The 262756-nt window shown below is 40.3% G+C and overlaps 7 protein-coding genes, 1 non-coding gene and 1 pseudogene across 14 annotated transcripts; 7 read left to right on the top strand and 2 right to left on the bottom strand.

Moving 5' to 3' along the window:
- On the top strand, positions 9976-17712 carry LOC102186588 (protocadherin alpha-2-like). Its single transcript, XM_018050268.1, has 2 exons — positions 9976-12446; positions 17524-17712. The coding sequence occupies exons 1-2, from the start codon at positions 10056-10058 to the stop codon at positions 17626-17628; spliced, it is 2496 nt and encodes an 831-aa protein (XP_017905757.1). The 5' UTR covers positions 9976-10055; the 3' UTR covers positions 17629-17712.
- On the top strand, positions 17651-19687 carry LOC102186864 (protocadherin alpha-3-like). Its single transcript, XM_018051645.1, has one exon. The coding sequence runs from the start codon at positions 17651-17653 to the stop codon at positions 19685-19687; it is 2037 nt and encodes a 678-aa protein (XP_017907134.1).
- Positions 23869-210928, top strand: LOC102181119 (protocadherin alpha-C2). 7 transcript variants are annotated; one of them, XM_018050260.1, is made up of 5 exons: positions 160449-163626; positions 175279-175337; positions 178640-178728; positions 208227-208328; positions 208769-210928. In XM_018050260.1, the coding sequence occupies exons 1-5, from the start codon at positions 161074-161076 to the stop codon at positions 208837-208839; spliced, it is 2874 nt and encodes a 957-aa protein (XP_017905749.1). In that variant the 5' UTR covers positions 160449-161073; the 3' UTR covers positions 208840-210928. The 7 variants fall into 7 exon arrangements, with proteins under 7 accessions (XP_017905747.1, XP_017905751.1, XP_017905752.1 ...); XM_018050258.1 differs by lacking the exon at positions 160449-163626 and adding an exon at positions 23869-26388 and having other exon boundaries at positions 208227-210928; XM_018050262.1 differs by lacking the exon at positions 160449-163626 and adding an exon at positions 36612-39094 and having other exon boundaries at positions 208227-210928.
- LOC102187401 (protocadherin alpha-7-like) lies at positions 51596-55829 on the top strand. Its single transcript, XM_018051630.1, has 2 exons — positions 51596-54238; positions 55806-55829. Exons 1-2 carry the CDS (start codon positions 51848-51850, stop codon positions 55827-55829), a joined length of 2415 nt encoding a protein of 804 aa, XP_017907119.1. The 5' UTR covers positions 51596-51847.
- LOC102187678 (protocadherin alpha-9) lies at positions 59448-62472 on the top strand. The gene has a single exon (XM_018050265.1). It carries the CDS (start codon positions 59893-59895, stop codon positions 62383-62385), a length of 2493 nt encoding a protein of 830 aa, XP_017905754.1. The 5' UTR covers positions 59448-59892; the 3' UTR covers positions 62386-62472.
- On the top strand, positions 66359-69237 carry LOC108636357 (protocadherin alpha-10-like). The gene has a single exon (XM_018050264.1). The coding sequence runs from the start codon at positions 66608-66610 to the stop codon at positions 69128-69130; it is 2523 nt and encodes an 840-aa protein (XP_017905753.1). The 5' UTR covers positions 66359-66607; the 3' UTR covers positions 69131-69237.
- On the top strand, positions 85186-87948 carry LOC102186392 (protocadherin alpha-12). Its single transcript, XM_018050266.1, has one exon. It carries the CDS (start codon positions 85464-85466, stop codon positions 87840-87842), a length of 2379 nt encoding a protein of 792 aa, XP_017905755.1. The 5' UTR covers positions 85186-85463; the 3' UTR covers positions 87843-87948.
- LOC102180589 lies at positions 150601-152210 on the bottom strand (annotated as a pseudogene).
- On the bottom strand, positions 191133-191204 carry TRNAC-GCA. Its single transcript has one exon. It is a non-coding gene; the product is annotated as a tRNA-Cys (tRNA).

Below are 262756 nucleotides of genomic sequence, written 5' to 3'. Positions count from 1 at the left end.
TACTCACAAATGTTCTAAGACACTTTATTTTTATTTCTCTCAACCTTTCCAATAACTTTGTGAAGTGCATACTTTAGTCTCACTTTGTGGATGAATGCGGGGGGTGGGGGGCGGGAGGCGCCCCGCAGAAAGACAGAGGCAGTGGAACTTCCCTCAGCAAAGCCAACGGGTCCCGACCAGGTGACCCTGCTGTCCGCCAACCCAGCCCCTCGGGGAGTGAGAAACAGAAGCGACAGGAGTTCCATCTAAGCAGTTCCGCTTTATTGCCACAAACTCTAGGTTTATATAGGCAAGCAGGAGGGTTCTGCGAGGGACTTTCCATAGTTGCACCAATCACGTTAAAGGTCAAATTGTAATATGCCATAGTTTCACCAATCACGTTAAAGGTCAAATCGTCATGTGCCTTCATTGTAACAGGAGTCTATGGTGATCACGCGCTGTCCACGTGCACGGAAATCAAGCGAGCCAATCAAAAAACTTTAATGTAGACCACGCTCCTATCCCTTCTGCCAGGCGCCATCTTAGTTTCCGACCGCAAAGCTGACCCATCTTTTTTAAGGTTTCCCATTTAGGGCCCCACAGACGAAGGTGCTGAGGCTCAGAAAAACTAAGTGCAATATTTTTACTTAGTTTCCTCTAAATTTCCCAAGGATATCCAAAATTGGCTTGTTCTAATGCACTTCATTGCCTTGTATAATGTATTTAAAGTAGCTTACAATGGAAGATATAAGAATGATTTTTAAAATCTGTTCAAAAGTCAAAGTAAAAGATCAAGAGAAGAGTGGGAACAATTTATCAAAAAATCAATAATAGGTTGAGTGCAAATACTAATACTCATCTTCCTAGAAGTAAATACAGAAATATAAAAAAGAATAAAAGGAAATTCTCTATACCAAATTTTCAAGAGAGGGAAAAAAAAAACTCTCTTTCTGCTGTAAACTCAAACAGTTGATTACTGATCATTATGTAAGGGTTTAGCAATATACTGAAGAGTATGTTTGATAGCAGTTTTGCAAAACCAGCTGAAACACATTTGTTAAAAATATTATACTTGCTAGTCACTAAGTCAAGAGCATAATGTTAAATTTTATTTCCAATGTATGATTCTGAAGTTACACAAGCATTAAATGAACATATTTTTGTCTGCAAACATTCAAATAAACATACAGAAAATGTCCTATGAAAGTCCCCTTATAGAAGCATTCTATAAGAAGTTAGTATAATTTAGTAGTTAAGTTTCTAGAGATTTGAACTGATAGAGAACTGTTGCTTAGAGTGTTTCAAAAAACAGAACAAGATGTTTCTGCAACTTTTCAAATATTAATCATCATCCCCCTAGGCTTTTGGCAAAAACCAGCAAAGTAATATTAATAATAATAATAATTTTAAAGTCATATTTGCCAAGTTTCCAGCTCCTTTAAATGTGAGGTAAACTTATGACCCAGCAATCCCACTGCTGGGCATACACACCGAGGAAACCAGAATTGAAAGAGACACATGTACCCCAATGTTCATCGCAGCACTGTTTATAATAGCCAGGACATGGAAACAACCTAGATGTCCATCAGCAGATGAATGGATAAGAAAGCTGTGGTACATATACACAATGGAGTATTACTCAGCTGTTAAAAAGAATTCATTTGAATCAGTTCTGATGAGATGGATGAAACTGGAGCCGATTATACAGAGTGAAGTAAGCCAGAAAGAAAAACACCAATACAGTATACTAACACATATATATGGAATTTAGAAAGATGACAATGATGACCCTGTATGCAAGACAGGAAAAAAGACACAGCTGTGTATAACGGACTTTTGGACTCAGAGGGAGAGGGAGAGGGTGGGATGATTTGGGAGAATGGCATTCTAACATGTATACTATCATGTAAGAATTGAATCGCCAGTCTATGTCTGACGCAGGATACAGCATGCTTGGGGCTGGTGCATGGGGATGACCCACAGAGATGTTATGGGGAGGGAGGTGGGAGGGGGGTTCATGTTTGGGAACACATGTAAGAATTAAAGATTTTAAAATTAAAAAAATAGAGGATCCTGCTGTGATTTATGTCTGAGAGTGTTTTGCCTATGTTCTCCTCTAGGAGTTTTATAGTTTCTGATCTTACATTTAGATCTTTAATCCATTTTGAGTTTATTTTTGTGTACGGTGTTAGAAAGTGATCTAGTTTCATTCTTTTACAAGTGGTTGACCAGTTTTCCCAGCACCACTTGTTAAAGAGATTGTCTTTACTCCATTGTATATTCTTGCCTCCTTTGTCAAAGATAAGGTGTCCATATGTGTGTGGATTTATCTCTGGGCTTTCTATTTTGTTCCATTGATCTATATGTCTGTCTTTGTGCCAATACCATACTGTCTTGATGACTGTGGCTTTGTAGTAGAGCCTGAAGTCAGGCAAGTTGATTCCTCCAGTTCCATTCTTCTTTCTCAAGATTGCTTTGGCTATTCGAGTTTTTTTGTATTTCCATACAAATCTTGAAATTATTTGTTCTAGTTCTGTGAAAAATGTGGCTGGTAGCTTGACAGGGATTGCATTGAATTTGTAAATTGCTTTGGGTAGTATACTCATTTTCACTATATTGATTCTTCAGATCCATGGACATGGTATATTTCTCCATCTATTAGTGTCCTCTTTGATTTCTTTCATCAGTGTTTTATAGTTTTCTATATATAGGTCTTTAGTTTCTTTAGGTAGATATATTCCTAAGTATTTTATTCTTTTCATTGCAATGGTGAATGGAATTGTTTCCTTAATTTCTTTTTCTACTTTCTCATTATTCGTGTATAGGAATGCAAGGGATTTCTGTGTGTTGATTTTATATCCTGCAACTTTACTATATTCATTGATTAGCTCTAGTAATTTTCTGGTGGAGTCTTTAGGGTTTTCCATGTAGAGGATCATGTCATCTGCAAAATGACGACCCTGTATGCAAGACAGGAAAAAAGACACAGATGTGTATAACGGACTTTTGGACTCAGAGGGAGAGGGAGAGGGTGGGATGATTTGGGAGAATGGGAATTCTAACTTGTATACTGTCATGTAAGAATTGAATCGCCAGTCCATGTCTGACGTAGGGTGCAGCATGCTTGGGGCTGGTGCATGGGGATGACCCAGAGAGATGTTGTGGGGAGGGAGGTGGGAGGGGGGTTCATGTTTGGGAACGCATGTAAGAATTAAAGATTTTAAAATTAAAAAAAAAAAAAAGAAGATCTGAAAAAAAATAAAATTAAATTAAAAAAATAAAAAACTAAAAAAAAACCCATAAATCAATAAATACATAATTGCACACACACACACACAAAATAAATGTGAGGTAAACTTTGCAAGATTATAAAGTTCAGAAAGATAAATTGAGTCACAAAAGAGTTTCTCTTCCCTAATTCACACTACCTATGTCCCCATGTCCAGGCTTAGGAATTTCTCTAGGGACACTCAATATATTTACAGATGGATCCATTCCACAAGCACTAATGGAAAGCCTACTGCATACTAAGTCCTGCTGTAGAAACTAGGGACCTAGCAAGAGTGAAACAAGATAGGTGAGGTCCCTGACTTCAAGGTGATCACACTGTAACCCATTTAAAATTACGATTGTGTTATGAAAAGACTTGGATTTGGTGTAATATTGCCTTTTCAGTTTTATTTGTTTAAACAAATTGTCTTATAAAGGAGAAACTCATTCTATTAATAACTTTTTAAAAATAGGCAATATAATGCTGACTGCTATTAGCCGTAGTTAATATTCTTTTGCCATTCAGAATCTTTGTGCCAACTTTCAATAGTTTTGTCTTCCTTTATAAGATTTCTTCCATGAAATGTTTTCTTTCCTTTCTTCTTCTTTATTAAGATGACCCAGTTGCCTTATTTTTCTACTTTTCCACTATTCTTTGCTATCATTAACGTGTTATATAGATTTATGGGAAAGTTTATTTTTTGGCACATATTTCATGGTATGTTTACAATTCAAATTAGTCATTCATTTGGAAAATGTATTAACTTAAAACGGTCATATCTTCAAAAGGTAAAGTTATATATGCTGAGATCTTATCAGATATGGCGGGCTACAGTCCATAGAGTTGCAAAGAGTTGGACACAACTGAAGCAACTCAGCACACATGCAGTTTGATTAGTTTTGGTTAATATTAATTATCCATTAAAGCTGGCAGCTTCACACCTTTGTCATCTATCTGAAAAAACTAGACAGAGATCATTGTGCTGTTAATACTTTTTATTCTCATTTTTCTATGAAGGCTCCAGAAATCATCCCAGTGGAAACAAAACCTATCATTGCTTTCAGTAAAATATTGGTAAAACATACCATAGTATCATTTGATTATTCGATTTCAGTAATGAATTTAAATTTCATAACTATGATTTTAGGATACTTTCAAGTTACCTTGGTATAATTATAACAATGTAATTTAATTTGTAGGGGAATACTACAAATTAGCATTGTCTAAAATATAAGGAATAATACCCAAGAAGATTATCTCTTGATATGTTCCTTCTTTTTCAGAAAACTTCCTTTCTAAGATTAGAACTGTGATTCTATCTTCTAGTATTTGTTGTTCAGTTTCTAAGTCGCATCTGACTCTTTGTGATCCCACAAACTGCAGCATGCCAGGTTTCTTTGTCCTTCACTATCTCCCTGAGTTTGCTCAAACTCATGTCAATTGACATGACCATTGACCTGACATGTCCAAACTCATGACCACTGAGTCAGTGATGCCATACATCTCATCCTCTGTTGCCCCTTCTCCTCCTGCCCTCAATCTTTCCCAGCATCAGGGTCTTTTCCAATAAGTCAGCTCTTTGCATCAGGTGGCCAAAGTATTGGAGCTTCAGCATCAGTCTTTCCAGTGAATATTCAGGACTGATTTCCTTTAGGATTGACTGGTTGGATCTCCTTGCAGTCCAGGAGATTCTCAAGAGTCTTCTTCAACACCACAGTTTGAAAGCGTCGATTCTTTGGTGCTCAGCCTTCCTTATGGTCCAACTCTCACATCCATATATAACTACTGGAAAAACCATAGCTTTTACTATATGGATCTTTGTCAGCAAAGTGATGTCTCTGCTTTTTAATAAGCTATCTAGGTTGTCATAGCTATTCTTCCAAGGAGCAAGCATCTTTTAATTTAATGGCTGCAGTCATCGTCCACATTGATTTTGGAGCCCAAGAAAATGAAATCTGACACTTTCCACATTTTCCCCATCTATTGCCGTGAATTGAAGGGACCAGATGCCATAATCTTAGTATTTTGGATGTTGAGTTTTAAGGCAGCATTTTAAGTCTCTTCTTTCACCTTCATTAAGAATGTTCTTTTGCTTCTCTTCACTTCCTGCTATTGAAGTGGTATCATCTGCATATTTGAGGTTGTTGATATTTCTTCTGGCAATCTTGATTCCAGCTTGTGATTCATTCAGCTTACTGTTATTTTCTAGTATGTGCTGTGCTATGCTTAGTCATGTCCAACTTTTTGCAACCCCATGGGTTGTATCCTGCCAGGCTCCTCTGTCCATGGAGATTCTCCGGGCAAGAATACTGGAGTGAGTTGCCATGCCCTTTTCCAGGAGATCTTCCCAAACCAGGGATCAAGCCCAGGTCTCCCTCATTGCAGACGAATTCTTTACCATCTGAACCATCAGGGAAGCCTATGAGTACTGCAGTGGTCCACCTATCCCATTTCCAGGGGATCTTCCCAACCCAAGAATCAAGCCAGGGTCTCCTGCATTGCAGGATTCTTTACCAACTGACCTACCAGGGAAGCCCATTTTCTAGTATAACAGTAAATAATTAGAGAAGTTAGGTATCACTTCAAAGTACCTTTGAGACTTATGGTCAGGCAAGAATGCAAATAGATGAGAATGAGAAACAGTTGTTTATTTTGGTAGCCACTGTCAATATTTCTGTTCTCCTCCTTCTGGGAACACTGGAAGATTTCATTTCCTTGCTACCCTGAGCTTTGATTTTCTTTGATCAAATACATGTGAATGATGTATATCACTTCCAAGCAGAAACAGATGATTGCCAGTGAAAGATTGCCTCCTGCTGTCTTTTCCTATTGTAGCATTTGTGGAAGTACAGGTTGATGCTGAGATGCCATTGATCAAAATATTCTGGGATGCTGAGCCAACATGTGGAGAAAAGCTGTCCTAGACCAGTCTCCCATAACCACAGAGGACTTTGCAGGAGTCAGAGATAAAATCATGTTTATTTAAAATGGAAACAGTCAATATACAGCAACATGGTTATTGGGGTTCCACTGCCATTAAGCTAATGTGAATAGAATATATTTTACAAGAACAGCATTACAACATGTAGTCTATACAACTGATAGGAGAACATTATTATTGACCCTTTCACTAAAGTATCTGACCATTAAGTAGATTATATAACTTGGATTCTATGGAAAAATTATTGTGTAGTGATTTCTTTTTATATAAAAATCAGGAGAAGAAAAATAATAAACTGAATTTAAAATGTTTTAGGCACCTCTTTTTTTTTTTGCCTATCATCCATTTCCCTTTCTTGCTTTCTTCCTTCAGGGGCTTTGTTGTAGTTTTGTGAAAGATTTCAATGAGCATTTTTGAAGAATGAATGCTCAGAGACATAAAATCATAGGGAATTGACAGTTTGCTTTGGTAAGTGCAAAGGGTATTCTTAGCAATGAATACTATATTGGTTTTGTAATGCTTCTGTATGTAACAAATTACCACAATCTTGGGGGCTTGAAACAACACAACAGAAATTTATTCTCTCACAGTTCTAGAGGCCAGAAGTCCAACAAGGTGTTGGCAAGGCCATGATCTTTCTGAAGACTGTAAGGGGAGAATTCTTCCCAGCCTCTTCCAGGTTCTGGTGGCTCTAGCCATTCTGTGGCTCATGGCAGTGTAACTCCAGTTTCTGTCTCAGTGGTCGCAGATCCTTCTTTCACATGCCTCTGTGCATTTTTTCTGTCTCTTATAAGGATATTTGTCACTGGATTTGTGACCCACCCAAATCTAGGATAATGTGTTTAGGTTTATCTTAATTATGTCTGTAAAGATCTCTATTCCAAACTAAGACACATTTTAAGGTTATGAGTGGATATATCTTTTGGGAGCTACCATTCCAACCACTACAGTTACAAAGAAATGTTAAGCTTATTGGCTAAGCTTGGCTTCTCAGACTCCTATCCCCATTGGAGGAAATGTGCTTGCATTTCTGGCAATGGAAATCTATCTCTCTGAGAGAGGGGGAGAGATATTCCGGGTCCTCAGAAACCCTGAATAACAAAAGAATGTGCCTCATACCTTCAGACATATGATTCTCAAATTCCAGAAAAAATTAGATTATAGGATTGCAAAAATTCTCTTTAAGCAAGCCATGTTTCCTAAAGCTAATATCTGGATTTTAGGCATAACTCCTTAGTATGTCAACAGTAGCTGGTATGTGGCTACTGATTATTAAAAAACCCATAGGGTATTACAAATATACAGTTGCACTGCAACTACTTAATGATATAATGGCTAGCAGCTATGTGCAATCACTTTAAGCTCCAGGAGAAACCAAATACATGAGTCCTTGTACTGGCCTTAACGAAAACCAACCTCCTTGTTTTTAGTCCACATAATTTAGGTGTGCCTGATTTCATCTCCTGGCTTCAAGAATAAATAAGCAAACCATGTCTGGCCAGTGTGAGGACCATCACCACTATTGACTAAAGAAAAGATATGTCATCTAAACAGGATCAAAGGAAGTGATTGTCTATTGGGCTACTAGGAAAAGGGCATTTTTCTTTCTGCTGAGAGTCACTACATGTGGCCTGAAAATAGGTAGCCTAAAAGCTACCCTAGCCATTTTTGCCATCACATGTAAAAGTATTATAAATGTTGAGATAATTTTCTTATGACATTATTAAAGTGTGTACACCCAGCTCTTCCTGAAACTAGTACATAATTTTCCATTTCCATGTATAAAACAATAAATAATGTTCTGCTTTTTTTGCTTAAGTCAGTTTATTGTTAGAATATGATTAATAGACATATATACTTCATAGATGATATGCATAAGTATCTTAAGACATTAGACTCAAGGGAGAAATTAGCATTGGATTTTAGTACCAGGAAAATCTAGTTTTTCTTTAACAAGGATTTTTTTCTTTTACTGACACTATAAATTTTGCAGTTTATTTTTGTTTTCCTCTTTGCTGAAAACAAAGTTTGTGAGTGCCTTATTGTGGTTCAGTCATAAGATGTGTCCAACTCTTTTCGACCCCATGAACTGCAGCACTCCAGGCTTCCCTGTCCTTCACCATCTCCTGCAGTTTGCTCAAACTCATGTCCATTGAGTCAGTGATGCCATTTAACTATCTCATCCACTGTCTCCCTCTTCTCCTCATGTCTCAATCTTTCCCAGCATCAGAGTCTTTTCCAGTGAATAGGCTCTTTGCATCAGGTGGCCAAAGTATTGGAGCTTCAGCTCAGCATCAGTCCTTCCAGTGAATATTCGGGGTTGATTTCCTTTAGAACTGACTGATTTAATCTCCTTACTGTCCAAAGGACTCTCAAGAGTCTTCTTCAGCACCACAGTTTGAAAGCATCAGTTCTGCAGTGTTCAGCCTTCTTTGTGGTTGTGACCTCCTTAGAGTAACTGAAGATAACTTTTATGCATTTTGACACTGACTTACCCTCAATTCATTTTGTTTTATCCCTATGTTATCTTTGTCATATTTTCATATCAACTGTATATGAAGGGGACAGCTAAGAATTATTAAAGTAAGATATTCTCAACACTAAAAAGAGATCAATTGTACTGTTCTTGAATAAAAATCCAAATGTAGTAGAAAAGGGGATATTCTTAATTAAGAATACATTATCCAGATGAGGAAAATAAAGTATTAATTTACAAACATCTGTGAACAGTCCAGAAAGCGAAATTAAATCCCAAAGCAAAAATTAAATATATAAATATATTTTCAATTTATAAAATATAAACTAAAATAGCCTTTGATTTCCATGTGTTTTACTTGAAGAAACAGAAAAAAATTGTTATATCCAAAAGAACTGGAAGCAGGGTCTCACAGATATTTTCATGGTGGTGACGGTTTAGTTGCCAAGTTGTGTCTGACTCTTGTGATCCTATGGACAGAGGAGCCTGGCAGGCTACAGTCCATGGGATTCTCCAGGCAAGAATACTGGAGTGGGTTGCCATTTCCTTCTCCAGGGATCTTCCCAACCCAGGAATCGAACCTGGGTTTTCTACATTGTAGGTGGATTCTTTACCAACTGAGCTGCAAGGGAAGCCCATATTTTCATACCCATGGTTATAACAGCACTAGTCTCAATAGCTAAAAGGTGGAAGCAACCAAGATATCCATGGACAGGTGGATGAATGTGGTATATAAAAAAATGTGGTATATAAAAAATCAGAATATTATTTGACCTTATAAGTAAGGAAATTCATCACATGCTACAACATGAAATAATCCAGTCACAACCAAACTGTGAGATTTCATTTATGTGAGGTACCTAGAGTGGTCAAATCTGTAGAAACAGAAAGTAGAATGGTGGTGAGAGGGATGCAGTGTGGTGGAAAAGGGGAGTTGTTTTCTAATGGGTATAGAGATTCATGTTTGCAAGATGAAAGTTCTCAAGATATTTCACAACAATGTGACTATAACAAACTAAACTTTATACTTAAAAGTGGATGATATGGTAAATTTTGTTATATATTTTTAACACAGTAAAAGGGGGAAATGATATATTTCAGTTTAAGATAGGTATTTTTCCTAAATGAAATCTATCAGGAAACTTAGCCTGAGCAATTGTTAAAATTTAAATCCACACAATCAACAGTAGAGCCTACATTTTGGCCACATGATGTCGCTGTCTTACCACAGTATGTTCTCTAAGAAGAAAAATACCCAGAACCCTATTGTAACTCCAGAGAGGAGAGCAATAAGAGAGGCAGCAGGACTTGAGCAGAGATTAGAGGACAACATTTAAAATTTTGCACAACACGATATTCTAATTTGATCAACTCACTGAGAATTGGTGATGGTGTCTTCTAAGAGTAGGGGCGTGGAGGTCCGGCATCTGCTTCCGCTGCTTCTGCTCTTAGCTGTAGGCGAGGCCGGGAGAGGCCAGGTCCGCTACTCAGTCGCTGAGGAGGCCAAACACGGCACCTTCGTGGGCCGCATAGCCCAGGACCTGGGACTGGAGCTGGCGGAGCTGGTGCCGCGCCTGTTCCGGGTGGCATCCAAAGGCCGCAGGGACCTTCTGGAGGTAAATCTGCAGAATGGCATTTTGTTTGTGAATTCTCGGATCGACCGGGAGGAGCTGTGCGGGAGGAGGGCAGAGTGCAGTATCCACCTGGAGGTGATCGTGGACCGGCCGCTGCAGGTGTTCCATGTAGAGGTGGAGGTGAAGGACATTAACGACAACCCGCCAGCATTTCCAGTGGCGGTAAAGACTATCCGGTTTCACGAATCGAGACTGCTTGACTCACGGTTTCCTCTAGAGGGGGCATTTGATGCAGATATCGGAGTAAACGCTCTTCTCACCTACAAGCTCAGCTCCAGTGAGTATTTCTTTCTAGATATAGAGACAAATGATGAACCAAGTCAGTCTTTGTCTCTTGTGCTGAGGAAATCTCTGGACAGAGAGGAAACTGCTGAAATTAATTTGTTACTAGTGGCTACTGATGGGGGCAAACCTGAGCTCACGGGCACTGTTCAGTTGCTTATTAAGGTATTAGATGTGAATGACAACGAACCTACTTTTGACCAATCAGTTTACAAAATACAGTTGTTAGAGAACGTGGCAAATGGAACCTTGGTGATTAAATTAAATTCTTCTGACGCAGATGAAGGATCAAATAGTGAGATTGTGTATTCATTTAGTAGTGATGTGTCCCAGAATATAAAGACCAAGTTCAACATAGATCCTAGCTCAGGGGAAATTAGAACTAAGGGACAATTAGATTATGAAGAAGTGAAATTATATGATATTCAAGTTATTGCGTATGACAACGGGACTCCGTCAATGTCTGGGCACTGTAAAATTTCAGTAAAACTTGTGGACATCAATGATAACTCACCAGAAGTCTCAATCACGTCTCTTTCACTTCCCATTCGAGAAGATGCTCCACTGGGCAGTGTCATTGCTCTCATCACGGTGGCCGACCGTGACTCCGGTGTCAATGGACAGGTGACCTGCACCCTGATTCCCCAAGACCTCTTCAAACTGGTGTCCACCTTCAAGAATTACTATTCACTCGTGTTGGACAGCGTCTTGGATCGCGAGAGCGTGGCGAACTATGAGGTGGTGGTGACCGCGAGGGACGGGGGCTCGCCTTCGTTGTCGGCCACGGCCAGCGTGTCCGTGGAGGTGGCCGACGTGAACGACAATGCGCCCGCGTTCGCGCAGCCCGAGTACACGGTGTTCGTGAAAGAGAACAACCCGCCCGGCTGCCACATCTTCACCGTGTCTGCGCGAGACGCGGACGCGCAGGAGAACGCTCTGGTGTCCTACTCGCTGGTGGAGCGGCGGGTGGGCGAGCGCGCGCTGTCGAGCTACGTGTCGGTGCACGCGGAGAGCGGCAAGGTGTACGCGCTGCAGCCGCTGGACCACGAGGAGCTGGAGCTGCTGCAGTTCCAGGTGAGCGCGCGCGACGCAGGCGTGCCGCCCCTGGGCAGCAACGTGACGCTGCAGGTGTTTGTGCTGGATGAGAACGACAACGCGCCTGCGCTACTGCCGCCCGGGCCAGGTAGAGGACCCAGCGCGGTGAGCCAGGTGGTGGCGCGTTCGGTGGGCGCGGGCCACGTGGTGGCGAAGGTGCGCGCGGTGGACGCCGACTCAGGCTACAACGCGTGGCTGTCGTACGAGCTGCAGCCGGCGGCGGGTGGCGCGAGCAGCCCGTTCCGCGTGGGGCTGTACACCGGCGAGATCAGCACGACGCGCGCCCTGGACGAGGCGGACGCGCCGCGCCAGCACCTACTGGTGCTGGTGAAGGACCACGGCGAGCCGGCGCTGACGGCCACGGCCACTGTGCTGCTGTCGCTGGAGGACAGCGGCCAGGCGCCCAAGGCCTCTTCACGGGCGTTGTCTGGCGCCTCTGAAGCGGAGGCCGTTCTGGTGGATGTGAACGTGTATCTGATCATCGCCATCTGCGCGGTGTCCAGCCTGTTGGTGCTCACGCTGCTGCTGTACACGGCGCTGCGGTGTTCGGCGCCGCCCAGGGAGGGCGCGTGCGGGCCGGTGAAGCCCAGGCTGGTGTGCTCCAGCGCGGTGGGGAGCTGGTCCTATTCGCGGGAGAGGCGGCAGAGGGTGTGCTCTGGAGAGGGACCGCCCAAAACCGATCTCATGGCCTTCAGTCCTAGCCTGCCTCAAGGTCCAGGCTCAGCGGACGAAAGACAACAGCTCTCCGAATCAGAACAATTCGGAAAGGTGAGTCTTAATTTTTCCCCCATTATCTCTAAAATTGTTTTATTTCCTTTGTTCTCCATAATTCTATTATTTTGATTTATAGTTGTTTTTATTTATATCGTTATCCTATTGTGCAATATGTGGTATGAATAGAAATCAATTTCTTGCATTGAGAAAAAATTACTTAGATGATCTTTTTACATTTTGAAATTTCCATAAATTACAAAATTATTCCAAAATAATTTTCCAAATTATTCCTTTCACCATGAATAATAGGATTGAAGGAATGAAAAAAAATACTTCAGCAAAATTTGAGAACTTACTATTACCTCTAAATTGTTTTTCTTGTATTAAAAAATCACAATTGGGGAAATTTAGAGCATGATTATGGAATATATATTTTCAGTTTACATCATTCATCCATTCTGTCAGAGTATGTTGGAAATTTCCCAAATTATTCCTTTGATCAAGAATTTGTCTTTATCTGTTTTATGTAACAGTTAATATGCTAATTTTTCTTTCCATGTATTTAAAAGCATCCTGAATAAATTTATAATGCCAGGACCTCCAAAGTACATATCATAGGTCATCACAACACATGACATCATTTAGAAATAATTGCTAATCTTACATATGTTTTTCAACAGTATTTGGAATAAAGACTTCACATTTGCAAAATTCTTAGTTTTAAGACACAATAGAGAGTTCACTGAGAAAAGAGCTCCCTTTCAACTTTGTTTAATTGAAAAATCATTTTAAAAAGTCACATTGTGGGGTGACCAGGTGGTGGGACTCTTTCTTCATACAAGTGGAGAATACTATAACGCACTCTTTATTTTGTGGGATGTTTAGTCAGGCTTAAAGTGTATCACTGGGTTAATATATGTAGACCTCCCACTGTGCAGAGATTGACCACCTCCCTCTGGCGCCACACACAATGCCTGTGATAACATTTTCCAAGACTGGCAGCAATCATATTCCTATGAAGTTGGAGTTTTCCCAAAAGGTAACATAAGGAAGAGTGCTAGTGGTAAGAACCTGCCCATCAATGCAGGAGTTTTAAGAGACTTGGGTTGATCCTTGGGCCTGGAGGAGGGCATGGCAACCCACTCCAGTATTCTTGCCTAGAGAATCCCACAGACAGAAGAGCCTGGCAGGCCACAGTCCATAGGGTCTCACAGAGCCAGACACAACTGAAGCGACTTAGCACCACACACAAGGTAAGGAAAATGTAGTTATTCAATGGAAACTACTATGTTGGGTTAAACACTAAACTTGGTGAGTAAATGTTACATTTGGAAAGGATGTTAAAAACACTTTTTTTCCAACCAAAGGAAGATGTCTTGGGGTGAAATTACTGTCTTCTACTACTCTTTGGTCCATAGTTATTTGCTTTCCCCTCCTCAAACATATGTGGATATTGATGATTCATAAAATAACTTCCACTAAGTGACCTTAGCTTTAGCCATTTTACAGATAGGCCAGAATAGACATTTCTATCTGGGATCTGTTATTAAAGGAATGGAGTTTGGTGGGGAAATAGTGACCTCCATTTAAGTATAATCTGTTCCTGCATGAAACTTTATTAGCACCTCAGAGTTGATATACCTCAAAATGCAGGGAGTATATATTTGCTGGGAATCAGAAAAGTTCATCTGAGACTTTACAGAGAAAAACAAATGTCTTGAACAGATGAGGAAAAAGCTCTTTCTTAAGATGAGTCATCACTACTCATCACTTTCTTGAGACTTGTGTGCAGAAAATATGAATGGTTAAATGGAATCTCTCCTACCAACAGTCTAGTCACTATATTCTATTCTAGGTAAACTGTAAGCTTTTATATTATATCCAAGTGTGTCCATATTTCCAGGAATCACAACAGATCATTGTATAAGCTCTTACTGATTTTTATTTCATATTTACATTTTCTTGATTCAGTTGCCAAGAGATGTCTAAGTGAGAGTAGATATTACTCACTAATACTTTATCCACATATTAGCTCAGTTTTCTAAACTCATATAGTTTCTTTAGTATTACCTTCATCTCTTAATGGAGAAGGCAATGGCACCCCACTCCAGTACTCTTGCCTGGAAAATTCCATGGACGGAGGAGCCTGGTGGGCTACAGTCCATGGGGTCGCTAAGGGTTGGACATGACTGAGCGGCTTCACTTGCACTTTCCACTTTCATGTTGGAGAAGGAAATGGCAACCCACTCTGGTGTTCTTGCCTGGAGAATCCCAGGGACGGGGAAGCCTGGTGGGCTGCCGTCTATGGGGTCACACAGAGTCGGACACGACTGAAGCGAGTTAGCAGTTAGCAGCATCTCTTAATAATCATTATGGGGTCTACTCTCTTATAAATTCCCTATGGCATTCCATTTTGCAGAAAAGTACACTCTTAAGTATCATGAAATGTATAGTATTACAGTAAGCTGTGAAAGGTATCTTACTGATATGAAGTCCATGATATTAAAAATTTTTAATTTTGCCTCTCATTTTAAAACTAGCTACTACCTTTAAAGATCCACCAAAGCACCTACTGGCATACTGATAATTATAATTATTTCCTAGATCCATTCTTTTCCAAAATAAGTCTTAAATGTTTACTTCTTTTTCATGAACTAGTATAGCAGAATCAACTAGAAATTATGTTTGATATAAACAAATATCATTAATTTACCTCATATTTTAAAGAAAGTTAATTTAAAATATTCACTTATTTATTCATTAAAATTTAATTGATAATTTATTCTATTCCAAATATGAATAATAAAATATGAGTAAACTGCAATGTTGGTTGCATTCAATGAGTACATGGAAAAACCTGTTATGAGAACTATTCTCGTAATACTTAAATGACAGTTTGTTGGTTTTTGGCCACACTCCCAGCAGTGGAAGCAAGGAGTCCTAACCATTGGATCAACAAGGAATTCCCTTAAATCACATGTTCAATTTCATTTAAAAAGAGTCTGATTATAAGCAGAATTTGGGCATACTCTTACCTCTCTAAATTCAACCTCTTCCCATGAATTTTCTCTGTTCAACTTCCAAACGCTTTCATGGCCTAGTTTTACATATGTTGAAAAAGTGAGTCAGATTCTAAAACTATTTTTCTCTCTTCAATGATTAAACACCAGTTCTTTCACGTAACAACTTTTTAACAAATTGGAAGCCAGAAATTCATCCAGAGTGAAGATTAGTAAAAACACAATTATTTCATATTGGGAACATTTTAGGATATACTGCTGCTGCTAAGTCACTTCAATCGTGTCTGGCTCTGTGCGACCCCATAGATGGCAGCCCACCAGGCTCCCCAGTCCCTGGGATTCTCCAAGCAAGAACACTGGAGTGGGCTGCCATTTCCTTCTCCAATGTATGAAAGTAAAAAGTGAAAGTGAAGTCGCTCAGTCATGTCCGACTCTTGGTGACCCCATGGACTGCAGCCTACCAGGCTCCTCCGTCCATGGAATTTTCCAGGCAAGAGTACTGGAGTGGGGTGCCATTGCCTTCTCCATTAGGATATACGGGTAAATTGAAATGTATAAATGGTATAGAGATTTAAAAAATTAATATAATTTCCCCTGGTATGATGTGAATATAACAAATATCCAAATCAAACAATTTGCTGTGTTTTTATGCAGCAAAAACCAAATTTACAAAATAACTGTACTGTAAAATACTGACTTTGGCTTCCCTGGTGGCTCAGTAGTAAAGAATCCGACTGCCAATGCAGGAGATGTGGGTTTGATCAGTGTGTCAGAAAGATTATCTAGAGAAGAAAATGGTAATCCACTCCAGTGTTCTTGCCTGAGAAGTCCCATGGACAGAGGAGCCTGGTGGACTACAGTCCATAGGGTTGCAAAAGAGTTAGACATGACTTAATGACTTAACAACAACAATAAGACTGACTTGTGAAATCTTTATATAAACAATAGTTGAGACAGCTAACAAAGATGCAGTTGTTGGATAAAGGACACAAAAATGGTTTGTAGACATTCTATAAAGGAAGAAATATAAGTGAACATATTTTATAAAGTAACAAATTGCCATAATAATATAGAAGTAAATTGTGTGTGTATATATGCATATATACACACATTTTTATCAGTTTTGTTGTTTTAATGGTTACAAATATCAAAGGCCTGATTTTTCTGTAAAATGTAGACTTTGTGGTCAAGTGGTTAAAGTCATGAATCTTGAAGTAGATTGAGATCCCACTCAACACCACAAGTCAGTATTATTTTTTAAGTTACTAACCTGTACATGTTTCCACTTCAGTGTTTCTAAAAACTGAATCATATTAATACCTACCTCAGAAGGTTGTTGTGAAAATTTAATGAGATAACCCTGTTAAAACAAATGGAATAGCACTTGTCATATGGGAAATATTTCCAATAGATGTCCACTACTGTTAAAACAATAATCACTATTTTACTATATTTAACTGTATGGAATGGACTGGCCTAATTGAAAGTCATGAATTAGTAGAAAAGTTCTAAGCATATATTTTGAAAAAATACATGAAGACTTTGAGGAGTGGGAAGGAAATTAACAAGGAAAAAAATTGAGGGAAGTTCAATGGAAGGAAAAGATAGATTTATTTAATACCTACACATTTAGCCACATGAGGTCGCTGTCCACCGCAAGGTATTTTACCACAGAAGAAATACAGCATTCATTACGTAGTAAGATGCTGCTTTTCCTCACCATCTGTGAAATATGGGCATGGAATGATTATTTATGAAATGAAGAATAAGGAACTAAAAGTATTTTCAAAATTTTGATCGTTGCAAAAGCGACCCAATACTTGGAAAACGCTTGCAATGGTACTTTCCTGGAGAGAAGGTCAGGGAGACTGCCGACTACTGCTTTCGGTAATGTTTCTCCTGTTCTGGGAGGCCGGGAGCGGCCAGGTCCACTACTGGGTCTCCGAGGAGGCCAAACACGGCACTTTCGTGGGCCGAATCACGCAGGACCTGGGACTGGAGCTGGAGGAGCTGGTGCCGCGCTTGTTCAGGGTGGCGTCCAAAGACCGCGGGGATCTTCTGGAGGTAAATCTGCAGAATGGCATTTTGTTTGTGAATTCTCGGATCGACAGGGAGGAGCTGTGCGGGCCGAGGGCGGAATGCAGCATCCACCTGGAGGTGATCGTGGACCGGCCGCTGCAGGTGTTCCATGTGGAGGTGGAGGTGAAGGACATTAACGACAACCCACCGGTTTTTCCAATGGCAGTAAAAAATTTGTTTATTTATGAATCCCGGCAGCCTGGTTCTCGGATTCCGCTAGAGGGCGCATCAGATGTAGATATCGGAGCTAATTCTTTATTAACTTACAGGCTTAACTCCAATGAATATTTTACCTTGGATGTAAAAAGAAATGATGAGGAAATTAAATCCCTTGGACTTGTGCTGAAAAAACTTTTAAATCGAGAGGACACTCCTGAGCATCACTTACTTATAACTGCAGTTGACGGTGGGAAACCAGAACTCAGTGGTACTACTCAACTGAAGATCACCGTTCTAGATGTAAACGACAATGCTCCGGAGTTTGAGAGCACGATCTACAAAGTCAAATTATTTGAAAATGCACCAAATGGTACCCTAGTAGTGACTGTTAACGCCTCTGATTCGGATGAAGGAATAAATAAGGACATTGTGTATTCTTTCAATACAGACACATCAGCAGATACTCTGTCGAAATTCCATTTAGATCCCGTTAATGGATACATCATTGTAAAGGGTGACATAGATTTTGAGTTAACTAAGTTATATGAAATACAGGTAGAGGCAACAGATAAAGGAACTCCCCCAATGGCAGATCACTGCACGGTTCTAGTGGAAATTTTGGACACGAATGATAATGTACCCGAGTTGGTTATCAAATCTCTCTCTTTGCCTATATTAGAAGATGCTCCAGTCGGCACAGTCATCGCCCTGATCAGCGTGTCCGACCTCGATTCTGGTGCCAATGGGCAGGTGACCTGCACCTTGACTCATCATGTGCCCTTCAAGCTGCAGTCCACCTTCAAGAATTACTATTCATTAGTGTTGGACAGCGTCTTGGATCGCGAGAGCGTGGCGAACTATGAGGTAGTGGTGACTGCGAGGGACGGGGGCTCACCTTCGCTGTCGGCCACGGCCAGCGTGTCCGTGGAGGTGGCCGACGTGAACGACAACGCGCCCGCGTTCGCGCAGGCAGAGTATACCGTGTTCGTGAAAGAGAACAACCCGCCCGGCTGCCACATCTTCACCGTGTCTGCGCGAGACGCGGACGCGCAGGAGAACGCGTTGGTGTCCTACTCGCTGGTGGAGCGGCGAGTGGGTGAGCGCGCGCTGTCGAGCTACGTGTCGGTGCACGCGGAGAGCGGCAAGGTGTACGCGCTGCAGCCGCTGGACCACGAGGAGCTGGACCTGCTGCAGTTCCAGGTGAGCGCGCGCGACGCGGGCGTGCCGCCCCTGGGCAGCAACGTGACGCTGCAGGTGTTTGTGCTGGATGAGAACGACAACGCGCCTGCGCTGCTGCCGCCCGGGCGAGGTGGAGGACCCAGCGCGGTGAGCCAGGTGGTGGCGCGTTCGGTGGGCGCGGGCCACGTGGTGGCGAAGGTGCGCGCGGTGGACGCCGACTCGGGCTACAACGCGTGGCTGTCGTACGAGCTGCAGCTGGCGGCGGGTGGCGCGAGCAGCCCGTTCCGCGTGGGGCTGTACACCGGCGAGATCAGCACGACGCGCGCCCTGGACGAGGCTGACACCCCGCGCCAGCGCCTGCTGGTGCTGGTGAAGGACCACGGCGAGCCGGTGCTGACGGCCACGGCCACCGTGCTGCTGTCGCTGGAGGACAGCGGCCAGGCGCCCAAGACCTCTTCACGGGCGTTGTCTGGTGCAGCTGGCGCAGAGACGGCGTTAGTGGATGTGAACGTGTACCTGATCATCGCCATCTGCGCGGTGTCCAGCCTGTTGGTGCTCACGCTGCTGCTGTACACGGCGCTGCGGTGTTCGGCGCCGCCCAGGGAGGGCGCGTGCGGGCCGGTGAAGCCCAGGCTGGTGTGCTCCAGCGCGGTGGGGAGCTGGTCTTACTCACAGGAGAGGCGGCAGAAGGTGTGTTCTGGGGAGGGGCCGCCCAAGACCGACCTCATGGCCTTCAGTCCTAGTCTTCCACCTGGTCCCATTAGTGGAGACAGAGAAGAGCAGCTGGATGTAGAGGCTGATCTTCCTGCCAAAGTGAGTAATTTTAAAAAATCCTTTCGAAGATGTCTTTGTTCTTAATTGACTATTTCTGCTTCTTTGGAAGCATTTTTAACAGTAATTAGTCTTGTTTCTGGCAGTAGACTTTTCCAACTATTCGTTTTGTGGTTAAAAGTTTTGCATTTGTTGTGACTAATGAATGATTTTGAACCAAATCAGCAATAAGTTATGAGTACCACACTTGCCAGTGTTTAAAAACCGGTAGAGGATTATTATATTGCTAAAAGTCTGGATAGAAAAAATAGATTTTTCCAGGGTATTTTGCATTGTTTACAATATTTGACTTTAACTGTGGTGTACTAATTCCTGTACAATGCTTCAAAAGCTAATGATACTTCTCATGTGAAATTTGGCCTAGATGTTTGTCCAAATGTGACTGGCCCGTTTAGTTTATTAAACCTGTTCTCTCCTATAGATCCTTTACTCATTTATCTATTTATTTGGATTCTCACTTCCTCTTTCTACTTGAACATGATGTTTTAATTTTTGTGCTCACATTTTGCAATACTGTGTATTGTTCCTAGCTTTCCAATTGGGCAAAAAAGCTAGAATAGTAAATTTATTGCTTTTAGAATTATATCTTTTTCATCTTCAGTTTCTTGCTACTTTTTATTAGTAAGCATTAAGAAATCAACAGGAAGTGAAATTTTAATATTCCCTTTACTATATAATCATTTAGAAAATATTGCTTTTGGAAGAGTATTATTAGTCTTGTTAAGAAGTATTATTTTCTACCTGCACAGTGTTGGAAAAATACTGTACATCTAATTTTAAAGCTATTTTACTAGCAAAACTTATTGTCATTAATCTCTTTTACATATAATATTAAAGATGCTAATATCCAAAAACTTCAGTGTCATTATTGGTGACCTTCCTCTGAATACCAACCCATTAATGTGTGTCATATAGTAAGTACGAAGTTCCAAATAACTGAAAGTAAAATTATTTTCCATTCATACCATTCATTGATATTTGTTCAGTTCTCCTAGTAAGTTGGTGGACTCCCATTGATGTTTCTTTGCCACTGGAAACTAAAGCTTAGGCATGTTAGTGACTGAAGAATGGGCAAGTATTTCTAAACCATTAGAGATAAAAATGAAGACACCAATCTTTCTCATGGTAGGGGAATGTGTTCCCATGTATTCCATTCTAATTGTATGGAATACTTTTCTATACAAAGTATGTACTCTACAACTTTCTGCTTCCTTGTTCAAGTTTCATTGGTAAAACCTGGTTAATACTCAGTGACATTGTAGAAGAGGCTAACATATAAAATAGATCATCCTGCATTTTCCCACTTCCATTTCCACCTTCTGGCTCTGTCCTTTGTGTCTCCCTCTCCATCAAATATGAGCCACAGCATGTTCAACCTCAGTTCACTATTTATTTTATTAGGTATCATTTTCATCCTGTTGTAAATAATAGGGTCATCCAGAGTTCTTGTCTTCCAGGATATGAGACTTCAGTCTTCAGATTCAGTTCTCCTCTTCAAATTCTAGACTAACATGAGTCTCAGCTAATAAGACACTTTAAAAACTTTCAAATTTTGCCCTTCAGAGATGTGTTGCTACTGTATCAGGTAAATACTGAATAGTTCCCAAATATCCTTTCTATTCTTCTGCATTCCTTATCTATTTATTTAATTATTAGCAAAATAGAGTAAATGGTCAAGGATTATTTTTTACTTTGTTTCAGTGTTTAATACCGATCATTTTTCACAAATCTACAGGTTGGATCCTATAACTGAAACTACTTTAGTTTTAGTTTTATGTTTTCAGATTTGTGTTTTAATTCAGAAAAAAATTATGGTGGCGAGGAGTCTGGCTTTTCCTAGAATGGGAGCCTAGGGCCAGTTTCACTAGATTTAATTTTATTTTCTTTTTTTGGCTTCACCATGCACATGCTGGGGATCTTAGTTCTCCAACCAGGGATCCAACCCTTGCCCCCTTCAGTGGAAGTGCAGAGTCCTAATGACTAGACTGCCAGGGAAGTCTTAGTTAGTTAGTTAGTTCAGTCGCTCAGTCATGTCCAACTCTTTGCGACCCCATGAGTCGCAGCACGCCAGGCCTCCCTGTCCATCACCAACTCCCGGAGTTCACTCAGACTCACGTCCATCGAGTCAGTGATGCCATCCAGCCATCTCATCCTCGGTTGTCCCCTTCTCCTCCTGCCCCCAATCCCCCCCAGCATCAGAGTCTTTTCCAATGAGTCAACTCTTCGCATGAGGTGGCCAAAGTACTGGAGTTTCAGCTTTAGCATCATTCCTTCCAAAGAAATCCCAGGGCTGATCTCCTTCAGAATGGACTGGTTGGATCTCCTTGCAGTCCAAGGGACTCTCAAGAGTCTTCTCCAACATCACAGTTCAAAAGGATCAATTCTTCAGTGCTCAGCCTTCTTCACAGTCCAACTCTCACATCCATACATGAACACAGGAAAAACCATAGCCTTGACTAGACGGACCTCAGTCGGCAAAGTAATGTCTCTGCTTTTGAATATACTATCTAGGTCGGTCATAACTTTTCTTCCAAGGAGTAAGCGTCTTTTAATTTCATGGCTGCAGTCACCATCTTCAGTGATTTTGGAGTCCAAAGTCTTAGACTGATGTTTTTTGTCCTAGACAACTATGGAGTACGCGGCTTATGAACACGAGAGTCAAAGTTTGAAAATAACTACCATTATGTCTTTCTATATTGGGGTGTGTGTGTGGAGAATATATTGTGCTCTATTATTTGGGAATGCCTTATTGACCATCAGAACTATTAATGTCTCAAGGATCATGCTTGCCAAGAACTGGAAAAAAAACTAACCTGAAATCCATGTTTTCAATATGGCATGTGAAATATATCTTACATAGAGCATTGCCTAAGGAAAATATTTCCTTTATCTCTGAAAAGTTATAGATGTTGCTGAGACATCATATTTTCTTAACTAGCTACATGATCACCTTAATTTAGTGCATGTTATTAAGCAATAGAAGAAAACCAAACTATTCTATTCAGTAAATATTCACTAACTACTCAATAAGTATTCTGAATGTTAAAATATTATGGTAAAATATTCTCTTTAAAAGTTTACATTTCAAAAATGTATGATTAGATACATATACCCAAATACCTACAAAAGAGAAATTAATGTATAAATGGCCAATGTGATTGATCTAGATGCTATAGTATAAAAGAAAGTAAAGATGCTTGCCCAATTGGCTTAATTGTGAAAGTCTTTATTGGTCAAGGAAGTTTTAAGTTGTTATATAATGGGGGAAGACTGCTTTTAGAAGAGTTTGGAAATGCTGGATATTACTTAGGCAGAGAATGAAATGAGTATATTTGTTTAGCACAAAATATTATTGGAAGCAGGAAATTGTCCACCTTGGCTAGACTATATGAGCACTGTAGGAGAAACAGAAGTTGAGGCATATTAGGTCCTGAAGAACAAGCAAGTGTTTATAAACCATGAGAACCACAATGAGAATACCAGTGTTGTTCATGGGAGGTGAATGGGTTCCAGGGAATGAAGTTATTTGGAATACTTTCCAACACAAATTGTATATTGCAATATCCTACTTTCCTGTTAAAGCTTCATTGCCCTCAGCCCTTACATTATTTAAGGAAGACTCTCAATTAAGTGCTGATGGTCTTTGCTTCCTTGTTTGAATATTTTTTGAAATTCCCTTTCAACTACCTATCTCTGAGATCAGAGTTTTCCTAGAGATGTATTCTCTGAAGCCTTTAATAACCAGAATGTAAAGTCCAATGATGAATAGTATCATCACTAATGACTACCTTTCTTCACTCTCAGGAACACAAAAATGTCACAAATTTTCCCAGCCAACACTTTGCCAACTGTTTAAAGGGTTATGTTAACTACAATTGGGTCTCTGTAAATACTTAAAACTTGTATGAAAAAAGTATTTCCACTGAAGTGAAATCTGCTCCTGTGGTGAAATTAAGGATCACACTCAGTCAATCAGTAGTGCAAAATGTGTACTGCAGTAGTATAAAATGTGATTCTATTCTCCAAGGGCATTAAAATCCACGCAAAGGCGGAAAGAAAAATGAAGACTTAGCAGTTCACAGTATGGATTTCCAGAATCTGTTACTTACGGTTTTGAGCCACATGATGTCGCTCTGTGCCATAAAATTGACACCATAAAGCAAAAAAAAAAAAAAAAAAAAGGAAGAAGAAAGAAAGAAATCCCTCCTGTTCTTATGGTAAAGAAGCTACATCCACCACTGAAAAAATGGAGGCGGCAATGGCATTGGACTGAACGGTCAGGAGGTAGTGCTTCGTTTGGAAACAAGACTCTCTTCATGAGAACAAAACACTGAAGACATGAGATGGAGTTTTCCTGGGGAACTGGCCAGGAATACCGGCGTTTGCTGCTCTCACTTCTGTTCCTCGCAGCCTGGAAGGCCGGGACCGGCCAGGTCCGCTACTCTGTCCTGGAAGAGGCCAAACACGGCACCTTTGTGGGCCGAATCGCTCAGGACCTGGGACTGGGGCTGGCGGAACTGGTGCCGCGCCTGTTTCGTGTGTCCTCCAAAGGCCGCGGGGACCTTCTGGAGGTAAATCTGCAGAATGGCATTTTGTTTGTGAATTCTCGGATCGACCGGGAGGAGCTGTGCGGGCAGAGTGCGGAGTGCAGCATCCACCTGGAGGTGATCGTGGACCGGCCGCTGCAGGTGTTCCATGTGGAGGTGGAGGTGAAGGACATTAACGACAATCCTCCTGTGTTCCCAGGAACACAAAAGATTCTGTTTATGGCTGAATCCAGGCCGCTTGACTCTCGATTTCCGCTAGAGGGCGCCGCTGATGCAGACATTGGGGCCAACGCTCTGCTGATTTACAGGCTGAGTACCAATGAATATTTCTCGTTGGAAAAACCGTCTGATGAGGAGCGGGTAAAACGTCTTGGGCTGGTATTAAGGAAACCTTTAGACAGAGAAGAAGCTCCGGAGATTTCTTTAGTGCTTACCGCCTCTGATGGCGGCAAACCTGAGCTGACTGGCACTGTTCAATTACTTGTCAGAGTGCTGGACGCCAACGACAACGCCCCAACTTTCGATAGAACACTCTATGAAGTGAAATTACTAGAAAACGTTCCTAACGGAACGTTGGTAATTAAACTTAACGCCTCAGATTTAGACGAAGGCTTGAATGGGAATATTATTTATTCATTCTCAGCTGATATTTTACCCATTGTGAAATCCAAATTCTACATGGATCCAATTACTGGAGAAATTATGGTAAAGGGATATATTGATTTTGAAGAAACCAAATCCTATGAAATTCTTGTAGAGGGCATTGATAAGGGGCAGCCGCCACTTTCTGGACATTGTACAGTTATGGTGGAAGTTGAAGACACCAATGATAATGCCCCGGTAATGGAATTCAAATTCTTGTCACTCCCAATTAGGGAAGACGCTCCACTGGGCACCGTCATTGCCTTGATAAGTTTGTCTGACCTCGACTCCAGTGTCAATGGGCAGGTGACTTGTACCCTATCGCCCCACGTCCCTTTCAGGCTGGTGTCCACATTCAAGAACTACTATTCACTCGTTTTGGACAGCACCTTGGATCGCGAGAAAGTGTCCGTCTATAAATTGGTGGTGACCGCTCAAGATGGGGGGTTGCCTTCCTTGTCCACCACAGCCAGTGTGTCCGTGGAGGTGGCCGACGTGAACGACAATGCACCCGCGTTCGCGCAGCCGGAGTACACGGTGTTCGTGAAGGAGAACAACCCGCCCGGCTGGCACATCTTCACCGTGTCTGCGCGAGACGCGGACGCGCAGGAGAACGCGCTGGTGTCCTACTCGCTGGTGGAGCGGCGGGTGGGCGAGCGCGCGCTGTCGAGCTACGTGTCGGTGCACGCGGAGAGCGGCAAGGTGTACGCGCTGCAGCCGCTGGACCACGAGGAGCTGGAGCTGCTGCAGTTCCAAGTGAGCGCGCGCGACGCAGGCGTGCCGCCCCTGGGCAGCAACGTGACCCTGCAGCTGTTTGTGTTGGACGAGAACGACAACGCGCCTGCGCTGCTGCCGCCCGGGCCAGGTGGAGGACCCAGCGCGGTGAGCCAGGTGGTGGCGCGTTCGGTGGGCGCGGGCCACGTGGTGGCGAAGGTGCGCGCGGTGGACGCCGACTCGGGCTACAACGCGTGGCTGTCGTACGAGCTGCAGCTGGCGGCGGGTGGCGCGAGCAGCCCGTTCCGCGTGGGGCTGTACACTGGCGAGATCAGCACGACGCGCGCCCTGGACGAGGCGGACGCGCCGCGCCAGCGCCTGCTGGTGCTGGTGAAGGACCACGGCGAGCCGGTGCTGACGGCCACGGCCACCGTGCTGCTGTCGCTGGAGGACAGCGGCCAGGCGCCCAAGGCCTCTTCGCGGGCATTGTCTGGTGCAGCTGGCTCAGAGACGGCGTTAGTGGATGTGAACGTGTACCTGATCATCGCCATCTGCGCGGTGTCCAGCCTGTTGGTGCTCACGCTGCTGCTGTACACGGCGCTGCGGTGTTCGGCGCCGCCCAGGGAGGGCGCGTGCGGGCCGGTGAAGCCCAGGCTGGTGTGCTCCAGCGCGTTGGGGAGCTGGTCTTATTCGCGGGAGAGGCGGCAGAGGGTGTGCTCTGAAGAGGGGCCGCCCAAAACCGACCTCATGGCCTTCAGTCCCAGTGTTCCGGACTCTGGGGACAGGAAGGATCAGCAGCCAGCAACTGTGGATTCTCTTTCAAAGGTTAGTTTATAAATATCCTTATTTACTCTGAAATCTGGATATTCTTTAATTCTATCAATTTCTTAATTAAAAACTTTCTCAAAACTAAATTTCTCTGATCTAAATTTGTTTACTTTTTCTTTCATCCCCTTTTAAACTAAAACCTTTTAGAGTAATAGGACACCAAAGCAATACATGTTGTTTTGTTTTTAATGTTCATTATTCAATGCATATTTATATAACTAGGGTTATAAATTTTGTGATTTCTATGTTTATCTTTATTTTCAGTTGTAATCAACTTTTAGAAAGCATTTTCTTGTTATTTGCCTATAAAATCACTGAAAAGTAAACAGAATACTACAGCTTAATCAACTATTTGACAGTGAAAACTGTTACCTTCACTCCAGAAGACACTCAAATGTACCTGCCAAGTATCTTTTCCCTCTTCCCCCATATGTAGCCACAGCTTTAATTTTATAGCTGATTAATTTTTACTTGCTTCTTGAATTTTTCTAAATGGAATTGCACAAAATGTGTTGTATGTGTGCTGTGTTTCTGTGTTCATATTTATCATTCACTATTCTGTGGAATCATCCATATTGCCTTAAGTACTTGGAGTTAATTTAATTTATTATCTCTAATAGTTTTTTCTTTCTGTAGTATGTTTTAGGAATAGTGTATTTGTTACTCAGCCCTGGGATTTCTTTGGAGGGGATGATGCTGAAGCTGAAACTCCAGTACTTTGGCCACCTCATGCAAAGAGAGACTCATTGGAAAAGACTCTGATGCTGGGAGGGATTGGGGGCAGGAGGAGAAGGGGATGACAGAGGATGAGATGGCTGGATGGCATCCCTGACTGGATGGATGTGAGTGTGAGTGAACTCTGGGAGTTAGTGATGGACAGGGAGGCCTGGCGTGCTGCAATTCATGGGGTCCCAAAGAGTTGGACACGACTGAGCGACTGAATTGAACTGAACTACTCTGTTGAGAATTTCACATTGTTTTTCTTTGTATCTATTTACCTAATGCTGCCTTCAGTATATTTGTAAAATTTTCATTGCCTATTTACAAACTTTTCTGTATTATTTAGCTAAGATGGAGATTAGTGAACATAGGCTCTGTACTTATCTTCTTTAATTGATCAGTTAAGTTGCTCAATTATGTCTGATTCTTTGCGACCCCATGGACTACAGCAAGCCAGACTTCCCTGTCCTTCACCAGCTCCCAGAGCTTGCTCAAACTCATGTCCATTGAGTTGGTGATGTCATCCAACCATCTCATTGTCTGTCTTCCCCTTCTCCTCCTGCCCCAATCTTTCCCAGCATCAGGGTCTTTTCAAATGAGTCAGCTCTTCGCATCAGGTGGCTAAAGTATTGGAGTTTCAGCTTCAGCATCAGTCCTTCCAATGAATATTCAGGACTGATTTCCTTTAGGATTGATTGGTTTGATATCCTTGCAGTCAAGGGGACTCTCAAGAGTCTTCTCCAACACCACAGTTCAAAAGCATCAATTCTTCGGTGCTCAGCTTTCTTTATAGTCCAATTCTCATATCCATACATGACCACTGGAAAAACCATAGCTTTGACTAGAGGGACCTTTGTTGGCAGGGTAGTGTCTTTGCTTTTTAATATGCTTTCCAGGTTGGTCATAGATTTTCTTCCAAGGAGCAAGCGACTTTTAATTTCATGGCTGCAGTCACCATATGTGGTGATTTTGGAGCACCCCAAAATAAAGTCTCTCACTGTTTCTATTGTTTCCCCATCTATTTGCCATGAAGTGATGGGACCAGATGCCATGATCTTAGTTTTCTAAATGTTGAATTTTAAGCCAACTTTTTCACTCTGATCTTTCACTTTCAGCAACAGGCTCTTGAGTTCTTCTTTGCTTTCTGCCATAAAGGTGGTGTCATCTGCATGTCTGAGGTTATTGATATTTCTCCCGGCAATCTTGATTCCAGCTTGTACTTCATCCAGCCTGTCATTTCGCATCATGATGTACTCTGCATATAAGTTAAATGAGCAGGGTGACAATATACAACGTTGACGTACTCCTTTCCCTATTTGGAACAAGTCTGTTGTTCCATGTCTATTTCTAACTGTTGTTTCTTGACCTGCATACAGATTTCTCAGGAGGCAGGTCAGGTAATCTGCTATTCTCATCTCTTTAAGAACTTTCCACATTTTGCTGTGACCCACACAATCAAAGGCTTTGACGTAGTCAATAAAGCAGAAATATATGTTTTTCTGGAACTCTCTTGCTTTTTCTATGATCCAATGGATGTTGGCAATTTGATCTCTGGTTCCTCTGCCTTTTCTAAATCCAGCTTGAACATCTATAAGTTCATGGTTCACATACTGTTGAAGCCTGGCTTGAAGAATTTTGAGCACTACTTTGCTAGTGTGGGAGATGAGTGCAATTGTATGGTAGTTTGAACATTCTTTGGCATCGCCTTTCTTTGGGATTGGAATGAAAATTGACCTTTTCCAGTCCTGTGGCCACTGCTGAGTTTTCCAAATTTGCTGGCATATTGAGTGCAGCACTTTCACAGGATCATCTTTTAGTATTTGAAATAGCTCAGCTGGAATTCCATCACCTCCAGTAGCTTTGTTTGTAGTGATGCTTCCTAAGGCCCACTTGACTTCGAATTCCAGGATGCCTGGCTCTAGGTGAGTTAGTCACACCATCATGGTTATCTGGGTCATGAATATCTTTGTTGTATAGTTCTTCTGTGTATTCTTGCCACCTCTTCTTAATCTCTTCTGCTTCTGTTTAGGTCCATACCATTTCTGTCCTTTATTGTGCCCACCTTTGCATGAAATGTTCCCTTGGTATCACTAATTGATAATGTCAATCAATTGGTATCTTTAATTGATGTCAGTTTCCCCAAATGCTTTTACCTGTTCACACTTTTGCTAGTTCTGTATCAGTTTCAGTTGCTCTTCATCATCTGGAAAACTTGACATTGTTACTTTACATTGTTGCCATTTTGCTAGATGTGCTTATGTTTCCCAATTTGTAATTGAGATTGAGCACATTTTTGTATTATTATTGGCCATTTTAATATCCTATTCTGTGCAATAACTGTTCAAGTCTTTTGCCTATTTTCCTATTCTGTTATATTCTTCTCCTGTTTTTTAAGTTAATTTTTGGCTGCACTGGGTTTTCATTGGTGCACCTAGGGTTTCTCTAGGTGTGGTGAGGGGGTCTACTCTCTAGTTGCAGTGCATGGGCTTCTCATTGTACTGACTTCTCTTGTTGGAGAGTAAAGACCCTAGAGCACTAGGGTTTCAGTAGTTGTGGTGCTCGGGCTTATTTGCCCTGTGGCATGTAGAATCTTCCTGCACCGGGGATCCAACTCACATCCCCTGCATTGGCAGGCAGACTCTCAACTCTGGAGTACCAAGGAAGTTCCTTCTACTTCTTTTTGAAAAGTTTTATGTTCTGGATATGACCCCTTTCTTGATTTTCTGCATTGTTCCACACTGACTTGTCTTATCATTCTTTTGTCATTTGGTGAATAGGAATTTTCATTTTAGTTAAGTTCAATTTATCATTTTTTTCTTCTTGATTCTATCCTCTGAAGATAATTTTGTGTGTCTTTTGTTTTCTTGTTCACATTACATATGCAATCAATTTTAATCTTTTGTCTTTGCTGAGACCCAAGGATCAAGCTTAACTTTTGCCAAACATGTTCAGCTGAGGCAAGACCATTAAAAAAAAATTAGTTCCACAGTTGTTCCTTAAATAACCATAGTCTTTTTACTTTTGTTTTTATAATCAATTTGACTGATTTTTCCATTAATGCCATGCTGTCTCTTAAATTCAATCTAGATTTGTATATTAATTCCATAAAAACAACTTGGTGAGGTATTGATTTGGATTGCATTGTATCTATTGAGATAATAGATAATTATCCTGATAATTTTGTCAGGATAATTAGCTATATTAACCTGATAATTCTGTATTGAGTTCTGGGCATTGTACATGAAACTAGCTGACATCTTTACAATCATGAGACATTCACTTCATGAGCATGCTCTATTTATCTAAATAACTGACAATGGTTCTTAATATTTTATAATTTCCTGTGTAGAGGTCCTATTCATCTTTCATAAGATTTTTTTCTTAAATAATTGCCATCTGTGATCATAATAAATATCAGCTCTAAGTTTAAATTATTTTCTTTAATAATGGTACTTATGAGGAAATTCCCTGGTGGTCTAGTGGTTAGGACTCTGTGCTTTCCCTCCTGAGGGCCCAGATTCAATCCCTGGTTGGGGAACTAAAGAAGAAATTATTTTATATTTCTTTTAGTGGTGGTAAAGAATTCTCTAATATTTGGTATATGAGAAATATGCTTATTTTGCCAGCACTTCTGAAAAATAGTTTTGTTAAGTATCAAATTCTGGGTTGTAACTTATTTCCCCCCACCCCATGGCTTTTAAGATGACATTCCATTGTCTTTTGAGAAGATGGCTGTCAAGTTTATTGTTCAGGTAGTAAAACCATTTTTTCCCTGTCCAGCTGGTTTGTAAAATTTTTCTTTGTTTTTTATTTTCAAGGGCTTTATGTTCAGTTTTAGTTTTCTTTGATTTTTATCTTGTTTGCAGTTTTTAAAGCTTCTTGAATATGTGGTTTGATGTCTTTCATCAGTATAGGAAAAATTCCAGCAGTCTGCCTTCGAATATTGCTTCTGCCTCATGTTTTTCTCTTTCTCCTCTTTAAGTCAAGGAATAGGTGTGTTATATCTTTTCACCATATCGCTTATATCTTCTATGCCCCCTTCTATTTTTTCAGCATCATTTTTGCTATTACCTGATTGATATTTTTATTTTGACCAATCTTCTACTTCAGCAAATTTCTCTTCTTATTAAGTCATCAGTTGAATCTAAACATTGATTATTATCTTTTTTGGCTTTAGAATTATAATTTTCTTTTAAAATATAGATTATATTTTTATGGTGAAATAATTTATTATGTATTTTATTTTGGTACCTTAATTATAGTTTATTTATGGTCTGTCATATCAGTCTAATAATTGGATCATCTGTTTGTGGGTTTTATTGTTCACTTTTTCTCATGATTCTCTTTCTTAGTAAGCTTGATAATTTTGTATTGAGTTCTGGGTATTATACATGAGAAGTGGTAACTATTCTAGATGTAGTTACATTACTCTAAAGATGGATAAAGAATTTATAAATATCTGATAGATATGTGTTTAGAAATTTATGGAAAAGATTGAATTGAGGTAAATATTTTATATCTTTTCCTTTTTTATCTACTACAATGATGTCTGTCACTACAAATTTTCTGAAGATTTTATTTTTATCTCTTCTACTGAACCCAAGGTCTATTTTGTAGTCTTATACAAAGTTAGTAGAATAAGGACTTTGTACCTTATTTTAACCCCTTTTCTGTCCTCCTTTCCTTTTTCCTTTGTTTATAAGACCCAAGCTTACTGAATTTATTTATTTTTTTACTGTTTAGTTTCCCTTCTTCTTTCTCATCCTGGATATTTACTAATGCTTTAAGAATCTTGCATCTCATCAAGTTTCCACTCACTTGGCCTAGAATTTTAAAGGATATGACCTCAGAGATTGTAATTTCTTTCAATTTAATAAAGACTGAATTGTGGCCTGGAGACACACACACAAATTGAGGCCACATGAATATTAATATGAATGCATAGAATAGAACCAAAAGTGCTTAAATGTAGCTCATTGTCTCTCTCCACTTTTAAATGAGCTCATTTGGGAATAATGAAGGCAATAGGATTGTGAGTAAAAACTATGCTTAATTTAGCTTCCTTATTCCCTCAGAGGTACTTTAAAATTACTCTCAGGTCTCCTCAGAATGTGTATATAACATAAATATTTTAGCACAATATTTTGTTGGGAGGTTGAACCATTACAAAAGTAATGTAAAAATATGTACCATATGCATATTATGTAAGGTAACTGGATAAATTATTTTCTACATATAATTAAACTTTTTGTTCACATTTGATGCAGGAGGATGAACTGTTTACAAACTTCTAAAAGATTGCTTCAGTTTCACCTGTTATATCTCAACAGTGTGGTAGACTTACATAATTTTCTACACATAGGTGAGAAATATAGCTTATTAAAATTTTATTCTGGAGTTTTGTAGAAAATGAAAGTTATTTAGACTCCAATACAAAATTAAATTTTGTAGTGTACTGTCTTCCTGAATGTTCCTCAGTAAATTAAGTAGGGATACCTCAAAATACTATTTGGTTTCCTTAATCTAAATTCATTGTCAGGAAAGGAGTCTTAGTTCTGCCATGGGACATACATAAGTATAACTGAAAATTTTCCAGAAACTATGTAGTAATAATCTATAATATTTAATTGAAAGAATGGACTGGAGAAAGATTTATAGATTTTATGGAATTACAAGTAAAGAGGCTATACTTGTTGAAAAAATAACCTCCAAAACAAGAGTTGAGCAATGAAAGACAAATGCAAGGGATAATTTTAAAACTCTGCAATCTAAAAGATATGAAGACAGTTCAAAAGCTAAGAGTCTTATTTTCTCCTGTATATATTTATGTGAAAAAATTACAAGCTGAAAGAAACATATGATACTATTGATGGCATTTTCTCCATTGAGTATATTTTTTAAAGTTTTAAATATTTACTGAAAATATTCTGTAAAATACTATGCATGCATTGTTAATATCACACTATCAGTTGGCTTTTAAATACTTAATATTTACTTTTCTCAACAGTAAATTTTTTTATTGTAGTTTTGTAGATCCACATCAATCATGGTTTCATAACAGAAGGTGAATCAACATTAACTGATGATATTTTCAACTCAGATATTATAATTTTTCTTATTATATATTAAAATACTTTAAATTATCATTGTAAGTGACTGTTAGATAAATAGCTCTGAAATTTGATTACTGTTTAGCTTTTTTAGTGTTTGGATATTCTGAATGCTAAGAAATCTTTCAAAAACTAAAGGAAATGAAAAGTGTACTCTTAAAGATTGTATCAGAAACAAATTCAGTAACATTATCTGATGTCCTTACATTACTGTTTTGAATACTGAGAAGCAAGTTAATTTCAATTGACTCTGTATTTTCTAGTAATCTTATTTCTTTCCAAGCTAGTTTTTATAGTACCACTTTTCCATATTTGCTTTATACATGGACACAAAATACATCTAATTCTATATATGACTTATACCAACATTAAAAAATGTGTTCGGAGTTTATGCTTTACATGTAAAGCATTAAGTAATAGAATTATTGATTTCCTGGCCCCTCTTATATTCACAAGCAAAGATGAGTTTGTAATATTTAAGCATCTGAATGCAGAGTTCCAAAGAATAACAAGGAGAAATAAGAAAGCCTTCCTCAGCAATCAATGCAAAGAAATAGAGGAAAGCAACAGAATGGGAAAGACTAGAGATCTCGTCAAGAAAATTAGAGATACCAAGGGTACACTTCATGCAAAGCTGGGCTCGATAAAGGACAGAAATGGTATGGACCTAACAGAATCAGAAGATATTAAGAAGAGGTGGCAAGAATACAGAAGAACTGTACAAAAAAGATCTTCATGACCCAGATAATCACGATGGTTTGATCACTCACCTAGAGCCAGACATCCTGGAATGTGAAGTCAAGTGAGCCTTAGGAAGCATCACTACAAACAAAGCTAGTGGAGGTGATAGAATTCCAGTTGAGGTATTTCAAATCCTGAAAGATGATGCTGTGAAAGTGCTGCACTCAATATACCAGCAAATTTGGAAAACTCAGCAGTGGCCACAGGACTGGAAAAGGTCAGTTTTCATTCCAACCCCCAAAAAAGGCAATACCAAAGAATAATCAAACTACCACACAATTGCACTCATCTCACACGCTAATAAAGTAATGCTAAAAAAATAAATAAATACAGTAATGCTCAAAATTATCCAAGCCAGGCTTCAGCAATACATGAATTGTGAACTTCCAGATGTTCAAGCTGATTTTAGAAAAGGCAGAGGAACCAGAGATCAAATTGCCAAAATCCGCTGGATCATAGAAAAAGCAAGAGAGTTCCAGAAAAACAGCTATTGACTTTATTGCTATTGCTATAAAGCTATTGCTTTATTGACTATGCCAAAGCCTTTGACTGTGTGGATCACAATAAACTGTGGAAAATTCTGAAAGAGATGGGAATACCAGACCACCTGACCTGCCTCTTGAGAAACCTATATGCAGGTCAGGAAGCAACAGTTAGAACTGGACATGGAATAACAGACTGGTTCCAAATAGGAAAAGGGGTTTGTCAAGGCTGTATATTGTCACCCTGCTTATTTAACTTATATGCAGAGTACATCATGAGAAACCCTGGGCTGGAAGAAGCACAAGCTGCAATCAAGATTGCTGGGAGAAATATCAATAACCTCAGATATGCAGATGACACCACCCTGATGGCAGAAAGTGAAGAGAACTAAAAGGCCTCTTGGTGAAAGTGAAAGAGGAGAGTGAAAAAGTTGGCTTAAAGCTCAACATTCAGAAAACAAAGATCATGGCATCTGGTCCCATCACTTCATGGGAAATAGATGGGGAAACAGTGGAAACAGTGTCAGACTTTATTTTTGGGGGCTCCAAAATCACTGCAGATGGTGATTGCAGCCATGAAATTAAAAGACGCTTACTCCTTGGAAGGAAAGTTATGACCAACCTAGACAGCATATTTAAAAGCAGAGACATTACTTTGCTGACAAACATCCGTCTAGTCAAGGCTATGGTTTTTCCAGTGGTCATGCATGGATGTGAGAGTTGGACTGTGAAGAAAGCTGAGTGCTGAAGAATTGATGCTTTTGAACTGTGGTGTTGGAGAAGACTCTTGAGAGTCCCTTGGACTGCAAGGAGATCCAACCAGTCCATCCTAAAGGAGATCAGTCCTGGGTGTTCTTTGGAAGGACCGATGCTGAAGCTGAAACTCCAATACTTTGGCCACCTCATGCGAAGAGTTGACTCATTGGAAAAGACTCTGATGCTGGGAGGGATTGGGGGAAGGAAGAGAAGGGGACGTCAGAGAATGAGATGGCTGGATGGCATCACTGGCTCAATGGACCTGAGTTTGGGTGAACTCTGGAAGTTGGTGATGGACAAGGAGGCCTGGTGTGCTGCGATTCATGGGTCGCAAAGAGTTGGACACAACTGAGCGACTGAACTGAACTGAGGAAGTATATATTTAAGTAGAATGTTAAACTTTTTAAAGAGGAAGAGTTGGTTTATTTTATATTGGCCATATTTATTAAGTGAAGTCCAAGTCTGTGTAGCAAATAAAATGGAGCAGTAGAATGAGATGAAATTAACAGAGTTAACTTGTTAATAATGTGATTTCTTTCCATGTTTCAATTTTTGCTGGAACTCAAATATTTTATAGAATAGTATATCTTACAAACAACATTAGGATTTTAATTTGCAACATAAAAGAAAATATATGTGCTTTCACAATGTATATCAATCTGATTTATCAGCAATAGCAACTTGAAGAAATGCTTGTCTGTATGCTGTCCTGTGTTAGATGTATTAAGTCGCAGATAGTGTCATGTCCACATTACAGTTTTTGAGGTAACACTAAAAGTAAGTAGGTAATATAGAGAAAAAGGAAATCAATAAATTTTCAGCAATTTGAAAATCAGACTTCCAAATGGAACTCAGACACGAATTCTACTCAAATACCTTGTTACTTTGAAAATAACATTAACAAAAGCCAATATTAAATATTGCAAATAGGAATATAAACTTGTTTTATGAGTGATATAAAGACTAGTATACAAACATCCCATCAAAACAGTAGAGAAAAAATCCGTAATTTTAGTAAGTAATATTTAAATACGGAAAGATATAAAAAATCTAAAACTTTTAAAGTCCATTAGGAACTATACAAACCCTAAATATACAAAATAGGCCAATACAAATCATTCTAGTAAAGATTGGGTGTCACAACTTGAGTAGTATTGATTCTGCAATATTTTAATTAAATTTGATACATTTTATTAAAAATTTAATTATATATTTGATTAGAGATAAGGAATATAATGAGTCGTTGAAATTGGGAAATATTTAACGAATGTAAGGTAAATAAAGCATAACAAAGTAAAATAACTCCCCTTTCCTCCACATGATGGCGCTGGAAACCGCAAGTTTAGTTTTTTTTTTTTTACCAACAAAGGAATACAGCGAGTTTATTTTCCTGAGAAAGGAAAAGAGCCACTCCATTTTTTCACTCTGCTGCTGAAGCATAAAAGGTGAGCAAATACGAAATTGTATAAAATTGGTAATTAAATTTCCAAGAGTTATATGGTAGTGCAATAGGTATTTGAAAGTTGATACAAATTTGCGATGGTATATTCTCAGAGAAAAAGTCCAGGATCTCAGCGTCTGCTGCTATCAATTCTGCTCCTCGTAGCCTGGGAGTCGGGGAGCGGCCAGGTCCACTACTCGGTTTCCGAGGAGGCCAAACACGGCGCCTTCGTGGGCCGCATCGCCCAGGATCTGGGACTGGAGCTGGCAGAGCTGGTGCCTCGCCTCTTTCGGACTGCATCCAAAGGCCGCAGAGACCTTCTGGAGGTAAATCTGCAGAATGGTATTTTGTTTGTGAATTCTCGGATCGACCGGGAGGAGCTGTGCGGGCGGAGAGCGGAATGCAGCATCCACCTGGAGGTGATCGTGGACCGGCCGCTGCAGGTGTTCCATGTGGAGGTGGAGGTGAAGGACATTAACGACAATCCGCCAAGGTTCTTCCGACAAGAACAAACACTATTTATACTAGAGTCAAGAAGAGCGGATTCCCGGTTTCCGCTAGAGGGCGCGTCTGATATGGATATCGGAAGAAACGCAGAATTGAGATACAAGTTACAAGCAAATGAGTATTTTGACTTGGATGTTAAAACAAACGAAGAGGAAACAAACTTTTTAGAGCTAGTTTTGAAGAAACCAGTAGATAGGGAAGAAACGCAAGAGCATCGTTTATTGCTGATTGCAATTGATGGAGGAAAACCTGAACTAACAGGTACAGTTCAGTTATTGATCAATGTTTTGGATGCGAATGATAATGCTCCAGAATTTGATAAATCAATTTATAATGTCAGATTACTGGAAAATGCACCGAATGGGACACTAGTTATTAAACTGAACGCCTCAGATGCAGATGAGGGTATTAATAAGGAAATAACGTATCTCTTTAACAACCTTGTTCTTGACAATGTAAAATCTAAATTTGCGATCAATTCTAATAGTGGGGAAATAACAGTTACAGGAAAACTGGACTACGAAGACTGTAATTTATATGAAATTAACATTGATGCTGTTGATAAAAGTTCGTTCCCATTAACTGGACACTGCAAAGTAATAGTGAAACTGCTGGATGAAAATGATAATATCCCAGAGATGGTCATAACCTCCCTATCTCTGCCTGTGCAAGAGGACGCTCCACTGGGCACCGTCATTGCCCTGATCAGTCTATCAGACCTCGACTCTGGTGCCAATGGACAGGTCACCTGCTCTGTGACACCTGACGTTCCTTTCAAGCTGGTGTCCACTTTCAAAAATTACTATTCATTGGTGCTGGACAGCAACTTGGATCGTGAGCTCTTGGCGAACTATGATGTGGTACTGACTGCTAGAGATGGGGGCTTGCCTGCCTTGTCCACCACGACCAGCGTGTCCGTGGAGGTAGCCGACGTGAACGACAATGTGCCTGCTTTCACGCAGCCAGAGTACACCGTATTCGTGAAGGAGAACAACCCGCCCGGCTGCCACATCTTCACCGTGTCGGCGCGAGACGCGGACGCGCAGGAGAACGCGCTGGTGTCCTACTCGCTGGTGGAGCGGCGGGTGGGCGAGCGCGCGCTGTCGAGCTACGTGTCGGTGCACGCGGAGAGCGGCAAGGTGTACGCGCTGCAGCCGCTGGACCACGAGGAGCTGGAGCTGCTGCAGTTCCAGGTGAGCGCGCGCGACGCAGGCGTGCCGCCCCTGGGCAGCAACGTGACGCTGCAGGTGTTTGTGCTGGACGAGAACGATAACGCGCCTGCGCTGCTGCCGCCCGGGTCTGGCGGAGGACCCAGCGCGCTGAGCCAGGTGGTGGCGCGTTCGGTGGGCGCGGGCCACGTGGTGGCGAAGCTGCGCGCGGTGGACGCCGACTCGGGCTACAACGCGTGGCTGTCCTACGAGCTGCAGCCGGCCGCGGGTGGCTCGAGCAGCCCGTTTCGCGTGGGGCTGTACACCGGCGAGATCAGCACGACGCGAGCCCTAGACGAGGCGGACGCGCCGCGCCAGCGCCTGCTGGTGCTGGTGAAGGACCACGGCGAGCCGGCGCTGACAGCCACGGCCACCGTGCTGCTGTCGCTGGAGGACAGCGGCCAGGCGCCCAAGGCCTCTTCACGGGCGTTGTCTGGTGCAGCTGGCGCAGAGACGGCCTTAGTGGATGTGAACGTGTACCTGATCATCGCCATCTGCGCGGTGTCCAGCCTGTTGGTGCTCACACTGCTGCTGTACACGGCGCTGCGGTGCTCGGCGCCGCCCAGCGAGGGCGCGTGTGGACCCGGGAAGCCCAGGCTGGTGTGCTCCAGCGCGGTGGAAAGCTGGTCTTACTCTCAGGAGAGGCGACAGAGGGTGTGCTCTGGGGAGGGGCCGCCCAAGACCGACCTCATGGCCTTCAGTCCTAGCCTGCCTCAGGGTCCCATCTCTACGGACACAGTGAGTCTCAAAAACCTTATAGAAATTTTTTGTTATGTGCTGCTGCTGCTAAGTCGCTTTAGTCGTGTCCGACTCTGTGCGACCGCATAGATGGCAGCCCACCAGGGTCCCGCGTCCCTGGGATTCTCCAGGAGAGAGTACTGCAGTGGGTTGCCATTGCCTTCTCCAGATTTTCATTATGTATTTAATATTAAATATTTAATATCCTTTATCTTCTCTTTTCATTTTTAAAGCATGGCTTTATAAGTAGTTATTGTATCCTTTTAGATATAAATTCTCTTGTTACTAATTAATTTCTCTATACTTACAGTTATGCTTAAAATTTACTTTGTTGAAGACAACTGCTTTGCACTATAGTGTTTATTTCTGTAACAATGCCCTTTTTATGGGGATTAAGGCTTGAGTTAATGAACTGGTTTTCAGTTTACCATAGAAAATGTTTCCAGAATTTAATTTTTAATGAACATTTCAATTTTCAAATTTTAATAAGTGTTATAGGAAGATACTTGTAAGATACATTTTTGGTGTTACCATTTATGGTCAAAGTCCAGTTCTGTAACTACATAGAAATATTGTAACACATTGTGTCAACTTGCCATTTTTTCCTCCACTGACTATCCATTATTTGGTTTTGTTTGTTTGCTTGATTTTGTTTGTTTGCGGTGGGTCTTCTTTGCTGCCTTTGGCCTTTCTCTAGTTTCTCAGAGTGCTACCTTCTGGTTGTGGTGCGCAGGCTTCTCACTGCTATGGCTTCTCTTGTTGTGAAGCACAGGCTTTAGGGTGTGCCAGCCTTAGTAGTTGCTATGAGAGAGCTGTTTAGCCTGGGTTCAGTAGTCATGGCCCACAGGCTTACTTGCTCCAGGGCATGTGGGATCTTCCCCATCCAGGGATGGAACCTGTGTCCTCTCCATTGGCACGTGGGTTCTTAACCACTAGACCACCAGGGAAGCCCCTATTTGAGTATTTTTGTTCAGTTCAGTTCAGTTCAGTCGCTCAGTCGTGTCCAACTCTTTGCGACCCCATGAATCGCAGCACGCCAGGCCTCCCTGTCCATCACCAACTCCCGGAGTTCACTCAGACTCACATCCATTGAGTCGGTGATGCCATCCAGCCATCTCATCCTCTGTCATCCCCTTTTCCTCCTGCCCCCAATCCCTCCCAGCATCAGAGTCTTTTCCAATGAGTCAACTCTTCGCATGAGGTAGCCAAAGTACTGGAGTTTCAGCTTTAGCATCATTCCTTCCAAAGAACACCCAGGACTGATCTCCTTTAGAATGGACTAGCTGGATCTCCTTGCAGTCCAAGGGACTCTCAAGAGTCTTCTCCAACAACACAGTTCAAAAGCATCAATTCTTTGGCACTCAGCTTTCTCTCACATCTCAGTCCAACTCTCACATCCATACATGACCACTGGAAAAACCATAGCCTTGACTAGATGGACCTTTGTTGGCAAAGTAATGTCTCTGCTTTTCAATATGTTATCTAGGTTGGTAATAACTTTCCTTCCAAGGAGTAAGCGTCTTTTAATTTCATGGCTGCAATCACCATCTGCAGTGATTTTGGAGCCCCCCAAAATAAAGTCTAACACTGTTTCCACTGTTTCCTCATCTATTTCCCATGTGTGTGATGGGACCAGATGCCATAATCTTCGTTTTCTGAATGTTGAGCTTTAAGCCAACTTTTTCACTCTCCTCTTTCACTTTCATCAAGAGGCTTTTTAGTTCCTCTTCACTTTCTGCCATAAGGGTGGTGTCATCTGCATATCTGAGGTTACTGAGATTTCTCCCAGCAATCTTGATTGCAGCTTGTGCTTCTTCCAGCCCAGCGTTTCTCATGATGTACTCTGCATAGAAGTTAAATAAGCAGGGTGACAGTACACAAATTGAATTAATTTTTCCAGGAATATTTGTGCATTGAATGACTCTTTGAAGTCTTGTTTAAATGTTAGCCTTTGCATCCTCATGGTGAGTTTGATATTTATAATTTAAAATTTTTAGCTCTAGTGGCTTAATTTTATTTTTTATTATAAAATATATTTTATGATTTAAAATGTTTTAAAATGTGTCCATTCCACCTCCAGCATCAAGCCAATTAATCAGTTCAGTTCAATTCAGTCGCTCAGTTGTGTCTGACTCTTTGTGACCCCATGGACTACAGCACACTAGGCCTCTCTGTCCATCACCAACTCCTGGAGTCCACTCAAACTCATGTCCATCGAGTTCGTGAGGCCATCCAACCATCTCATCCTCTGTCTTCCCCTTCTCCTCCTGCCCTCAATCTTTCCCAGCATGAGGGTCTTTTCCAATGAGTCAGTTCTTCTCATCAGGTGGCCAAAGTATTGGAGTTTCAGCTTCAACATCAGTCCTTCCAATGAATATTCAGGACTGATTTCCTTTAGGATGGACTGGTTTGATCTCCTTGCAGTCCAAGGGCCTCTCAAGAGTCTTCTCCACCACCATAGTTCACAAGCATCAATTCTTCGGTGCTCAGCTTTCTTTATAGTTCAATTCTCACATCCATACATGACTACTGGAAAAACCATAGCTTTGACTTGTTGGCAAAGTAATGTTTCTGCTTTTTAACATGCTGTCTTTGTTGGTCGTAGCTTTTCTTCCAAGGAGCAAGTGTCTTTTCATTTCATGGCTGTAGTTACCATCTGCAGTGATTTTGGAGTCCCCCAAAATAAAGTCTTTCATTGTTTCCATTGTTTACGGATCACATACTGTTGAAGCCTTGCTTGGAGAATTTTGCATATTACTTTGCTAGTGTGTGAGATGAGTGCAATTGTGCAGCAGTTTGAACATTTTTTGGCATTGCCTTTCTTTGGGATTGGAATGAAAACCGACCTTTTGACCACTGCTGAGTTTTCCAAATTTGCTGGCATATTGAGTGCAGCACTTTCTCAGCATCATCTTTTAGGATTTGAAATAGCTCAACTGAAATTCCATCACCTCCACTAGCTTTGTTCATAGTGATGCTTCCCAAAGTCCACTTGACTTCATATTGCCAGATGTCTGGCTCTAGTCCAGTGATCACACCAGCGTGGTTATCTGGGTCATGAAGATCTTTTTTGTATAGTTCTTCTGTATATTCTTGCCACCTCTTAATATCTTTTTCTTCTGTTAGGTCCATAGCATTTCTGTCCTTTATTGTGCCCATCTTTGCATGAAATGTTCCCTTGGTATCTCTTTTTCCTGAAAAGATTTCTAGTCTTTCCCTTTCTGTTGTTTTCCTTTATTTCTTGGCATTGATCATTGAGGAAGGCTTTCTTATCTCTCCTTGCTGTTGTTTGGAACTCTGCATTCAGCTGTTTTTATCATTCCTTTTCCCCTTTTCCTTCACTTTCTCTTCTTTTCTCAGCTATTTGTAAGGCCTCCCCAGACAATCATTTTTCCTTTTTGCATTTCTTTTTCTTCAGGATGGTCTTGATCACTGCCTCCCGTACAATATCATGAACCTCCATCCATAGTTCTTCAGGCACTCTATCAGATCTAATCCCTTGAATCTATATGTCACTTCTACTGTATACTCATAAGGGATTTGATTTAGGTCATACCTGAATGGTCTAGTGGTCTTCCTTACTTTCTTCAATTTAAGTCTGAATTTTGCAATAAAGAGTTCATGATCTGAGCTACAGTCAGCTCCTGGCCTTGTTTTTGCTGACTATATAGAGCTTCTTCATCTTCGGCTGCAAAGAATATAATCAATTTGATTTCAGTATTGACCATCTGGTGATGTCCATGAGTAAAGTCTTCTCTTGTGTTGTTGGAAGAGGATGTTTGCCATGACCAGTGTATTCTCTTGGAAAAACTCTTTTGTTAGCCTTTGCCATTCTTCATTTTGTACTCCAAGGCCAAATTTGCCTGTTACTCTAGGTATCTCTTGACCTCCTACTTTTGCATTCCAGTCCCCTATGATGAAAAGGGCATATTTTTTGTGTGTTAATTCTAGAAGGTCTTGTAGGTCTTCATAGAACCAATCAACTTCAGCTTCTTCAGCATTACTGCTTGGGACATAGACTTGGATTACTGTGATATTGAATGGTTTGCCTTGGAAATGAACAGAGATCATTTGGTTGTTTTTGAAGTTGCACCCAAGTATTGTATTTCTGACTCTCTTGTTGACTATGAGGGCTACTCCATTTCTTCTAAGGGATTCTTGCCCACAGTAGTAGATATAATGGTCATCTGAGTTAAATTCACCCATTCCAGTCCATTTTAGTTCACTGATTCCTAAAATGTCTGTGTACACTCTATCCATCTCCTGTTTGATCACTTCCAATTTACCTTGATTCATGGACCTAACATTCCAGGTTCCTATGCAATATTGTACTTTACAGGATCAGACTTTACTTCTATTACCAGCCAAATCCACCCCTGGGCATTGCTTTTGCTTTGGCTCCATCTTTTCATTTTTTCTGGAGTTATTTCTTCACTCTTCTCTAGTAGTGTTTTGGGCACCTACTGACCTGGGGAGTTTATCTTTCAGTGTCATATCTTTTTGCCTTTTCATATTGTTCATGGGGTTCTCAAGGCAAGAATACTGAAGTGGTTTGCCATTCCCTTCTCCAGTGGACCACATTTTGTCAGAATTCTCTACCATATACCTGCTCAAATATTTCAAATGTTCTAATTTCTTGGTTATTCTCCTAGAGAATTTTTTATATACAAATAAACTCTCTTCTCCCACTTTAAAACATAATGTTTGTATTGATTTTCCTTTCCTCATCCATTTAATATAGTTTGTCTATTACTTAAGGAGATTTTTCATTCTTTTTTCTAGTCCATGTTGTCCCATTTTGCAGCTGTATCATAATTCCCAACACCAATGTTAAGTGGAGGGATGATTAATTATTCTCTTATTTTTTATTCTTCAATTCACAAGTTATTATATTGGTGAGAAATAATTGTGAATTTTCACAGCTGGGAAAATCTTAACTTTCTTTGTGGTTAGAAGACATTTGCTTTTATTGTTGCCTTTTGTTTTTAGATTAAAAAATACTGTATGATATAAACATCCCTCCCTCTTGAGTTTATTGTTTACTAATACTTTTTTTTTTACAACAAAGCCATACATTTTATCTGCTATAGGCAATAGTGCTCTTCAGATCAAATACAGAGAACTATTTTTCTACACTTTTTGAAAAAACAGTATGAGCTTAGGCAGTAATAAATATTCCACATTTCATATGACAAAGTGCCAATTTCCCTTTTTATTGCTTTTTCTATTTCTATATATTCTCACATATATTTAATTCTTAAATATATTTATAGCATATTATTTAAACATTTCTAATACCTCATTACTTTTGGGAAGTCCTATAAATGGAGAAGGCATTCTCACCATTGTGTGAATTTGTAGTTACCAGTTGTCAGCTTTTTAAAAATCAAGTTAATTCAGTTTTGAAATATAAACTCTTTGATTTATAACTAAAATTTTTCTTTGCTGGGGAGGAAGCTGTTAATAAACTTCTTTTTTTCTGTACATAATCTTTTTCCTTGACTAGATGAACTATTTGAGTTAATAACTGAACAAAAATGTAAGATATTTCTTAGAGGAGACCAGTATTTCCCTTTTCCAAATTAATTTATTTTGCATATATGATTTCAGTAACATTGTATAATTTTCTACCTGGAGCCAATAAATAGAATTATTGCTACTCTTCCAATTAATCAGATTATATTAGCAACCTTCTGGAAATTGCTAGGAACTTCAATAGAAAGAGAAAGTTGATACTTTAACTATGTTAAAAGTTGATATTCAAAGAGACTCTTCATTTAGGGCAGCAATTTATGAAATACCTTAACCATTATAGAAAACTTTCAACTAACAAGACTATATGGCAATATAGATTTTGTCAAGGCTTATCTTCCTGTAAGCAAGGGAACTTTTGCTTGGGGGACTTGCTTAGCATTGGTTAGCAAATGAACTCATAACTTACTACAAATAATTGTAATAGAAATTGTATAGTCAGTGATAAGGACTACTACTTATCAGGATAAATATTAGATATAGGATATTTTATATAATTTATGTAAGGTGTTCTCATGTTGGGGGTATTTTGTATTATAGTTGTCTGTGAGGATTATACAAGTACATCAGAATTCTGGAGAAGGGTGAGTGTTGGTGTGTGTTTATTTGAAAAATCTTTTTATGACTTTCATTGTATCGTTTAGAGAAAGAGTTTAATTATCTACAGTTGATGACAGTAAGGATGAATTCATGATAAAATTGATGTTTTGGTATGATTTTGATATGAGTGGAGCATTTTTACAGGTAAAGGTGGAGATAATTTTAAAAAATTGAACAAGGATTTTATTGAGGAAGAAGGCAAGTGAGTGATCTATGTTGTCTGCAAAATAGAGATAATATTGGAAAATAGTTAAAAATAACACCAGAAATGTTGGCTTGTGATCACATCTCAGGTCACACAGAAGTGGTTCTAACATCTTGGAATTTATTTGTTTAGTGCAATCCAATAAAAGCTGTACCCATGAAGATAAATATGGTGGTATGTGAAAAGACAGATGGGCTATAGGCCAACTTTGAATAGGACAAGTAGGGGACATGGAGTAATAAAAAAAATCCATAGAGGTGACATGTAAAATGTTAATGCCATTAAATAAAAGGTGAATTTAAGGGTTTGAATTTGGGGAGTATTAACAATTTATCTTCATAACCTTTAAATTGTAATCAAATTATTTTCTGGGAGTTATTAGCATGTATAGGTAAAAATGATTATCACAACCATTGAAAAGAGGAAGGAAGATGTGAATTGGGGAATGCCTTCAATAAAAGTCTTGTTTGAAATGTTGGAAGTGGATAAGAGCATTTTAATGAAACCATGTAAGAGCTTGAAGTCAAAAGAAAAGGATAAGGTCATTTAGGAGCAGCTGAAGGATCAAAGCACAAAGCACAATAGGTAGAAATTCCACAAGATTTTGCAGTGATGGAGAAGTATGCAAAAGAAAATGTTTTGAGGGGGAGACCTAATAGAAGCTGTAGCAAAATTAAGAAATGCTGTAAAGATTATGTTCCCAAATTTTCATCCTCTGTTATCAAATAAAAGGAACATTATTAGGAGCAGTTGATGTTCATTGAACAAAGAATGAACTTTGATCATCTATAAGGTCTTTAAAATTTGGGTAAAATTTGTTACTTTAAAATTATACTTTTTTATCAGAGCAAAATCTAATAGCACATCTTGTGACAGAAATATATGCACATGTTCTCTACACAAAATATGGAGGATAATTTGCACTTCTAATTCCCACTTAAACTTTCTAAACTGGTTGATACAGTTTTTACATTACTAGAAGGAAAGTTGTTTCAATCTGAATATTCTGAACCCTTACTCTAAAGTAATAAGACAGATGAGATATTTACAAACATGAGGAGATTTACTATAAAAGTAAGGCAAAAGACATATATATGTATAATATATATAGCATGAATTTATTTCTTACCCTTTGGAGCCACATGATGTCGCTGTCTACCATGAATACACTAGCTGTTATTCAAGTCCATTCCTCCCATTATTGCATCCTTCCAAGAGTGCTGAATGATGGCAGTCGCAGAAGAATTGAATTAACAGACTCGGGATCATACAATGTTTCATCTTAACGCCTAGACAAGATTTCCTGATGGAAATAAACCAGCAGGTATTTGAAATGGTTATTACACCTGAAGGTCGACTGAGATCCCGGTGTTTGTTGGTCTCGTTTCTTCTTCTTGCAGCCTGGGAAGCAGGGAACGGCCAGGTCCACTACTCGGTCCCGGAAGAGGCCAAACACGGCACCTTCGTGGGTCGCATTGCCCAGGACCTGGGACTGGAGCTGGCGGAACTGGTTCCCCGCCTGTTTCGGGTGGCATCCAAAGGCCGCGGGGACCTTCTGGAGGTAAATCTGCAGAATGGCATTTTGTTTGTGAATTCTCGGATCGACCGGGAAGAGCTGTGCGGACGGAGCGCGGAATGCAGCATCCACCTGGAGGTGATCGTGGACCGGCCGCTGCAGGTGTTCCATGTGGAGGTGGAGGTTAAAGACATTAACGACAATCCTCCTGTGTTTCCGGTAAAGGAACAAAGAGTGTTGATTTACGAATCTAGGCTGCCAGATTCTTTGTTTCCACTAGAGGGCGCATCGGATGCAGATGTGGGGTCAAATTCTATCTTAACCTACAGACTCACTTCCAACGAAAATTTCGCACTGGATGTGAAAACAAACAGTGATGACAGTACACAAATTGGGCTCGTGTTAAGGAAATCCTTGGACAGAGAGGAAGTGCCCGAACATAACTTACTCCTCATGGCCACTGACCAAGGCAAACCTGAGCTCACTGGCACTGTTCAGCTGCTGATTACTGTACTGGATGTGAATGACAATGCTCCCAATTTTGGACAATCTGAATATGAAGTAAAGATCTTTGAAAACTCAGATAACGGAACAATCGTTATCCGAGTGAATGCTTCTGATAGGGATGAAGGAGCGAATGGGGAAATATCATATTCTTTTAATAATCTTGTTCCAGCCACTGTTAGTAACCAGTTTAGAATAGATGCGAATACTGGCGAAATAGTTATTCAAGGGAACTTAGATTATGAAAATATGAATTTATACAAAATCCGTATTGAAGCGACGGACAAAGGCCACCCTCCCATGGCTGGTCATTGCACCGTTTTAGTGAAAGTCTTGGATAAAAATGATAATGTCCCTCAGATTGCATTGACTTCCTTATCCTTGCCCGTCCAAGAGGATGCTCAATTCGGTACTGTCATAGCCCTAATTAGCGTGTCCGATCTAGACTCAGGTCCCAATGGGCAGGTGACCTGCTCTCTGACGCCCTATGTTCCCTTCAAACTAGTGTCCACCTTCAAGAATTACTATTCACTAGTGCTGGATAGCACCTTGGACCGAGAAAACGTGGCTAACTATGAAGTGGTTGTGACCGCAAGGGACGGAGGTTCGCCTTCGCTGTCGGCCACGGCCAGCGTGTCCGTGGAGGTGGCCGACGTGAACGACAACGCGCCCACGTTCCCGCAGCCCGAGTACACGGTGTTCGTGAAGGAGAACAACCCGCCTGGCTGCCACATCTTCACGGTCTCGGCGCGGGACGCGGACGCGCAGGAGAACGCGCTGGTGTCCTACTCGCTGGTGGAGCGGCGGGTGGGCGAGCGCGCGCTGTCGAGCTACGTGTCGGTGCACGCGGAGAGCGGCAAGGTGTACGCGCTGCAGCCGCTGGACCACGAGGAGCTGGAGCTGCTGCAGTTCCAAGTGAGCGCGCGCGATGCGGGCGTGCCGCCCCTGGGCAGCAACGTGACCCTGCAGGTGTTCGTGCTGGACGAGAACGACAACGCGCCCGCGCTGCTGCCGCCCGGGTCTGGCGGAGGACCCAGCGCGCTGAGCCAGGTGGTGTCGAGGTCCGTGGACGCGGGCCATGTGGTGGCGAAGGTGCGCGCGGTGGACGCCGACTCAGGCTACAACGCGTGGCTGTCGTACGAGCTGCAGCCGGCCGCGGGTGGCACGAGCAGCCCTTTCCGCGTGGGGCTGTACACCGGCGAGATCAGCACGACGCGCGCCCTAGACGAGGCGGACGCGCCGCGCCAGCGCCTGCTGGTGCTGGTGAAGGACCACGGCGAGCCGGCGCTGACAGCCACGGCCACCGTGCTGCTGTCGCTGGAGGACAGCGGCCAGGCGCCCATGGCCTCTTCACGGGCGTTGTCTGGTGCAGCTGGCGCAGAGACGGCGTTAGTGGATGTGAACGTGTACCTGATCATCGCCATCTGCGCGGTGTCCAGCCTGTTGGTGCTCACATTGCTGCTGTACACGGCGCTGCGGTGCTCGGCGCCGCCCAGCGAGGGCGCGTGCGGGCCGGTGAAGCCCAGGCTGGTGTGCTCCAGCGCGGTGGGGAGCTGGTCTTTCTCTCAGCAGAAGCAGCAGAGGGTGTGCTCTGGGGAGGGGCCGCCCAAGACCGACCTCATGGCCTTCAGTCCCAGCCTACCAGCCTGTCCAGTAGTGGCGGATATCGGCGAGCATCAGGATTTAAAGGATGATAGTCTTTCCAAAGTAAGTCTGAGTTTTCATAATTAACAGTTGATTTTTAAAAATGTTTTCATTATTTTCCTTGGGTTTATGTTTAAAATTTCCTATTTCAACAAATTGAGTAATTTTGTATTATATACATCTTTTCTTCTTTGTTAATTATTATAATCTCTTTGTTTTTTTAAACTTGAGTAGAGTGGAATCAGACATTATTAAAACATCATTCTACACATCAAGATTTTTGTCGCAATACTCAAAATTTCCTTAATCATTTGTGATACATTTAAAATATACATTGGTAGTATTTTTCCTTATTAATTTTGTAGACTTTGATTATTTTGCATTTGAACTTCAGGAGAGTTATTTCACTGTCATTTTATTTCAACACCACTTTATTATAGTTCTATCCTTCAGCCTCCTTCTTCCTTCCTTTCCTTTTTCTTCTCTCTTTCTCTTTTCTTTGATGCTTCTGCTTGGCCAACACTCTTGATTATCCACTTTGTTTAATGACTGTCTTCAACATATCTTAAATCTATATTCCTTTTTGGGCCTGGTGATTCCAAGAGTCCAAGAGTCTGTAGTGCTCATTTACTGTTGGCCTTTTAAACTATTTGGAGTATTCTTCTTTTAAAATTTTTATTTATTTATTGCTTTGCTGGATCTTCATTACGGTGTGGGGTTTTCTCTAGTTTTGGGGAGCAAGGGCAACTCTCTAGATGTGGAGCATGGGCTTCTCATTGTAAAGGCTTCTCTTTCTGCAGATCACAGGTTCTAGAGCTGGTGGGCTCAGTATTTGCAGCTCCTGGACTCTAGTGCACAGGCTCAATAGTTGTGGTTCATGGGCTTAATTGCTCTGGGCATGTGGGATCTTCCTGGATCAAGGATCGAACCCATGTCTCCTGCATTAGCAGGCAGATTCTTTACCTCTGAGCCTCCAGTGAGGCCCAGAATACTTCTGATTGGGATGAAAAAGTGAATGGGGAAATTTCACACTCTTTCAACTACCATGTGATACACATGTTATTGCTCAGCTTATCAGGGATCCAAATATTTGACAATAATTCAATAGAATGTGGACTTTGACCAAGTAAATTCATGTAAAATGTGCATTGAGTTCTCAGACACTGAAAACCCCTTATTTATGTTTGACTTTTATTTGGTAGTCTCCTTTTCATGGAGAGTTTATTTCTTCTAATTTAATGCTTTCATTATCCATTATGTATTATGATTTAAAGTATTCACCATTTCTCTACATGCAAGAAATGGATAGTAGTGTAAGTTTTGATAACGATGCTGTGCCAAGAATCATTGAGTTAACAAGACCCAGCCCCTGGCTTCGAGAAGTTGGTAGAAAAATAAAGATATCTATCATACATAAATATGATCATCTTAGAAGGCTGAATATTATAACAGGTACAAGAAATGTAAATCACTATGAGTGGATTGAACAGAAATAACTGCCTATTTTTCTTTTTGAAGAAGTCCTTCAAGAGGTATGATATTTTTAGCAGTTTGTAAATGGAGAAGTTTCCTTTGAGAGAAAACTGAGTATAATAGGTATTCTTGGGAACAGAGGAACTTAACGAAATGAGTACATACAAAATCCCAAATGTGCCTGGACACAGAGAATAGTCTGTTTTGGTTAAAACATATGGTTCCCATAGGAAAGAGTATGCGATAAAGCAGGAAAAGTAATGTGAGAAAAATTTCTTGGGTAATTTGAGTACTTCACTAAGAAGTTTTGACTCACCTCTTGTTATTTGAAAGCTATCAAAAATGTGAATCAATAGGAATAAAAGGTGTTTTTCACTAAGATGACTGCCAGGATTAAGGATAAAGGAGTTGTGACAAGATGACACAATAAGAAGCTATTGCAATAATTCAGGACAGCAACAATATTTAAAACCCATTTAGGCACAGGTAAAACTTGGAAAGCATTAGAATACAGATGTTAATTATTTTATTTGCATTGGGAACATAGGGGTGAAATATTTTTAAAAAACACCTCACTCTGTTAAGTAGAAGTAAAAAGGATAAAACACCGCAAGCTTGATTAAAGTCTGCTTTCTTAAGAATGGATTATTTCCTTATATTCCTTGCTTCCCCAAACAAACAACCTTTCTAAGTTTTTCTTCCATTAGATTCTTGAGATCCTGGGTCCCTAGAGAGACCAGGAATTTTCTTAAAATAGATTGAAATTTATTTCAGAAAAATTGAATTTCTGAACTGTGAACTAAGGATTTTAAATTTTAGTATTGCTAACATAATTCAATTTATCACTAATATTTTTATCCTAATTTTAAACGTTTTGTAAAGAACATATTTTCACGGCATGAGGAAGCCACAATTATGGTCATATTAAATATTAGGCACATAAGTCTTCTAATAAAGCCTTAAGCAAGCATGAGAAATATGGTCCTACACTTTAAGAAAAATAAAGAAAAATTCAGAGGTTGAAATAAAACCTCGTGTCCTAATAATACAAAGCTGATTTTTTAATTCGTACTTACTATTTGGGCCACATGATGTCGCTCTTTACTGTGAAATTCTCTCAATTCAAGACAGAATTAAGTCACATTGGAAAGAGTCTCCACTCTAATAATCGGAGGTTGAACAATCGCGAAAACATCATGAAAATAAAGAGGGGATAAGAAGATTCCTCTAAATTTTGGAACAAGATATACTGATTGGAAGAAAATCCCAACAATTTGAGATGTACTCAAATCTAGGTGACTTGGGGAACCGGCAGCTATTGCTATTTTTTATAATTCTCTCGATCTGGAAGACAGCAAGTGGCCAGGTCCGCTACTCGGTCTTGGAAGAGGCCAAACACGGCACTTTCGTGGGCCGAATCGCCCAGGACCTAAGGCTGGAGCTGCAAGAGCTGGTGCCGCGCCTGTTCCGGGTGGCGTCCAAAGACCTCGGGGACCTTCTGGAGGTAAACCTGCAGAATGGCATTTTGTTTGTGAATTCTCGGATCGACCGGGAGGAGCTATGCGGGCGGAGCGCGGAGTGCAGCATCCATTTGGAGGTGATCCTGGATCAGCCGCTGCAGGTGTTCCACGTGGAGGTGGAGGTGAAGGACATTAACGACAATCCTCCTGTGTTCCAGGGGACACAAAAGAATCTGTTTATCGCGGAATCCAGGCCGCTTGACTTTCGGTTTCCACTAGAGGGCGCCTCAGACGCAGATATCGGGGAGAACGCTCAGTTGACTTACAGGCTGAGCTCCAGTGAATATTTCTCTCTGGAGGTACCAGCCACCGACCAACAGGTAAAACCTCTCAGTCTTGTATTACGCAAACCTTTAGATAGGGAAGAATCTCCGGAACTTCATTTAGTGCTCACGGCCACTGACAGAGGCAAACCTGAGCTGACTGGCACCGTTCAGTTACACATCAACGTGCTAGACGCCAATGACAACGCTCCAGTTTTTGATAGAACACTCTATGCTGTGAAATTAGCAGAAAACGTCCCTAATGGAACGTTGGTAATTAAACTTAATGCCTCAGATTTAGACGAAGGCTTGAATGCGGATATTATTTATTCATTCTCTAGTGACGCTTCTCCTGATATAAATTTTAAGTTCTACATAGACCCTGTAAGTGGGGAAATTACAGTTGCAGGACACATCGATTTTGAAGAAAGAAAAACCTACAAAATCCGAGTAGAGGCGACTGATAGAGGCTACCCACCCTTGGCTGGTCACTGTACAGTTCTTGTGGAAGTTTTGGACACTAATGACAATCCTCCAGTGTTGACTGTCACTTCCCTGTCCCTTCCTATCTCAGAGAATGCTCAGCCAGGCACAGTCATCACCTTGATTAACGTATCTGACCGAGATTCTGGAGCAAATGGACAGGTGACCTGTTCTCTGACGCCTCATGTCCCCTTCAAGCTAGTGTCCACCTTCAAGAATTACTATTCGCTGGTCCTGGACAGTGCCTTGGATCGTGAGAGCGTAGCGAACTATGAATTAGTGGTGACTGCGAGGGATGGGGGCTCGCCTTCGCTGTCGGCCACGGCCAGCGTGTCCGTGGAGGTGGCCGACGTGAACGACAATGCACCCGCGTTCCCGCAGCCCGAGTACACGGTGTTCGTGAAGGAGAACAACCCGCCTGGCTGCCACATCTTCACCGTGTCTGCGCGAGACGCGGACGCGCAGGAGAACGCGTTGGTGTCCTACTCGCTGGTGGAGAGGCGGGTAGGTGAGCGCGCGCTGTCGAGCTACGTGTCGGTGCACGCGGAGAGCGGCAAGGTGTACGCGCTGCAGCCGCTGGACCACGAGGAGCTGGAGCTGCTGCAGTTCCAGGTGAGCGCGCGCGACGCAGGCGTGCCGCCCCTGGGCAGCAACGTGACCCTGCAGGTGTTCGTGCTGGACGAGAACGACAACGCGCCTGCGCTGCTGCCGCCCGGGTCTGGCGGAGGACCCAGCGCGCTGAGCCAGGTGGTGGCGCGTTCGGTGGGCGCGGGCCACGTGGTGGCGAAGGTGCGCGCGGTGGACGCCGACTCGGGCTACAACGCGTGGCTGTCGTACGAGCTGCAGCCGGCCGCGGGTGGCACGAGCAGCCCGTTCCGGGTGGGACTGTACAGCGGCGAGATCAGCACGACGCGCGCCCTGGACGAGGCTGACACCCCGCGCCAGCGCCTGCTGGTGCTGGTGAAGGACCACGGCGAGCCGGCGCTGACAGCCACGGCCACCGTGCTGCTGTCGCTGGAGGACAGCGGCCAGGCGCCCAAGGCCTCTTCGCGGGCGTTGTCTGGTGCAGCTGGCTCAGAGACGGCGTTAGTGGATGTGAACGTGTACCTGATCATCGCCATCTGCGCGGTGTCCAGCCTGTTGGTGCTCACGTTGCTGCTGTACATGGCGCTGCGGTGCTCGGCGCCGCCCAGCGAGGGCGCTTGCGGGCCGGTGAAGCCCAGGCTGGTGTGCTCCAGCGAGGTGGAAAGCTGGTCTTACTTGCAGGAGAGGCGACAGAGGGTGTGCTCTGGAGAGGGGCCACCCAAGACCGACCTCATGGCCTTCAGCCCCAGCCTGCCTCCATTCCCAGGTGCTGAAGCCATAGGCAAACAGCAAGACCTAAATGTTGATCATTGCACGGAAGTAAGTCTTTTACATTTATATTATAATTATTTACAATGAAATTTCATAATTACTTTAAAGCTATTTCATATATTTTCTTTTTAAAATGTATTGCAAATTTCATAGTTCTATATTCAAACATTATTGTGGTTTATAAATATCTACAATTAGTCATTAGTTTCCCCAGATTTATTGAGAAATAGTTGTTGTATAACATTCCCCATAAGGGGTAAAAGATGATAATTTTATATACATGTATACAGTGAATTTAGTTGCAATTTCTCAGTACTATCAGACATTATTAACTATTTCCACAAGTTGGATTTCTCATCAAATAAAATTTTCCTTGGATGAATTTCTTATTGGATATGATTTTCTCATTTGCAATACCTCACTTTATGAACACTAAGAACATCCAGTGTACATGTATTCCTCCACATAGCATTTATTTTTCATGATTACATGATGTGTGTACTTTTTAACCTTCACATGGTATGTTTTGATAATACTGAAGTATTGTTTGGTGATTAGTTTTAATTTACTCACTTAAGATCAGAGTCCATACATTTCATTTCATTTTCTTCTCCTTCTTACTGTTGGTATATAGATATACAGATATATCTACAACTTTATATGTACTATTTCAACCCGGGTCTCTGATATTTGGGTTTATTCTTTACTGTCTGAGCCACCAGGGAAGCCTTTTTTTATATAGAGTTTCTCTATTGGCATATCAAGCAGTTTAGTTATGTTGTTTTTCAGTTGCTAAGTCATGTGCAACTCTGCAACCTCATGAATTGCAGCACACCAGGCTTCCCTGTCCTTCAGCATCGCTGGGAGTTTGCTCTAACTCATGTCCATTGAGTCAGTGATGCTATCCAACCATCTCATACTTTGTTGTCCCTTTCTCCTCTTGCCCTCAATCTTTCCCAGCATCAGTGTCTTTCTAATGAGTCAGCTCTTTGGCTCTTTGCATCAGGTGCCCAAATATTGGAGCTTAAACATCAGTCCTTCCAATGAATATTCAGGGTTTATTTCCTTTAGGAAACTGATTTGATCTCCTTGCTGTCTAAGGGATTCTCAAAAGTTTTCTCTAGCACCACAATTCGAAAGCCTCAATTCTTCCACATTCAGCCTTCTTCATGGTCCAACTCTCACATGCATACATGACTACTGAGAAAACCATAGCTTTGATTATCTGGACCTTTGTTGGCAAAGTGACATCTTTGCTTTTTAATAACTGTCTAGCTTTGTAATAGCTTTCCTTCCAAGGAGCAAGCATCTTTTAGTTTAATGGCTGCAGTCACCATCCACAGTGATTTTGGAGCCCAGGAAAATAAAATCTGTCACTATTTCCACATGACTATTTGCCATGAAGTGATGGAACAGGATGCCATAATCTTAGTTTTTTGAATGTTGAGTTTTAAGCCAGGCTTTTCACTCTCCACTTTCACCCTCATCAAGAGGCTCTTTAGTTCCTCTTTGCTTTCTGCCATTAGAGTAATGTCGTCTGCATATCTGACTTTAGTTATAAAGAATAATAATTTCTTCTCAAAATTTAAATGTTTTCATCCTGTTTTTATTATAGACCAGAAGTTGTAAAAATAAGTAATAAAAAACAGGAATAATAAAAATAGGACCTATCAGGTTATTTCTTGGAGGTCCAATGTTTAGAACTCGGTGCTTTCACTACCGGAGACCATAGTTTGTCAATCCCTAATAGGAGGAATGAGACTCTGCAAACTACTCAGCCAAACAAAGAAAAAACCCCAAAAGAGAAAATACACAAAAAACTCACCATACAAAATCCTGTCAATACAATATCAAATAGATCATTTTACCATTTCAAGATATATACTTTATTATCAGATAAGTTTTATCATGTCAATCATTTAATATGTTTTGAGGATGTAAATATAGTAAATAATTGTGTTTAGACTGATAAAATCTACTTAACTCCAATTATTAATATTGAATAAAATACTATCAGCCCTTTGTAGATGAGTTGGAGTAGTGTGGGAGAATATTTTGCATTGATTTTTATTTTATATATGACTTAGAAAAATATTTTGAATAGAAGAAGTATGTATTAATGCCATTCTTGGTGACCAAATGACAAGTTTATAAATTTTCATTACATAGAACATGCAGATGTTGCTGTTGCTGCTGCAAAGTCGCTTCAGTCATGTCTGACTCTGTGCGATCCCATAGACAGCAGCCCACCAGGCTCCCCCGTCTCTGGGATTCTCCAGGCAAGAACACTGGAGTGGATTGCCATTTCCTTCTCCAATGCATGAAAGTGAAAAGTGAAAGTGAAGTCACTCAGTCATGTATGACTCTTAGCGATCCCATGAACTGCAGCCTACCAGGCTCCTGGCCATGGGATTTTCCAGGTGAGAGTACTGGAGTGGGGTGCCATTGCCTTCTCCAATGCAGATGTTAGGACCCATTAATTCAAATAAAGCTTTTTAGTGTTATAGAGTAAAATTTTGAAAGTCCAAGAAAGTTTATTAGTTTGCCATTTCATGTTTTCATTATTTTGCTTCTTCTTGTCTTTTAAAAATATTTTTTCTTATAACTCTTTGACCTGCCTTGATGTTAATCAGACAGTGAAATAGATGAAGGGTTTCTGGTATTCTCAATTCTTATAACTTGTTGTTAACATATTTCTTCATCTTATTATCAGTTATGGTCAGCAATATAATAATTTGTGATCTCATGTTATTTCCTTTGATCAATTGTAAGTAATCTAAAATCAGTGTTATCTTGCAGTTCATTTTATATTTCTTACAATGCCATCGCTGCCTATATTTGGTTATTAAAAGTACATGACATAAAAGGAATAATTTTAATTTTAGTCTTCAACTTAAATGGCTGTGTATTGTTATATATGCTTATTTTTATTGTACTGCTTGAATCAAGTATGGAGCTTTAACCTTGTGAAAGTGATGGTGCTCTTAGATTTCCTAATCCATGCTTATCTGATTCTCAGGTATAACTTTAATCCCTCAATTCTCCTCCTGTTTATTTTTTAAAAATCCCTTAATTAGAAACAAAGACTGTTTCCACCACCTACCATTTACTTGACAACTCTCATAATTTCAATCATTTTAGTTCTGTGTTCCTCCAACTCTCTAATTGGTATTTGAATTTCAGTTTGGAAGTATGCCTATCACAAAGATGGAATCAAAATCTACATCTGTATTTTAATACTTTTCACTATTTTATCAATGCAGAGCTTTTAGCTATTAAATATTTCTTAACTGAAAGGCACCAGAGCTCAGTTATTAAATACTTCGAACCCTGAAGCATCCTGTATCCAAATTTCATCTCTATGAATTTTTCTTCATATAATGTTTATTAAAGCATGTTATTTCATTTCCTTGGCTTCACATCCTATGAATGATGAATGAGTTCTATTGTATAGAATTTTTGTATCAAGTAAATATTTTAAAAATTGCTTATAAAACTCTGGCAAGTACTATGTGTATAAGACAATTTGATTACTATTATTCAAAAGAGCACAAGGAGTTCATATTTGGAAATGGAAAAACTAAAATATTTGAAAGTCATTATGACCTTCCATATTACTCTTATGTAAAAATCATCTTTGTGAAGTTATTTTCAGATTAACCTAGAATGTCTCAATGCTTTGAATTATTTGGGGTAGAATAAAAAATTCATCTAAAAATCAGATGTTACAGGTTTTGGAAAGTTCAATTAGCACTCTGGGTATAGAAAATCTTTTTGGATCTAGAAAGTTATTTAGATAAAACCTCCTTAGGGAAAGTCTAGACTATCTTGTGTGGACAGTGATGTATTTTTCCATGCTTATAAATTGCTTCAAATCAGAAGTCTGAGAATGTGTTTGAAATCTTTGTTCTTTTCCATCAGTAGTGTTTCCTTTTCCTTAAAAAGAAATACACAATATGTCTTATTGATGATTTAAAAATTAGCAGTACTTACTTCCTACTAACTAAGGAAGTAAGCCATATATAGAGTGTTATAGAATAACTTACATGAGTCATACAAGTTGAAAGAAGATATTAAAACAGGTATAAAAGTGGGGCTGCAGTTGAAAGAAAATCATTCCTTATTTGCATTTTTAAAGGAACACTTGGAAGGGTCATGGTGTTTTCAAATGAGTAAATTTCCTCTGAACACTTCGGTGAAGGAGAAAATTAAGCAAACTTGAAGACACCCACAGGCCTCAATTGACTGGAAACATGGAATAATCCATTTTGATGAAAACATATGGTTCACATAAAATAAAGGCAAAAAAGTGATATGAAAATATCTCTTAATTTTGAGTACTAGACTAAGTCACTTTGAGTAGTAGATTAAGAAATTTGGATTCTTCAGAAGTTAGTTGGGAGCTAGCAAAAGATTTTAAGCAAAGAAGTCAACAATGTATTTCAAAAGTTTGGATGGAAAGAAAATCTAGGAAGCTACTGCAATAATCAAGGATAACAGCATTAAGTTAAAATGTTTCTTAGCTTGCTGTAGGTATATGAAAGAAAAGAAAGACATATAGAAGCATCAGTGGCACCATAAACTGATAATTTTTCCTCTACCAATTAAACTTTTAAAAAATTTTATATTGGAGTATAGTTGACTTATGCCTTTACTCTTGAGAGGCACTAAAATATAGATGCTAGTAATCTATTTGCTGTTTGAAATGAGAGTAGAATTCACAAGTGAACTTTCCTTGCTAAGTAGATACTAAGAAGGAAGAATCCCAAGCATAGCTTCAAAACTGGAAACTGGCCTAAGTACTAAAGATGAACAATAATGAAATTAAAATATATTATGAAAAGACAGAATATAAACTATATTGGGGATTTAAAAAAAGATATTCATAAGGCTTGGAAAAATTGAACTATATAGACATAGGCATGCAACACATTTATGGAAACAAGTTATATAATTTCTAATAAAAATATAGAATAGTATCTTGGTACACAATATAGTGAAGCAAATTCTGTCATTTTACATACATTCAATTCATAAAATTACTTAAGAAAATACCCAGTTAATTGCTCAATTTCCTAAATTATTTTTTCACACATGAGAGTGTTTCTTTCTCAACGGTAGGGTTTCCTAGAGACCCCGGAAATAGTCACCAAAATGTTATAGCCAAAACCCTAAATCTATAAATGTGGAAGATTCTGAATTACAAGACCCAAAATTACATCTCCACATTAAAATTTCTGGTTGTTCGATCATTTTTATTTTTACTTCATTTCGGTGATTATTTTAAAATTGTGTGGAATGTTTTCTCAGGTGACAAAAGTTCACAATTTTGGTTTATACTAAACTTTCAGAGGTACTTAGTTTGCTAGAATGCCTCCAACAAGACACAAATACTGTTCTCTATTTCATTAAAAATTAAGAAAAAATTCAGAGAAGGAAGTAAAATTTCTCAGGATAAGGTAAAATGTTCAGCCATGGAGTATGTACTTACTTTTTGGGCCACGTGATGTCACTCTCCGCCGAGAAATTCTCTGACCCAAGGCGACCGCCATCTTTCAGGCTTAGGAAAGAGGCTCGAGTCTTTTATAGTTTCCTAGTGCAGAACAATGACGAACACAGCAGGATGGAACTGACGGAATCAGAAGATTTCCCTTAATATTGAGAAATTTTTCGCTAAGAAGAAATAAGCTTGACTATTTGAAATGCTGTGCGCAAGTCAAGGCAACCAAGGGAACCGGAATCTACTACTACTGTTTGTTACCCTCGCAGCCTGGGAGACAGGGAGTGCCCAGGTTCGTTATTCAGTTATGGAGGAGGCCAAACATGGCACCTTCGTGGGCCACATCGCCCAGGACCTAAGGCTGGAGCTGCAAGAGCTGGTGCCCCGCCTGTTCCAGTTGGATTCCAAAGGTCTTGGGGAACTTCTGGAGGTAAACCTGCAGAATGGCATTTTGTTTGTGAATTCTCGCATCGACCGGGAGGAGCTATGCGGGCGGAGCGCGGAGTGCAGCATCCACCTGGAGGTGATCGTGGACCGGCCGCTGCAGGTGTTCCATGTGGAGGTGGAGGTGAAGGATATTAACGACAATCCTCCTGTGTTCCAGGGGACACAAAAGAATCTGTTTATCGCGGAATCCAGGCCGCTTGACTTTCGGTTTCCACTAGAGGGCGCCTCAGACGCAGATATCGGGGAGAACGCTCTGTTGACTTACAGGCTGAGCTCCAGTGAATATTTCTCTTTGGAGGTACCAACCACCGACCAACAGGTAAAACCTCTCAGTCTTGTATTACGCAAACCTTTAGATAGGGAAGAATCTCCGGAACTTCATTTAGTGCTCACGGCCACTGACAGAGGCAAACCTGAGCTGACTGGCACCGTTCAGTTACACATCAACGTGCTAGACGCCAATGACAACGCTCCAGTTTTTGATAGAACACTCTATGCTGTGAAATTAGCAGAAAACGTCCCTAATGGAACGTTGGTAATTAAACTTAACGCCTCAGATTTAGACGAAGGCTTGAATGCGGATATTATTTATTCATTCTCTAGTGACGCTTCTCCTGATATAAATTTTAAGTTCTACATAGACCCTGTAAGTGGGGAAATTACAGTTGCAGGACACATCGATTTTGAAGAAAGAAAAACCTACAAAATCCGAGTAGAGGCGACTGATAGAGGCTACCCACCCTTGGCTGGTCACTGTACAGTTCTTGTGGAAGTTTTGGACGCTAATGACAATGCTCCTAAGTTGACTATCAAAACTCTCTGGCTCCCTGTCAAAGAGGATGCACAGCTGGGGACAATCATCGCCCTGATCAGTGTGATTGACGGAGATGAAGGTGAAAATGGACAGGTGACCTGTTCTCTGACGCCTCATGTCCCCTTCAAGCTAGTGTCCACCTTCAAGAATTACTATTCGCTGGTCCTGGACAGTGCCTTGGATCGTGAGAGAGTAGCGAACTATGAAGTAGTGGTGACCGCGAGGGACGGGGGCTCGCCTTCGCTGTCGGCCACGGCCAGCGTGTCCGTGGAGGTGGCCGACGTGAACGACAATGCGCCCGCGTTCCCGCAGCCCGAGTACACGGTGTTCGTGAAGGAGAACAATCCGCCTGGCTGCCACATCTTCACCGTGTCTGCGCGAGACGCGGACGCGCAGGAGAACGCGCTGGTGTCCTACTCGCTGGTGGAGCGGCGGGTGGGTGAGCGCGCGCTGTCGAGCTACGTGTCGGTGCACGCGGAGAGCGGCAAGGTGTACGCGCTGCAGCCGCTGGACCACGAGGAGCTGGAGCTGCTGCAGTTCCAGGTGAGCGCGCGCGACGCAGGCGTGCCGCCCCTGGGCAGCAACGTGACGCTGCAGGTGTTCGTGCTGGATGAGAACGACAACGCGCCCGCGCTGCTGCCGCCCGGGCCAGGTGGAGGACCCAGCGCGGTGAGCCAGGTGGTCTCGAGGTCCGTGGACGCGGGCCACGTGGTGGCGAAGGTGCGCGCGGTGGACGCCGACTCGGGCTACAACGCGTGGCTGTCGTATGAGCTGCAGCCGGCCGCGGGTGGCGCACGCAGCCCGTTCCGGGTGGGGCTGTACACCGGCGAGATCAGCACGACGCGCGCCCTGGACGAGGCTGACACCCCGCGCCAGCGCCTGCTGGTGCTGGTGAAAGACCACGGCGAGCCGGCGCTGACGGCCACGGCCACTGTGCTGCTGTCGCTGGAGGACAGCGGCCAGGCGCCCAAGGCCTCTTCGCGGGCGTTGTCTGGTGCAGCCGGCGCAGAGACGGCGTTAGTGGATGTGAACGTGTACCTGATCATCGCCATCTGCGCGGTGTCCAGCCTGTTGGTGCTCACGCTGCTGCTGTACACGGCGCTGCGGTGCTCGGCGCCGCCCAGCGAAGGTGCGTGTGGACCCCTGGAGCCCAGGCTGGTGTGCTCCAGCGCTGTGGGAAGCTGGTCTTTCTCTCAGGAGAGGCGACAGAGGGTGTGCTCTGGGGAAGGGCCGCCCAAGAACGACCTCATGGCCTTCAGCCCCAGCCTACCTCCGTGTCCTGGATCTGTAGCCAACGATCCACAGGCTTCTTTGGACTCCCCTGGTAAGGTGGGTTATTCTAATATTTTATTTTTCATTTTTGCGTTCCGTCTTGAAACATATCTTAAGTATCTTCTAAGGTATATTAGAATGGTTTTCATCCATTTATCCTAGTTCTGCCAGGATGTTTAAATTTATTTGCAGAAAGTGAATACCTTTATTTATTTATTTTTGAGTTTTTTTGTTTGTACTTTAATAGAGAATTATTATAAACCATGGATTAAACAGATATTTATTGAGACTGAATTCATTTTGTTTAGAACCTGTTCTGGGCATATTGAATTCCTGATCCATTGTTGCCACCTTAGCTGAAAACTATTAGGTGTAAACAGATTTGGTCGTTACACTTTAAGTAAACGGCAACACCATTTTAAACTATGCATGGTGCTGTAGTCTTAATTCTTTTGTTTTTAAGCAACCTCATAGCAGGTATAGTGAGTGGGCTTCCCTGGTGGCTCAGATGGTAAAGTGTCTGTCTGCAATGTTTGATCCTTGGTTCTGGAAGATCCCCTGGAGAAGGAAATGATAAGCTACTCTAGTACTCTTGCCTGGAAAGTCCCATGGACACAGGAGCCTGCGGTCGGAAAGAGTTGGACATGACTGAGCAACTTTACGTTTATTTTACTTTACTAGAGCAGGTATATGAGTAACCATGACCTTGTTAACTTTGTAGTTGTCTACCTTTTTGGAGACATGGTGGTCAGCACTAATTAGTATCTGTAAATCAATGAGCAACTTCCTCTATACTTAGAAAAGAGAGGCTTTACTTTAGGAATCTGGTTTTGAATATAAGTGTTTCAAATATAACTCATTCCCTCTTGTTAAAAAAATTTTTTCTTTACATTGTCTGACAGTGTAGTTCACAAGAAAATGTTGTTTAAGAATCTTTTCTACCACTTAGAGAATTTCCTGAAATTCATGTTTTATCTGATATTGAAAATACTTCCTGAAAGGTACTCTCTTTCCTCAAGAAGACTTTCTACTTTTAATTTTTTTTCTGTTAGTGATATAATAATGCTCAAGCATTAAAAATATATCTACATTCTGCACTTTGAATTCTCTTGAAAGTAACTGTATGGAACTTAAGCAGTTTAGAAGAGGATTTTTTTTTCATTTAAATAGTCCAAAAGACAGAAATCTGTAGATGAGGTTGTACACCTTTAAATTTATTACATGTAAAAGTTACATTTCTTGGACTGCAGCTTGTGAGTTTCAAATTGGTGGTTCTCCACACTCTATGGTTAGTCTGAACATTCATTTTCTTTTCTAATTTATATTTTAAAACTTCCTTTATTCTTGCATTGTAGTTTTGTAATGCACCTTGTATTTCTATTCAGGGATTTTATTCTTTACTGTGTCAGGTGTTTTACAAGGTATTTCTTAGTTAAAAACTCAGCAAAGGAAAATCAGAATGGCTTTGAGAGTACAGCCACCATATAACCATATATGTGCTAGTAAAATCTCTTAAAATAAAACACTTCAGTGCTTTTCTTTTTTCCAAAGAACACATTTGATATATGCTACAAAACAATCTACTTTTAAAAATTCTGTTTATTTGAAGACTTGAGTATTTTCTGAACTCCTGTCATAAAACCTATGTCTATTGGCATAACTCACTTTGTATCCAGACTTATACTTTCAATTATTTCTGTCTGTGTACTTTTTCAGTTTCCATATGCCACCTGTATGTGGGTCCAGGTATTTGATTATGTTTTATGGATTGAGGGATACTAGAAATGTCATTTGCTCCCCCTCCAAATTCCCACCACTCTTCTAGTATCTTAGACCTAGTATAATTCATTAAGTACTTATTACATCTTCTATAATTATACATTTTATTCTTTATCATTTTTAATTGTATCAATGTAATTAGTAATTTAGTCCCTTATACTAATCTTTATTCCCTCCCAGAATATGGGTTATCATTGTGTGCAAATTTTCAAATCAGTAAACACCTTACTAATTGATTTTTTGGGTCATCAGGAAGCATGAGCACAGTATATTTCAGGGAACTGGGAAGTTTGAAAACAGGGGGAAAGTCCAAAACAGAGAGTTGAGAGCTTAGAAGACACTTCAGTGTTTCGCCTACCTAGTAACTACCCCTCTGTTTATCTGTAGATAACACTCTTCACTCTAAGCCAGAATCATGAGACCAACAATGAAGCTCCCCTATGCCAGTCCCTGAATTGTAGTGTCAAAATAGGGCTAACTAAAGTTATGACATTTAGACACTTTTGAGAGTGAAAGGGGCACTATATAGATTTATAGAAGAATGCAGACAAACACAGAGGGTATCCAGGCAGACTGGGGTCTGTGGTCAGCCTCAAACTGAACATTCTGGTTCCCAGACATCACCTCAAATTTCTGAAATTACCAGTAAAATTTGTATTTTAACAAGCATTCCAGGTAACTCTTATCCAACTGAAGTTTTAGATGCAATAGCTCTAATGAGTTGCCTGGGAAAGTAAGTTCTTATTATTTGACAAGATGTAACTTAACTACACTACTTTTTATTCATTATTGGAGATTTATATTGGGACATTTATGCTATTAATTGGTTCACAAATGCTCATTAACAGCAATAGAATTTACCTTATATCATTATCTTGTGTTGAGATGATTAATCAATGATAAACTTATTTTTAAACTTCAGATAGTATTGATAGCTCACACTGAATATTGCTATTATGGATGGATAGATGAACTCATTTAAATTTTTATTATGTTTTATAAGAAAAGTAACTCTTAAAATCAGGATTTGAATAGACTTTGACACTAGAATCATTCTAGAGGAATATAGGACCATAAAATCAGAATTTAGCAGCGTACATACATCAGTGAATTAATTGACCCTCATTTCTATAAATTTTCATATTCATAAATAGTCTACTTTCCAGCTCTTAATAACTGTAAGAATTCAAAATTATTGATTTCTTTAAAAAATAAAAACATAATTAAAGAAATTATCCTTTGGATCAGACAAAACTCCTAAGTTTTCCTTTTTGGAAAAGGAGAAACTTCAGGTTTTATCGTTAGTGTAGGTGTATTCATTGAGAATTTCAGTTACTAAATATTTGATTCCAAGAATTTTGAGATAAAATATTTTTACCACAGGCAATGAAAAACTATTGAAACACAAAATTATTAGATAATGCCAAAACTCTACATTTGGGGTATTTGAAAAAACATAAATATGACAAAGATGAAATTAGTTGTCTCTGAAAGTAGAAATCAAAGTATAAAATTATTTTAAATCATAATTAAGGTTTTTTGCTCATGTAAGATGTATATAAAAAACTGAAACTTCCCCCTCTATAACTAATTTCTCAATACAAGCACTTTTCTGTTCCTTAAAGATAGGAACACTGCTCAGCCTGTGCAGTAGCAGTAGTAAAGGCTTTATAGGGTGACACCATTCTATAGGTAACAGTTTTTCCCAAAAAGCCAATTTTGGTCTTAAGCATTATGAAAACAAGGTGGCTAAAGTGAGCTCTGAGAGTAACAGCCATTTATGAAACATTCACTCTCCTTAAAGTACTATCCTAGGCACTTCATATATCATAATTCATGTGACCACCATATTATTATTCTTCTATGAATGTTATCAAAGTGAAACTGAGATGGAGAGGTTAGATTATTTTCCCTAAGTCACACAGCTAGTAAGTTGAAGACTAGGAATAAGAAGAGAGGAATTTCTGATGTTGAAGCCTGTGACCTTCTCTCTGCATTCCAGTGATGATTGGCATTTAGAAGTTGCAAATACCTCACAGAGAATTGATGATTGAAATTAGTGTCTGAATAAGGTTTATTTAATATCAAAATAATGATGAAGAGAGAATTGTGTTAGAAGTTGAAGAGTTAAATTTGTTATCCAACAAAATGCTAGTACACTCAGTATTATACAAATATGAAAAGTTGTCTTCAAATTTAGCTAATGGCAATCATGGTTGGAAGGAATTACTTCTGGGTGCTTTTCCATTCAAGAAAATGCTGCACTGCATATGGACAATGATTATTATATACAAAAGAAACATGATGTGTCTTTGAAAGTTCATAAAGATACGAATTTGTGAAAATAGAATGAAAAGATATGAATGAGTTGTTAAACTCATGGAATTGTACTTACACATTAAGCCACCGGATGTCGCTGTCTTCCACAAAAATGGCTTTTCAGAACAGACTCATAATCCTGTTTCTCAAGGACGAGGAAGGAGCTACATTCGGAGATCTCAGTCATTTCGATAAAATTGAATGTAAGATATAGAATAGGAAAATTCGGAGCGTACGGGTGTGTTCTAGACGACCCAGTTATTGACTTGTAAAACAGAAGAAGGGTATGATGTTGGTCTACAGACCCAGCGGTCTGAGCACCCGGCGCCTGCTTCTCTCCTTTCTGTTTGTTGCAGCCTGGGACGCTGGGAGCGGCCAGGTCCATTACTCGGTCCCGGAGGAGGCTAAACACGGCACTTTCGTGGGTCGCATCGCTCAGGACCTGGGGCTGGAGCTGGCGGAGCTCGTGCCCCGCCTGTTCCGGATTGCATCCAAAGGCCGCGGGGACTTTCTGGAGGTAAATCTGCAGAATGGCATTTTGTTTGTGAATTCTCGGATCGACCGGGAGGAGCTGTGCGGGCGGAGCGCGGAGTGCAGCATCCACCTGGAGGTGATAGTGGAACAGCCGCTGCAGGTATTCCATGTGGAGGTGGAGGTGAAGGACATTAACGACAACCGGCCGGTTTTCTCCACCTCAGAACAAAAGCTCTCAATTCTGGAATCTCAACCGCTTGACTCTCGATTTCCTCTAGAAGGCGCATCTGATCCGGATATTGGAGAGAATGCAATGCTTACTTACGGACTCAGTTCAAATGAGTTTTTCACTCTTGATATTATAAACAAAAAGGACAAAGGCAAATTACCAGTGCTTGTTTTAAGCAAACTGCTGGATCGTGAAGAAAACCCTCAGCTTCGGTTGTTATTAACGGCAACTGATGGAGGCAAACCTGAACTTACCGGATCTGTTACTCTGGTGATCCTGGTGTTAGATGCCAATGACAATGCACCTGTATTTGACCAAACCGTGTACGAAGTTAAGATGTATGAAAATTCAGCGAACCAGACATTAGTCATTTGGCTAAATGCTTCTGATGCGGATGAAGGGATAAACAAGGAAGTAATATATTCATTTAGCTCTTTGGTTCCACCCACCATAAGAAGGAAATTTTTAATTAATGAAAGAACTGGAGAAGTAAGAATCAACGATGCCATTGACTTCGAAGATAGTAACACTTACGAAATTCATGTAGATGTGACAGATAAAGGAAACCTACCCATGGTTGGTCACTGCACCATCCTAGTGGAAATCCTGGATGAAAATGATAATTCACCTGAGGTGGTTGTCACTTCTTTGGCTCTCCCGGTGCGAGAGGATGCTCAAGTAGGTACCGTCATATCCCTGATCAGTGTGTCCGACCGTGACTCCGGCGCCAACGGGCAGGTGACCTGCTCACTAACACCTGAAAGCCCCTTCAAACTAGTGCCCACCTTCAAGAATTACTATTCACTCGTGTTGGACGGAGTCTTGGATCGCGAGAGCGAGGCGAACTATGAGGTGGTGGTGACTGCGAGAGATGGGGGCTCGCCTTCGTTGTTGGCCACGGCCAGCGTGTCCGTGGAGGTGGCGGACGTGAACGACAACGCGCCCGCGTTCGCGCAGCCCGAGTACACAGTGTTCGTGAAGGAGAACAACCCGCCCGGCTGCCACGTCTTCACCGTGTCTGCGCGAGACGCGGACGCGCAGGAGAACGCGCTGGTGTCCTACTCGCTGGTGGAGCGGCGGGTGGGCGAGCGCGCGCTGTCGAGCTACGTGTCGGTGCACGCGGAGAGCGGCAAGGTGTACGCGCTGCAGCCGCTGGACCACGAGGAGCTGGAACTGCTGCAGTTCCAGGTGAGCGCGCGCGACGCGGGCGTGCCGCCCCTGGGCAGCAACGTGACCCTGCAGCTGTTTGTGTTGGACGAGAACGACAACGCGCCCGCGCTGCTGCCCCCCGGGCCAGGTGGAGGACCCAGCGCGCTGAGCCAGGTGGTGTCGAGGTCCGTGGACGCGGGCCACGTGGTGGCGAAGGTGCGCGCGGTGGACGCCGACTCGGGCTACAACGCGTGGCTGTCGTACGAGCTGCAGCTGGCGGCGGGCGGCGCACGCAGCCCGTTCCGCGTGGGGCTGTACACTGGCGAGATCAGCACGACGCGCGCCCTGGACGAGGCGGACGCGCCGCGCCAGCGCCTGCTGGTGCTGGTGAAGGACCACGGCGAGCCGGCGCTGATGGCCACGGCCACCGTGCTGCTGTCGCTGGAGGACAGCGGCCAGGCGCCCAAGACCTCTTCGCGGGCGTTGTCTGGTGCAGCCGGCGCAGAGAAGGCGTTAGTGGATGTGAACGTGTACCTGATCATCGCTATCTGTGCAGTGTCCAGCCTGTTGGTGCTCACGCTGCTGCTGTACACGGCGCTGCGGTGCTCGGCGCCGCCCACCGAGGGCGCGTGCGGGCCCGTGAAGCCCAGGCTGGTGTGCTCCAGCGCGGTGGGGAGCTGGTCTTACTCTCAGCAGAAGCAGCAGAGGGTGTGCTCTGGGGAGGGGCCGCCCAAGACCGACCTCATCGCCTTCAGTCCCAGTCTTCCGCCGTGTCCGCAACCAGAGATGGAAGTGGAAGAACAGTCCATTGGAGGCGACCACTCTATCAAGGTGGGTTATTGCTTTTTTATTGTCATGCTTTGCTGCGTGAATATTTTATTTTACCCCGTTTTCCCGTCTCAAATATATTTCTTGCAGTATCTTTATCTTTTGTCTAAAGAACTTATATTTCTATAAAATATCTCAAACATTTCTGGTAATAAGTTGTGTAATTTTTTTTTCTAAAAATTCACTTTGTATTTTTACAGTACCCTCTGCATCACCTTTTGGTTGATACTTCAATTTTTAGTAAATGCCATGTATAGTAAATTCATTTACATTTTCCAGTACAAATATTTGGTGTAGGTTGCAGTTTTGATGTTTTTTCCAAAAACCAGTATCTTTTTATGTTACAAATATTTGTAAGAAAACTACTTTATTATTAAATCTAAAATTTGAAATGACCCTATTGCATTAACAGAAAGACTGCTATGATCAACTGCCTTTGTGGGAAAACTGTGGGTTTTGCTCCTTAAATAAAGAACATGTGTAGTGCAACGTAACTTTTAATGCATACTTGAACTTTAGTGTTTACACCTTGGAGTATGTAGACTGGGAGATAGTTCATAAAATAGTCCTAATCAATGGAATTAAGTGTTTTGGACTAAAAATATTTTTCATTTTGTTTTTATTTATTTTATACTGATTTTACATTTTAATGGGACAATATCTTCCAGTGGCTCTGTTGTTAAGATAAATATATTTTTTATCTTTTAAAATATTTGGTTGTACTGAGTCTTCATTGTTGTGTAGACTTTTCTCTAGTTGTGGTGAGTAGGGCTTCCCCTCTAATTGCTGTGCATAGGTTTCTCATTGCAGTGACTTCCCTTTGCAAAGCACAGGCTTTGGGGCTCATGGGCTTCAGTAGTTGAAGCACGTGGATCAGTAATTGCCACTTCAGAGCTCTGGAGCACAGGCTCAGTAGTTGTGGTGCATGGGCTTACTTGCTTGGCAGTATGTGCAATCTTCCCAGAGGAGGGATGGAACCCATATGTTCTATATTAGCAGGCAGATTCTTTACCACTGAGCCACCAGGGAAGCCCTACATAAATATTTTTAACAACTTTGTGGACAGTTGCTTTCATTCAATTCAGAAGGACTGATTTTTAGAATGAAGTCATATAAATTTCCTGAGTCAAGGATTACTCTCACCCCCTCCCCCTGGGAGCCACCCAGCTTGAGGGAGGGATCTTAATTTCTCCAGGAGGGATGGAACCAGAGCCTGCTGCAGGGGAATTACTGAATCTTAACCTTTGGACCACTAGGGAAATCCCCAAGGATTGCTTATAACATTCTTGCCAAAAAAGGAGTTAGTCCATTTGTTTTGAAACTATAACATCTTATTTTTATAACTCTGTTTAACGTGCTCTGTATTAGATGGCATTAAAATGAGGTAAATTATTAGTATCCCTGGCTCTCAATGGCTTAGCATTTGTGATAGCCTGTTTCAAGATGAGTGAAGAACCCACAGGTTTATTAATATATTGTAGTAATCTAGCTATATGATAGCCTTGGAATGTGGGAGCTTTAAAAGCTATCATTCATATGTTCTTAATCAGTGAAGCAACTCTTTAAGCCAAAAGTGGAACAGATCTTCAGCATGCAGTCATTCCCGTAGGAACTGGAGTATTTCTATCAGCAAACATGCAGAGGTTTATTTTCTTGTCATATCTCTTTCTGAATTTAGTCACACCTATATGCTAAAATTTTCCTGCTGTCTTTTAGGTAAATATGTTGGTCTTGAATTTATGGTTTCCACAATTAATAAAAGAGAAGTAATTAGAATGAAAAATCTTTGGCATAGATTTATAATTATTGACTCACTAGTTTATAAAGTGTTCAGGATAAATATTGTAGCTCACTTTTACATGAAATGTGAGATTTCTTTGGATAACCACTTATAATTTTTTTAAGGAGAGAAACGGGATTTTCCAAATGACTGTTCTCTTCCTGGAAAGATGTCAAATATTGGATAGTTGGCTCCTTATCAATCTTGAGAATGAGTAAAACATTTTTTCTAAAACAACGCTGATAAGCTTTATTGCAATCAATGAATAGTTGTTATGCGGATTTCATTGTTTTAAAAAAAATTTGAGATAAAAGAGGAAAACAAAACTGAGTGATTACATGATATTTAGAATGCTATTTACACCCTAGTCTCCTTAAGCCAATTTTGGAATAAAATGGGTATGAACAAAGTGACAAATATAATTTGGATTTCTGATCAGTATGGTTTTAGGGGGATTAGAAAGATTATTTTTACAGATAACAGTGGATATAACACAAATTTAAGTTGTCCTTCAGGATGGAAATGACGACATTCACCCTGGGCAAATTTAGTAGTTGAAAAAAACTTTTAAATGAGACAAAGATAAACATGTTTCATATTTCCAGGAGTCAGTATTTGGTAAATTCATTAACATCAGAGCAAATAAGTTTTTGGACAACTTAGAAGTTTCATATTAGCATTGATTCGAAACATCATCATGTTTAGCATTGATTCGAAACATCATCATGTTGAGAAGGTAACAGACAGTTGGCATTTTGAGTTATCTTGTACACAACTGGACTAAATGTTTAGAGTAATTTAACACATTATAAGGTTTAAGCAGTAGAAAATTATAGTGTTAGCAATTAAATAAACTTAGAGGCCATTCAAAATGATCAAGTTCTGAAAATCTTTAAAAAACCGTATCACTAGTAACTTAACACGGATTTTTTTCACGTTCATATACGTAATAGTGCTGTAGTATGTTCTCTTAGATGACTGTATCAAAAATAGAACTCTTCTTGGAATTCTAACTTCTAAAACCAAACCACCTTTAAAGAGTTAGTGGTCACACGCAAGGAATGAAAGAATTAAAGGCTGACAAAAGCAGACTAATATGAAGGAATCAAGGAAGAAGCCAAGTAAGTAAAAGAAATAGTATGAACTCCAAACGCACTTCCACTTTGACCCACAGGATGTCGTTGTTCTCCAAGGAGAGGATTGTTTTAACGGAAAAAAGTAAAGATTATTCCCGGAACAGAAAGACCCGTCACTGTTCCGGTGCTTTAAAGACTATACACACACCCATATTGTTAAGATTAGTTGGGATATCAGGACTAAGACTCAAAAGAAAGCTCTCGAAAGGACTACATATTTCTACTCAGGAAATGTGATTTACTAACCAGGAGCGATGTTAGCTTCAGGATCTGGTGGCCGGCGAGCCCGGCGCCTCCTGCTCTCACTTCTGCTTCTCGCAGCCTGGGAGACTGGGAGCAATCATGTCCGCTACTCAGTCTCCGAGGAGGCCAAACACGGCACCTTCGTGGGCCGCATCGCCCAGGACCTCGGGCTGGAGCTGGCGGAGCTGGTGCCCCGCCTGTTCCGGGTGGCATCCAAAGGCCGCGGGGATCTTCTGGAGGTAAATCTGCAGAATGGCATTTTGTTTGTGAATTCTCGGATCGACCGGGAGGAGTTGTGCGGACGGAGCGCGGAGTGCAGCATCCACCTGGAGGTGATCGTGGACCGGCCGCTGCAGGTGTTCCATGTGGAGGTGGAGGTGAAGGACATTAACGACAATCCTCCTGTGTTCCCAGCGACACACAGAAATCTCTTTATTTCCGAAGCTAGGGCTCTTGAGTCTCATTTTTCACTAGAGGGCGCCTCAGACGCAGATATCGGGGAGAACGCTCTGTTGACTTACAGACTGACCCCCAACGAGTATTTCTCTCTGGAAGTACCGAGCAACGATGAGCAGGTAAAACCGCTCGAACTAGTACTAAAAAAACGTTTAGACAGAGAAGTCGCTTCAGAGCTTCTCTTGGTGCTCAAAGCAACGGATGGGGGCAAACCTGAACTGACAGGCACTGTAAAGATAAACATCACAGTGCTGGATGCAAATGACAACGCCCCAGTTTTTGACAAAGCAGTTCATCGTATAAAATTACTGGAAAATGCAAGAAACGGCACATTGATTATTAGACTTAACGCCTCAGATTTGGACGAGGGTTCAAACGGCCACATTATTTATTCCTTTGCAACTGATGTTTCCTCTAATACAGAAGCCTGTTTTCGCATAGATTCAAACAGCGGAGAAATAAGAGTAAATGGAAAAATAGATTTCGAAGAAACTAAATTATGGAAACTTCAAATAGAAGCAGTTGACAAGGGAAATCCTCCAATGTTTGGTCACTGCACAGTCTTGATAGAAGTCTTGGACATCAATGATAATGCTCCGGAGTTACTAGTGACGTCACTGTTGCTTTCTATTCCAGAGGATGCTCCACTAGGGACAGTCATCACTCTAATCAGGGTAACCGACCGCGACGTAGGTAGCAATGCCCAGGTGACCTGCTCACTAACACCCCATGTCCCCTTCAAACTCGTGTCCACCTTCAAGAATTACTATTCGCTAGTGCTGGACAGTTCCCTGGACAGAGAGAAAGTGTCAGAATATGCTCTAACACTGATCGCGAAGGACGGGGGCTCCCCTTCCTTGTCCACCACGGCCAGCGTGTCCGTGAAGGTGGCCGACGTGAACGACAATGCACCCGCGTTCGTGCAGCCGAAGTACACGGTGTTCGTGAAGGAGAACAACCCGCCCGGCTGCCACATCTTCACCGTGTCTGCGCGAGACGCGGACGCGCAGGAGAACGCGCTGGTGTCCTACTCGCTGGTGGAGCGGCGGGTGGGCGAGCGCGCGCTGTCGAGCTACGTGTCGGTGCACGCGGAGAGCGGCAAGGTGTACGCGCTGCAGCCGCTGGACCACGAGGAGCTGGAACTGCTGCAGTTCCAGGTGAGCGCGCGCGATGCGGGCGTGCCGCCCCTGGGCAGCAACGTGACCCTGCAGCTGTTTGTGTTGGACGAGAACGACAACGCGCCCGCACTGCTGCCGCCCGGGCCAGGTGGAGGACCCAGCGCGCTGAGCCAGGTGGTGTCGAGGTCCGTGGGCGCGGGCCACGTGGTGGCGAAGGTGCGCGCGGTGGACGCCGACTCGGGCTACAACGCGTGGCTGTCGTACGAGCTGCAGCCGGCGGCGGGTGGCGCACGCAGCCCGTTCCGCGTGGGGCTGTACACCGGCGAGATCAGCACGACGCGCGCCCTGGACGAGGCGGACGCGCCCCGCCAGCGCCTGCTGGTGCTGGTGAAGGACCACGGCGAGCCGGCGCTGACGGCCACGGCCACCGTGCTGCTGTCGCTGGAGGACAGCGGCCAGGCGCCCAAGGCCTCTTCGCGGGCGTTGTCTGGTGCAGCTGGCGCAGAGACGGCGTTAGTGGATGTGAACGTGTACCTGATCATCGCCATCTGCGCGGTGTCCAGCCTGTTGGTGCTCACGCTGCTGCTGTACACGGCGCTGCGGTGCTCGGCGCCGCCCAGCGAGGGCGCTTGCGGGCCGGTGAAGCCCAGGCTGGTGTGCTCCAGCGCGGTGGGGAGCTGGTCTTTCTCTCAGGAGAGGCGACAGAGGGTGTGCTCTGGGGAGGGGCCGCCCAAGACCGACCTCATCGCCTTCAGTCCTAGTGTTCCCCCAGGTTTGAATTCTGGAGATATTGGAGACCAACAGGAGTTTTGCGAGAATGTAAGTACAGTAATTCTGGGATGTATCATGCCTATTAATGTCAATCACGTAGTAGTTCACCAACAAATTACTACAAGTCCATTGCTTGAAATATTTGTTGTCTTTTTCTTGTGATGGCTTATTCTAAAGCAGAATGGAAATCCAGTTATTCTTATTTCTTTTCACCGCAATCTTCTTAAACACACTTGAGAATAGTTGGTTGTTGGAAATAATAATAGTAATGATGAAGTAGACTGCCACAGCTTCTTGTAAATGAGCAAGGCTAAGTCAGCCAAGAAGGAAAGTATCACTGAAGGAAATGGAGCATGTGGGTGAGGCTCAAATATTCTACTTCTCAATTTTGCAGCAAGTTCATTCTTCCTGTTTATTTTTTATTCTATATTATTTGTTGCCCTCCACTCATGTTTGTGCCTTCAAATTTTCTGCAATAATTCATAGTTCCATAATTTGGTTAATTTGAGTTTAAACATGTTAAAATTCTTACCTTTCTATAAATTTCTGTATTACTGTCAGGCATGGGCTGTTAAGGTGGCTCAATTTTATAAATAATTTCATTTCTTTATAATCAATAGCATGCTTCTTTCATAAAGTAGGTAGAATTTTAGCCTTTTTTTAAGGTATGATTTTAGTTTTTTGCCTTTAATCCTTTCATGATTTAAACTTTTCTTCATAGTCTTCAGATGCTTGAGATATACAAATTATTTTTTTTTCTAATATAATGATGGGTTTGCTAATTTCCCAGTAGCTTGCTGCTCTCCTCCACGTTAATTTGCTGATTTTTATTTGGAAGATTTATTTGAGCATTTATTATACTTCTATTTCTTGCATTCATGGTACTTATAATGAGGCTGTGGGAAAATTCATACTCCTTTGTGCTTTGAGTTTCAAAAATGTCTTCTCATATATGCGGAACTGTGATACTTCTGTCCATGTTCACCAATCGGCTTGGACTTCAAAATAACATTGCTTTAAATAACTTAAGCCTAATAACCATGGAATATCCATAAAGGCACTTCCACTTGACAATGGTGCTGTTGACAACATTTCAAAATTTAACATTGTGTACTTAAATTTTTTTTAAACATTGTGTACTTTAGATATATTTGATACAAATTTCTTTTTGCTCCAAGCTATATTCATGTGAATGGTTTTCCCTAAAGAGGTCACAGAGAACTTGAAATTAGAGCTGAAGGGTGTGAATCAAATAATGTGGAAGTTGATTTTGTTCTTTTTGGCTCAATTGTGAAAACTAGAGATTCTTTAATTGTATGGTATGGACAAATAAATTATATATGATATATTTACATGTAGGTGGAGAACCACATTATAGATAGGGTAAAGTTAATAGAAATTCTGAGATAGCTATTTTCTACCCAGAAAGTAGGATGATTTCTATAAAGATGAACATTAGAAAATCTTCAGAAAAGGAAGTGTCATATCTTGGTTTATGGCACTGGAATCTTCTTCATCCACAGCTACAGACTACAAGAGTCAAGGATACAACATTGGTCACTAACTATAATCAACCACCACTATTTGAGATATTTCTGTAAGATATCGTATAAAGGGCTTAAATAATAATTTTGTTTAAATCTTATAGCAACCTGTAAAGTACATTCAGCTATCCAAGTTCTAAAGATTAGATAAGAGATGGTGAGATGCTTGTCTGTCTTGTCCACTGCCTTCCAGTTAATATATGATGGAGTTGATATTCAAATGCACATCTCTTAAAGAGCCATTCTTTTATTAACTGTACCACTTTTTAGAGTAAATCTTTCATCTAATGTTCAGTTGCTCAGTTGTGTCTGACTCCTTGCAACCCCACGGACAGCAGCACACCAGGCTTCCCTGTCCTTCACAGTCTCCCGGAGTCTGCTTAAACTCATGTCCATTGAATTGGTGATGCCATCCAACCATAGTTCTGGCTAGAAAAATCAAGCACAAGCTGTATACATGTTAATTCTCCTGTTTTACTTAGGAAAAAACCTCCATGATTATCTTCATGATTATAGTATAGTGAAGTCGCTCAGTTGTGTCCAACTCTTTGTGACTCCGTGGACTGTAGCCTCCCCGGCTTCTCCGTCCATGGGATTCTCCAGGCAAGAATACTGGAGTGGGTTACCATTTCCTTCTCCAGTGGATCTTCCTGACACAGGGATCGAACCCGGGTCTCCCACATTGGAGGCAGACACTTTAACCTCTGAGCCACCAGGGAACAATACCATAACTGAGATAAGAATTAAGTTTTTTTTTTTTTTATGTTGCTAAGTGATTCTTTTCTCAGAATGTTCATGGTCATCATTATCATTTGTCTTAGTCAATGCCATATTGAGATAGGAGATTTGCATTATTAATAATTAAGGGTTGTCCAATAAGCACTGTTGATCACTTGTTTGGAAGTGATATAAATAAGCAAAATCACTTAATATATAAGGAAAAGCAGAAGACTGTGCTCTGCTACAGTCTTGCAGAACACCAAACCCAAATTATATATATATATATATATATATAGATAGATAGATATATGTACATATACCTATCCTTTTTACACTAATACAATAATAATTATGTTTTGACACATATAAGTGGTAATATGATTATTTCTTGGATCCTGACTACCAGTGAAGGATCAGTAAGTGTTTCCAAAATTATATACTTCAGTAATAGCTTTAAAGGTGTATATTTCCCATAAAAATCTTTGAACATGTGTGGGTCTTTCTTTCTTCTTCAGTCTTACTGTTGCCTGAGAGATTGTGCCAATTGAACAAATAATCTGTGATTAAATAACTGTATATTTCAATGAGTCATGATAGCACAGAGTGAACATCACTGCTTATATTCTGTAGTTTTGTAGATACAATGCTGAATGGTACTTCTAATCCATTAATTTTGGAAAACCTACTGGTTTCCAAGAGTGGCTTCAAGATTTATTTTTGGTTCTATGTTTTCAATAAATAGTAGTACTAGATCTATTATGGAATATTAGTGGATGATGAGGACTGGCAGAATATACTTGACTAGCAGGATATACAGCTGGAATTTAAGACTAACCATATTGATTTTGAAAAGATCAGGGTCAAAGTTCCTTAGTCTTTTCAGTCAATCTTACAAAATCAATGTTAACTATATAGATGTGATTTCTTGGCACCAGCCTATTACCAGATCTATTACCAGCCTAATACCAGATCTCAGGCCCATCCCCAAAGATAAGCTCAAAGATCTGTTCTATAGGAGCTAGTTGAGATGATGAAATCTGAAGTATCACAGACAAAATGCAAAAGATGTGACATTGGTTCATACAATATATCCAACTCTTTTATGACTTGGTGTTCTTCCAGTGTCACTTAATATACTTGTGTAACATCTGGTTTGAATTTAGACATGTAATATAATCTCTAAACTTTCTCATATTTATTTCTCTACCTTTAAAAACTTCACATTGCATGTAACATCTCAATCTCAAGTTTCCTTACAGAAGTGGTTGGAAGTCTGTTGCTTCTTTCTTCTACCAAATCTGACAGGCTTCAAATATCATCTTAGATCTACTGTTCTCTAGCCTAATGGTATACTTTGAAAATAGGCCTGTTTGACTGGTTGTTTTCTATTAATAAATGCATAAGAGAATTCAGTGTCACAAATGGTCATCAGTCTATTTTGTTAGTTTTTTAAGAAGGAATTTTAAACTTAAAGACAGTTCTAGCAGAATAATAATGTTGGGAAAAGAACAAATTTGAAATAAATGAAACAAGATTTGAAATTAGCGATAGAACATATGTGTGTATTCAAGATAAAAGAATATGTTAACAATACAAATAAATATACTAGCAATTTTTCACTGTAATATTTTTAGATTGGATATGAACCATCAAAACTGTACAACAAAATACTTGTTAGAGTGATATTTATCCTGAATCACTTTCTCCTCTCAGTTTTCACTATACCCTTTTTTCCTTCCTCAAATCTCAAAGTAATGTGAAACAATAAAGGACATGTAATTAAATTACAACTTCAGGCAATGAAAATTCATCAGTTCCAATTTTCTAGTTAATATTTTATGAAATTGAATTTCCATTAACACTAAGGTCATTTAGCTTTTGGTTAAATCGATTATTTTCTATTTTCTTTAGCACAATATTAGGCACCTAGAGGCAAAGTGCTTAAAAATAATTTCCCTTATTTTGGATAAACTTACAATCTCAAACCCAGAATTTTTTTTAAAGAAGAAATAGGTCAGCTATTTTCATTACTATATCTTGATAAATATATAAAAGCCAATGTTGTTGAGTGGAAATACCAATATGGCACAGAAGTTTTCATGGCAATTTTTATCTCATTGAATGGTAAAAAAGTTCAGTATGAAAGAAGTAGTCTTTCATATACTGACACCATTACATAAAGTAACAAAGTAATCATTTTGATAACCTGTTATTATATTGTTAGCAATGCAGCTTACATGAGAAATCATATATGCCAAATATAAATTTCATTTACATCAACAGACTTTTCTCTTGTGAATTCCATGTCTTAAATCACCAAATTTGAAATATATTTTTGTTTTTCTTGTTGTTCTTTACTGGATATGAAGTTTCTTGTAACAGGAACACAATTAAATGTAAATAACAATAAAAAATTAGAACTAAATAAAAATATAAATAGAAAGCAAGTACACATAGTGCACATAGATAAAAATACAATACATAGGCTTAAAGACTAAAGAATTGTTATTAAAGCTTCAGATTTGTCTCCGAGTTTCCTAGCAGCTGAAGTAACAAGGGAGACTAGAAGTAAAACAATTTTTATATGAGGAAATGTTTGACTCTTTTTTCGTAAGGCTACCTATAGAATTGATCTCTCTCTCTCTCTCTCTCTCTCTCTCTCGGTGTGTGTATACGTGTAGATAAGTAAAAGCACTCTAAATCAAACATAGGAACAAACATTTCGGTTTGACGTTAATCAAGAAAAAAACGCCATTTTCATACATGTCAATTTCAATATGACTTAAAATCTGAATGTTCCACAAATAAGCACTTTGGAAATACGATTTGGGGGATAAAATAGCTTGAAACGCATGAACTTATTTTTTTCTCTTCAAGTAAAATTCTGTAATGTTGGATGTAGGGTACAATACTCACAATTTCAGGCACAAGGTGTCGCTCTTTACTTGGAGGAAGTAGTTGATTCAAGGGTTAGTCTGAGCAGCCAGAAACTCCCCATTTAAAGACTCCGTCATGCCGGATGCTACCGTTAAAGGATCCTTTGAAACTTCTCAAAGATTCAGCAAGATATTTAACCCGGAACTGGAGACTATGGTACTGTAAGTGTAAAGTATCGTATTTTGGAAGTCAGTATATGAGATGTCCGCGACTCAAAGAAGTGGATTGGGCAATGGGCGACTGCTGCTGTCGCTTCTGCTCCTCGCAGCCTGGGAGGCAGCGAGCGGCCAGGTCCACTACTCCGTCCCTGAAGAAGCCAAACACGGCACCTTCGTGGGTCGCATCGCCCAGGACCTGGGACTGGAGCTGACGGACCTGGTGCCCCGCCTGTTCCGGGTGGCGTCCAAAGGCCGCGGGGATCTTCTGGAGGTAAATCTGCAGAATGGCATTTTGTTTGTGAATTCTCGGATCGACCGGGAGGAGCTGTGCGGACGGAGCGCGGAGTGCAGTATCCACCTGGAGGTGATCGTGGACCGGCCGCTGCAGGTGTTCCATGTGGAGGTGGAAGTGAAGGACATTAACGACAACCCGCCCGTGTTCTCTCTCAGAGAACAAAAGCTGATGATTTCTGAATCTAAACAACCTGACTCTCGTTTTCCTCTAGAGGGAGCTTCTGATGCGGATATAGGAGAGAATGCTCAATTGACCTACAGACTAAGCAAAAATGAGTACTTTTCTTTAGAATTACCAATAAATAGTAAGCCGACTAAAAAACTGTCACTTACGTTAAAGAAGTCTTTAGACAGAGAGAAAATTCCGGAATTTAATTTACTACTGACGGCTGCAGATGGAGGGAAACCCGAGCTCACTGGCACTGTCCAACTCTTCATCCGCGTCTTGGATATTAACGACAATGATCCGGAATTTGAACAATCAGAATACAGGGTGAGATTGATGGAAAACTCAGCTAAAGAAACTCTTGTGATACAGTTAAATGCCACAGATGAAGATGAAGGAGTCAATGGGGAGGTAACATACTCCTTAATGTCAATTAAGCCCAATGGAAAACCTTTATTTACACTAGATGAAAATAACGGAGAAGTGAAGGTCAATGGAACTTTAGACTATGAAGAAAACAAGTTTTATGAAATTGAAGTACAGGCCACAGATAAGGGGAATCCCCCAATGGCAGGTCACTGCACAGTCTGGGTTGAAATCTTAGATGCCAATGATAACGCCCCTGAAATCACTGTCACTTCCCTGTCTCTACCAGTACGAGAGGACACTCAGCCAAGCACTGTCATTGCGCTGATTAGTGTATCTGATCGAGACTCTGGTGACAATGGACAGGTAATCTGCTTTCTAACGCCCAACGTCCCCTTCAAGATCGTGTCCACGTTCAAGAACTATTATTCACTAGTGCTGGATGGCACCCTGGACCGTGAGAGCGTGTCTGTCTATAGGTTGGTGGTGACAGCGCGGGACGGGGGCTCGCCTTCGCTGTCGGCCACGGCCAGCGTGTCCGTGGAGGTGGCCGACGTGAACGACAACGCGCCCGCGTTCGCGCAGCCCGAGTACACGGTGTTCGTGAAGGAGAACAACCCGCCTGGCTGCCACATCTTCACCGTGTCGGCGCGAGACGCGGACGCGCAGGAGAACGCGCTGGTGTCCTACTCGCTGGTGGAGCGGCGGGTGGGCGAGCGCGCGCTGTCGAGCTACGTGTCGGTGCACGCGGAGAGCGGCAAGGTGTACGCGCTGCAGCCGCTGGACCACGAGGAGCTGGAGCTGCTGCAGTTCCAGGTGAGCGCGCGCGATGCGGGCGTGCCGCCCCTGGGCAGCAACGTGACCCTGCAGGTGTTCGTGCTGGACGAGAATGACAACGCACCTGCGCTGCTGCCTCTGGGGACCGGCCGAGGCCCCAGCGCGCTGAGCCAGGTGGTACTGAGGTCCGTGGACGCGGGCCACGTGGTGGCGAAGGTGCGCGCGGTGGACGCCGACTCGGGCTACAACGCGTGGCTGTCCTACGAGCTGCAGCCGACCGCGGGCGGCTCGCGCAGCCCGTTCCGCGTGGGGCTGTACACCGGCGAGATCAGCACGACGCGCGCCCTGGACGAGGCGGACGCGCCCCGCCAGCGCCTGCTGGTGCTGGTGAAGGACCACGGCGAGCCGGCGCTGACGGCCACGGCCACCGTGCTGCTGTCGCTGGAGGACAGCGGCCAGGCGCCCAAGGCCTCTTCGCGGGCGTTGTCTGGTGCAGCTGGCGCAGAGACGGCGTTAGTGGATGTGAACGTGTACCTGATCATCGCCATCTGCGCGGTGTCCAGCCTGTTAGTGCTCACGCTGCTGCTGTACACGGCGCTTCGGTGCTGGGCGCCGCCCAGCGAGGGCGCTTGCGGGCCGGTGAAGCCCAGGCTGGTGTGCTCCAGCGCGGTGGGGAGCTGGTCTTTCTCTCAGGAGAGGCGACAGAGGGTGTGCTCTGGGGAGGGGCCGCCCAAGACCGACCTCATGGCCTTCAGCCCCAGTCTACCTCCGGGTCTGGATAGAGAAGTTGGGGAAGAAAGGCAGGAGGCAGGATCACATCATACTGGTCTGGTGAGTTCTATAGATCCTCCCCCTTTTCTTGAAGTTTATGTTAATTGTTTAAAAAAAAATCCAGTTTATTTCATGGATGTCTTATACTTCGAGTAACCTTTAAAGAACGTTAGCGAAATGCCATGTCTTCTATCAAAAATTAACACTGTTAATTAGTTCTGAAAGGATTTTCTTTTCTTTCTTTCTTTTTTTTTTTGGTTTTGAACATTCATCATACATATATTGTACATTAAATAATCCTCAGCCTTTCCTCTAACAATAAGATAAAACCTGTTTTCATATTATTTGTGGTAAAAGAATGCAGCCTTTTGTCTTAGTGTGCTTATTTCATTGAAATAATATAACTTAAATTTCTGTCCATTTTTAATTTTGTAATTTTATTCTCTGAATTGGGGAGAAATTTGTCTACTATGTACTGAAACAAAGCTCCCAGGTTTATGCTGCCAGAGTAACAAGGCAAATATGGTTATTAATATTCTTGAATCAAGTCATTCAAACTTGCTAAAGGCATGCATATAGGCCTATAACATCGGCAATATATGCTAGTTGGCATTATTTCCTAAGTTTCTGGATTTATCTAGACAGAAAAAGTTAATTCTATCAAAGTGAAGCCTATTAACATTTATCAATTTCTTTCATTTTAAATTTCCTATCCTTAAGTGCTTTATTGCTGGCATTTGTAAAAGTTTCTTTCCATGTAGTATACCCATGTATATACATGCCCATGTACCACATCTGAAAATTCTAGCAAAAATCATTTGCCTCTAGGTCATCCTTCTAATTCAGTGGTTCTTAGCCACATGTAGGATGGTGGAATTGCTGACCTCTTTTGAGAAGCTGATGAAAGTCATTCTCCCTTTAAAATCACACAGCAAACCCTTGGCATAATAGTCAAGGACTCCATGCTGAAGCTCATCCTTGGGCCTCTATTTATAAAACTTTGTATCTCAGGATTAATTGTCTAAAAACATTCTTTATTCAAAATTAGTCAATAAGATTAAAATATAAAATATTTCAGGCTCAAAAGTAATTAATCATATCATTTATGAAAGTTTATAAATATAAATAAATGTGAATGTTAGGTAGGGCATGTATTATTACCCATATCCAAACTAACTTCTTGGAATGACTCAACATCATTTTAATTTAATATAAAACATATTGGAATGTTTTAAGTACAGGTTAAAAGTTTGCAAATTGTTACTATTGCATAATATATAAGTAATCAATACACATTTTAGATAATTCCAAGTTATGTAGATTAATTTCTACAAATTTAGAGTCTTTTATACTTAATTTAAAATTTAAGATTACATTCTAGAATGGAAAATTGTTATTTCATTCTATTTTGTAGTTTGATTGTTTAAGTATTGAGCTAACTTTGGATTTTTCTATCTGTTTAATCATTTAATTATGTCTAACAGTGAGCAAGGATGCATTGCATCTCCTGAATACATTACAGTAAGGTTCCTTGTGAATTATGGTACATTCACATTTTTTGAAAATGGAAGATATAAAATGAATAAGCTTGGTGGTGATAGACAGTTTGAATAGTCCCATAGCATCAATATTCAAATATGTGTTTCATTAATTCAGAGTGAGTGTGGTAGTTGATTTAAGTTATTTTATGCTTGTAGAATCATTCTTGGTTATTATTTTCTGGCTCTTTAAAAGTTTCACTTCTCAGTATTTTTATTATGCATTAAAAGAATGGTGAGAAATTATTGGTTTAAAGATTTTGATTTAAATTTAAATGAGCTTCTAAATAATATGCTTACTCTTTTTTTTTGCAACTAGCTGTAAGATCTTATCTGTGTTTTGTTTTCCCTTAAAGCTAGTCTTGAATTACTGAATAAAATTATGAGAAATATTTTGATTCTCCCTTGAATCATAGTCACCATTGTGGTCTTCTGAAGAGAAGCTTATTTTATATAACTACTAACTGGCCCAGAAGGAAGGATATAGAGGGAAACTAAATGGTCACTATGAAGTTCATATTCTTTTGACTTTAGTCAATGAGATTGGGCTCCAAAACATTTCATGAGATCTTTGTCAGATTAGTGCTCTACTACCACTTCAGAATACCATGAACTTTGGGTTTTGACTCAACATTTTACATGAAAATGCTTTAATCCTGCTAGAGTAAAATATTCTAGAATCTGCACCCACAATTCATTTTTCAACATATTATGAGAATGATACCAGTTGTATGAAAAGTCATCACATGTGAGCATCAAGGAACCAAAAATAACATCTTCCATATTTATGATGAATTCTAATATTGGCCATATTTATGAATAAAATAGTTTATATGAATGAAATATTTTCTCCTTTACTAGACAAGGAAATTCTTGGCTTTCTCATAAAGACTTAGAATGAAGTGCTTGTGAAGGATGAAAATCATTATGAATGTGAATTGCAAGCAATATAAGAGCCAGGGTGGTGTTTTCAGTCATGTCCGACTCTTTGCGACCCTATGCACTTGTAGCCTGCCAGATTCCTCTGTCCATGAAATGTTCCAGGCAAGAATACTGGAGTGGGTTGCCATTTCCTACTCCAGGGCATCTTCTCCACTCAGGGATCAAACCCAAGTCTCTTGTATCTCCTGCACTGGCAGGTGGATTCTTTACCACTTTGTCACCTGGGAAGCCCAATGGCAGGGGTGATGTATATTATTATTCATTTTATTTTCCATGATAGCTGGCTAACGAGTAACTTCTGATGCAACATTTCAATAATTATTTTGTGATACACTTTGAAGCAGAATCATTTTAAAAACCGAAGTATAATAGAAGTATTTGTGCTTTGTTAAGAATATTATATATTAAATAAATAGGCATTTGCAAATGATCCATGAAACTATCCAAAAAGTTGATACAGATTTAAAGTGAACCCAGAAGTGGCTAAACCAAAAAGAACCCCAGGATCTTTCTTGTACTTACATAATCAGTCACATGATGTCGCTGTATACTCAAAAGGTGAAAAGGGAAAACTCTCCAAGTCCAGATTCCAACAATCCACAGAATAGGATAGACTCCATATTGACCGGAAAGCTGGGTAAAATTTACTGAAGGTATACTTACAGAAGGGGAGACTGGTCTTAAATGTTGGCAGGCGAACTATCCCTTAAAACTGACAGTCTCATCTCAGATCCGTTTATCTGCAATGGTGTTTTCTTGGCTAGGAGGCTTCGAAACTCGGCGCCTGCTACTCTCGCTTCTGCTCCTCGCAGCCTGGGAGTCGGGGAGTGGTCAGGTCCATTACTCGGTTCCCGAGGAGGCAAAACACGGCACCTTCGTGGGCCGCATCGCCCAGGACCTAGGACTGGAGCTGGCGGAGCTAGTGCCTCGGCTGTTCCGGGTGGCGTCCAAAGGCCGCGGGGATCTTCTGGAGGTAAATCTGCAGAATGGCATTTTGTTTGTGAATTCTCGGATCGACCGGGAGGAGCTGTGCGGACGGAGCGCGGAGTGCAGTATCCACCTGGAGGTGATCGTGGACCGGCCGCTGCAGGTGTTCCATGTGGAGGTGGAGGTGAAGGACATTAACGACAATCCGCCAGTATTCAGAGGAGAACAAAAGGTACTCATTTCTGAATCTGCTCCTTTGGAGTCTCGTTTTCCTCTAGAGGGCGCTTCTGATGCGGATATCGGCCTAAACTCTCTCCTGACCTATAGGTTAAGTTTAAATGAGTATTTTACTCTTAAACTAATAACGAAAACCGACAGAAGTATACTGCCTGAACTCATTCTTCGGAAGTCATTGGATAGAGAAGAAATACCAGAACTTAATATGTTGCTGACCGCTCTGGATGGTGGTAAACCCCAGCTAACAGAATCTGTTCAGATTCAAATAACCATCCTGGATGTTAATGACAATGCTCCTGAGTTTGATAAGCCTGGCTATAAAGTGGTGCTGTTTGAAAATGTCCCAAACGGCACCAGAATCATTCAACTAAACGCTTCTGATCTAGACGAAGGACCAAACAGAGAAATTTCCTATGAAATCAGAATGATTCTGCCACTGAGTGAGAAATGTATGTTTTTAATAAATCCACAAACAGGTGAAATTAGAATTTACGGGAAACTGGATTTTGAAGAGAATAATGAGTATGAAATCCAGGTTAACGCCATTGATAAAGGGATTCCGCCCATGGCTGGTCATTGCACGGTCCTGGTGGAAGTTCTAGACCTGAATGACAATACCCCTGAGGTAATGATCACTTCGCTGTCGCTCCCAGTGCGGGAGGACGCTCAGGTGGGCACTGTCATCGCCCTGATCAGCGTGTCCGACTGTGACTCCGGCGCCAATGGGCAGGTGACCTGCTCACTCACACCACCGCATATCCCCTTCAAGCTGGTGTCCACCTTCAAGAATTACTATACGCTAGTGCTGGACAGCGTCCTGGACCGCGAGAGTGCGTCGAACTATGAGGTGATGGTGACAGCGAGGGATGGTGGCTCACCTTCTCTGTCGGCCACTGCCAGCGTGTCCGTGGAGGTGGCCGACGTGAACGACAACGCGCCCGCGTTCGCGCAGCCCGAGTACACGGTGTTCGTGAAGGAGAACAACCCGCCTGGCTGCCACATCTTCACCGTGTCGGCGCGAGACGCGGACGCGCAGGAGAACGCGCTGGTGTCCTACTCGCTGGTGGAGCAGCGGGTGGGTGAGCGCGCGCTGTCGAGCTACGTGTCGGTGCACGCGGAGAGCGGCAAGGTGTACGCGCTGCAGCCGCTGGACCACGAGGAGCTGGAGCTGCTGCAGTTCCAGGTGAGCGCGTGCGACGCGGGCGTGCCGCCCCTGGGCAGCAGTGTGACGCTGCAGGTGTTTGTGTTGGACGAGAACGACAACGCGCCTGCGCTGCTGCCGCCCGGGCCAGGTGGAGGACCCAGCGCGGGGAGCCAGGTGGTGGCGCGTTCGGTGGGCGCGGGCCACGTGGTGGCGAAGGTGCGCGCGGTGGACGCCGACTCGGGCTACAACGCGTGGCTGTCGTACGAGCTGCAGCCGGCGGCGGGTGGCGCGAGCAGCCCGTTCCGCGTGGGACTGTACACCGGCGAGATCAGCACGACGCGCGCCCTGGACGAGGCGGACGCGCCCCGCCAGCGCCTGCTGGTGCTGGTGAAGGACCACGGCGAGCCGGCGCTGACGGCCACGGCCACCGTGCCGCTGTCGCTGGAGGACAGCGGCCAGGCGCCCAAGGCCTCTTCGCGGGCGTTGTCTGGTGCAGCCGGCGCAGAGACGGCGTTAGCGGATGTGAACGTGTACCTGATCATCGCCATCTGCACGGTGTCCAGCCTGTTTGTGCTCACGCTGCTGCTGTACACCGCGCTTCGGTGCTGGGCGCCGCCCAGCGAGGGCGCGTGCAGGCCGGTGAAGCCCAGGCTGGTGTGCTCCAGCGCGGTGGGGAGCTGGTCTTTCTCTCAGGAGAGGCGACAGAGGGTGTGCTCTGGGGAGGGGCCGCCCAAGACCGACCTCATCGCCTTCAGTCCCTGTCTTCCAGCGTCTGGAGAAGATTGTTTAAATCCTTCCAGTGAAGTAAGTCCTTGATATCATTTAAGTATGTTAGTCATTTTGTAGTTTTCATGTATTAGCCCAAATTTTCAAGCATTCAGTTCAGTCGCGTCCGACTCTTCTCGACCCCATGGATGCCAGGCTTTCCTGTCCATCGCCAGCCCCCAGAGCTTGCTGAAACTTATGTCCATTGAGTCGGTGATGCCATCCAACCGTCTCATCCTCTGTCGTCCCCTTGTCCTTCTGCCTTCACTCTTTCCCAGCATTCCATTTTATCTTTTCCAATTATTTTCAGCATTTCAAGCATTAAATAATTGGAGAGGATAAAATGGAGGCCACAGATAACCAGATTTAAAGTTTCCTGGCTCTATAATTTTTCAGATTATCTATGAATTTCTAGCCTTGAAAGAAATAAGTACATTTGAATAAAAACCAAGTTCTGATAAATTTATTTTAAATTTGTACTCAATTTCATAATTAAATGAAATTTGCAAGGTTAGTGTAGAGAGTTCCCAGATACCATAAACTAGATTCCTTTACTGCTCTTTACGTGCATAGACTTGTAAAATATTCTTCTTGATCACCAATCTAGTTGCAGTACAATCCCCTTTCCAGTATTATAACAATAATAAAAATTGTTATCAATTCAAAAATGAGTAATTTATGTTATTGCTCCCATAGAGTACCTTCTTTCTTTCCATTGTGATTGGCTACAGTACTGTTGTTATTTACATAAAATATGCCATTTAAAATATTGTAATTCTATCTAAAGCAGGATGCACCTTATAATTAATGGTTTATAACAATTTAACTGATTCTTTTTCTTGGTAGCACACAAATAATGACACATCTTACAATTAGTAACATTTCTTTGATTCCGTAAAATATAAGAATAGTTATTCAGGACTTGTCTGGTGGCCCAGTGGCTAAGACTCTGCATTCCCAAAGCAGGAAGACTGGGTTTGATCCCTTGTCTGGGACCCAGCACAACCAAAGAATATTTATCACCCCCTATTTTTTCCAGGACCTGTTCTAAGGTCTTTAATTGTATTATCTCATTTAGTTATGAAATCACCCCTACAGTGCAGGTACAATATTTATTATTAGCATTCTACTGATAAGTAGTCTGAAACTTAAGCCACATAGATCGTGCAAAGTGACTCAAACCCAGTTTTGGAGGATCATCAACCCATTATGGCATGCTACTGCTCTGATACAATTATCAGGTGAATCTTCTAAAAGTGTATTTTACATCTTGTAATTTTCTTCCACACAAAGCCTTTCCAGAGTGTTTTCTAATGTGAGGGAAAGAAGTAAGTAAAGAGGGAGATACTGAAAATCAGACAGGCAGAGAAGGAATGAAGATAAAGATGAAACATATGAATGAGAATAGAGAAAATAAGACAGTAGGGTTGGCCTTAAAGGTGGCACGATTTTTCCTTAGTAGTGAATGAATAATGGAGAATATAAAGAGAAATGTCGACATAAGAAGAGAGCCATTGAGTTTGTATTTGATGACTTATCTTTCTGGGTAAGTCATCTGAGAACCACATGGTTGGAATGAGGTTGGGAATTTGAGAAAAAAGAAAGTATGGAAGAATCTCTATGGGCAGAAATTATGAATTCACTTGAGGGGTCAATTGAGGTAAAGGTGAGCATAAACTTGTAGAGAATATAGTAATGTTAAGTGGTTAATGAACTGAGGAGTTCAATAGAAAGCATGGAGAAAATGAATAGTTAGGCTGTGTATTGAAAGCTAAAGAAAATGTTAAAGAGGGGTGATATAAGAAGATATGTACCCATAGGGTATCTGAAAGGGCATGTTTTATTTTTTAAAGTTTTAATTTGTGTTGGACTATAGCCAATAAACAATGTTGTGATAGTTTCAGGTAGACAGCAAAGGGATTCAGTTGTACATACACATGTGTCCATTCTCCCCCAAACTCCCCTCCCATCCAGGCTGCCACATAATATTGAGCAGAGTTCCCTGTGCTATGCAGTAGGTTCTTGTTGGTTCTCCATTTTAAATATGGCAGTGTGTACATGTCAATAGCAAACTCCTGAACTATTGGAAAGGCATGTTTTAAATGCTTGACTGTGTAGTCTAGGTTAGATGGAGAGGTAAAAAAGACAAGTTAGGGCCTGATACACAAAAACAATTAGAATCAAGAAACTATTCCCATTATAAAAGTAAAGATGTGTTAATAAAAGTAATGGAGCAATGAGGAGAATGATGGTGAGAGAATATCAAATACTCACATTTTCAGAGGGGAGCAAAGATTCAGAAATGAACCCAACTCTTATTTCCTGCAGAGTTGGGCACAAAACAGGCAAGAGAGTTATGGAGCTATACTCTTTCTTTCCTAGCCCTGTTGGCATGGAACTTGGTGACTTGGTAAAGATAAAAGTAAGATTCTCTTCCTTTCTTCCTTGCTAGAGGTGTGTTAACATCTGTATATACTTCTTGTTACTTGGAAAATCAGTCAACTTAAATGATACTAGGAAATTCCCCAGTAATGGTATAAGTTAGGGAGAAAGAAAAGGGAAGTTTACTGGTAGTAATTTCATTTTTAGCAAATACATGAGATACTAGTTCTTGGCATGTTTTATACAAAGAAAATCCAGGACTTCAAAGTATTGTTTTATCTAAATGGTCAATATTGTGTGTTTATGTACATACACACTCATATACAAACTTATATTTACATTGATAGACATTTTCTTCCAATACAAATATTTTATCCAAATTCACAATCATGTTTGGGGGAAGTTAAAAATATTGTATTTATTTAAAATCTGGTGTATCAGTTACCGAATTTTCCATGTTCATTTATTTCATTCTTATGTGATTCATTATGTTTCTGTTTGGAGTCAAGGGAGTTGTGTGAGTAGGTCTCAAAAATATTACAGGAAAAGGACAGTCCCACAAAGCTATGAAGAACTATAGTCTGATTTCCAAAAGTGAATGTGGACTACTGCCTCTTTTTACAAATTCTGCACTACGTTTTACACATGCAAAAATGTTTTTGTGGAAAGATGGAACTCATCAACCGATTTCAACTAGAAGCCAATGCTGAACAGAATACAATGATTTACTGTTGCTGGAGAGAAAAACATTTAATCTTCCATTACGTATTTGCAGTGAAAAATGTCATGAAATGCAAGAAGAAAAAATAAATCCCTTACGGCAACGGAAATTATGAACTGAGTCGTTATTACACTTACACATTCATGCGCATGGTGTCGCTCTTCACTGAAAACAATTCCGCGAAGAAAGCGCCTCCGCTCCTTCCTTCTTGGAGAAAATTGGCAGATAGTGGAAAACCTCCGCGAATCCTCCCGCAATAGAAGGCCGTAAAATTAGACCTGGAGGGGCATTTGAAGTAAGGTAGCCTATAGACTTCAGATATCTCTGAAGGCTTTTGAGTGTACCATGCTGTTTTCCTGGAGAGAAGGCCCAGGAGCTCGGCTTTTGCTGCTCGCTCTTCTGCTCCTTGCAGCCTGGGAGTCGGGGAGCGGCCAGGTCCATTACTCGGTTCCCGAGGAGGCAAAACACGGCACCTTCGTGGGCCGCATCGCCCAGGACCTAGGACTGGAGCTGGCGGAGCTGGTGCCCCGCCTGTTCCGGGTGGCGTCCAAAGGCCGCGGGGATCTTCTGGAGGTAAATCTGCAGAATGGCATTTTGTTTGTGAATTCTCGGATCGACCGGGAAGAGCTGTGCGGAAGGAGCGCGGAGTGCAGCATCCATCTGGAGGTGATCGTGGACCGGCCGCTGCAGGTGTTCCATGTGGAGGTGGAAGTTACAGATATTAACGACAACCCGCCTGTGTTCCCAGAAAGTGAAAAAAGAATAATCATTGCTGAATCTAGACCTCCGGAAACTCGGTTCCCGCTAGATGGCGCATCTGATGCAGATATTGGAGTAAACTCCGCCTTGACGTACCGAGTCGATCCCAACGATTATTTCACTTTGGACACACAAAACAGTCGTGAACAAATGTCTTCGTTATCACTTGTGTTAAGGAAATCACTGGACAGAGAGGAAATTCAGGAACATAGTTTATTATTGACAGCTAGTGATGGAGGTAAACCCGAGTTGACCAGCACAGTTCAGCTGCTGATAACAATCCTGGATGTGAATGACAACGCACCAGAATTTGACCAATTAATTTATAAAGTGAGAATGTTAGAGAACTCACTTAATGGCTCATTAGTGATCAAACTAAATGCCACAGACCCTGATGATGGTACAAATGCAGACATAACCTACTCATTTAGAAGACCTGTATCACCTGCAGTATTATATGCGTTTTACATAAATCCCGACAGTGGAGAAATTAGAACAAAAGGTAAATTGGATTTCGAAGAAAATAAATTGTATGAAATATCTGTGGAAGCGATTGACAAAGGGAATATTCCAATGGCGGGTCATTGTACCATTTTGGTGGAAATAGTAGATATAAATGACAATGCTCCAGAAGTTACCATCACTTCTTTGGCTCTTCCGGTGCGAGAGGACGCTCAGGTGGGCACTGTCATCGCCTTGATCAGCGTGTCCGACCGTGACTCCGGCGCCAACGGGCAGGTGACCTGCTCCCTGATGCCTCATAACCCGTTCAAGTTGGTGTCCACCTTCAAGAATTACTATTCACTCGTGTTGGACAACACCTTGAACCGCGAGAGCGTGGCGAATTATGAGGTGGTGGTGACTGCGAGGGACGGGGGCTTGCCGTCGCTCTCGGCCACAGCCAGCGTGTCCGTGGAGGTGGCCGACGTGAACGACAACGCGCCCGCGTTCGCGCAGCCCGAGTACACGGTGTTCGTGAAGGAGAACAACCCGCCCGGCTGCCACATCTTCACCGTGTCGGCGCGAGACGCGGACGCGCAGGAGAACGCTCTGGTGTCCTACTCGCTGGTGGAGCGGCGGGTGGGCGAGCGCGCGCTGTCGAGCTACGTGTCGGTGCACGCGGAGAGCGGCAAGGTGTACGCGCTGCAGCCGCTGGACCACGAGGAGCTGGAGCTGCTGCAGTTCCAGGTGAGCGCGCGCGATGCGGGCGTGCCGCCCCTGGGCAGCAGTGTGACGCTGCAGGTGTTCGTGCTGGACGAGAACGACAACGCGCCTGCGCTGCTGCCGCCCGGGCCAGGCGGAGGCCCCAGCGCGGTGAGCCAGGTGGTGTCGAGGTCCGTGGGCGCGGGCCACGTGGTGGCGAAGGTGCGCGCGGTGGACGCCGACTCGGGCTACAACGCGTGGCTGTCGTACGAGCTGCAGCCGGTGGCGGGCGGCGCACGCAGCCCGTTCCGCGTGGGGCTGTACACCGGCGAGATCAGCACGACGCGCGCCCTGGACGAGGCGGACGCGCCGCGCCAGCGCCTGCTGGTGCTGGTGAAGGACCACGGCGAGCCGGCGCTGATGGCCACGGCCACCGTGCTGCTGTCGCTGGAGGACAGCGGCCAGGCGCCCAAGGCCTCTTCGCGGGCATTATCTGGTGCAGCTGGCGCAGAGACGGCGTTAGTGGATGTGAACGTGTACCTGATCATCGCCATCTGCGCGGTGTCCAGCCTGTTTGTGCTCACGCTGCTGCTGTACACGGCGCTGCGGTGCTCGGCGCCGCCCAGCGAAGGCACGTGCGGGCCGGTGAAGCCCAGGCTGGTGTGCTCCAGCGCGGTGGGGAGCTGGTCTTACTCTCAGCAGAAGCAGCAGAGGGTGTGCTCTGGGGAGGGGCCGCCCAAGACCGACCTCATGGCCTTCAGCCCCAGTCTTCCTCCTTGCCTGAGTTCTGCGGAGGGACCAGGTGAAATAGAAGCAGAATTAGAGCAGTTGAAAAAGGTGAGGTCATATTTTAAATTTTCTTTCTGTTTTAGCCATCCTCACAGTTTTCTGTTTAAGATTCTTCAATCTCAATTTTAAGGTCATTCTTTAATTTGCTCGTCATTATGGTTTTAATGAGTGTTACTGACATCATGAGTTCCATTAATCTTCAAATTAAATATTAGTAAAAACCATAGTTTTAGTCATAATACTAATTATTTGCTTTTGTTGAATTCTTGACAGTTTTAAAATATTTATTGCTTACATAAGCATTTTTCAAGAAACTCCACATTGTAAGTACTTAAGCCTCTAGCCATAATTAAACATTTTAAAATCTGTTTCTTTAAAATTTATAGATATACCCACATACAGATTTTGTTTTGAATGGGGCCATAACTTTTTAAAGGTTTTCTTAAAGGTGCATTTTTCTTCCTTCTTAAAGAATCTTTTTTGTTTGCTCCTTCCTTATTTTACTCTGGCACATCACCATTCCCCTGTCTGTATACAATCTGAAAAACCTTATGATTTTCCTTTAACATTTTTATTTGCAGTTACATAATTATTCACATACATGCATACACGTGGTGGGTTTTTGTTATTGTTTCTTTTGGAAATTTTGTTAGCATAGATACTGCATTTTACATTTCACAGTCACCAGTACTTTGTGGAAATTCTTGAGTCATTTAATAGCTGTGTAGTACTCTATAGTGTGGATGTACCATTTATATGATATCATTTATATCATTTATCAGTTATTCACCAGTTGATGAGTACTTTGTGTTTTTTTTTTTTGCCCTCATAAACCGTGCTGTGGAGAAGGCAATGGCAACCCACTTTAGTACTCTTGCCTGAAACTCCCATGGATGGAGGAGCTTGGTAGGCTGCAGTTGCTCAGAGTCGGACACGATTGAGCGACTTCACTTTTACTTTTCACTTTCATGCAGTGGAGAAGGAAATGGCAACCCACTCCAGTGTTCTTGCCTGGAGAATCCCAGGGATGGGGGGAGCCTGGTGGGTTGCCGTCTTATGGGGTTGCACAGAGTCAGACACAACTGAAGTGACTTAGCAGCAGCAAACTGTGCTGTAATATCATTTTACATATTCCTAAAATATTTGTGCCTTTATTTGTATAAAGTTCATTTTCAGATATTGATGAATCTAAGAGTATGAATAATTTTAATTTAAATATATGTTTCTAGATTACTTTCCCAAAATTTTAAATTTCTTATGATCTCTACCAACAAGTTTGAGTACTTTCCCTTTTATCTTTAAAAGCAATAGAGAAAAAAAAAAGTAGAGGTCTTACATTCTGCCAATGTGATATGTATAAAATGGTATCTTTGTTACTTTAATTTTAATTCCTGTACAGCTTTGAGCATAATGTCATCAGCATTTGGTTTTCATTGATTTGTCAGTTAAATTTTTTGGTTGTTTTTCAATTTGGGAAAGTTCTCTGTCAATAATTAGCTTTTATCTCCTATCTATATCACAGATATTTTCCTCCTATATATTGATTTGCTTAGGGTATATTTTGCCATATAAAAGTATTTTTAAAATTTCTCTGTTTCCTGTTATGGATTTGAAAGTCTCTTAAGTTTATTCACGGATATCTTCCCAAGATTTATACTGAACATTCATTAATTAAATTCATTTAAAAACATTTAAATTTAATTTAATTAAAAATTGAAGTATAATTGATATTAATTTCAGGTGTACAATGTAATGATTCAGTGTTTGTATATATTGTGAAATGATCACCACAATAAATCTAGTTAACATTCATCACTATACATAGTTACAAAATTTTTTTCAATGAAAACCTTTAAGATCCTTTCTTTAGCATCTTTCAAATATATAATACAGCATTATTAACTACAATCACCATACTGTGCATTATTTCACTAGGACTTATTTATTTTAAAACTGTCAGTTTGTCCTTTTGGACCACCTTCACCCATTGCACCCACCCCTTGCATCTGGCAACCACGAATTTGTTTTCTGTATCTATAAGTTTGTTAGATTCCACATAAGTGAGATCATTTTTTCTTAATGTAGACATTTATCACAATAAACCTCCCTCTTAGCATTGCTTTTGCTGCATTTCATAAGTTTTTTTAAAAATATGATTTTATTTATTTATTTTTGGCTGTGCTGGGTCTTTGTTGCTGCGTGAGCAAGTGGCGGATGCTGTCTAGTCATGGCACGTTGGCTTCTGACTGTGATGGCTCCTGTTGTGGAGCGTGGGCTCTAGGCTTCAGTAGTTTCAGCAGTTGTGATGCAGGGGCTTTAGCTGCTCTGCAGCATGTGGGATCTTTCCAGATCGAGGACTGAACCCTAATCTCCTGTATTGGCACATCGATTCTTTACTACTGAGCTACCAGGGAAGCCCACCTCATAAGTTTTGATGTGTTGTGTTTTCATATTCACTTGTTTCAAGATATTTTTTAATTTTCCCTTGATTTCATCTTTGATCCATTGGTTTCCAGGAATGTATTGTTTAATTTCCACATATTTAACCATTGTGGTTGGAAAAGATACTTCATATAATTTTGGTCTTTTAAAATTTGCTTACCCTTGATTTGGATCTAATATCTGATCTACCCTGGAGAATGTGCCATGTGTGCTTGAGAAGAATGTATATTCTGCTGCCCTTGGATGGAATGTTCTACATGTATATCTGTTAGGTACATTGGATGTAAAGTGTAGTACAAGTTCAATGTTTTCTTATTGATTTCTTTCTGGAGAATCTATCCGTTGATGAAAGTGGATATTGTAATGTTGTCCATCATTCCCTTCACTGCTTCAGATCTGCTAGTATTTGTTTTTATATTTATGTGCTCTGATGTTAGGTACATATGTATTTATGATTATTTTATCTTCTCGATGACATGATCATTTTATCAGTTTTAGTGACCTTTTTGTCTTTGGTTACAGTTTTCTACTTAAAGTTGATTTTATCTAAGGATAGTTTAACTCTCCCCTCTCTTTTGGTGGAATATCTTTTTCCATATCTTCACTTTGAGCCTGTGTATTAGCTGAAGTGAATGTTTTGGAGGCAGCTTGTAGTTGTGTCTTTTTTTTTTTTTTAACGTTTTCAGCCATTCTGTGCCCTTTGATTGGATAATTTAATCCACTTACATTGAAAGTAATTCTTGATAAGTAAAAACTTACTATCACCATCTTGTTCATTGTTTTCTGGTTGTTTCATTGTTCCTTTGTTCTTTTCTTCCTCTCTTGCTATCTTCTTTTGTGAACTGATGATTTTCCATTGGGGTATACTTTGATTCCCTTTTCTTTATCTCGTGTGTATGTGTCTATTGTAGTTTTTTGTTTGTTTTGTAGTTACCCTGTGGTAACTTGAAATATCTTACAGATAAAACAGTTTATTTTAAGCTGATAACTTTGATCATATTAAAAAACTCTACTCTTTTTCCTCTCCCCTTACTTTGTTTTTGTTGCCATAATTGACATCTTTTTCATATTCTGTACCATAAACAAATTATTGTAGCTATATTTATTTTTAACACCTTTGTTTTATAACCCTTATACTAGAGTTAAATGGTTATCACACCATCATATTACAGTATTAGATTATTCTGAATCTGACTATATATTCCCTTTACCAGTGTATCGTGTATTTTCATATGATTTCATGTTATTAGCTGCCTTTCATTTCAGCTTGAAGAACTCCTTTCAGCATTTCTTGTAAGGCACATCTAATAGTAGGTGATGAACTCCCTCAGTTTTCGTTTGTTTGGGAAAGTCTTTATCTTATCTTCATTTTTGAAGGTCAGCTTTGTAGGGTCAAGTTTTCATGGTTGGCATTTTTTCTTTTAGCTCTTTGAATATATCCTCCCATTCTTTCCTGGCATACAATGCTTCTGCTGCAATATCTGCTGATAGCCTTATGAGAGTTGTCTTATATAAGATACATTTTTTTTCTTGTTGCTTTAAAAATTGTCTTTTTTCTTCTTTGATTTTACACAATTTTATTGTAATTTGTCTTGAAGAAGATTGTCTTGCATTGAAAATTTGAGGTAACCTATCGGCTTGATGAACTTGGATGTCCAAACCCCTCTCCAGGTTTGGGAAATTCTCACCATTCTTTCTTTATTTTTTAAAAAAGTATTTCTTTATCTTTGGCTATGCTGGGTCTCAGTTGCTGCTTGGGCTTTCCTCTAGCTGTAGCGAGTGCAGTGTGTGGGCTTCTCATCGCAGTGGCTTCTCTAGTTGTGGAGCATGGGCCCCAGGTGCAGGGGCTTCAGTAGTTGTAGGACATGAGATGAATAACTGCAGCTTGTGGGCTCTAGAGTGTGGGCTCACTATTTTCTTTCTTTTCACATCTCTTTATCAGATATTTTAAAATGATCTGTCTTGCTCCTTCTACTGTCTTTCTGTAGCATTTCAATTTTTCTTGTTCTACAGCAGCAAGCTACTCTTGTTTGTTCTCAGTGGCCATTAGGCATCTAAACTATGGTGGTTCCCTGACAGTTTCAAGTCAAGTGAGACAGATACTAGTTCCTTGAGCAGCCCTCCAAAACCCAGAAGGGTTGGATTCACACCCTTTCTCCCTCCTTCCTAAAGGAGCTAGCTGCCTTTTTGCTAGCAAAGAAGTTGCTTATTCGTCATGATTCCCAGGCATCTAAACTATGCCAGTCCTATCAGTTCTCTGAGTAGGGCAATATATAGAAACTAGTCCCTCATGAAGTTCTCCAAGGAGCTGAAACATTGGACGCATGCTCTGCTCTTCTCTTTCCCCTTGATGGTGGGAGAGTGGAACAGGGTATTTTTTCCTGGTGCTGAGCTATGCCAGCTTCTGGGAAGGGCTGATGTGAGTAAAGTAAAATTACTCTTCTTATTTGTTTCAATACAGCTGTTCAAGTTTTAAATTCATTTGGGTACTCCAACTTCTTAACTTTATTATGGATTTCTTGTAAGGGTATTTCATTACACATATCATTACTAATTAGTATTTTTGTGGGAGAATTAGGGCTGGGACTTTCTATTCTGACAGCAAGGAGAAAATGTCTTTTAATTTCATGGCTACAGTCACTATCCACAGTGATTTTGGAGCCCAAGAAAATAAAATGGGCTTCTCTGGTGGCTCAGACAGTAAAGAATATGCCTGCAATGCAGGAGACTGAGTTTGATCCCTGGGTCAGAAAGATCCTTTGGAGAAGGGAATGGCTATCTCCTACAGTATTCTTGCCTGGAGAATTATGTGGACAGAGGAGCTTGGTGGGCTATAGTCCATGGGGTTGCAAAGAGTCAGACATGGCTAATAGCAACATTACAAGATATTAAATATGGTTCTCTGTGCTATACAGAGATCCTTGTTGTTTATCTGTTTTATATATGGTAATGTGTATCTATTAACTCCAAATTCCTAATTTATCCCTGCCTTTCCCCTTTGGTAATCATAAGTTTGTATTCTGTGTGAGAATCTTTCTGTTTTGTTCATTTGTATCATTTTTTTAGATTCCACATACAAGTGATATCATATGATGTTTGTCTTTTTCTATCTGACTTACTTTACTAAGTATGACAATTTCTAGGTCCATTTATGTTGCTGCAAATGGCATTATTTTATTATTTTTCTTGGCTGAGTAGGTAACATTCCACTGTATATATTTACACCACTTTTCTTTATCCAGTAATTTGTTGATAAACACTTAAGTTGTTGATGAACACTCAAACTGCTGCACAAATGCACTCATCTCACACACTAGCAAAGTAATGCTCAAAATTCTCCAAGCCAGGCTTCAACAATACGTGAACTGTGAACTTCCAGATGTTCAAGTTGGATTTACAAAAGAGAGAGGAACCAGAGATCAAATTGTCAACATCCACTGGATCATGAAAAATCAAGAGAGTTCCAGAAAAACTTCTACTTCTGCTTTATTGACTAAGCCAAAGCCTTTGACTGTGTGGATCACAACCAACTGTGGAAAATTCTTAAAGAGATGGGAATACCAGACCACCTGACCTGTCTTCTGAGAAAACTGTATGCAGGTCAAGAAGCAACAGTTAGAACTGAACATGGAACAACAGACTGGTTCAGAATTGGGAAAGGAGTATGTCAAGGCTGTATATTGTCACCCTGCTTTTTTAACTTACATGCAAAGTGGTGGTGGTGGTGGTGGGTGGTTTAGTCGCTAAGTCATGCCCAACTCTTGCGACCCCATGGACTGTAGCCTGTCAGACTCCTCTGTCCATGGGATTCTCAGGCAAGAATACTGGAGTGGATTTCCATTTCCTCCTCCAGGGGATCTTCCTGACCCAGGAATTGAACCCAGGTCTCCTACATTGCAGGCAGATTCTTTACTGACTGAGCTATGAGTCAGCATGCATTATGTGGAACAGCATGCATTATATGCAGAGTACATCATGAGAAACGCTGGGCTGGAAGAAACACAAGCTGGAATCAAGATTTCCAGGAGAAATATCAATAACCTCAGGTATGCAGGTGACACCACCTTTACGGCAGAAAGTGAAGAAGAACTAAAGAGCTTCTTGGTGAAAGTGAAAGAGGAGAGTGAAAAAGTTGGCTTAAAGCTCAACATTCAGAAAACTAAGATCATGGCATCTGGTCCCATCACTTCATGGGAAATAGATAGGGAAACAGTGGAAGCAGTGAGAGACTTTATTTTTGGGGCTCCAAAATCACTGCAGATGGTGATTGCAGCCATGAAATTAAAAGATACTTACTCCTTGGAAGGAAAGTTATGACCAACCTAGTTCAGTTCAGTTCAGTTCAGTTCAGTTGCTCAGTCGTGTCCGACTCTTTGCGACCCCATGAATTGCAGCATGCCAGACCTCCCTGTCCATCACCAACTCCCAGAGTTCACTCAAACTCATGTCCATCGACCAACCTAGACAACATAGTAAAAAGCAGAGACATTATTTTGCCATCAAAGATCCATCTAGTCAAGGCTAAGGTTTTTTCAGTAGTCATGTATGGATGTGAGAGTTGGACTATAAAGAAAGCTGAACACTGAAGAATTGATGTTTTTGAACTGTGGTGTTGGAGAAGACTCTTGAGAGTTTCTTGGACTGCAAGGAGATTCAACCAGTCAGTTCTAAAAGAACTACGTTCTGAATATTCATTGGAAGGACTGATGCTGAACCTGAAACTCCAATACTTTGGCCACCTGATGTGAAGAGCCAACTCATTTGAAAAGACCATGATGCTGGGAAAGATTGAGGGCAGGAGGAGAAGGGGACGACAGAGGATGAGATGGTCGGATGTCATCACCGACTCAATGGATATGAATTTAGGTAGGCTCTGGGAATTGGTGTTGGACAGGGAAGCCTGGCATGCTGTAGCTGGGTCGCAAAGAGTTGGACACGACTGAGCAACTGAACTGAAGAAGATTCTTGAGAGTCCCTTGGACTACAAGGAGATCCAAGCAGTCAATCCTAAAGGAAATCAACCCTGAATATTTGATGCTGAAGCTGAAGTTCCAATACTTTGGCCACCTGATGCAAAGAGCTGACTCACTGAAAAAGACCCTGATGCTGGGAAAGATTGAAGGCAAAAGGAGAAGGGTGCAGCAAAGGATGAGTTGGTTGGATGGCATCACTGACTCAATGGACATGAGTTTGAGCAAACTCCAGGAGATCATGGAGGGCAGAGGAACCTGATGTGCTGCAATCCATGGGATTGCAAAAAGTTGGACATGACTTAGGGACTGAGCAACAACAACAATAGTTGCTGTATAACACAACAACAATGACAATGGTAACTCTGTGTTTAGATAAACTAAACCTCCATACTGTTTACCTTAATGGCTACACCAATTTACATTCCCACCACGCTGTAGGAAGGTTCCCTTTTATCCACACTCTCCCCATCATTTAGTATTTGCAGACTTTTTGATGATGGTTATTTTGCCCGGTGTGAGGTGATGCTTCTTTGTAATTTTAATTTGCATTTCCCTAATAATTAGCAATATTGAGTATCTTTTTGTGTGCCTTTGGCCATCTGTATGCTTTCTTTGGAGAAATGTCTATTTAGGTCTTCTGTCCATTTGTTCAGAGAAGGCAATGGCACCCCACTCCAGTACTCTTGCCTGGAAAATCCCATAGATGGTGGAGCCTGGTGGGCTCCAGTCCATGGGGTCACTAAGAGTCGGACACGACTGAGTGACTTCACTTTCACTTTTCACTTTCATGCATTGGAGAAGGAAATGGCAACCCACTCCAGTGTTCTTGCCTGGAGAATGCCAGGGACGGGGGAGCCTGGTGGGCTGCCGTCTATGGGGTCGCACAGAGTCGGACACGACTGAAGCGACTTAGCAGTAGCAGTAGTAGTCTATTTGTTAACTGTTAGTTATTTTTTGATATTGAACTATATAAGCTGTTCTTATATTTTAGAAATTAAGCCCTTGTCAGTCACATTGTTTGCAAATATTTTATCCTTTTTCATAGCTTGTCTTTTTGTTTTGTTGATGGTTTCCTTTCTGTGCAAAAGCTTGTAAGTTTGATTAGGTCCCATTTATTTATTTTTGTTTTTATTTCTTTTGCCTCGGAAGATGGATCTAAGAAAGTATTGCTATGATTTACATTCAAGAATATTTTGCTTATGTTCTCTTCTAGAAGTTTTATGGTGGTGTGTCATATTTAAGTTGTTAAACCATTTTGAATTTATTTTTGTGTATGATGTGAGCGAGTGTTTTAATTTGATTGATTACATGTGATTGTCCAGCTTTCCCAACACCATTTCCTGAAGAGGCTATCTTTTCTCCATTGTATATTTTTGCCTTCTTTGTTAAAGTTTTTTTCCCCATACGTGTGTGGGTTTATTTCTGGGCTCTCTATTCTGTTCCATTAATCTATGTATCTGTTAATCCATATATTGTGCCAATACCATGCTGTTTTGATTACCGTAGCTTTATAGTATTGTCTGAAGTCTGGAAGGGTTATGCTTCCAGTTTTGTTCTTTTTTCTGGGATTGCTTTAGCAATTCCAGATCTTTAGTGGTTCCATATAAATTTTAGGATTATTTGTTCTAGTTCTGTGAAAAACATCATGGGTAATTTAATAGGGAGAGTATTAAATCTGTAGATTGCTTTGGGTGGGATGGCCATTTGAACAATATTAATTCTTCCAATCGAAGAACATGTAATATCTTTCCATTTATTTGAATCATCTTCAGTTTTCATTATCAATGTTTTATAGTTCTCATTGAGTGAGTAAGTCTTTCATCTCCTTTGTCAGGTTTATTTCTAGGTATTTCATTTTTTAAAATTTGATTTTAAGCAGAATTTAAAAAAAACTTTCTCCTTCTGATATTTCATGGTTAGTGTAAAACATGCAGTAGATTTCTGTATGTTAATCTTGATCCTATACCTTGCTGAATTCGTTTATCAGTTCTAATAGTTTTCATGTGGATTCTTTAGGGTTTTCTTTATAGAGTATGTCATCTGCATATAGTGACAATTTTACCTTCCAATTTGGATTTTTTTTTCTTTTTCTTGTCTGATTGCTACAGCTGGGACTTCCAATACTATGTTGAATAGAAGTGGTCAGAGTGGGCATTCTTGTTTTGCTCCAGATTTTAGCAGGAAGGCTTTCAACTTTTCACCTTTGAATATTATGTTGGCTGTGGTGTATTATATTTATTGATTTTTCAGATGTTGAGTCAACCTTGCATTCCTGGAATAACTCCTGCTTGGTGATAGTGAATAATTTCTTTACTGAGTACGGTTCTCTAGTATGTTGGTGATAATGTATGTTTTTATATTTATGGGAGATAGTGGTCTCCAGTTTTTTTCTTGTGATGTCTTTGGTTTTGGTATCAGGATAATGTTATCCTCAGAATAAAGTGTTTACTTCTCTTCTATTTTTGAAAGAGTTTGTAAAGAACAGGTGTTAATTCTTATTTAAGTGTTTGGTAGAATTCATTCATAGTAACTCTCGGTCCTATTTATTTGTTTTCATTTTGTGTGTATTTCTATCATTATGTATTCAGTTTCTTTACTTTTTATAGATCCATTCAGGTTTTCTATTTCTTTTTGACTCAGGTTTTATATTTGTATTTTATGTAAATTTGTCTTTTATATAATCTATGTATATATTGGCATACAATTGTTCATGGTATTCTCTTATAATCCTTTTTATTTCTGTGAGATCACCAATAATACCCCTTATTTCATTTCTGGTTTTAAGTAATTTTAGTCTTCTGGTTTGTTTCTCTTGGTCAACCTAGCTAAAGTTTTGCCAGTTTTGTTGATATTTTCAAAGAACCAACTTTTGGCTTTATTCTCTTACTCTGTTGTTTTACCATTCTTAGTTTCATTTATTTCTGCTCTAATGCTAATTATTTTGTATCTTTTGCTTGCTTTAGATTTTATTTGCTTTTTTTTTTTTTTACCATGTCTTGAAGTAGAAGATTAGGTTATTGATATGAGGTATTTCTTCTTTTTAAATGTCAACATTTATAGCTGTGTGTTTCTTTATAAGCATTGTTTTAGTTGCATCCCATGAGTTTTCATATGTTGTGTTTCCATTTTTGGTCATTTAAGAGTATTTTCTGATTTTCCTTGTTCTTTCTTCTTTGACCCATTGGTTATTTTAGCATATGTCATCTAATTTTCACATATTTTTGAATTCCTTAAACTTCCTTTTGTTATGATTTCTTGTTTCATATCATTGTGGGCAGAGAATATTCTTTGTATGGCATCAATTTTAAAAAATTTATTGAAGCTTGTTTTATGACTTAGTGTTGAGAAGGGCAGTCTCATGTGCACAGTCTTTCAACCCTTGTTCAGCTACATAAGAATGGGTCTTGGAAAGGGAACCCATGTACACTGTGGAAACGTAAATTGGTGGCTACTATGGAAAACAGTATGATATATTCTCAAAAAACTAAAAATACAACTACCATGTGACCCAGCAATTTCAGTTCTGGATATATATATATATTTTAAAATGAAAACACGAATTCAAAAAGATACACGTACCCCAGTGTCCATAGCAGCATGTTTGTGTGCTTAGTTACTCGGTCATGTCTGACTCTGTGACCCAGTGGACTGTACCCTGCCAGGCTCCTCAGTTCATGGGATTCTCCAGGCAAGAATACTGGAGTGGGTAGCCATTCCCTTCTCCGGGGAATTTTCCCGACCCAGGGGTGGAACCCGGGTCTCCTGAATTGCAGGAAGATTCTTTATTATCTGAGTCACCAGGGAAGCCCTCATGGCAGCCTATTATTTACAATTGCCAATAGAAGCAACCTAAGTGTCCATCAACAGATGAATGGATAAAGAAGATGAAGCCATAAAAAAGAATGAACGTTTGCCATTTGTAACAACATGGATGGACCTCGAGTGTATTATACTAAGTGAAACAAATCAGATAGGGAAAGACAGATACTGTATGATATTACTTATTTATGGACTCTAAAAAATAAAACCAACTAATGAATGTAACAAAGAAGAAATATACCTATAGATATAGAAAACAAACTAGTAGTTACCAGTGGGGAGAGGGAAATGGGGAAGGATAACAGGGGAGGGAATACAAACATAGTAGTTTGTAGAGGTACAAACTATTATATATAAAATAAAAAAGCTACAAGGATATATTGTACATCACAAGGAATATAGCCTGTATTTTATAATAACTGTGAACCAGTATGGTGTACATATGTAACTTATTTTAAAAAAGAAGGTATTGTCAAATGTAGTCAATAAAGTTTGAGAAATATTTGTGCTGTAAAGTAATAAAATTGTTTTAAAGTGGGATTGTTATGGCTACACAGCTTGTACATTTTCAAAAATGAGTTGTTTATTTAAATACATGAACTTACAACAAAAAATTATACCTAAGAAAATAGAATGGATCTTGATAAGGAATGGAACATTTCCTTATCAAGAGATGAAGAGTCCATACAGCCTTTGCTAGGTATATATACAATGTGGGGCTACATTTCCCTGTTTCAGGCTCAACAGATGCTCTGCTTGGAGCATGCATATCATGTGGCACCTATCCAACTCCAATTAAAAAGTTCTTTTTATTTTTATTGAAGTATAGTTGATTTATAATATTGTAACATTTTCAGGTATATAGCAAGGTGATTCAGATATACATGCATGCATGTGTGAGACCCTAGGGACTGTAGCGTCCATAAGCCTCTTATCCTTATCCATCAGAGGGCAGACAGAATGAAAACCACAATTGCAGAAAACTAATCAAACTGATCACATGGACCACAGCCTTGTCTAACTCAATGAAACTATTAGCCATGTCATGTAGGGCCACCCAAGACAGACGGGTCATGGTGGAAAGCTCTCACAAAATGTGGCCCACTAGAGAAGGGAATGGCAAACCACTTCAGTATTCTTGCCTTGAGAACCTTATGAACAGTATGAAAAGGCAAAAAGATGACATTGAAAGATGAATCCTCCAGGTTGGTAGGTGCCCAGTATACTACTGGGGAAGAGTGGAGAAATAACTCCAGAAAGAATGAAGAGATGGAGCCAAAGCAAAAAACAACACCCAGTTGTGGATGAGACTGGGGATAGAAGTAAAGTCCGATCATGTAAGGAACAATATTGCATAGGAACCTGGAATGTAAGGTCCATGAATCAAGGTAAATTGGAAGTGATCAAACAGGAGATGGCAAGAGTGAACACTGACGTTTTAGGAAAGGAGAGAAGGAAAGATATACCCATTTGAATGCAGAGTTCCAGAGAATAGCAAGGAGAGATAAGAAAGCCTTCCTCAGTGATTAATGCAAAGAAATAGAGGAAGGCAATAGAATAGGAAAGACTAGAGATCTCTTCAAGAAAACTAGAGACACCAAGGGAACATTTCATGCAAAGGACAGAAATGGTACGGACCTAATAGAAGCAGAAGATATTAAGAAGAGGTGGCAAGAATAGAAGAACTATACAAAAGAGATATTCACGACCCAGATAACCACGATGGTGTGATCACTCACCTAGAGCTAGACATCCTGGAATGTGAAGTCAAGTGGGCCTTAGAAAGTATCACTATGAACAAAGCTAGTGGAGGTAATGGAATTCCAGTTGAGCTATTTCAAATCCTGAAAGTTGATGCTGTGAAAGTGCTCCACTCAACATGCCAGCAAATTTGGAAAACAGCAGTGGCCACAGGACTGGAAAAGGTCAGTTTTCATTCCATTCCCAAAGAAAGGCAATGCACAATTGCACTCATCTCACACGCTAGCAAAGTACTGCTCAAAATTCTCCAAGGCAGGCTTCAACAGTATGTGAACCATGAACTTCCAGATGTTCAAGCTGGATTTAGCAAAGGCAGAGGAACCAGAAATCAGATTGCTAACATCCATTGGATTATCAAAAAAGCAAGAGAGTTCCAGAAAAACATCTATTTCTTCTTTATTGACTAAACCAGAGCCTTAGACTGTGTGGATCACAACAAACTGTGGAAAATTCTTGAAGAAATGGGACTACCAGACCACCTTACCTGCCTCCTGAGAAATCTGTCTGCAGGTCAAGAAGCAACAGTTAGAAGTGGACATGGAACAACAGACTGGTTCCAAATTGGGAAAGAAGTACGTCAAGGCTGTATATTGTTACCCTGCTTTTTTTTTAACTTATATGCAGAGTACATCATGTGAAATTCTGGGCTGGATGAAGCACAAGCTGGAACAAGATTGCCAGGAGAAATATGAATAACCTCAGATATGCAGATGACACTATCCTTATGGCAGAAAGTGAAGAAGAACTAAAGAGCCTCTTGATGAAAGTGAAAGAGGAGAGTGAAAAAGTTGGCTTAAAACTCAGCATTCGGAAAACTAAGATCCTGGCATCTGGTCCCATCGCTTCATGGCAAATAGATGGGGAAACAATGGAAAGAGTGAGAGAATTTTTTGGTGGCTCTAAAATCACTGCAGCTATGAAAGTAAAAGATGCTTGCTCCTTGGAAGAAAAGCTATGACAATCTTAGCATATTAAAAAGCAGAGACATTACCCTGCCAACAAAGGTCCGTCTAGTCTAAGCTATGGTTTTTCCAGTAGTCATGTATGGATGTGAGTGTTGGACTTTAAAGAAAGCTGAGTGCTGAAGAATTGATGCTTTTGAACTGTGGTGTTGGAGAAGGCTCTTGGGATCCCTTCGACTGCAAGGAGATCCAACCAGTCCATCCTAAAGGAAATCAGTCCTGAATATTCATTGGAGGGACTGATGCTGAAGCTGAAACTCCAATACTTTGGCCACCTGATGCAAAGAGCTGACTCTTTGGAAAAGACCCTGATGCTGGGAAAAACTGAATCCAGGAGGAGAAGGGGACAACAGAGGATGAGATGGTTGGATAGCATCACCGACTCAATAGACATGAGTTTGAGCAAGCTCCGTGAGTTCGTGATGAACAGGGAAGGCTGGTGTACTGCAGTCCATGGGGTTGCAGAGAGTCAGACTCAGCTGAGCAACTGCGCTGAACTGGAATCTAGCCTGCTAGGCTCCTCTGTCCATGGAGATTCTCCAGGCAAGAATACTGGAGTCAGTTGCTGTGCCCTCCTCCAGAGGATCTTCCCAATCCAGAGATCGAATCCGCATCTCTTTTGTCTCCTGCATTGACAGATGTGTTCTTTACCACTAGCACCATCTGGGAAGCCCACATAATGTCTGTGTGTGTGTGTGTGTGTGTGTGTGTGTGTGTGTGTGTATAATTTTTCAGATTAGTTTTCATTATAGAAAATTGTTTGCTGTGTAAAAATTGTTACAGTAAATCCTTGTTTATCTATTTTATTTTATTTATTATATTTTTCCACACTGTGAGGCTTGTGGAATCGTAGTTCCACAACCAGGGATCAAACTCAGGTCCTTGGCAGTGAAAGCACAGAGTCCCAACCATAGGACTACCAGGGAATTCCTTATTTTACATATAGTAGGGCTGCCCTGATGGCTCAGACAGTAAAAAATCCCCCTGTGATGTAGGAGACCTGAGTTCAATCCCTGGGTCAGGAAGATCCCCTGGAGAAGAGAATGGCAATCCATTTCAGTATCCCTGCCTGGACAGAGGAGCCTGGTGGGCTGTAGTCCATGGGGTTGCAAAGAGTCGGACATGACTGAATAACTTTCAGTCACTCACTCATAGTATGAATCTTTTAACAACGAACAATGATATGTTATTCCATACTCCTAATTTATCCCTCCTCCTTCCCTTTCCTCTTTGGTATCCTTGAGTTTGTTATCTTTGTGAGTCTATTTCTGTAAATATATTCATTTGCATTTTCAGATTGCACTTTTAAGTGACATCATATAATATCTGCCTTTCTGATTTCCTTCACTTAGTCTGATATTCTCTAGATCCATCCAGGTTTACTGCAAATGGCAAGAGTTCATTCTTTTCATGGCTAGGCAGTATTCCATTGTGGGTGTATATCACACATGCCACATCTTCTTTACCTGTTAATCTGTTGATGGCCACTTAGACTGCTTCCATGTGTTGGCTGTTGTAAACAGTGCTGCTCCGAACATCGGGGTGTGTTGTATCTGTTTTGTTTTCCTGGTGGCACTGGGTCTTCATTGCTGTGGGTGGACTTTCTCTGATTGTGGAGAGTGGGGGCTACTCGCCACTGTGGTGGCTCCTCTTGTTGCAGAGCATAGGCTCTAGGCGTGTGGGCTTCATTTCTTGCAGCTTGAGGGTTCAGTAGTTGCAGTATGCGGGCTCTAGGGCACTGAGGCTTCAGTAGTTACAGCACACAGGCTCAGTAGTTGCAGCTCATGGGCTTTAGAGTGAAGGCTCAGTAGTTGTGGTGCTGGGGCATGTGGAATTTTCCCAGGCCAGAAATCAAACCCTTGTCCCCTGCATTGACAGCTGGATTCTTTTCCACTGTGCCACCAGGGAAGTCCTGTTGTATCTGTTTTTAATGGGGAAGGGAAAAAGTCTTTCTACCATGGCACAAGAGGGGTGCGTATAGGCAAACTGCTCTGCAATTGCCTCTTGTCTGCCATTTTACTTTTGGTTTCTTTATGTCTTAATTCTTCTTTGTTTTTATATTCCTCCTTTACCAATATTTTTATTAAGTGAGTATTTTTAAATGTAACATTTTAATTCCTTCAATGGGTTTTAAACAGTATTTTTCAGTTATTTTCTCAGTGGTTTCTCTAGAGTTTATTATATACATTATAATATCTATATCTCCTTCAGATTTATAGTAACTTAATTCTATTAAGGTATAAAGATATTACTCCTATATAACTCTTTTTCTTTCTTCCTCTTTGTTCTATTATTATATGTATTACATCTTGTAGTGGGTTGAATTGTGGCCTCCAAAAAGGTATGTCCACTTCCTAACCCTTGGAACCTGTGAATGTGACCTATTTGGGGAAAAAAGGACTTTGAAGATGTAATTAAGTTAAGGATCTTGGGATGAGGAGTTTATCCTGAATTTCCCAGGTGGGCACTAATTCCAACGAGAAGTGTTTTTTTATAAGAGAGAGAATAAGGGAGGACACAGACACAGAGGTAAGGCCATGTGAAGATAGAAGCAGAGTGGAGTCGTGAACACAGCCATCAAAAGCTGTATGTGGCAAGAAATGAAATCTCTGCTAGAGCTTCCAGAAGGGGTGCAGCCTTGCCAACACCTTAAGTTTGAATTTCTCCCCTCCAGAACTGTGAGAAAAACTGTTTTAAGCCACCCAATGTGTGGTAACTTTTTTGCAGTAGCTACAGGAAAGCAATACACATCTCTATACATTACAAACCCAACAGTACATTGTTACAATTATTACATTATATAATTTTATGTCTTTTAAAGATGTTGAGGGAAAAAGGAAAGCAATTATATATTTATAGTGTTTCTCATTTCCCATTTCTGGTTCTGTTAATTTATTGCCCAGCATTGAAATTTCCTTATCCAATACAGCTGTTCTTCCATCCACTTCCTTTGTACTATAATTAGCAATTTTGTTTCATTTCTATATATTATAAGCCCAGAAATATGTTTATACATATTGTTACATACAATTGGTTTTTTAAAAGAAGAAGGGAGAAGCTTCTGGGCCTACCTCAGAAGCAATACTATTCCTCTCTCCCTGCCAGAGCCAAGGAGATCTTTCTTGGATGTTCACTTTGAGAACCTAGTGGGATTCCTAAAAGTAAAGTCCATAAAAGTAGGCATGCTCCACCTTCACCCCAACTGTGACCTCCATGAGTTTCTCACTCTTAAGATAGTCTACAACTCAGCCTCCAGCAATTTGTCAAATTTTCCATTTAGGTGTTTCTACCAGGCTGTGCCTCTAGAGGCTTCTGCTCCATGGAAACAGATCTTGGTTGACTCTCTGCATTTGCTTATTTCTCCAGATTTTTGTGACTTCCCTGGTGGCTCAGATAGTAAAGCATCTGCCTACAATGCGGGAGACCCAGGTTTGATCCCTGGGCTGGGAAGATCCTCTGGAGAAGGAAATGGCAACCCACTCCAGTACTCTTGCCTGGAAAATCCCATGGACGGAGGAGCCTGGTAGGCTACAGTCCATGGGGTCACAAAGAGTTGGACACAACTGAGTGACTTCATTTTCACTTTTTTTCTTTCCAGATTTTAGAGTAGAGGTTTTTCCTGTAAACTCAGTTCTCTGATGGGTTCAGGAAAAGTCATGTATCTAGCTTTTCTTGTTGTTATTACAAGAAAAAAAAGTGATAAATTCTAAGCTCTTTACGTGTTGGAGGTGAAACTGGAAGTTTGTTCTTTCTACTTACTTTTCTCAGCCTTCTCAAGTGTTTCTTATTGTTCTTGACTATGTATTAATACCAAGCAGAGCTTGTTCACTTTTTTACTATTTCCAATGTGGCTCTAATTTCTGTTATTATATTCTATTATTTCTGATTTTATATTTCTTTTCCACTTATTTCATGAGTTGTATCAGCTCCATTTTCATGGTCTTCTGTGGCATTTTCATTTTCTTTTTGAAATTCTGTATCCCTGAGTTCTTAATTCTCCGAGACTCTTTAAAATTGTTTCATGAATCTTTTGACTAGAGACCTTTAGAGATCTCTGTGTTATTATCTGTTATTTTTCATATTTATTTTCTTATTCCTTCTTGTAATATTTATAGAGGTCCTGCATTGGCTCTTTTTTGATTAGTATTTATCTTTGAGAGGAGCTCCTTTAGGACCAGCTCTCTGCAGGTGAAAATGTAGATGGATGGGCTAGTAGTGCTCTGGACTAAGGTGAGCATTTCCTGTTTACCATTTGTTAGAGGGGTTTGTAAGAGAAGGCAATGGCACCCCACTCCAGTACTCTTGCCTGGAAAATCCCATGGATGGAGGAGCCTGGCAGGCTGCAGTCCATGGGGTCACTAAGAGTTGGACACGACTGAGCGACCTCACTTTCACTTTTTACTTTCATGCATTGGAGAAGGAAATGGCAACCCACTCCAGTGTTCTTGCCTGGAGAATCCCATGGACGAGGGAGCTTGGTGGGCTGCCGTCTCTGGGGTCACACAGAGTTGGACACGACTGAAGTGACTCAGCAGCAGCAGCAGCAGCAGAGGGGTTTGTGTATACCTTAGCTTTTACATATCTCCCAATAATGAGAACTGGCAGCTGCAGAGCAATTTGTCCTCCACAGTTTTCTCTTAATTTTACCACATACTTAGGTTCACTCTTGAAATAAGTGTGCATCTGCTCACTAGTGCATTCACTCCTGCTTTTTCTCCTATTTTGTGCTGACAAATAGGATTATGGAAAAGCCCTGCCTGATTTAACTTAGGCACCTAGATATTTTTGTTTCAAATAAGGGATCTGTTGTTTTATATCTCAGCGTGAAGTACTACTTTGGAAAACTCTAATCTACCAGCTCTTTCCAAGGTCTCCAGTGGCAAGAATACTCTCTCAGCATTTTCTGGCATCTTGGTCCAATTTTATTAGCGCTTGGTAACTTCTCTTCATATATACTATGGTTGAAGTTCAAATGCTTTAAGGAGTTTCATCAAAGACACAGTTTTACTTTTTGTTGGCTATTCTGTTGTTTTTGGTAGGTTTTATGGAGAAGAAATCCATTTTCATTTATCCATAATTGATTGAAATCCCTCTTTTTGTCTAGTTATTGCAGATATGTAGGAAAACTATGTTTTATAACTTAATCATCTCATTGAGCTCTCTTTTAGTTCAGTTTATTTTTCTTTAATTCTCTGGGACTTTATGAATAGAAAATTTTATTACCTATAAATTTATCATCTGTTAGTAACAGTCTATTTTATCCTCCTCTCTAACACACACGCATATGCACACACACTTCCTTATCTTGTGTTGTCTAGAATTTCCAAGTCAGTATTGAATAATAGCTATTACATAAAGTGTGCTGTTATGATTTTTCATGGCAATAATTCTGATATTATTATTGTTTAAAATAAAAATGGCCATTTTAGGGGGTGATAGCTGTGAAATTTTTATCAAAATTAAAAAAATATATAAATAATTATGATCTGGAAATACTTCATTTTGAAACTATAATATAATGTGAGATTTATGTAGATTCTTTTTTGGAGAATGTTGATAGTGCCTTTGTCAGATCTTTATTTTAGGTTAGGCACTCCTATAAAGCTGATGTCAGATAGGGTGATTGGTTGTGTTTGCAAGCCTTCCTTTTCAGCCGCATGTGATGAAATTTTTTTCATCAGCTGAGAGGACGATCTGGTGTGACTGTTTACCAAATATGTAGGAACATGAAATTTGATATAGGTAAAATATGTGATTGAACCAGACGGGCTAGCTCTTAATACAATGACATTCAGCCAATTTGGCTTTAAAAAAGTAAGTGTAAAAGTCTAGGATTTTTTTTATCTGTGGCTTAGTAACATCTAGGAAAAAACCACATACGAATTTTAGCTTTAAATCCATCATAAAAAAGTTATGTGATGTGGCTGTTAAAGAACCAGATGCAAGTTTAGACCCTTACTTGATATGGAGTATTTAGAATGAAAAGGCAAGATCTCGTCTCCTTGGATATTATGACCAATCTGGAGCATGACTTTAAGTTCTGAGGACTATACTTTGAAGATGAAATAGAGTAAGATTTTATAAAAAGGTAATTCTAGAAAAATTAGCATAGTTATAAAAAGGAGTAAGAAAACATAGCATAGAGTTAATTAGAGTGAAGATTCATGAAAAAAATGTCTGAGACATTTTATATAATATGTTATGGAGAAAAACTTTGTACAAACTTGAGAAAGATGTTCTATAGTAATGTGCTATTGGTAAAGTGTTTAGGTTAAAAGAAAACAATGATTGACACAGGCTGTTGTGTACTGAGAGTAGTTGAGCCACTTAATTTATGTGCCTAGAGCTTAGCTAGATATTTCAGAGACAAAATTGAGTGATACAGATCTCTACCCTCAAACAAGTCACACTCTGTTAGGCTTGATTTGAAACCTTCATAAAGCAATATTATGGGATAAAAATTTGCTTAATGTGATTGTGTTGTCCAGTTTTTTAATTTACTTCCCATAAGTACAGAATATACTCCCAAAAGAATAATCTTAATTACTAAGAAAATCTTGAGTACAATAACATCTTACTGACAAACTCTGGTGGATATTCAGATCATTCTCCTGTTTGGCTTCAGGATCTCTAATATGAACTTATGCATTATGACTAGCAGTCTCTTGAATTTACAGATTACAACCAAGTTTGGTGGGAGAGCTTTATAATAATAGTCTTTGCAGTAGAACCCAAGCAGGAATCAGAACAATGTTTTTGCACAGAGTCCTCTTAAAGTTGCACTTGCACCTAATTAAAAGCTTGAAAATACTTGAATTAGGAGATACTATAGAAAATGCCATGTACTGGCAAAATGAAATATTAGAAAGGAAGGGTTCTGCTATAGAGAAGTTATGTTAATTCATGATTTTAACCTTAACTAGTAATATTATCGGAGAAGGCAACGGCAACCCACTCCAGTACTCTTTCCTGGAAACTCCCATGGACGGAGGAGCCTGGTAGGCTGCAGTCCATGGGGTCACTAAGAGTTGGACACAACTGAGCGACTTCACTTTCATTTTTCACTTTTGTGCATTGGAGAAGGAAATGGCAACCCACCCCAGTGTTCTTGCCTTGAGAATCCCAGGGACAGGGGGAGCCTGGTGGGCTGCTGTCTATGGGGTCGCACAGAGTTGGACACGACTGAAATGACTTAGCAGCAGCAGCAGTAATATTATACATAAGAAAAAAAGTTTTTAGACTTTCTCATCTTCTGGATATCCAAATATTTAGATATCTAAATATTACTTTCCCACAAACTCTAGTTTATATCAGTTAACATTGAGTGTGTGCTGTTGCTTCAGTCGTGTCCGACTCTTTGTGACCCTATGGACTGTAGCCTGTTAGGCTTCTCTGTCTGAGATTCTCCAGGCAAGATTACTGGAATGGGTTGCCTTCCTCCAGGGGATCTTTTCGACCCCAGAGATTGAACCTGTGTCTGCTGCAGCTCCTGCATTGTAGGTGGATTCTTTACCACTGAGCCACAAAGGAAACCCAAGGGGAGGGGTGATATGTGTTATTTTTCATTTTATAGTCCTTGATAGCAGAGGAGTAACTTTTGACATGCCACATTTCAATGATTACTTTATGATAGGCTTTGAGGCAGAATTATTTTAAAAACTGAAGTATAATAGAAGCATTTGTGCTTTGTTATAATTATCATATATATTAAATAAATAGGCAGCTCATAAATAAAATAAATAGGTAGCTCAGTGGTAAAAGAATCTGCCTGCCACTGCAGGGGAGGCAATTTCGATCCCTGGGTTGGGAAGATTCCCCTGGAGAAGGAAATGGTAATCCATTCAATATTCTTGCCTGGGAAATCCTATGGACAGATGAGCCTGGTGGGTTATAGTCCATGGGGTCCTAAAGAGTCCGACACCACTTAGTGACTAAAACAGCAAGAGGCAGCCTGCCCTCCTTCCTTGAAAGAAATAAGGGGTGCGTTTGTGATGGACAGAGGAGGTGATTGGTGTTTAGTGGCACAGTGAAGTTACCAACCACACTTAGTCTTAAAACCAGAAAGCTGGAGGTGCCTGTTTATCCCTGCCTGCCCCACCTACATTTTAAGTGAGTTTAGAAAATTATTAGAGAAATATTCAGGCATACAGTAAAGTTGAGAGAATTGTGTAATTAACTCCATGTATCCAGTACTCAGCTTCAGTAATTAGCCGTATGTTTAGGCAGTTTTCTGACCAGTAAATATAATGCCCTGAGAGCTTCATTTCTTTATCTGTATTCAGCTTTTGTCTTTCAAATTTTGGTTCTTGGGGCTTTGGACACTGAAATTGTATTAAAAGAAGGATTTGAGTGAGGAATTTAGTGTTTAGTGTTTAAGCTTTTTCAGCTCTCCACCCTCTCAGGAGAAGCCACTGGTTGTAGGGTGCTAGGTGGAATTTGGAAGTATTGTGGGCAAGAGCTGTTTTTCATAGAACAGATCACTGTCCCAATTTCCGTGCCGAAGACCGGCTAAAAACAAAGCTGGGGAACCGACGGGCATCACCACTGTTTTCTGAATAAGAGCAAATTTACAGAACAGTTTCCTGGTCACGCTCTGGGGAGTATCTCAGTATTTCCCCCTTCATTTTGTATGTCCAGGTCCAGTTTGGGGATGAGCTGTCAATCTTTCTGAGTTTCTAATGCTTGATATTGACTGGGTTCTAACCACTTTCCTCGCCCAGAGCTTGCAGAGCACTCCCCTTAGGGGCTCCTGGGGAAAGAAGAAAAGCTGCTGATTTGGAAAAAAAGAAGGAACGTTGAACCGGAATTGCGCTAGCCTAGTTTTGTGCCTCGAAAAGCGAGAGTCCCGGGGAATGATTCCCATATGCCCCTCGCTGGTTCTCGCTATAGAAATCTTGGCGTCTCCGGGGATATAAGAAAGTGCAGGAGAGACTTAAACTCGCAGCGGAGAGGCTGAGAATCCAGCACGGAACGCACGATAGCACTTGGTTTGAGGGTTCCTGTTTCCTTAAGCCTAGAAGGCGTAGTGGTTCTTGGTCGTGGTCCCGCCTCCCAACGTGTAGGCCTGGCCGTTCCTCTCGGAATTCCTCCCTCTCTGCCGGCACTGTAGGGAGTCAGTGGGTCCGAGCGCCCGTGACCCGATGCTCGGCTCTCAAAATAGTCGTTGAGAGACGCCCAGCCGAGCTCAGCCCCAGTTTTAAGCCGTCTTCAGGTAGAGTTTGTAGACGTTAAGACTGAGGCGGTCAGGGCGTTGTCCTAGGAAACGCAGTTTAAGGGAAGATGTGTTAGTTTCTCGGAGCATCTCTTTGCCCCGCCCTGCGCTCGCTGCCTGGGCGCGGGGCGAGTTCCCAGTGGGCGGGGAACGGAGACCACTCTTCCCGGAGCCCGGCGGTTTTCCTCGTCTCTGCACCCCTAGGCGGCGCTGCGCTCCTCCGCTCCGGCAGGTTCGCTTTCCCAGACGGCTGCCGAACCTCCGGTCTAGCAAGCCTTGCTCTCAGCCGGCCGGTCCCGGGCAATTACCGCATTCGGAAGGCGAACGTCGGCTGCTTCTGCACCTCCAGCGGGCAGCGGCGGCCGACCGGCCCTCGGTTTTTTCCTTTTACCACGGCTCGCACTCTCCGGGAGTCCGGAGCATGGTCCCGGGTCACCGCTGGTGGAGCGAGGACGCCAAGAGGGAGGGGGATGGTGGGCTGGAGGGCGGCGGTTCTATGTTTGTGGATTTCCTGCGGCTCTGTAGCGGGGCAGCTCGAATACTCAGTGTCGGAGGAGACCGAACGGGGCGTAGTCGTAGGCAGTGTTGCCCAGGACTTGAGGCTGTCAGCGGCCTCTCTGTCCTTGCGGAACTTTCGCTTCCTTTCCAGCCACGGCGAGACTTACTTCGGGGTTGATCTGGCCAGCGGAAGCTTGGTGGTCCGAGAGCCGGCGGACCGCGAACGGCTGTGTGGGGCCAAAGCTGTCTGCGTCCTGATCTATGAGCTTGTGCTCGAGGACCCGCTAGAGCTGCACAAGGTCCATGTTCACGTTCTGGACATCAACGACAACTCGCCTCACTTCCCTGCCGGCGACGTGCAATTCCATATTCCTGAGTTTCTTATGCCCGGAGCCCGCTTTACTCTCCCTAATGCCGAAGATGCCGACGAGGGAAGCAACGGGTTGCTAAGCTACAGCCTGAGCCCCAGCCGGCACTTTCGCCTGGACATGGGTTCGCGGGTCGACGGCAGCGAATTCCCAGAGCTGGTGTTGGAGAAAGCGTTGGATCGGGAGCAGCGTGCCACCCACCGGCTAGTGCTCACCGCTCGGGACGGCGGGCTGCCAGCGCGCTCCGGTGAGGTACAAGTCACCATCGTCGTGGTGGACACAAACGACAATGCTCCTGTATTTGAGCGCTCAGTATACCGCACCAAGGTGCCAGAGACTGCACCCAATGGGACTGTGTTATTCCGAGTGCAAGCCTCGGACCCGGATGAAGGCTCCAATGGGGAAATCCGGTACTCCTTAAGCAATAGCACCCAAGCCAAACTGCGACACTACTTCCACGTGCACCCTAGAAATGGGGAAGTGCGGGTCGCTCCTTCGCTAGGTCCTCCTGAAACGCTGTTGGAGGCATACATTGAGGCAAGGGATAAAGGTGCCTTCAGTCTAGCCAACACCGCTAAACTGCTGGTGGAGGTGACTGACCTGAACGATCACGCCCCTGAGGTGAACCTTCTCACTCTCTCCAGTCCCGTTTCCGAGGACGCCGCCACTGGCACAGTGATTGCTCTCCTTAGTGTAAGGGATGAAGACCTTGGTCCCAATGGTAAAGTCACCTGTAGCATGTACAGTGGAGGCCCCTTTAAGTTGAAGGCTTCCTTTGGCAACTACTACAGCTTGCTGACTGATGGGCCGCTGGACCGGGAGCAAGTCAGTGAATACCAGGTTCTGATCACTGCCTCAGATGGTGGCTCACCTCCACTTAGCACTCGCAGGACACTGACTGTGTCAGTTGCTGATGTGAATGACAACACACCAAGCTTTCCTAAATCAAAACAGGAACTTTTTGTGGCTGAAAACAATGCCCCTGGGGCCTCCCTAGGACATGTGTTTGCTCAGGACCCAGATCTGGGGAAGAATGGCCTTGTCTTCTATGAGCTGTTGGATATTATCTCTGAAGGGCAGGCAGCCTCTAGCTTGGTGGCAGTAGATTCATTCAGTGGGGCCATCACTGCCAAAATTTCCTTTGACTTTGAGCGGCTCAGGGGGTTTCACTTCCAAGTGGAAGCCCGGGATGGTGGCTTTCCTCGCAGAAGTGCAACAGTGACTGTGAACTTGTTTGTGGTAGATAGGAACGACAATGTTCCAGTCATCTTGTTTCCCTTGCCCAAAAATGGCTCTGTCCCAGTGGAAATCGTGCCCCGCTCTGCCAGAACAGGATACTTGATCACAAAAGTGGTAGCAGAAGATGCAGACAGCGGCTCCAATGCTTGGCTTTCCTACTACATCTTTCAGGCTTCTGACTCGAGCCTTTTCAGAATTTCAGCCAACGTGGGAGAGCTCCGTACTGCTCGTTTAGTTCTTCCCACTGATGCAGTTAAACAGAAGGTGGTGGTGGTGGTTCAGGACCATGGAGACCCATCACTTTCCACCTCTGTCACATTGGGTGTGCTGTTGAGCAGCTCTGCCCCTCAGGTCCTTCCAGACTTTGAAGATGGCTGGGAAACAGGAGGGCACCTTTCTGCCCAGAACCTGTATTTAACAATTGCCCTGGCCTGTATTTCCTTTTTATTTCTGGGGTGTTTACTTTTCTTTGTGTGTAGCAAGTTGAGCCAGAGTGCAGGTTGTTGCACTCAGAGCTGCTGTCACTCTCCAGAGGAGCTGAGATGTGGAAGCAAGGTGGCTTCGAATCCTTGCATATCATCAGCCACAATAGATGTCACTACAGTTGAAAGACTTTCTCATACTTACCTCTATTGGGCCTCCCTGGGACTTGGTTACGATAATAACAGTTTGCTGTTGCACGGGGAATACACTGCTGCTGACCTGAGAAATCTGGCCTCTGGGGTAGAACTGAATGTGCCAATATCCTGTATCCAGATTCGAAATAGGAAAGGGGATCATGCAAATGTCAATGCCATGGTAAGCATATTTTATGGAATTTGATTCCCTTGACCAGGAGATGGTCACTAGGTGTTTCTAAAATGTTTCTTATATGAGTCTTTAGCAGCATATAATCCATTGAATTGAACACTCCTGCTCAGCATCCCCTGTACTAAGGATTCTGGGAAGATCCAGGTGTTAAAAGAGATCATTTTTGGCCTCAAGGAGGTTACAGTTTATTTTTGAAAAACCAAGGTAAGAAATTCAAACCTATTAAAGAACAATTAAAGTAATACAGTATAAAGTTCTAAAATTGAAAAGAATAAACCACCAAAGTTTCTGGAACAGGTAATAAACAACCTGGGATGTCTTCGAATAATTCCTTTTATGAATTTCTTTAAGGAATTACTTGAAACAAATATCCTTTCATTAGAAAACATATTTTGAGCAACAGATATGTTTAAGGCATTCTGACCTAAGTTGAGAATGAAAATTGTGGAAGAGTCTTTGCATAATACAAACTTAATACCATGGATGATGAGACATTTACTCAAACCATAACAAATACATGATTTAAACATGATGATAACCTAAAATGTAAAAATAAATTGTAACATGTTCAAAGAAGGGAGAGAGAGAGAACATCTAGACAGGGAAGAGGGAATCAGAGAAGGTTTTGTGGTAGAGAAGGCAGTGAATTGGATTGTGAATGCTATACCATTTAATAAAATGCAGCATATTCCCTAGGCTATATTTTACAATGATTACCATTTTGACAAAGTAGTCTTTTCTGATAATGATATTCCAAAACATAGATAATAGTTCCACACAGTATTTGTAAATATATAGAAATAATAAGCATGTCTCAGAACACTTATTTGTACTGACAGAAGGATGATACAGTTGGGTATAGGACTTGACAATCTTTTATTATGTGTTCTTATTGATGCATTTCACAAAGAAGACAGATGCGTAATTGCCGTGTCAGAAACATTTGTGTGTTCAAGGTGCACTTCCCATTCAAAGTCCATTCAACTTGGATTTAATTTTCTTATTATTTTAGAAGCCAGTAAACTTTGAAATAAGTAAATACCATGTTAAGATGTAATGTTCCTAAGAAGGCTTCCCTTGTAGCTCAGTCAGTAAAGAGTCTGCCTGCAATGCAGGAGACCCGGCTTTGATTCCTGGGTCAGGAAGATCCCTTGGAGAAGGAAATGGCAACCCACTACAGTATTCTTGCCTGGAGAGTCCCATAGACAGAGGAGCCTGGCAGGTAGTCTCTGGGACTTGACAGTCTGTGGGTTTGCAACAATCAGACATGACTAAGCACGTACAGCAGCAGCAGCAGCAGCACCTAAGAAAGATTAAATTATTCAAATACTTCAGTTCATCTATAGTGGCCCTTGGTATTTCAAAACTTCTAAGTGAAGTGGGAGCAATGGATTAGCAATTTCCCGGTATTTCTTTCTGACTTCTTATAGAGATCATGGATACAAGGGAGGAAGGTATGCAGAAGTTAGGGAAGGGGAACATTTTACCATACCACTTCAGATAATAAGGGGGAAATTGGGTTATAAGTTACTCTACTTCAAATAATGATGTTAACCACATCTTTATAATTTTGCATATTTAATATTTACAGCATGATACAATGGAATCCATTATATACTATATGATTAGTCAATACTTGTTGATGAATAAATGATTCAATTTGTGAATCTATGAATTGAGTGGTAGAGAAAAATTTACTTTTTTACTTTATGTTTATATATAGCTAGCAGTTTAAAGGCCCTTCTAAAATACATTATTTTAATAACTATTTTCTTCCTTATGATATATAATCATGAAATAACACAATAGGGATTTTCTGGTCTAAAGCTAGCATGAACAATATCAATGCTGTTTTTCTGGGGCTAAACACCAGTCCAGTTTCTGTAGATGACAAAGTGATTAGCAGGAATGCACATAATTACATTGTGAAATTTGCATGAATGAAAATTAAAGTGCAGCTAATTTTTAGGGAGAAAATTGGTGCACAGAATATTAGTATTTCAGGTATCAAAACACAATGTATAAACTCTCCTTCTATTAAGAGAATTCACCATTTCTTTCTTTTTTTCATTGCTTTCTGTAACAAGGAGAGATAAGAATACCAGTAATGTCCATGAAGTTTGAGAATTAGGAATTGTTTGAGAGAAAAATTTTGACTAGACTGCAAAGGAAACATAAGTAAGCATTAGGAAGATCAATGGATCTGAGAGTTAGAAGGAAAATTATCCACTTAGAAGGAAAGAATATAGCTAATAACAGAGGAGTATGTCCCCTGCCACAGAATGTTTAAATTTATGTGAGTGATAAAGTAACAGAGATATATACTATTTAGACATGGAGGACTCTTGTGCCATATCATCCATCCAGTTGAGCAATCTTTCCATCATCGTTGATATTTTGCTTTATCGGTGGTTCATTGTTAATTTTTATGGGCTGGATATTTCCTTACATATAAAGAAAGTTTACTGTATAAAAACATGGACAAAAATAACTTCTATGAAGCTGGAGTATTTGTAATTCAACACAGGCATTTATCACTTACTTTTTCCTTGAAGTGTATATTGATCCAGTCTTTTGATGCTTTAGAAAAGAATGCTTGTTATGGTGTTCATTGAATGCCTTAAGAACAACTACAGAATTCTAGAAATAAGGTATTTCTTGCTTCAGTTTTAGAAATGATCTATCTTTTGAAAAGCCTGCAATTTCATAATTTTAACTGTGTTCAAATCACACAGAATCATGTTGATGCATAGGTACTTATATTTTGTTTTACTCTAAGCTCTTCTCTCTTATTTTAGAGTACATTAGTATAGTTTACAATACTAAAAAAAAATAGCTTATTAAATTTGGGGAAAAAAAGAAATTCAGGAAAACATTTTATCTGTATCTCTCCTTTGATAATATTTAACAGATATAAACAAAATTGACCTACTGTGCAACAGCTAAGCAATATGAGTCTCATGTCAATTTTTTTCTGTTAAGATTCTTGATAATTTAATTTTTTAGATGATATCTGTGACATATCTACTTCCTATTAAAAACTGCATTGGCAGTTTTTTAAAGATAGTAAATATTAGTGTCCCAAAAATGCACAACAGCATAAACTGACTTTATTAAAAATTTCACATGAAAATTATATTTTTAACATGCCAGTCTAAATTAAACTAAACCAAATTAAAGCAACTTCTCTTTTGCCAGGATCTTTGGGGCATAAGATATTTCCCCTTTGCAGTGTCATTTGTTAACAGGATGGTAGCCTATTTTTGGCTTTCTGGGTGTTTTTATTTGCTAACGTATATTCCCCAAGTACACTTGCCCATAGGTTAACTGGAAATTTCCTTATGTCTATTTTGACTTTGAAGCTGATAACCACACTTTGAAAAACTTTAGAGTGCAGAATCTAAGGAAGCATGCAGGCTATATGAAATATGTTCAGATTCAAATATATGAAGACAGCACTATAGTATTCTTTGTATAATATGGAAACCTCAAACTAATGAAAAGGAGAGAAGAGCATCATAACTTGCATAGAATAGAGAAAAGCAATGCTTTGGGGAGATGTATGAGTGGGAAAGTTTTGACAGCATGTATGATAATGTTAATGACCTATTGATTTTCATTGCCTTCAATATTTGCAGTAATATTTCAGTCTAAATACTCTTTAGCTGGGTTGGGATGAAAGTAGACTGAATTACTAAGAGGTTTTTATATTGCTCAAATGCTTATAATGTGAATATCAGAAATATCATTTGGCAGAATGTCAAATGAATATAGATCACAATCTAGGATTCTGACTAAAGTATGGGAAGTGAAGAATTTATTGGTAAGGATTATTCTTTAAAACCAAAACTTAATGATAAAGGTGGTTACTCACTTTGTTCCCAATTTTAATTGACGAGAAGAGAATGGGTCAAGATATAAATAAGTTACATGTCTCTTTTATACTGCATTTATGAAAAATAATTGGCAATAATAAGGCAAGGATACTGTAGTGGGTTGCCATTTCCTTCTCCAGGAGATCTTCCTGACCCAGGGATTGAACCCGGGTCTCCCATATTGTAGGCAGACACTTTACCATCTGAGCCACCAAGGAAGTCCATGTGAAAAATAATTAGGATAAGAATTTCCTCCTCAATCTTTAAACACAGAAGGTCATTATGTATTCATCTGGGACTTGTCTTAGAATCTAGGGATGAATATGAGATCATGTAGTCTTCTGTGCTGCAGAGAAAGAGAAAAGCCTTTCTGTCCCAACTCTAATTGTTGGCTGTTCATAGAGCCATCTGATTGCCATGTACACATACACTATTTTCATAACTGAACTCTATTGACATACCTCAAAAACGTACTCTCTGAATTCAGGTACATTATGCTTACTCTTTGGAATCTTTAAGCAAAGATTACAGCTGTTTTGTTTAGAATCAAAATGATGTTCTTATAAAATAAAAACAACCAATAAAGACATCTTAATAATGTATTCATCACTTGAGATTGTCATGTCATTTTCCTTTCTTTTAAGGATTTGCTATCAAGGTTATGCTGGCCTAATTAAACAAGTTGGAAGTGTTTTTCTCTTTTCTTCTCCTTTCTTTCTAGTCTCTGGTCATGTTAAGATTGGTGACATATCTTTCTCAAATACTTCATAGAATTCACTAAGGATATTCTCTGGGCCTTAAGTTTTCTTTGTAGGAAAGTTTTAAATCATGAAATCACATTTCTTTACTATAAAAGAAATATTAGTAATTTTATTCTTCTTGTTTCATTTCTATAAATTCTCTTTTCCAGAAATACATTAATTTTAGCTAAATTTTCAAATATTTAAGCTAAAATATACACTAAATATGGCATAAAGTTTTTTTTATAATGTCCTCTTTGTAATCTTTTAACATTTACAGGATCTGTAGTGATATTCTTCTTTCCAATCCTAATGTTATTGTCAGCTCTCATTTTTCCCGGTTAGACTTGGCAGTCACTTATTATAATAGCCTTTTTAAGGACTAAGTTTTGGGGATTCTCTTTCTTGTATATTTTCTTTCTATTTCATTGACTTTTGCTCTTAACATTATTTACCTTCTCATATTTCTTTATAATCAGTTTGCTATTTGATTTCTAGCTTTTTGTTTTTCAGGTTTTGTTGTTTCTAATGTATGGATTTATGAATTTAAAGCCCCCAAATTTCCACTTAGTACTAGCTGATTCATGTAAATTTTATTTTTAAAATGTTATTTTAAGTATGACATACATAAAAGTTCATATATCATATATTAGCATACATAAAAGTTCATATATCATACATGTACAGCTTGCTGAATAATCAAAGCCAACACAATCATGCGATCACCATGAAGATAAGGAAGTAGAAGAGCATTACCAGCACCCCAAGCCCCCCTCAGCCTCCTCTATCATTGGGCTTCCCTGGTGGCTCAGACAGTAAAGAATCCGCCTGCAATGCAGGAGACCTAGGTTTGATCCCTGGGTTGGGAAGATCCCAGGATAAGGGAATGGCTACCCCCTCCAGTATTCTTGCCCAGAGAATTCCATAAACTGAGGAGCCTGGTGGTTTATAGTCCATGGGGATTGCAAAGAGTTGGACATGACTGAACCACTAATACCTCATTACTCTCATCTGAAAATATCACTATTGTAATGAGTTTCAATGTCATAAAAATAGGATCATATAGTATTCTTATGGTTTTGTGTCTGGCTAATTTAATTCAGTATTATACATGTGACATTCATCTGGCCTGCTGTGTGTAGCAATAATCCATCCATTAAACTGCTGTTTATCATGTTGTATGAGTATATAACAATTTATTTATCCATTTTTCTGTTGATGGACATTTTTTCAAGTTTATTTTTGCTATTATAGACAATTCTGCTATGGATATTTTCCCTATGTCTTTTGGTGCACACGTTAGCATAGCATTTCTGTTAACAGTGTATCTAGTAGTAGAAATTGCTTGTTTATGTAGTATGAGTGTTCTCAACTTTAATAGATACTGCCAGTGGTTTCCCAAATTAGTTGTTTCAAGTTATTCTCCCACCAGCTTAAGAGTTTTAAGTTACTCCGCACAGTTACTCCACATTCTTGAATAATTAGTATTACTAGTATTACCAGCCTTTTACATTTTCATCATTATAGTGGTATGTACTCATACCTCATTTTTAAAATTTAAACTCTAGATTTGAGCTAGGTTTTTTTTTTTTCATGTAGTAAGTGAATATGGAAAGTCTACAAGGTGAATCTTGAAGTGCTTAGACCATTTGTCCCTTCCTTCCACTATATACTTTTAAAATCAGGTTTATTGGTTGTTTGGGGAAGGCAATGGTAACCCACTTCTGTATTCTTGCCTGGGAAATCCCATGGATAGAGGAGCCTGGAAGACTACAATCCATGGGGTCGTAAAGAGTCAGACATGACTTAATGACTAAACAACAACAACAGCAATTGGTTGTTTGGGAAATGTTGGCTCTCTGAGTTATACAGATCTTCCAAATGTGGACACATTTTATTATGCAATAAAAATAATATTTATCAATACCACCATTGCTCTCATCAGATGGTCTTTTATTATTGGGAAGCTACAGGCTCACCATGGTAGAGGAAAGTTTTCCAAAATTATAACTGTCACTCAAAATCTTAAATTTTAGTATTTGCAACAAATGCTATCATTCATTTTCCTTGCAGTGAAGGATTCATTTCATTCATTTTTAAGAGAATGTCTGCTCTCTGGTGTTATAAATACCCAGATTCATTTTGTAAATTTCCTGCCTCGGACCTGGAATTAACCATTCCCCAAGGATCCTTCAATTCTTTTTTGTGGGAGATATTATTCAGACATATAATCTGGGTGGGAGGTGTGCTCATTCCTACAGGACTGAGTCAACGTTTCTAGGTATTTTCAGTTACTGAACTAAGGGATATGCATTTTTTAAAAAGTAAAATCACAAATTCATACTAATCTTTCCAATTCAAGTTAAGGTTTTTAGTTAATTTCATTACTCTTACATTTGTATCTCCTTTCTCTCACCATAAAAATCTTAGTGTTCATTTATATCAACATAATTACTAATTTATTACAACACACTACTCAAAGAACAGACTCAGAAAACAGTACCAGCACTACACCAACAATGTGGTTACAGTAACAGTTTAATGTTTTTGCCATTCTTTTCATTTGTAGGCTGCATTTTACTAGGCTTGTACAAATTGTTGTTTAGTTGCTAAGTTGTGTCCAACTCTTTTGCGACCCCATGGACTGTAGCCTCTGTCCATGAGATTTCCCAGGCAAGAATAGTGGAGTGGTTTGCCATTTCCTTCTCCAGGGGATCCTCTCTACCTAGGGATCAGACCCATGTCTCCTGCATTGGCAGGCAGATTCTTTACCACTGAGCCATCAAGGAAGCCTCTTGTATAAATTGTCATGTTTTAAAGTATCTTGGAATAGTTCATCTCTGTGTAGTTAAGCCACAAACTACATAGAGTTAGATTCATTTGTTTGAAATTGCTTTCAAAATTAGGGCTTTTTAAGATTAAGTATTTTTGAACCACCTTTGTCCAATTCCCCCTCTTCCCTACCCCTACCTCTGGTAATCACAAATCTGATCTCTTTTTCTATGAGTTTGTTTTTGAAGTATAATTAACCTACAGCACTGTTTTAATTCCTGGTGTACAACATAGTGACTTGATATTTCTATATGTTATGAAATGGTCGCCATAATAAGTCTAGTTATCATTTGTCCCCATACAAAGGTATTATATTATTACTGACTGTGTTTCCCATAGTGTACATTTTTTACCTGTGACTCATTTATTCTGTATAGCTGAAAGTTTGTACCTCCTAATTTCCCTTAATTTACCTAGTTTACTCATCTCCCACCCTCCTCCCTTCTGGCAACCACTTGTTTCTTCTCTACATCTGTGATTTTGATTCTATTTTGTTTATTCATTTTTTTTATATTTGTTTTTCAAATGTAAGTGGAATCATGCAGTTTTTGTTGTTGTCTGATGTATTTCACTTAGCATAACAACCTCACTATCCACCCGGATTGTCATGAATGGCAAGATTTTATTCTTTTCTATGACTAATATTCCATTATATATGTGTACACACACACCACATCTTCTTTATTCATTCATCTATTGGTGGACACTTAGGTTGCTTCCATATCTTGGATATTAATAGTGATCAATGCCACAATGAACATAGGGGGTCCATATATCTTTTCAAATTAGTGTTTTCATTTTCTTTAGAAAAGTGTCCAGAAATGGAATTGTTGGATTATATGGTAGTTCTGTTTTTAATCTTTTGAGGAAACATCATACTGTTTTCCATAATGGTACACCAATTTACATTCCTATGAACAGTGCATCAGGGTTCAATTTTCTTCACATGCTCGTGAATACTTCTTTCTTATTTGCTGTCTTTTTAATAAGTCATTCTAACAAGTATGAGGTGATATCTCAGCGTGGTTTTGATTTGCATTTCCCTGCTGATTAGTGATTTTAAACATCTTTTCTTGTATCTGTTGGCCATCTTCATGTCTTCTTTGGAAAAATACCTATTCAGATCCTCTGCCCATTTTTTAATCAGGTCATTTTTTGGATATTGAGTTATATGTGTTCTTTATGTATTTTGGGTATTAGTCACTTATTGGATGTATCATTTGCAAATATTAATATCTTCTCCCATTCAGTAGGTGACTTTTTCATTTTGTCAGTAGATTCCTTTGCTGTGCAAAATGTTTTTAGTTTGGTGTCGTCCCATTTGTTTATCTTTGCTTTATTCATTTCATCTAGATTGTCTGTTTTATTTACATATAATTGTTCATAGTAGTCTCTTGTGATTCTTTGTATTTCTGATATCAGTTGTCACTTTTTTTCATTTCTGATTTTATTTATTTGGCTCTTCTCTTTTTCTTGATGATTCTGGCTAAACGTTTATCAATTTTGTTTATCTTTTCAAAGAACTAGCTCTTAGTTTCATTCATCTTTCCTAGTTTTTTAGACTCTATTCTATTTATTTCTTCTCTGGTCTTTATGATTTCTTTCCTTCTGCTAACTTTGGGTCTTGTTTGTTATTCTTTTATAGTTCCTTTCAGTGTAAGGTTAGGTTTTATTTGAAATTTTTCTTGTTTTCTGAGGTAGGCTTGTATCTCTGTAGAGTTCCCTTTTAGAACTGCTTTTGCTGTGTCCCTTAGATTTTTAGATCACAGTTTCTGTTTTTATTTGTCTCCAGATATTGGTTGATTTAATAGTAACAAACCAATCTTGCATTCTTAGCATAAATGTAGGTCTGTTTTAATATATTATTCTTTTTATATCACTAGATTTAGTTTCTTAACATTTTGCTTAGAATTTTAAAAATGTGTATACGATAGAAATTGACTTGCAATCTTTCATTCTTATAAAGTTTTTGTCAGGTTTTGGTATCAAAACTATGCTGGTCTCATATAGTAAATTGAGAAGTATTACCTTTTTTCCAGTTCTTTGGAAACTTTGTGTATGTAAATCAGTGGTTTCTTTCCCTCCTGTAAACATTTGGAAGAATTCAGAATGAAGCCTTTTTGGACTAGCATTCTCTGCATTAAAGTTTTTAATTATAAATAAATATCTGTTATAGATATGAAACTATATAGATCTTCTGTTTCTAGTTATAACAATTGCTTCATTGTGTTTTTCAATAATTTTGTGCATTCAAATAAATGTGAAAATACATTTATAGAGTGTGGGCTTAATGTTATTTTATAATATTTCTTCTTCTTATTTTGAAGTCATAGGAACCGTATGTTTCTTTTTGTATTGCTAGTGTGGTATTTTTTATTTCTCTTTTTTTTGGATAAGCTTTGCCATAGATGTGTTGGTTTTATTAGGCTTTTCAGTGAGCCATATTTTGACTGCCAGAAAATAAAAAGAAAACATTACCTTTAAATGAGCGCTAGGAAGATGGACAACTGAAGTCTCAATGGAAAAATAAAAGACAGAAAACAATGAAATGACATCTTCAAGGGATTTAAGAAAACCTGAAAAACCTAGAATTTTATACCCAGCAAAAATATCCTTGAAAAGCAAAACCAATACAATATTGCAAAGTAATTAACCTCCAGTTAAAATAAATAAATTTATATTAAAAAAAGAAGTAAATAAAAATATTTTCAAATGAAACAAATTTGAGGAAATGCATCCCAATCAGATCTGCACTGAGGGAAATAGTAAGTGATTTCTTTATGGAAAGTTTTCCTAATTAGAAGCTCAGAAATATAGGAAGGAAGGAAGGGGAAAAAGAGGGAAGAAGAAGAAGTAAATATTAACTGACTAAAACAATAATAATGCACAGTAGAATTTAAAATATAAGAAGAACTAAAATATATGAGGACAACAACAAAAATATGGAAAGAGGTAAATGGAATTAAAAGGGTTTAAGGCCATTACATTGTCCTGAAAGTAGTGAAAGTAAAAATTATATTAGACTTTAATAAGTCCAGGATGAATATTGTATTTTCTAAGAAAATCCATTTAAGATAGTAAAGAAAAGTAGACAATAAGTTAGTAGCAGAGAGAAGATGGATAAAAATATACTTCATTAGTCCAAATGAAGACTAGAAGTAGGGGAAAGGCAAATTAGATAAATACAAGTAGAGATTAAAATCCAGGTATATCAGTAGTTACATTAGATGTAGATAGACTAAACACTCCAATTTAAAAAATGGTCATACTGGTTAGAAATTATACTCCCATATGTCAGTTATCAGAGATACACTTTTACAAAAAGGATAAAAAAAAAGTGGAAAGTAAAAGAATGGAAAGAGACATACCGTGTAAACACTTATCAAAAGGAAACTGTATAGCTAACCCTAAGGTATCACTTATAGTGGACCTGAAGGCAAGAAGCCTTATAGATGTAAATAGGGGCATTCAGTTCAATTCAGTCACTCAGTTGTGTCCGACTCTTTGCGAGCCCATGAATCGCAGCACGCCAGGCCTCCCTGTCCATCACCAACTCCCGGAGTTCACTCAGACTCACGCCCATCGAGTCAGTGATGCCATCCAGCCATCTCATCCTCTGTCGTCCCCTTCTCCTGCCCCCAATCACTCCCAGCATCAGAGTCTTTTCCAATGAGTCAGCTCTTCGCATGAGGTGGCCAAAGTACTGGAGTTTCCGCTTTAGCATCATTCCTTCCAAAGAAATCCCAGGGCTGATCTCCTTCAGAATGGACTGGTTGGATCTCCTTGCAGTCCAAGGGATGCTCAAGAGTCTTCTCCAACACCACAGTTCAAAAGCATCAATTCTTCGGCACTCTGCCTTCTTCACAGTCCAACTCTCACATACATGACCACAGGAAAATCCATAGCCTTGACTAGACGGACCTTAGTTGGCAAAGTAGTCTCTGCTTTTGAATATGCTATCTAGGTTGGTCATAACTTTTCTTCCAAGGAGTAAGCGTCTTTTAATTTCATGGCTGCAGTCACCATCTGCAGTGATTTTGGAGCCCACAAAAATAATGTCTGACACTGTTTCCACTGTTTCCCCATCTATTTCCCATGAAGTGATGGGGCATTATGTAATAATAAAAGGGTTAGTCCATTAGGAAGATAAAACAATCATAAAATTTAATGTGTTGATAACATCGTGTTTAAGTACCTTAAGCAAAAACAATTAAACTTTAAGGAAAAATAGAGAAATCTATAACCAGAATGGGAAATTTTAACATACTTTGTTCAGAAACAGAATAAGGAGACAAAACACACACACACACACACACACACACACACACAAAACACAACAATGAGGATACAGAGAATTTGAATAAGGGGGTTAACGAGCATGTGTCTGTGTGCATATAAAACCACCCAGTAACTGCAGAATGAAAAGTCTTTAAAATACACATGAGCATGTGGTGCAGGTAAGAAAATTAAGTGTAATCTGGACCATAAAAGAAATCTCAATGAATCCATGACAAGTTTTCATGCATGCATGCTTAGTTGCTCAGTCATGTCTGACAGTATGTCAGGCTGTGAATGGTTGATTTTTGTAAATGTTCATGAATGTCTGTGTTTATGAAAGGGGTAATATTATGAAATTGCCTGTAAAAGTACTCTGTATATGTCTGTTAAGTCTTTTGCCAGTTGTGTTGTTCAAATATTCTGCATTCTTTTTTACTCTTTTTATTTGCTTATTTTATGTGACTGAAAAAGTTATGTTAAAATGTCTCATTGTAAATGAACTGTTTATTTCTTCTTGGATTTTTGTCACATTTTTACTTCATATATTTTGAGGCTTTTTATTTTATTTAGATACTTAACCCAATTTAGATTTGTAATATTTTCCTGTTAAGTGGAAACTTCTAACATTATGAAATAACTCTCTATCTCTACTTCAGTTGGTGATGAACTGTTTTAGTTTTTGTTTCCCTATGATGTCATTCTTGATAGATATTTTTCCTTGGGTATAGAATTCTAGGTAAGCATTTCCTTCACTTTGGCACATTAAATTTATCACCTACTTTTTGGGTTTCACTGTTGTCTTATTGTGCTCTTTTGTGAGTAATTTCTTATTGTTTTTCTTTCAGTTTTGCTAATTTTGTCTTCTTTTGTGCCTAATATTCTACTAGAAGTGTCCCTTGATTTTTATTTTTAGTTATTCTGTTTTTCATTTAAAAATTCTAATATTATTGTTCATATCTGATGGGTTATTTTAAATTTATTTTACTTCTCTGAAAAGATTTTCAAACTTGCTTTTTATTTCTTTAAATATATTAAATCTCTGATATTTCTACAATCTGCATTCTGAAAGTATGTTTCTGCTGAGTGCTGCATCAAATAGTTTTTTATCACAGCTCCATATTTCCATGTGTTCCAGATTTCCCCTGACTTCTGATGGTCATTACCCTGAAAATAATATTTCTTAGGATATCCTGAGATCTTGTATGAAAGTACCTTCAAGATAGATTTTTATTTACATCTGCCAGTGTCTGAGGGGCTTTGCAGGTGGCTCAGGCATTAAGAATCTGTCTGCAATGGAGGAAATACAGGAGATACTGGTTTAATCCTTGGGTCAGGAAGATCTCCTGGGGAAGAGTATGGCAACCCACTCCAGTTTTCTTGCCTGGAGAATCCTATGGACAGAGGAGCCTGGCAGGCTACAGTCCAGTCCATGGGGTCACAGAGAGTCAGACACTACTGAAGTGACTGAACACATACATGCCAGTGTCTGAATAATACTAGTTGTATGCTACCTTACGTTCAAGATTTGAGGATCTTTGGAGGCTTAGGCTCTATGTATACCCAGCTGAAAATCTACAGGATATCCAGTATCCAACCACAACTTTATAAGGTTTTTTTTTCCTTTCCCATTTTCCTTCTGTTTTGGTTGGCTCCAAGTGAAATTTCCCAGCAGTGGATAGGTTTAGTTTTGTTACACCATCTCCTGGAGGGTATGGTCCTTGGGTTCCAGATTACTGTAGTTTGGAGATCCTATAAGATTCCTCTTCTTATGTACTTTCTGGTCCTTAATTTCTGTCTTCCTTATCCTACAAATTATCTGGATTTACAACCAAGTTTATGTTGGAAGATGCTTTCAAAACAAAAAGCAAGTTCAAAATTCTGCTCACCTCTCTGGGTTTAAGTTTCCTCCAGACTTTGTCTTAGCAGTTCTCGCTCTTATCAGATTTCCAGTGCTTTTAAGATAATTGTTTTAATATTTTATCTAGAATATTTACTTGCTTTCAATAAGATGGCTGCTCTGAATAATTTAAGCTTCCATTACCCAAGATTCCCTAGTATACAATTTTATCACCAGCATATTAGCATCTAAGTAGTATTGAAATGTTTTATTGTTGTGAAGTTGCTCAGTCGTGTCCGACTCTGCAACCCCACGGACTGTAGCCTGCCAGGCTCCTCCGTCCATGGGATTTTCCAGGCAAGAATACTGGAGTGGGTTGCCATTTCCTTCTCCAGAGGATCTTCCCAACCCAGGGATCAAACCTGGGTCTCCCGCTTTGTAGGCAGATGCTTTTACTGTCTGAGCCAACAGGGAAGTCAATGTTTTATAGGGGGATTTAAATCTTTTATTACTATTTTGGACTTCCCAGGTGGCGCTAGTGGTAAAGAACCAGAAATTACTGATTTTGGGGAAAAAAGTTATTTGTACATTAGATCTACTATGAACCAAGAGAGCACATGCTTTCACTTAAAATATTCAGACAATAACCTATTGTCTGAAAAAGAACACACACACACACATATTACATCTATGTAACTGAATCACTGTGCTGTATACCTGACACTAACATGACATTGTAAATCAACCATATTTCAATAAAAAGCAAACAAAAACATTCAGATAATCAAATTTTATTGAAGGTGGTACTTGTGGCTTTGCTTGACATACAATTTCCATATTTCTTTATTCTAGTCACTCCATCTGACATACTTTTTAAAGCATGAGACACTCAAAATGTCGAGACAGATAAGATATAATCCATAATAGTGAAAGATATCTCAACAATAAACAGGTAAACCATCAATTATAATACAAACAGATTAGAGCAACAATGAAACAAATACATGCTACCCTGGAATGCAGAGGGAAAGCAAATAACTTAGTATGTTGTTTGGTTGTGGGTGGGGACATGTAGAGAGATCTTCCCATGTAAGATATTGCTATAGTAGAGGATTAATGGATGATTTGGGAAGCAAGGAGGTAGATTGGTGAACGAGTATTTCAGGCAGAGCAAAATCCATAAAGCCCTGGAGGAATGAGAAAGCATAAGAGAAACTGAAAATACTTTGATTTGGTCAGAATATACCGTATATGTGTAAGCAAAGAAGAAGTTGAGGCTAGAAAAATAAATAAGAATCAGGTAAGATTCTTTAATGTTTAGAATATCAGATTTTATCATGAAGAAATAGGTAGCTGATAAGGTTGAGAAAAAGGTTTAAAAATAACTTTTCCATTAAATAGTACCACATGATCATTGTAGATGTTTTATAAAAAAATTACCTGTAGTTCTAAAACCTAAGTACAGTCACAATTATGTTTACGGCTCTTTAAAAAAAAAACATGTTCCATGTGTATTTTAAAAAATAGTTGAAATAATATATAAATAATTTATATATTATAGAATATAGTAAAATTTGGGAAAGTATAGGCATTTTTAAATGATTACATTTTTATTGAGATATAGTTGATATACAATAATGTATGTTTCAGATGAATAACATAGTAATTCACAGTTTTTAAATGCTGTATTCCATTTATAGTTATTGTAAAATATTTGCTCTATTCTCTGTGTTATACAACATATCCTTGTAGCTTATTTGTTTTATATAGTCTGTAGCCCTTAATCCCCTACCCATATCTTGCCCCTCTCCTCTTCTCTCTTCCCGCTGGTAGCGCTAGTTTGTTCTCTATGAATCTGTTTCTTTTTTGTTATAGAGGTCAACATTTTAGATGACTGTATGATAGTTCATCACAGATAATTTTCCTATGCTGATCATTTGATTCTAGTGTTTATTATAAATGTCACTGCTGTGAACAAGTTTGTACATTGATCTTTGCTTGATTTTCAGATAAATTCCTTAGGAAGATGCATAGAAGACATCCTGCTATTAGCTTGAAAGTTGACATGTTTTGTGTTTTTTAAACTTTAAAAATTCTTTTTATTATCATTTTGGTGGTTATCTTAGCTGTTACAACATAATCCTTGACTTCTCAAAGTCTAATTGCTAATTAGTACTTTTAGCTCTTTTTGCTGGATCTATTTCTGTAATAGTTGTGGGTCATGAATTATTCTTACTCAGACATATTATTTTTTGTCCCTATTTCTAGCCACATTTGGAACTATTTTGGAAAATACTGTTCAGTCATGTCCAATAATCATTGCAAGTTAATTAATTAGCTGAGCCAGATTTTGTCTATTCCCCGAATCAGTAACTAGAAATAACACAGACACCCAGGATGTAAATAACATAACTGTTAATAGTTTCCCATTCCCGCTCTTTTTACTTGAAAAATGTCATATAATAGATAAAAGGTTTTATATTTGGCTTCTTCTCTTAGAAAGGAGGGCATATTCTATATCTCCATCAAAACATTTAAAAGATATCTTCTTTAGATTAATGATAGTAGCCTGAGCAAGATTGTTAATTATTAATGTGTGTAAGATTAAATGTTCCTCCCAAGCACCTGTCCTCTACCATCAAGGATTATGATTATAATCTCAGAAGATTATAGCCATGCATTTGGATTCATTCTGAATCACGATTGATGACTTCTAATGCCTTTCAACTTTCATTCAACTGAAAATCAAATAGGTCTGAATTGTCACGGCACTCTTTTTACCTCTGTGGAAAGCAAAGAACCTTATAATTTTGAGGACATAACACTAGTGTTTGCCTCTTTTATGGTGTCTTTCATAATCTATGACCCTTGGGCTCAGAAACATTTTGTTCATATAAGAGATTTTATCACCAAGCAAGAAGATTTACATAAGTCTGTATAGTAAGTGAAGAGTTGATAGTAGTTCACGTTAATATTTGTAGCTATGATATTATTCTACCTATTTAGATGAACAGAGGAATAAATTGTGAAAATTTAATCTATAGTTTACGTACATATCAGCTGCCATCTGCCTCACTTAAATTTGCCTCTTCTCTGAAATCCACTATTTATTCCTTCTGTGATTCATTTGTAAGTTAGTATTTTATCTATAGTTCTCTTGAAATGCCCAATTGAAGGTTGTGCCCTAGAATGGTTTGATGGAATTTATTTTAAGAGGTTTTTTTTTTTGGTCCATGTGATAGCTGAATATTCTCCTGTTTAACAGCTTATTTGAGGCTTTTTGGAAATACAAGACCAGAAGAAACTTAAATCACATTTTTGTGTTTGAAAATTTTATTTTCTCCTTATAACATCAATAGATTTTGTTATACAGCTAAAATAATATTTAAAATATTATATGAAAACTCTAAAATCACCAGGATCCCCAAGATATTAGTCTAAATTTAGACAAGCAGTTAATTTTATGTGGGTTCTTTACCACTAGTGCCAGCTGGGAAGCCCTTAAGGAAAGGGAATAATTCCTTTTTTTCTTTAAAGGTTGTTATCAAGTACTTCCAGGCTTCCCTAGTAGCTCAGTTGTTAAACAATCTGCCTGCAATGTGGGAGACTTGGGTTCGATCTCTGGGTTGGGAAGATCCCCTGGAGAAGGGATAGTGCCCACTCCAGTATTCCAGATAATTTGGTCAGGATGAAAACATAAGGCCAGTTTCCACACTTGTTTAAGAAACTTAAAATTTTATAGTGATATTTTATGGCTTTATTTTTTATCAACTTATTATAGTTATCTTAATAACCATAATGTATAGTTATAATGTATAGTATAGATATAGCTATATCTTAATAGACTATATCCATTTAAAGTATTTGATTCAGTGAGTTTTGTTTTTAAAAATTGAGGTTTATTATATGCAAATTATATAATTTTCAGGTATACAACATAGTGATTTATAATTTTTAAAGGATTTGTTCCATTTATAATTATTATAAAATATTGGCTCTATTTCCTGCGTTGTACTGTACATCCTTGTAGCTTATTTGTTTTATACATAGGAATTTCTTCCTCTTAATCACCTGTCCCTACTTTGCCCTTCCCTCCTCCCTTCTCCCCACTGCTACCCACTAATTTGTTCTCTACATCTGTGAGCCTGTTTTTTTTTAATTATTATAGTCACTAGTTTATTTTTTAAATTCCCTGATTCAATGTGTTTTAATGATTGTTTACATTCTTGAAATTACCACTAACCTAAAGGTATAGAATATTTTCACCACTCCCAAAAGTTTTCTGTGGTTCTTTTGCAGTTATTTCTCCCTCCAACTCAGGCCTCAAAGAACCACTAATCTGCTTTCAGTTACTATAAATTGACTGCATTTTCTAGAATAATATATAAATGGAATTGTTCAGTAACAAGTTTTTGTATCTACCTTCTTTAGCTCAGCATAATGATTTTGAGATTCATTCATATTGCTGGGTATTTTCAGTAGTTCATTCCTTTTCATCATTGAGTAGTATACCATTGCATGGATATATCACATTTTTATTGCCTGGTCACCTGTCAATGGAATGTTTTTTCTAATTTCTAGCTATTAAGAAAAAGACTTCTGTGTAGACTGGCTATGTTCTCTGGTAGGTGTATGTTTTAAGAAGCCGACACATTGTTTGTCAAAGTGTGCATCATTTCACATGTTCATCAGCAACCATATGGGGGTTCCAGTTGCTCCACATCTTCACAAACATTTGGTCAGTCTTTTTAAAAAAGGTCCTTTATCACAACCATTCTAATGAGTGTGAACCATTATTCAGTTGTGGTTTTAATTAGCATTTCCCTAATGATTTTGTGCATTTTTTAAAATGTGCCTCCACTTGTATGTCTTCTCCTAAGGAGTATGTTAAAATTATTTTCCCCTTTTTTATTGGTTTGTGTGCCTCATTATTACTGAATTGTAAAAATCTATATACAAGTCCTATATCAGATATATGTACTGCAGATACTCTCTCCCATTCTGTGTCTTACCCATTCATTTTCTTAATATCCTCTGAAGACCGAAGTTTTAAATTTTGATGAGGGCAAACTATTTTTTGTTTTATGATTTATGTCTTTTGTGTTCTCCTTAGAAAACTGCTTATTCCAAGTTGACAAAGAATTTTCTCTGTGTTTTCTTCTAGAAGCTTTTAGATTTAGTTCTGTGAGCCATTCAAGCTAATTTCTTTGGATGGTATGAGGTAATGTAGATTTATTTTTCTCCATTCAAAGACCATTTATTGAAAAGACCTACTCTTTTCAATTATCATGGCATGTTTATAAAAAAATCAATGGACCATATTTTGTTGACCTTATTCTGGACTCTGTTTCATCCCTTTGATCTGTATGTTTTTTCTTTCACCAGTAGTAAATTGTTTTGATATTGTAATTTTATAAGTTTGTAATGAGCTGTATAAGATTCCTTAGGATTTTCTAATTGTATCATCTGGAAATAGAGATTCTTACTTCTTTCTTCCAGGATTACATTTAATATTTTTATTTATTACTTAATAGCAATGGCTAGGACATATAGTACAATAGTGAATAGAAGTGATAAGAGCAAGCATCCTTGCTTCATTTCCAACTTTGCTAAGTCACTTTGGTCGTGTCCGACTCTGTGCGACTCCATAGATGGCAGCCCACCAGACTACCCTGTCCCTGGGATTCTCCAGGCAAGAACACTGGAGTGGTTGCCATTGCCTTCTCCAGTGCATGAAAGTGAAAAGTGAAAGTGAAGTTGCTCAGTCCTGTCCGACCCTCAGCGATCCCATGGACTGCAGCCCACCAGGCTCCTCTGTCCATGAGATTTTCCAGGCAAGAGTACTGGAGTGGGTTGCCATTGCATTCTCCAATTTCCAACTATAGGGCATAAGTATTCAATATTTCATCATTAAGTATTATGGAAGTCATAGATTTTTTTATAAATGTTTTATCAAATTGAGGAAATTCCTCTCTCTAGATTGTTCAGAATTTTATCATGAGTAGTTACGGAATTTTGTCAAAATTTTTTTCCACATCAATTGAAGTGAAAATAAAGTTTTCTTCTTTAACCTATGAATATGGTAAATTATACTGATTGTTTTTGAATGTTGAAACAACTTTTCATTCCTGGGATAAACCTTTAGACATGATTATTGTCTTTAAGCATATTGTTGGATTAGATTTGCTAATATTTTGTTATTTTTATACCTGTGTTTGTACAAGATATCTTTATGTGATTTTCTCATTTTTTTCTTTTCTGTTCTTTCTGTTGTGATATCTTTGTCAGGCTGTGCTATTATCTGACCCAATAAAAATACTTCAATTACTTTGATAGATTTTTAAATTAAAAATGAAAACACTATTCATATAATTGTTTCATCTTGAGTTAGTCTTAAGATGTATTTTTCAAAGAATTTGTTTATTCCAATTTGTTATGTTTGTTAGCACAAAATTATTAATAGTATTCTCTCATCTTTTAATGTCTGTGTAGTCTATAGTGATAGCATTCCTTTTATTCCTGATATTGGTGATTTGTGTTCTATTTTTTTCTTGATCAGTCTAGCTTGAAGTTTATCAATTTTGTTGATCTTTTCAAAGAGCCAGCTTTTGACTTTCTGATACATTTTCTGTTATTTTTCTGCTTTCTGTTTTATTAATTTCTTCATCTTTATTACTTGCATTCTTCTATGACTTTGGGTTTACTTTGCTCCTTCTTACATTTTTGGGTGTATTTTTCTATATCCTTTAGGTATATTCTATATCTAATTTAAAATTCTTTCTAATAGAAAAAAATTAAGGCTACAAATTCCCCTCTAAAAACTGTTTATTTGTGTTCAACAAATTTTTATATACTGTATATTTATTTTTGCTCATTTTAAAATATGTTCAATTTCCCTCTGATTTATTCTTTTGCACATTGATTACTTAGGAGTGTCTTTAAGTTTACAAGTATTTGTGGTTTTCCTAGCTATCTTATTACTTCTGATTTCTATTTAATTCTGTTTTATTCAAAGCAGATACTCTGCCCAATTTCAGTCTTTTGAGGTTTATTTTTATTCCCTGGTGACTCAGATGGTAAAGCGTTTGACTGCAATGCCTGAGACCAGGCTTCGATCCCTGGGTCAGGAAGATCCCATGGAGAAGGAAATGGCAACCCACTTCCAGTACTCTTGCCTGGAAAATTCCATGGACGGAGGAGCCTGGTGGGCTACAGTCCATGAGGTCACAAAGAGCTGGACATGACTGAGCAATTTCACTTTCTTTTTATGTCTCAGTATACAGTCTATCTTGGTGAATGTACCAAATGTACTTTAAAAGAATGTGTATTCTGCAGTTGTCAGGTGTAGTGATTTATAAGTTATAAATAATTATTTAGGTCTTCACTGATATTTTTGTCTAGTTCTGTCAGTTGCTCTGAGAGTAGTGTTAAAGTATTTATTATTATTATAGTTCTCCCTTTAATTGTGTGCATTTTGCTTCATACATTGTGAGGCTCTACTATTAGGCATATGTGCACATTTATAATTATTACAATCTTCCTGATTTACTGATCTTTATATTTTTTTGAAATATCTCTTTGTTACTCAGATCATGAATTCCTTATTGAGAAATTCAGACTTAAATTGAAGATAGTGGGGAAAACCACTAGACCATTCAGGTATGACCTCAATCAAATCCCTTATGATTATATAGTAGAAGTAAGAAATAGATTTAAGAGATAGATCTGATAGACAGAGTGCCTGATGAACTATGGACGGAGGTTCGTGACATTGTACAGGAGACAGGGATCAAGACCATCACCAAGAAAAAGAAATGCAAAAAAGCAAAATGGCTGTCTGAGGAGGCCTTACAAATACCTGTGAAAAGAAGAGAAGCAAAAAGCGAAGGAGAAAAGGAAAGATATACCCATGTGAATGCAGAGTTCCAACGAATAGCAAGGAGAGATAAGAAAGCCTTTCTCAGCAATCAATGCAAAGAAATAGTGGAAAAAAATAGAATGGGAAAGAGTAGAGATCTCTTCAAGAAAATTAGAGATACCAAAGGAACATTTCATGCAAAGATGGGCTCAATAAAGGGCAGAAATGGTATGGACCTAACAGAAGCAGAAGAGATTAAGAAGAGGTGGCAAGAATACACAGAAGAACTGTACAAAAAACATCTTCATGACTCAGATAATCATGATGGTGTGATCGCTCACCTAGAGCGAGACATCCTGGAATGCGAAGTCAAGTGGGCCTTAGGAAGCATCTCTACGAACAAAGCTAGTGGAGGTGATGGAATTCCAGTTGAGCTATTTCAAATCCTAAAAGATGATGCTGTGAAAGTGCTGCACTCAATATGCCAGCAAATTTGGAGAACTCAGCAGTGGCCGCAGGACTGGAAGAAGTCAGTTTTCATTCCAATCCCAAAGAAAGGCAATGCCAAAGAATGCTCAAACTAGCACACAATTGCACTCATCTCACACGCTAGTAAAGTAATGCTCAAAATTCTCCAAGCCAGGCTTCAGCAATACATGAACCATGAACTTCCAGATGTTCAAGCTGTTCTAGAAAAGGCAGAGGAACCAGAGATCAAATTGCCAACATCCGCTGGATCATCAAAAAAGCAAGAGAGCTCCAGAAAAACATCTATTTCTGCTTTATTGACTACACCAAAGCCTTTGACTGTGTGGATCACAACCAACTGTGGAAAATTCTTCAAGAGATGGAAATACTAGACCATCTGACCTGCCTCTTGAGAAACCTATATGCAGGTAGGAAGCAACAGTTAGAACTGGACATGGAACAACAGACTGGTTCCAATAGGAAAAGGAATATGTCAAGGCTGTATATTGTCACCCTGCTTATTTAACTTAATATGCAGAGTACATCATGAGAAATGCTGGGCTGGATGAAGCACAAGCTGGAATCAAGATTGCCAGGAGAAATATCTATAACCTCAGATATGCAGATGACACCACCCTTATGGTAGAAATTGAAGAACTAAAAAGCCTCTTGATGAACATGAAAGAGGAGAGTGAAAAAGTTGGCTTAAAGCTCAACATTCAGAAAACTAAGATCATGGCATCTGGTCCCATTACTTCATGGCAAATAGATGGGGAAACAGTGGAAACAGTGGCTGACTTTATTTTGGGGGGCTCCAAAATCACTGCAGATGGTGATTGCAGCCGTGAAATTAAAAGACACTTACTCCTTGGGAGGAAAGTTATGACCAACCTAGACAGCATATTGAAAAGCAGAGACATTACTTTGTCAACAAAAGTCCGTCTAGTCAAGGCTATGGTTTTTCCAGTAGTCATGTATGGATGTGAGAGTTGGACTATAAAGAGGGCTGAGTGCAGAAGAATTGATGCTTTTGAACTGTGGTGTTGGAGAAGACTCTTGAGAGTCCCTTGGTCTGCAAGGAGATCCAACCAGTCCATCCTAAAGGAGATCAGTCCTGGGTGTTCATTGAAAGGACTGATGTTGAAGCTGAAGCTCTGATACTTTGGCCACCTGATGCGAAGAGCTGACTCATTTGAAAAGACCCTGATGCTGGGAAGGATTGAGGGCAGGAAGAGAAGTGGACGACAGAGGATGAGATGGCTGGATGGCATCACCTACTCAATGGACATGAGTTTGGGTGAACTCCAGGAATTGGTGATGGACAGGGAGGCCTGATGTGCTGCAGTTGATGGGGTCACAAAGAGTCGGACATGACTGAGCAAGTGAACTGAACTGAATACTCTTTTTTGAAGTATATTTTATCTGATATTAAATTGGCCATTCCAATCTCATATTTACTGTGTGCATGGCATATCTCTTCTCATCCATTTACTTTCTGTTTCTTTACATTTAAAATGTGCCCTTGTACAAAGAATATGTTTTGTTCTTGTTCTTTTATTCATTTTTGTAACTGTTATCTTTTGACTGAAGTTAATTTGTGATTGTTGATATGTCTGAATTTGTGTTCTCTAATATATTGTCTCGGAGAAGGCAATGACACCCCACTCCAGTACTCTTGCCTGGAAAATCCCATGGACGGAGGAGCCTGGTAGGCTGCAGTCTATGGGGTCGCAAAGAGTTAGACACGACCGAGCGACTTCACTTTCACTTTTCACTTTTCACTTTCATGCACTGGAGAAGGAAATGGCAACCCACTCCAGTGTTCTTGCCTGGAGTATCCCAGGGACAGGGGAGCCTGGTGGGCTGCCGTCTATGGGGTCGCACAGAGTCGGACACGACTGAAGCAACTTAGCAGCAATATATTGTCTTTCATTTTCCACTCTGAATTTGTTCTTCTGGTTTTCCTTGTCTCTTTTGAATTATTTGAACGTTCTTTAGAATTCTGTTTAATTTTGGGATATAGGTATTTTTAGTTAAATCTATTTGCATATTTTAGTTGTTGCTGTAAGGATTATAGTATGTATCTTAACTTTTATCAGTCTACTTAGAGTTACTTGTGTTTTACTTTCATAAAACATAGTAACATAGTAACCTGTAACCATATAAAACTGTTCAGCTCCTCTCATGCCATTGCTTACACTATAGTTTTCATTTGTATTAAACTTGTACAATATTGACCCAAGACACAAGATACAGTTATATTTTTTGCTTAGTCATTATGTGCTTTAGAGAAGTTAAGAAAATAAAAAGTCATTTTTATTCATCCAGACATTTACCATTTTCAGTGCAGTTCCTTGTTTCCAAAGAGTCTGATTTCCCTGTAGTATCTTTTCACTTCAGCCTGGAAAAGTTTAATGTGTATCTGCTACAGTGATTTCTCTTAGTTTTCTTTATTGGAAAATGTATTTATTTCTATTGCATTTTTGACTGATAAAGAGGTCTGAATTGATAGTTTTTTCTTTCTTTCAGCATTTTAAAGATTTTATTCCATTGTCTTTTAACCTCTGTGTTTCCTTTTATTTATTTTTGGCTGCGCTGGGTCTTCTTTGCTTTGCATGTGTTTTCTCTAGTTGTGGAGAGCAGGGGCTACTCTTCATTGCTGTGCAAGGGCTTTGCATTGTGGTAGCTACTCTTGTTGCAGAGCACAGGCTCTAGAGTGCTGGCTAATAGTTGTGACACGTGGGCTTAGTTGTTCTGCAGCATGTGGAATCTTCCCAGATCAACGATTGAACCTGTGTCTCCTACAGGTGGATTCTTACCCACTGTGCCACCGGGAAAGTCCTTAACCTCTGTGTTTTCTGATGAGAAGTCTACAATCATTTAAGTCATTGTTACCTTTCTATGATACGATTGTTTTGGTTACCTTTTTTTTGGGTGAGGTGTACTGAGGTGTACTGATTTCAAGGTTTTCTACTTATCTTTGGTTCAGAAATTTGACTATGATGTGCTTGCTTGTGGTTTTCTTCATATTTTTCCTGTTTGGGATTACCTGAGTTTACTAAACCTGTAAATTTCTGTTTTTCACCAAATCTGGAAAAATTTTTGTCCTTAATTCCTAATAGAGCCAAATATTTTTTGGCTATATTCTCTGTTTTCTCTCTTTCTGAACTCTATCACCTACATATGAAACTTTTGAATATTTTCTGGTTTTATCATTGTAGAGTTTAACTTTTGTCCTTAATAGTCATATTTTTATATCCTCATATATAGGAATATATGTCCTATATTCTCTATATATCCTATATTCTATTAGGTCTGTGAAGCTCTGCTTATTTGATTTAAATTCTTTCTCTCTCTCCTTCAGATTTGATCATTTTCTTACTCTAATTTCAGGTTCAGTGACTTTTGCTTCTATTATCTCCACTCTTCTATTAAGCCTACTCAATGAATTTTTATTTCAGACATGATATTTTAGTGCTAGTATTTCCACTTGGTTCTTTTTTTATATTTTCTATGCTCAGATTTTCTTTATTTTCATTCATTACCGGCATGGTGTTCTTCATGTTATTAAATATAGTTAGAGTAGCTACCTTAAAGTAATTCCAACTCCTGCATCATCTCAGGTTTGGTTTCCTGGTGGTCTTTACCTTTGAAAACACATCACATTTTACTAGTTGTTTGTATGCTACGTAATTTTGAATTATATCCTGGATAAGTGTTGTGGAGACTCTATACTGTGTTACATTTTTCTGAAGGGTGTTCATGTTTTTGTTTTAGGAGAGAATAAATGATTAGACTGAAAATACAAAACTTCTCTGGCTTGTGATGGGCAATAGTTCAAATTTAAGTTTAGTTCTTTTAGCTCTAGCCTTGGTTTTCTATATGTGGTTCAGGGGTCTACAGAGATGTGTGAAGAATTCACTTTATCTGGCTCTCTCCACTTAAGGATCTTTCTCTCCTCCAATTGCTGTGGTTGCTACTGACTCTTCATTATTCCTCATGCCTGAGAAAATGAGTTCTATCTGTCAGAGCTTTAGCTTCCTCATGTTGTGCCACAACCATGGCCTGTCCTCAGAGCAAAGCAACAAAAACAGGAAGCTCGCACCACGCTAAACCCTTTCTCCAAATTTTGGCTCCCCACCAGATCTCCTTGCTTTTGTTTACTCTCAGGAGCCCTCAGAAAGTTACTACATGTATTTGTTCAGAAGGCCTATTATGAGCTTAGTTAGGTATAGTGGATTCAGCTTCAGACCTTTTTTTTTTTTAAAGATTTTGCTTAAATATCACATTAATCCAGAATTAAATTTAATAATTTTTTAATCTCCAGATAAAGGGTTGAATGAATGTTTGAGAGAGTTAGATATCAAGAAATGTATTTGCTTTCCTTAAATATTCTTTATTTTTAAAATTATCAAATTATTAACACATTTACAAGAGACTTGGAAAATACAGAACAAAGTTACATACAGTTCCACTATATAATTATTTTTTAAGTAGATAAATTAAGATTTTTAGTTGGAGTTTCAATATCAAGCTCTCAAAAATTAATAGAATGAACAGACAGAAAAGTAGAAGGATCTAGTAGACCTGAAAGCACTATTAACCAATTCAATATAATTAAGATTTACACAGTTAAGGAATGTATATTCTTAAAGGAACAACTTTCAACCCTACTGGATATAGGGTAAAAGTGACATAAAAACACTGTGATGTCGGGACTTCCCTTGTGGTCCAATTGGTAAAGACTTCACACTGCCAGTGCAGAAGGCACAGGTTCTGGTTGGGGAACTAAGATTCCGCATGTCATGCAGTGCGACCAAAAGATAAAAATAAATAAGTAAAAACAGTATGATGAAACAAGTCAGCTTAAGTGAAATAAATTCAAAGAAGTAAACTGACTTTCTCAATGAGAATTTAGGTATAATTTATAGGAGTAATATGAAATAATTATGAGAACTTTTATAAGGAAAACAAAATATTGCTGTGAACATGATTCTGTGTTTCTTTACTGTATTATGAACTAAGAATTTTAAGGACAAATTAGAAGTGAATTGGCACTTTTACCATTGATTGTGAGTGTAAGTTGGCACAGAAATTTTGGACAGTATTTTGCCATGTCTGAGTAAAATTTATATGTCCATACTTTTAACTAAGCACCTCTCAAAATAAACACATAAGCACATACATACATGCACACACTTTCAGAAATACACCTAAATATTCAATCATATAGTAAAAATAAATTATGAAATATTCATAATGGCTGAATATTATACAGCCATTATCAGGAGTAAAACAGAGTTATCTGGGGAATTCCCTGGCTGTTCAGTGGTTGGGACTCTGTGCTTTCACTGCCAAGGACCCAGGTTCAATCTGGGTCAGAGAACTGGGATTTCGCAGGTAGCATCACAGGGCCAAAAAACAAAACAAATAAACAAACCCCCCAGAGTTATCTGTGGTGGCATCATAAATGTTAAGTAAAAATTAACAGTAGTATGTAGAATGTGGTTACACTTGGGTAATATATGTAATGTACATATGTACATGTATACATAAAAGTCTGGAGGAATATACAATTATCTATTAATGATGTACAGGAGAATGGGATTTGAAAGGACTTTCACTTTTTTTGCCTTTTCTGGATGAATTTAGTTTTGTATAAGCAGCATGTATTTTTTTAATGTTATTGAACCTAAATAAAATAAATAGACCAAGGAAAAAATAAAAATATTTCATGCAGGAAATATAACCAAAATTTACATCTTTTTAAAACCTAAAATTATGGACATACTATATTCACTTATTCAAAAAGTGACTATATACACACGTATGCATTGTATATGTATACACACATGTATATGTATGTGAATATGCATATACATTTTCCTTAGTTGATTATAATATAAGTTTAATATAATAAATGAATTAAAAGTGTATATGAGATACCAGGAAAGGGCATCAGAGGTTTAGTGTTTAGTTGTCACAAAGTAAATTTTCAATAAATGTTGAATGAATGAAAAGGTTCCCAATATCAGAAAAAAGAATTTTTCTTTTAATAAGAATGAGTGAGATTGTTCAGCTCTGAATTATTTCTGCAAATAAGATTCTGACACACTAACATAAGGCAATTTTCTTGTTTACAAATTCTGAGCCTTAATAGTAAAATAGCACAGAGATAAAATAAATGGAAATACAGTGCAGTCACATATTACTCTAGGGTTAGGGTCCAAAGTGTATGTGTGTGGTGAATAACATGCTTAATTAGTAAAAACTTGCAAATCACATAAATCTTTCCAAGTATATTTTCCCTAGTTGTATTGGTACCACTTTATTTTTAAAATTTTTTTTAATTTTTTGTGATACTTTTATTGTATTTATTATTATTATTTTACTTTACAATACTGTATTGGTTTTGCCATACATTGACATGAATCTGCCACGGGTGTACATGAGTTCCCAATCCTGAACCCCCCTCCCATGACCCTCCCCATATCATCTCTCTGGGTCATCCCAGTGCACCAGCCCCAAGTATCCTGTATCCTGTATTGAACCTAGACTGGCGATTCGTTTCTTACATGATAGTATACATGTTTCAATACCATTCTCCCAAATCATCCCACCCTCTCCCTCTCCCACAGAATCGAAGAGTCTGTTCTATACATCTGTGTCTCTTTTGCTGTCTCGCATACAGGGTTATGGTACCACTTTAAAGAGAAATTCTTATGTATGCTAAATTTAAGATTACTAAACTCATCTAAATCAGGGAACAAAAGAATTTTTTTTAATCTGGATATTCAGACTTTTCTGCCATTAAGATAAATGATGAATGAGGATTGATGGAGGATTATAAAGTGTTCCTGCTTTCCTATAGGGTTTATTCCATTTGCTTTTTAATGTTAGCTCAGTAACCTTGATACATATACAAATTCTTTAATGAAAATTAAATTTGATAATTTAATTTGGCTATGTATTGTAACATTATTAAATTTCTCCATGATTTAAAAAAAATATATTGGGGGGAGAATAAGCATAGGGAATAGTCCATGATAATTTAATTTTCTGTCCCTACCCCCAACCTAAAATTTCCAAGTTCTCAGAATTATAGCTAGTTTCTCATCCAGGGATGTGTACTCAAGAAACTCACGGTCTGATTTTTTTCAGGGTTGCAGCTACTTTCTTAACACATCATTGCTGACACTTGGAAAAAAGGACTTTTTTGTAATTTGAAAATCCTCTTTATTCTTCAACTCCTGCTAGCTTAAGGAGCACTAAATCTACATATCCTAGGAGGCTTATCTGTCTAGTATATCCTATGTATACATTGATTTATGAACCAATAAATGTCTCATATACAGTTGAGATTTCAAATGGGCTTATGATAATTGGATCAGAGGAATACTAGTCTAGCTTGAGAGTATAGCAGAAAACCAATCATGGGAGGCTATGATGAAATTTTAATTATAAAGGATATTGAATATCTTAGGGTGACAGTTCTGTTATAATAGATGTAACGTTGAACTGGAAAGGGAGAAAGTGAGATTCCCCCCCACCCCAGATCTGCTTGAAACCAACTCTTATTTCTAGCAAATTATCAAACCATTCTGTGCTTCAGTTTTATATCTTCATTACAGTTACCATCTTTGTCTTTGGTTTACTGAGTTTATTGAAAAATTTCCCAATAGATTTAGATAAAGAAAAAGTCTCAAGTTAAAGTGTTAACTAATTGGAAAGTTTGGTATGCATGTGTTTATACATATTTTTCTGCTCAGGGCTGGAAGGCTAAAGTAGATATTAACCCACTTCAAGTTGTAGATGTATAAATTAAATGATATTAAGATCTTTTTTTAATGTAGAAAAGCAATTTATTCCATGATAAGCACTTACACAGTTAGTCATGGAGAGTAACAGGCGTGCTGTGAAACAGGTCACCCAAAATTGAGGTGGTATCAAACTAGTGGTCAAGGACTAACTCCTTAAAAGAAAAAAAAGTAACTCTTATCCAGGATTAATTTCATTTTAAAAACAAATACAAGCTATTGATTCACTCTTCTCAACTTAACTGGACAGTCTACATGTGGTATAACTATCAGGTAAAAACATAGATCTTTACAACTTGGTAGTCCCAAGTTTTTAAAAAAAAAAACCGTTTCACAGAAAGTAAAGAAATAATATTAAAACAGCTCAAGAAATACACCAACAAGCAAAAATATACGGAGAAGGAGGAACACGTTGTTTTGACTTGACTGAAGAAACGAGAGGAGACTGGTCTCTGTAAGAAAATGTGCATCCTGGGAAGTTCAGCATGCAGGAATTTGTATGACTTGAATCTCCTCTATTTCCTGAATAAAAACAACACCTTGTAGTATTTATACTTCATGGCTCAGACACTTACCTCACTTGGCTCTATTTCTTACTCACTCTAGCCTTTACTTAAAGGAGTCTGAAAAACCTGGGCATTATAGCATAAGAAGAAAAATAACCACACATGATATTCCCTCTTTTTTGTGGCTAGTTTTTGGAAGGAAAGATGCTAAAGCTGAAACTCCAGTACTTTGGCCACTTTATGCGAAGAGTTGACTCACTGGAAAAGACTCTGATGCTGAGAGGGATTGGAGGTAGGATGAGAAGGGGACAACAGAGGATGAGATGGCTGGATGGCATCACCGACTCGATAGACGTGAGTTTGAGTGAACTCCAGGAGTTGGTGATGGACAGGGAGGCCTGGCGTGCTGCGATCCATGGGGTCACAAAGAGTTGGACACGACTGAGCGACTGAAATGAACTGAACTGAATTGAACTTAGACCTCTGTTACTAGAAAATTCCTAAAGAAAATTTAAATATATGTCTATGGCTCTGCTGAATCAAGAAGCCACCAGTTAATATTTAGAAAACACCTTCTGTTTGGACTAATAACATTGTTGATAGAATTTATTATAGAGGGATAACCAAAGAAAGTCTGTGTCTCAAAACCAGTGTTAAATCAATCTCAGAGCAGAGAGAAAGAACAGGGGAGTCCAAAAATCACAAGTAGTGCAGACATGATCTAAGATCCTTGTCCTTCTGGAGCCACACTTTCTTCAGGGTCTTCATCATTATAAATGTTCTCTGCCATTTGCCACACTTGCATGATATTATCTTCTGATATAGAACAAATCACCCAAGGTTCATTGGGATTCCAGGAGAAAGCAGATATCTTGGCAATGTGACCACCATAAACAAACAACAATTCTGGTGGCCCATCCTCTGCATCTTCTGGGGATTGTCCCTCTCTAATTTTGCTTAAATCCCAGACATTCAGTCTATGATCAGTACCACTGGAAGCCAAAATAGTCTCATTGTGAGGCGACCACTGAACCTGGAATATTTCATCCTTATGTGAGGCAAAGGAATGCAACTTAAGTTTCAGATTTCTCAGATCCCACAGAGCAACAGTCTTGTCAGCTGATCCTGTGGCAAGAATGAACTCACGATAAGGACTGAAAGAAAGGCAGTTCACTTCAGCAGTGTGAGCATCAACTGGGTGGCTTGGCTTGGAAGTATTGTTAGAACGAGTATCCCAGATCATGAGTTTCTGATCATTAGCCACTGACCCAAAGAGGACTCATGGAGCAGATGCCAGGAGACATCTACTACTGCTGTGTGCCCTGTGAAGATGGTCTTCGCATCCACAACTTTCCCTTTCTTTGGAACAGCACTGATGTCCCACAGGCAGATGGTGTGATCATCTGAAGCACTCAGTAGGTGCCCACTGAGATTTGGGTTCCAAGAAAGCCCGTAGCCTTCCTTCTGATGCCCACAGAGACGCAAGTCTGGGTTGTACTCTCCAGAAGGGTCTAGTTTAGAAGGATGTTTTGTATAGCCAAAACCAAGAACATCACTGGATGGGGTCTTTGTTGCAATGATGCAAGGGTTCTGGGGCATATAGCATGCCCTGTTTACCTCTCCTTCAAGGTTGATCTTGATTTCTAATACAATTTGTCCACTAACTGAGCCAAAACCTCCAAATTCTCCTTTTTCACTGTTGTGTGAAGCATCAAACTGAACATCATCGTTAGGGAGCTGCATGCTGGCTATCACAAGGTGGTTTTGTTCATCTGATGTGTGTGTGTCCCCAGGAGAAGTCGATGAATACTGAAATCTTTCCCTTCTGGTCTGGTTACATCTGGAAGCCACTGTGCAGTTAGGCTAGGCCACTCCAGAGCATGGGTCATCACCAAATTGTAAAGAAAAGGAGTGTTCTTTTTCCATATTTTGTATTCTTCATTGATCACACATTCTTCTACTGCGTCATCAAAGGCTGCTTCCTTGTCAGCCATGGAGGGTAGGCAAGCTGGTGGGGGTCCTGTGATTTTAAGATCTTTGAGACCATTAGATCAGAGATGCTAAATAAATAGAACAAGTACTAGATTTTTCTTCTCAGTACTAGATTTTTCTCCTGAATTCCATCAGTCAAGAATGCAGAAACTTGGGGTTTTGCTCTTTTCACTCATCCCTTCTTTCTCCTCAGGTTATTTTGATAATTTTATGAGACTTCTATCCCTATGTTGTGCCCTCTTTTTTTCTGGCTAATAATCATTGAAAATGCATAAAATGGAAAATTTACATGCTTTATCTCAATAAATGCCTAGCAGAAACTGTTGGTACTAAGTACTGTTTTCCCCTATTTTACTAAGCTGAGATCTACAGAGAGAGAGAGAGAGAGAAAGAGCGCGAGCGAGAGAGCGCGAAAACCTTTCCCAAGGACACATAATAAACTGTAGAGCCAGATCTTGAATCTTAAGAGTCTGGTTTTACATTAAGCAGGATTATTATAAGAGGACCCTCCCTAGGTGCATGACCTAAGCATATAATGTGATTAAAAACCTTCAAGTGGAGTTGGGTCTATAATTGCTACTGGAATTTAATCCTAGAATCTTACTACCTAAAAGATGCATTGTAAAAAGTTCTGAGGATACCACAAAAATGAAGAATCTATAAGTCTCTTGTAACTCTGAGAGGTTTCTAACTTTGATAAAAGTTTTAGATAACAGTAATTGCTCATCAAAATACCTTAAAGATCTTTTCATATCACAGGATACATCTCAACTTGGCTAATTTAGATAATTTATATTTTACCCACCTTATAATGTACACATAACTGCTGAAGAATTTATGTAACAATATCCATCACAACAAATACATGAATGAGATATTAGAAAAGTCTGGGAATTCCCTGGCAGTCCAGTGGTTAGGATGCTGTGTTTCCATTTCAGGGGGCCCAGGTTTATCCCCTAGTCAGGGAACTAAGATCCCTAATCCAATTTCTTTGTAAAACCCCATTACTTAGGCAGAATACTGTAGATGAGATCCTGCAAACCATGTAGTATGGCCAAAAAAGAGGTTCATTTGTAAAACTCAATTACTTAGGCACAATATTGTAGGTGGGAAGATGGTACTGAAAGAAGAAATGAAACACAAATCTGTTTTGTATTGCAGTTTTGCTAAGGCCAACCATTGTGTGTGTGTGTGTGTGTGTGTGTGTGTGTGTGTGTGTGTGTGTGTGTGTGTGTGTTTAGGCTTCCCAGGTGGCACTAGTGGTAAATAACCTGCCTGCCAATGCAGGAGACATAAGAGACACAGGTTTGATCCCTGGGTTGGGAAGATCCCCTGGAGGGCCTGACAACCCACTCCAGTATTCTTGACTGGAGAATCCCATGGATAGAGGAACCTGGCAGGCTACAGTCCATAGGGTCGCACAGAGTCAGACATGACTGAAGTGACTTAGCACGCACACACATGTGTGTATATATATATATTCCAACTGAAGTCTGTAAAAGATCAAAAAATTATAGTTGTAAAAGGAATTGGATAGGAGCTCATATAAAATACTTGGAACTTTTTGCTGGAGGCAGTAACATAATTCTTTTTTTTTTTTTCATAATTCTTAATTAAGAGTGCCTGTGTAGTGGTCAGAGGTGGTACTTCTAGCTCAAGAAAAAAGGGCATGGAAAAGAGCTTCCTGAAGATTCTGTTAAATTTCTTCACCTTTTGGGTATCTAGTTTCTTCATCAGTACCAACTTGATTGGGGACTGTGCTCTTGTGAGCATTAAATGAAATAATATGTATAGCTGCTGCTGCTGCTGCTGCTGCTGCTAAGTCGCTTTAGTCGTGTCCGACTCTGTGCAACCCCATAGACGGCAGCCCACCAGGCTCCCCCATCCCTGGGATTCTCCAGGCAAGAACACTGGAGTGGGTTGCCATGTCCTTCTCCAATGCATGAAAGTGAAAAGTGAAAGTGAAGTCGCTCAGTCGTGTCCGACTCTCAGCAACCCCATGGACTGCAGCCCACCAGGCTCCTCCATCCATGGGATTTTCCAGGCAAGAGTACTGGAGTGGGGTGCCATTGCCTTCTCCGAATATGTATAGAAACAATATGTAAACGTAGTGCTAAGGCATCAACATGGCAAGGAAGAACCAAAAAGCCAATAATTACTTGATATTCTGTATATATGAACAGATACTTTCGAAAATTCACCCTTTTTAGGTGGAGGTGTGTGTTTGTTTTCTCCAAGCAGCAAACACAATGGGTATAGAAAGAAGACACTGTGACCTTCATTTAGACCAAGCTTAGGCCAATCCTGGAAAACAGTTCCAGTTCCAGGTACCTCACCAATATCTATATTTTTTGAAATTAAAAAAAATGTGTACAAATTGATGACTGCTTTGGCTAAAATCCACTTGGGAACAAGGGTATTTTTTTAGTGCCAAATTACCATCTTATTTTATTCTATGGCTAAAATCCCAAGAATTGAAGAGGAGAAACAGGGCCAAAATAAGTTTTTCTATTAAAATAAAAGGCCTTGAGTGATGAATGGAAACTTGGAACAGGTTTTAATGGCAATACCGGAAGCCAGAAATTAACTTAAATACAAACTAACCAATTTCTGGCATGCATTGAGTCTCAAATAGAATATTGGTTCTAATTTTAGTGAATTAGAAACATGTCTTACTCCAGGCAGTTGGTATTCTCATTCCAGAAAGGTCAACTTGTTGCTGGATTGGCCTGGACAATTGATGCTTCCTTGCTTTGAGTCATTGATAAAATGTTGAGTAACTAAGTACTAAGATCAATGGTAAATCTCTGAAGTCACCTACAAGAATTCTCCTTTCAGGCTGAAACATTCCATTAATAAACACTTTTTGTCACTGTTATCCAAATAATTATGAAATCATCTAATTGTACTGTCCATAGCCTTTCTTCGTTCCTTTTGTCTGTAAGGATATATTGGGGGACTTTATTTAATGTCTTCATGAATTTCAAATAGACTGTGCCTGTAGCATTTTCCTTGTCAATTATTCTAGCAACTGAAAATCTAAAATGCCCATGTGGAATTGTTTTAAAAGTTTATGTGGTTGGTTTGATGTTACCAGTTTTCAGTTAAGCCAAAGTGGTCCCTAGTATGAATGCCTTTGTCTCTAAGTGCTCAAAAACAGTTACTTTATTTTTTTTTCCCTTATAGCTTTTATTTTTTTTTTAAGATTTAAAATGTTTTATTTATTTATTTTTTTAATTTTAAAATCTTTAATTCTTACATGCGTTCCCAAACATGAACCCCCCTCCCACCTCCCTCCCCATAACATCTCTCTGGGTCATCCCCATGCACCAGCTCCAAGCATGCTGTATCCTGCATCAGACATAGACTGGCGATTCAATTCTTACATGATAGTATACATGTTAGAATGTCGTCCTCCCAAATCATCCCACCCTCTCCCTCTCCAATAGTTTTGAAGGAATTTATATCAGACTCAATGGCACTTTTTAGAAAACAGGAAATTTGGTACTTTAGTCACATCTGTAAGTTCCTCTAGAACTCTAGAAGATCATGTATTACTTGGCTCACTTATAGCACTTTTATGTTTCCTATCTCCTCACTGATCTTGAGGTTCAAGTTCCACTTAAACATTTTGCTCAATGAAAAGTAAAGAATTTGAGTGAGATACTTTCTAAATTTCTCTCAACCTTTAACATTCTGTGATTTTTGGTAGGCCATCTCAATTGAAAATAGTGATAGAGAAGCAAAGCTCTCTAATTGAATAGTTTGATTTTATCTGTTATATTACACTATCTGCCCCCAAGCTCTAGTATATTTCTCCCTTTTTATTATTTATCCAAAGATATTTTGAGTTCCTTTGTTTATTCTAAGCAATTTTCAGATGCCTCAGTCTCGAATCAACAGTATATTAATTTCTTAGAACTAAAGACTTAAAGGACCTTTCCCTAAAAGCTAATGCATTCCCTCTGGAGGAAAGGGACTGTGGAAAAAATTCAACCATTATGTTAAATGAAAACTCTTTTTTTATCTCTCCAATCATTGGATGCTGTACCTGTAAAGAATGCTATAATCATATTTGTAAACATTTTCCTTTTCAAGATGTATAAAGATCAGAAATGTGGTTCCTTTGTAACAGGATGGAATTTTTAAACTATTTTGGACCACACTAAACATTGGGATGTTCATTTGTCTCTGTTTTTAAATTATATGTCATGTGCTCAGTTGGTGGAACAACAAAAATACACACCTTAGAGCTGAAAATTATAACCTTCCCTATTTGACAGATATTCCCATAATGGTCAGCCCAAAGCCTGATCCAACTAATGAGAACACCTTGTGGTCAAAAGACTCTAGATTGTTTGCTTCCCCAAAGTAAAATGACTTGTAATGACACTGATAATAAAGGAACATGTATGTGAATTAGGAGTGTTCACTGAGCACCAGTATTTTCTCAGAGGCTTAACTGGGTTGCATTCTGATTGGTTTCGCTCCTGTGTCCAATGACGTCACGATAGATGCATTTCACAGATACAATTAAGGGATATAATTAAGGGAGACTATTTCAGAGTTCTTGGCTAACATGGGGGTAAATAAAATCATGGTTTTTTGTTGTTTTTTTTTGTGTGTGTGTGGTGCTTCTCATATCAGGTTACTTTCTTTGTTAGTTATGAGCAGGGAATATCTTTTTTTTATAATTTATAATTATAAAGTAGAAAGAGTGATAATATAATAATTCTGAACAGATCCTTTCTTAAAGAGTCCAGCAACTTTACAATTAGTTCCAGGTTTGAAATATTTTGAATTTCAAATTTTAAAGGAAGTTAAATCATTGCAGACTGTTGAACCCTCTCACCATGAGATCTGGGGGGGAAGAGGGAAGCGGTAGCTCTTCTTATATCTGCTAAAAAAGGATCTGAGGAAGTGGAAATGCCCATCACTTATTTATTGAGAGGTTTCCTACACTGTGAAAAAGATACAGACACATACAATGTGGCTTCTGCTTGTAGGTTGGTTATAATTAAGATAAAGAAATAATATTAAAGCATTTGGATGAATTAAAAAATGACACATTTAGAATTCTGAATGTCAGCATTTAGAGAGATAAAAAGACCTTATGTTTAGAATAGACAATGTTTCATGGATTAGGTAGGTTTTAAGATGGATCTTGAAATATAGATAAGATTTGGAAAGGGGGAGAGAAAAAATGAAGCTATTTTTATTTGAGATAATTGTACAGTGAAGTTGTAAATTTAGTTCTGTTCAAGAAACATTATTAAGTACCTCTGTGCCAATCTCTACACTGGGCGTTAGACATTACAGCATGTTTGGCAGCAGTTCTGTACTCTGTTGCTAGCGTATCTTCACATATCTTAAAAAAGGTGAATCTCTTGTGAGGAAACAAATCCCTTGAAGGAATTCTCATGATGTAAGTCCCTTTTCTTTGGTGATATAGAAAAGGACTGGTTTTTGTTTTCAAAATATAGGATAAGCTTAACTTTGGTACACAGTCATCTTCCCCATCATCACCGACTTCCTGTCTGGCATAGTTACAGGTGCTAATCTTTGTTTGATACTTTAAAGGGCCATGCTATATACAGACTGTCAACTAAGGAGGTTATCTGATGATAAGAAGTTGTTGCATTTTGATAATAACAATAATAATGATAATAACACTTGTCAATTATTATGTAGGTTGTTTTTCTCTTTCCAGTTTTATTGAGCTATAACTGACATACAGCTTTGTATAAGTTTAAGGTGTACAGCATGATGATTTGTTACATACATCATGAAATAATTACTACAATGTTTAATGAACATCCATTTTCTCATATAGATAGAAAATTAAAGAAAAAGAAAATTTCTTTACTCATGATGAGAACTCTTAGGATTTACTCTCTTAACAGCCTTCATATATAATATTTAGCAGTATCAATTATATTATTTATCATCTTATACATTATATCCCTAGTGCTTACCTTATAACTGGCAGTTTGTAGGCAGCCCATCTTCTAACTGGCTTCATCTAACTCCCCGTCTCCTACCCTCTCACCTCCGGTAACCATAAATCTGATTTCTTCTTCTATGAGTTGGTGTGTTTGTGAAGTATAATTGACATACAACGCTATGTTAATTTCTGGTGTACAACATAGCGATTCAATATTTCTGTGTGTTACAAAATGATCACCACAATAAGTCTAGTTAGCATTTGTCACTATACAGAGATATCACATTATTATTGACTATATTCCCATATTGTACGTTTCGTACCTGTGACTTATTTTATAAGAGGAAGTATGTACCTCTTTAATCTCCTTAAGATTGTTTTATATACATCATTTCATGTAATTGTAATGATTCTATGAGTTTACTTAAAATTGTCTTCCCCAATTATAATGAGTAAGCTCAAGTTTAAGTTATAGAACATGACCAAGGCCACATGGTTAGTCATTGGCAGGGGTGTGACTGACTTCAAAATCTGTATTACTACACTGTGCTACTCTGCTTTTCTGTAGAGGTTCTTGAAGGTCTGAGGAAAGGGAGGAGTGCATAGTGGTGTGGCTGAGGCATTAGTACTAATATTCATGGACAGGGCACCTGCCAGCAGTCTAAACAGTCCCATTCCAATAACTAGTAAGGTTGGCATGAGACATGTACAGTATATGAGGAACTAAGTCATTGTAATGCCAAATACAGAGTACACCATCTCTTCAGTACATCTTTGAAAAGGTGGCTGCTTTGCACTGGTGCTGTTTGCCTTCTCAGCCACTGAGGGAGTAAGCACTAGTTGAAGCTTATGATCCTGACACATCAAGATGGACAACCTGGCAGATGTCCTTGCTGGAAGATGACAAGATTACTAAGAGGAGAGGCCTGATTTTTCTCCTGAGTTGACACTTGGGGGCTTCCATTAAAAACATTACCAAGCGTCTGTCATTTTCATCTCTTCTTAAGAGCCTGTGATCTTGTCAGGGGCACAGGTCCATGCATGGGCAGTGCCTAGTGACCAGGTTCCCGAGTTGTGGGCAGAGGTGACAGTGACTATGAAAGCCTGGGAGGAGATGAGGGAAGAAAAGGTCATTCTTCCTGACAACTCCTAACTTGATTCCACTTATAAGCCATTTATTTTCAGAAATAAGTAATGGGTGAAGACATAGGCCAGACCTACAATTCATGCACTTGAAAGTTTAAGGCTTTCGGAGATCAAATTACCACAGCAAATACAGACAGAGTTACTATAGGGACATTTTGGAAGGAAGCTGACAGAGGGAGAAGTCAGAAGCCTAGGAAAGGAGATAGAATGCGATGGAAATTGCTTCCCTCTCTGCACCCTTGAGGGAACAAAGAGGGCAAATAAGAAGCAGCACATAGAAGACATAGAAGGAAGAGAGAGAAGGAAGCTGGGAGCTTCTCTGGAGTAAAATGAGTTAGGTTGTGGAGCTGTCAGAGGGTGCACCCGGTGTGTGGGGAGAAGAGATGCCCTAGTCCAGGCCTTTGAAACCTGGGTGCCTTGGCCCCTTCACCCCCTGAGGGAGCAAAGCATGTCAAATGTTAGGTCTTGTTCTAGTTTTGTTGCAGTTCATAGCTAGGAAATGACCCTCAGCAGAAGATCAAGGGGTGAGAGGATACTGAAAGAAGAGAAGGAGTGCTTTTTTTTTTTTTTGAAACAAGTAGGGCAATGAGTTTTAAATTCTTGTAGAATAGATGAGAAGGCCTGGGGAAAGTGGATGCTCAGAACAGAGAAGAGGCAATGACACAGCACAGAAAGGCTTCTTCTGATCCTTCTGCCTTTCTGTTCACTGAAGGCAACTGGTTATCCTTTTGTTGCCTCTGCAGCAATACAAGGGGTGTATTACACCTGCAGAGACCAGCAGGTGTAGAGGAGCCTCGTATTTATGGAATATGAGCTGCAGCCATTGAAATTGCTGCCTGGTAGTGTAAGATAAATCCTAACCTCCCACATTTTGCTTAATAACAGCAGACTTTTCACTGCAATGCATTAATGGATTCCAACTTCTGGACAGGCTTGGGAAATCAAGAGTAACAATCTTGATGTAATGGTTTTGCAGGCTCTTGACATTGTCATCCATTAAATAAAAAAATTAAATCACTTGAAAGAACAAAGAAAATGTTTTGGGTGATAAATGAAAAAGATTTGAAGTAAAATGAGGAAAAGCTTGAAGGAAGAAACTCTTTAAAATTTGACCAGATTCTCCCCACTATGATCAAAAGTGGTCAAGTAAGAGCTTAGCCTGCAGCCTCATGGAACCAATATTTTACAGAATTTTAAAACCTGAAATATTGGTTATTTGCCAAGGCACACACTCAAAGGCCATTCAGCTAGGAGCAGAATCGAGTGTTGGATCCCAGGATGCTAGTTTTAGGTCTGCACTTCCCACCCCCTCCCTCTGCTCTAGAAGTTGAACACTTTCTGCAGTATTTAGGAGTATTCAGGGAAAATGCTGGGGTCAGAGAAATAATCTCCGTCATCCTCCAGAGTGCCTCTCTCGCGTTTGTTTCTTTGAACGTGAAGCCGCCGCCCAGATACCAGTACTTAGCTGAGGCCATCTGTGTATTTTCTTGAACTGCGCTTGGAAATCTTTTCCTGGGAGCTGATAGCTCGAGTCCTAGCGATTTAGCAGTCTTTGCTAGAATCTGCTTACAAGACCGGTGCAGCAGCCGAGGGACCGTGGAGACGGGCTGAACAGGACAGTAGGGGCAGGGAGAAAGGGAGTGGCCGTGTTCCCGCGGTCTGCGGGGATCCGGCGGGTTCGGGGTGCAGGAGCTGGGGCTGGAGTGGTTGGAGCGTCTGGGCTGACTGGGTCGGTCGCCGTCCGCCACCTCGGTGCGGAATCGGAGCCGGACTTGCTGAGCACTCCTCCCCCTCCCCTTCTGCTTCCTCTTCCCTCCCCCTGGACCAGCGGCGGCGGCGGCGGCGGCAAGGAAGCGAAGCCAGGCAGAGCGACTCGGTGGCGAGCGGATGAGCTGGGATATGGCGAGTCAGAGCTGGCGGCGGGGCCAGGAGCCCTCCGGAGGGCCCACGAGGGGAGCGGCCCCTGGCATTTGCTAGCGTTTGCTGGCACGTGAGGTGTGGGGGAGCGGGCGCTGGGCGGCACGAGCGGAGGCGGAGGCGCGGCCGGGGCGTGGAGCAAGGCAAGCTGCTGCCTCCGGCCCTGCCCGGCTGCCTCCGCCGTGGCCGGTGGCTATGGAGCTGGCGGGCATCAGACCCGGGGCGACAGTGCATCCGCGACCCCAGCCGCCCATGTCCTGGCTGCCGCTGTTACAGCTTCTCCTGCTGCTGCCGGGCCCAGCGGCCTCCCAGCTGCGATACTCGGTGCCAGAGGAGCAGGCACCCGGCGCGCCTGTGGGCAACGTGGCTCGTGCGCTGGGGTTGGAGCTACGGCGCTTGGGGCCGGGCTGCCTGCGCATCCACCACCTGGGTGCGCCCAGCCCGCGCTACCTGGAGCTGGACCTGACCAATGGAGCGCTCTTCGTGAACGAGCGCATTGACCGGGAGGCGCTGTGCGAGCAGCGGCCTCGCTGCCTGCTCAGCCTGGAAGTGCTGGCGCACAGCCCGGTGGCGGTGAGCGCCGTGGAGGTGGAGGTGCTGGACATCAACGACAACTCGCCCCGCTTCCCGCGGCCCGACTACCAGCTGCAGGTAAGCGAATCGGTGGCCCCTGGAGCGCGCTTTCACATAGAGAGCGCGCAGGACCCCGACGTGGGCACCAACTCGGTGCAGACCTACGAGCTCAGCCCCAATGAGCACTTCGAGCTGGACCTGAAACCCCTGCAAGAGAACAGTAAGGTGCTGGAGCTGCTGCTGCGGAAGGGCCTAGACCGCGAGCAGGCAGTCTTGCACCACCTGGTTCTCACAGCTGTGGATGGGGGCAGCCCAGCCCGCTCCGGCACGGCGCAGATCTCGGTGCGAGTCCTGGACACTAACGACAATTCTCCGGCCTTCGACCAGTCCACTTACCGCGTCCACCTTCGAGAGGACTCGCCCCCAGGCACGCTAGTGGTGAAGCTGAATGCCTCCGACCCGGATGAGGGCTCCAATGGCGAGCTCACGTACTCCTTGAGCAGCTACACGTCGGACCGGGAGAGACAGCTCTTCAGCATCGACGCCAGCACAGGGGAAGTGCGGGTCAGCGGAGCGCTGGATTACGAGGAGGCCTCCTCCTACCAGATCTATGTGCAGGCAACTGACCGGGGTCCAGTGCCCATGGTGGGTCACTGCAAGGTGCTGGTGGATATCGTGGACGTGAATGATAACGCACCAGAGGTGGTGCTCACGGACCTGTACAGCCCGGTGCCCGAGGACGCTGCCCCCAACACTGTTGTGGCCCTTCTCAGTGTCAATGACCAAGACTCGGGTCCCAACCGGAAAGTGAGCCTGGGCCTGGAGGCCGCACTGCCTTTCCGACTGAATGGTTTTGGAAACTCCTACACATTGGTGGTGAGTGGACCTCTGGACCGGGAGCGGGTGGCCGCCTACAACATCACAGTGACTGCCACTGACGGGGGAGTACCACAGCTCACGTCCCAGCGGACACTGCAGGTTGAGATCTCTGACATCAATGACAACCCCCCCAGCTTCCCAAAGGACTCCTACTCCATCTACATCGAGGAGAACAATTTGCCAGGGGTGTTGCTCTGCACTGTGCAAGCGTCGGACCCAGATGAAAAGGAGAATGCGGAGGTGACCTACTCCCTCCTGGAGAGGGAGGTTCAAGGGCTGCCGGTCACCTCCTATGTGTCCATTAACAGTGCCAGTGGCAGCCTTTATGCTGTCAACTCCTTTGATTATGAGAAGTTTCGGGAGTTTTTTGTGATTGTGGAGGCCCGAGACAATGGGAGCCCACCACTGAGCAGCACTGTGACGGTCAATGTGTATGTAGTGGACGTGAATGACCATGCCCCTCACATCCTGTACCCTACCTCAACCAATTCATCAGTAGCCATTGAAATGGTGCCTCGAACTGCCCCTGCTGGCTACCTGGTCACTAAAGTCATAGCCATGGACTCAGATTCTGGGCAAAATGCTTGGCTCTTTTACCATCTGTCCCAGATTTCTGACCTGGACCTCTTTAAAGTAGAGCTCCACACAGGAGAAATTAGGACTACCAGGAAGATGGGAGACGAGACTGGAACCACTTTCAACCTGACCGTGGTGGTCCGAGATAACGGAGAGCCATCGCTGTCAGCCTCTGTGGCCATTACAGTAGCCGTGGTGGATAGGGTTTCCAGAATCCTCCCTGACACTCAGAGACATGTGAAAAGTCCTCGGACATACTCTGAAATTACACTTTATCTCATAATAGCACTAAGCACAGTGTCTTTTATATTTCTTTTGACAATCATTGTTTTGAGCATCATCAAGTGCTACCGCTACACTGCTTACGGCACCACGTGCTGTGGAGGCTTCTGTGGAGTGAGGGAGAGGTGCCCTGCAGAACTCTACAAGCAGGCCAACAACAACATTGACGCCAGGATACCTCCCGGCCTCAAAGTGCAGCCGCACTTCATCGAAGTGCGAGGGAATGGCTCCCTCACCAAGACCTACTGCTACAAGGCCTGCCTGACAGCAGGCTCAGGGAGCGATACCTTCATGTTTTACAACACAGGGGCACAGACAGGACCAGGACCTGGGGGAGCCCAAGCAGCGGCAGGTGACAGCAGGCACCTCACAGGCCAAAGTGGGCAGAGTGCTGGGAACCTGATTATACTAAAAAATGAAGCTGTTTCTCAACATGAGGTGAGATGGTAGTCAAGGGGCCTTCCAAAAAGTCATGCATTTTTCACCCCCTCCACCACTATCATGTGGTTGGCTTTATTGAGTCATTAACAATGGGGAGGGTTATCTGGCACACTGAGTATATGTAGTACCTGTGACCGAGTTATAATCTTATGTGTTTTCCTCTAGAAAAAGAGCACCAGAGAATTGTTTTAGTTTCCCTTTTCTTTTCAGATATATGAAGACTTGACTATAAAATTGTTTGAGGAATGAGGGTTTGTCTTAAGTGTGGGATGTTCAAGCACAGCTTTGTAGAGAAATAGAATAGACCCGAGAATAAGATGGTGCTATAGGGAGTGATGTTATGAGACTCAAGGAGGAAGGGCTTGTGCCATGTCATCTACAGGGAAAGTTCTCTTTTGAAACCCTAGAGGGCTGTTGTTTTTTCAAAGTTCTTAGACTTCAGGATTATGGTGGTCACCTCTGTATGCTTTCCATACTATTTATACCTTGGACTATCTACAGTGTAAAGTATCTAGTTAATATTTCTGGATATTAGTTCATATTAGTTAATCCAGTTAATATTTCTTTTTTTTAATTTTTATTTTTACTTTATTTTACTTTACTAATATTTCTAATATTAGTTTTGCATTGTACTAATGTGATATGATCTGCTAGAAACTCTTATCAGAGTTGATGAGATCACAGAATGTGGACCCCCCCACCCACCCCAAAGACAAAGTTTGTTTTGGCTGTTTGCTGTGGTAACTCTTCTGTAGGGGCTGTCAGAGGAGATGAATGATGATAAGGCCAGGAACCCATTTGTCTGGTTGGGCCATGGAAATGTTAGAATGAGTGGACTAGGGATGTGAGGGTATGGTGAAGCCTGGGACAAGCTGGGGTTGGGGAGAAAGAAAGGGCGGAAGAATCCTGCCCTTAATCACCTTTCTTGGCATTGTGTGAACTCATTGTAAGAGGATTTCCCTGCACTTAGAGTAAGTCTGATTCCCTCTTAACAGTTCCTAAGGCTTTGATGAGATGTGAAGCAGCCTCTTCAAGGCCCTCTTGTCTTTAACTTAAATGATAATACTTTAAAGAATACTTCAGTATGTTCCAAAGCACACGTTCATTTGCTGAATCTAGCTACAAAAGCCTTGGAAAGTGGGACTTACTGTACAGGAAGGACAGGTGTTAGCAGATACAATGGTTTTAAGTTTTAAGTAGGCATAAGCTTAGTTTGCTCATTATATGAAGGATATATATGTTGGATAGTGCATGTGTTTTGTGTAGTGTGTTTGTCTCCACATGCATTTTCTGGGATACTCTAAATAGGATTGCAGAAGTCAAAATTTTATCTCATAAATAGTGATAAATTGTTTCTTCCCAAACAACTACTTTGTAGCTAGGACTTTCAGAGGTACTGCAAAATGAATTAATAGTATTTGTCCCTCCTATATTTTTGTGATGTGTTTTCATTGACATATTGCTGTCTTTTTATCCATAGTTTCACATTCTAAATTCATGCTCATCTTCAGGAAATTAATACCTAAGCACAGAATAGAACAGAGATGGATTGACAGAATTTCCATGTACATTGAAGGTAGATTTATCTGAGGAGCCTGGTGTTAGTCAATGCTGAGCAGTCACCAGAGGCAGATTGCAGATTAAGAACAGGGGGTGGGGAGTCAAGGAGTTTCTAGAATTCTTTGGATCATAGGTTTTGGCAGCATGTAGGGGAGCCTGGTGGGCTGCTATCTATGGGGTTGCAGAGTCAGACACGACTGAAGTGACTTAGCAGCAGCAGCAGAAGGGCTTAATTTTAAATAAGGATGCTGTAGACATTTGCTGAACAAATTCCTGAGAAGTCTTCTTGGGCCTCTCTACAGAGAGCAGGGCAGGTGAGCTTTGCTACCAGCTGTGAGCCAGAAGCAAGGGGAGTGAACTGTTACCCTCCCTCTCCTGATTCAAAGCTTGAGACAATTTGATATGTGAACTATATTTGTCTCACACTGACCTGTGTGTTAACATGTGCTTTGGTTCACAAACCTTTAATCTAGGGAGAAAATTATGTCAGAAAAGTGCTTACTCCTGTGGGATTTTGCCAGGAGAGTACTTGATTTTAATAATGGCAAATTTTTGCCAGCTGCTTTTGGAAATTCAGTGCCTATCTGCAGCTCCTGGAATACTTGCAGTTACATAGAGAGAGTGAGTCATGTTGTCATAGCATGGCAAAATAGGGACAGAAACCATTCAACTCTGAAAATCATCACTGCTGGATCAGCCTGTTAAAATCTTATGTTAGACTTTCTGTCTTCTCTACCCAGTCCTTTCAGATGGCAGGAGAGTCCTGGGGTGCAATTAATCCCATGTGTCTAAAATTAGTTGGGAACTGGAAAAGATGAATAAGGAATTTGTGCTCACTGACCACCCAGCTATATATAAAAATATTCTGCACTGCAATATATGTATGGTTTTATTACCTGTAAGTCATATATTAAACAAATACTTATCAACATCTAGCATATGAGGAAACAGAGGTTAAGTAACATACACAGTCACTCTATTAGTGGTATTTTAAGTCATATCTGTCTAACTCCAAAGACTGTGCTGTTTGAAATGTTATAGATAGAAGTCTCATTGTTTATATTCCTGTTGATATGGGATACTCAGGCATTTAGGCTACTGCTGATTCACCTAAAAGTGTCACTTAACTGCTCTGGAAAAAGAGGAATTCTTTGCATAAAAGTAGGTCACCAATGGGAGGATCAGTGAGTAAAAAATGTTACTACCAAACTAGCATATTTTTATTTGTTTTACCATTGACAAAACCTGTTCAACAGATCTTTTATCTTCATTCTTTCTCTAGTTTCTCTTGTTGCTTATTAAATATCAGTATTTAACATCAGAATAATCTTTTGGTAGATTTTATCCCCCAGTGAGTTTATTTCATGAGCCACTTGTACAGTGAGGTTTTTGGAGTAACTGTTTAACAATGGGGCAGAATTTTTCCTTGGAGAGATCTGAAAACCTAGTATTGAATGTAGTTGGCACCGTCTTCAGAATCACCAAGAAAAGAAACCAAAGCTTATGGTGGATTCTGTGCACTTGTGGTCCTGCACTTGTGACTGCTGATGAGTCACTTTGAGTGCTCTGGTCAGAATTGTCCAACTGGGCCTCACTGGGACTAGTTGGCCCAAGATGTAGACATCACAAGAAAGTAGCAGAAATGAGATATATTTACATTCACTTTCACTTATTTTAAAGCAATTTGGAGTCACCAAATCTTCAGTTATTTTTGCTGCTGTGTGTACATATTCACTCTAATTCCAGATGTAGTAACCTGGAAAGTAACCCTCCTTTCAGTGGCAGCTAATTTTTTTCCGACAGGACTGACTCTTCTAGCTGGTGACTGACTCTGCCCTGGATCAGAATGTACACTTCATGTAAAGTGGCATTGTAGTGAATTCATTAAAAACCTCACCGTGGTCAAAATAGGCAAAGAAATTGTGTCTGAGCTTCCATTTCAATGTCTCATCCTCATATGGTCACTTTTGAATGGATGGGACTGTTTTGTTTTGCCATTTCTGTTTTGCTTATAGGGCTGTTGTGAGAAAAGATTTCTTTGGTCTAAGAATACAATAATGTATTCACATTACCCTCTTCCTCCCCTTTTCTACATATCAGCTGAGCCAGATGGAATTATGGCTGAGCTCCTCTCTGCCTCTTTATCTTGCACATATTCTGATTGTTGAAGAAATCTGTTTACTGTAGCTTGAATGTCATTGGCCTACCCTTCGTACTGACCCAGGAGTGAGCCTGCACACGGGCATCTGCTCTAACTCAGAACACTCTGCAGGGACACAGCCTGGCATATTATAAATTGTCTATTGGCATGCTGTCTGTTTGACAGAATAGCAGAGTCGGTTCTGGATACTTGCCTTGGTTGGCCACCAAGTTTTGCTCTCAGTGAGAGGTCAGGATGATGTCAGTTTGCAAATGTTTGAGGAAAAATTACCACCAGCAAGCCAGAGGTTTAGCTGAACTGTGGGGATTTACAGATGTCTTCGAATGTGACTTTTGTAAATTTCACCTGGCTTCATGTTCCTGTGCATATTATAGGACGAATATAAATTTGGCTTATTTGTATGATAATATTTTGAGTATTTTAATCTGAAAGCATGATTTCAAAAAGCAAAGGTCAAGAGAATTCCTCTGCAGTGTTTTAAATAAGCTAGCCTAAAAATTATGCAACCCTGTTTCTTTTGAGGGTTTGAATTTGACAAATGTGAAGAAATCTCCAAAATCACAAAAATTGAAGAAGAATATTAGTTCCTTGGCACATGAACAACACTGGTTCCTTTCTGGCCTTGCAGGGTCAAAACTCGGCTCCAGGGAAGTGAAACTGTGAGTGAAAAAGTAACTGCTGTGCTCGCAGGCTGTGCATCCAGAGTTAAGCAGACCTAGCATTTTCTGTTGTACTGGACCCATTATGTATGTTTTAAAGTTATGTGTACTTTATTTTCCTGCTCTGTGGATTAAGATTATAAATGACTATTTTTAGAAGTAACTATTCACCTAGACGGGCTTCCCAGGAGGCACTAGTGGAGGGTTCAATCTCTGGATCAGGAAGATCCCCTGGAGGAGGGAATGGCAACCCACTTCAGTATTCTTGCCTGGAGAATCCCATGGACAGAGAAGCCTGGCGGGCTACAGTCCATGGGGTCGCACAGAGTCAAACATGACTGAGATACTGAGTGTGATCACAATTCACCTAGAAATCTCATACATATCATCTTTTCATTTTGATTTACGAGAAGACTAATATGTAACATAACAGTGATTATTTTAAATGTTAGATTCCTTTTTGCCTGATGACCAACAGTTTTATGTATTCATTTCCTATTGCTTTGTAACAAGTCACCACAGATTAGTGGTTAAAACTAATACTCAATTATTACCTGCCCATTGTGGCTGGCTTCTCTGCTCAGGTTTTCACAAGGCTTGAAAGGAACATATCTGCCAGGCTGAGTTCTCTCTTGGACACTCCAAAGAAGAATCTGCTTCCAAGTTCATTCAAGTTGTTGGGTAGAATGCAGTTCCTTGAGTACTGAGCTCCCTGTTTTCTTACAGGGAAAGAAGGGGGCCCCATGGCCCCCTTTTCTTACAGGGGGGCCCACGGCCCCCTCCATCTTCAGAGCTGGAGAGTATTTTGACAGTAGAAAATATTTTCTCTTGTGGACTCCCTCTCATGCTTCAGATGTCTCTGATGGACTCCGTCTCAGGTTCAGATGTCTCTGATTTCTGTCTCTGATTTCTATACCCAGATTTAAAAGACTGGAATGATTAGATCATCCCACCTATATTATCTCCCTCTTTTCAAAGCCGACTGTGCCATGTAGTATGACTTAATCATGGAGTAAGGCCCATCATATTCAGTCTTGGAGATTATACAGGGCATTCACACAGGGTGTAGTGATCCTGGAGGCCATTTTTGGGTTTTGCCTATCATAATTTATATTAGTGTTCATAAAATATCACTGAAAAATTTGCAGTGGATACCTCTTTAATAGATTCCTACTAGGAAGGAAAAGGAGATGCTACATGTAGTCTTGTTTCTCAAACAACCATTTATTGATAGCTTCATGGATTTCCATAATAAGAAGATAGCATTTACTTCACTGAGTAGTCCTATGATTTTATGAATGGCATAGAGTATCTGTCCTGGAAAAGGTGATTCACTCTTTTGTAGCTCAAATATTCTATAGTATAAATAGTAAATAATAGCACTACAGGATAAATAAAATCTCAGCTATAATTTTGATATAAATTTAAATGTATTCTTGTTCTTCAGTACTACGTTACCTGAACTACTTAATTCAGCTTTCCCACTTCTGGAATTCTGTGACTTATTCTACTGACGGACTACTCTTTGAAACAACATACTGGGGCTTTTTACCTATAAATCTTAAGCAAAGCTCAGGGATGTACCATCCAAGTATTAGGGAACTGAACATATGTCTCATTGTATCAGGTATATCGGTAGTCAACCTCTCAGCTTCAATTTTTCCAAGTTTAACCAAGTTCAGCTGAAACCCATGTACATTTTTTTTTTTACCTTTAATTTCATATCATTTTAAAGTTAATCAATATTGGGGGAAGTCAGTAGTAAAAAAGAGAAAAAAGTATATCTGTTATTCCATGCAAATTTATTTAAAACACAGACTTTCACATTCAGTTCAGTTCAGTCGCTCAGTCATGTCCGACTCTTTGCAACACCACGCACTGCAGCACGCCAGGCTTCCCTGTCCATCACCAACTCCCAGAGCTTGCTCAAACTCATGTCCATCAAGTTGGTGATGACATCCCACCGTCTCATCCTCTGTTGTCTCCTTTTTCGCCTGCCTTCAATCTCTCCCAGCATCAGGGTCTTTTCAAATGAGTTAGTTCTTGGAATCAGGTGGCCAAAGTATTGGAGTTTCAGCTTCAGCATCAGTCCTTCCAGTGAATATTCAGAACTGATTTCCTTCAGGATGGACTGGTTGGATCTCCTTGCAGTCCAAGGGACTCTCAAGAGTCTTCTCCAGCACCACAGTTCAAAAGCCTCAATTCTTCGGTGCTCAGCTTTCTTTATAGTCCAACTCTCACATCCATACATGACTACTGGAAAAACCATAGCTTTGACTAGACGGACCTTTGTGGGCAAAGTAGTGTCTCTGCTTTTTAATATGCTGTCTATATTGGTCATAACTTTCCTTCCAAGGAGCAAGCAAGCGTCTTTTAATTTCATGGCAGCAGTCACCATCTGCAGTGATTTGGAGCCCCAGAAAAGAAAGTCTACCACTGTTTCCCCATCTATTTGCCATGAAGTGATGGGACCCAATGCCATGATCTTAGTTTCCTGAATGTTGAATTTTAAGCCAACTTTTTCACTCTCCTCTTTCATTTTCATCAAGAGGCTCTTTAGTTCTTCTTTGCCATAGGGGTGGTATCATCTGCATATCTGAAGTTGTTGATATTTCTCCCAGCAATCTTGATTCCAGCTTGCGCTTCATCCAGTCCAGGATTTCTCATGATGTGCTCTGCATATAAGTTAAATAAGCAGGGTAACAATATACAGCCTTGACATACTCCTTTCCCAATTTAGAACCAGTCTGTTGTTCCATGCCCAGTTCTAACTGTTGCTTCTTGACCTGCATACCGATTTCTCAGGAGGCAGGTAAGGCGGTCTGGTATTCCCATCTCTTGAAGAATTTTCCACAGTTTGTTATGATCCACACAGTCAAAGCTTTTGGCAAGTCAATAAAGCAGTAGTAGATGTTTTTCTGGAACTCCCTTGCTTTTTCAGTGATCTAGTGGATGTTGGCAATTTGATCTCTGGTTCCTCTGCTTTTGCTAAATCCAACTTGAACATCTGGAAGTTCACGGTTCACGTACTGTTGAAGCCTGGCCTGGAGAATTTTGAGCAATACTTTGCTAGTGTGTGAGATGAGTGCAATTATGTGGTAGTTTGAACATTCTTTGGCATTGCCTTTTTTTGGGATTGGAATGAAAACTGATCTCTTCCAGTCCTGTGGCCACTGCTGAGTTTTCCAAATTTGCTGGCATATTGAGTGCAGCACTTTCACAGCAACATCTTTCAGGATTTCAAATAGCTCAACTGGAATTCCATCACCTCCACTAGCTTTGTTCTTAGCAATGCTTCCTAAGGCCCACTTGCCTTCGCTTTCCCGGGTGTCTGGCTCTAGGTGAGTGACCACACCATCGTGATCATCTGGGTCGTGAAGATCTTTTTTGTATAGTTCTTCCGTATATTCTTGCCACTTCTTCTTAATATCTTCTGCTTCTGTTGGGTCCATACCATTTCTGTCCTTTTTTGTGCTCATCTTTGCATGAAATGTTCCCTTGGTATCTCTAATTTTCTTGAAGAGATCTCTAGTCTTTCCCATTCGATTGTTTTCCTCTGTGTCTTTGCATCGATCACTGAGGAAGTCTTTCTTTTATCTCTCCATGCTATTCTTTGGAAATCTGCATTCAAATGGGTATATCTTTCCTTTCTCCTTTGCCTTTTGCTTCTCTTCTTTTCACAGCTACTTGTAAGGCCTCCTCAGACAACCATTTTGCCTTTTTGCATTTCTTTTTCTTGGGGATGGTCTTGATCACTGCCTCCTGTACAATGTCACAAACCTCCATCCATAGTTCTTCAGGCACTCTATCATATCTAAATCTTGAAATGTATTTGTCACTTCCACTGTATAATAAAATGTATAGTGACTTTCACATTAGTTCAGTCGCTCAGTCGTGTCCGACTCTTTGTGACCCCATAAATCGCAGCACACCAGGCCTCCCTGTCCATCACCAACTCCCGGAGTTCACTCAGACTCACATCCATTGAGTCAGTGATGCCATCCAGCCATCTCATCCTCTGTCGTCCCCTTCTTCTCCTGCCCCCAATCCCTCCCAGCATCAAAGTCTTTTCCAGTGAGTCAACTCTTCGCATGAGGTGGCCAAAGTACTGGAGTTTCAGCTTTAGTATCATTCCTTCCAAAGAAATCCCAGGGCTGATCTCCTTCAGAATGGGCTGGTTAGATCTCCTTGCAGTCCAAGGGACTCTCAAGAGTGTTCTCCGACACCGCAGTTCAAAAGCATCAGTTCTTTGGTGCTCAGCCTTCTTCACAGTCCAACTCTCACATCCATACATGACTACTGGAAAAACCATAGCCTTGACTAGATGGACCTTACATGACTATCAGCCAGACCTACTTATGAGGCAGGCAATTTAATCTCTCTAAAATTCCAGGTTTCTAATTTTTGTAATTTAAGTATGATAATGTTGCCATTGCTTGGTAGTTAATTTATTTAAAAGGATTTTAAAAGCCTATCCAATACCTGAACCTTGCTAGCTTCTGAGGATATAACTATTATTATGAATATTTGAGACTATCTGTATGTTTTATAAACAAAGATATAATCCCTTCCATAGAGATTATGGTCTAACAAAGGTGTTAGGATAAATGCAGTAATATGTATAAAGTGCTTATCCCATTGCCTGGTATTGTGTGGATACATAAAACATATTAAGCACTTTCTTCCTTACCTTTTCCCTGCCTGATCTCATTGCTGTAAGATGTATCATAACTATGATTCTGGCAAATAAATCTCAGAAGCATCGTGTCACTGAAGAATTAGTATAGAAAATAGCAGCATGACAAATTACATGTTGCTGAGGAAGTGAGATTATGTAATAGACTGAGTTTCCTGGTCAATCTTGCTAGAACTGTGCCTTTCAGCAAAATGAAGTTGGTGATTTTGTTCCCAAGATCAGCAGTTTTCATCATGGATGTTACCCGGTCATAGAAAAATTGGCAGCGTTTACTCAACAGATGTCAAAGTCTTTCTTGAAGGAAGGGCCTCATAGCTGACAAGCTGATACCAGTGCTATCAATCATCAGGGGAAAGCTGGTGATGACATGATTAATAAAAAGTATTTTGATCATTTTTCAGGTTTACCAAATGGTTGCAATTATTTTCTGTGTTGCTCCCTCTACTACCACTGATAGAAAATGTGCACCCTTCATTTCATATGTAGATAGTTTTATGCTACTTTATGAGGAACATCAGTAACAGTTTGTGAACTCAAGAACCAAGGGTGAAACAACTTGTGTGTTCGTATCTTGCCAACAGAATGGAAGGGACCAGAGAGGGCAGTTAGTGTGTGGGGACATTTGAGGCAAAAATATCCTAGAGTTGTAGCTTTTTCCGGGACTTGACTTGGCTAAATCTCAGAATATCAGCTAACCATCCCAAAGTCTGCCTGGAAGTTGAGATTCTGATCACTTCTTTGCTGGATGTTGTGAAGAAATATGTTTATGAAATACTGTGTATCCCTTGAATGAACTATAAGAATGACAGGATCAAGACTTACTGACATTTTGAAATAGTTTATTGGCATTACTGTGGCCTTGTGTCTACCAAACATGATAATTATAGTCCAGAGGAAAATACAAAATACAACATCTTTCTCTTCATCTTTCCACTCAAATAGACTTCTGTATTCAGTGACAGGACTTCTTTATTATTTTTTTCAAAATACTTAAAAAAAATTCAATTGAAAGATAATTGCTTTACAGTGTCATATTGGTTGTAAAGTGTGAATTGGCCATAATTATATGTGTGTATATATATATGTGCATCTCCTCCCTCTTTAGCTGCCCTCCCTCTCGCATGCCACCCCTCTGGGTTGTCACAGAGCACCAGGCTGGGCCCCCTGTGCTGTGCAGCAGCTCCCCACTAGCCATCCGGTTTACACGTGGCAGTGTACATAACGTCAGCGCTACTCTCTCAGTTTGTCCCACCTCCTTCTTCCCCTGCGTGTCTGTAGGTCCTTTCTCTACATCTGCATCTCTATCCCTGCCCTGCAGATAGGTTCATCAGTACCATTTTTATAGATTGACAGGAGTACTGTAATCTCTGTTCATGAAAACACATCGAGAGGAACATCTGTCACAGGTTTTATTTAATACAAATTTTGCTAATTGTTACCAGAATAGTGGTGGTGATTGATTTTGTCCCCAGTGACTCCTGAGTAGCTCCTACTCAGCGCACAACTCTCAAAACAGTCTTCTGATACCCACATTTTCCTCTGTGTCCCCTTTACTCTGAATTGACAGTTTGTAGACACAGGGCAATACATCTTTCCAATACATAGGTGGTGCAGAGCAAGTCAGGTTCTTCTTAGGTCTCAGCTGCTCCCTGTTAAGCAGAGCTTAGCAAACAGTAATTGAATAAGAAGGCAAAGCACTCAGAGGAGCAGGAAACAAGTACAATTTTATGAAAAGGATTATACAGCACAACAAGGTCAAACCCTGCCACGGTTTGTTTTCCTCTCCCTTGTATTCCTCTTCGATCAGCAGAAGAGGCTGTTATCAGTTGTTGGCATTATGACTGGGCGCATCCGTCCAGGGTCAAACATGCTGCAGTCTGCAAAGCCAGCAGCAGATTGCAGTGCTCTGCAGTCCAGCCAGACCAGCAGAACTTGTGTAGTCCTGTGCCCTGTTATAAACTAGAATACCAAACTAGGGATGTTGCCTTAATGGGGCATTTGAGGGCAAAAGAAATGAAAGCTTTTCCTGTTTCAGAACAAACTGTCCTTCCATAAGTGCTGCCTTAGGAACATAGACCTGTGTTTTATTTTTTAATGGAAGTATAGTTTATTTACAATATTGTATTAGTTTCAGGTGTACTGTGATTCAGTTATACATACGTATTCTCTTTCAGATTCTTTTCCATTTTAGGTTATTACAAGATATTAAATAGAGTTCCCTGTGGTATATAGTAAGTCCTTGTTGTTTATCTATTTTATATATACACAGTAGTGTGTATTTGTTAATACATAGACCTGTTTCGAGCAAGGCAAAGCCAAAGCTGGTCCTCACAGCATCATTAAATTCTGTTTTCCATGATATTTAATCTGTGCATGGATCCTGATGAACTAGTTTAATTTTCTTCTGAAGTGCTGTATGTGTGGATATTATCTTAGAGTTGCATATGAAATGGCAACTTCAATATTTTCAATAGATGCATGGAGATATTTAAGAACCAACTTACTGATGAACATCATCACTAGGAGAACATTGTTTTGCCATATTAACGGAAACTCCCTTTGTGATTTTGCAGCCACGACAGCCCAACCCTGACTGGCGGTACTCTGCCTCCCTGAGAGCAGGAATGCACAGGTATGTCTTTCCCTCCTCCTTTTGTCAGAAGTTACTGTAACTGTGATTCAGATAAACTGTTGTCTTCGTAGGCCAGAAGCAGCTGTCAAAACTGAGATGTCTAAATACTTTGCCAGGGGAATGAACTTATTTTTGTCTCCGTATTTGGAAGTGGTCATTGCCAAATGCTTATCAAGTGCTGCCAAATAAGAGTGCCCTGTAAAGTCACAGACAGGCGGCTGTGTACTTTCTCTCATGACAATTTCTATAAGGAAGTAGTTTCAACTTCTTTTATCCTTTTTCCATCTATACTTTCTGACCCTGCTGTAAAATGATAACTAATACTGATGCTTTGGGACTTGAGTATATCATATAATATATGCTCGTGTTGTCCACCTTGGTTTTCCATCACACATTGACTGTTATATCCTATTAGCCACATAATTGTTATTTTTGTCCATGTTCACCCCATTAGCATCTTCTTATCTTTTCCATCTTGTTGCTGTCTTATTGCCTGCCCTCAGTGGCATGGACTCCTCAGAGGATGAGCCACGTGAAGGGCCTTTATTGAATATCTGGAGACTAAATCAAGCTTATTTTTAAATTAACCTAGAGTAATAGCATTACTATAAGACTCAGATTAAATATAATTTTGCCTTCTCTACTTTGTCTCTTTGACAGTAATTGATTAACTACGATTATTCCCAGACCTGATCTAGTATTCATGCTACAGGGCCAAATAAAAGATTCATTATTTGTAAGTGTCTTTGGGAAACCAGATGGAGAGTGCCAAGCAACTAATATTCACTACCACCAGAATAATTTAGTTTTAAAGAGGAAATAAACTCCAGAGTTAAGCCCCTCAAAATATCTGGGCACCTTTTGAGTAGGTCTTTAACCAAACCTTGATCAATTTCTAAAGAGAGAGTTTACAAAGTATGTGTTGAGTTAATGAAAAATTGGTTTTAACCCATGAAATATGTATTAAATTCAAATAAGTCAGTATATTCCCAACCATTTTATTTCACATTGAGCAGAAATCATTATATTAGGTGCTCTTTCTGAACAAGAAGTGATCAGTTGAAGACTGAAGATCAGTAGTTGGCTTGGTGAGACACTGCACTAGAATCTGGTCATAATTTTAGGCCAGAAACACTCAGGCAGATGCCAGCATACTAGGTTTCAGAAATATTCTTTCTACTTGTTAGAAGCTATCTTATGCTTTTTCCTGCATCTAAGCTATTGTGGTAGACTATATGATAGGAAAAAATATGGTATATGTTACCAACTCTTTATCTCCCAGTTGAATTAGTACTTTATTTGAAAAGTACCAAAGCTATAAGATTCACCTTTAAAACTATATTAAAATAAAATGCTAAAACATATCACTTCTTTATTCCATTTTCAAATGAAAAAAAAAAGCCATATGTGCTTCTATTCAGGTTTCAACTAAGATGTCATAAGATTCAAGTAGGATAAGAAAGGAAATAAAAATTAAAACTAAAAGTTATTTATTCCTCACAGTGTAGTACATGGAACATATGTTAAGTTGTGAACTTAAGTAATACTCATCTTTTTCATGCATATGCTTGGCTTCCTTACCTTTCTAGCCTCAGATACTGTATACCTGTCCTTTGAAAATTCTGCTCGAGCTGAGCTGGTTCCCAGGGTAGTTATATCTTCAGAGAGAATCTAATTGAATCTGTATAATTTGTTGGTAGGCTCCAGCAACCCATCAGCAGTACCTGAAGGATATTAATATTTGGAAAAAAGGGGAGATTCTAGGATATAGATGAAGGGAAGAATAGCAATAGAGCAGAGCTTATTGAGTGAATTTCCACTAGATACGTTGTTTGAAGTCAAAGGGTAAGAGGATATTGGGAATTCCCTGGTGGTCCCGTGGTTAGGACTCTGATCTTTCACTGCCAAGGGCGCATGAATCCCTGGTCAGAGAACTAAGATCCCACAGGCCACATGATATGGCCAAAAAAAAAAAAAAGGAAAAGAATGTTGAATTTAGAGACCTTCCTCCATAATATTTCAAGTTTGCCTGCTCTGTTGAGTCACATGACCGCTTCAGGCAGTCGTCCTCTAAGTTTTACTTCAATAACTTAATTTCCAAGGTGAATCAATGTCTAGTTTCACAGACTTCTCTTATTTTGCTAAAGGTTTTCTTGGGTGATATTTATTCTTAGGGTTCCATTCGTTCTTTTCTTCATCCAAAACATATTTGAGAGTTTCATATGTGCTTACACTCAGTTCAGTTCAGTTCAGTCGCTCAGTCGTGTCCGACTCTTTGTGACCCCATGAGTCGCAGCACGCCAGGCCTCCCTGTCCATCACCAACTCCCGGAGTTCACTCAGACTCACGTCCATCAAGTCAGTGATGCCATCCAGCCATCTCATCCTGGGTCGTCCCCTTGTCCTCCTGCCCCCAATCCCTCCCAGCATCAGAGTCTTTTCCAGTGAGTCAACTCTTCGCATGAGGTGGCCAAAGTACTGGAGTTTCAGCTTTAGCATCATTCCTTCCAAAGAAATCCCAGGGCTGATCTCCTTCAGAATGGACTGGTTGGATCTCCTTGCAGTCCAAGGGACTCTCAAGAGTCTTCTCACATACATAAATGAATATGATGTTCTCTCTGCCCATGAACAGTTTACATTCTATCTCTGCTTACTGCTAAGGATCTCCCAGTTCGTGTCTCACTCCTTTGCAGTATTTTGTGCGGAGTTAATCTCTTCTGAATTGGGGTCCATGAGTGGTGATGATAAACTTTCTCTAGTCACAGAATATGTAGGGTGGGTTTTCTTTGAGGAAAAAATAAAGAGTGATGAAACAGAAAATAAAGTTAGGGAATAATTGGGCAAAACTGGAATAATACTGTAGTTACCAGCAAATAATGTTTGTGCTTTCCTCTGCCCTACAGAAAACCCAGAAGTCAGAGAACCAGCAAAAGAAACTTGGGGCTTTTGAAAATAAGCTCTCTTCATCTGCTTCAGCATTAAGATGATAAAATGGCATTTTTTAAGCCCTATGATGGGCTTCCTGTTAGATTTAATGAACACCACACGGCATTAATGAAAACCAAAATTGCTGTAAAGATAAAACACATTTATCTCCTGCATGGTGTAGCAGGCAGTAAGTCAGCAATGCTTTTGCATTTTATGCAAGGTGACTGCTCAGTGGTAATTGCTTCAGTTTAAGCACGAGTAGAAATCGTTAGCTGTAGTCCTGCCTCCAGAGATGTAAGCACTTTCTGAGGGTGGAAGGAGAGCTGGAAAGACATTTATGGTCTAACTTTTATTTGGGTCTATGTGTTTACTCAGCTCTGTGCACCTGGAGGAGGCTGGCATTCTACGGGCTGGTCCAGGGGGACCCGAGCAGCAGTGGCCAACAGTATCCAGTGCGACACCAGGTAAATACCCAGGGTCTCTCCCTTCTTGTTTGAGTTCTGGAAAGTCATCAGATGACCTGTTTTTGTAAGACCAGGAATATCAGTGGCTCTTTTAATTCTTTCTTTTCCTTACATGTGTGACTTCCTCATGTACATGAGTATGCACAAGTATTTTGATTTTCTTCTTAATGTACCTCAGTGGTTGGAAACAGGTAACATAAGGGCGTGTGTGCGCATAAACTTCTTTTCTGTAATAACCAGGTACATGTCAAATACTTAGTCTATCTGAGCTACACAGACAAGATCTGGTGGCCTCATGCACAGAGATGACACTGTTAGCAAAGATCTTTTGGTTAAAGATGTTGGAAATCCACTCCAAATAGTAAACAAAAGGGAGACTGATAGATTGATTAATAGATAGACTGATGAAATGGAGCTTCTCGTGGAAGTAGAAAACTTGTTGGAACCAAGGCACCGCTCTGTCTGACCTCAAGTCACAGTCAGGCCTCCTTCTTTCCTGACATCTGCATCTTTCAGTAGACTGACTTTTATTGCCTTGACATGCACGTTGCCAAGTGCATTGCAGTTTCTTAGTGGAGAGGACCAGTGGGAACTGATTCCTAATCCAAACTTTCAGGAAAGAGAATCTGCCAGGTGACACAAGAACCCAGTGGCTGGGTGAGCATTAAAAAATTTCCCAAATTCACATTTCCTTATTTTCCTTATCTTGCCCAGTCACTAAAGCAGTGTCATATAAAGTTAATATGGCTTTGGAGACCCATCCTGGTGGCAATTTTCAGAAAGGAACAAATATAGAGGTTATAAATGTTGTCTAGCATAATCCTCTATAAATAGAACATCATTGTGGTGATAATAGTTACCAATTTTTGAGACACACTGTATCCAGACACTGTGCCATGCATGATCTCATTTACTCCCTGAGACAGTCTTACATGGGATTTATTATCTCAGTTATACATAAGAGGAGCTAGAGACACAGAGAGGTTAAGAAATATACCCAAGTTCACATAGTTTATGGTAGAGGTAGGATTCAAACCTAAGTGTGTCTAACTTCAAATCCAAGTATATCTAGTTCTTCTATTCATAGCATGGCTGGCTTGCAAGAATCCACCCAAATTCGAACATATATATATATATATATATATATATATATATGTATATTCACATACATAACAGATTATATAAGTGTATGTGTAAAAAGTTCTTTCCAAAAATAATCTGGTGCCTTTCAAATGATTAGGCTGTGCAAGTAACATGTGCAGCTAAGGGCCCATTTTTGCTGGCAGCTCTTAAGAGTTTTCGTTGATTCTAATCAGCCAGCATTTGCTATTTATGAATGTTGTATAATTCAACTAAAAGTCACATTTGTCAAAAAAAAACACAAATGCCTAAGTTAAAGCAATTCATTAGAGAGCTAATATTCCAGATGGCAAGGGGGAGAACGTAAAATAGTTCATTGACAAATTTGCAACCCCAGTGCCAGTGGTGGCATAATGTGGTGGAGGAGGAAGTGGTTTTAGACTGCCAAGCGTTGCAGGATGAGAGGCATCTGAGAGGTGAGAACTGCCCAATCAAAGCAGTGCCATGAAATCACCCCTACCATCCTGCCTCCATTTCAGGGTTTTTCTTGTTCTCATAGAGACTTTGCAGGTCAGGCTGGTGAGTCCAGAACTAGCTTTGAATACATTCTCCCTTTCATTGATGGTGCTAGTTGGTGTATATTCCTAGGCAAGTGGGAAATAGGAACTGTTTATAGATTATTTTATCTGCATCTGGCCCAGGACTCTCCTTCAAATTCAAAACAATGTTAAGAACCCATCTTTAAAAAAAAATTATTGAAGTATACTTGTTTTACAATGTTGTTTCTGCCGTACAGCAAAGTGATTCAGTTATACATATACATATGTTCTTTTTTATAGTCTTTTCCATTATGGTTTATCACAGGACATTGAATATAGCTCCCTGTGCTATACTGTAGGACCTTGTTGTTTATCCATTCTCCATGTAATAGTATGCATCCGTTAACCCCACACTCCCAAGCCATTCCTCCTCTAGCCCTGTTTCCCCTTGGCAACCCCAGGTCTGTTCTTTTTGTGTGTGAATCTGTTTCTGTTTTGTAGGTAAGTTCATTTGTGTCATATTTTAGAGTTCACATATAAGTGAGATCATATGGTATTTGTCTTTCTCTTTCTGACTTCCTTCACTTAGTATGATAATCTCATGGTCCAACCATGCTGCTGCAAATGGCATTATTTCATTCATTTTTATGGCTGAGTAGTACTCTATTGTTGGAGAAGGAAATGGCAACCCACTCCAGTACTCTTGCCTGGAAAATTCCATGGATCAAGGAGCCTGGTAGGCTACAGTCCATGGGGTCACAAAGAGTCGGACACGATTGAGCGACTTCACTTTCACTTTCAGTACTGTTGTATGTATATACCACATCTTGATCCATTCATCTGTTGATGGACATTTAGGTTGATTCCATGTCTTGACTATTGTAAACCATGCTGCTGTGAACACAAGGGTGCATGTATCTTTCTAATTATAGTTTTATCTGGGTGTATGCCGAGGAGTGGGATTGATGGATCATATGGCAACTCTATTTTAAGTTTTTCAGGAACTGCCTTACTGCACCAATTTACATTCCCACCAGCAGTGTAGGAGGAAGGAACCCATCTTCTTGACAGAAGATAGAGAAGGAGTCGCCATGACTCCCTGTCCCTGCTGTCCTGACTCCTCTTGGATAATCCCTTCTGTTCAGGGCTATCCCTGGCTGCTGACTCATGAGTCAGTTTTCATGGACTGAGCTGGACAGAGCTTCCATCTTCCATGGGTGACCTCCCCATACTTTTCAGCATACCTCTGCACCAGTGATGGGACATTAGAGAGATGCTCCTCTGTGTTCTGCTCTGTTCTTTGGGTATTTTAGAGTTTTAGGACTCAAAATATGTTCTGCACTGTTTGGAGGGAACACGGGATAAAGATTTAAGATTATAGTTTAAAGTCAGATGTGAATTGAATTCCAATTGCAAACTTACTTGTTGGGTGAGTGCAAACAAATTGGTTAAATTCATGTTTTCTTTGTTACCCTATCTGTAAATTGGGTATAATAATACCAATTTTATCCAGTTGCCATGATAACTGAAGAAGAAAGAGCTGTATATAGCGCTTAACATATAGTATTAATAAATGTCTAATCTTTTCACTCCTTTTTTCCTGGCCTAGTTTTGTTTCCTGCAGTCTTTGTTGTGGCCTTAGATGGTAGCATGGTGGGCAGCGTTCAGTAGTTCTCACTTCTGAGCCCAGATACAGAGCCTCTGACGTAGTCTGGATCATCCTGGTAGCTGTACAGTCCGTTACACCTCGCTCCCACCCCAGCCACCTTCCTGGAGAATTCATCGACATGCCCCAAAACGTTGGTTGTTTTCATTCCTAGGTAGAGCTTGCCTTTCACGGATTCTGCTGCCCTTAGTGCTTCATGATGATGGTGTTGTTGCTTCCAAAAGGCTTCCACCTGGTGCCCAAGTCCCCGCACACTTGCTCTCTCCATCTGAGAGCTTCTCTGGAAATAGCACCGTCTCGCACCAACTCCGGCAACAGCCGTGGGAATAGAGAGAGGCCTGCTGTGACCCAGTCCTCCTTGGCATGTGTTCTTTGTAGTTGTTTTTCCTCCACTGATGAATCCTTTGGCCTTGTCATCAAACTGTTCATTTATTGTCACAGTCCCCAGAAGCTGAGGCTAAAATGCCACGCTCTAAAGGGGTCAGTGGGGACATCACCAGGTGATGTTTCTCGCAGGATGAACAAGCCAGGCATTAAACCCGCTAATCCCAATTCCTGGCCCCTTTCTCCAGCCTCAGCTCTGTGTGAGCAGATTTGGACCACAGGCTTCTTATTTCCTTAGCAGCTCAGAGAGACTGAGGAGGGAAAGAAAAGGAGCTGAGGTGGGGATTGCACAGCTCACAATTCCTCTTCAGATGGAGGAGTGTGTTGCGGGGAGGGGCATAAAGGGCCAGCCATTCACGCTTACAACTCTTTTAACGTTCTTAGTGTGCAATCTCTGGAGAGGTTTTAATGAGTGCCCTCTTGCACAGTTCCTAGAGGGAATCCCAAGAGATTATGAAAAGACTGTACCTTCCAGAGAGCCAGTCTGGCTTCAGGGTCCCTGGCTGCTTTGCCCTCACACTGGTTCTTCCGGGCTCGTCTTTCCACATTTCATGGGATCTCAGGACTTACTCAAGGCAACAGTACATTGTTTTTGGAGTGGGAGATGTTCACTGTTTTCAAAAAGAGCTCGGAGAATTCCAAAAGGCACAGCACTGCCAAAGATAACATTATAGCTTTTCAAGCAACATCCGCCCCCCTCCCCCCCGCACCGGGGACCTGGGGCTGAACAGTGAAAGGTTAATTAGGTAGGTGAGGCAGCTCAGGCCTTGAGGCTTCTTTAGACAAGCTTAGTTCAGAGTGACTGCACAGGGCTTCTCCAAGGATGGTTTCCAGAGCCACACTGATAACACCCATCAAATCCAAAAATCTTGTGCGGAGGCCCAGCCGTCTGTGTTTTAAGGGGCCCTCTAAGTGACCCTGATGAACCCTCCAAGGTTGAGGACTGGTCGAGAGTTGAGGGTATATTCCTGAGGTTGTCTCATACCTTTGGAGGCTCAGAAACCATGCAATGAAGGCCTCTGTTTATGCGCCTGTTTATGATTCTTACTAGAAACAGGAAGCCTTCCCCATATCAAAGAGCCAATAACTAAGAGCTCAGGCTCTGGGTCAGAGTAACCCTATTTGAAAATCTCACTCTTCCACTCAGAGGTTGTATGTTCCTAGGACCATTATTTCTGAGTCCCAGTTTCTTTCTTTTTGGAATAGAGATAATAGTGTCTACCTTATAGGGTTGATGCATGAATTAAATGAGACAGTACACACATCTGCAGAGCCTGGAGAGCAATGTTTAGTAAACGATGGTTATTTTTAGGATTTTTCAAGGTATGAGTCTACCTTTCAACGTCAGAATTTAGGTCTGAGTTGTTCTGAGTAGTCTCTGTGGGAATGCTTTATTATAGAGCAGACTTTTTAAAAAGCACCATTTTGTGCCCTTGGGGGATTGTTTTTGCCCTGGTTTGCTGCATTTCTTACTCTGTGGAAAATGGACAGTTAACGTGCCCTAGTTTTATGGGGAGATTCATGCTCTTATTTGTCTTAGGGATTCCCACCTCCCTGACAAAGGCAACTCCCCACGGAAGGTCTCCACAGAGACTTCATCTTTGATTCTTCCCCAGAAAGAAGTCATGATCCTTAAATTTGGGGGAATCCATTTAGGAGCACTGCCAACATGAATTTTTCCACTTCATGAGTGGTTGTAGCCTCAGGCCTTGTCCGACAATTTTAAAAAGCATGCTGTTCCACTAACCTGCTCACCCTCAACTTCTGCTGTTGTCATGGCAACAATAGTCCTGGGAGATGTGTGCATATCTTTATCAGGGAGAAAAAAAAAATGAGATCAGCGATCTATGTGGGTGGGGCAGCTCCCTCCCATCAGTATCCTCCACTCTCACCTTGCATCTCACAGCCCAGGAATGCCGGATTGCCTTAGGGTCTCTAGTAGCCAAGAAAAATAAGCCCTTGTGTAAGATATACTTTTACTCTCTTGGTGCTGTGGAGCTCATCAGGTCTGCTGGAGTTCTCTGTGTAGCTTATCTTGTGTGTTCTGACCTGGCCTGGAGGGGTGGAGAAAGGTGTTGTGAGAAAGGGAATTAGAATCCTCTACCCAGGAGACGCCAGAAGTTTGTCTTTGCTAGCTCCATCTGTCTGGACTTTCTTCAACTCCTTCTTAAAGAGCACTTGGCACCGCACTTGGCACCTTCTATTTTTAATGGTCATGTAAATGAAAAACTAGAAGGAAGACTTCCTGCTTTTTCTGAAAAGTTTCTGTTGAATAGATTCTGAGATAGTTCTTTCTCTCCACTTTATATTCCCCATACCGCTCTCATTTTTCCTACATCCATTCTTCCAGGCTCAGTAGGCAGTATACAGTCAGGGTTGGGGCTGTGATACATAGTACAAGAATTTCTTCCATGTCAGAGGCCCACAACAGATCCTGTGCCTCCTGAAAATGGAATCCCTTGTGCACTGAGGACTTCCCTGGTGGCTCAGACAGTAAAGCCTCTGTCTACAATGTGAGAGACCTGGGTTCGATCCCTGGGTTGGGAAGATTCCTGGAGAAGGAAATGGCAACCCACTCCAGTACTCTTGCCGTGAAAATCCCATGGACGGAGGAGCTTGGTGCAGGCTACTATCCATGGGGTCGCAAAAGAGTCGGGCACGACTGAGCAACTTCACTTTCTTGTGCACTGAGATGTGTGTTCCTGAGTATATATTTTGGAGAGGGAGAGTGTGGTGAGGAGGGAGGAGCAGCAGGCCTGTTGCCTTAGGCCACAGTTTCCTTCAGCCCCACAGAAGCAGAGAAGCAGCTAATGGAGGGCCAGGAAATGGAGACTCATTACAGTTCCCTTAGTTATCATCGATCCTTCTAACGAGCCTCAGGAGGAGTGCAGTCTGGTCCCTGCAAACTTCATCGTGAGAAACAATTTTTGCATATGTCTTTAGAAAATAATACACTTCATTCTTCTTTTATTTGAGTGTTGCATGGAAAAGGAGAGTTTCGGAGTAACCTTCCTGTCTAGCTTTCTCTATACACTGTCCTTGGTGGCTGAACTTTTAAGTCCCTTTTCGAAAGGAAAATTCAAGTTTCTACTGTGGAGATGTCAAAAGACCACAAGGAAGGGGGGTGTCACCAACTCTGCTGCCTGTCTTGGCTCAAAGATGACAGGCCACCTGTGTGTTTGAGAGCTTTGTGGGGAAGCAGAAGTGTTGGGTGAGAGTCCACACTTCATTCTGTGGGACAGATTTCTTGGATTGTATGGAGCTGGTGGGCCTGGAGCTCCTCCCTGGGAGGTGCTTGGACAAGAAAGACCTATTAATGGCCAGTGTTGAGAGCAGATGGGTAGCAATAACTTGTAATGCCTTTCAGCTTTGCAGCTCTAGCAGGCATTGCCCTCAGCCTCACTGATTCTAGTGAACTAGAAATGAAAGCCAGTCCCCAGCAACAGCATGGATCTTTAATGACAAATATTTTCAGAGCAACTCAGCCCAGATTCCAAAAGAACTCGAAAAGTTCATTTTCTCAGAGGCAGTCAACTTTGCAGTTGAGAAGGTCACTGCCTAATCTGGAGAAACACATTCAGGTCAAGCATTGGCTAGAGACCAGGGGCCTCTAGGGGAAGGTCATAATAGAGTTCACTGCCAGGAGACCTGGAAGTGAGCCTGTGGGTTGGAGAGGAGCCTCTCTCTGACTCAGCCCTCAGAGCTTGTTCCCCACGGTCAGAGAAAGGACAAGGAGCAGAGATGGGTGCCGTGTCACTCCCAGCTCAGTGAGACCAAGAGCTTCCTTGGCAGCTCCTTGCCTAGAAGGGTCTGACTCCAAGGCAGTGGGCTAGCTGAAGGATGGGAGAAGGCAGTCGTGATGGCAATACTAATGGAGATAAAGGGGGGAAAGGTGCTTGTGCTTAGTATTAAAAAAGGAAATGGAGAGCTTTGTAAAAGTCAGATTCAAGAGGTTAACTATAGAAGGTTAGGGTAGGAAAAGGTAACTTTCATGAAACCAAATTTGAATCCATAACATGACAAGAATAAATGAGAAATCTGTTACTAGAGTTGTGTGCTTTAAGTACTGAATACCTAACAGAGTACCCTAAGCCTCCAGATTATAGCTGCAATTGCATGTGAAAAACAACCAAACAAACTTCAAAAGTAAGTACAGCCTGTCCTGTACAGAAGGTCTGAACAAACAAGTTTGTTGTTGATGGTCCAAGAAAGCCCGCCAGCTTGGGTGTACTTCCAACACTGGCCCAGTCCCGAGTCCAGAGCTGTTGCTCTAGGGCGACATCGTGGGCCACGCTGAGCAGTCAGGTGACATTCCCACTCTTATTTTCTTTGACTCTGCATTATAGATACTTTCTTATCCAAGCACACATATGTTATATGTGTTCCCTTGACCACCTGCTGTTACCTAAAGGTCTGTGACAAGGCTAGAAGCTTCAGCCAGTGTAATTGACTTACGTTAGATGCACACCAAGCTCCATGTCAGAGTTTTGTGGGGAGAAGGGTATCACTGGATGTGTAATCAGACTGAGGTGAGCCTGGGAGCTTGGCGCCATGTTTGATGAGCCAAGGAGAAGTCCCCTTCCCTCAGCTAATGCCTATTTGTAAGGAGATGTGGAGGGTCATTTGGAGGGTCTTTGTCATTGAAGTTTCAAAGTCTTTAAATCCCATCCTGTTGCCCCCTTGTGTTGTGGAAATAGTATTTTAGAACAAGAGAAAGGAAGACTTGATATGATAGCTATTATTTATTGAGAAATGTGATCAGCACTTTATATGCCTTGCCTACTTAAACAAGACAGAAATTATTATTCCCTTGTTCTAGATTAGGAAAATTGAGGCTCATAGGAATTAAATGACTTCCTTCTTGTCATCCTTTCTTACATCTAGTGTTTTTTGCTCACTATTATATTCCCAGTGTTGAGCTAGCTGTCTAGTACATGATGGTGCTTAATAAATATCTGTTGAACTCATCAGTGAATAACAATGGCTAAGGCAGTATTTGAATCCATTTCTGCTTGCTGCTGAACTCTATGCATTTAAAGGACACACCACAGTTACTTTGTCCCACATGCCAGGTAAAGGAAACAGTTTGGTAATTTGGAGAAAACTGTTCACTGTCTGAGCTCCAGGCAAACTGTAGGGGTCTGAATTACTTTCCCATTTCTGCTGTAATAAGTTCCCACAAACTTTGTGATTTAAAATAATACAAATTTATTATGTTACAGTTCCAGAGGTCAGACATACAAAATGGGTTTTACTGTGCCACAATATAGGTGGGTTCCTGCACTATGTAACAAGAATCTACTTTCTTTAGTTTCCAATAACATGTTCCTCATTTCCATCTGAGCCTTCACTAACAGCATCTTTCAAGACCATATTTCCACAACAGTTTGTTAGTGACACTTAGGTATTCCCCAAGACAAGATATGTTTTCCCTACCATCGTCCTCACTTCTGAGTCCTCTCTAGCAGAGTCGTTAATGTCCATCTTTCTATTAACAGCCTTTTCAAGGTAATCAAGACAGTTTCTCCATGCTCCTCAAAATCCTCAAATCTCTGTTTCCCAGTTCCAAAGCCACTTTTACATTGTTGGTAATTTTCACCGCAACACCCTATTTCCAGGTCCCAAAATCTATATTAGTTTCTATGGCTGCCATACTGAATGACCACAAACTAGGTGACTTAAAACAGAACAAATGTATTACCGTATAGTTCTAGAAACCAGAAGTCCACAGTGGGTTTCCTTGGGTTAAAACCAATGGATTTGCAAGGCTGCATGCCTTCCAGAGGCACTAAAGGAGGATATGTTTCCTTGTCTTTTCCAGCTCTCAGAGGCTGCCTGCATTTCCAGGCTCAGTGGCTCCTTCTTCCGTATTCATGGCCACTGCAGAACATCTGCAAACCTCACTCTCTGACTCTCCTACCTTGCTCTTTCCCTCGTGAGGACCCTTGTGACTACATTGGTCTCACCTAGATAATCCAGGATAACCACTCTTGCTCAAGATCCTTAATTTAATCACATCTGCAAAGTGCTTTTCTTTTCTTTTTTTTTGACCATGTAACATAACATAGTCATAGGTTCCAGGAATTAGGATGAAGGCATCTTTGTTGTTGTTTAGTTGCCCAGTCGTGTCCAACTCTTTTTTGACCCCATGGATTGGGATTTCCTAGGCAAGAATACTGGAGTGTGTTGCCATTTCCTCCTCCAGGGAAATCTTCCCGACTCAGAGATCGAACACTCATCTCCTGCCCACGACTCCTGCATTGCAGGCAGACTCTTTACTGCTGAGCCACTGAGGAAGCCTGTGGACATCTTTGGGGCACCATTAGCCTGCCTATCTCAGGATCTTCCATGTGCAGGCAGAGGGGGCTCTGTGTGTCTGTGCGTGTGTAAATTTCAGTGTAGGTGAAGGTAAAGTTAGATGCAAATTAGGACCCTGAAGAGGGTGTAGTCAGTGTGAACTAGACTTTAAAGGCCTTTTGAAAGCTATCAATTGTCAACAGTGTGCTGGAGATGAATTCATCACCCCCTCCCTCTCCAAATCTTAGCTAATTAGGAATAGATGCATGGGACCAACTGAGAGAATCAAAGTTCAGAATCAGCCGTATTATTGGTAAAGAAGTTCTGGAGACTGTGACAGGGCTTCCAAGCTCCTGAATGCAAGGGAAGAAAGTCAAGAATGGAAGAACTCTCTTGGTGAGGAGGGGGACCTGTCCTGGTTTGATTACCAAACAGAGGCTGAGCTGGAGCAGACAAAAAATTAGGTAAGAGCTATGTCATGAAAGAGGGCTTCCCTGATAGCTCAGTTGGTAAAGAATCCGCCTGCAATGCAGGAAATCTGGGTTCAATTCCTGAGTTGGGAAGATCCTGGAGAAGGGAACGGCTACCCACTAGAGTATTCTGGCCTGGAGAATTGCATGGACTATCCATGGGGTCCCAAAGAGCTGGACACAACTGAAAGCTGGACTTTAACTTCACTTCACTATGTCATGAAAGAACAATAACTGTTGATGTTAACTTGGCCCAATCAGGGAACACAATCTGAGGAATTCCCCAGCAGTCCTGTGGTTAGGACTTGGTACTTTCACTGCCTGATTTGATTCCTGCTTGGGGAACTAAGATCCTGCACTGTGGCCTGTGGCACAACCAAAAAAAAAAAAAAAAAGGAAATATAATGCATTTAAATTTTAGCTTATGATAATCTCCCCAATGAGACAACTTTTCTGAGAAGAGTAAGTAAGGAAGTAGAGCTAAACATGAAAAGTCCCTTCCTAGCACATTGCTGTGAGATTGGAAGGATGGTTGGTGGGTGTTTCCTCCTCTGTGTGAAGAGCTGGAAATGTGGAGAGAGGAGGAAAGTCCCCACTTCATTGTTATGCTAAGGGAGTTGATGTACTGTTTTGTCCCAGGCTTAAGAGTATTTTCCCAAGAGTTGTGGAGCAGTCAGGAGAAGACAGGCCTCTTTGGGTCATTCACAGGAAAGAGTCAATTAAAGGCCTGGCAGAAAAGTCACTCCCTAGGGTGATGCCAGGAGGCAGGGCACTGCCCATCATGTGCCCTGTATGGGTCTAGCATCTGTGTCTAGGTGAAAGCAGATTAAAAAATATATATCTAGGACTTTCTTGAAGAAGAAAGTGTAGAGCCTGATCCGTGTATATGTACGTGTTGGGGGTTGTGGGCGGGAAGGGGTACTTTAGTCACTATTTCTAAATGTCACCTTTCCTCTGGGATGCCTCCTGTGTCAGGAGCAGGGGTCAGGGTGATTGTAGGCCAATTATATGGATACACATGCACTCAGGATTTGTTTGTTTGTGTTTTAGGAGCATTTTGCATAACAAATCTATTCTCACACTAGCTACCTCCTTGAGATCCTAACAGGCTAAGCACTTCCAAAGCCTAGAGTGTCCCAGCACCCTCAGCAGCTCTGACTGGAGACTAAATCAGCCTCTTGCCTCTGACAGTGATTAGCCAGGAGACCCATGGAGGAGCCTCCTTGGAGGCCAGTATCCCCTGGAGGCTCCTTGTGTCACTAAGATGTTGATCTGACTGCTATCCCTCAATCTGCAGCCAGTGGGGTTGTGTTTAGCCAACAATCAGTGTCATGTCAGTTTCCCTCTGTTGGACCAAGTGTAAATTCATTCTAAACCTCTGCCTGGGGGAAATCTCTGTAGGGAAGATGAGCTTTTCAGTATGCTCTCTCTAATTCTAGGCACTGAGAGATATAAATTAGCTTCCTTGGTCTTTTCTCACTCAAGGTCACAGCCTTTCCTCCAGGGTACTAATGTTCTAAATGGTTGTGATTTGAAGGGCACTAGGAAGGTCCTTACAAAACCTACCTGACAGACAGGTCCCTAGAACTTTACCATTAACCACCACCACTGTCGGCATTCTCTTTTAAAATGCCCATTCTTTCATTCATCTATTCATGCATTCGTATTTTCTCTTCCTCTCTCTCTCTCTCTCACACACACACACACACACACACACACACACACACACACACACACACACACACACACATACACGCACACACATAAAGAAGTATTAGACTATCCTGTCCAATGAAACTTTCCTTGGTTTGGCTTTAATATAGAATTTGGTTAAAGTGAAAGTGAAGTCACTCAGTTGTGTCCGACTCTTTGTGACCCTGTGGACTGTAGCCTGTCAGGCTCCTCTGTCCATGGGATTCTCCAGGCAAGAATACTGGAGTGGGTTGCCATTTCCTTCTCCAGGGGATCTTCCCAACCCAGGGATTGAACCTGGGTCTCCTGCATTGCAGGCAGATGCTTTATCCTCTGAGCCACCAGGGAACCTCCTATATTGTCATTAAACAAGCATTTGTTAAGTACCTACTTAAGGCCAGTCTCTGTTCTAGGTGATGCAGATACAATACTAAATATAACAGCCCCGTTCTCATGATCTAGTGGGGAAGACAGAAATGTAAAGAAATAAGATGGAAATATTACAATGTCAGGACCGTAATAGTGCCATGTATAGGCAGGTCCAATGAGGGGAAGGAAGCTGGGACAAACCACCAGGGCCTGTCAGTCCAGGATGGGACCCAGAGTCTATCTGTGTTGTATCCGTACAAACCCTATGTAAACATGGTCAGCTGGCTCATGTTTCCTGAGAGGGACGTCCTCGTTGTTTAACAGAGCCCAAACCCTCCCTCAGCAACCATGAATAGCAGATATGTTGTGGTAGCCCAGAAGATGGAATTGGAAATTTAGGGGACCAGGTCAGAGAGTATGTGACATTCAATACTGTATTGAAGGATGGTACATAGATTGTGGGAAGAAAGTTCCAGACAAAGGAAATAATACATGTGCCCCCAAACCAGAATGCATAGTATTGGTGAACAGAATGAATACATTTGATGGGAAGGGTGGCGTGGAAGACTGTTGGGAAATGAGATCAGAAAGACTAGAGTCAGATTTTCTTGGGCTTCCACAATCCTGCTAAAGAAGGAGAACTTTCATTCAGTTGCTAGAAGTGGAGAGCCGCCTCAAGGTCTCTTTTTTCTTTTTAAGAATAGAGCCTCTATTGAGCCTCTTAGCTCTGCTGAATCTGCAAAAACCATCCTGTAATATGTCAAGACAAACTCATGAGCTATCACTCTAATGTTTTTTTCCACCTAAACCAGGAGTTAGAAACTCTTGAGTGTCTAGAAATGTGGGACCGAGAGGGAAATGAATGCAGCATTTTTGTAAAAGGGACTGTCCTTGGAAATGTTCTTAGGTAATTCTCCTGGACTTGGTTTAATCATGTCTAAGAAAATGTGGAATGAAGGGAAGGCTTGTTAAAATTTTGCCTTGTGTTAGGTTTTTAAGGGAGGCAGTGTGGCATTGCATAGTCCCTCTGCTCCCTGTGGGACCACTTCATCATCATGCTTCAGATTTATTAATGTGTGAAAAAGGAAAGACTGTAGGCTGTTGTAAGGATTAAATGAGACGATGCCTGTGAAATGCTTAGCACAGTGCTTAGTTCATGGTAAGCACTCAAAAGTGTTACCATTTTCTCAGTTTTAATACTCCTGGTACTTAGCACAGTAAATAGGATTCCCAGTGTCTTTGCTAGAGGAAATGGAATGGTCTTGGAGTGCACAGAATCAGAGATGGTGGTAGAGGAGAGGGTTCTCTCCGATGACAGTCATTCCCCTGCTCTTGTCCCTGCAGTGTTCTGACAGCACCTCCATTTTACACCCTCAGCGCAGAGATACCATGGCTTGTCTAGAAATGGTTGCTCAAGGCTGCAAAGTGACACAGCAACATAGAGCCTGGGATTGCTGCCAAGTTTTAAGAAGCGCAGATTGTGACAAAGTAAGGGAGGGAGGCAGAGAAGAAAAATCTGAAAACCAGAAGCAGTGTTCTTGCTGAGCGACACGATGGTGGCTCACACAGTTTCAGGTGGGACAGGCCCTGTGAGGGGTCACTACCAGGTGGTGGTGCCGAAGGAGGAGCCCAGTAAGGGACTCGGGTCCAGGCAAGGCTGCTGCATGGGGCCCTGCACTTGGAAAAGGCCCTGTTGGGTTTAATACTCTGCTTTTGCCATCTTGAAGTTCTTAATCTTTTTTTAACAAGGGGCCCCCCTTTTTCATTTTGCAGTGAACCCTGCAAGTTATGTAGCTGGTCCTGGGTCCAGGCTACCTGGGGCAGGGACATTTTGTCTTAGCTAGTGTTTTGAGCTAGTTTTTGAACTTGCAACTGGTCAAGTAGAGTGGGTTAGTATTCTGTTTTAAAAAGGTTTTATTTATTTGCTTATTTTTGGCCAGCCTAGGTCTTTGTTGCTGAATGGGCTTTTCTCTAGTTGCAGCGAGTGGGGGCTACTCTCTAGCTGCGGTGAAGTTGCGGTGCATGGGCTTCTCATTACAGCGGCTTCTCTTGTTGCGGATCACAGACTCTAGGGCCCTCGGGCTTCAGTAGTCGTGGCGCAGGGCTTTAGCTGTTCTGCAGCATGTGGGCTCTTCCTAGGTCAGGGATCGAACCCGTGTCTTCCGCATTCGCAGGCAGATTCTTTACCACTGGGCCACCAGGGAAGCCCTAGTATTCTTTTTAATCTCTCTCTCTCTCTCTCTAATTATAAAAGGACAAAAATGATGACAAATTAAACCTGTAAAAACTGAAACAAAATGAGTAGCACCTCACTCCTTTTCTCCCCAGAAATAACCACTAAAAATGCTTTAGTGTGTGTCCCCCAGATTTTTTGTTAACTATAAAGTACTATATTGTAAAACTGTGTGCATTTACATTGTTGATGTAAATATTAAACAACACAGCATCATTTATGCGAAAATATTCACATTTCCTGCAGACCCACTCCCCTTCAGTGAGGCAACCACCATTAACAGTTTTGTCTGTATGCTCCAAAGATATTTTTTGAATAAACTTTATTTCTTTAGAGCAATTTTAGGTTCCTAGAAAAATTGAGTGGAAAGTACAGAAGGTTTCCAAATGCTTCTGTCCCCACACTGCACAGCCTCTCCCACTATTGATAACCAGACCCAGAGCCGTGCACTGTTACACCTATACTGACACATCATTGTCACCACCCAGAGCCCATAGTTTATATTAATACTAGAGTTCAGTCTTCCAAATATCTTTCAAATTTATTTTTAGTTATGTAATTGATGTATGAATGTGTTTTCTATGTTTATTAAAAATAGGTAGGCTTTCAGAAAGCAAAATGGGATAATTTTATACATATGAGTATGTAGCTTGTTTTTATTTTTTAACAAATGCTTTTCCAAGTCACTACATATAGACCTGTCTCCTTTTTCTTTAATAAGGGCACACTGTATTGTATGTCTATATTACAAGTTATTTATCAAATTTCCCTTTGGTATATATGTTTTTCACACAATGCAGTACACATTCTATTTTTTAAGTTTAAAAATATTTTTTTAGTTGGAGGATAATTGCTTTACAATGGTGTGTTAGTTTCTTCTGTACAGCATTGTGAATCAGCTATATATATATATATACACACACACACACATATGTATATGTATACATGTATCCTCTTCCTCTTGAGAGTACACTTTCTTACATATATTTTTTGTGCTCCTAGTTTATATAGGATAGGGTATGAACATATCAAATTGGCAGTCTCATATCTGGGGTTGATCGGAGAAGGCAATGGCACCCCACTCCAGTACTCTTGCCTGGAAAATCCCATGGATGGAGGAGCCTGGTAGGCTGCAGTCCATGGAGTCGCTGAGTTAGACATGACTGAGTGACTTCACTTTCAGTTTTCACTTTCATGCATTGGAGAAGGAAATGGCAACCCACTCCAGTGTTCTTGCCTGGAGAATCCCAGGGACGGGGGAGCCTGGTGGGCTGCTGTCTATGGGGTCGCACAGAGTCAGACACGACTGCAGCGACTTAGCAGCAGCAGCAACACTTGTTATACACACCCTCTAACCCCCACCTCTATGTCACTTAACTCACTGATCTTCCAGGGACTTAGCCCTCAGGGTTGAGAATCCTGGAGCAGAGAAAGGAGAGAATTTATTTGTGACTAATAATAGTAACAGCTCACCTGTATTGAGCACTTAAACCATGGTTTATGCACTCAAGCCGCATATTGTTCTAAATATTTTGTGCTGTGCTTAGTCACTCAATTGTGTCTGACTCTTTGCTACCCCATGGACTGCCAGGCTCCTCTGTCCATGGAGATTCTCCAGGCAAGAATATTTGAGTGGATTGCCATGCCCTCCTCCAGGGAATCTTCCCAACTCAGGGATTGAACCCAGGTCTCCCGCATTGTAGGTGGATTCTTTAACGTCTGAACCACCAGGCAAGCCTGAGAATACTGGAATGGGTAGCCTATCCCTCCTGCAGAGGATCTTCCCAGCCCAGGAATCAAACTGGGGTCTCCTGCATTGCAGGTGATTTTTTATCAGCTGAGCTACCAAGAAATACTTTATATGTATTAAATCTGTTAATCTGTATAACCACCTCAGAGATAAGTCTGTTATGATACCCATTTTATTTTGTTTTTTAAAAGCCTTTTATTTTATATCAGAGTATACCCGGTTACCAATGTTATGTTAGTTTCAGGTGCACAGCAAAGGGACTCAATCATACATATACATGTATCCGTTCTCTCCCAAACACCCCTCCTATCCAGGCTGCCAGGTAACACTGAGCAGAGTTCTGTGCTATACAGTAGGACATTGTTGGTTATCGATTTTAAATATAGCAGATTACACCTATTTTAATATTTAGGAAACTGAGACACCTAGCGTTAATTAAGGTCACACATCTGTCTAGTAAATGCCAAGATCTAAAGCAAGGCTCTTTGACTTCTCAGCCTGTGCTCTTTAACCTCTACACACACTCTCTCTGCTGCTGCTGCTGCTAAGTCGCTTCAGTCATTTCCGACTCTGTGCGACTCTGTGTGACCCCATAGACGGCCTCCTACCAGGCTCCTCTGTCCCTGGGATTCTCCAGGCAAGAACACTGGAGTGGGTTGCCATTTCCTTCTCCAATGCATGAAAGTAAAAAGTGAAAGTGAAGTCATTCAGTTGTGTCCAACTCTTAGCGACCCCATGGACTGCAACCTACCAGGCTCCTTGTCCATGGGATTTTCCAGGCAAGAGTACTGGAGTGGGGTGCCATTGCCGTCTCCAACACACTCTCTCTAGAGAGTTTAATGCCGTAACCATGTCAGAGTTTCTCTACATTGTTTATTCCTTAAAACAATATTGTATTTATTCATTTACTTGTCTTTTCTACACTGTAACTCTCTGAGGTGAGGGTACCTGTCCAAGTATTATTCACAACCCTATACCCTAATGTCTAGCACCACATCTGCTTTATTGTATGTAATAAGTTAATTTAGTTGAATGGATAACAGTGCCTCTGGGAGGTCGCTACTATTTTCATTTTATAGATGAAATTACAAGTCAGTGTCACCCACATAGTGTAGTAGAAAATAGTAGGAAGCAGAATAGCGGAGCTGCAATGTGAACCCAAGGCTTTTGGTATCTAATCCAGGGTGCCGTCCACCTTGTCTAAGCTGCTTCCATTCTGTCTGTTTCAGAGGGCTCTGGAGAATGGTTCCCTACCTAGCAACCATTTCTAAGCTGAAAGACTTCACAGCTAGCTGGTTTTAATGATCCCTGGGAGGGGCAGAGCCTGATGAGAGGAAGGCTCTTGGAAAAGAGTTTCAGGAAGCCCTGCATCCCGGAATCAGTTGTTAGAAGAGTCGGGTTCCTTAGAGGACTACCATGTAGTAATAATATGTATCCTTTATTTCAGTTTCTGCATGCTAAATATTATTCTGTGTGATTTATGAGCAGTCTCTTTTAATGATCACAGTCCCATTAGATGGATATTGTTATCTTTGTTTTACATGTGAAAGAATACTGAGAGGCCAAGTGGCTTGCTCAAGATTACACAACAAATCAGTGCTAAAACTAGGATTCAACTCAAAATGTGTGACCCCCAAACATTCATTTCAAGCATTCTGCTACCCTTGGTTATAACAGAAGCTGAAGCAGGGGTCATTGTAAGAAGAAATTGCCCTCCCAAGACCCTGGAGGACATTAGTGATGAGAAAATAAGGTAGAGGGAACCATGTAGTCTGAACCCTCTTAGGTGAGGGTGGGTGGGGGGGTCACAGAAGAAATGTTATTTATTTATTTTTTAGCTGACTATGGAGAGCTAGGGAGATTTGAGACCAGCCATTCCAATTTTTGAATCTGGGTTCTCAGCACGTGATGTCTTTACAGTCTTAACCTAGAAATGGCAGAGTTATTTTGGGCACAAAGCAAGAGCTGTGGCTTTAAAAATATGCCACTGTATTTATCGCTTCCGCTTCAAGATTACTGAAAATTAGCCCAGCTGTGGCCTGAGGCACCAAGCAGCCACACAGTCTTCTCAACCCACCCAAAGCGGCTGAAACACCCAGAAGTGGCAGCCTCTGGGGAGTGGCTATCAGATTAGTTCTCCATCACCAAGCCTACTCTCTGATCACACAAACACACCATCCTTTGGCAGCTACTGTGGGGATCAAGATGCTAGGCCTGTGAATCAGCTCAGCTCTGTCTTCTCCCTCATCCCCAAGGCTTTAATAGAAGTAAAAACATTAATAATTCTATTATTGAGCTGGAGAATCAGTATAGGAATAATTTTTCAGCTTTGTTACCCAATTGCTGTTTGAGTTAAGGCAGATAATCTTGTTGTAATTTAAGCCTTCAGTTTCCTTATCTATAAATTGGAAATCTTATATATATATATATGTTATATATATGTTATAATATATATGTTATATTTTATAATATATATAAATAAATATATTTTAAAATATATATATATATATAGGAGAAGGAAATGGCAACCCACTCCAGTACCCATGCCTGGAAAATTCCATGGATGGAGAAGCCTGGTGGGCTACAGTCCATGGGGTTGCAAAGAGTCTATCGACTGAGCAACTTTACTTTCATATATGTATACATATGCAAAGTACTTAATAAAGTACTTGGCCCATAGTAAGCAATCAATTGATATTCCTTAAACGCATCAATCTTCTGTTATTCTGGTCTTAGTAACAGGTAAAATGGTGATGAACTTTTACTTTGTGCCAGGCACTGTGTTATGTGCTAAGGATAACTGATAACTGCAGATAAAGAATCTGCCTGCACAGGAGACACAGGAGATGAGGGTTTGATCCCGGGGTCAGTAAGATCCCCTGGAGAAGGAAATGGCAATCTACTCCAGTATTCTTGCCTGAAAAATCCCATGAACAGAGGAGCCTGGTAGGGTGTAGTCCATGGAGTCACAGAGTCAGACATGACTGCGCGACTAAACACACATACAAGAATAATTACATTTAATCCTATGACAGCCCTGTGAGATGGATGCTATTACTCCTTTACACATGAAAACTGAAGCCCAGAGGTAATTAAATAATTTGCTAAACATCACATAATTTATATGGTGTAGCCAGATTTAGACCTAGTACTCTGATAATAGACCCTAAAGACTTAAAGAGAAGAGGGAAGAATATTTTTACATTCTCCAGTTTCCATGGAAGATTCTTTCCTCTGTCAACTGAAGGACGAAGAAGCTGTGGGGAAATGCTGTTAGTGCTAGCCCAGGTGGTTTCCGCTTTCTTCCCCTCTCTATGATCCTGGACAGGATTTGAGTTTCCAACCGTCATTCTCCTGTGTTTTGTGGGCTGTAATTACTCAGATTTACTTTGTCCAATTCATGAAGGATCCAGCAAGAGGGAGGAGGTGGAGCTTATCTAAGCAATTCATAGACCCCACTGATGGTGGAGTAGGGGGTGGGGAGGGAGCTGGAGATTTTTTACATCCTAATCTTTCAGTGCTGGCAGATACTTTTTGCCTTTTGGTCTGAGCATGTATTCAGGCCGGGCATGTATAATTCTGCAATCTGCCAAGTTCTGGTAGAGAGAGAGAGACAGAGAGAGAAAGATAGGCAAACTGACACACTCTCTCTCTCTCTTTCACACACACACACACACACACACACACACAGAAAGACAGGCACGCACAGAGAGGGAGATGGAATGGTTGCTCAAAGCTGCAGAGGGCTCCAACGAAATTGGAACTGCTTGAAAGGCCTCAGTGGCTGGCAGGGTGGGAAAGAAGTCCAGGAGAAGCGAGATGCCGCTGTGCAGAAAGCCTGGATGTTCATTTGCAAACCCAGAATCTGCGCAGCCTTCTGTGCCTCGACCCTTCCCTGGGCAGCCAGAGGCAGCAGCAGCAGCCCAAGCCCGCGGGAGAACAAGCAATCCAGGGGAGCTGTCTAGCGGAGCCGGAAACGCCTGTAATCATTTAATAGCCTTTGCTGGCTGCACCGACAGAACGGAGTGGGCGGTAGGCAGGCTCCAGAGTGCTGTCTGGCAAGATAGTCCCTGGCTTTAATCAAAATGATGGGTTTCCTGGAAGCTCTTTATTAACCTCAGCACCAGAATCCCAGAGATGGTAACAAAAGGATGAATGGGGCGCGGAGGGGAGGGGCTGAAACCTGCAGGCTGGGCTGTGATTTTCCTGAGCTGAGCACTCACTCCCTCAGGCACCCCTCCCCCCAACTGCAAAAGTCTTTCCACTTACGCTCTCTTAGAGAGAAGCTCCTGCTTGCATCGCCATCTCCCAAGTGGGTGACTAAACAGATACAGCCGGAGAAATTGCTATACTTGTATAATGCCTCAGGGTTTTCACAGAGCCTTCCTATACAGCTCAGGATGTGGGTCTCATGACTGGAGTGAGACTCCCTAGATTTGAGTCCCAGGCTCCACGGTTAGTAACTCTTGATTGATCTTCAGTATCTTCATTTATAAAACTGACATATTTATAAGGCATAGATATTGGTCGTATCTACTTCCTGTGGTTCTTGTGAAGAGTAGAAATTATATTGCATGCAAATCTGCTTAGCTGGGTGCCACACACAGAGGAAGGCAGAGTAAATGTTAACTAATTCATGGCTCTGATGGAGACAGAAAGGTGATCACCTCCATTTTATGCCTGAGGCAACTGAGGCTCAGAGGTTTTTCTATAAATTGCCTAGGTCTAGATACCCTTAAGGGCTTCCCTGGTGGCTTAGATGGTAAAGAAATCTGCTTGCAATGCAGGAGCCTGGGTTTGGTCCCTGGGTTGAGAAGATCCCCTGGAGAACGGAGCTACCCACTCCAGTATTCTTGCCTGGAGAATTCCATGGACAGAGGAGCCTAACTGGCTACAGGCCATGGGGTTGCAAGAGTCAGACACGACTGAGTGATAAACACACACACACACAGACACACACAGACACACATAGACACACACACACACAGACACACACACACACACACACACACACCCTTAAGTAACAGAACCAAAGCAAGCCCTCAAGTTCAGAAGAGCAAAACAAGAGGAAGAGAGGAAAAGAGAATTAAAATCCCTCCAACATTTTCTAGGTTTGCCCCTCTAAGAACTTTCTTGAAAGTAATATCCTTAGTCAAAATGACTGTGGGTGGTTCTGTTAAGTAGAGTCCCTTGGACTGCAAGGAGATCCAAGCAGTCCATCCTAAAGGAGATCAGTCTTGCGTGTTCATTGGAAGGACTGATGTTGAAGCTGAAACTCCAATACTTTGGTCACCTGACGCAAAGAGCTGACTCATTTGAAAAGACCCTGATGCTGGGAAAGATTGAGGGCAGGAAGAAAAGGGGATGACAGAGGATGAGATGGTTGGATGGCATCACTGACTCAATGGACATGAGTTTGGGTAGACTCCGGGAATTGGTGATGGACGGGGAGGCCTGGCATGCTGCAGTTCATGAGGTCGCAGAGTCAGACATGACTGAGCGACTGAACTGAATTGAACTGAGTTGAACTGAAAGTCAGTATAAATCAGATAAACTGCTCCTGGCCTTAATTGGTTGTATAGACAGATTAGAATGGGAGTTGGGGATGAGTTTACAAGTCTGGCATTTGCTTCATAATCTTTAGGACCTTCCCTGGCATCTGCATTGGCAAAGCCTCCAACTTAATCGTTCCTAGTCACTGAGGCTAAACTCCAGTCAGAGTTAGTTTAGCATGAAAGAAGAAAAGTTGGGAATGTTTGCCTAAGGGGAGTGCCTAACATGGATTACTGAATTAAATGAAGTGATCAGCTTCCCCTAGAAGGCAGTTTTTTTTAAAGTTGCAGATCTATATGTCTTTGTGTAAAAAAAAAAAAAAAAGTATGTTGTTTGAATTTTTTAAAGTATCCCTATCTATTGTGGATAAACCAGTCAATTAAAAAAAAAAAAGCAAAATCTATATTTAACGTATAGTTATGACCGTACTCTGTTAAACTTTTGGGGCTTCCCTGGTGGCTCAGGCAGTAAAGAATCTGCCTGCAATGCAGGGAACCGGAGTTCAATCCCTGGGTTGGGAAGATCCCCTGGAAAAGGAAATGGCAACCCACTGCAGTCTTCTTGCCTGGAGAATCCCATGGACAGAGGAGTCTAGTGGGCTGTAGTCTGTGGTGGCTGCGAAGAGTTGGACACGACTGAGCACACTAACACTTTCACTATTAAACTTTTAAATCCCATTCGGCTGTAATCTGAGCATCAGGGAAGGGTTGATGTCTGTCAGAAGCCCTCTTCTGAGGACTCAGTTCAGTTCAGTCAGTCACTCATGTCCGACTCTGTGACCCATGGACTGCAGCACGCCAGGCTTCCCTGTCCATCACCAGCTCCCAGAGCTTCCTCAAACCCATGTCTTTCGAGTCGGTGATGCCATCCAACCATCTCGTCCTCTGTTGTTCCCTTCTCCTCCTGTCTCCTGCTATCTAGGTTGGTCATAGCTTTTCTTCCAAGGAGCAAGTGTCTTTTAATTTCATGGCTGCAGTCACCATCTGCAGTGATTTTGAAACCCAAGAAAAGAAAGTCTGTCACTGTTTCCTCTGTTTCCCCATCTGTTTGCCATAAAGTGATGGGAGTGGATGCCATGATCTTAGTTTTTTGAATGTTGAACTTTAAGCCAGCTTTTTCACTCCACTCTTTCACTTTCATCAAGAGGCTCTTTAGTTCCTTTTCGCTCTCTGCCATAAGGGTGGTGTCATCTGCATATCTGAGGTCATTGATATTTCTCCCGGCAATCTTGATTCCAGCTTGTGCTTTATCCAGCCCGGCATTTTGCATGATGTACTGTGCATATAAGTTAAATAAGCAGGCTGACAATATATAGCCTTGACATACTCCTTTCCCAATTTAGAACCAGTCTGTTCCATGTACAGTTCTAACTGTTGCTTCTTGACCTGCATACAGGTTTCTCAGGAGGAAGGTAAGGTGGTCTGATATTCCCATCTCTTTAAGAATTTTAAGACTCTAGTAGATCCATTAATTTGGGTTGTGGCTTGTCTCAGTTTTGTCTTTGTCAGCCAGTGTGCTGGGTCCCTGGGAGCAGAGGGGAGGGGACCTGTGGGAGGTTCCAGGAAGGGGAAGGGAGACAGTACAGAAAGAGGAAGCATTCCTTTGACTCACCTGGGACTGGCCCTGGGCTGGGGTTAGGGGCAGAAAAGGTATGTTTTCCTTCTCATCTTTTACTCATCTTCCTTTCTCATCTGTCTCATGAGGTACCCTCCTCAAGTATCTCATTGATTCTGCCCCCAAAGTCACAGTATTTTATAAACAAAGTCAGCCAAGGGTTTCAGTGCTCTTGGTCAAAAGGGACTCAAATGAAGAGGTCAGTAAATGTTGTTTGCCAGATCCTTTAAGCTGTTATTTCATCCAAATGAACCCTCAGAGATGTTTGCGCATACATTGGCCTGAATAGGTTGAGTACAAGGATCCAGGAGACGCTGGAGAAACCAGATCCTGTTCTGCTCTGCAGAAGCTGAATATGGGGTGGATGTACCTGAATGGTTCTCTGATTGCTTCTTAGAGTGGAGGCTGAGTCAGACCCAACGAAGACTCCCAGCACAGGCGCAGAAGCTCAGTGACATATAAAAGAAGCTCATTAACTCTTAGCAGTCCAGCTGTGAGGGGCTGTTTCTGCCAATAGGCATGGTCATTCAGGTCCCTTAACTCTGCAAGATAAAAATATCTCTGAGCTTGGCTTCTCCAGATGACCATCCTGAAGGCCTCATGCAGGGTCCTGGCTGTGGTCAGAAAAAATTTCCACCCTAGGCTTTGAGAGCAATTGAAGGGCTGTGGAGTGGTGTTGAAACTGAGTTCTCCTAGACGCCAAGTCAGGAGCTTTTAAATACATTTCCCACTTTTGTCTCAGTCTCTCAGAGGTAGGCCTGTAATTGAAAGGTCAACAGGCAGATTCTGGGTGAGTGCAATTGCAGATCTGATTATCTTAGGTGAATCAAAGAAATCAGTCTTGGGGACACAATACCTATTGCTGTCTGTCCAATGGGCTTCCCAGGTGGCTGTAGTGATAAAGAACCTGCCTGCCAGTATAAAAGACACAAGTTTGATCCCTGGGTCAGAAAGATCCCCTGGAGGAGGAAATGGCAGCCCACTAAAGTATTCTTGCCTGGAGAGTCCCATGGACAGAGGAGTCTGGTGGGCTGCAGAACATGGGGTGGCAAAGAGTCAGACACGACTGAAGTGACTGCACACACACACATGCCCTCTTCCAAAGAGCTATGCTGTCAGCTCTGCCAGGGAAGCATGGTGAAGCACAGGAGTTTATGGGAGAGAAGAAACTCTTCTCCCCCCTTTCCCTACTGTCTGCTGGTATTTGGATAAATCTGCAGTATCTTTGCCCTGCCCTTCTCGCCCTGAGAGCTGTGCCTTGTATATTGCCTGTGTGTGATTCCATTTGCTGGGCTCTTACATTGGGCTGGAGTCAGCCTCAGCACTTCACGCCCATTTCCTAATGTCTTTAGGGACTCCGAAGTGCAGCAGAGGGAAGTTGTTTGAGCTACTGAGGAACTGGCACCACTTCTGTTTCTCACATCAGTCCTTTCATTCATCCATCTAGCAAGTATTTATCAAGTACCTGTTATGGGACAGGAATTGTGCTAGACACTGGCCACACATTGGTGAATAAAACAGATATATTTTCTGCTTCTCTGGACTTTACAGTGATAGAGGTGAAGGGAGGTGCTGCTTGGCTAGGATGACTGTAGAGTGCCTGTCTGAAGAGGTTCCAATTAAGCACAGACTTGGAGAATGAGAGTCTAAGCATGAAGGGGAGATCATTCAGGCAAAAGGAGACCGTATGTGTACAGGCCTTGAGGCAAAAACAACCCCAAGGGGTATTAAGGAATTGAAAGAAAACTTGTGTGGCTGGAAGATAGTGGTAAGAGGGAGACTTATAGATGAAATTGGAGAATAAAAAAATAACAGGTTATTGAAGGGCCTTATATACCATATTAAGGAGTTTGATTTTTTTTTCTCAAGGCAATAGAAAACATTCAAATAATTTTAAGTAAGGGAAGTGATCTAAAATAATTTCTATTTTTAAAGGATTTTACTGTGTGTATATTATACTTCAGTACTTTTAAAAGGGAGAAAGACTTAAAGGAATAAAGGTAACTCCGGCTGTGTGGAAGATTAGAGAAAGGCAGAAGTAGAAGCAGTTTGAGCAAGGAAGAGGCTGTAATTGTTGTAATTCACAAACAAGATATAGTAGTGGTATCTTGAAAAAAGGTAGCGGCAGTGAAGTTGGGGAGAAGAGGACACTGGTTACATTTAGGAGGCTGAAGTGACAAGTGTTGGTATATTATAAATGAAGAATGAAGAATAGAGACAAATGAATAATGACTCCGGAGTTTCTGCCTTGAGCATTGGAGTGAATGGAGTATCATCGACTGAGATGAGAGATTTAGAAGGGAACATAGGAGAAGAATAATGAGTTTGATTTCGGATTGCTTCTGTTTGAGATGCCCATGAGACTGCCAAGAGGAGGCAGACAGGCAGACTGCCAACAGACAGGCAGTTGGATACATGAGATTGGAGAGACCTGTGGACTTTGAATTTGTATCTCATCAGCATATTTAGATGGTGTGTATACCCATGGACAGGCTGAGATCCTAAAAGGAGAGAGTGAAGAGAAAGAAGAAAAAGTCTAGGACCAAACCCAAGGAAACTTCAGCGCATTGATGAACAGTATCTTGTGAGGAAACTAACAGCCCGAGAGAAGGGTCAGGAGAATAGTTTTACTAGCAACTCATTAAACATGTCTTTCAGCACTGCCCTGGTGGGAAAGTGGTTAGGTCTCTGTGTTCCCAGTGCAGGGGACACGGGTTCGAATCCTGGTCAAGGAACATAGATCCTGGATGCTATGCAGCATGGCCGATAAATAAATAAATGTTTCAAGAAGGTTTGAAACTAATGCTGCTGAGAAGTTCAATAAGATGTGACTAAAATGTGATCACTAGCTTTGGAAATAATACAATTAGTGAGCTTGCTGTGAGCAGTGTTAGAAAAGCAGTGCTCAAGGATGCCAAATTAGAGGAGATTGACAAGTGATGAGAGGTAGGGAGATGGAGATAGCACACACAGAGAATCCCAAACTACAGTCAAACCATTTGTCTGGCGGTTCATGGCCCCTCCAAAGGAGCAGTGTCAGATACATGAGCCTTCTGTGATGCCAAAGAGTTCCAGTGTCATGGCCCTTGGGATCACTTTGCCCAGACAGACCATTACTCTTCTTCTCCAGCTCTGACTTCTACTCTTCTAGATGTCTTTGTTGTACTTTAGGTGTGTCTTCCATTAGAAGACTCTTGGAAAATTCTTGCATTGGGAACCCCTGTGGATGCATAATCTTTTTCCTCAAATCTCAGTGCAAATTTCACTTCTCTTCTAGAATCTTGTTTGAATTTCTCAAGTGTGATTAATGATTTTTGCCTCTCAGTCCTATAATACTTTGGGGCTTCCCTGATGGCTCAGTTGGCAAAGAATCCACCCGCAGTGTGGGAGACCTGGGTTTGATCCCTGGGTTGGGAAGATCCCCTGGAGAAGGGCATGGCAACCCACTCCAGTATCCTTGCCTGAAGAATATCCATGGACAGAGGAGCCTGGCGGGCTACAGGCCATGGGGTCACAAAGAGTCGGACACGACTGAGTGACTAAGCACAGCACCCATATATATCTTTTATTTTTAATTGAGATGTAATTGACACATAATATATCAGTTTCAGGTGTACAATATGGATTACTATCTGTATATGTAGGAAAATGATCGCAATAAGACTAGTTAACCTGTCAGTACACAGTTACAAAAACATTTTTATAATGATGAGAACTTTTAAGATCTCATCTTTTAGCAGCTTTCAAATCTGCAATACAGTGTTAGTAACTGTAGTTACTGTACATTACATCCCCATGACCAACTTATACTATAACTGTAAGTTTGAACCTTTTGGCACCCTCACCATCACCACCATCACTACACCCCACCTCTAGCAACCACCGGTCTGTCTTCTGTATCTATAAGCTAGCTGTTTTGTTTTTTTATATGCCACATGTGTGACATTATATGTATTTGTCTTTCTCTGTGTTATTTTGTCAAATATTTAAATATTGATTTATTTCACTTAGCATAATGCCCTTGAGGTCCATTCATGTTGTCACAAAGGGTAGGATGTCATTCTTTTTTATGGCTGAGCTTTATATATATCCATCACATTTTCTTTATTCATGAACCAGTAGATACTTAAATTGCTTCCATATCTTGCCTACTATAAATAATGCTGCAATGAACATGGGGTACATATATCTTTTCAAGATAGTGTTTATGCTTTCTTCAGATACATACCCAGAAGTAGAATTGCTGGATCATATGCTGGCTCTATTTTTAATTTTTTGAGGAATCTCTGTATTCTTTTCCATAGTGACTGTGCCAATTTGCATTGCCACCAACAGTGCACAAGGGATCCCTTTTCTCCGTACCCTCACCGACACTTGCTATTTCTAGTTTTTTTTGGTAACAGCCATTCTAACAGGGGTGCGGTAATAGCTTATTGTGGTTGTGATTTGTAATTCTCTGATGAGTAGTGACATTGGGCACCTTTTCATGTACCTGCTGGCCATCTGTATGTTTTCTTTGGAAAAATGTCTATTCAGATCTTCTTTCCACTTTTTAATCAGATAGTTTGGGATTATTTTGATACTGAATTCTATGACTTCTTTATATATTTTGCAATTTTTTTCTCCCATTCCATAGGTTGCCTTTTTCATTTTGTTGGCTTCCTTCTTTGTGCAGAAGTCTTTCAGTTTGATGTAATGTAATTTGTTTGTTTTTACTTTTGTTATCAGATTCAAAAAAATCATTGTTAAGACTGATGGTAAAAAGCTTACTGTTTATGTTTTCTTCTAGGAGTTTTATGGTTTCAGGTCTTATGTTCAAATTTGTAATCCATTTTGAGTTAATTTTGGTATATGGTGTAAGATAGAGGCCCAGTTTCATTCTTTTGTATGTGGCTGTCCATTTTTTCCAGCATCGTTTATTGAAGATGTTGATCTTTTCCCATTGTATATTCTTGGCTTGTTTGTCATTAATTGACCATTTTTGCCTGAGTTTATTTTTGGGCTCTGTATTCTCTTCCATTTATCTCTGTGTCTTTTTATGTCATACTGTTTTGATTAATTAGCTTCATAATATAATTTAGAAGCTTCATGCCTCCAGCTTTATTCTTTTTTCTCAAGAATGCTTTGGCTGGCATTTCCCTGGCAGTCCAGTGGTTAAGACTCTGCACTTCTACTGCAGGAGGGCACGAATTTGATCTGTGGTCAGGGAACTAAGATTCTGCATGCCACGCAATGCAAAAACAATACAATACAAACAAACAAAGACAAAGAATTTGGCTACTGGGTTCTTTTGTGGTTCCATACAAATCTTAGGATTGTTTGTTCTATTTCTGTGAAAAATGCCATTGGAATTTTGATAAGAATTGCTTTAAATCTGTAGATTGCTTTGAGTAGTATGGGCATTTTAGCAATATTAATTTTTCTAATCCATGAGCATGGAATATCTTTCCACTTGTTTCTGTTTTCTTCAACTTATTTCATAAATGTTGTAAAGTTTCCGGTGTACCAGTCTTTCATCTTCTTGGTTAAATTGATTCCTGGGTATTTTATTGCATATTCTACTTTAATCCAGTACATTTCCTGCCCCACTCCCAGGCAGGGTAATCACAACCAGATATTCTTTAGGGAATTCTTCACAAAGAACCAAAAACATGTTATTAGAAACTTAGATTTATGGACCCAGTGGTGAAAAAATCTGCCTTCCTGCTTGTTTCCAAACACCGGCCTTGCCCTAGGCTTGAAGAAATAACCCATGATTTCATGGGTGCTGTGCAGCCTCTCCTGTGTTCCGTGTGGCACATGGAAGACATATGTTGACTCTGTGACTGACTTGCAGTGTTTTGTCTTGCAGAACCAGAGGCAGGAGAGGTGTCCCCTCCAGTCGGGGCTGGTGTCAACAGCAACAGCTGGACCTTTAAATATGGACCAGGCAACCCCAAACAACCTGGTCCCGGTGAGTTGCCAGACAAATTCATTATCCCAGGATCTCCTGCAATCATCTCCATCCGGCAGGAGCCTACTAACAGCCAAATTGACAAAAGTGACTTCATAACCTTCGGCAAAAAGGAGGAGACCAAGAAAAAGAAGAAAAAGAAGAAGGGTAACAAGACCCAGGAGAAAAAAGAGAAAGGGAACAGCACGACTGACAACAGTGACCAGTGAGGTCATCTAATGGAAACAAGCCACTTAGCCAATTTTTGTAATAATGGCAGACCTCTCCCATGTAGCAACTCCCTACTCCTTTCTCCTGTCCACACAGACCCTCTCTTATAGACCTCAGAAATCTGCAGAAAGTTCCCTGTGTCTGTCTAGATCACATTTAACAGGTTTTTGTCTTAAAAGCTTTGCTAAGTCTGGTGTTAACTCTTTCTCTCCACTCTGGCTTGTTTGCAGAACCTAAAAAGCAGACCCAAGTTTCCTTTCTCCTCCGCCGCAAAGGAGAGGCTTCCCAGCCCCGCCAGTGAGAGGTTGGACTCTCTGCCCTGTGCTCCGGGGATCCTGTCTTGATGACACTTGCAGGGCAGGCTGAAAGGTTTTGAGATTGAGCAGCTTGAGTGTCTGTGGCTACTGGGTATGTGTGGCCACCGGGGATAGGTGAGTGTCAGATGTTGGCTGGGATGGGCCAGGTTAGACTAGGAGGGTTGGGAAACAAAGGCAAATCAACAATGGGAAGTATGAAATGAAAAAGGACCAGACTTTCTAAATCTTTACAACTCAAGAGGTGGTGGCCACCCTCTAGCAGACAAAATTCCCTCCACTGACAAGGCTTTAGGAATCCCTAAGTCTCTTGGCTGTGGTGTCATTATACCTAAAACCTGCATTTTTACCTACAAGCCTGTAGTTCAGTGTTCCATGGGGGGGCCAACCAGGGCAACAGAAGCAGATCTGATGTGTTTCCTGTATATGTCCTTGTGCTCACTTTATTAAAAATTCTTTTGCACACAATGTTATGAAAAGGTCAGATCCTTTTCCAACAACACATATGCAAAAGCAAAAGAAAACCCCAACACCTCACTTTATGCTGTTTGTTGTTTGATAGATTTATTTAAAAAAGAGCAAATCTATAACTATAAATCTTTAAAGAGAAATATGATTAATACAACTCCCCTAAACTATCCTCGAAAGAGAATTTTGTCTACAGCCATTTAAATGATCATTGCTGCTACAGAAGTGCTTTAAGAGAATTGCCTGAAACATCTGTATTATACCGGCCACCTGCCAATCACAGCTTTACTCTTTCAGGTCACTCTGGGGCTGCCTCTTGCATGTATTAATGACTAAATAAAAGGATCTTTCTCTCTCTCTCTTTTCTAAAAAACAATTATGTGCACTTTGAATACACAACCTTCTCTAGCCAACCCTATCAAGACCCAGAAATTGAAGAAAAATATTGTTTTCTCGTACATAACAGTGAGCAGACTTTTCAATCCTCGAATTCTGTGATTTGTCTTGGAGTGCTAGCCAACACCTTCTCTTTGGTTTAGTTTTCCTTTTCTATAACACTCTGAATTGCTAATCTTGCTAACACCTATGATATTACCTGAACTCAATCTCCCATATGTATGCTGTATGCTATTATAAGACTCCTGAAATATATTTACTCTGTGCTTGTGTATGTGAATGTTATTGCAACTATTACCTAGAGTGAACTTTAAGCTTTATTGTTGAATGTAATTCCATTATATTTCCTTTTGTACACCTGTGAAAAAGTGGAGTAGTGTTTTTTTAACCATTGTTAATCAGCTTTTGTGTATGAAAGACACAGTAAAATTTCTTTCTTAAATCAAGATACTGGTGATTCAAGGAATTTTATTTGTGGTCAGCCAAGAGCCATCTCTTGCCAAGACTCTGGCTGGCAAGGGAATGGATAAAGCTGTTTTTTTCTAGTAACAATTCTGGAATACATACTGAAGATATTCCCTGAGGGTGTGTGCAAGCACAAAATTTACCAATTTGACCTCTTTGAAGTTGCAGAATGCTTTGAAATTCTAACAATACCTGGAATATCAGCTCATAGAAAATAATAAAATTTACTGCCAACCTTAAATAAGAAATTTTAATTTTGTTTAAATGTACGGTTTAAGAAGTTGGATTATATTATCTTTTAAAAGTTGACATAAAAGAGGTAGGAGTCTGTTATTAAAGCAAAAGCATTAAATCTAAAAAAAAAAAACCTGTTTTGTCTACTTTTAGCTTCATTCTCCCATTTTTTGAAGGGTGTGTAACTTCAGCTCTGCAGGATTGCATGGGGTAAAACTTCTTGCTAACACATGTGAATCATTGCTACATTGTAGGTTGTGATCATTTTGCCCCACTGAAACCCATGTATCTGACCTTACGTGCCTTTTGAATACTAGGAGAATTGGGCTAATTTATTAATGATGATAATTATAATGTATGTGTACAGCACTTTTTACATTTGCAAAGTGCTTTCCAATCCATGTTAGTTACTAGTTATTACAGCTGTAAGGATAAAACACATCATGTGGATTCATTTTTGATTGGTGCTATTGGTATTTCCTCTGTATTGCTAATAAATGGAAAATGGTGGTATGAAAGAAATGGTGGTCATTTCTAAGTATAAAAGTAGGAGCAAATAGAACACTGATTATCATTAGCTATTATTATTGAAGAAGGTTGCAGTGTGAAACTTAGTGTATCACTCTCTGGCTGTCTCCCTGGCTATTATGTTCATTACTAAGGCACGACACTCAATGGAATCAAGAATCAAATTCCACAATATCACCGGAACGGGCAGCCAGGAGATTTCTGGGTCACATCCCAGTACACCATTTCGGTCTTCTCTAATAAGAATTCCAGCAAACCAGTTTTAATCACTAGAGCCCTCCAGTCATCTAGTTCATATTTTGTTTAGCCCTTGCATCTCTCCACAATTGGGAAATCAAATAATGCCCCCAAGAAATTAACTTTTATTAAGTACAGGTGTATGCCAGCCCGTGTAACAGGTAGGCTCATAGTACATGTTCTGTAACAAATAGATGATATTTTCCTTCTGTAGTTAAAATTTTATGAGCATGTGCTTAAAAAAAAAAAAAACAATTACTGACAATAACTTGGAGATTCCTCCAGGTCAACTCTTAAGTCATTCTTTTTAATTCCTGTACAAATCCTATATGATAGCCAGATCATAATGCATAATGTACTAAATTTTTTTCTCTATTAATGGACAGTTGGGTTATATCCAGATTTTTGCTACTAGAAACAACAAATAGCACTTATATGCAATGATAAATTCAGTTGCCGAACTTTATAAAACCTGGTCTAGGTGTATCCCAAAGAGGAAATGTGAAAGGCTTTTATGAATATTACGGAACTCCTGCAATAACTGCAGTCCTCTATGTGAACATACACTTATTTTTAGCACTGAGCAGTCGATTATGGCTCTATTCATATAGATGACTGATGAAAAACAGAATAGACGTTCACAAGAAAGACAGAAGTGAGAAAGATTTGTTTTCATTTCTTATCCAAAATCATTTCCTAGGAGCTCCCTTTCACCCCAAGACTTTTCTTCTTCCAACTGTAGATTGAGATGCATGTGTCCAGGAAGAAGAAATTTTCCTTTATCCTTCTACATTCTTCTGTCTGATCGAAGAAAGAAATTGACATGAGACTGATTAACAGGAGAAAGTCAAACGGAAGTTTAATAATAGGTCTATGTGGGAGATACCCAGGAAAACTGAGTAACTCACTAAGATGCCCAGAACCCTCACCTTAAACACCATCTTCAGCTAAAGACAAAAGAAGATGTTGGGGGTAGTGGTTTGGGACTTTAAAGGAGAGGAAGGCAATTCACATGGAGATATAAAAGCAAATGTTTGGTAAATGAATGTTTGCTGGGCCTGCAGAGACAATGTGACACAGAATGGACTCTAATTTCTATCTAGAAATCTCTATCTAGGCCCTGCCCAATTTCCCCCTAGTTTTTCTTTGCATATGTCTGATGACAGCACTATTCTGCAAACAGGCCCTTTATCTAAATTCTTTTTTTTTAATTGAAGTGTAGTTGGTTTACAATGTTGTGTTATATCTAAATTCTTTAGGCAGCTAAGTGGGAAGTAAAAAGAGAGACTTCCTGAGTCTTCAGTTTCTTAAAAATAATCAGCCTAAATTAATCCTCATGCCAAAGAGATGCATTCTGGGTGGAAAATTTTGTCCCCTGCACCAGTTCTGAAACATTGATGTTGGGCTTGTTAGGGAGCTGCAGCTGGGATGGGGACTACCAAGATGAAGCTCGTGGTAAAGAACCCACCTGCCAATGCAGAAGACATTAAGAGATGTGGGTTCAATCCCTGGGTCGGGAAGATCCCCTGGAGGAGGGCATGGCAATCCACTCGAGTATTCTTGCCTGGAGAGTCCCCATGGACAGAGGAGCCTGGAGGGCTACAGTCCAGAGGGTTGCAAAGAGTCGGACATGCCTGAGCGACTGAGCACACAGTACAGCTGGAATGAGCAGTACTGGATCAAGCCTAGGGTTGCTTGTAGGACAGGGAGGTGGGTTTTTATAGACTGAGTTTAAATCTGATAGTAATTTTAGTTTCTTTGCATAAATTTGGGATGCTAGGGCCAAGAGGCTAAATATCAAGTCTGTTTCTGCTGGTTAGATGTACATTGTGGGAAAGATTCTTTGATTGCAAGTTAAAGACTAGCTCTACCTATTAATAACTTAAGCTAAAAAGGACTGTCTAGTATAAGGCTACAAGTTTACCTCACTGAAACTAAGAATAATAAGGCAGCTGGGCCTCCAGAAGGGACCAGAGACTAGAAAGCCAGAAGAAATATTAAAAAAATTTTTTAACTTTATCTTTAATTATTTTTCATAGTCTGTTTTATTCTTCCTTATCTCTACAGACCAGTTTTTTCTTCTTTTCTTTTCCACAGCTTCTAAATTTATTTGCCTTTAATTCTAGTGGTCCATAAAAACCTACCTTCTCTTTCTAAATCCTCTTTCTAAATTCTTCATGGTGAGAAAACTTGACTGGATCACCTTCAGTCAGGTGGCCACTCTTGGACCCATCAGTCATGGGCCAGTGGGTTATGGATGGGAAAGATAGTTCCCCATAAAGAAGAGTCAGACACTTAGACACAATTTTAATAGCTTGCTAACAGCTAACATTAATTACCCAAATGTATACTAAACATCAGTGTATAGCATCTTAGAGCCTAAAGGGAACTTATTTAATAAATGAGAAAATTGAAGAGAAATGACTCTTTCCAAAAGTCACATAGCTAGTCAATGACAAAGCAAAGTCATTATTCTGTTACCATGGACTGAAAGACCAGAGGCCACCAGGAGTGAATAACATTATCTATTTCATTATATTCTTGACAGTCATAAGTAGTATAGTTTAGGGAGGCCATGTTATTTCACTTTTATTGGTGTTTAGTCCAACCCTTTTGCAACCCCATGAACTGTAGCCCACATGCTCCTCTGTCCACAGGATTTCCCAGGCAAGAATACTGGAGTAGCTTGCCAATTCCTTCTCCAGGGCAGGGATTGAACCTGACTCTTTGTGGTCATCATCATCTTTTTGATGACCACTGTGTCTCCTGCGTTGCAGGTGGATTCTTTACCCCTGAGTCACCTGGGAAGCTTATAGAAAGCTTATTTCACATAGAGTAGTATATCATCCTTAAATATGTTTTAATTCCTCTTTTTAATCAAAGTAGAAACATTAATACTGATTTTATTGGTTCTGAAAATAGAACACAATTATATACACATATATTTTTAAAATAAAATATGCAGAAGCCAAGAATTTAGAAAATAAAGTATCCTCAGAAAGCGCCATTAAGGAGTCTGAATTCTATTCTTCCACGTTTTTTTCGATGCATATTGCTGCTTGAAAGTACCTGATAAATAGCGGCTTTCTTCCTTGTCCAGAGTAATGAATAAACTTATAAATAAGACGAATAGAAGGCAAAAATGTTACTCTGATTCATGTAAAGATGAATTAGAGGATGTTGATTAGTGTGGGTGCCAGAGTAGGGACTGCTAAATGAACTCCGGAATTATTCAGGGTTTCCCTCCTAGTTAGTATCAGGCAGGAGAGACAACCTGGAGGAGCAGAAATGAGGTGGTATCCCAGTAGGCAGCACAATTCCAAGCAGAAAAGGGGCACAGTTGAGTCAAGTATTCTATCTGAGTTGGACATTACAGGGCTTTCTCAGGACAGATCCACCATGTCCTCCGCTCGCCTCCTGTTTGTAAAAAAGTTTTCCTTTCCCAGGCCTCCCCTGAGTCACAAGGGGCTGGCTCAAGAGTTAATGATTGAAAGAATGTGAACAGATAGTAACAATAAGAAATAGCAGTGGGGTCAGGAGTACTGGTAACCATTTAAACACTAAATCAGCCAAACAGCGGTCACAGAATCTTTTTGTTGCCCCAGAAGCACACAGAAAACAGTTGGATGCACATTCCTGAGTTATTGTACAGCTACTGAAACCCTCACCAGATGGGAGAGGTTAACTGCCTAATGACCACTGGCCCCTAGGCTGGCTGGAACCAAAGACTGATAATGTTAAACACCTGTGACACTGTCCCGTAACTTCACCATCAACCAATCAGAACTGTGCATGAGCTGATCATGCACCCTGCAGCTCTCCTCCCTTAATTGCCTTTAAAAACTCTTTCCAGAAACGTCTTTTGAGCATTAACTGCTCAGTGTCTTTGCTGAGCATCGTTCTTTCCTTCACTACAACCTGGTGCCTGTAGGCTGGCATTCCGGCTCACTGATCAGCGGACCAAAGTTTGATTCCTGTCAGTTTTAACTTCCCCACATTGCCCATCAAATGAATCACTGCAATTCGACGAGGAAGTGTGCATATAGGAGTACAGAGAGGTAAGACTGCGACTAGGTTCCCTTTGCACAGAAGGGAACACTCAGAGTGAGACATGCATTTTTCCCCCATAAATATGTATTTTAGAGGGTCATACTAGTCTTTCTGTAACTTGGTTTTTCCCACATAAATATAAGTCTTTTAAGTTATTTGCATATATTCTATGATATAACTACACTAATTTATTTAACCAGTCTGTTAATAGATATTAAAGGTTTTTCAGTTTTACTACTGTAAACAGAGCTCTAATGAATATTCTTTTTCCACGTTTGGCATATTGTCCAATTTTCTTTCAGGACAAGTTCCAAAAAGTGGAATTACTAAGTAAAAAATATACACATGAAACTTCTTATATATTTTACAAAATTGGCCCTTAGAATTGCAGTATACGCCCACCAACAGTTTATAAGAATTTCAGGGTGTCCCTGGTGGCTCAGTGGTAAAGAATCTGCCTGCTAGTGCAGGAAACACAAGAGATGGTGGTTCAGCCTCTGGGTCGGGAAGGTCCCCTGAGAAGCAAATGGCAACCCACTCCAGAATTCTTGCCTGAGAAATCCCATGGACAGAGGAACCTGGTGGGCAACAGTCCATGGGGTTGTGAAGAGTCAGACACAACTTGGTGACTAAACAACAACATGTATAAAAAAAAATAATAAAAAAATTTAAAAATTAACATAAGAATTTCTGCACCTGGCTAAACACTGAATGTTATCAGTCATCCTCGTTTTTTGAAAATATAAGCAAAACGTTGTTTAATCTGTATTTCTTTGATTACCATAAAGTTGCAATTTTCCCCCATCTCTTCTATCAGAAGATGATGATTTGACTGGTCTGATTTACTTCGTTGTGGTATAAACCCTGACAGGTGCCTGACTTCAGCTTTGATTGCAGAGGCATCCACTTTAAAGGGGCCTCCATTTCAAAGATGCCTGTCCTGAGTAAACACAGCAGCAGCCACTTGATTAGATAAAGAGACAGGCTGCCCTCTTTTGATTTTGAGATCTTGGTCAATTTTGATAACTGACTGTTTGGGCCTAGTTTTCCCCTCCACCTCTGTGCTTTGAATTCCCTCCTTATGTTTTAAATTTACCAATAAAGAGTAAGCTCAGAAACCCTAGGCCCCCACCCTTGACTCCAATAAAATCAGAATGCTAAGGTGCACATATGGTTTTTGCTTTCTCTCTCTTCCCTTGTCCTCACTGTGGCCCTAGTTATATGATTTCCAGGATCTCTAAGTATTAAGCCTTTCCCCCTCAAGGTTTCCTGGTGACTATTGCTGAGGGTGTCTTGTAATCATAATAAGTACCATAAGGGCCGGTCCAGCCTCAACAGTGGTTATTGATAGGCTGAGACTGGCACAAAACAGGTGTCAGTTATTTACCAGAATATGAAATGCCTTTAAGAATCTGAGCAGCAAATCTGGCTTCAAAACAGAGTGAAAAATTGATGGTGTTATTTGGCCCAGCAGATGTATTAGGTAGATTACAACGTGTGATCTCAGAATCGATGTTCAGTCCATATATTTGTGCGATGGACAATTACTATAATAAATGCAGACTTGACAATTCAATAGAAGGAACATAGTGCATTAGGCCTGTGTCCCAGAGGGCTTGCTGGATCAGGAGCTCTGAAATCATCCAGAACAGTGGGCTGAATGTCTTGCTTGCAGAACTCCACCCTTCAGTCCTCATAGTGACTGGAGGCCAAACCAGAGCACACAAGATTTTGTCTTCCATTTTTCTGAAAAGGAGCCCACATGTTATTGATCCTGGTTCTCTAGGCACATTGATAGAAGTTTGACTAACTCCCCAAGTAGCAGACTTGGAGCCTTTTCTGTATGGGTTTTAGCGTAACTGGAAGAGGTTGGTAACCAAACCCAAGTTCAGCTGCTCACTGTTCATCTTGAAAGGTAAATACTCTAGAGACAAGTGTTAGTGGAAATGGTGAAGTTGTTTTATTTGGGAAGCCAGCAACTGGGATGATGGTGGGCTAATGTCCTAAGATCATCTCCAAGTTGCTGGTTAGAGGATGAGGTTTTAAAGGGAAGTTTCAATGTGTTAATTTTATATCCTGCAACTTTACTATATTCATTGATTAGCTCTAGTAATTTTCTAGTGGAGTCTTTAGGGTTTTCTATGTAGAGGATCATGTCATCTGCAAAGAGTGAGAGTTTTACTTCTTCTTTTCCAATCTGGATTCCTTTTATTTCTTTTTCTGCTCTGATTGCTGTGGCCAAAACTCCCAAAACTATGTTGAATAGCAGTGGTGAGAGTGGGCACCCTTGCCTTGTTCCTGACTTTGGGGAAATGCTTTCAGTTTTTCACCATTGACAATAATGTTTGCTGTGGATTTGTCATAGACAGCTTGTATTATGTTGAGGTATGTTCCTTCTATTCCTGCTTTCTGGAGGGTTTTTTTTTTTATCATAAATGGATGTTGAATTTTGTCAAAGGCTTTCTCTGCATCTATTGAGATAATCATATGGTTTTTATCATTCAATTTGTTAATGTGGTGTATTACATTGATTGATTTGTGGATATTAAAGAATCCTTGCATCCCTGGGATAAAGCCCACTTGGCCATGATGTATGATCTTTTTAACATGTTATTGGATTCTGTTTGCTAGAATTTTGTTAAGGATTTTTGCATCTATGTTCATCAGTGATATTGGCCTGTAGTTCTCTTTTTTTGTGGCATCTTTGTCTGGTTTTGGTATTAGGGTGATGGTGGCCTCATAGAATGAGTTTGGAAGTTTACCTTCCTCTGCCATTTTCTGGAAGAGTTTGAGTAGGATAGGTGTTAGCTCTTCTCGAAATTTTTGGTAGAATTCAGCTGTGAAGCCATCTGGACCTGGGCTTTTGTTTGCTGGAAGATTTCTGATTACAGTTTCAATTTCAATGCTTGTGATAGATCTGTTAAGATTTTCTATTTCTTTCTGGTTCAGTTTTGGAAAGTTATTTTTCTAAGAATTGTTCCATTTCTTCCAGGTTGTCCATTTTATTGGCATATAATTGCTGATAGCAGTCTCTTATGATCCTTTGTATTTCTGTGTTGTCTGTTGTGATTTCTCATTTTTATTTCTAATTTTGTTGATTTGATTCTTCTCCCTTTGTTTTTTGATGAGTCTGGCTAATTAAACTTAAAGCTTTTGCACAATGAAGGAAACTATAATCAAAGTGAAAAGACAGCCTTCAGAATGGGAGAAAATAATAGCCAATGAAGCAACTGACAAAGAATTAATCTCAAAAATATACAAGCAACTCCTGCAGCTCAATTCCAGAAAAATAAACAATCCTATCAAAAAATGGGCCAAATAACTAAACAGACAGTTCTCCAAAGAAGACATACAGATGGTTAACAAACACATGAAAGATGCTCAATATCACTCATCATCAGAGAAATGCCAATCAAAACCACAATGAGGTACCATTTCACGCCAGTCAGAATGGCTGCTATCCAAAAGTCTACAAGCAATAAATGCTGGAGAGGGTGTGGAGAAAAGGGAACCCTCTTACACTGGTGGTGGGAATGCAAACTAGTACAGCCACTATGGAGAACAGTGTGGAGATTCCTTAAAAAACTGGAAATAGAACTGCCTTATTACCCAGCAATCCCACTTCTGGGCATACACACTGAGGAAACCAGAATTGAAAGAGACATGTGTACCCCAATGTTCATCGCAGCACTGTTTATAATAGCCAGGACATGGAAGCAACCGAGATGAATGGATGAATGGATAAGAAAGCTGTGGTACATATACACAATGGAGTATTACTCAGCCATTAAAAAGAATACATTTGAATCAGCTCTAATGAGGTGGATGAAACTGGAGCCTATTATACAGAGTGAAGTAAGCCAGAAAGAAAAACACCAATACAGTATACTAACGCATATATATGGAATTTAGAAAGATGGTAACAATAACCCTGAGTGTGAGACAGCAAAAGAGACACAGATGTAAAGAACAGTCTTTTGGACTCTGTGGGAGAAGGCAAGGGTGGGATGATCTGAGAGAATAGCATTGAAACATGTGTATTATCATATGTGAAATAGGTCGCCAGTCCAGGTTCGATGCATGAGACAGGGTGCTCAGGGCTGGTGCACTGGGATGACCCAGAGGGATGGTATGGGGAGGGAGGTGGCGGGGGTGGTTCAGGAAGGGGAACACATGTAAACCCATGGCTGATTCACGTCAGTGTATGGCAAAAACCACTATAATGTTGTAAAGTAATTAGCCTCCAATTAAATAAATTTTTAAAAAATTTTAAAAAAAGGTAAGTTTCAGGGGTGTCCAGGCAGGAGGCCAGGTGCTGATAATCATCTCAAAACTGGTCATGGAGCGCTCTGGTCAGTGTCAGCTTGATGGTTTTATGCCCAATTCATTTTCTGCTCCAAGGTAGGTCTGCTCCCACCTCCTCAAGGCCAGACTCTAGAATTCTTAAGCAAGCAAGATCAATTCTCTCCTAGTTAGCTAGACATTATCTGTAACTGTTAAGACATGCCAGAGTCAGGAGGAGAGAAAAATGCAAGTTTTAAAATATGTGCTGCTGAAAATGGAGCATCTTATGCTGCAGCCACATTAGATTTAATAGTACCAACAAAAGCAAATTTAGACACGTAGGTCTAATCACACATCCAGAGACATAACTGAGTAAGGATCTTAGAGAAAGGTTAAGCACAGAGGAAGCATTTAATAAATGTGACACATTTTTTATAAGTTGATATGTTTTATAAGTATGGTATATGAGTCCATTTTGAATGAGTGAGAATCAATTTTTTTTTCTTTCTCCCTCTTCCCATCTCTTTTTCACTCTCTGGCCCTTCCCCCCTCTTTTCTGCCTTTCCTCACCATTGTATCTCTCCTCCATATCTTCCTCTCTTCTTCTCCCTCCTTCCTCCCTTACTAATTTAATTAAACCTTTTTCTTGTCAATGAGAGGTTATGATTGAAATTCTCAATAGCAACTCAGAGTCAACAAACTACAAAAAATAAATTTACAGAAAGTGAATCTGCTTAATATTTACTTGAACTAAAAAGTAGTTTTTTTCAATTCAGTTTTTCTAATTTCATATGGGACATAGTCTTTCCTCATATTTGCATGCTTTACAAGTAAGTTGATATCACCCTCCTTATATCTCAAGGGTTTCTACTAGATTCTTTCAAAGTCACTTTTAAAAGAAAACTGCACATTTTAGATTACTGGTCAGAAGGGGAAAGTGTCCAGAAAGGGTTGACCACTTGCAGAGACAATTATCCCCTTCTAATTAATAAATCAAAAATCACATAAATTTGTACTTTTTTTTTTCACTTCTTTCCCTCTTTGCTGGCCTATAGAGTGCCGAAGTAGAGGGCTAAGAGGAGGAAACTTGGGAGATGGGCTGAAGGCAGACAGAAGGGTTTTCACAGACACATCAGAATGAAACATGAAGAGTTAAATGTAACATAAACTATAGAAGAATTAGAGTAAGACAAAAACACATGTCTAATAAAGGCAATAAGTTAAAGCTTAAGAAATAGATTGACTATATACATTTCTTTTACATCCCTAAGTTAAAGCAAATGAGCTACCAAATATACTAACAGAAAATAAATAAAATAATAAAGAATGAGGCTTCCCAGGTGGCACTAGTGGTAAAGAGTCCTCCTGCCAATGCAGGAAATGCAAAAGACAGGAGTTCGATCTCTGGATCAGGAAGATCCCCTGGAGTAGGAAATAGCAAGCCACTCTAGTATTCTTGCCTGGAAAATTCCATGGACAGAGCAGCCTGGTAGGCTACAGTCCATGGGGTTGCAAACAGCTGGACACAGCTGAGCACTTAAACACCCTTTAGCACATAATAAAGGATAACTTTTATTGTATAAAGACATTATACAATTTGATAAGAAAGATGCTCAGGCTCTAAGAGATATGAACAACCAGAGAATTTAAAAATATTTTGTAAAGTGTTCCACTGTTCAACCTCATTAATAATCAAAGGTAAAAATCAATTAGATATCATTTGTGGCCTATTCAATTTTTTCACAAATCCATAATTTCCAGTCCTTACAAAGATGTGACATGACACTTTTTCTCTATTCCTTCCTCCGTTCTGGGAGAGCTCTAAAATGACTCAGTTCCTCCAGTCTCTTCCCAATCCCTCACTGCATAAGGGAAAAGACATCTGATAGAGTTTGAAAGGCCTACAGACACCATTCCTGTTCTTTTTTCCCCTTTCCTGGTGGATTCAGCTCTTTCCACTGCAGCCTATGTTCTAACTCCAGCCCTACTGGTTTGAGAAATGCTACCACCTGTGTTTAATTCTTATTTCTTTTTAATTTAAAAAAATTAAAAAATTTTTTTCTTTTGGTCATGCCTTACAGCATGTAGAGTCTTACTTCCCTGACCAGGGATCAAACCCTTGCCTCTTGCACTGGAAGCTCAAAGTATTAACCACTGGACCACCAAGGAAGTCCCTATGTTTAATTCTAGAGATCAGACTAAGAAGCAAATTTCCTAATATCAGACTTAACAGTGATAAAGGGGCTATTTTCATCTCCATATATTTTCTTTGTTTTATATTTCCATTGCTTTACATACTGGACACAAAGAGGGGTACTACTTATTGGGGCCTGTCAAAATTGAACATTTTATCAGTGTGTATCCAAAGCTTTAAAGGTGTTCAAAGCCTTTTATCCACTTCTGGAAATTACATTTAGACACTAAGCTTTATGCACTAAGATCTTCATTATGTTTTCATTATTAATGATAAAATAATGGCTAGTGAGCCATTTCCCTGGTGGCTCAGAGGGTAAAGCATCTGCCTGCAATGTGCGAGACTTGGGTTTGATACCTGGGTTGGGAAGATCATTTGGAGAAGGAAATGACAACCCACTCCAGTATTCTTGCCTGGAAAATCTCATGGACAGAGGAGCCTGGTAGGCTACAGTCCATGGGGTCGCAAAGAGTTGGACAGGATTGAGCGACTTCACTAATGACTAGTGAATCAATGTTGTATCCACTAACATTTCATGAAAAGGCAAAAATCAAGATGCAAAAGAATGTACACACTTCATTCATTCAACTAATTTTTTTAGCTTGTACAATGATTTGAGAACTTTGCTATGTAAATCACAAAGAAAAAAGTCTACACAGAAGTACAGTAAGTATTGTTAAAAAAATCTTAATATTTTGTTTTTGTGAGTTTTGTTTTTATTTTATTTTTTTGATGTGGACCATTTTTTAAAGTCTTCGTTATAGCATTGCTTCTGTTTTATGTTTTGATTTTCTGGCCCTGAGGCATGTGGGAGCCCAGCTTCCCAACCAGGGATCAAACCTACACGTACTGCTTTGGAAGGTGAAGTCTGAACCACTGAACCACCAGGGAAGTCCCAACAATGTTTATTGTTAAGTAAGATGAAGACTGATAGCCTCTTCCCGATTACGTGTTTCCTTTTAACTTGACACGTGCTACCTTTCTGATTTTATAAAAATATATGTCATTGTTGTTTAGCTGCTAAGTGTCTGACTCTTTGCAACCCCATGGACTGTAACCTGCCAGGGTCCTCTGTCTGTGGGATTTCCCAGTCAGTACTGGAGTGGGTTTCCATTTCCTTCTCCAGGGGTCTTTCTGACCCAGGAATTGAACCCATGTCTCCTGCATTGAAGGCAATTCATTACCATTTGAGCCACCAGGGAAGCCCATAAAAGTGTGTACACCAAAATAAATTCAAGATGGAGAGAGAGAAATAATACCGTTAACAGCAAACATAATGCATCATTTAGGTTGAGATATTTCTAAAATATGTTGATATATTTCTAAAAGACTCAAAAGTGATGGGAAATATATCCCTTTCATAAAAAGGAGTCTGAATGTAGAGCATCAAAGCTTTGCTATGTCACTAGGGACCTAGGATCATATCTTCTGCTCTGCCACAATATTCTGCTCAGCATTCTTCCTCATCATCAAGGTCTCCCAAATAATGGCTGCTAGATATCCAGCCATTTCAAGAACAAGAAGGAGGTAGCAAAGTCTTTTAAGAAAGTTTCCCATGAGTCCCTCCTAACATTCCTCTTTACATCTCACTGGTAAATCAAACACATGGTGAAAACTAGATGCAAGGATGTGACCAATTAAAAACAGGACTCTCTCTCTTTGATGTGGACCATTCTTTAAGTCTTTGTTGATTTTGTTACAAGATTGCTTCTGTTTTATATGTTTTGGTTTTGGCTGCCAGGCATGTGGGATTTTTTTTTTTTTTTTTAAGGAAGTATTTTTATTTATTTTTTACTTTACAATATTTTTATCCTATTTTCTTTCTTTCTTTCTTCTTATTATTTTTTTACTTTACAATATTGTATTGGTTTTGCCATACTTCAACAGGAATCTGCCATGGATGTACACGTGTTTCCCATCCTGAACCCCACTCCCACCTCCCTCCCCACACCATCCCTTTTGGTCATCCCAGTGCACCAGCCCCAAGCATCCTGTATCCTGCATCAAACCTGGACTGGCGATTCATTTCTTATATGATATTATACATGTTTCAATGCCATTCTCCCAATTCATCCCACCCTCTCCTTCTCCCACAGAGTCCAAAAGACTGTTCTATACATCTGTGTCTCTTTTGCTGTCTTGCATGCAGGGTTATCGTTACCATCTTTCTAAATTCCATATATATGCGTTAGTATACTGTATTGGTGTTTTTCTTTCTGGCTTACTTCACTCTGTATAATAGGCTCCAGTTTCATCCACCTCATTAGAGCTGATTCAAATGTATTCTTTTTAATGGCTGAGTAATACGCCACAGCTTTCTTATCCATTCATCTGCTGATGGACATCTAGGTTGCTTCCATGTCCTGGCTATTATAAACAATGCTGCAATGAACATTGGGGTACACATGTCCCTTTTCAATTCTGGTTTCCTCGGTGTGTATGCCCAGCAGTGTCATACACTTATGCTGGGTCATAAGGCAGTTCTATTTCCAGTTTTTTAAGGAATCTCCACACTGTTCTCCATAGTGGCTGTACTAGTTTGCATTCCCACCACCAGTGTAAGAGGGTTCCCTTTTCTCCACACCCTCTCCAGCATTTACTGCTTGTAGACTTTTGGATAGCAGCCATTCTGACTGGCGTGAAATGGTACCTCATTGTGGTTTTGATTTGCATTTCTCTGATAACGAGTGATGTTGAGCATCTTTTCATGTGTTTGTTAACCATCTGTATGTCTTCTTTGGAGAACTGTCTGTTTAGTTATTTGGCCCATTTTTTGATAGGGTCGTTTATTTTTCTGGAATTGAGCTGCAGGAGTTGCTTGTATATTTTTGAGATTAATTTTTTGTCAGTTGCTTCATTGGCTATTATTTTCTCCCATTCTGAAGGCTGTCTTTTCACCTTGCTTATAGTTTCCTTTGTTGTGCAGAAGCTTTTGATTTTGATTAGGTCCCATTTGTTTATTTTTGCTTTTATTTCCAATATTCTGGGAGGTGGGTCATAGAGGATCCTACTGTGATTTATGTCGGAGAGTGTTTTGCCTATGTTCTCCTCTAGGAGTTTTATAGTTTCTGGTCTTACATTTAGATCTTTAATCCATTTTGAGTTTATTTTTGTGTATGGTGTTAGAAAGTGTTCTAGTTTCATTCTTTTACAAGTGGTTGACCAGTTTTCCCAGCACTTGTTAAATAGATTGTCTTTTCTCCATTGTATATTCTTGGCTCCTTTGTCAAAGATAAGGTGTCCATAGGTGTGTGGATTTACTTCTGGGCTTTCTATTTTGTTCCATCTATATTTCTGTCTTTGTGCCAGTACCATGCTGTCTTGATGACTGTGGTTTTGTAGTAGAGCCTGAAGTCAGGCAGGTTGATTCCTCCAGTTCCATTCTTCTTTCTCAAGATTGCTTTGGCTATTTGAGTTTTTTTGTATTTCCATACAAATTGTGAAATTATTTGTTCTAGCTCTGTGCAAAATACCATTGGTAGCTTGATAGGGATTGCATTGAATCTATAGATTGCTTGGGTAGTAATATTCATTTTCACTATATTGATTCTTCCAATCCATGAACATGGTGTATTTCTCCCTCTATTAGTTCCTCTTTGATTTCTTTCACCAGTGTTTTATAGTTTTCTGTATATAGGTCTTTAGTTTCTTTAGGTAGATATATTCCTAAATATTTTATTCTTTTTGTTGCAATGGTGAATGGAATAGTTTCCTTAATTTCTCTTTCTATTTTCTCATTATTAGTTTATAGGAATGCAAGGGATTTCTGTGTGTTGACTTTATATCCGGCAACTTTTATATTCATTGATTAGCTTTAGTAATTTTCTTGGTGGAGTCTTTAGGGTTTTCTATGTAGAGGATCATGTCATCTGCAAACAGTGAGAGTTTTACTTCTTTTCCAATCTGGATTCCTTTTATTTCTTTTTTCCTTCTGATTGCTGTGGCCAAAACTTCCAAAACTATGTTGAATAGTAGTGGTGAAAGTGGGCACCCTTGTCTTGTTCCTCACTTTAGGGGAAATGCTTTCAATTTTTCACCATTGAGGATAATGTTTGCTGTGGATTTGTCATATACAGCTTGTATTATGTTGAGGTATGTTCCTTCTATTCCTGCTTTCTGGAGGGTTTTTTTTTTTTATCATAAATGGATGTTGAATTTTGTCAAAGGCTTTCTCTGCATCTATTGAAATAATCATATGGCTTTTATTTTTCAATTTGTTAATGTGGTATATTACATTGATTGATTTGCAGATATTGAACAATCTTTGCATTCCTGGGATAAAGCCCAGTTGGTCATGGTGTATGATCTTTTAAATGTGTTGTTGGATTCTGATTGCTAGAATTTTGTTAAGGATTTTTGCATCTATGTTCATCAGTGATATTGGCCTGTAGTTCTCTTTTTTTGTGGCATCTTTGTCTGGTTTTGGTATTAGGGTGATGGTGGCCTCATAGAATGAGTTTGGAAGTTTACCTTCCTCTGCCATTTTCTGGAAGAGTTTGAGTAGGATAGGTGTTAGCTCTTCTCGAAATTTTTGGTAGAATTCAGCTGTGAAGCCATCTGGACCTGGGCTTTTGTTTGCTGGAAGATTTTTGATTACAGTTTCAATTTCCATTCTTGTGATGGGTCTGTTAAGATTTTCTGTTTCTTTCTGGGTCAGTTTTGGAAAGTTGTACTTTCTAAGAATTTTTCCATTTCTTCCAGGTTGTCCATTTTATTGGCATATAATTGCTGATAGCAGTCTCTTATGATCCTTTGTATTTCTGTGTTGTCTGTTGTGATCTCTCCATTTTCATTTCTAATTTTATTGATTTGGTTTTTCTCCCTTTGTTTTTTGATGAGACTGGCTAATGGTTTGTCAATTTTGTTTATCCTCTCAAAGAACCAGCTTTTGGCTTTGTTGATTTTTGCTATGGTCTCGTTTGTTTCTTTTGCATTTATTTCTGCCCTAATTTTTAAGATTTCTTTCCTTTTACTAACCCTGGGATTCTTCATTTCTTCCTTTTCTAGTTGCTTTATGTATAGAGTTAGGTTATTTATTTGACTTTTTTCTTGTTTCTTGAGGTATGCCTGTATTGCTATGAACTTTCCCCTTAGCACTGCTTTTACAGTGTCCCACAGGTTTGGGGTTGTTGTGTTTTCATTTTCATTCGTTTCTATGTATATCTTGATTTCATTTTTTATTTCTTCTGTGATTTGTTGGTTATTCAGCAGCGTGTTGTTCAGCCTCTATATACTGGAATTTTTAATAGTTTTTCTCATGTAATTGAGATCTAATCTTACTGCATTGTGGTCAGAAAAGATGCTTAGAGTGATTTCAATTTTTTTGAATTTACCAAGGCTAGATTTATGGCCCAGGATGTGATTCTCCCTGGAGAAGTTTCCGTGTGCACTTGAGAAAAAGGTGAAATTCACTGTTTTGGGGTGAAATGTCCTATAGATATCAATTAGGTCTAATTGGTCTATTGTATCATTTAAAGTTTGTGTTTCCTTGTTAATTTTCTGTTTAGTTGATCTATCCATAGGTGTGAGTGGGGTATTAAAGTCTCCCACTATTATTGTGTTATTGTTAATTTCCCCTTTCATACTTGTTAGCATTTGTCTTACATATTGTGGTGCTCCTATGTTGGGTGCATATATATTGTGCATATATATTTATAATTGTTATATCTTCTTCTTGGATTGATCCTTTGATCATTATGTAATAGTGTCCTTCTTTGTCTCTTTTCACAGACTTTGTTTTAAAGTCTATTTTATCTGATATGAGTATTGCTACTCCTGCTTTCTTCTGGTCTCTATTGAGTGGAATGTCTTTTTCCAGCCCTTCACTTTCAGTCTGTATGTGTCCTCTGTTTTGAGGTGGGTCTCTTGTAGACAACATATATAGAGGTCTTGTTTTTGTATCCATCCAGCCAGTCTTTGTCTTTTGGTTGGGGCATTCAACCCATTTACGTTTAAGGTAATTATTGATAAGTATGATCCCATTGCCATTTACTTTATTGTTTTGGGTTTGAGTTTATACACCCTTTTTGTGTTTCCTGTCTAGAGAATATCCTTTAGCATTTGTTGGAGAGCTGGTTTGGTGGTGCTGAATTCTCTCAGCTTTTGCTTGTCTGTAAAGCTTTTGATTTCTCCTTCATATTTGAATGAGATCCTTGCTGGGTACAGTAATCTGGGCTGTAGGTTATTTTCTTTCATCACTTTAAGTATGTCTTGCCATTCCCTCCTGGCCTAAAGAGTTTCTATTGAAAGATCAGCTGTTATCTTTATGGGAATCCCCTTGTGTGTTATTTGTTGTTTTTCCCTTGCTGCTTTTAATATTTGTTCTTTGTGTTTGATCTTTGTTAATTTGATTAATATGTGTCTTGGGGTGTTTCGCCTTGGGTTTATCCTGTTTGGGACTCTCTGGGCTTCTTGGACTTGGGGGATTATTTCATCACACTGGTCACAATCACCATAATCAGAAAGTCTACAAAGAATAAATATTGGGGAAGGTGTGGAGAAAAGGCAACATTCCTATTGTTGGCAGCCATGTAAATTGATGCAGCCTCTATGAAGAACAGTATGCAAGTTCCACAAAAAAGTACAGAGTTAACATGTGATCCAGCAAACCCACACCAAGGGATATATCCAGACAAATGTATGCTTCAGAGAGATACAGACATCCTCATGTTCATAGGAGCACTATACAATTCATGGGAGCACTATACAATTCATGGGAGCACTATACAATAGCCAAAACAGGCAAACCACCTAGGTGTCCTTCAACAGGTGAATGGATCAAGAAGATGAGGTACATATATACAACGGAGTACTACTCAGCCAAAACAAGTAATGAAACAATGCTATGGAAGGACCTTGAGTTTACCAAAATAAGCGAAGGAAGTCAGAAAGCAAGAAATACCATATGATATCTTTTACATCTAAATATGACACAAGTGAATCTATCTACACAACACGAATAGAATGACATACATGGAGGACAGACATATGGTTTCCAAGAGGGAGAGATGGACTGGGAGAGGAGTGTCTAGGAGTTTGGGATTAGCAGATGCACACTATCATATAGGCAATAGTGCAGAGAAACCTGTGCACTGCAATGAAGAGAAGGGCCCCTGCTCACTGCAACCAGAGAAAAGGCCTTGTAGCAACAAAGATAGGGCACAGCCAAAAATTAATGAATACATGAAATTAAAAACAAAGAAACTAAGAGGAAAACATGCTCTGACATAAATTGGAGCAATATTTTTTTAGACCAGTCTCCCAAAGCAAAATAAGTGGGAAAAAAACCCCACAAATGGAACCAAATCAACTTTATAAACTTTTGAACAGAAGTGGAAACCATTAACAGAACAAAAAGACAACCTATGGAATGGGAGAAAAGATTTGTAAATGCTGCGACCATTAAGGGTTTAATTTCTAAAATATACAAACAGTTTATACCACTCAATATAAGAAAAATATAAAATAGACAGCAGATCTAAATGGACTTTTCTCCAAAGTAGACATCTCAGTGCCCGATAGACACATGGAAAGATCTCAGCACCACTGATTATTATAGAAAGTCAAATAAAAACTACAATGAGGTATCACATCACACCAGTCTATCAGTGAAAAAAGCTACAAACAACAAATGCTGGAGAGCAGAGGGATCCCTCCTACACTGTTGCTGGGAAGGCAAACAGAAAACAACGACTGGGAAACAGTGTGGGAGTTCTTCAAAACCTAAAAACGGAGCTACCATATGATCCAGCAATTCCACTCCTAGATATATATCCTAAAATGTCGAGAACTCAAATTTAAAAAGTTGCATGCACCCCAATGTTGGTAACAGCACTGTTTACAACAGCCAAGACATGGAAACAATCCGTGTGTCCATCAACAGATGATCGGCTTAAAAAGATGTTTTTTATATATGTATATTACACACACACACACTGGAGTATTATTCAGCCATAAAAAATAAGAATATTGCCATTTACGGTAACTTCAATGGACCTAAGGAATATTATGCTAAGTCAGACAATGACAAATTCTACATCATATTGCTTATATGTGGAATCTAAAAAATAATACCAATAAAACTGTATATACCACAGAAACGGACTCACAGACATAGAAAAACTCATGGTTAAAGGGAAGAGGGGCGAATTAAGAGTAAGGGATTAACAGATGAAAACTACTATACATAAAATAGATAAGCAATAAGGATTTGCTGTATAGCACAGGAAATTATGTTTACTATCTCATAATGACTTAGAGTGTGATCAGAAATTACTGAATCATTATTCTGTATACCTGAAACTAACACAATATAATAAATCAACTATGCTTCAATTTAAAAAAGCAAATAGGAAACAAAGGCTTTTAGAGACCCAAAGTCTGAGTTTGTCACCAACAGACCACACATTAAAGTAATTCTAAAGATTATACTTTAGGCAAAATAACCTCATTTTATACAAGAGATATGAGATGCAAGAAGGATTAAAGAAACCAGAAAAAAAGAAAATAAATCTAACATTATAATACTGACAATAATAATAATGTTTTGAAATGTTAAAGAATAAAGATAAAATTAAGACAATAAAATTAGAGCTATAAGTGGTTATAAAGGTTAATGGATTTTAAGTGTCTAATATCCTTCTTAGTTCAAGAGGGGAAAATACTGATTTGAACATTAGTAAGTTAGATATACATGTTGTAATTATTACAGTAACCATTAAAATGATAGAAATAGATACTGAATACCTACGCAAAAGTAGGAAAATCTAAATGAGAAATAATAACCACCTTCCTTCCTCAGAAAAGCAAGACGTTAAAAACAGATGGAAAAAATAGCATAAGTTATGCTATTGACATTCTGAAAGAGATGGGAATACCAGACCACCTGACCTGCCTCTTGAGAAACCTATATGCAGGTCAGGAAGCAACAGTTAGAACTGGACATGGAACAACAGACTGGTTCCAAATAGGAAAAGGAGTATGTCAAGGCTGCATATTGTCACCCTGCTTATTTAACGTATATGCAGAGTACATCATGAGAAATGCTGGACTGGAAGAAGCACAAGCTGGAATCAAGATTGCTGGGAGAAATATCAATAACCTCAGATATGCAGATGACACCACCCTTATGGCAGAAAGTGAAGAGGAACTAAAAAGCCTCTTGATGAAAGTGAAAGAGGAGAGTAAAAAGTTGGCTTAAAGCTCAACATTCAGAAAATGAAGATCATGGCATTTGGTCCCATCACTTCATGGGAAATAGATGGGGAAACAGTGGAAACAGTGTTAGACTCTATTTGGGGGGGGGCTCCAAAATCACTGCAGATGGTGACTGCAGCCATGAAATTAAAAGACGCTTACTCCTTGGAAGAAAAGTTATGACCAACCTAGATAGCATATTCAAAAGCAGCGACATTACTTTGCCAAGAAAGGTCCATCTAGTCAAGGCTATGGTTTTTCCAGTGGTCATGTATGGATGTGAGAGTTGAACTGTGAAGAAAGCTGAGCGCCGAAGAATTGATGCTTTTGAACTGTGGTGTTGGAGAAGACTCTTGAGAGTCTGTTGGACTGCAAGGAGATCCAACCAGTCCTTTCTGAAGGAAATCAGCCCTGGGATTTCTTTGGAGGGAATGATGCTGAAGCTGAAACTCCAGTACTTTGGCCATCTCATGCCAAGAGTTGACTCATTGGAAAAGACTCTGATGCCGGGAGGGATTGAGGGCAGGAGAAGAAGGGGATGACAGAGGATAAGATGGCTGGATGGCATCACTGACTCGATGGACATGAGTCTGAGTGAACTCCGGGAGTTGGTGATGGACAGGGAGGCCTGGCGTGCTGTGATTCATGGGGTCGCAAAGAGTCGGACATGACTGAGCAACTGAACTGATAATATAGAGATTTAGATACAAATAAGTACTTAAATACAAATATGTATTTCTAAGAAATATAAATGAACTAAATGCTTCAGGTAGACTCATTGTAGGATAAATAAAAAACTGGATTATTTAAAGGTATTTAAATCAGATCACAACAATATACTAGAAGAGAGGGTTTTCTCCCATCTACTCAGTAGAACTGAGGTATCATGGAGCAAATCAGTAAGAAGAAATAAAGAAGCATTTCCTTACACACAGGAACATAGTGTATGTAAATTAGAAACCCTGTCACATCATTACATTATTTTTCCTTTAGTTTAAATTGTCATAATTTTCAAATAAATAATCAGTGAAGCTATGTCTGACATTCATTCTTATAGCTCTATCATTAGCCACATTCCCTGGACAGCTACAAAATAATAATTATTTGCATACAGATGAACCTGAATATCTGTGAATATGTGTTACATTATCTCCAAAATCACTTCAGAGAAGTTCAGTCACAGTTTGGATAGTTTTAATGGTATATTATTCTAGTTCTCTGAATAGTACTTGACACCAATAATCTCTGATTAACCAGTTTTTCCTGTCTAAGCATGCTGGAATTCATTTCACAATACATTAAAAATCATTCATCTACTTTATTAACCACACAACTATTCAGTAGAAATTTATTAACAATTACTCTGTCAACACAGAAGTCTTCAACTGAAGTTTGGAGAGTATATTCCCAAAAGCTTGAAAAACAGAAATTTCTATATTAAGATGCACTAGGGGGAGTGAACTTAGCTTTTAAATCCCATGGCAATAGCAGAGAGATATTGGTAATAAAAATAACACCTCTACCTTTCAGATAGCTCTCTGGCACAAAATATAATAAAACCTGAGTGGCAACAAAAATTGAGCCTTCCTAGAGTTTACTTTCTTGGGAGGAAGGTTAAACAAACAATGTATTAGTTAGATGGTAAATAGCTCTATAGAAAAAAATAATATAGGGAAGGGGGTTAGGGAGTGCAGAAGAAAGGGAGGTTCCACAGAAACGGTAACACCTGAATAAAAACTAGAACACGGGAAAGAAGTAAGGCATGTGGCTATCTGAGAAACACATTCCAGATTAAGTGAACAGTAAATGCATAGACCCTCTAAAAGAAGCATGTCAGCCATGTTCCTTGAGGACAAAGAGACCAGGGTAGCTGGATCAATATCACTTAAGAGGTAGAATAACAGGAGAAAAAAGTTATAAAGGAGTAGCTTGTGTTGAACTGTGTAAGTTTTGACTTTGACTTGGGAGAAATAGATTCTGAAGGAATTATCAGTATTGACCATCACTAGGGCAACTGTCAATGGCACCCCACTCCAGTACTCTTGCCTAGAAAATCCCATGGACGGAGGAGCCTGGTAGGCTGCAGTCCATGGGGTCGCGAAGAGTCGGGCACGAGTGAGCGACTTCACTTTCACTTTTCAATTTCATGCATTGGAGAAGGCAATGGCAACCCACTCCAGTGTTCTTGCCTGGAGAATCCCAGGGAAAGGGAAGCCTGGTGGGCTGCCGTCTATGGGGTCGCACAGAGTCGGACACGACTGAAGCGACTTAGCAGCAGCAGCAGCAGCAGGGCAACTGTGCTGAGAACAGACTGGAGAGGGCAAAAGAAATAGCATGGAGACCACGTAGGCAGCTATTGTAACAACTTAAAAGTTATGGTATCTTGCACCAGAGTGGAAACAGATAGGCTGGGACTTGGGACTCTTCACTACCATGCTTGCACTTAAAATGTCTCCTCAAGCATCAGAATACAAAGAAACTATAAGGGACTAAAGAAAAAAAAATGTATGCATGCACAGTTGAGCTATTTCAAATTGTAAAAGATGATGCTGTTAAAGTGCCGCACTCACTATGGCAGCAAATTTGGAAAACTCACCAGTGGTCACAGGATTGGAAATGGTCAGTTTTCATTATTATCCCAAAGAAGGGCAATGCCAAAGAAGGTTCAAACTTCCACACAATTGTACTCATTTCACATGCTAGCAAGGTAATGCTCAAAATCCTTCAAGCTAGGCTTCAACAGTACATGAACCGAGAACTTCCAGATGTTCAAACTGGATTTAGAGAAGGCAGAGGAACCAGAGATCAAATTGCAAACATCCATTTGATCATAGAAAAGTCAAGGGTATTCCAAAAGAAACATATACTTCTGCTTCATTGACTATGTTAAAGCCTTTGACTGTGTGGATCACAACAAACTGTGGAAAATTCTAGAGATGGGAATAACAGATCACCTTACCTACCTCTTGAGAAACCTGTATGCAAGACAAGAAGCAACAGTCAAAACTGGGCATGGAACAACAGATTGACTCAAAATTGTGAAAGAGGTATGTCAAGGCTGTATATTGTCACCCTACTTATTTAACTTACATGCAGAGTACACATCATGTGAAATGCTGGGCTGGTTGAAGCACAGGCTGGAATTAAGAAGCCAGGAGAAATATCAATAACCTCAGGTATGCAGATGCTGCTGCTGCTATTACCACCCTAATGGGAGAAAGCAAAGAGAAATTTAAAAGCCTCTTGAAGAAGGTGAAAGCGGAGAATGAAAAAGTTGGCTTAAAACTCAGCATTCAAAAAACTAAGATCATGGCATCTGGTCCCATCACTTCATGGCAAATAGATGGGGAAACAATTCAAACAGTGACAGATTTTATTCCTTGGGCTCCAAAATGATTGCAGACAGTGACCACAGCCATGAAATTAAAAGACACTTACTCCTTGGAAGAAAAGCTCTGAAAAACCTACCCAGCATATTAAAAAGCAGAGAGATTACTTTGCTGACAAAGTTCCATATAGTCAAACCTATGGATTTTCAGTAGCCATGTAGGGATGTGGGAGTTGAACCATAATGAAGGCTGAGCGCTAAAGAATTGATGTTTTCAAACTATAGTGTTGGAGAAGACTCTTGAGAGTCCCTTGGTCTGCAAGGGGACCAAACCAGTCAATCCTAAAGGAAATCCACCCTGAATATTCATTGGAAGGATTGATGCTGAAGTTGAAGTTGCAATACTTTGGCCACATGGTGCGAAGAGCCAACTCATTGCAAAAGACCCTGGTGCTGGAAAAGATTGAGGGCATGAGGAGAAGAGGGCAGCAGAGGATGAGATGGTTGGATAGCATCACTAATTCAGTGGACATGCGTTTGAGCAAACTCCAGAAGACAGTGAAGGACAGGGAAGCCTGGTGTGTAGCAGTCCATGGAGTTGCAGAGTTTGAACAACTGAGTGGTTGAACTGCAACAACAACAATTCGAACCTGGGGCAAATTATGAATAGCAGTGTACAAAAAAGACAAAAACCCACCTGCCACTTCTGAGGTGCTGGGAGCAATTCCTGCACACAGCGCCAATGGGTGGGCAAACCACCTCAGCCACCCCTCTGGCCTGATCCACAGATCCATTCCTACCCTCGCCCACCCTCACCTCATTTACAAGACTGACTCAGCCGCCCTCAGGGAGCACACAGGAGAACCTAGTACTGGATTATGCTCCCTCATGCTACACCAAAAGTCCCAGTAAAGCCTTGACTGAATTTCTCATCTGGCCTCTTATCAATGTCTATTGATTAAAGAGTCCAGAACCGAGATCAGTGCACCACAACAAAGACCCAGCTCAGCCAAATTAATTAATTAAAATGAAAATAAGTAGATTTGGTTGAATTCTGAGTAAATTTTGAAGACAAATAGGATTTGCCTAGTTAGATGTGATATAAAAAGGGAGAGGTCAAAGAAAATTCTGGAATTTGGCCTGACCAACTGTCAGGATGAGCTGCCATTCACTGGCATAGGGAAGAGGAGATCTGGGGAGGAAGATTAAGAATTTGCCTTTGGAAATGTTAAACTTGAGATGCCTGTTAGCTGAACAGAGATGTTCAGCAGGCAGCTGGATATACATGTCTGGAGTTCAGGATAGATGTTGAAACTTCAGATAAAATTGGGAAGCAGCAGTTAGTGAATAGGTGGTTTATAAGTCTACGGGACTAGATGAAATAATCAAGGACATGAGGAGAGAGAGAAGAGATAAGAAATACAGCACCCAGTGCCTGTAGCATTCTAACATTTAGAGATTGTGGTGATAGGAGGAACTAACCAAGAAGACTAAGGAGAACCAAGTGTAAAAAAGCATGTAAAGAAACCATTTAAAGGAGGAAGAAGAAATTCATGATGGTCAGTGCTGCAGAAAGTTCAAGTAAGATGAGAATCAAGAATTGAAAGCAGCATTTTAGTAGAATGGTTTGTTGTTGCCAGTGATGTTGGTGGTGTAAGTATGAAATTATTTTGTGTACATTGTAAGACAGAAAAAAAAATGAGTAAATGTTGTAAGTGCTGTTTGGAACCAGAGTTTTTACTGAAGGAGAAGGGAAATGTAAGAAGGATCCCAATGCCCCTGGATTTTGACTGGAATTGTTAGAATAAACTCAAGGATCCAAATCTATTAAAAGAGCCCAGGAACACAGACACCTAGTAGCAGTGGACGTCTTTGATATAGATTGGTTTCTAAATACTGTCCCCACTAAAAGGAACCAGAGAGCCTTAGAGAAAGACCTGCTTCAGGCAGGTCCAGGCAACAGAAGTATAAAATCAGTCTGAGGCATCACACATTTCTAAAAAGCAAAGAATACTCAAAGAATGGGGAGATCATGTCAAAGAACACAGAGCTTAACTGAAAGGTGTATCACTGGGCAAACTGAAAAGATGTTGAACAAAGATAATGATGGCAATGCACCCTCCAGAATGGGAGAAAATATTTGCAAACAAAACAACTGACAAGCAATTACTCTCCAAAGTATACAAACAGCTCTTGCAGCTCAATATCTGCCTCCTGAGAAACCTGTATGCAGGTCAAAAAGCAACAGTTAGAACTGGACATGGAATAATAGACTGGTTCCGAATCGGGAGAGGAGTACATCATGGCTGCATATTGTCACCCTGCTTATTTAACTTATATGCAGAGTACATCATGCGGAATGCCGGGCTGGATGAAGCACAAGCTGGAATCAAGATTGCTAGGAGAAATATCAGTAACCTCAGGTGTGCAGATGATACCACCCTTATGGCAGAAAGAAGAACTACAGAGAATCTTGATGAAAGTGAAAGAGGAGAATGAAAAAGCTGGCTTAAAGCTCAACATTCAGAAAACTAAGATCATGGCATTGGGTCCCATCACTTCATGGTAAATAGATGGGGAAACAGTGGAAACAATGGCTGACTATTTTTCTGGGCTCCAAAATCACTGCAGATTGTGACTGCAGCCATGAAATTAAAAGATGCTTACTTCTTGGAAGGAAAGTTATGACCAACTTAGATAGCATATTAAAAAGCAGAGACATTACTTTGCTAACTCTTGTTGGCATAGTTCTTCTTTCTGTCATAAGGGTGGCGTCATCTGCATATCTAAGGTTACTGTTATTTCTGACAGAAATATCAGATGACAGAGAATGAGATGCTTGGATGGCATCACTGACTCAATGGACATGAATTTGAGCAAACTCTGGGACATAGTGAAGGTCAGAGGAGCCTGATGTGCTGCAGTCCATGGGGTCGCAGAGTTGGATCTGACTTAGTGACTGAATAACGATCTAAAAACATTCAGAGTTCTGGAGCTCTCACTTAGTTACAACTGGATCTCTTTAAGCACAGGGCCACACAGAGACCCCTCTGACCCTTGCCAGTGTAGGTTTGGAGGCCAGAGGCCAGGGCAGTGCCATCTGGCATGAGAGCTTCCTTCAGCTGCCTTGGGTATTATCCACAGCAGGCGGAATCAAGGTTCTGACTTTCTACCTGTTTTGAAGACAAACCCACTCCTGAAGCCCATGCTTCTCATGAGATCAGAACACAGTGATGACAATTGTGCTGCTAATGCTGCCAGTTCTCACGTGGGACTAGGTACTGTGAAAACCAGAGGGAGACAAGAATGTCTAAAATATAACACTTAAGCTGAAGGGTAGTCATGTTTCCCTGTGGCCAAGATGGGTACTCTTGAACCATGGGAAGTTTAGCTAGAGCCTACTAGATTTTTTAAGTTTAAAAGTTGGCTACTTTCTATCACTAAGATCAGAAACACAATGCTCTAATCAGAAACTGTGGACATTTTGAAATATCCTAATATTTAAGAGGAAATTAAAAGTAAGTCTTGCTTGCTATCAATGTTAAAAATCACAAATAGACACACCATACTGAGTCACTGTAATAATTCTCTAGCCTTCATTCACTGAATCTCTGCAGATTTAATTTGGCATCAAATAACAGCCCATTCTTCTCTGCCATAGTAGTCGTTGGGAGCTGATGAGGGAGACAGATAGCACCTTAGCTACAAAGACAAAGATTTCAGGTGACTGTTTTAGAAAAAGTCTGGAAACATGCGAGTCTGATCTGTTTTTCTGAGCAACACTAAGCAAAATTGGAAACTTTCACTGTGATATTTTATCTTAACTCAGCTCAAGTAGGAGTTAGGATACTGGAGATAGCCTCTGGTTGTGTCCCTAACACTTAGCAGTTACTTATAGTTTCTCTGTCTGCAAATAAAAAAGAAAACTGTCCCAAAGTGTCAAAGGGGATTTCTGAAACATTATTGACTTGAGACCAGGGTATTTCAACCTCAAATTTGGAGAGAATGTTCACATATTCAGATCCAGAACTTATTAACTAATAGGCAAGGAATGGGAACTGCTCTTCTCAGAAGAGACCTCACGTAAGCAAAGAGGAGAGCCAGAAACAGATGCCAAATTTAAAGGAGACCCAGTGAGTAATGTCTAGAAAATGAATTAGATATTTAGAAGGACATAATGCCCAAGGGGGGTAGACAGTATTTTTTAAGAAGCATGCAAAGGTGATGATGGGGAGTTAGTTCACCTCATGCCATTTCACCTCCAGTCAAATTTCCAGATACCAATTTGCCAAATTAATTCACCTAAAATTAGCATTTTCTGGAGCAGTGGTTCTTAATCCTAGCTATGAATTAGGTGGTTCTCATTTGGGAAATTTTAAAAAACATTAATAAATATTTCAGGCAAGCATTCAGACAGGGTCCAGTATTCTAAACAGAAAACACTAAATCATTAATATTAATAACCAAAAGAACAAAATTGCTTGACATAAAAATTGAATAAGTAATGTATTCCCATGGCACAATACTGTAAAACTACAAAATTATATAAAATAAGGATAAGCCTCCATCTCATGCACTTACCAAAGCCACCATGTCCTCTTCAGAAATAACCCACTGATGCCAAGTCCTCATGCCTTTCATGAATATTCTCTACATACACCAGCATATATGCACATGTGCACACATAAGATCTTTTCATATACAGGTACCTTATATACTGGCTGTATACTATCCCATTATAGAGATACATTAACAAGCCCATATTTGGGGGAATTTAGTTTTTTTTTTTTAATTCCTGACTGATATATAATGCTGCAATGCATATTCTTTTGCAGCCATCATTTCACCCATGCTAAACCATTAGAATGTATCTTTAAAATAAACTCCTAAAGTGGAATTGTTAGGTCAATATTTTTGAGTTGTAGTAAATACTGTCAAATTAGTTTCTGCAAAAGTTTTAGTAAATACTGTCGAATTACTTTCACCAATTTATATTCCATTAGCAATATGTCTGAGCTCAAATTACTTTCAAAAGCAAATCCTGAGCAGGGTTGTGTATAGGCAACTAGTTGGAGGTTTGAGGGCTGCACCCCGAAGGTCTGCAAACCTTGTACTTGCTCAGCCACAAGACCGAAGAACATGCCTAGGAGCAGTGACAGAGATATCAACAATTTGTTGAAAAGGGAAACTTACAACTCAGAAGCAAAGTCCTGGAGTGACACCTCACCATGTATGGCAGATGGGCTGGCAGGACTTGGCAACAAGATGGCTGCTGGGGAAAAGAAAGAGGTTACCATTCACAGGGGGAGCTGACGTCCCTCTATTGAATTTGGCTCTTTGGTTACCAGGGAAACCAGCTGAGGAGACTGTTCCTTAGAGCCCCTCAGGTTAACAGTCGTCATGAGGGGCAGAGTCTTCTCTTTGATAACATGGAGTGGAGCTGTTCTGGTCTTAAGGATTAGAACAATCACCAGTCAGGGCAGGGGACAAACATGCAGGCGGTTACTGATTAGGCTCTATAATTAAGACGGAAGGTCAGTCATGTGAGAAGGGTGCAGGTGAACCAGGAGATGGTTGAGCAGGAGATGTAGAGAGAGCAAGAGAACAGCCATCTTGAGTGGCCTGATCATACAGAGGCGATCTAAATGATCAGAAGTGAAGGACCAAGAAAAGCAAAACAGAAGAGCCAATGCAAGGCTGCATTATCTAGACCACCGCTGTGGGGATCTGGGGCCCAGCCAGCCAGGACCTTCAGAGGAGGGTGTAAGATGCCTCCTGTAATTGTTCACACAAGGGTCAACAGGAGAAACATAGGTCCATCAGTCCTCATCCTCCATGGATTGAAGGTTAGCCTAGAGGTATTGAGTCCCATACTTCTAGAATAAACCTGTACCTTCAATCAACACTGACCTATGATGAGACTTCAAAAAAGCTCTAGGAAAGAAAGCAAAAGGCTTGGATGCATACCTGAAGCAATACACTGTCAGCTAGAAATGAGTCTAATCCTACAGAGGATTTTTTGTTCTGTAGCAACAGCTGGAATCAGAGGTGAAGTTTAGAAGCTATGAGATGAGGCGCAAGATGTATCTGATATGTGGCATAGGACTTGCACCTTACCAACAACGTGTCATTATATGCCTTAACCATTTCTTCAATAGGTGAAAAAATGATATTTCACTGGAGTTCTATTTTGATTTTATTGAACACTTATATTCTCCTTTTCTGTGAAATGTCCTTTGCAGTTTAACTTTGAGGGTTCTTATCTATTAATGTGTAGGAGATATTTATATGTATAGAAATTAGCCCTTTTCTATGACATTAATGGAAAGATATCTTCTGATTTTGTTCACAGTGGTTTTCACAATGTATTTTTTTTAATTTGCCTATACAAAATATTTTTTCTGTCTTCTTAGTATTCTATCATACTTAGAAAATCTTTCCCCATTTTAAGATTTTTAAAAAATCATCTATTTTGTGACAGAGGCTATAGCCCCCCAATTCTCTTCCCTTTAAACAGAGAACCCTGGGACTTCCCTGGTGGTCCAATGGTTAAGACTTTGCCTTCCAGTAGAGAGGTGAAAGTGAAAGTCACTCAGTTGTGTCTGACTCTTTGCGACCCCATGGACTACATAGTCCATGGAATTCTCCAGGCCAGAATACTGGAGTGGGTAGCCTTTCCTTTCTCCAGGGCATCTTCCCAACCCGGGGATTGAACCCCTGTCTGTATCTGACTCTTTGCGACCCCATGGACTGCAGCACACCGGGCTTCCCTGTCTATTCACCAAATCAGCTCAGCTGTTCTCTTCTAGGAGTTTTATGGTATCATTCTTATATTTAAGTCTTTAAGCCATTTTGAGTTTATTTTTGTGTATAGTGGGAGGGAGTGTTCTAAGTCCTAATATCGGTTTCTTGTCTATTGTGTATACGTGCCTCCTTTGTCCTAGACTGATGTAGCTGTGTGGGTTTATTTCTGGGCTTGCTGTTCTGTGCCACTGATCTATATGCTTGTTTTTGTGTCAACACCACGTTGCTTTTTCTTCAAGATAATCATGACTGAGTGAGATGGAGATAGTCTTCAGTCTCCATGATTTATTATTTTTTAAACTTCTATGTATTTAGTTTTTTGGTCGAGCTGGGTCTTCGTTGCTGGGTGCAGTCTTTCTCTAGCTGTGGCGAGCAGGAGCTCCTCTTCCTTGGGGTGCGTGGGCTTCTCGTTGCAGTGGCTTCTGTTGCTGCAGATCATAGGCCCCGGGCATATGGGTTTCAGTAGCTGTGGAGCAAGGGCTTAGTTGCTCCGCAGCGTGTGGGATCTTCCCAGACTAGGGATCAAGCTCATGCCTCCTGCATTGGCAGGCGGATTGTTATCCACTGTGCCGCCTGGATACAGTTGGTGCGGTGTCCCACATAGTTTTGATTGCTGTATCCTGTGGTACTCCCACTACAGTCTGGAGTCCGGAAGTGTTACACCTCCTGCTTTGTTCTTTTCCATCAGGACTGGCATGGCAATTCGTGGTTCCATATAAATTTTAGGATTATTTGTCCTAGTTCTGTGAAAAATGTCACGGGTAATTTGATAGGGATGGCATTAAGAATAAATTAAGTGTAAATTGCTTTGGGTGATATTTGAACAATATTAATTCTTCCAATCTAAGATCATGGATCTTCCCATTTCTTGGAATTATATTCAGTTTCTTTTATCAGTGTTTTATAGTCCTCAGTGTATCTTAGGTTTGTTCCTAGTTATTTTGGTGTTTTGACTCAAATTTAAACAGGATTTAAAAAATTTCTTCTTTCTGGTATTTGTTAGTATGAAGAAATGCAACAAATTTCTGTATATTGTGTCCTGTTACCTTGATGAATTCATTAGTCCTAATAGTTTTTTGCTGTATGTGGCTTTTATTATGTTGGAATATGTTCCCGATATACTCACTGATTTTTTTTTTAATTATGAATTGATGTTCAGTTTGTCAAATGCTTTTTCTATATCTATTGAGATGATCTTGTGGCTTTTTACCTTTCCTTTTTTAATCCAGTGTGTCACACTGATTTGTGTATGTTGAATAATCCTTGCAACCCTGGAATGAATCTAGCTTGATCATGGTATGTGATTCTTTATGTAGTTTTAAATTCATTTTGCTGATGAGGATTGCTGCATTGATTTTCATCAAAGATACTGGCCTGTAATTTTCTTTTTTTGTAGTATCCCTGTCTGGTTTTGGTATCAGGGTGATGGTGGCCTCATAGAATGAATTTAGGAGTGTTCCTTATTCAGCTTTTTGGAATAGTTTGAGAAAGGTAGATACAAGTTCTTCTTTGTGTGTTTGGTAGAACTCCCCAGTGAAGCCATTAGTACTGGACTTTTCTTTGCCAGGAGTCTTTTTTGTTTGTTTTTGTTTTAATTACAGATTTTACTTCACTTCTAGTGATTAGTGTGTTCAAATTATCTGCTTCTTAATTAAGTTTTAGCTGGCTGTAAGTTTCTAGAAACTGGTCCATTTCTTCTGTGTTGTCCAATTTGTTGGCTTATAACTGTTAATAGTATTTTTGTGATTCTTTTGTTTTTGTGGTATCAGTTGTTTGTTCTCCTTTCATTTCTTTTTTTAATGGAGTATAGTTGATTTACAATGTGTTAGTTTCTGAAATCCCTGTTTTGCATAGTTTAGCATGCTTTATATTATTCCATATATCTCAAATGTTGCTTTTATTATTATTTTTTCCATTTGTCTTCCTGTCTGCTGTTCTGATTGGGTGATTTCCATTACTCTACCTTCTAGATCATTTATTTGCTTTTCTATGTCATTTATTCTATTCATTGTTTCTAGACTGGTTTTTATCTTGGCAATTGAATTGTCTGTTTTTGACTGGTTCATCTTTGTAATTTTTAGTTCCCTGTTAGAGTGATCTGTTTCTTTTCATAAACTCTCTTAAATCAGTGAGCATTTAAAAAATTATATTCATTTTATTTTCTGTTGCTCTGAGTCTTTGTTGCTACACACTGGCTTTCTCTAGTTGTGGTCTGTGGGCTTCTCATTGCACTGGCTTCTCTTGTTGCAGAGAGGACTGGCTCTGGTTACAGGGGCTACAGTAGTTGCAGCTCACAGGCTCAGTAGCTGTGGCGCACCGGCTTAGTTGTTCTGCAACATGTGGGATCTTCCTGGACCAGGGGAACTCATGTCCCCTGCACTGGCAGACGGATTCTTACCAACGGTACCACCCAAGAAGTCCACCACCTTTTCCCCCCCAAGTTTATTGAATTTGCATTAGTATTTTTATTATCAAGGAGGTATTTCCCTGAGGAGGAACTTTATCCTGGAAGCCAGTGCCCCAGGCCTGCCCAGTCTTTCTCTTTGTCCTTTTAATTTCAAGGAGCTGTATTACCACCTTTTTGAAATCGGGGTCTGGTAGACTGAGCTGTTTCATTATTCGTTCTTTCAGGGAATTTCTCTTGTTCTTTTAATTGAGAGTACTCTGCCTTTTCATTTTACTTATATTTCAATTACCTTTCATTTCTCTGTCTCTATGAATTTAGGAGAAACAACAGTTATCTACTGTGGTCTTGAAGGGGTGTTTATGCGGAAGCATCCCCATGTAGGCTGTATGTCCAGCGTTTTTGGTGTGAGGGCTCGTTTAGGTATGGACACTAACCTCATCTTGCCTCATCTTTGCCTCATCTTTCCTTTTGCTGGCTGTTATCCCCTAGGTAGCAAGGGAAGGAGTGGTTAGTACCTAAGAGCCTGTGCAGGGTGTGAGGTGAGGCTTCCCTCTGCTCCATGACAGTGGCTGCCCTGTCAGGGGTGGAGTTTGCTCCCCAGATGTTGGATTAGAAGCCCTCAGGCTCGGGTCCAGGCAGGCTCCATTGTCTTTGAGTGCATGCCCCGAGGTGAGTGCCAAAGCAGGTGAGGCCTGTGCACTGCCTGGGTTGGCTGTGGTTTGCCCAGAAACAGCCCAAGGTCATGTCCCTTCCTATGTGGCGTTCCTCCCAGGTCTAGTGCAAGGCTGTGGTGTGGAGTAGGCTGGGGGTTAGGGCGTCGTGACTGCAGGAACTGAGGCGGTCTCTGTGGCAGTCATCTCCCAGGACCTGTCTACCCCAGATCTAGTGTGAGGCTGTGTTGTGGAGTGGGTGGAGCCGGGGGGTGGGAGGGCTGATCTCACAAGAGCTAGAGCGCTGACAAGGCCACTAGCCATCCCGCCCAGCCACACTCTATGCAGAAGCGTGGCTAAAACGCGTCCTCTCCACGGCCTGTCTGCCCAAGATTCGGTGCTCATGCCCTTGTGGCACTGCCCTGTGCATGTTGTGACAGTGTCCTCCCAGGCTCCACCCAGATCACAACCTACCTACCCCCAGTCTGTCTCTGCGTAGCTTGACCCAGTCTTTGCCCAGATCATGCGCCTGGCTGAGGTGTGGAGTGAGCTGGACTGACTGAGGTGTTAGTCCCTTCGTATTGAGACGCATAGCAAGGCTGCAGACACCAGTGCATGGCTCTCTCCATCCTGATTGTTGGCAAGCCAGCTTGTGCGCACTTTTAGAGTCTAGGCTTTGGCAGCCCTTCTATCTCAGTGGAGAAGGGGGCTTGAACCCTCTGCACAGGACACCATGGTTGGGGTGCCCAGGCTGTGGCATGTCCTGCTGGCTCCCCAGGACAAGGATCTGCCTGTGTAGACCTTCTCTTCATCGAGATCCCTCCCAGGGGTGCAGTTTTGACCTGGTAACTTTTTTTCCCTCCATCTTACCCAGTTACATGGAGATCTTTCTTTCAGTTTTCATTGCTTAGGAGTTATTTTGCCAGTTTCTAGCTAGTTTTTTATGAGAATTGTTCCACATGTTTTGGAAGTGTTGTGGAGGAAGGTGAGCTCCTCCTACTCTACCGTCTTGATCCTCTTGTCCTACTGTATCATGAGAGATATTTATCCTGGGATTAGAATTTTTTTATTGAAATATAGTTGATTTACAATATGTCAACCTCTGCTGTACAGCAAACTGAGTTATAAGCTTCTATGCATTTTAAAAAAATATTAATCTTTTTGCCAGTTTATACATTCTCTTTTTATATTCTTTTCCATTATGGTTTATCCCAGGAGATTGGTTATAATTCCCTGTGCTATACAGTAGGCCCTTCTTTTTTAGACTTAGAATTTTAAATAACTGAATTAACTGTAATTTTATATCAGACAGTGACAATGTCATTTCATTGTATTTTGTCTTCCACTGTTGCTTCTGGGAAATAAGTTCTCTGCCATTACTTAAAAAGAAATCAATGTCTTATAATCTTTTTACCTTCAGTATTCTCCATCTCACTATGATCTATATATGTGTTTATCTTACATGAGATTCATTTCACCCTTGAATTAGTAGCTTGGTGTTATGAAAAATTCTAATTATCTCCTTAAATACTGCTTTCATCCCTTGTTATTTATCCTTCTTGGACTCCAGTTAGAATAAAGTGAAATAATATGTCTAGATCTGTCTCTCCATCTTTTATCTTTTTACTACTTTTTTTTGTCTTCCAGTCTTTCATCTGCTGATATGTTCTTAAAACTACCCATTAAAAAAACCTATCCATTGAATTTTAAACTTTCATTTATTACAACTTTAGATTTCTAGAAGTTCTGTTTATTCTTTACTCAAATACACTTGCTCATTCTTCATGATTTTTGTTCCTTCCACTTATTTTCAAACACTTATTTCCTTCAGTTCAGTTCAGTCACTCAGTCGTGTCCGACTCTTTGCGACCCCATGAACCACAGCACGCCAGGCCTCCCTGTCCATCACCAACTCCCGGAGTTTACCCAAACTCATGTCCATTGAGTCAGTGATGCCATCCAACCATCTCATCCTCTGTCGTCCCCTTCTCCTCCTGCCTTCAATCTTTCCCAGCATCAGGGTCTTTTCAAATGAGTCAGCACTTTACATCAGGTGGCCAAAGTATTGGAGTTTCAGCTTCAACATCAGTCCTTCCAATGAACACCCAGGACTGATCTCCTTTAGAATGGACTGGTTGGATCTCCTTGCAGTCCAAGGGACTCTCAAGAGTCTTCTCCAACACTACAGTTCAAAAGCATCAATTCTTTGGCACTCAGCTTTCTTTATAGGCCAAGTCTCACATTCATACATGACCACTGGAAAAACTATAGCCTTGACTAGATGGACCTTTGTTGGCAAAGTAAAGTCTCTGCTTTTTAATATGCTTTCTAGGTTGGTCATAACTTTTCTTCCAAGGAGTAAGCATCTTTCGATTTCATGGCTGCAATTTTGTATTTGATAATTCCATTATCTGATATCACTGCATGTCTGCTTCAGCTACTGGAGCTGTTCTTATTTCTGCTGATTCTCACTCTGGTATCTTGTTTCCCTGTATGTTGAACTTTTTTTTTCTTTTTAATGGTAAGTTGTTCACTTTTGTTAGAATTCTATATTTGGAAATAACTTGAAGCCTAGGATGAAGATGGGTTATTCTAGAGATAATTTATTTTTTACCACATTCCAGGGGTACTACCAATTTAATATCAATATAAAGTTATAATTCTCTGAGGGTTTCATTCCTTCATCACTATCCCTTACCAAGTGTCCAGGTCCAGTCCATACAGGATACAAACTTAAATGAGGGTTTAGAAGTGGTTCCAAATTTTTAGTGGTGATCCCTATCTCCCACCCTCCTTGCCTTACTCCCAGGCTCAGGGCTAGTGTTTCAGGCAGTTTTCACTGTAGTCCCTGAGTGGAAGTTACATGTAGCTCCTGAACCAGTGATGGGTATCACTTTCAGAGTCTCTTCTTTGATGGGATAAATCTCCCATGAGACTTTCCATGTTGGTTGATTGTAAAACTTTTTCACCTAGTCCTTGTGCTAAGAGGCTATGAAACCGAAGCTCAATTACTAAAGACAAATGGATATGAACAAACTACAGATACATGCAATATCATGGATGTGTTTCAAAGCATTATGCTAAATGAAGGATGCTCAGTGCAAAAGGCCACATACTGTGTGATGATTCTACTTATACAGGAACAGGAATCAGATCAGTGTGGTTACAGGGCTCTGGGTGGGGTGAGAGACTGAATAAAGATAGGCATGAGGAAACTTTTGGGGGTGATGGAAATATTCTATACCTTGATTTTGTTGGTAGTTAGTGACTGTGTATGTTTGTCACTCATCAAACTGTATACTTTAAAACAGTGACTTTTACTGCATGGCAGTTATATCTCAATAAAACTGACTTTAAATGAAACATCTCCCTTTCTTACTTACACACACACTCACACACAAACAGACATGTACACACATACCCCTAAAGGTCAAACGTACTTACATCTCTGAATGTCTCAGGGTAAAGCTGATATGGGTGGTCTGATTATCTCCGGATTACTAGAGGCAAAACTTTTTGTCTGTTCAGTGCTATATCCCTGGCACGTAGAACAGTCCTAAAAATATTATAGGACCTCTATAAATACTGGCTAATTGACTGAATTAATAAATGTTAAGCAATGACCTGCTAACTTTTAAAGATCAAAAAACTTTTTATGAGTGCCAAAGATCTTTGTCATAAGAAAAGTGGTAGACTTGGAGTAGGAATCTGATTTCTATGACAATTTGTTTCTAACTTGGAGTTAAGACATCCTATTTCTCTGGGCCTCAAGTTTCTTTACATATAAGATGAAACCTATACTAGGTGTTGTCTCAATTTCTCACAGGAAAAACAACCTACAATTTTCACTCTCCATATATATTCTCTTTTCATTTGCCTCTTCCAAATCCAGAGGTCCAGAAATAATAAGAGGATGAATCATCAGTGACATGTTATTTTGAGTTTATTAAATTTTAGAAATTAATTTCCTCAATTTTCATATTTGGAGCATATCAGAAATAAGGCATCATTTAATACATATTTATTAACACATTATTAATTTTTCATGACTGTTATTGTGGAATTGGGGTAAGCAGAAATGCTTAATATGTATAAGTATTCCCCAGAGCCTCATGAGAATAAACTAAGGAACAACCGGAATAGTCAGGCAATCTTGGAAGGATTAGGGAACAATACTTTTAATTTCTTAATTGAAGTAGAGTTGATTTACAATGTTGTGTTAATTTCTGCTCTATAGCAAAGGTGATTCAGTTATACATACATATAGTCAAGGCTATGGTTTTTCCAGTGGTCATGTATGGATGTGAGAGTTGAACTGTGAAGAAAGCTGAGCACTGAAGAATTGATGCTTGTGAACTGTGGTGTTGGAGAAGACTCTTGAGAGTCCCTTGGACTGCAAGGAGATCCAACCAGTCTATTCGAAAGGAGATCAGTCCTGGGTGTTCTTTGGAAGGACTGATGCTAAAGCTGAAACTCCAATACTTTGGCCACCTCATGAGAAGAGTTGACTCATTGGAAAAGACTCTGATGCTGGGAGGGATTGGGGGCAGGAGGAGAAGGGGACAACAGAGGATGAGATGGCCTGATGGCATCATTGACTTGATGGACATGAGTTTGGGTGAACTCTGGGAGTTGGTAATGGACAGGGAGGCCTGGCGTGCTGCAATTCATGGGGTCGCAAAGAGTCGGACATGACTGAGCAACTGAACTGAACTGATATGTATATATACACGTTAAAAAAAAAGTTCTTTTCCTTATGGTTTATCACAGGATATTGAATATACTTCCCTGTGCTATAATAGGACCTTGTTGTTTATCCATTCTCTATATAATAGTTGGTATCTGCTAACCCCAACTTCCCATTCCATCCCATCCCTGCTGGCAACAAGTCTAGAGAACACTTGTAAAACGTATCTAAAATTACCTGAAAAGAATTTCAAAAGTATTAATAAAATTTGCAGTAATAATCTGTATTAGCTATTATATATAACTAATGACTATTGATTATTACATTAAAATACTTTTTAAAATTTGACATTTATCCATAATAATGAATAATCAATTTCTAAGGAAGTTTGAAATTCAGTAAGTAGTATTGAGACAGATTACCCTAAAACAATAAAGTTTATTCCCTTTCTCACAGTGTTCTTAAATACTGCACTAGCCTTCCATTCTTCCATGGCCTCTAAACCTGTGTACATGCTCTTCCCTGTTACTAAGTCACTGTTGCCCTTCCTGGATAACTTCTCATCTTTCAGAGTCCAGTCTTTCATAACCTTGCATCCCCCACCTAGAATTTTGAGTTCTTCTATTATGCTGTATTCTTCCTATGATATCTGTAACATATTTACTGTTAACAATTTAATTGCCTATCTTGCCTTTAGGACCCTAGTTTTTTGAGGCTGAAATGGTATCCATCTCATCATAATTTCTGGCCCTGAGAAGGCCAAACACACAGAAGGTGCTTAATAATGAGTAACTGAAAGGCTATAGTGCTAATTGTTAGGTGAAATGAAACTTTAGAAGTCCCTTGATTTAACATGTCCATGAAAAAGAGCTAGCTTACATTATATATATATATATATATATATATATATATATATATATATTTAGTTGAAGGATAATTGCTGTACAATATTGTGTTGGTTTCTGCCAAACACCAACATGAATCAGCCATAGGTGTACCTATGTCCCCTCCCTCTTAAACCTCCCCCACCATCCCACTCCTTTAGGTTGTTATAGAGCCCTGGTTTGAGTTCCGAGTCACACAGCAAATTTCCACCGGCTATCTATTTTACATATGGTAATATATATGTTTCCATGTTACTCTCTCCATACATCCCACCCTACATCCATAAATCTGTTCTGTCTGTGTCTCCATGGTTGCCCTGCAAATAGGTTCATCAGTACCATCTTTCTAGATTCCACATACATGTTAATATATGATGTTTGTTTTTCTATTTCTGACTTACTTCACTCTGTGTAATAGGCTCTAGGCCCATCTACCTCATTATAACTGATTCAAATGCATTCCTTTTTATGGCTAATATTCTATTGTATATATGTATCAGAGTTTCTTTATTCATTTACCTGTTGATGGACAACTAGGTTGCTTCCATGTTCTAGCTATTGTAAACAGTGCTGCAGTGAACTTTGGGGTACATATATTTTTTAAAATTTTGGTTTCCTCAGGGTATATGACTAGGAGTGGGATTTCTGGGTCATATGGTGGTTTTATTCCTAGCTTTTTAGGAATCTCCATACCATCATCCATAGTGACTGTATCAGTTTACATTCCCTCCAAGAGTGCAAGAGGGTTCTCTTTTCTCTACACCCTCTCCAGCATTGTTTGTAGATTTTTTGATAGCCATTCTGACCTGTGTGAGGTGCTATCTCATTGTAGTTTTGATTTGCATTCCTCTAATAAGCGATGAGTATCTTTGGATGTGTTTATCAGCCATCTGTATGTCTTCTTTGGAGAAATGTCTGTTTAGGTCTTTTGCCCACTTTTTGATTGGCTTGTTTTTCTGGTATTGAGCTATATGAGCTGCTTGCATATTTTGGAAATTAATCCTCTGTCAGTTGTTAAATTTACTATTATTTTCTCACATTCTGAGGGTCACCTTTTTACCTTGTTTATAGTTTCCTTTGCTGTGCAAAAGCTTTTAAGTTTAATCAGATCCTACTTATTTTTGTTTTTATTTCCATTACTCTAAGGAGAAATACAACATCACCACAGATGGTGACTGCAGTCATGAAATTAACAGACACTTGCTCCTTGGAAGAAAAGTTATGACCAACCTAGACAGCATATTAAAAGGCAGAGATATTACTTTGCCAACAAATGTCCGTCTAGTCAAAGCTATGGTTTTTTTCAGTAGTCATGTATGGATGTGAGAGTTGGACTATAAAGAAAGCTGAGCACTGAAGAATTGGTGCTTTTGAACTGTGGTGTTGGAGAAGACTCTTGAGAGTCCCTTGGACTGCAAGGAGATCCAACCAGTTCATCCTAAAGGAAATCAGTCCTGAATATTCATTGGAAAGACTGATACTGAGGCTGAAACTTAAACACTTTGGCCACCTGATGCAAAGAACTGACTCATTTGAAAAGACCCTGATGCTAGGAAAGACTGAAGGCAGGAGAAGGGGATGACAGAGGATGAGATGGTTGGATGGCATCACCGACTCAATGGACATGAGTTTGAGTAAACTCTGGGAGTTGGTGACGGACAGGGAGGCCTGGCATGCTGCAGTCCTTGGGGTCTTGCAGAGTCAGACACGACTGAGTGAACCGAACTCTAGGAGGTGGGTCATAGAGGATCTTGCTGTGATTTTTAGAGTGTTCTATGTTTTCCTCTAAGAGTTTTAGATTCTGGCCTTACATTTAGGTCTTTAATCCATTTTGAGTTTATCTTTGTGTATGGTGTTATGAGAGTATTCTAATTTTATTCTTTACACCTAGCTGTCCAGTTTTCCCGGCAGCACTTGCTGAAGAGACTCTCTTTGCCCCATTGTATATTCTTGCTCCCTTTGTCAAAAATAAGGTACCCGTAGGTGTCTGAGTTTATTTCTGGGCTTTCTATCTTGTTCCATTGGTTTATATTTCTGTTTTTGTGGCTTAGGCTTTTTTTTAGTGATTGAATTCTAAAACTCCTTTATTTGGCCCATGAGAAGGATTTAAAAACTCTGTGGCATGGACAATTTGCAAGAATAGGAGGCCTAGTGATTATGATTGTGATTATCAGAAACAGCTTAACATGGCATATAAACAAGTGAACATAAAAAACTAGTTTGTGAACTAGGTCTTAGAAAATGCTTTGAAAGCCACTGGTTCAGACAAAATAGGAAGTTCAAATGAGGATCTCTACATCAAGGACGTTTATGTTTCTATTTTGAGGCACAGTAGGCATCTGTAATTACCTCAAAAGAGGAAAAGAGTTTCCCAGTTAGGGAAATCATAGGCAGAGGATTAAATACTATCCACAGAGCTACAAAGAAACTGCCTCAGTATATCCTTCAGGAAGCCACCATTACAGTCAAGTACCTATATACTTTGATCTAATATCAAGGAATTTAGAATTTATTACATGTATATAGGCCATCAAAGCTGGAAGTTCATGTAATCGCTACTTCAAATGGTAGTATTTAAAAGAAATCCAAGCTGCATATTTTCACAATAGGTTGTCACATTAAATCAAGTTTTAATCACTTCATTGAATCTACTCTGCCAAGGTCACAAAGGACCTCCATCTTTGAACCTCAAGTTTCATCTCACTAAATACAGCTGTATTGCCTTCTTCCTTCTTGACACAATTTCTCCACATGACTTTTGGAACACTCATCTGATTTTCTATGACCAACTGGCTACTCCCCCTGTCTCCTTTGCTGACTTCTCTCCATTTCCTAGACCTCAAAAGGCTGATGTACCCTAGCATTGGCCCTCTTTTCTAACTACATTAATTCCCTAAGTGATCTTATCAAATTTCATTGCTTTATAGTTTTCCTAATCTTTTCTCAGTCTTTCTAGATGTGATATCCCCCCATTAAGTCCACAGACCCAAACAACTAGTAGCTCAATCAACATAACTTATGTTTAACAAGCATTTCAAATTGTGCATGGCCACAATTCTCAATCTTTTTCATACTAAAACTAACCCTGAACTTCCGTAACAGTAAATGGCACCACCAATACCAAAAATACCCCAAACAGAGGGCCATTTTTCTTTAACATTATATAAGACCATTATCAAATCATGTCAAATTTTATCTTTAAAATATGAATCAAATCCAACCAATTTATGTTAACTCCAGCACTTATCACCCTAATTCACACTATCACTATTTAAAATTAAAATTAATTGGAGGATAATTACTATATAGCATTATGGTGGTTTTTGCCATGCATTGACAGGAATCAGCCACAGGTGCACGTGTCCCACCCATCCCGAACACCCCTCCCACCTCCCTCCCCAACCCATCCCTCTGGGTTGTTCCAGAGCACTGGCTTTGAGTGCCCTGCTTCATGTATCAAACTTGCATTGGTCATCTATTTTACATATGGTAATGTACATGTTTTAATGCTATTCTTTCAAATATCTCACCCTCACCTTCTCCCACATAGTCCAAAAGTCTGTTCTTTACATCTGTGTTTCTTTTGCTACCTTGCACCATCATTACTGTCATTCTAAATTCCATATATATGCATTAATATACTGTATTAGTGTTTCTCTTTCTGACTTATTCTGTATAATAGGCTGTTTCATCCACTTCATTAGAACTGACTCGTATGCATTCTTTTTTTACAGCTGAGTAATATTCCATTGTGTATATGTCCCACAACTTCCCTACACGTTTGACTGCCAATGGACATCTATGTTGCTTCCATGTCCTGGCTATTGAAAACAGTGCTGCAATGAACACTGGGGTACATGCGTGTCTTTCAATTCTGCCCAATTTCTGCAATGGCCTTCTAACTGGGATCCCTTCTTATACAACAACGAGACTTTATCTTTTTTTAAAATTTCATTCAGATCTCCATTCAAAACCCTCTGGATTTCTCATCATCCCCTTCTTTTTAAATTTTTTATTGGAGTATAGTTGATTTACAGAGTTATGTTTAAGATCTACAGCAAAGTGAATGTTATACATACACATTTATCCCCTTCTTAAAGATTCTTTTCCCATGCAGATCATTACAGAGTACTGAGTAGAGCTTCCTGTGCTATACAATAGGTCGTTATTAGTCATCTATTTTATATAGTGTTTGTATTTTAATCCCAAACTTCTAATTTATCCACTACCCTAATCCCTTGTGAGCATAAGTTTGTTTTCTACACCTGGAACTATGTTTTAAAATTTCATTTATTTATTCAGGGCTGCACTGAGTCTTCGTTGCTGTGTGGGCTTTCTCTAGTTGTGGCGAGTGGGGGCTACTCTTCATTGTGGTGCGTGGGCTTGTCTTTGCAGTGGCTTCTCGTTGCAGGGCACAGGCTCTAGGCGTGGGAAGCTCAGTAGTTGAAGCTTGTAGGACAGTAGTTGTAGCACACAGCCTTAATTGCTCCTTGGCATGTGGGATCTTCCCAGACCAGGGATAGAACCCGTGTCCCCGCACTGGCAGGTGAATTTTTAACCACACCAAAGAAGTCCCTCTATTTCTGTTTTGTAGATAAGTTCATGTGTACCTTTTTTTTTTCTTGAAGATTCTACATATAAGCAATATCATATGATATGTCTGACTTATTTCACTCAGCATGACAATCTCTAGGTCTATCCATGTTGCTGCAAATGGCTCCCTATAGGCAGAGACTTTGTACTGTGTACCCAGAGCCTAGAAGAGGGTCTGACACTTAACAGATGATTAATAAGTATCTGCTGAGTAAACAGGTGAATCAGAGAGTATATTTTTCCAAGCATTTTTTTTAAACTTTGGTATCAGATATTATAACCTGGTAAAACAAAGATACAATGATTATCTGACACCTGTCTTTGTAACTACATGCTAGCATCATACTTAGAGCCTCATACACCCCATTTTTTTTCTCATGACTTATCAGTTCAGTTCAGTCACTCAGTCATGTCCAACTCTTTGTGACCCCATGGACTGCAGCACAACAGGCTTCCCTGTCCATCAGCAACTCCTGGAGCTTGCTCAAACTCATGTCCATTGAGTTGGTGATGCCATCCAATCATCTTATTCTCTCTTGTCCCCTTCTCCTCCTGCCTTCAATCTTTCCCAGCATCAGAGTCTTTTCCAGTGAGTTAGCTCTTCGCATCAGGTGGCCAAAGTATTGGAGCTCCAGCATTAGTTCTTCCAATGATTATTCAGGGCTGCTTTCCTTTAGGATGGACTGGTTGGATCTCCTTGCAGTCCAAAGGACTCTCAAGAGTCTTCTCCAACACCACAGTTCAAAGGCATCAATTCTTCAGTGCTCAGCATTTTTTATAGTCCAACTCTCACATCCATACATGACTACTGGAAAAAACATAGCTTTGACTAGATGGACCTTTGTCGACAAAGTAACGTCTCTGCTTTTTAATATGCTATCTAGGTTGGTCATAGCTTTTCTCCTAAGGAGCAATCATCTTTTAATTTCATGGCTGCAGTCACCATCTGCAATGATTTTGGAGCCCCCCAAAAAACTTTACATGACTGTAATAAAGAATTCTAATTCTTCACCTTGGATTATCCTTTCTTTGGAATATGAGCCCTGTGACATACTGTTTTCTAGAAGGAAATAACATATAAACTCTACTTTTTAAGTATGACAAAAGTGAAGACATGTATGTGACATATATAGGTCTCTATTTGTGGGAATGATTTTTAACAGTGAGTAGAGAGCTTGAAAAATCTATACTGTGATTCTACTAGAAGTCCCCTTCCTGCCAAGACACTATTTATTTATATGAAAGGAAAGGATTAAAAAAGTTAAAAACCAGAGTTGTTAAGTGTCAAAACACAGATCTAAGCTGATAATTGTTTATTCTTTCCACAAATACTTAATAAATTTCTGTAATATCAGAAATTTCAGGCATTATGCTAAGCACAAGGAAATCGCAGAGAAGACAGATATAGGGCCTGTGCTGTCATAAGATTTACCTTAGAGTAGAGGCAGTTAGACAGGGAAAGGGAGGAGAAATACATAAAATGAGTAAAAATTGTGATGACTGCTCCTTATATGCTACAAAAAGGTGGACTGTGGTAGGCAGAATAATGCCCCTCTCAAAGATGTCCACAATTCCAGTTCTCAGTTGTGAATATGTTATAGGGGAATTAATTTTGCTAAATCAGCTGACATTGAGATCAGGGCAGTTTATTGAAATATCTGGCTAGATCCAACAATGTTGAAAGAGTGGAAAAGAGGGAAGAGAGGATCAGAATCTGAGAGATTTGAAAATGCTGCACTACTGATGGAGAAGGTGGAAGGAGCCACAAGCCCAGAAACGCCTCCAGCCTCTAAAAGCTGGAAACAGCCAGGAAATGGATTCTCCCCTAGAGCCTTCAGAAGATGCTCCTGGTGGTGCCTTGATGTTGGCCCAGGGACACCCATTTCAGACTGGTGACCTCCAGAAGTCTCAGATCATAAGTTTGTATTAAGTCACTGGGTTTGTGATTATTCACTATAGCAGCAAGTAAAAACAATGACACGGGGACTTAAAATAGAAGAGTCAATGCAAGCTTTCTCTAAAAAGGTATCATTGACCTGAGAGCTGAAGGATTGGAAGGAACATGATACGAAAAGAGCTGGTGATAATGCATTCCAGGCAGAGAGAGTAGCAAGCCCAAGGGCCTTAAGATTGAAAAGAGATATGTTCTAGAACTGATGAAAGCTCACTAGTTCAAGTGTGATAATGGAGGGAGGAAATAGTTAATAATAAATTGGAAATTTAGGTAGGACTAGTTTTTCCAGGGCCTTATAGGCTACATTAAGGAACTTAAATTGTATAACATAATTAACACGTACAAATCATAGTATATAGCTCAACAGATATTTAAAGGGTGAACAAACTCAAGTAACCACCACCCAGATCAAAAAACAAAACATTACCAAATCCCTCTGAGGCCTCCCTGTTACCCCTTTCCAGTGTTGATTTCCACTAAAGGCAACTACTATTCTGACTTAGTTTTTCCAATAATTGAGCTTTATTTAAGTAAAATCATAAAAAAATGTTGTGTTTGAGTTTCTCCTGCTGAATATTATGAGATTTACACATATTGTTGCATTTAGCAGTAGTTTTTTAAAAAGGTCATTGCTATATATGTTTCTGTATATAGCAATAACAATCTATATTCTATTGTTGAGGGTCAATTGCTTCCAAGTTTTAGCTACAATGAACAGGTCAAGAAGCAACATTTAGAACTGGACATGGAACAATAAGACTGGTTCCTAATCAGGAAAGGAGTACATCAAGGCTGTATATTGTCACCCTACTTATTTAACTTATATGCAGAGTATGTCATGTGAAATGCCAAGCTGGATGAAGCATAAGCTGGAATCAAGATTGCTGGGAGAAATATCAATAACCTCAGATACACAGATGACACCACCCTTAGAGCAGAAAGGGAAGAAGAACTAAAGAGCCTCTTGATGAAAGAGGAGAGCAAACCAGCTGGCTTAAAACTTAACATTCAGAAAACTAAGATCATGGCATCCAGTCCATCACTTCATGGCAAATAGATGGGGAAACAATGGAAACAGTGAGAGACTTTATTTGAGGGGGCTCCAAAATCACTGCAGATGGTGACTGCAGCCATGAAATTAAAAGATGCTTGCTCCTTGGAAGAAAAGATATGACCAACCTAGACAGCATATTAAAAAGCAGAGACATTACCAACAAAGGTCGTTTAGTCAAAGCTCTGGTTTTTCCAGTAGTCATGTATGGATGTGAGAGTTGAACTATAAAGAAAGCTGAAGGCTGAAGAACTGATGTTTTTGAACTGTGGTGTTGGAGAAGACTCTTGAGAGTCCCTTGGACTGCTAGGAGTTCTAAAGGAAATAAGTCCTGAATATTCATTGGAAGGACTGATGCTGAAGCTGAAACTCCAGTACTTTGGCCACCTGATGTGAAGAGCCAACTCACTGGAAAAGACCCCGATGCTGGGAAAGACTGAGGGCAGGAGGAGAAGGGGACGACAGAGGATGAGATGGTTGGATGGCATCACCAACACGAGGGACATGAGTTTGAGTAGGCTCTGGGAGTTGGTGATGAGACAGGGAAATCTGGCATGCTGCAGTCCATGGGGTTTCACAAAGAGTTGGACATGACTGAGCAACTGAACTGAACATTCTTTTGTGTCTTTGGGTACACATACTTCTATTGAGCATACACCTAAGACTGCAATTATTGAGTTGTAGGGTATGCATACACTGAACTTGAGTAAATGCTGACAGTTTTCCAGAGTGACTGTACTACCTTACATCCCACCAGCAGTGTGTGATAGCTGAAGTTGTCCCATCTTGTCCAGCACTTGAAAATGTCAGCTCTTGGGTGGTTAAAGGTCTTTCAGTGTGGTTTTAAATTCCATTTCTTTGATAATTAATGATGTTGAAACCTTTTAACATGCTTACCGGCTTTTCAAACATTCTCTTTTACTAAGTACTTGTTCAGTGACTTACTACTTCAGTTTTTAAGAGATAATTCTGGTTTCTATAGGGAGATTATATTAACCAGTTTTAAGCACTTGTTTCCATCCTAGTGTAACATGAATGAAGTTTGGTATATGCACAGAAAATTTATAACAGAATGCTACAGAAACAAAGGTGTGTAATACAACTCCATCAAAGTGGAATTTACCTGTAAGATTAATGATGAAATAGAATCAAATCATGCTTTCTAAAAAATGTTGATCTATCCTAAAATACTTTACTCTTGGTCTACCCATCATCAGCTTTAACAGAGTATCATACTTCCTCATGAATTGAATTTATTAATGAAATGGTCCTTTAAAAACAAGCTTGACAGAAATTTAATGACTGAAGGAGAGAAAATGCAATGCCGCATAAAATTTAGTTTAATGGTCTCCAGAAAAAATTTAATTTTACTAGTTTGAGACTGAAACATAAATATGTGGAGAAAGAGCATGTCCAATTAATGGGATTTCTGGCAGCCTGCCCAAGAAGACTCTGCAAAGTCTCACAAAACAAGGTAAAACACCCCTCTGGAGCCAGTGGTATGCTTGTCCAGAATGCAGAGGGCTCCGCCTGACAATAAATTAACTTTATACAGCATGCTTTATTGCTCTGCCCTGTGTTCTGGCAGGCTTTTTCTCATTGTCTCGCTCCCTGAGTGGCTTGCTTTGCTTGTTCTGTTTTAAAGACCGACTCAGTCAGACTCTTAGTCTTTCATCTTTTCCTTTCCCTACCCCCACCCCATTTTTGTCCCTAGAGTATGGAAGCAAGAGCAGAGCCTTTTGTTGTTGTTCATGTTCCAGCATACTGAGCCATTACTGGCCCTGAGAAGGGTACTGGTTCTTTTCTCTTTCAAACCTTCACAGGTTTATCTGTGGTGTAACCAAGTTACCTCTGACTCTCCTAATTCTCTGAAGCTAGTAATCACAAATATCCATGCCTTCTGAGGGTGGGCTGCTGCTTATCCCTGCTGCCTCCTGGGAAAACCTGCAATTCCCTCTGCAGCTCCAAGTAAGGGAACACGAGAGCAGCCCCCGATCCAAAGCTGACAGGGCAGGAGTCCTGGTGAGTTCTGCACTGCTGCTCTCCCTCCTTCACATCTTCCTTCCTTGGTCTATATTTGAAGAACCTAGTAAATTAATTTCCCCCGGGGCAAGGGATGAGAGGAAGTGGGGGTGAAGGAAGGGAGTGTCTTAGGGGCAAAAAATGCAGTCGATTCGCCCTCTGCTGGTTCAAGGTATGAATTATTGCTGCCTAAACAGTGGGAAAAGAGAAAGCAATCCATACCACACCAATAAAGTACAGCTATAAATCAGCTTCATTTAGCTTATTCGTTCATCTTTAACAGCTACTTTTCCCCATAAGCCCTACATGCTGCCCCAACACTGAGGCTTAGAGTGTTCTAAACATTAGACCTAGTTAGTATGTTACACTGCCCTGAGCCCATTTTCATTTACCCTTGGGTTTTGCTGTTCTAAGATGTGAATTAAAACCTGCAAATGTGCTGTTTCGTTTGTTGCTAGGCAACTGGAAAGATGACACCTAAAGCGTCACCTTCCAGAGCACACTCGTGTTTCAGTCCAACCTCTCTAAAATAGTAATTTCATGTGAAGAAAAAGAGCTGCTGTTTGGGTTCTTGAGACTAACTAGAAAACTGTGCAGAAAAAGCAGTCTGTCCTCATGCCGGATTCTTAGAAAAGCTGACAGGCAGCTTTGTGCAAGAAAAGGGATTGGCCGCCATAACTCACACGGACTTTTGTTCCGCCTTCGTTGTCTTACGTGTTGTGTCGGAATAAACCAACACACCAAGGTTGGTTAATCTATTGTCTCTCGCACAGCAAGATAGCATTTATAAGAATGCACTTAGAATCTGATGGGCAGTGAGAAGGAAAACCCAGGTTTTTGCATTATGAAATATTTATTTGAAATGAACTGCTTCCTCTGCCAGCCTTTATGTCCCAAATCAAGAGCTTTCCCCCTCCATATCTGGCATTGTAGACTAGTCAGTCACGCAGCCTTTGGAACCAGTTGGGATTGGCCAATTCCTTTGTCAGGTGAAAATCTCTGCAGCGAGTCATGGGACTAAATTGGGCGGTGTCGCTGTCCGCGTCGGTGGTGCTGAACTCTAGGCGTGGCCAGAGAGGGTTTCTTTGCATGACAACTTCCGGTAGGGCGGGGTCAGGTTCACTCTCCAAAAAGTGGATCCATCTGCCATCTGGTGGTAAATAAGGAAAATGCTTTTGATAAAGTTCAAAAAGGACTTTAGATTGAGACCTTAATAAGGTTTTGGAATATTGAACCTTAGGAAGTGATTTGGGGGAGAACTGGCTACTTTTAAAAGTCACAGAAGTATAGGAGAATTGATAATTCCAAGAGTGATCTCGCACTTCTACCACCTCCCAAATAATTTGCAAATATGTTTAAAATTTCCCGATCATTTCTTTCAGTATATCTTGCTATTAGAAAAGTATCTGTTTTTATAGACATTTAGAAATAGTTAGTAAAATATTCCCAGAGTACATTTTACAGAAAGAAATGCTTTCGAAGCTGCATTAGCCAAATACATTCAAGAAAGTTTCTGGAAGAAAAAAAAAACTGTAATTATAACTAGGAAGTGGTTACAAGGTCATAAGAATTCTAAAAGAAAAACTCATGTTCCTTATTTTCTTCCAGGACTAGTATATAAACTATCAGAGTTGGCAAGATAGGAAAGTCATGGTATGCTTATGTTTACCCTGTATATTTTCACTGTGTGTACTTTTACAGTTACTGGGAAATTTGTTCATTTAACTTCAGATGGGGAGTCCCTGAAATCAATCAGGTTGCTGAGTAAGTATTCTTTTGATAATGAGAATAAAAGGAGAAAGAGGTTAATGGTATGCTTCTTTCAAATGTTATATTTATAAAAATACTATGAAAAGGTGGGTACTTTTTAAGAGGCTGTAATGTCAAAATCCCAACTGACTTTAAAATTTCAATGTTTTTGATGGTAACCTCTTGTTCCTTATTAATTTCATATCACTCTCCCCATAATTCTGAAACAAGTCACTGCTTTATAACCAGAGGCTTACTATATGATCTGTGGGTTACAGTGTAAAATCACTTCTAGCAAACTAAGTAAAAATGAATTTCTTTCTTAAACTTGGCAACCTCAGAAAAAGAACTATCTAAGAGGCACACTTGGCTTTGTCAGCCAAGCCACTTTAGTATTGTTATGTTTTCTCATTTACTCTTCTATGGATCTTAACACAGAAAATATAGGTATCATGTGTTTTAAAACATAAAACATTTTTTAAAAATACTGATTTTAATAAAAATTTAGGTATTAAGTGTGGGGAAAATTACTTTAATTATCTTCATTGATAAAGGCGATAAACTGGTCAGAGTTTAAGAGAAGAATTAACGTTCTAACCTAGACTCCATTTGGTTACAATGGGAAGTTTCTCAAACACCTGTCAGATTTCATGGAAAGAGACCTATAACCTTTCCTACCAGAGTCAACATGGGTATGAAAGCCATTTGTATATGAATGTAATATAAATCTGGAATATAAATGGTATTGGTTTATATTAAAGCTTCTTATGTTACTGTGGAAGACAGAAACATTATACGTACATGCACGTGGTAAACCATAAGGGGTACTGTCATTTAAAGCAACAGATGGTAGGTGAAAAGCAGCTGCAGTAAGCTGAGCTGCCTAAGATAGATATCTATACCCTTAAAGCCTCTTGTTCCTGCCAAATGGAATAAGAAACCTAAAATGCGTGAAAATAAACAATAAAAGGATAACCCTAAAATAACAATAAAGTCTAAAACTTCAGGTGTGAACTCAGTGTTTTAAAATGTGCTAAGAAAGTTGTTTTTTTTACTTATGGAGTACATACAAAAGAAAATAGAGGGTATCCCAGATACTGATACACTTATAAATATGATTAGAAGACTATTTCAAGCTTGAATATAATAATAGAAACAGCCAATGGGCATATTAGCCAGTACTGCAGTTACACATGTGTAGTAATATAGTTCATTTTAAAAAATCCTGTGTGCTCCACATAGTCTTCCTCCCTCATCCCTAAGCCCTGGCAACCATTTTTTTTTTTACTGTTTCTGTAGTTTTGCCATTTTTAGAATTACAGCTGGAATCATAGTATACAGCCTTTTCAGGCTGGCTTCTTTCACTTTGTTAGGATGCATTTAAATAGGGTGCACTTAATTTTCCTCCATATCTTTTCATGGCTTGATAACTCATTTCTTTTTAGTGCTGAATAATAAAGACTAATTCACTACCTGGATATATCACAGTTTATTAATTCACCTATCGAAGGACATCTTAGTTGCTTCAAGTTTTGGCAATTATGAATAAAGCTGCTATAAACATTTGTGTGGACATAAGTTTTCAGCTACTTAGGGCAAATACCAAGGATCATGACTGCCAAATCTTACTATAAAAACAACATGTTTCAGTATACACATAATGAGTAAATATATTGATAGTGTTAGGAACCAAAGATTCTCACTTTGATACAAGGCTAATATAA

The sequence above is a fragment of the Capra hircus genome, chromosome 7, assembly GCF_001704415.2.
Source record: "Capra hircus breed San Clemente chromosome 7, ASM170441v1, whole genome shotgun sequence".
NCBI lineage: Eukaryota > Metazoa > Chordata > Mammalia > Artiodactyla > Bovidae > Capra > Capra hircus.
The sequence above is the reverse complement of the archived record's forward strand: the minus strand, read 5'-3'. Positions and strand labels throughout refer to the sequence as shown.

Coding starts and splice junctions, on each gene's coding strand:
- LOC102186588 (XM_018050268.1), top strand. CDS start 10,056: ATGGTGTCTTCTAAGAGTAGGGGCGTGGAGGTCCGGCATCTGCTTCCG. Junction 12,447..17,523: donor AATCAGAACAATTCGGAAAG/GTGAGTCTTAAT, acceptor TCGGATCGACAG/GGAGGAGCTGTGCGGGCCGA.
- LOC102186864 (XM_018051645.1), top strand. CDS start 17,651: ATGGCAGTAAAAAATTTGTTTATTTATGAATCCCGGCAGCCTGGTTCT.
- LOC102187401 (XM_018051630.1), top strand. CDS start 51,848: ATGTACTCAAATCTAGGTGACTTGGGGAACCGGCAGCTATTGCTATTT. Junction 54,239..55,805: donor ATGTTGATCATTGCACGGAA/GTAAGTCTTTTA, acceptor TTTTTATTATAG/ACCAGAAGTTGTAAAAATAA.
- LOC102187678 (XM_018050265.1), top strand. CDS start 59,893: ATGCTGTGCGCAAGTCAAGGCAACCAAGGGAACCGGAATCTACTACTA.
- LOC108636357 (XM_018050264.1), top strand. CDS start 66,608: ATGATGTTGGTCTACAGACCCAGCGGTCTGAGCACCCGGCGCCTGCTT.
- LOC102186392 (XM_018050266.1), top strand. CDS start 85,464: ATGGTGTTTTCTTGGCTAGGAGGCTTCGAAACTCGGCGCCTGCTACTC.
- LOC102181119 (XM_013965615.2), top strand. CDS start 161,074: ATGGAGCTGGCGGGCATCAGACCCGGGGCGACAGTGCATCCGCGACCC. Junction 163,627..175,278: donor AAGCTGTTTCTCAACATGAG/GTGAGATGGTAG, acceptor GTGATTTTGCAG/CCACGACAGCCCAACCCTGA. Junction 178,729..208,226: donor AGTATCCAGTGCGACACCAG/GTAAATACCCAG, acceptor TTTGTCTTGCAG/AACCAGAGGCAGGAGAGGTG.